At 42.0% G+C, this 222,588-nt stretch overlaps 8 protein-coding genes and 2 long non-coding RNA genes across 28 annotated transcripts; 5 read left to right on the forward strand and 5 right to left on the reverse strand.

Annotated features, from left to right (window-relative positions):
• The first annotated feature begins 253 nt into the window (after positions 1-253).
• SETDB2 (SET domain bifurcated histone lysine methyltransferase 2) lies at positions 254-20,044 on the forward strand. 10 transcript variants are annotated; one of them, XM_085060131.1, is made up of 15 exons: positions 254-575; positions 1,556-1,651; positions 3,986-4,108; positions 5,322-5,387; positions 5,965-6,067; positions 6,698-7,264; positions 9,305-9,424; positions 10,401-10,570; positions 11,331-11,553; positions 13,485-13,569; positions 14,520-14,613; positions 15,287-15,618; positions 16,519-16,607; positions 17,747-17,857; positions 18,669-20,044. In XM_085060131.1, the coding sequence occupies exons 1-15, from the start codon at positions 539-541 to the stop codon at positions 18,784-18,786; spliced, it is 2,334 nt and encodes a 777-aa protein (XP_084916257.1). In that variant the 5' UTR covers positions 254-538; the 3' UTR covers positions 18,787-20,044. The 10 variants fall into 10 exon arrangements, with proteins under 10 accessions (XP_084916257.1, XP_084916276.1, XP_084916285.1 ...); XM_085060150.1 differs by having other exon boundaries at positions 10,428-10,570; XM_085060159.1 differs by having other exon boundaries at positions 1,556-1,615.
• On the reverse strand, positions 19,645-24,091 carry LOC146444746 (uncharacterized). Its single transcript, XR_014852209.1, has 2 exons — positions 23,977-24,091; positions 19,645-23,280 (listed from the first exon to the last, which is right to left on the reverse strand). It is a non-coding gene; the product is annotated as an uncharacterized LOC146444746 (long non-coding RNA).
• PHF11 (PHD finger protein 11) lies at positions 23,677-48,053 on the forward strand. 7 transcript variants are annotated; one of them, XM_085060316.1, is made up of 13 exons: positions 23,677-23,778; positions 27,301-27,436; positions 28,010-28,128; positions 29,038-29,173; positions 30,826-30,933; positions 31,660-31,793; positions 34,907-34,953; positions 38,455-38,510; positions 40,047-40,113; positions 41,979-42,101; positions 43,340-43,411; positions 46,421-46,478; positions 47,143-48,053. In XM_085060316.1, the coding sequence occupies exons 4-13, from the start codon at positions 29,066-29,068 to the stop codon at positions 47,201-47,203; spliced, it is 834 nt and encodes a 277-aa protein (XP_084916442.1). In that variant the 5' UTR covers positions 23,677-23,778; positions 27,301-27,436; positions 28,010-28,128; positions 29,038-29,065; the 3' UTR covers positions 47,204-48,053. The 7 variants fall into 7 exon arrangements, with proteins under 7 accessions (XP_084916442.1, XP_084916432.1, XP_084916407.1 ...); XM_085060306.1 differs by lacking the exon at positions 46,421-46,478; XM_085060281.1 differs by lacking the exons at positions 46,421-46,478; positions 47,143-48,053 and having other exon boundaries at positions 43,340-44,756.
• Positions 48,054-48,876: 823 nt separating this feature from the next.
• On the reverse strand, positions 48,877-73,430 carry RCBTB1 (RCC1 and BTB domain containing protein 1). 2 transcript variants are annotated; one of them, XM_085060226.1, is made up of 12 exons: positions 73,215-73,430; positions 66,936-67,106; positions 65,908-66,058; positions 65,285-65,451; positions 62,523-62,681; positions 61,325-61,432; positions 60,229-60,371; positions 57,317-57,507; positions 54,207-54,333; positions 53,600-53,751; positions 52,775-52,905; positions 48,877-49,825 (listed from the first exon to the last, which is right to left on the reverse strand). In XM_085060226.1, the coding sequence occupies exons 1-12, from the start codon at positions 73,407-73,409 to the stop codon at positions 49,685-49,687; spliced, it is 1,836 nt and encodes a 611-aa protein (XP_084916352.1). In that variant the 5' UTR covers positions 73,410-73,430; the 3' UTR covers positions 48,877-49,684. The 2 variants fall into 2 exon arrangements, with proteins under 2 accessions (XP_084916352.1, XP_084916360.1); XM_085060234.1 differs by lacking the exon at positions 73,215-73,430 and adding an exon at positions 72,596-72,876.
• Positions 73,431-82,772: 9,342 nt separating this feature from the next.
• On the forward strand, positions 82,773-84,490 carry ARL11 (ARF like GTPase 11). Its single transcript, XM_085060102.1, has one exon. The coding sequence runs from the start codon at positions 82,773-82,775 to the stop codon at positions 83,376-83,378; it is 606 nt and encodes a 201-aa protein (XP_084916228.1). The 3' UTR covers positions 83,379-84,490.
• A 9,015-nt stretch (positions 84,491-93,505) lies between these two features.
• Positions 93,506-141,539, reverse strand: KPNA3 (karyopherin subunit alpha 3). Its single transcript, XM_085060111.1, has 17 exons — positions 141,341-141,539; positions 121,471-121,515; positions 113,001-113,090; positions 112,778-112,807; positions 112,635-112,687; positions 112,434-112,529; positions 110,299-110,384; positions 107,324-107,410; positions 106,748-106,917; positions 105,568-105,612; positions 102,880-103,011; positions 101,618-101,746; positions 99,849-99,953; positions 99,645-99,716; positions 99,377-99,539; positions 98,378-98,472; positions 93,506-96,071 (listed from the first exon to the last, which is right to left on the reverse strand). The coding sequence occupies exons 1-17, from the start codon at positions 141,419-141,421 to the stop codon at positions 95,973-95,975; spliced, it is 1,578 nt and encodes a 525-aa protein (XP_084916237.1). The 5' UTR covers positions 141,422-141,539; the 3' UTR covers positions 93,506-95,972.
• Positions 137,750-141,179, reverse strand: LOC146444751 (uncharacterized). The gene is made up of 2 exons (XR_014852184.1): positions 140,820-141,179; positions 137,750-138,072 (listed from the first exon to the last, which is right to left on the reverse strand). It is a non-coding gene; the product is annotated as an uncharacterized LOC146444751 (long non-coding RNA).
• A 35,442-nt stretch (positions 141,540-176,981) lies between the features above and the next one.
• SPRYD7 (SPRY domain containing 7) lies at positions 176,982-185,860 on the reverse strand. The gene is made up of 5 exons (XM_085060346.1): positions 185,703-185,860; positions 184,344-184,460; positions 181,267-181,433; positions 179,514-179,616; positions 176,982-177,244 (listed from the first exon to the last, which is right to left on the reverse strand). Exons 1-5 carry the CDS (start codon positions 185,806-185,808, stop codon positions 177,147-177,149), a joined length of 591 nt encoding a protein of 196 aa, XP_084916472.1. The 5' UTR covers positions 185,809-185,860; the 3' UTR covers positions 176,982-177,146.
• Positions 185,860-201,306, forward strand: TRIM13 (tripartite motif containing 13). 3 transcript variants are annotated; one of them, XM_085060268.1, is made up of 3 exons: positions 185,860-186,232; positions 188,033-188,202; positions 198,935-201,306. In XM_085060268.1, the coding sequence occupies exon 3, from the start codon at positions 198,938-198,940 to the stop codon at positions 200,165-200,167; it is 1,230 nt and encodes a 409-aa protein (XP_084916394.1). In that variant the 5' UTR covers positions 185,860-186,232; positions 188,033-188,202; positions 198,935-198,937; the 3' UTR covers positions 200,168-201,306. The 3 variants fall into 3 exon arrangements, with proteins under 3 accessions (XP_084916394.1, XP_084916384.1, XP_084916374.1); XM_085060258.1 differs by lacking the exons at positions 185,860-186,232; positions 188,033-188,202 and adding an exon at positions 193,574-193,845; XM_085060248.1 differs by lacking the exons at positions 185,860-186,232; positions 188,033-188,202 and adding an exon at positions 193,939-194,086.
• A 420-nt stretch (positions 201,307-201,726) lies between these two features.
• On the forward strand, positions 201,727-205,951 carry KCNRG (potassium channel regulator). Its single transcript, XM_085060360.1, has 2 exons — positions 201,727-202,368; positions 204,189-205,951. The coding sequence occupies exons 1-2, from the start codon at positions 201,794-201,796 to the stop codon at positions 204,442-204,444; spliced, it is 831 nt and encodes a 276-aa protein (XP_084916486.1). The 5' UTR covers positions 201,727-201,793; the 3' UTR covers positions 204,445-205,951.
• Positions 205,952-222,588: the final 16,637 nt, after the last annotated feature.

Genomic DNA, 222,588 nt, shown 5'->3' on the forward strand with positions numbered 1-222,588 from the left:
CTCCCCGCCTGCGCCGCCTCTCCGCCGCAGCACGGCCCCGCCCCCTCCCCGCCCTTCCTCCTTCTCCATTGGCCAATGCTGCCGCCCCTCCTGCCGCCGCAGCCAATGGAGAGAGAGAGAAAGGCGGTGCGCGCTCGCTCCCGCCCTCTGTCGCGCGCGGGGCCGCCCACATGCAGTGGCGGTCAGCAGCGCGAGTGGCGGGGCTGCGCCCCCTGGCGGTCAGCAGCGCGAGTGCACCGTGGAAGGAGGAGGAGGAGGAGGAGGAGGAGGAGGAGGAGGGAAGAAGCGGCAGACGAAGAAGATCGGGGTAGGGCCGGGCCGGGCCGAGGCCCCGAGGGGTGCGGGAGTGACCTGGCACCGGACCCTGCCGCAGGCTCGCCCCATGCCAGCCTCCCAGCCCGACAGGCACCCCGGCGCCTGCCCGCCGGCCCTCGGCGCGGGCCCTGCGGCCGTGGCGGAGCGCAGCGAGACCCCGACCTGAGCTGGGCTCGGCGCTGCCCCAGCGCCGCTGACAGCTCTCCAGCAGCATCCCCGGAGCATGGAAGAGAAAAGAAGTAAGCCTTACAAAAAATCATGTATGTTTATGTATGGTTTGAACGGCCATTAGTCTTGTAAGGAACATTTCTAGGAGTCAACTGTCTTGACCTATTTTCCCAAGCAACCAAATGAAGTATAGAGAATGAATGGAAGGTTTTGTTTTGGGTTTTTTTCAGTTATAGCATAGAAAAGATGAAGTGGCTAACAAAAATAAGGCATGTTTTACGTTCTCGGGGTAAAAATGGGCTGCCCAGGGAGGCGGTGGAGTCACTGTCCCTGCAGGTGTTTCAGGAAAGACTGGATGTGGCACTCGGTGCCATGGTCAGGCTGACACGGTGGAGCTCAGTCATGAGTGATCTGAATGATCTCAGAGTCTGTTCCAACCTGTCTGATTCTGTCATTAATGGAGATAGAAATTTGGAACCGTCGCTGTGGCTGAAGAGTGCTGCCTTTCTTCTCCTTAGTATTCTTACAGTGAAGGATATCTTGTATTTGTCAAGAAACAGATTCCATAATTTATTTACCAAAAAAGCAGCTCTTTTTTTGGTGGGTTTTTTTGGAGGTGGTTTTTTTTTGGTTTTTTTGTTGTTGGTTGTTTGTTTTACTTTGTTTTTGTTTTTTGTTTTGTGGTTTTGGGGTTTTTTGGACAGCATTAATTTAGAAAAAAACACCAACCAACTCTGAGTTAATGGGCAGGGGAGGTTGTGTCTGCTCAGCTGAATGTGCTGGAAAGTTTGGGTCATCTTGTGACATCTTCATGCTTGAGGGATAGTAAGAAATGACCTAAGTAAAAATATTTCCTCACAAAACTTGTTTCATTTGAGTGTTCCTCAGCTAGATCTTGACAAGCTGTGGCATGGCTGTTTGAAAGGGGGATAACTATTTCAATACAACATCTTCTCACATAGTGCTCTTCCTGATACCCACTGTAGTATTTACTTGTATAAATTCTGAGCAGCTACAATCCATTTTAGTTTCTCATCCAATTGCTTACTTGTCCATTCTTCACCTCTTGCAGTTCTGTGTGACTTCTTTGAAGAGGAGAACCTTGCCAGTTCCAGAAAGGAGAGCACTGACGGTAGTACAATTTGGATTTATGGAGGGAAAGGGGAAGGTAGTGTATATTTGGCACTGCTTCTGGTATGAAAATTGTAAGTGGAAGACAATGGCTTTGCATTTTATGGTGTACGAGGTTAGTCAGCAGCCCTACAGGAAACACGTACCCAAGTTGTTTTTCTGGTAGGTGGAGTAAGTAGCCCTGACCTTGGCTACTTGTACCTTGCTCTAGTATCATTCCCCTGAAAAATGCTGGGAAGAAAGAAATAGATGGCCACAAAGATCCTGTTAAAGGGAAAAAAAATCCCTCCAGCCAGGTTTAGAGCTATTGCCTCCAGATGCCAGTCCACACAGTGATTCATCAGCTGGAGAGATGGTTCTGAATGCTGACAAGGTATTCCTTCCCTGTCTTCCTGGCTGTGGTTGGTGATAGCAGCATTAGCACGGGAGATATTAGTGATGAGGAATTCTGTCTTTTTTGAAATGAAAATTGTACTATGAACTTCATATGCAATCTTTGCTTCTCCATACAAAACAAAGCTTTTGCTGCTAGAGTTTCAGGGCGCTCCAGTATGGGAATTGGGGAAGCATTTCCAAGGTGAGTGAGCACTATATAACTATACAACTATATAGTGAGCACTATATAACATATACTATAAAGCAGTATATGTTTTATTTCCCTTTGGCCTGTGCATTATTATAGCTGAGGACCCAGAAAAAAGAAACTGTGTTGTCACCCATCCTCTGAAGTAATCCATCCACCATGCTATCCAGATTTAGTAAATGTATGGAAATATCTGAAAACAAGTAATGAATAAGCACAGCAGTTTTAATCTGCAGTGGAGAAACTCGTTACTAGAATTTCTAAACGGGTGTTTTTAATTGAATGTATACTTTTATTTTAAATACAAATATTAAATACAGTTTTTGTTCTTTTAAACTTGGGATACTGTCACGGACAACAAAAGGGTTGGAATAGCACAGGGCAGGTGGTGTCCCTTGGACTAGTAGTGTAGGTTTCCAAAAATTGTTGTGACTTTTTTTTTGTAATGGGACTTTTTAATTTCTGCATGTTTAAAAAAATTGCTGTGGATATAAGAGATCGGTAAGTTTTGTTGACAGTTAGTGTCAAATCAGCTATTTCACAAGATGAAGTACTTTTATTATTGCCTGTTGATATTAAGTATTATGCCTTTAGCTGCTGGTGATATAAGCAGCAGGGACTGTGGTGGCAAAAGATTGTTACTTCTTTCACTGCTGTCATGATGCTTTTGAGAGTAACCACACTGCCATAGCATCCCTGGGCTTCTGGTGCTTTGGGCAACAGAAGTCACTCTCTACTAAGTCAAAAAATGAAGGAAATACTTTCTATGAGCCTTACAAGAATGCAATATTTCTTGACTGCTGGGGAGGTGTTGCCCCAGCACATTCGCCAGCAGAGATTTACTATCTGAAAGTGGACTGTAGACCTAGTGGTGACAACGGACTCCCCCTCTAGAAATGGAGTAGGAAAACAGATGTGCTTATGCTTTTGTGCTTGGTCATTGCAGAAGAGCCACACTGACCATGATAAAGAGCTGGTTCTTTTTTCTGGCATCATCTGTTGACACACTGAACCATATTTCTTTTTCACAGTCCTTGACAAAGATGCACTGCTGATGTTTTAACAAGAGCTCTCATTAATGGGCTTAGCATCTCAAAGGAACATAGCTTTGGAAGAGAAGAAGTTCTGAACCAGTAGCTAAAAAAACATTTCTTTAAACAAAATGTTCTTCATAAATATTTCTAGTGGAGGAAGGAGGCATGATATTTGGGGTGTGTTAATTATTTCAACTCATACCCCTTGTTGAACAAAATTTATCTAACTGTTGTTATCTGAAAATATATTGAACATTTTTTTCCTGTACAAAACATACCAAAACTAATGATGGGACAGGATAGTCACCCTATGCAGCTAAAGGAGGTTACAGCTATTAAAAAAATCCAAATTACTTTGGTTGAGTAGTATACTCAGTTCATTCAGCTGAAAATATTCTCTGTCACTTTTGAAAGTTTCAGTGATTAATTTTTAGTGGGAGTCATTCACTGGTGTTTGAAGAAAGGCTTCCATAGCTCCCTTTGTGACCTGCTTGAAAAGTTGCTTGAGGGATTGTCATGGACCATTGGAAGCCACTCCAGTTCATCACTTGACCTCTGTTTCACTTTCTGGATTAAGTTTAGGAATAAACTTCAGGAAGTTTAATGCATCCTGCTGTGCTGGTTGTTTTTTCAGAAGTGCCTCCAAATGAAATGAGTGGGAGCCTTTGAATAGTCCATTAGAAGTTAGGCATGTTTTTAGACTTCTCAGGAGCTATACTGTATACAGACTTGTAAATGGAAATTTGCATTTCAGGTGATGTGAAGACATTTTGGACACAACTGGGAGGTAGAAAAGTGGATGTCATATTTGAGCAGGTGCAAAATGTGCTGTTGTTGCTGAAGGAAAAGATCAAGAATGGAACTGCCACAAACCAAGGTTTGAAATCCCTGTAGTGGTTAAACTGGACTGCAGGGTAGCTGTGGCCTGCTTTGTGTAGGTCTGTGTGATATCTGCCATAATTCAGATATTTCTGAATTTAAAATACTTAGTAGTTGGTGGTTTTAAGCACTTTAAAAATGTCTCTTGTTTTTTTCAAAAAGAAAAGTAATTTCAGGTGCATTTCACTATTTTCTTGTTTTGTCTGTTTACTGTTTCAAACAATGCATGGCTTTTAAGCACATGGAACTGAAATAGTCATTTTTGAGAAGTAATGAAATATCTGCAATGCCTTGTGTTTCATTTATCATCAGAATTTTTAGCCTTTCAAGCTGATCTCAGTGAATTGAGTGTTTTTGGGGTGGGATAATAATCATCTCAGTATTATTTTGTGTCAGAAACACCATTATAACTTGAAACAATAGTAGAAAAATGTAGCACTAATGCATTTCAGATTGTTCCTGATTTTCATGGAAATAAGCTTCCTCTATCTACACGAAAATACAATAAAATTGTAATTCTGATAGGCTTGGAGCAGTTCACAGCTTTCCTTTTACTGGTTTATTTAATTGAGTAAATTGCTTCTTTTTGTTAAGTCATCCATATAAATGTAATCTATGGATCTTACTGGGGGGGTTTTGTGCAGGAAAACATACAGTGATGTAAGATGCTTTTAAAGTAATATAACCACACACACTGCATTATATATAACACTTCCTCTAAACAGGCAGGGCAGTTTTGTTGATCTCCCACATCTCAACGGTTACAACAAAATGTTAAAGCAGTGCAGAGATAAAAGTTGAACTTGAATCCCCAGATGATGCAATGAATCTGTGATAAAGTTCAATTTGAATTTCGCTATGCTTTGTTCTGTAAAGGTTTCAAGCTAAAAATATTAACATGGATTTTGCTGAGTTTTCTGCCACCTTGTAATATTTAGAGAGGTTGAGACAGAACTGAGCTCTTTCATTCTTACTATCTGAAGGCCATTTCCACCAATTTAGAAGTAGCATTAATTTGGTCTGCCAAGATCTAGCCCTTCTTAACCTGAAGATGACCAGTCTGATGATGGTATCGGTCTTGCAATGCTCTAGATGAGCAATGTGAGGAGAAACAAGTGTCCCTGGAGGATTTAACACCTTGTTTTACCTATTATCATTACTTAAATTAAACTTAGTATCTGTTTTGGTTTGTTGTTTTTTTTTTTGCATAGAATGCTGGCAGGCTTGGGCACTGGTGAATGAAGCTAATCTAGGTGATCTCTTAACCTTGGCAAATGGTATGTGCATCTCCATTGTCTTTGTTTTGATACGTGGATTTTATTTGTCTTGTTTTACTCACTGAAAGCTCAATTCCCTTCTTTGAAATCAATAAAACAAATCAGAGAAGGCCATTAGCATTACAATGAGGAAAACCTAATTAATAATTACCTCAAGCACTGAACTGTGAACTTTCACATGGGTTTGTATTTTTGTGGGTTGTGTGTATGTGTGTGATACCCATACCACAGGAAGAGAGTTTGAACTAGTATGCCCTGATGAACCCAAGCTGTCTGTGACCTGTTATCCTGTTCATAACTCCACTAGCTGTAATAACTTGGCATTCTTTTATCTCTAATAATGAAAGGAAATCTGTAAAAGCGTTTCATGTGCATGTTGTTTCAGGTCACTTTGAAAACTACACAGAATATTTTTCAGTAGGGCACTTGCTAACAAGCTCTTTGTTAGCTGTAGTCCATAGCAATGCACTGTTTGTAATGTATTTTGATAATTACCTCTTTAGTAACTAAAGTAAATTCAATTATAAATTGAAATGTGGATTGATGAAGTTTTTGCTCACACTGGATTTTTTTTCAGTAAGTGATGAGTTGAACGGAGATGGCGCACAGGAAACCAAACCCAAATTGCAGCCCCTTCTTCCAGATGACAATGCTGCAAACACTGTAGAAGGTTCTGACAGGTCAGTGTCTTCATTTCAGCTCCTTATTTGACATATTCTTTACTGCATTTGACAGAATTCTAAAATGTGTATTTTTAAAGCCAATGTTTTAAACCCAGTCTTGAATCCTGCCAGTTTTCAAAGTGAATGTGTTTTTATCTCAACCTATGTGGAAAACCTGAGGCTTTGGGTAGACTTGTCTAATTTCCCACCTCAGAATGTTGCAGACTAGGTCATTAGGTTGTGTATAAAGGTTCATGAATGTTATCAGGGTTAGGATTTAAGCACCAATTCTCAGGCTTTCCTTACTGTGTAGCTTGTCAGGCATGTAACTTAGTCTCTCTGTGTTTAGTATTTAGCCACAGGCACTGATTTGAACGATAGGGTAAATACGTCATTCCTTTCTTATGTCCTTGCTGTGTTTTAGCATGTAAGTTCTGGGAAGAAGATCTTGCCTTTTTTTTTATTTTATGCAAATATGTATGTCTTTGCATGCTGTTAGGGTAGTTACACAATGGAAACCCTGGGCCTTCTAGCAATGGGCTGTTTCTTTCCTGTGCTAAAAATACTGAACTACTAAAACACTGAACACTTCTAAGTTGTCTAAGATGCTGCTCTTCTTTCTTTTTTTTTTTCTTTTATTCCAAATAGCGAAAAAGAGGAGATGGAAAGAACATGCTCAGGGAGTAAAGAAGAATCTAAGAAAATTCAAGGTTTACCCTTAAACGTGCAGTATCAGAACCACAGGTGCTCTAGTGCATGTCTTGCCAACAGAGCAGTGGGTTCCTACAAGGGTGAAAATCCTCTGAAGATCCCAATCCTGTTTGACTTTCAAAGACGCCATGCAAAAGCAGACTGCCTTTCGAAATCGCTGGATGTCAATTACAAAGCTCCTTGCGGTCGGAGTCTGAGAAGCTATCGAGATGTGCGAAATTACTTGTTTGAAACAGAGTGCAATTTCTTATTTGTTGATCACTTTTCCTTCAACACATATGTACAGTTGGGCAGGAACACCAAAAATCCCGAGCCACGAGTGTTTGAATTTGATATTAGCAATGGAGCTGAGTCTGTGCCCGTCTCCTTCTGTAACAATCTCGACCAGGCAAGGTTACCTTATTTCAAGTATCGGAAGTCATCTTGGCCGCGTGGATATTATCTCAACAATTTCTCCAGCCTGTTTGTTGATTCCTGTGACTGCACAGATGGCTGCATCGATAGGTAGGTAGAAAAATCTCAGGCCAGTGGCGCATGATGCCTCAACAGCAGGGTGGTGGGGTGTGAAGGTGCAGTACCAAACAGTGCCAAAAAGGAGAAGTGCTGCTGGAATATCTTGTGTCATGCTCTGTTTTGGCCGACACCACTGTAGTCTTTTTCAGAACTTGGGTGCTCCTACTGGTCCACCCTCTGTTGTAGGGAAGGAAGCGATCAATAGGTGGATTATTGTGTTCCTTCCCAAATTGTTTCTTCCCAAATTGGCAGTGCTGCTTCTCAAGGTGGAGCTGACAAGCAGATGTCTTGGCTTTGGAAAAAAAGTAGGGAAGGGATTCTTGTGCCAGCAGAGGCAGGCAGGGAAGGATCCTGCATGACAATTTCTGCTGCAGCTCCTACTGTAAAATGGTGTCCTGTAGATGAGGTGGCACAGGCTGGAGGGATCAGATCATATGGAACTTAGATACTGAAGGTAGAAGAAGAAACTTCCCCTTACCAGCCTCCACATGATGTCCCTCCCCTTGTCTAAAGAGAAACTGTGAAACCCTGTGATTACAGAATACATTTGTGGTCTGAGCAGTTCTAATAGTTGTTGCGGTTTAGAGGATGTTGCAGCAGACTTTACCCTAGAGCTTCTCTACCCGGCCCAGTTCAGCGCCTCAGTGCTCCAAACCCTCTGTCCCAGGGCTGGACACTGCGCTCTCACCGGCCGGGGAGCCATAAGGCTAGCTCTGGTCCGTCTGCTTCCACAACCGGCGGTGATAAAGGAGGCGAGGAGGGTCTATGCGTTGTGTCCATGGAAGATGTTTATTCGCATGGTGCAGCAGAGGCCAACGACCTCCCCGAGGCAGAGATGCCTCGAGGGCGAAGGCCTCACATGCTCAGCACATGTGGAGCATAAACACACGTGGAGCATAGACAGCAAGATGGCGGAGGGTAAGGGGTTTTATAGGGAAACAGAGAGGGGCAGGGACAGCACACAGGCCCAGTGACCTCTGGGTACAGGGGAGGTACAGGGGCGGAGTTAGGAGTACAGGAACCAATAGGGAAAACTGGGGGCGTGGCTAGGACTATGTGGAGTAGGGAAGGCAGGACAATAGGTGACAAGTACAGTCGTTAAGAAAGGGGTGTGGGGAACTTGCAGCCATTATCACAATAAATAGTCTTTTTCTAAATCCCAGTAACTCTGAGCTACAGACACTCTGTGGGAGCCTGCCACAGTTATCATATGCAAGTTTGGTGGTATTTTTGTCTACTTTCTTGAAGGGCGTTTGTCTGATCTCTGTCTGTAGGCTTTATTTGGTGTTGCATCTGTTTTATTGTTGCCCAGTTGTGGATGCTGCTGTGCAACATAGTTGCTCATTACCCAACAAAAGCTCGAAATCACAGCTTGGTATAATGAAGCTTGAGTAATAAAAGTAATTTAGTATCAGCTGAGTTGTAGGGAACAGGAAGCAGACAGGGTGCCAGTTCTCTGCACTGAAGTCCCACAAGAGTTGAGATGCTTTTGATGTGCAGTTTTGGGATTCAGGATTTGCATGATTGTTGTGACTCTTTGGAGTTGTCATGACATACGATGATTAAGACAAGCACTGCTGCTTGAGCTCTCCACAGTGAAAAAATCTTCACTTCCAGGGAGCTAAGCTGGGAGGAAGATAACTAAGTATTGGCAAACAGGCTGGGATACTGTGCCAGAAGAGGTGACTTTTATTCATTCAATCCATTTGACAGTGTTCTGCTTATAATAATTTTCTGTGGTACTTCAGCTGTTCACATGTGCCATTTAAGGAGCTTGGCAGAAGAATGGGGTTGGGGTGGAGAGAACATAGCTGTTGTAAAGAACATGTAACCACTCAAGAGACTAAGCAAAAGGTGGGGTGCCTGAAACAGCCTTGTGGAGTAAAAGGAGTAGGGAGGGGGAATACAGGTGTATATATGGAAGTGTGTGTGTGTGTGTATGTATAGTCAAGTACATTTCAAATTATCTAAGCTTATGATTGATTTATGCTGCTCCAAATACATTCTGAGATGGTTTATTCTTATTTTTAGGTCAAAATGTGCATGTCTACAGCTAACAGCAAAAGGATGTAGTAAAATTTCTCAGTCTCCAGGTAGCAAAAGATTCCATGGATACCGTTACAAAAGACTGGACGGACCTGTTCCTACTGGGTAAGAAGGACCACAGGAGTAAAATAAAAGCATACAAATAAAATAGCAGTTAAAAGTTTAGTCTAAGTGCCACAGGATTAAAATGACTGGATTTTTTTTATTACTGAAACCTTCGATTTTTGCCACAATTTTAGTGACAGATCAGGATGATAAAAAATAATTAATGTAACTTGCGTAATAGGAAGAAAAAAAAAAACTTATATGTTGCAGATCCTACAATTTTCGCAGCTTAGGTGGAGGTCCAGGAAAAAGTGTGAAGAGTGACCAGATTCCTAAAGATGCATCAGCCAGCTGCTGTTGCCAGACTTGGTTATGTGTGACCCTTCCAAGAATCTCCAAAGCCATCCAATGCTTCTAGTGTTTGCCCTTTCTCTTATTAAGCTCCTGTGGATTAATAGGTGGCCTGGAGAAGGTGACAGTTACTTCAGGTGTCTAGGAGAGGAATTAGGCAAGGTGGCTTTCTGCAATAGCCAAGGGCTTAAATCTACAGGCTTAAGAAGCCCCTTTCAGTCCTCTGTGTGATGATAGTTTATGGCTGACATGCAGAATTAAAGTTCTCAGAGAACACAGAAACAGATGAAAAAAAAACCCTTTTGGAAAGACTTCATTAAATCCTTAAATTCATGACAGCTGCAGTGAAGTCCAGGGATAGGTTGTCTTTGCTAAAATCTGTTCCAGCATAGAATGAGGTGCTTCATAGGTGTTTCTGTGTGATTTACTCTCTAAAACAAAAACACAGCGTTTGTTTTTCTTGTATACTTATACCAAAATCTGGCAGACAAACTCCTAAAATTTACGAATCAGCAGTCACAAGAAAGTCACAAGCTTTAGAGCATTGCTGCACAACCAGTTTTAGCCAGTCTTTAACATTTCAGTCCACTGCCTTATTGATGCTTAGAAGGGAAATTAATAATAGGAACTTCATTGTGGTAATGCATCCTTTTATATTGTGTTTTGGTTTTCTTCCTCTTGACAGGATTTATGAGTGTAGTGTGTTGTGCAGGTGTAACAAGCTGATGTGTCAGAACAGAGTTGTACAGCATGGCATTCAAGTCAGGCTGCAGGTGTTCAACACAGAGAAGAAAGGCTGGGGCGTCCGCTGCCTGGATGACATCGACAAGGGGACATTTGTTTGTACTTACTCAGGTAGCAGGAGGAGACCTGTGGAAGACATGTAGCATAATTCTCCCTCTCCCATGGTGTGTGCCCTGGATTTTGTTTTTTGAGAATAGGGAAATACAGGGTTGGAAGGGAAGTGTGTCAATATAATCCTAACTTGCAATATGGTCAAGTGGACTTCAAAAAAGAAGGCTTTTGAAGAGCTCTGTAATGAGATGGTGACAGAGAAACAATCAATACAATATGGAGCAAACTCTATCTCAGACTGTTGATTTTTTTTTTTTCTCGCACAAATCTGTACATCCTATGCTAGGGCTGATTTTCCTTCAGTAAAAATCATAGAATCATTGAATGGTTTGGGTTGGAAGAATAAATGTCTGGTTGCACCCCCATCACCATGGGTAGGGATACCTTTCACCAGACCAGGTGGCTCAAGACCCCACCCAGCCTGACCTTGAACACTTCCAGGGATGGGGCATCCACAGCTTCTCTGTGCAACAAGTACCAGTCTCTCCCACCCTCACAGTGAAGAAGTTCTTACTAATATCTAATCAAGACCTACTCTCTTTCAGTTTAAAGCTGTGCTCCTTTGTCTTATCACTACATGCCCTTGTCTAATTCATTTTATATGTCAGCCTGTATCACATCACAGAATTACAGACTGCATTCATATTTTGTTCTCCCAAGTAATGCTCTTGTATGCCTTAATGTATATTTGACCTGGGATAGTGAGTGTGACTCAGCAAACAAGCATTAAAAAAAAGGAAAACTTTTCTTTTTCTTTCAGGCAGATTAATGAGCAGAGCTGAAGTACTGGGAGATGCAGAGCAAGAGCTGAAGGAGAAAAGTGCAGTGAATGACAGAGGCCATGACTTCATTTCAAAAAAAAGAAAGTGTGACACTGATAGTTCAGACTCAGTGATTGAACTAGTGCAGACTGACAAAAATGACATTCTTGAGAATCAGGAATCTTTGTCTCAGACTGTGGATAATGAAAATAAATCAACCCTGTAAGTTTAGCAAAGTAAGCTTAAGCATAACAAAACTAATCTGCTATTCTAAAAATTCTGTTATATAACTTGGAGTATGTCCTCATATGAGGGTGGTGGTTATTTTTCTTTCTGAACTTCTTTTTTAACTCCCAGTTATTTCTTCTAGTGGGACTGAGTTTTTCCTCAATAATAATTTTATTTATTATGTGTACCATTTGGCGTTTTCTAGAAATTCAGTTCACCTCTTGGGTGTACTTGGTCTGTTCAGGGCATTAAGTGTAATGCTAATTTGAAAGAATTAATAAAATATACTTGAGATAAATTGTTTAAAGATACTCTATGGCACTGAAGGATTTGATAACATATAACCCACCAACCATCCTGCCCTTTGTTCCCAGTCTCTAAACCTATTGTTATTTGTAACATAACCTTTCCTGCCAGAAACCTTAACCTCTCCTGTTAAGAGTCTGACAACACCTCTCTTTTGCAGTGAATGTTTTCATTGTACTCTCAGGGTCTCAGAGCCCATCAGGATTCCTGCAATAAAATTATGTAAAATAACTGCGTGCATGTGTCAATGACATGCTGTAGTCTTTTCACATGGAAGCTGGGAGCATGTTTTCTTAAACTTTATTCCTTTCTCTGCCACACTTCTTTGCAAACACTTTCTTTGTACTACTCATAAATGATTGCAAATTCTAGGTCTTTTCATAGTAGATTATTGTGTATCTTTGAGAAGCACCATGAAATTGTAAATGGAAACTTTTAAAAATATCTGCAACTGTATTCTCATTTGCATGTCAGTATCTTGGAAATGTAGTGGATTCATAATTTTGTAATTTCATCATTATAAGCAATCAGCTAGGCTTTACTTCTGCTAAGTGCTGTTACTAAATATTGCAGGGAAGGACAGTTCTAAGTTGCCTTTACTGCATTAAATCTCACTAATTTCCTTTCCTGAGAATAAAAATGTTTTGCACATGGACTATGTAAAAAAAATTGAGAAAAAAAGACTTTTTTATCTGAGAGGACATCAGTGTGCTAAGCTTGAAGTGTCATTCCCCCAAAAAGGTTGCTTTTAGAAGGATGTAGTCATGTAATAATGTCACATCTCCTCATGGCCTCTGCACACTCTGAATTTACAAAGGGGTCTAAAGCCTTAAAGAGTAGCATTTCTTGCTATTATCAGTAGCGCAAAAAAGTACCATGACGGAGATTTTTGTGGCAGGAAAACACACATAAATGTTTTACATTGAAAATTTTCTTGAAAAAGAGCTGTTACATATTGCTAGACATTATATAGATATTAATATTCATCTTGAAACTGGTATTTTCTACTGCACTCTGAATGTAGTCCAGATTAATGTGATTTTAGATGTCGTAAATGTTTTTACCAGATAACCTCTTCCCATCCTTCCTCAATCCTCTCCTGATGTGAAGGACTGGGGTCCTTTTGTGGGAGAGCAGTCTCCAAATCTGTCATATATTTCCTCTCCCCCTCTGTCCTTCTCTGTATCCCTTTTCTCCACAACATCTTTGCTTTTCTATTTGAAAGCTATACTGTCAAAACTGTTGAAAGTAGTTGCAGGAAAAGGCAAAACTCTGTAGGTGCTCTATTTTGAGATGATCTGATATAATAATAGTAAAACAACAGATGATATGATTCTCAGCAGGCCAACTGGAAAAGGATGTAAAGGCTGCTGAGCTCTCAAAAAAGTTTGAGCAACTGCTTTTTTACAAATACTCTAGAGAACCTAGCCTAGATTCGCAGTTCTTAAAAGCAAAATATTCATTGGGATATATATTGGGATGAGGCCAGATGGTGGGCTCTGCTGTAGTTCCTTCTAGAAAAGAGAGTGGAACTAGAGGCTGTTAGAGAAATGTGTATTTTGAGAGTTACTAATGGGTCTGTTTGTCTTACATAATTTCCTTTTGACCTTTCTGTACAGGGTTCATCCAAAGAAATCAAGTAATGCAACCATGAGAGGGCCTGGAACTAGAACAGTTGATTTTCACAATCATCAGCTAAAAATGGTAATAATAATAAGTGGCTTTAATAGATTCATTTTTCACTGTGCTGAATATGTATGTTAATTTTGACCTTTTCATCTTGTATGTTTAGATAGTTCTAGTGATCTCTCTGAATGAGATTATGTCACACTGTGAGCTAGGCTGCCATGCTGGAAACTGCACCCCATCCATTCTCCATTATCAGTCCCTTAACATGCTCCCCCAGACCACCACTATCTACTCTCACAGCCTTCCCTTCTCCACCCTTCTCTTACCCTCTAGCCTCAAGAGCCTTAAGTAATTATTCTTTCCCTCCACCCTTTGTAACTAAATACAGGGTTAGGCGGTCAGAGTGATAATATTTTTGTTATGTCTCCCCAAAGACTGCCATAGCAGGGAGAGAACAAAATCTCAGAGTGTCTATGCAGTTTCCTCATACAGTGGCAGAGCTGGGAGAACTAACATGAGTGTGACCCCTGATCTTTCATGAATGTGAAGCATTGCCTGCAAATACATGCAAAGAAGGAAAATTGGTGTAAACTTCCACTGTAGGCTTTATTGGATTCATTGCCCTTCAGAAATGCACATGGGATTTTCATGCTAACATTCTGCAGTGCTGTCCATTCTGGAGCTCCCATAATTAATTGCCTTTTTATGTGAGAGAGGAGAAATTCTGCCACATCCAGTCATTTCATTGAAACTGTAAAAAGCATGTTTGCTATTTGGCTCAGCAGCTTACAATTCTGGTGAAATTGTTGGGACTTAAGCTATTATATAAATGTATTATTGAGTGGGGGACTCTTTCCAGCTTATTTTGAAGGATAATTTGAAATTAAGATAAATGTTGCATTCAAATTCAGCCACAGCCATGCATTACAGTAGGTAATGGAGTTCTGAGTGCCACTTGCTGTGCCCTGTTGGCCCAGAGTTGCATAGAGCAACAATGCATCACAGCTTTTTTGTTTGATACACAGGTGCACAGTGCCAGCTCAGATGAAGATGACAGTTCTCAGATTCATTGGTCAAGCAAAACAAAACTAACCAGTGGAGCAAAGAAAGGAAAAGAAAGTAAGTTTGCAGAATTATACATACTGCATGCTTTGTGCAACTGTATCCCATGAGGTGATACACTTAAATGTAGACAATGTGGGCAGGCCTGTTCTTAGAGCAGAATGATATGTCCTCAGATCTTGAGACATGTTGAACTGTACCAACAGCAGCTTCTCAAATGCTGTGCAATTGTGGGAAAGTCAGTCTTGCAGATCTTACTGTGTCACACCCAGTATCTGTTCCAGCCAACAAAAATTGAACAGGGTATAATGTTCAGGTGGGGGGACCACAAGCTGGAGATGCAATGGGAAGCTGATGCTATTTGCACATGCATCTTGTTTCTGTCTTAATTACAGTTTGTGATTCTCTTGGGAATTAAGGTGGAGAATAATAAAAAAATGCTATGTGGAAGAAATCAACTTGGAGTGGGATTTGAGAAGTGAGAGACTAGGTCACTCACAGGCACCATGAACAAGTGCTTTAGGCACCCCTGCAGGAAACAGTCATTTGTGGGAGGATTGATGAGAGGCATGGCAGAGGGCAGTTGTGTTACAGACTTGTAATTAGCAAGGAAGCTCCTTAGATTTTGGAGGACATGGGAAAGAGTGGGTGGGTAAGAGTTCAGGGCCAAACAAGGGAAATGCTTGGCCTTAAACTGGTGTTGAGAAATAACATATACGTCCATTGACAGAATCCACCCAGCAGCAGAAGGAAGAACATCCAATGGAAATTGGAGAGACTGACTCTGCTGGTATGGACAGTGCAGGATGCAAAAGAAAAAGTCTGTCACTGCAGGCTGTTAATTGTGGCGAGTCAGGTGTGCTGGATGACACATGTGTTGTGAGGCCATACAACAATGCATCTGTAAAAGCTGACCACAAAGAGGAAAATAGCAGGCAGTCAAAACAAGATGCACTTTGTGAGGAGGCTGATGGGGACAAGATGCTTCTGAAGAATGCTAATGAAGGAGATATTTATATACTGGATGCCACAAAAGAAGGAAATGTGGGTCGTTTTCTAAACGTAAGTACTAAGTTGCATGGGTTCTCTTTGTTGTCTTTGCAAATACATCATTTATTTATTTAAGCTTAAACTAGAAAGCTTTTGCACATAAACCATAAATGTGGTAGGTGCACAATCACAGTAAGTTGGGTCACACTGGCTCCATAAGCCAGTTCATGTCTCCATAAGCTGACACATGCTATGTAGTTTTTGGCACCACTGGCTTCCCAGTAATAAGTGACATCTTCTTCCTGATGGCCTTTTATGGAGGTCCAGAGAGCAAATAAAGCTTTTTATTTTGAGCCACATGCCTTCTCCCAGCCTTGTTTTTTTGCTCCCCAGCCATTGCAAATTCTATGTTGTGCTGGTTTCAGACAGGTGTTGTGCTATTGTACGAAACTTCCCTACTGTTCAATCATAGGTTCAGAAAGTGGTCTGTCATACTGTGTACATGTCTGCTAAATAAGTCTCTGAATTTTGACTTGCCAAGAAATAAATAGCAATGAATTGCCAAATACCTCCACCCAAGGCAAATGATTCATACACACATCTGCAGGTACTCTGCTAATAATTTATTTATCCTCATTGGTATGAATATGTGTCTTACAGCAAAGCTGTTGCATATGTTAAAGCTGTTCTTCATTGCAGAGATAATATGGTGTTAATATTAGTAGTGCATCTTGCAGAAACCTTTTTTCTGCACCCGAGAGCATACACATGTTCCTATGTGCACCTGAGTGACCTTTCACATCTTGCACTTGGCCAACACACAATCATTTAATCCATTGCTTGCTCCCTAGCAATGGCATTGGGTAATAAACATTCCATGTGGGCTGGAGAAGGGAAGGAATAAACTACCTTTACTATTCAGCCAATGATGTGGTGTTGGACTGTTTCTAATTAAGATTTTCTGTTTTACAGCACAGTTGCTGCCCAAATCTCTTTGCCCAAAGTGTGTTTGTAGAAACTCACAACAGAAGTTTTCCATGGGTGGCATTCTTCACAAGCAGGTGAATTTCTGGAAGTTTAATGTTGTTCATTCAAGGCACTAGGGGAAAAAATCAGTGCTTAGTTATTAGGATATAATTATGCTGAAGAGTGGGGCAGATACTTAGGTCATGAAAGCACAAAACTACCTTCTTATTGGTGACTTCTTATGGTGCACTACAGACAGAAGAAATACAGCTTGTTGATTATCACTAATGAGTGTTCTTCAGTTTTGCACTGAAATGTAAAGTAGGGAAGCCTAATTTTGATGTGTCCACTTAAGTGATAATCTTCTTCAGTGGAGAAATAGGTTTAACTCAGCATGGTCATTTGGAAAGCCAAGATTCACTCATCCCACTGTTGTGTCTCAAGGAATGGCCAGCAGATCTGGGTCTCATAGGGCAGCATAGAACCCCACAGTATATTAAGGTTGAGATACTTTGTGGGCCAAACAAGCTGGCTTGAGGCCTTCCCCTCACAGCTATCAAGAGAAGCTGGACTTTGTGTAGCCCAACATGTCCTGTGGATGTGACAATAGGATACTCAGAGGTGAAAATTTGTTCTGAAAGTGAAAGATGCAGATATTTCTTTAGTCTGACAGAAAGAAAAGTACAGAGAGCTGGTGCCAGACACAAGATGGCAGCAGCTAAACCAGGAGAGGAAGGATTAATTGTATGAATGAAGTTAGCTGATGCACATTGCAGTAGTAGTACTAAGTGAGAATAGAACAGAGAGGAGAGACTTTGTTCTGACAAACCAGTTCCAGGGAACACTGATCTTCTGTGGAGCTTTGCAACTCTGCTCCAGACTGACACAGATGCTGTGGATTGTACTGGGAGGTTTCCAAGAACTGTGAAGACGTTTTGAAATGCAGCAGAAAAATAATGTTTCAGCTAGAGTCTTTCTTGCTCAGGTTCTCAGTAAAGAAGTGTGTAGTGGGGACTGAGGCCAGTGGAGAGAGATAATAGTGATCAGCAAAAACACTTAGGGAAGAAGATTATTGAAGGAGAGTTTCCCTCACTGGCTCTTCCATTTTCTGGGCATCAGCCTTTTACGGCTTTTCTACATTAAGGACTTCATCTGGATCAGTGAGCTTAATTGGCTGCCTTCCATGAAGCTGCTCAGTCACCTTTTTTATTTGTTTTTCATGTTTGGCCTCTAGAATATCTCAAGTCAGCAAGTCCCAGGTTGCAATTATGTGCTGTATGGAAAGTCCTCATTGTTCTCAGCCTGCTGCCTGGCAATTCACTGGATGTCCCCTATATCATATACAGTGAGAAACATCAGAAAATCACTCTCTTCTTTACAATCTTCATATTTTATTACATTTTCCATCTGTTGTCCTTCAGCATCTTAGTCTCAGGTCTTCAGTTTGGCCTTCATTTTGGACAATGAATTTCCTACCTTTAGCTATTTCTTCTCTTGTACTGTCAAAGCAGTTGGTTCATGAGGAGCATGTGTTTAATTCTGAGTCTTGGGCTTTGTGCACATAGTGAAACTGCACTAAAATGTAGCTTGTCAGACCAAAGATGATGGTCTTCAACAACATATCTGGAGAACTATCCAAACTTCAGTGATGCACTGTACATAGGGGAAATAACAAAATTGTGTTATTCATTCAGATGTATCACTTACATGATTTTCCATTTATTTTGTTTGGTTGTTTTTTTTTGTTTTGGGGTTTGGTGGTTTGATTTGGTTTTTTTTGCGGTGGTTTGGTGGCTTTTTTTTTTTTCAGGGAGGGTTGTTTGGTTTTGTTTTGGTTTGGTTTTGGGTGGTTTTGGCTGGTTGGTTGGTTTTGGTGGAGTTTTTTTGTTTGTTTGATTTTTGTTTCCCAGAATTTCCTGTTAAGTTAGAGCACATTGTTTAGACTCCAAGCCTACTTGCAATCTCCATAGCTTTGGAAGGCAAAGCAGCATGAGTGTGCCAGAGACTCCTTGTATCCCTTGTTTCACTCCCAAAAAGCTACCTGTGTGATGCTCCCTGCCTCATACAATTTTTGGGTTTGCATGTATGTTGTTGGTGATAAATTATAAGCACAGTACTGTTTCACTTGGTCAAACAAATTGACTCTTATTTCTTAGACATGTGAAAGCTGGAACCGAACTCACGTGGGATTATGGTTATGAAGTTGGAAGCATGCCAGAGACAGAGATTTCCTGTCAGTGTGGAGTTCAGAAGTGCAGGAAAAAGACCTTATAGGCAAAGCTTTCCTACTGTCAACACATCTCGTACCTGGGGATTTATATACTGGAAGGGACGACTACTCAGCGAACAGCCACTCAAGTCCATGGTGCTAATTGCATTCAACTAAAATGCCTTTCTTCTGATGTTTTTTAAATGTACATTTAAATGCTAGTTTTGTAGTTTACAGAATTAGAACTGTTTGTCCTAAGATGTCAGACTTTTCCTAGATAATTTCTGTTCTCCTGGTCTTCCTCCTCCCTGCTTCTAATCTGCAAGCAAAGTTAACAGTGCACTTGAAGAATGCATGCTCCGTGCCGTCTGCAGCAGAGACATGACTGATGAGAGCAACAGTTCCTTGATGTTTTCTGTGCCCTTCCACAGCACTGAGTTAGCAACTCAGGTTTCTGAAACTCATTGTGAATGCAAGACTGCTTGTCTGGGCACTAAGAATTGTTAAAGTACACCTAAGCCTGATGGATCCGGTGGGACAGATAGCCTTGAACAGAGATGGAATTAGACACAACAGTTTTCAGAGCTGTGCTTGTGCTACAAAGTGAGCTGGACAAGTCCTGCTGCAGCAGGAGAGAAATGACTGGGTTTTGTTGGATTGCATCCCTCTCCACCTTTGTGACAGAGGAATCCTGGAGAAATCCAGTGTACCTATCTCAGTGCCATACTGTGCAGTGTGGGACAGGTGGGCCACAGAAATCCTTACCACATGGTTTGTTGGTAAGAGAGAAACAAACTCCGTTAGGAGACACAGAGTGCAGATGCATGAGGTGGTAGGTGTGCAGGTGTGTGGCTTTTGAATGTGTTGGAGCCTTGGGCATGCAAGGAAGTGTCACAGACGCTTGAAGAACCACTGCCAAAGGTAAAAAAAAAAAAAGTGGTTTTATTAAAAACGTTGTAAAAGTTTGATGGTGAAGGTCACTCTGTTACTGCAGAAGACATAATGATTTAAAGTTACCGATACAAAATGTAGTGCACTGTAATACAAGGTTATGTGTGACATTGGTCACCTACTAGAGACCTGCAGTTGGTCAGGGGTCTCTCAGCCTCGACGAGTAACAGTGAGAGGCATCCCAGCTCACAGGGAGATAACTGCCATACAGCCAGCTGCTTAGCATGAGAGCTCAAAAAAAGGCTCACTCAGGCTGTTATTTATGGAATAAAGTTCTTGGCTTGTAGTCAAATTACTTTGCTGGAAAAGGTAAACATAAGAGTCTTCTACCTGCACCTTACTTTGTTCCTTGATAAATGAGTCTTGGAAGAACCACTTGCTATTCATGTATTAATTGCTTGGTTGTTATCCCAGATTTCAAGCCTACATGCATCAGTGCTCACCACGTCACCCTATTCCTGTGGGGGTTTTCAGAAAAAAAATTAGAACAAATGAAGGTCTTGGCCTGGTTATGTCTAAGCCTATACTGCAAAATGAAGGAGAAGCAGGAACCAGTTCTCAGCCCTGAGGCCAAGAGGTAATGGATGTTTTATGCCCACATGGCTTATGGCTCTTTTTTAATTGGGTTGTATCTGTGCTGTGTAACTGTGGACAAACATGGCATCTGTGGCCCTAAATGGGGGTTTTTAATTTGTTTTGGATGCTTCAAGCTTAAAAAACATGGGGTTGTGCTGCAATACACAATGCTCTTGAATTTCTCAAGTCTAAGCATGCATGAGGAGTTTCAGCCTGATAAAAGTGGACCTTTAACAGAGATAACAGACCTGTGAACCATTCTGCTTACAATGAAACCTCAGCTCCAGGGCTCTGTTTGAGAGTTTGACACATCCATCAAGCAACCCCCTTCTCAGCTTTTGTCCCAGTCATTGCACTCTGGGTTTGTGTGGGCTTTCACCACCTGTCTTCAGGGATAAATGGAGAAGAGCAGAGTTACCCCAGTGTTGTTGCAGTACCTCCTCAGAGGGTCAGAGCCACCCACTCTTGCCCTGATCAGCCCCTCTGTCACTGCAGCCCCTGTGTTGGCTGCAGATGGCACTCAGCTCAGTTACTTTTTGCTTCATTGAAGAGCTGCCTCTACTCAGAGGGAAAATGCCTTGGAATAACATCTTGCAGTGTTAACCAGAGACATGCCAAAGTGTATGTCAGTTTATAACTATAACTTGACCTTACATACAGGCCTAACTTACTTGGATATCTGAGGTATTTAAACAGTTAAGAAAGCAGTATTTCTCTCAGATTTGCTGTAGCATATGCACAGGAGCATGCACACAGACAGAAACAGTCAGTGCAAGCAAGATACCTGTGAAAAATTCCCCTCGGAGGTCAGTGAAATACTCATTTTGGATGCCTTTACATCTCCCGACAGGTGAAGGATCAGGCCTCGAGGAGTGAGGTATCGGCCCAGGAAATGTCATGTTTCGGTGATCCTCCAGGTATAGCAAACCTCAGGGTTTGCTAGCTCTGGGAGGTGTCCCACTCAGAGGGAGATTGTTGGTCAAAGCCTGCTGTGGTCCAGGAGAGTTCAAAGGGCTCCATTTGGGACTGCTGTTTATTGGGGACGAAAGAGGGTGGGCTTTAGTCATAACAGTGTTTCATCCTGGCCACAGTTTGGGTTGGCACTCTCTCTGAAAGTGTGAGAACAGGAATGCTATGCCATTCAGGCAAGAGGAGTATTTTCCAAGGCTAAGCATAAGGAAAACAGGAGCTTGTTAGCAATTCCTGGGAGCAGATGGTGTTTCTGATAGGCTCAGAAAGAGCTGAGCCCAGGTACTGTTTCCAAGGCCAAGGCCTAAAAAGCATTTCTCAGATCACACTGCAGCCTGGAAAAGAGGAGGAGGAGGGAATGCACCACCACCACACCTATGCATAAGCAAAATCACCTTACAAGGTGTAATTTCTGCCACCTTCTGTGGTATTACTACAGCAATACCTGAGGGTGTCCTGCAAGTATCCTCTGCAGGTAATGGCCCCAGGGGTGCTCATGAGAGCTCGCTCTGCTCTGCTGCCTGTTCCTCTGCTTGTCACAGCTTGCAAATGGGAGTGTTTCTGAGCACAGCCTCTTGTGTCACCTGTGCTTTAGCAGAGCAGTGTGTAAAAGTACCGAGCACAGGCACTGATGGAAAAACAGGTAAAGATATTCCAAGTGAAGTACTCAAAAGTACCTGTGGAAAGACACATTTGGGACTTCTTATCAGTCTGTTGGGGGTATCAGAAGCAAGAGTGCCTGATGGGAATTAGTTGCATTGAGATGTGAATCATGGCTCTGGAGATGCCCTGAAATCACAGTTACTACTGACCTGCAGAGAGCAATGGATTTATAACAGTGGTCGAGGAGGATGAATAGAGGGGAACTTTGAAACCAATTTTGACTTTTTAAGGTGCAGCCTTGTTCCTGTGGAATAGTGTCATCCAGCCATGCAGTGTGGAAATAGCTGATACTCTTACAGTGAGCAAGATTATCCCAACAGAGGGACAGTAAGGATGTGAGGATGTATAAGGGCCCCATTGATATATAAATATTAGTGCCCAAGATAAGCATACAAATGGAAAAACAGCTGAAGATCACTTACGGCATAGGTATAAAAGCAACTGGATTGGAGCATATTAACTCATTTATTTTCTTGCAAAAAAATCACTGAGCACTAATTTCCAGCTCTATGTATTTCAGCAGAACTATGTGGCTCAGTACTGCAACAGTTTGGAAGAAGAGATCACAAGGGCTTTGGAGCTGATTTTCCGCCACAGAGAATTTTTGTTCTGTGTTGAAGAACAGATTTCCGTTAGGAAGATTTTACTAGTTTAAGAGTTAGGCACCTTTGGGTGCTTGAATCATGTTGAGTTGTTTCAGCATCATCTAGGTAATAGATCTGGGCACTGGGATTGTGTAGCAGCATTTGGCTAATAGATATAATCTAATTCCAGGCCTGGACACAAGGGTTGATTGTAGCTCTGATATGATGCATCTGGGCAGGTGCAAAGGGATTTTGGAAACCAGCTGGAATGATACCAGCATTGCTGAAAAGGCAAAGTTGATATGGCTGGTAAAGGGAACTGATCTTAAAAGCTCCATCTTGTCTTTGGTGTGCCCTCCTGATGAGGCAGAACATGCCTGTTAACATAGCTGGTGAGCTTGGTGGGGGAGGTTCAACCAGACCAAGTGCCAGGTTCTGCACTTGGGTCACAACAACCTCAGGCAGTGCTACAGGCTGGGGGAAGAGTATCTGGGAAATGGCCCCAGCAGAAAAGGATCGGGAAGTGGTGGTCAGCAGCAGCTGAAGGTGATCCAGCAGTGTGCCCAGGTGCCCAAGAGCCAATGGCATCCTGGCCTGTATCAGCGACAGTGTGGCCAGCAGGACCCGGGCAGTGACTGTATGCCTGTACCTGAGCCGTGTGAGGCCACACCTCAAATCCCGGGCTCATTTCTGGGCCACTCCGTTCAGGAAGCACACTGAGGAGCTGGAGCGTGTCCAGAAAAGAGAACGGAGCTGGGGGATGGCCAGGAGCACAAGTCCTGTAAGGAGCAGCTGAGGGAGCTGGGAGTGTTTAGCCTGCAGGAAAGGAGGCTAATGAGTCACCTCAGCACTCTATACAACCACCCGAAAGGAGGGTGTAGCCAGGGCGGGGTCGGCCTGTTCTCCCTGGCAACAAGTGACAGGAAGTTGTACCAGGGCAGTTTGACGTTGGACAGTAGTTATGTGATTCTGTGAAAAGCGAGCACGGGGCTCTGGAGAGGATGCAGGATATCACCTCTCGCATGAGTAAAGCCCTCGGGAAATGGCGGCCCGCGGCAGTGCCCGGGGCGGGTCTCGAACCGGCTACCGGGTCCCTAACTTCGGCACGTCCTCGTCACGTGACGGGCGCCTGCCGCTCAGCACACGAGGGCCGCAGCCAATCAGTGCCGTGCGGGCGCGCGGGGCGGAGCATCGGCCGGTGCCACCGCGCATGCTCCGTGCCCCGGCCGGGCGCGCTCACTTTCGCGCGGGAGAGTTGAGGCGGGGAGGGACAGCGGAGGTGACAGCTTGCGGGGGCCGGGCCGCGAGCGGGCGGTAAGTGCCACCGCGGGCACGCGGGGCGGGGGGAGCGCGGAGCGCCGGGGCTCGGCGCACCCCCAGGGCTGGTCACGCAGCGCCGCTCTCCCCGCAGCGCCAGTGAATGGATCCTGCCGCGGCGCGGGCAGAGCGGAAGGGGCGAGGGGGGCCGTGAGGCGACACCGGGGGACCCGGCTAGGTGCTGGGGAGAAATACCTGTGAGAGCGGTGAGGCGCTGGCACGGGCTCCCCAGAAAAGCTGTGGGTGTCTTCTCCCTGGCGGTGTTCAAGGCCAGGCTGGATGGAGGTCTGAGCCGCCCGGTCTGGTGAAAGGTGCCCTGCGCACGGCTGGGGGGTTGGAACGACACGGTCACAAGTGAAAGGTGATCAGAAAGCCAGCTGTGTTTGTTCTTGTTCCACGCAAAATCTGGGTGTGTTCGTTCTGTAATGAGTCGGGGAGAATGGGGAGGGGAATGTAGGTGGTATCCGGCCATGACGTCTCCAGCCGTGCTTCTTTCCCCACAGAGCGCAGATGAGGGACACGGTGAGTGTAGGGGAACAGCTGTGTGATTTCTTTCTTTCTTCCTGCTTCCATAGATCCAATCCTGCACTGCGCTGGAAGGAAGCGGAGAGCACAGCAGGAGCTGGGGCAGTGGGTTTCAATAGCATGCTGGAAATCAGGGGACTTGGGTTCTTATCCTTACTCCCCCTATGATATGCTAAGTGAGATTCTGTGCCTTAGTTTCCGTCTTGTGTAAAAGATGTATATTTACATGCAAGGATGCTTTCAGAACTGGGTCTGGAGGGCAAGTACTTAGACAAACGGGAAACTGCAGGGCTGTTCTTGTCCCTTTTTACTTTCTGTTTCCTTTCCCGTTTTCTTGCCTTACATCACTATTGGGAAAACAAAACAAGCCAAAACGATCAGCCCTGCTTCTGTGAAATGGCACAGGTACAGGAGAAGCAGCCAGGTGTGACTGTTCCTTTCTCTCAGCTGCCACTCCTGTTTTGCTCTGTCATGAGTGGAGGGGCAGCAGGAGGGCCCCCAACTCTTATAGCTGAATTAGTCCCCCTGGGTTCCCACAGTCTGCACCCATGGTGGTGACAGTGAAAACAAAGGGTCGCAGAAAGACTTTGTGACAACAAGGGATCCACTGTAAAACAGCAGGTTAAAATCCAGCATGGATAAGTGGAAGATGATGGATGTGTCAGAGCAGCAACCATAATGCTGGTACCTTCCCTTTTTTCTAATGCCACTTCAGAAAGAGATCTGGGGAGCTGTAGTACTCGGTAATGTTGGTCTAGTTGACAGGGTGGTGTTGGGTCATTGGTTGGACTTCATGATCTCAGAGGTCTTTCCCAACCTGACTGATTCTGTGATAAGTATATGAATCTCACGGAAAGGTGTCCCTTCAGGGGAAGGTTGGGGGGGGCAGGAGGACAAACCCCTGGGTCTGTCCCTGTGATTTCTGTGTTGAATTCTCACCTCCAGTTAGGTACTTTTGTACCTTCTCTTGTTGTGGTCACGTTGCACGGCAATACCCAGGAGGTGTAGTTGGTGCAAAACACTTTGTGGTTTGCGAGGGAAAGAACAAGACCACAGGGCTCCCACACCACCTCACATTCCTCTCTGAGGCTGTGTCAGCACAAACCACCGTCCCTCCACCCAGTTTCCATTTCTGCTCTGATTACTGTAGGCCTATCTCGTGTTGAGCTTTGTGTTTTCTTCACTGCTTTGTGCTTCTGATAATTCTACGGAAGTGTCAGCTCTGCACTCAGAGGCAGTCTAAAATGGGATTGGAATAGGAAAAAAATAATAAGGAAAAAAGAAAAATACAGTGACGTTGTGACTTTGTAGTGTAAATGGTAGCTCATGCTTTTGGAGGTGGTTTGCTCCTCTTTGAGTAGAGGAGGGATAGAGAGGTGATAAAAACTGCAGACCAGCTTCTGTACAAAGAACAGCTAAATAGTTTCAGATTCCTCGACTTGAAAAAGAGATGTTAGGAGAAACAGTAACAGAGCAATGCTGTCATGAGTACTACTGATAGAGTGGAGTAAGGAACAAGGATTTCTTGCCTTTTCGGACCAATATGTCATCTGGAATCCCTGAGTGGCAGGCTTAAGCCCTGCAAAAGCAAGGCATTGTTCAGATGAAGTATGATTAAAGTGTGAAACTGGAAACCTCCCCTTAGCCTCTCCTTCTTGTGTAGGAGCAGCCAGCCAGATCCATTGCTCTGTTTAACTCCATATCCTCTTCCTGGTAGTACTCTGTAGCAGGAAGCTTGGGAAGAGCACAGGCTCCAGTGGGGCTGTGTTGGGTTTGCATGGCCAGGTTTGGGTGGCAGGGGGCTACAGTGGTGGCTTCTGTGAGAAGCTGCCAGAGTGTCAGTGCCAGCCAGCTCCAGGACAGACCTTCCACTGGCCAAGGCTGAGCCCAGGAAGGAAGGATATCCATCAGGAAGGATAGTAACGCCTCTGTGGTAACATATTTAGGAAGGAAGGAAAAAAAAAATTATTGGGCAGATATAATTGTGGCCAGAGAAGAGTGGAGTGAGAATATGTGAGAGGAGCAACTCTGCAGACACCAAGGTCAGTGGAGGAGGGGCAGGAGGTGCTCCAGGTGCTGGAGCTGGGGTTCCCCTGCAGCCCCTGGTGCAGCCGTGGTGAGGCAGCTGTGCCCCTGCAGCCCATGGAGAACCACAGGGATGCAGAGATGCACCTGCAGCCTGTGGAGGAGACCCACACTGGAGCAGATGGATCCCTGACAGGAGGCTGTGACTCTGTGGGAGGCCCATGCTGGAGCAAGGTTCTGGCAGGGGCCTGCAGATCCATGGAGAGAGTAGCCCAGGCTGGAGCAGGTTTCCTGGTAGGACTTGTGACCTGGTGGGGGCTCAAGGACCATGGCTGTGCCTGAAGGACTGCACCCCATGGGAGAGTGACCAGTGTTGGAGCAGTTCAGGGAGAAGTGTTGTTCATGGGATGGACTCACGTTGGAGAAGTTTGTGGAGGACTGTCTCCCATGGGAAGGACTCTCCTCCCTGAGTGTGGCAGGAATGAGTGATGAACTGACCATAGCCCCCATTCTGCATCTCCCTGTGCCTCTTGGGGGCAGGAAGTAGGGTTTGGAAAGGAGGGAGGGGTGAGGGCAAGGTGGTTTTAAAATTTATTTTACTTCTCATTATCCTACTCTGATTTTGTTAGTGTTAAGTTAATTATCCCCAAGCTGAGTCTGTTTTGCCTGTGATGGTATTTGGTGAGTGATCTTTCCCTGTCCTTACCTCAACCCATGAGCCTTTGTTATATTTTCTCTCCCTGTCCAGCTGTGGAGGGGAGTGATAGAGTGGCTTTAGGGGGTGCCTGGCATCCAGCCAGGGTCAACCCACTACGGGGAGACAGGATACAGAGCTAAACAGAGCAGTCGGTGCAGGCTGGCTGCTTCTGCACAGAGGAATGGCCAATCCACTGCTTTAGGATTTCTACAAAGATGCTGGAATATAATCCCAAGGCTGGCCTTGACCAAGTGTCTTCTCTTCTCCATCAGCACCAGGATTTCTCTGGAGCCTGTAAGAACACTGGGAACTCTAGACTCCACCTTTAGCCCCTTCCTTACAAAATTCTTAAGAGCCGAATCTTCTGACTGGGCCTGAGCAGGTCCTATGTATCTGCATCGATTCCAGGTATTGGCTTGCTGCAGAGAGCTTTTCTCGTATCTTATCCATTCAAAGTCAAGTTCATTCTGCTTTTTAATTGCTTTCTGTGTTTTGGGGGTTTTTATTCTATTTCTAATATGTCATTATTTCTGTTGTATTGATTTAATGCTCAAATTCCAAGACTGATATGATGGTCACTGTATAGATGGGTACTGGAAATCAGTTTCTACCCTGCCTTGCTTACAAGACATAGAAGGACAGAGTGGGGAAAAAAGTCTAGGTGTGTACAAAGGCAAAGTGACTTGTGATTAAATAAAGTGTCAGTAGCATGAGCCAGGGGGAGAAAACAAATAAAAAATGCCCTTCCACTCTGGTGGTGTTTTCACTTGGGGCTACCCAGTCTGTTTTATGCAAGAGAGATGGGGGCTAATGAAAACAGTTTGTCTGTTGAAAGCCAGAAAAAAGTTGCAGGATTTGCTGGACTACAAGATTTCCTGCCTGTTTTGTACTTAGACCTTACTACCTCTTACTAGAATAATTTAACTTCAGATCTTATTTCTTGAAAATAAATGCCAATTTTTCTCCTCCCTTGTTGTACAGGAGTTTGTGCTGTCAGATGTGACGTCTCCAGCAGAGGATAGTTTGGAGTATCACACCTTGTAGGAGTGAAAAGTTGTTGAAGACTTCTGCAGTGGACTTGCACAAAAAACACAGACAAAGTAAAACTTCTGCTATGAATGTTGTGATGTGATGCTCTAAAGTGCTGGTGGGGGGTGTGTGTAAAGGCTTGTCTGGAAATACTTAGACTGGTTTTGTGAGATGAGTAGCTGGCCTCAAAATTTTGCAGCTGCTGGAGGAAAAGGACTGTGTGAAGAACAATTGTGGCTTAAGTGGATATGGCAAGAAAAAGATAACAGCTGTCCCTGGAGCAAATCCCAGGGCTCAAGGAAAATTCTGTCAGTCCTGTTAACACTTCACCTTGTTGAGAAAGAATGTTTGACTCTCTCATTTATGATTTGTTCTTCTGCCCAAATTTACTTCCAGGCCTCTCCATGCTACTTTGGTACATCCTTCTTACAGTAAAAAAAAGTAGTGTTTCTTCCTTGTTTTCTGTGAACTCCTGGAAGGCACTGGCAAAGCTTGGGGACAGCTGTTTTTCTCTCCTTTGTTGACTTGCAGACCCACATGTGGCAGCAAGTAGCTTAAGAAAACACTGCCATAAATGATTGCCCTCCTCCAAATAAAGGAGTTTCACACCTTAGGGCATGACTTGCTGGGCCACTCATGGATCTGATTGGAGCACATATTGCCAAGCAGGCTTGAAAATTCATGTGTTTTGTTATCGCTTGTGTTTTGTAAATCACTTGTTAGTGATTTTCCAAGTGCAGATAAACCACTCTTTCTCCTTCTCTAATTGTTGGAGCTCCTGGCATCTGTTTTCCATCCCACTGCTGTGCCAAGAGTGGGCTTTGCCTATTCTGCTGGTAGTTGTTACTGGAGGAGCAAAGCACCAAGGTTCAGGGAATGTAGGTGAAGGAGCAGTTTAGAGTGCAAGTGTTGGCAGGCTCTGCTTTTCTCTGTCCTGCCTGGCCTATAGTAGTTGTCAACTGCTTTGTGTTTTTTCCCAGTTTTCCTGCTCTAGGTGCGTCCTGGATAATGGCAAAGATGGTGAGAAGAACATGTGCATTTTGTTCAGAAGGCGAGGCTGGCTCTGTAATGTATGTTGCCAAAGAGACAGATATTGCAGCTCATCAGGATTGTCTGGTGAGTGTATTTCGTTTGTTGGTACTAAAGAGCAATGGAGAAGAAGGGATAAGGGGGAAGTTTCCACTACTTTTCTGTTTTTGACTTTGCAGTGATGTCTGAATTGAAAGGCTGGTTACTCAAACCAGCAAGTTTATATTAGATTGAAAAGCTGTGAAAAGCCCCAGGCTTAGCCAGGATCTTGGAGTGGGAGAGGACATGTCTGCACAGCTGAAGCTCTTGATTTGTGGTGTTTTCATGTATGCCTGTTGCTGGTCAGTGGTCCTAGACACACATACAGTGTTAGGAATAGGTCTTCTTGACACACTAAACTGGATGAGGCTTCTCAGACCCACAGAAAGTTGTGTACTTAAACCTTTGCAGGAAAATATCCACATCACTTGATATATGATGGTTAAAAAACTTTCCAGTCTGTGCCTTATTTAAAATAAGGAATAAAAACATCAGAAGTTGATTATATAAAAATATCTGTCAAGCTCTAAGTATGTTGCAGTCCCTCTACTCTTCTTGCCTCCCATTTATTCTGGAATCGTGGTGGAGCTGGTTCTTGGTGTGCAGAATCAATTACAGCTGCTGTATTCTCCTTTCAGCAGAGGAGGAATATAGCTGAGGGTCATTTAGAGCGCGAGATTGCTACTAGAACAGCTTTCTGGCTGTCACTGTCCCAGCCTTCTAATTCTCGTGATTGTGATGTCTACATCTTTATTTTTCTTATACCTTTTTTGGTGTTGTTTTTTTTTTTTTAATCAGAGTGTTTCACAAGCATTTGATACCTCTTTCACAGCATTACTTGGATGTTTTGTTTGAAACAGGTTTCATCAGGGCTTTAATGTTGCTCCAATGTTAAAACCTTTTTTTCTCTCTGTTTTTCTTTTTTTCTCCTCCTTTCTCCTGCCAGCAACTTTTTTCATTTCTCTGCCTTAGGCTTCTTCACGCTGTTGGGGTTCTTTGCCATCAGCTATCACCTTCTGCGCAGGCAGACTGTGCCTGCTAGCTAATGAAAGGGTAGCTCCCTTTTGTTTGGAGTTAGCTACATATAATGCTCAGGAAATAGTTGACGAGAACTTCCCCTTCCTCACTCATTGCCATGGCTTAGCAGTTCTGTGGGAATTAAAGTGGCCTGAGTGTGCATGTTTACATTTTTAGTGGGTTTCTCCCAGGAGGCGTGCAATGTTTCTGTTTTTCTCCTGCAGTCAACTGTTCTCAGCACTGGGCTGTATGGAAATTGTATTACAGAGAATTGTTGCCTCCAGCTGTAGGTCTGAACAACTGAGCACGTAACAAGATGTCCAAGGGGTGTGGAGGTCTGTTGTCTTAAGAGCTTCTCATCTTTACTCTGGGTACCCTGGAATTTCAGATTTTCTTCGTTCATGTTTCTTAATAAGTTAAGAACCTTTCTCACCTTATTATATTTTCTTAGTTCACCTTCAGGCTATATGAAATCTCCTGTGTAGAAGGAGGAACTTTTTTTGACTGCAGAAATATTTAAGCACAGCTCCTTGTTTCAGTGTGGGTGAAACCTCTTAACACAGAGAAAAATCAGCCTCTTTAGGCAGGGCAAGTGCAAGAAGAAAGGATGTACTCCTTGTCTCTTTTCTGCACCGGTGAGTGAGTCACTCTTATTTCTTCAAATCGTCTCTTTTTGTCTTTAGTTATTTTCCTCTGGATTCGTGGAATCTGAAGATCATAACCCAGAAAATCTGGAAATAAGGTTTGATGTGAAATCAGTTGAGAAAGAGCTCAGGAGAGGAAAGCGGCTGGTAAGGAAATGTTTCTGAATCTGCCCTTAATCCTGTCTCGTAGTATTGAAGGTTGTCTGGCCTGTTCTGTGCTTAAAAAAAAATGCAGCAAAGTAGCTGGTCCGTCTGATCTACTAAGATTAGGGAAATTACAGATTTAGTGTTACAGTCATTGACTTGACATTTGATTTGGTGAAATTTAGTTCATTCTGTATTAAAATGTAGGGGGTTTCTTTTGGCCTTTGTCCTTAGTTGAAGTTTCCTGAGAGTTTGCTAAAGTACTAAGCCAGTGTCTGAAACAAAAGAACGCAGTCCATAATTGTAAAAGGAAACACCTGACTTCAGCAGAAGTAAAGTTATTTATATGAGGGTTTTTTTAATTGCATTTGTCTTCAGATGTACTCCTCCCCTACATTCCTGGGGAGGAGTTTAGCCTAAAAAACATAAATACAAACACTAATACCAACTAGTATTGAAATAACTTGGGAAAGTTGCCTAGTGGTCTCACGTGGCTCTTTGCACCATTTTACAAATTTATCAGTATGAAATAGAGGTAAGATAGCAAAAAGGTGGCTGAAATAATGATCAGGGTAGGAGTTTGCAGGAGTGAACTTGCCTGATGAATTCCACAGAGGTGACTTGCAATGAAATACTGGATTTTCCCACAGAGGATGTCATTTGCCCTGTCTGGCAGGATTTGGAGTAGCTGCCTGTGACATTTACCTGGTGAACCCCCTCCTGTTGTAGATGTGCAACTTCTGCCGCAAGAAGGGGGCCACGGTGGGCTGCGAGGAGCGCGCGTGCCGCAGGAGCTACCACTTCTTCTGCGCGCTCTGCGACGACGCGGCCGTGGAGACTGACCAAGTCAAGGGCATCTACCGGTACCTCTCCAAGTGTCTTCTGACTGTCATTGCCACTGTCTGGGCGGGGTGTCAGCAAGAGGGACTTCACTGGGCGGGCTTTGAAGGGTTTTTAGGGAAGGAAGGAAGTTCACCTGTCTTAAAGTGATGCTTGATCCTCTGTTGGAGAAATGTTTTCATTTCACAGGAAACCTTCACTGCAGTGGGAGGGAATCTATTTCATGTTTGAGCCTGTAACATATCTGAAAGATCACTAGGCCAAAACTGAGGAAGTCAATCCTGACTCTCTAGTTAATCCTCAAGGACCAAGGTTTTTGTTAATGTCACTCAAATTCTTGATCTTTTGTTGGTTCAGAAGCTCCAATAAATGCAGTCTGAGCATAGAGAAGGTTCTAGCACTTCTAGATCTGCACACATTAGGCAGATTTGGGTAATTTTCCCTCCTATGCTAGCAGAGAACTTTGATTCCCACCAATGACCTTGTATTTCAAGTATGTAGCTAGCATTAACACAATTGAATGGATTCTAAGTAAATTTTCTGTCCTGGTCGTGCTAGTCCTGGTCGTGCTAGTCCTGGTCGTGCTAGTCCTGGTCGTGCTAGTCCTGGTCGTGCTAGTCCTGGTCGTGCTAGTCCTGGTCGTGCTAGTCCTGGTGTCCACTGCCCTTAGGCTGCCTGCATTGCCATTGACACATGGAACAAGTTGTTTGGAGGATGGAGATGAAGGGGTTGAGAAATTGGGCCTTCAGGGACCTTTTGAAATGCTGAAGTTATAGTAAAGTCTGAGGTGTGTAAAAGCCCTGGTGCTCATTTTTGTGCAAGGCCAGAGAGATCACAGGCCACGTTAGTCTTAGATGAATTTGAGGATCATCTAATCACTACTTGTTTCAGAAAGGGGTGCAGTCCTTGGTAGCAGTGGAAGATGGTCCTTTTGTGCCAAGACACTTGCACTCCTGGCTGGTTCACCAGGGCTCTCCATCTAAAATGAATGCATCTGTGCAAGGCTGTGACCCCAGCTGTACAGGGAGGATGAAACCTTTAGTTGATGCTTGTAAAACCTTTGGGAATCTGCAAATCTCATGAAAGAGTGTAGCTAGGAAGATGGAAACTTTCTATGATCACAGGATAAATGGCTTTCATCTTACACCTTTAGAAAGTATAACTCAGGCTCAAGAAGACTTGAATTCAAGATGTTGAAAACTAAGTGGGACTGACATCAGTCTGGTTACAAACTGGTACAGAAGTACTTACATAGACAGTTTGGTGTGGTGGATTTTTTGGAGCTGATGACCTTGCAGATTTGGAAGAGGAACCCTTAAAAATGCCTTGTTTTAAGTCACTATGTGGCACTAGTAGCCTAGGAAACTAGGCTATAGCAACCTTTACTAAAGAGCTGGGAAAGGACTGGATTAGGGAAAGACAGTAGGACAGGTTTCAAGGATTTGAACCTAAAGACTTTTGCACAATAGCAGTGGCATAAATAAAGCACGAAAATTGTAGCTAGCCTGAAATTATTGGAGAGTAGACTTGAATAGCAGTGGATGTGGACTGACTGCCCCTGCATGTTTTTGTGGTGAAATACAACATACTGAAAAGCACATCCAAAGAGAGAATTCTTTCAGGAGAGGCAGAACTGATGTTTTTAAATTCTGAGTTGCCGTTGCTGTGATGATTGCTAGTGATCATCAAAACAAATAGAGCAGAATTAAAAGAGAAAGCATACAGTGCTGTGGAAGTAGCCAGTAAGAGTAGAGGTGGAGAAATAAGTGCAATTTGTTCTGCTGTCTTGCAAAAATGACAGTAAATCTTGCAAATAAAGTAGCCTGAGTAGTCAAATATATTGTCTGTTCTTCATAAGATATTCTTATGCTTAGGATGGGCTGTGTTTAACTGGGCAGGACTAGAATTAAAGGGAGGGGAAGAACAAAAAGCATTCTGCAAAGGGCAGTGTTAGAAATTGAGGGAGGTAAATAAGGTATCTCCATTACTTAGCTTTCTGATTGCATTGTTAGGCATACCTAAATCTGATATTTTGTGCATCAAGATGCATTTCATGCAAAAAACTGTTGGCTCATCAAGGAAATAGTCTGCATTTCTATGGGCAGTGCTTCTATTTGTGTTAAAATAAAAGAATGACAATGACTAGAAAATGTCCTAGTAAATGCAGTTCCCTTTAAAAATTGCTTTCAAACACTGAAGTGGTAGTCTTGGCAAATAGGTTTGTAAGGAAGAGAACAATTAAACCATGCTCCTGACAAGGCATTTTTGCTTAAAAAGTGATTTGGGATCCTTCTGTAAGAAAGGCATATTGTAAAAGCTGGTTCATGTTCTTTGCACATTATTGTACCCAGAAGATAAGGAATATTTCCAGATAAATTTGTTGTATTTTACCTCTTCCAAGGAATTCACATAGCTCTCCCAGAACCAGTGAAAATATTCCTGTATCACATATTACTGAAGTCTTTAAGAAATGAATGGACTGAGCAGCTTTAAGCTACTGGATCTCACACAGGGTGCCCTACTTGCTTTGGGAGGCATCCCAAGGGAGTGGCACAGAGATCTCCAGGCCAGTGACTGGTGCTGTGTGTGGTGGTGCCATGTGGCTCTGCCCCAGTGCATCCTGCAGGGCTAAGGAATTGAAGGTGACTGGTGAGCAGATGTGTCTGAGGAGGTTCCTGGCCTGCGTGGGGCAGGGTGAGGGGGCAGAACTGCAGTAGCTGTGGTCAAAAAGTGCCAGGGCTATGGCATTTCACCTTGGCAGCGTTAATGTTGTTTCAGTAATGGTGTCTCTGACACAGTGATTGCCACACCACATGAAACATGTCTGACTCAGGGTCTCAACAGTGGGCAGGCTCAAACAGAGTGAGCTGCTGGAACTGATCATTCAGAGCTTCAGTGCTCAGAGTCCACTGAGGCTCTAAAAGTACAGATACAAGCTTGTGTGGGCATGTCACTTTAAAGCATGTGCTTTCTGAGGTGGATAATGGTGAACAAAAATCCTGACTTCTTTTACTGTCTTTCAGTTTATGTTCAGTGGAAAGAGGGGAAAATATCTGTTGAAATCAGTCAACACAGCACTGTTTGCATATTTATTAATACTTTTTCTCTTTCTCTTGAAATTGAACTTAAATTTTAGAGTGTTCTGCCCAAAACATGACCCAGGGAATAGGACCAATCACTATGGTGAGTTTCTTTTAACAACTACATTGATTGCATTTGTTTTAAAAGTGTGCATCCTACAGTCAGTAATTCATTTGAACCAGATGAATGTTACCACCTTCATACTGAGTGGTGGATTTCTAATCTTGCAGGAATGGTTTGGATAGAGATCTACATATATGTACAAAAATCAAGAAGGTGTTTTGAAGTAGGAAAAGTTTAAATTTAATCCTCCCTGAATTTCCCTGAAAACTTAAACCACCATGGAACCAATCCTTCTTGGAATAATGTTTACTCTCTTTGGGCAGGTAGGCCCAAGCAGCTGTAAAAATCCATGTGAGAGAAGAGAGCTACATGCAAGTTTGCATTTGGTTAGCAAGGAGAGGGCTGTTACAGGACAGGTCACCTTGGGATTTTATCTGTAGTTATGCAAACATTCACATTTCCATCTTCTGCATTCACTGCAGTAGTTTTTAAAATAGGGCCTTTCATCCTGAAGGATCCCAATGAGCTTTTTAAGTGTAACAAAAGGGTTATATAACCCCTGTTTAAAGATTGCTTCCTGTGCTACAGAAATGCAGCTTCATTTGGCAGTCCTGGTCCTTGCTGATTCAGAAATATTTTGGAATCTCACTGAATTAAGCAACCAAAGCTGGATTTTTTTATTTTAATGCATACGACTCTACTCACAGTGAAGTGGGTCCTAGACTGACCTTCACTATGAAGTAAGCTCAATTGAACTGTGAGCACTTGTGCTGACAGTGGTGTGCTCCCACTGAAGTCTAGCAAATTTTGGCTAATCTTGACAGAGTCTTGCTTCACCCTGATGACTCTTAAGGGTGAAGTCACCCTGGTGACTCTTAAGGGGTGGGTTAGGTGATTATTATTGAAGCTTTTAGTCATGAGGGCTGGGGCTTCTTAGCCAGACATGGTCTGATTTTTTTGCTGTGGTTCACTAACCAAATGCATCCTCTTAGTTTACTTAGTAGCTTTCCTTTTTACTTACCCATAGTTCTGAGTCCTGACCTTCATTCTCTTTTCAAAATTAATTTGATTTCTGGTTTGATGGTTGTCAGTCTGTTGGATCTGCCCAGGGTCCCAGGTATCTCTTGCCCAAGTACTGGACAGGGCCAGGATTGCTTTGTTTCCAGTATGAGATAATATTAAAGCTTTAGGTCCAGTATGAGATGATATTAAGGCATTGTTCATATGGAGGGCTTAAATCTTACAAGGCTGAATCACAGAATGGTTTGGGTTGGAAGGGACTTTGAAGATGATCTAGTTCCAACCCCCTTGCCCTGGGCAGGGACACCTTCCACTAGACCAGGTTCCCAAAGCCCCATCCAACCTGACTGTGAGCACTTCCATAGAAGGGACATTTGTAACATCTCTGGACAGACTGTTCTAGAGCATCACCACCCTCACAATAAAGGATTTCTTCCTAATATCTAACCTCAGCCTGCTCTCCTTCAGTCTGAAGCCATCTCCGTTTGTCCTGTCACTACATGCTCTGGTACAAAGTCATTTTCTGGCTTTCTTGTAGCCCCCTTTAGGTACTGGATGGTTTCCATGTCATCAAATGCTGCATATACAATGTTCCCTGAGAAGAAAGTTTTCCCCTAGAGGAGTTCTTCCAGAGGCCTTTAATTTAGAGACCCTCTGTTTATGAGGGGTAAATGGATTCTGCTGGCAGTGTCTGCCCTGCCTCCTGAATGTGCTTCTCTTGTCTCCTGGGAGTAGCTGTACTCTGGGAAGTGGGGAGCAGTTGGGAGAGTTGGTTAAAAGACACTTGGTTCCCCAAGCCCAATGTCTCTTGCTTCTCAGCAGCTCTTGGATGCACACGTGGCACTCGGAATAGCCAAGGGCTATGAGCTGGTGAGGAGGCTGAAGGGGCAGGGAGTCTGTCTGCCCCACTCCTGGGCTGTCTGGGCAGGCAGGGAACACTGCAGGTGTCTGCAGGTCCACACAGGGCAGGGACTGAGACAGGCTGGGATGGAAGTGCTGTGGCTACAGAGTAGTTTTGACTTACAGGACCCAACTTGGATGAAGTGACATAATTGTTCCTCTGGGGCAGGCTGAGCCAATCCTGGAGCAGGAGCAGGAGCTGCCTTTCCAGGCCCGTTTTCCCCAGTAGTTTGGAGAAAATGAGGCCAAGGAAGATCCCCTTGTTCTTGCTTCATACGGTATTGTGCTGAAATGTCACAGCTCTGCTGTGTGATTGGAAGGGGGTAAAGGTGCCTTAGGGGCCAGGAACTCTCCTTGCAGCTCTGTGCAGCAAGGATGGGAGAGCAGCTTGGACTTGAAACAGGCTCCAACTTCTGTTTAACTGGAAAAGTTGGATGTGGACAGAATGAAGACTGACAAACACTGGAGAGCAGCAAACACTGTGCAGAGCAGGAGAAGTTGGGCTGCTCTTCAGACTGTGTTCCTCTTGTATAAGGCATTGTTACAGCAAATATCAGGGAGAGCTGAGAAAATCCCATCAAGTGTCAAAGATATCATGCTGGACAGCAAGGAACACTTTGTACCTACAGCAGTGTCTCCCAGACTGCCCCAGATTAGGTCTTACAGGTTTATTTTGCATTAAGTGAGAGACTGATTTCCTGTCAGGCCATGAAAAATGCAAATGTACGGCAGCAGTGCCTTAAGCCCAAACTTATTTCAACAGCCTCCGTGTACAACAGGGGCTCCTCATTCCTCTTGACAGGATGATTTCTAACAGATAGGCCTAAGTGCTGCCTAAAGGTTCTGGAGTTAAACAGGGAAGGGAACAAATAACCCCACTGTACTTTAAACATTCAGGTTTTGGTTGAACTCTTCTCTGCGTTTCTCTGCTCCTGCCATGTCTTCCTTGCCAGAGTTATCCTTCTCTGCTTGTGATGCTGTAGCTGTTTCCAAAAGCTGCCATGATGTTGGCAAGAGGCTGGTGCATGCTGATGGAAAGGACACAGTGAAAGCAGATAATTTTTCAGAGATCTCATACCACATCACTAAAAACACTTTGTAGCATAAATAATATTAAACTGAAAAGTCAAATGGCTTCTGGAGGTTTTCTAGGAGGGTCCTTATATGGATGAAAAACCTAATGCTATTTGTATGGTTTTTTGAGACACCTAAAATAATTCTTTATGTAGTCTTAGTTTTGAGGGTATATTAACATAAGTAAGAATTGTTAGGAAAAGAAACCAAACCGTTTTTACCACCTAGAGGTAGTGCTGCTGCCAAGAGGAATAAGTTCAGTCTGCCACAATTAAAAATATACTGCGTTTAAAATATTAAATTACATCCTAATACTACAGTGATTTGCACTTTTTCCTAATGGTTTACACTTGCAATTTTCTTAAATGGAAACAATGTGAATTCTGCTAAAATGTCAGGTGTTTGGGGAAGCTGAAACATACTATTGCCTCGCCACGCAAGGGGCCTCACTTTTGTTGCTTTTTGGGAAAAGAAGGAATTCAAATGATGTGTGATGGTCTGTCTGAGGTTGTCACTTTTGTTACTTTGTTGTTTCTTGATTCCTAGATGCAGCTAATAAGAAAAGAAGACATACAATGACATCTCCCACCATGGAAGAAATGGTAATTCTGAATTTCAGTTTTTCTAAAACAGGGAACCCACACCTGCTACAGCAAAGGACTTTTTAATCAAAGTACTTTGACAATGTTCAGAAAGAGCCTTCCTCACACAAAGCAGTTTACTTGTCTTTTACAGCAAATGAGCCTTCCTCACACAAAGCAGTTTACTTGTCTTTTACTGCCTTGTTTGGATCTTGCTGTTCAGTCTAACCAAACCTGTTTGCACTGGGAGCTGCTGCAGGCAGAGCCAGCGCTGCCCTCGGGTAATGCAGCAAAAATACAGCAGGAACCTCCAAACCAGGCTGACTTGGTGGCTGTGATCTTGGCATAAACAGAAAGAGCTTCCCTTTAGGGCTGCTTTTCTTTGGAAGTACTGCGCCCCTCATGTTGACTTAGGGCTTGACACACCTTCCACAAAACACTGCTTTTGATGAGTCCCCTGGCTTTTTAAACCTTCACTTCCTTGTTTGTGAGCCTTCTCATGGTAACTGTGACAGACTTTCATTGCAGATCAGGCAGTTAGTTCTCTGCTCTGCTGGTGAAGGTGGTCTTCCCAAGGGTTTGGAGCTATAAAACATCCTGCTGGCTGCAGCGGCAGTTGTTTTACATGGTGTTACTAGAGAAACTTTAAATACAGTTTATTTTAAATTTTGAGGTGATTCTCTGGGCTCTACAGAGGCATGCATGGGAATTCCCTCTGACATTTGGAGTGATTGGGATTTCTCCTTTCTAAAGGAATTGACTTCCAGTTTTCCTTGGGGAAAAAAGTCTGCCTTTCCCAGGTTTTGAGACTGAAGGGAGATCACATGAGGGGATGTGAATGATCTTTGCAGGTTTTATGTAGTACTGTCATAAGGGGAGGGTATTTGTCTCCCAGAATTTCTTAGCTGTAAATACAAGTACAGTCCTGGTATTGTAACTGAGATTCATTTGAGCAGTTACCCACAGTATTGTTCTGTTTCTGCTGCTCTCCCATGGCAGCAATCTCAGAAATCAATACAAGCACTATAAATAAAAAACTGAGGGGCTCCAGGATTTATCGCTGTGGGATAAATTGTTTACCATTGTGTAAGCAATGCATTTTCACACCGGTGGAGTTCTGTGACAGACCTTCAGAATTACTGTAGTGCTGTGGTATGACATGGAACAGGAGGGAATGGCTGCTGCATCCTGTCCAAAAGAAAATGAAAATAGTCCCCTTTTCTCCCAAAGCCTTTCTAGTATTTCATCAGGTCTAGGGAGCTAAACATCGTTTGCCCTGGTAGTTCTCAGCAGGCATTTGTTAACTTCTCTGCTATTTGCAAATGCAATGATTAGGAGCATGGTGTCCCAGGTGTTGGGCTTTTCTTAAAGTGTTTTTCCTTTCCCTTTCAATGTGGAGTGTCTGTAGAGGAATATTGTTAGCCATGCAGAGAAGCTGACTGTATTCACAGAAATTTGGACTGCTTTTTATCATTCTGCTAGGACAGAAATATGATGATGAGAGTGGCAGTAAATGTCAGCATGATGTAAAAATACATTGTTTTGATTTTCTTACAGAGTACAGAAGAGACAGGAGATGAAAACCATTTACAAATACTAAAAAGAAAGAACAACAGGCATAAAGGTGAGACTCACTTGGATACCAAACAGTTAATTCAGTTTTTACTGTGCCTGTGAAACTTTCAGGAGAGAAACAAGGCATGCAAACACTGCTCCTCCAGCAAGGACAGTGGGAAGATAAGAAAGCATCTGGCTCAAGAATGCAGTGATAAATGAAACAAAGGACTGAATCTCTGAGGGAGTTTGGCCTAATGGCTAAATTGTAATATGCATGTAGTGAGTGTATATAAGCAACACATTTTTAGAATCTCATGTCCATGTAAGGTTGGACATCAGGCCTGAATAGATGATGCCCTCTTTAACACAGCTTTAGTGTTAAGGAGCCTTAATTTGATATTTTGGACATTTGGTCACAAGTTCATGGAGCAACTAGGAGGTACTGTGATCTAATATGTTGAAATGCAGAGCTTGGAGATGGCTGGTAGCAAATGCTGTGCTGCAAATGCATCTTTATGATTCTCCTGAGATGAGTGGCTCTCCAAGCTCTGACGTGGCAGCAGAAGTCTGATTTGCAGGCTATGCAGATTTTAGTAACTGTGCAGCAAACAAATGCCTGTGGCTTGGCTGAGTGAGACCTGCTGTGTGATGTGAGCTGGTGATTCAGATGGGAATGCTCCCTCTCTGGCTGCTGCATTCAGCTCTGTGTCCTGCAAACAGGGGTGCCTCTGCCTGATGTCCCTCCTCTGTGTCAATACAGTTAAATTTAAAAGGAAATCAGTCTTCCTTCACCTCAGTCTCCTTGTGCTGAACCCCTCATGAAGGAGAGGGGTGCAGTCCTGCCAGGTGGTGCTCTGGAATGGTTTAACAAAGGAGGTGCCCTGAGGAGGGGACAGCACATCTTACCTTTTGAAGCCTGGGTGTACATAGGTACTTAACACAAAATAGTGTTTTAGTGCATAAATATGGTATTACAACAGTGAGATGGATTGCAGGACCTATCCTTCAGTGCTGCAGTTTTCATGTTACCCTGCTGCAATTGCTTTTTGGGATTCTGCTGTCCCTTGGAAGTTTAGAAGGTGCTAGTGGTGATTATTCACCTCTCTATGGATATGCTTAGTGTATGGACATGGTGTTGCACGTGGCTGCCTAGTGGATTTTCTGAATTTCGCTACCACTGTAAAGAACAGGAAATCTATAAAGAATCCTGAAATACTCTAAGAGCACCTCATGTAAGTGAGATTACATTTCTTTCCTCACAAATGTCTCCAGTAAAAAGTAACGTTGTTTTTAATGGAGACTGGCAGACTTCTGTGAGCTACCCAGTAGCTCTTTCCTTTTGAACAGCTATCTGCATTGCTAAAACTTGTCACTGATCTCACTTCTGAGATAAAGAAAAAACTGTTATTTCCCTATCAATCCAAATCTGGAAAAGTAGGTGTATAAAATGGGCTGTAATAAACAAGTTTAATTGCCTCTATCATTTGGAGTAAAAGTAGCCTCAATTTTTACCAAATCCAACACTGGTTTATTTCTTGCACTGTTTTCTGTGCTTTAGCCTGCTCAGTCCATGGTGTGGTCCTAAGGATTGGTGGAAAGGCAAGCAAGACAAATCACTTGTTTTCTTATACTAGGGGGCATCATGAGGCTTTAGGAATGGCCCATTTAGAGTTGTTGAGCTATTTGCTTTTGATAAATGAAGCCAAATCTAGAGCTTAGGGGATTTTACACCCAACACAGTGCTTATATTTGCCTGACCACTTTTTTGTTCCCGCTGAAAAGGGCTGTGTGGGTGGCTGGAGGAGCCAGAGATTTGCAAAAGTATTTGTTTCTGGAGGAAGGGTGTTGGCCAGAGTTTTAGTTTATGGAGAGAGGGAGCAAAGCCCACTTTACAGATCACTTCTGTATGAGAGTGGTTTTGTGTGTTAACAGTTCGAATAGACCTTGTTAGGAAGTGCAAACAAGCTGGGCTTCTGGATAACATATTCGAAGAAATGCTGGACACACTTCACCTGGCACAGGAAAAACTGATGGATGACAACACTTCAGAAACAGGTATGTTTCTGGGGGACCCATGGGGACTCTGCTGTCAGAGCAGAGGTGCAGATCTGAATCCCTGGTATTTGGCCCTGGGCCACCTTCCTGCGGATACTGTGGTGCTAAATAACTCACTCGTCTCTTATTCCTGCCGCTGTGTCGGAGGTTGAGAATGACCTTCCCTTTTAAATGACCATTTAAAAAGGAAGTTCCAAGGAACTTCTTTTTCAAAATTACATAAGAGCTGCCAACTCAGCATCTCTAGTGAGACCTTCTGACTTGAATTTTTGAAGCCACCTTTTACCTGTTGGCATAAGCATAGGGAGGTTCAGTCCAGCCTCTTCTCCCAGGTGCCGAAGAACAGAGAGGTCCTGAAGAGAAGCAGGTTTTATTTAGGTCAGAAGTCTGTGTTGCTCTTGCAGCTTCACAGAGGGATCTGCTGTCTGTTAATATCAGCATTTTCTTCGGAGTGAATATCCCTAAGTATGTGCATTTTAAGACTTCGGATGATTTGTTACAATTGTACTGTCAGCCGTTAGTGTCTGTTTGCGGTTTTTATTGGTTTATCGGCTTGTATGAAGTACTTTGTCCTTGAAGAATTCCAATCTAATGTTTCTCTGTCTGCAACACAGTTAAAGAAAGTTTCGAACCTTCCTCTCCAGTTGTCCTCCCAGTTTTACAAAGTTAGCAGTAATACCTTTGCAGAAAGAATGTTATTTTATGCAGAGTAACTGAAGCATGTGCATGGAAAGTGAAATGTCCCACCTAGGTAAATCTTCCTTCATGAGCAGCTTGTGTGTTAATGGTCAGTTGAACTCTGTGAATGTTTTGTATTTTGCTTCACCAGAAGCCTCAGGTATGAAATTATGGGGTAATTCTTGGATGTTTCTTAACAGCAAACAGGGATAGCTCAGTCTCACATGTGATCTGTCAGGAGGAGTTGGTACAGTCAGCCCTGCCATCACACACAGTCCTGGCACACTGAAGTGAAATATGATTTAAATATATTGCTCTTCTTTAAATGGACTGTTCATGTGGTGCAGACCCAAAAAGGAAATAATTTTCTGTATGAAGCTAAAAAGCATGTAGAATTGACAACTTGATCCATCTTTTTCAGTATAGATTATATGAGAAGGAAGACATCTCAAAACCTCTAACAGTATGATGGAAAATAATTACTGTTTTGTGGTACTTCTCATGTAGGGCTCTGTAAACTTCTGCTTGGTAGTATTACATCAAATTATCTCTTCCCCCAGAGTATGAAGAGACAGTGATGGCACTGTTTGACTGTGGACTGTTTGAAAATATACTGACAAATATTCACTCAGGTATGTGCAGAAAAGCTGTGAGAGGAGCAGTTGGTCTGGGGTTTGGCATTGAAGGTATTCTAATGAGAATTTTGATAGAACAGTCATTTAAAATGAAAATTCCAAGGAACTTTTTCCCCCCAATGTTATATAAACAGTTGAATAAAAGCCATAGCTATCTGAATCTTCAGGAAAACAGTATGTCAGATTTGGCTGGCTCACCTGAAGGAGGGGACAACTTGCAGTTCCACAGCTTTAAAAGGCCAGAGGGTCTCCAGGCCAGGGGAACTCCCCTTTCCTGCAGCTTATTTGGGTTTCTTCTCCACAGCCTCCCTTCAGCAACCTGCCAGCATTAGAGCTCTGCTGCTGGCTGACAAGTGCTGGTCAGAGTAATGCTTTCAACTGAGACACAGCCAAAGGCCAGCAGAACTTACCTGGACTGGGGGGCAGTTGTGCTGTGAAAAACGAGATGAGAATGCACAGAGTGAAATGCAAACAAAGGAACAGTTGCTTGGGAGCACCAGTGTGGAAGGAAATTCTGGGGCTTGGACGCTCAGCTGTTTGAAGCAACAAGGCTGAAGCTGTTTTTCAGACAGCCGAGTCTAATGCTCCCATTTCCCTCTCCAACAGTTGTTCTAACTTTTGATTTAGTTTATTCCAGTGAAAAGAGTTTTAATTAGCTAATGTTGAGGTTCAGTATGTGAAGATGATGTTTCCTGTTTCCCCTTGACTGAAACAGCCAGGCTTCTCCTTTCAATCTCCTGTTCTTGCATTTAAATTCCTTTTTCAGCAGCTGGAGTGTCTGGTGTTGCAGTTGTCTGACACAAGGTTCCACCAGTGCCACCAATGATGAGGGCATTGAAACATCTCTGCTCAGAATTCTTCATGTGATACAACCTTGGATCACACTTGTTTCTTTCACTGCTGCATCAATTATTTCATCCCCTTCTCAGCTTACAGGAAGATTGCTTGATATTGGCATCTCTGTGCACACAACCATGTGACTCTTGTGGGTACAAGTTGTCCTCTCTCCAAATCCCCACAGTTCAAGCAGCTCAGTTCTTCCAGTACCACACAATCTTCTTTTCTGACACCTTTTAATTTCAAGGTCAGTAATAAGGTTGCTTCCAAAACTGATCCAAGAGGAGCTCTTAAAATTAACCAGTGAGAAAGGAATGAAAACCATGTTAATTACAAGTGAAACTGTAGAGACGGAAGCAAATCACCGGCTTTTTTTTTCTTTCTTTTTTTGGTTATTGTTACTTTGTAATCTCTTTGAAGCTCTAGCTAGCAAGTCTCTGTGGTGACATACCATGTCAAGGACTACATAAAGTAGAACGTGTATAAATACTGTGTTTCAAGCTGATGATTTTGGGTCATCTGCCATGCCTTACCTTCAATCCTTTTTTGCATTTTATCTTTTGTCACTTCTTGGATCATCATGTAAAACCTGTTCTAAAGCCTTACATGTCAGTACAGCAAGGCTGCTCTGAACTGTAACTGTTGAAAGCACTTTTTAAAATCACTTTTGTATGCAGGGATCTACAGTCCTTTTGCAGCTTTAGTGCAAACATGACTGCATGTAAAACCTTCCATATGGGATATGCTGTTGCCTCAGCAGCAATTTCAGATTTCCAGGTTGGAGGTTCTTGTCCTCTCCTCCAAGGAAAAGCAACTTTATTTTGCTTTCAGTTCTGTTGTGCATCCTGCTTGGGCTTTCCTTTCCTCTGAGCTGGTCAGCAGTCTGGCCAGGAGCTTTTGAGCTCCTTGACAGCATTTGTTTTCAGGGGGTTTGTAGCAGCAAATTCTGCAATTCAGTTGCACAGACGAAGGCCATGATACTTAATTTTAAAACTGTTGTGCAGTTCCTTCACTGAGAGCCTCATAGCACTCTGGGCAGTCATTCCAGGTCCATGTCCCTCAGGCCATTCCTGATTTTACAGAAATACACTTTCTTTCCCTTTATGTCATTTCCTGTATGAGGTGGAAGGTTCCCAATCTGCCTTCCTGTGGCCTTCACTGTAGGCCAGTCATTCCCATCACTGACATCTTTCTCTGGGCTGCTTCTATTTCTGCCACATCCTTTTGGCAGGAGAGAAACAGAGCTGTGTGTCTCTCATCTGTAGCTCTCCCAAATGCTGAATCATCACAGGACCAGAGTGTTCTGAGTTGGAAGGGACCCACAAGGATCATCAAGCCCAGCTCTTAAGTGAGTGGCCTATATGGGGATTGAACCTGTAACCAGGGTGTTACAAAACTGTGCTGTTTTGTTTATTTCTGATAATTAATTTGTATCCAGATACTATCTAAGAGGTTTCTTTTTCCTGTTTCCATTTTTATATGTCTAACTTCTTCAAATATGCATCACCTGACTCCAGGAGGGAAAGGGCATCTGCTGCTCTTCTGTCACAGCTAGGTTTGGGCACCAGGTCTCTCTTCAGTGAACTGTTACCAGAATTTTCCATGGGCAGTAGACACCACCATTGCTTTGCCTGGCTGCCTGTTTCCGACACCCCCACCCAGCTCTGGGAAATGTATTTAAAAAACAAGTGGCTGTCCATCATCTTCCACATCCACCTACAGACAGCAGGTGCTGTGCTTTCTGACTACAGAGGAAGAAGCAGCAGTGAGGCAAGAGGCCAAAGTGCTTTTCTTTTCCTTTTTTTTTTTCAAATCCATTAAGGCTCTCTAATTCTGAATGGCATAGGGTAAACATCTGGAGATAATTTCTCCACTTCAACATCTTCCCCCCCCAAAAGAGGAAAAATGGGTTGTTTGTACAAAATGTGTTTTCCTTCTTACTAGAATCTGAGCTCTTAACATTCTCACTCACTGAGGAAGTAATTTGTTGTTCACAGACCAACCTTGCTGCTCAGAGGTCACCAATACCTCTGTGTGTCCTGTTAACTGAACAAAGCAGGTGCTTCATTTAAAACTTGGAATTAATGCTGTAAGGTTGTGGTAATGCTTCTGAATACTGGCAAGGCCCATTACTGAACTCTCGGTGACTTAAGTAATCTTTAACATTAGGAAAATGGAAGCAGCAGAGGGAAGCAGAAATGCAGTCAAGCAGAGCTTTGCAAATAAGGTAAACAACTTGGTTAATCCCATCAGGATACTGTCAATAATGATTTTGCCAGAAGCAGGAGAATAAATGCTATTGAACTGTATTTTTGAGAATTGAGCTGTTGAATGCAGTTGTCCAAACCATCTCTTTTTAGGTTTTATTTCACTGTTGGCTGAAATCCCCTAGGCTTGTAAATTTGCTTTAGGAGTGCAATTTAGAGATGGTATCTTTAAAGATTTAAAATACACCACTGTTAGAGGATTTCTCACACAAACAGGTTCTGAAAACAACTGTTAACTAGCATATGAGCTTTAACACAGAGTTAGTAGCTAAACTAGTAATTTTTACATATGCTGAGATGTTTTAAATCTAATCTCAAAAGTAGCTCTATTACAGATTTCAGCATATGGATGGCAGAGTATGTGACTCCTGCACTGTGTTTTCTCTGACACACCAGCCAGGCTTTCTCACCAGAGTCCAGCACTTTGTGAAGACACCAGGGGTGTAGGGTGGTGGGTTATAGTCATTGCTGCAGAAAGGCAGAGGTTTTATTGCAGGTTAAACCAAGCACTGGGAGCCTCTGCAGTGTTAATGAATTTATAACATATACTACTAATAGTTAAGTATAACAACAAAATCTTTCTATCCCTTAATAATAAAAACTTTTTATCCCTTTTCATAATAGGAACAGAAGAAAAAATCCAGGAACTTCTGGAAAACAAGAAGAGACTGGATCACAAGATTGAGCTGCTGCAGGACATAAAAGAAATCATCCTTCCTACTTCAGAGAACATGGCCAGTACATCCAGTACAGTGTCTGAATAACCCCTGTCTGTGATGGTGTCAATAGTTAGGATTTTCTAATTATAAAACCATAGAGGAGTCTGGTCAGTGTCTTACTCCCCCAGCCCCACAACAGGGATACAAGCAAGAATGAGTGGTTATATTCATTTTTATACCTCACCACTGCAATAATTTAAACTTCAAGTTTTCAAATCTTCATCTTCAAATTTTACAATGAAATTAATGAGTGTTATACACTAAATTTAGCATTTGCAAAAACTCAACAGAACCCTCCAGTGAAGACTTTTTTCTCAAAGCCAAGGGAGTGTTACGCCCTTGTTAAATATATATATACTTGTTAAAGTCACTGTAACTGTGGCAGCCCTCTCTCTTGGCTGAGCAGTGGCAGCCTCTGTGTCTGGGTCTAGACTATTATGCTTGAAAGATCGTATTATTGCTTTGGCTTTCCCAAAGATGATAAATGAGCAGAACTTGCACTCAAAGAAGCCTTCTGAATTATAAACAGGAGTTGAATAAAAAAAGCCAAATGATTCTCTATGGACTGGTCGATGTGTAACTGTTCCTGCTTTAATGGCAGTGGGACAGGAGTTTGCAGGCAGACCAAAAAAAGGTTGGGCATTGTACATGTTCTGAGTATAATGTCAAATGGAGCAAAACAATGGACTGGATCTTCCTTTCTCCGTTAAGAAGGATTCAACTTTCATGTGTTTTGTCTTTAAAATACTGTTTGAATACAGAAAAGCATTGTTTAGCCACAAAAGGCTACATTAACAAAATAAACGTTTTATAAAAGAGCTGTGTGTGGAGTTGTGCTCCCTGTCCCTGCTGCTGCACAGGATGTAGCCAAGGCAGGGAAATGCTGTCAGGCCATGCTTTACCCAGCCCTCACCTCTGTGGCAAGCAGAGCACCAGAGTGCTGCACTGTCCTAAGGATGGCAAACACCACTTGGCATGACACATGTGACATCCTGGTACAACAGCTGTACTCTCTCCATGACCACTTAGAATTCCTGACATGAGCTTGTTCTGTAGGAAGGGAGTGATCAGTAAGCACAGAATAACAGCATTCAAAACAAGCTCTTGAACTATTGGCTGTGCCCCATACAACAGAGTAATAGCAATTTTAATTGCTTATACAGTTCAAGTCTGCTGCCCCTCGGGCCTAGAAACACCACCAGTTTACTGCCCAAGTCCAGGACTTCAGTGCTACCCACAGCTCTTTTGCCTAAAAAAAAACCCCACCTAAAACAAAAATGCAGTAACAAGGAGCTCTGTTACTAAACACAGTAAGAATAGTATGTCCATACATACCTTCTGAAGGGTTACAGGCACTTGCAGATGACTTAGTATTAAAAAAAAAAAAAAAAATCAGATCCATAGACTGAATCACTGAAGTCTAAAATTAGTGCCTACAGAGAAATTTGCTCATTTCTGAAATAGTGATCAGATCTTGCCAGGCACAGTGAAATCAGCAAGATTCCATGTATGGGGTGAGTTGGGTTTTCCTTTGGTGTTTTGATCAGGTTTTTTTTTTTTAATGAAGCAACTTAGATGCTGTATGTAACAAAAAAAGCTTGCAATGTTCTTCAAAATCCAAAGTTTGCTAGTGAAGAGGTACAAAAAAGTGAATTTTATTACAGGTAGTTTAAATTTAGACAATAATTAAATGCAAAACCCCACCCAGCTTTCCCTTCCCTCTCCAAGGGAACCAATGTAATCTGAAGTCACACCGATGAGGGAATTATTTCCATTAAGCATTATAAATATTGCTTGAACAGATTACACAAAGTACACATTACAACTTATATTAAAATATACCCAAATATAGAGATTTACTTCAAATTAGTTTTCCTAGTAACTCCTTTCTTCAAAGTCACTTGCGGAGACTTTGAGGATACGTTATTTTTGCACACGTGAAGCACTGGATACACTTGGTTAATTACACACAGCAAATGGCCAATTCATTCACAATCATGCAAATGCAGGAAGAGATAACCATGCCATTTGCTTCTCTATAATCCCAGGGAGTTAATGATTTAAGTGACATCATTCAGTGGCTCAGGTCAGACTGTTTTCCAACCCCAAACAGTAAATTGAAAATATGAGCAGGCGGTGCTAGAGCTGAGATTTCCTAGGCTGGAAAGGCAAGCCCAGAACACAGGCCAGAATCCTTTGCACGCTGCAGCATTTCCCCTCTGCCTGAAATCTTGAGCTGGTTTCACCATCCGGATTTGCTAAATGCAAGTGAATATTTTGCTTGACATTTTTACAACAGTTCACTCTCTAGCACTGGAAACATTTGTTTTCACTGTGGCCTTTCATGTCCTCTGGTGCAAGAGACCATGGAACACTTGCATTGACCCACACAGTTACATTGTCGTTGCAAAAAGAATCCTATGAACACCATGACTTACAGCCTCATTTCAGTTTTTAAAGGCTCCACATTTACTGGCTTTAGCAATGAATTCCTTTAGCAGGGGACCATCCATTTGCCAAAATGCTGTAGTTTGTGTCACTTCCGTCAAATGATTGACACAAAACTTAAAGCAGAATTCCTCTAAGTCCTAAACAGGGAAAAAAAAAAAAAGTGTTACTATCTTTGCTTCCAATCACAGAAAATTTCATTGAGGCACAAGTGCCTGTTTATGTTTTACTTTTGCAGAGAATTAGACAAACACTTCCAGTGGCTCTCTGTGTTCTCCCCCCAACAGTCACTATGTAAATGCAACAGAAAATAATAATTCTATCCACATATGTCACTATGTAAATGCAATTACAAGGGGAAGTAACCAAAATTTGTTTCTCACTATATAGCAGCAGCCACAAAAATCAGCTGTTCTGAGAAATATATAGTTTAAGTTCTCCCACTTGAAGAGTTTCATCTGCATTCACTAACAGCTTTGAAACTCCAATACAAATATGAGACCTTGGGGTAATGATGCATAACCAAGACTGTGGATAAACAAAATTCAGTTCTTTCATTCCATAACAAACTCAAATCTATTTGTAAGGCTTCTTGACTTCCTTCCTGCTTATTGAAGGGCTTAGCTAGAGCCTTGAAGTTCCATGTGCCCAAGCTCAATCCAAGTGTATCGTGACTGGGTAGTTTGTACAGCAAAGATCAGGCAGAAGGTCTTTCTGCGCATTAGAAACAAACTTTGTAACTCGTGTTACAAAGTACTTTACAGGTGTCCCAAATGTGATTCAAAAGCAGTACTGTAGCACAGTGCAGCACAGCAATTCTTGGAGAAAGTGGGCTCCAGATAGCTGAGTTTACTTGGAAGTGCCTTCCAGTTAAAAATTAGAAAAGCCTCACAGCCATCATTGCACCCATGTGATGTCAGACAGAGAGGATGTTTTAAAGAACACAAGGCAGAGTCCTTGTCAGTGTAAGGATGCCCACAGAACACTTCCCACTCAGATTATTTCCAACTCCTGTTCTGAGGAGAATATCTACTCTTTGGTGCAGATCTAAGCTGCTGCAAGGAGGATGCCACAGCCCTGAAAAAAGGGCAACTCCCCACACTGTTCTCATTTCTTTATTAGATGTTTGTACTACTCTGTATGTGAGAACACCCCCTTCTTTGGCTGCTCAGCACACTGGGCACTGCAGGAAGGAATAACAAATTTGCAGAGCTCTCTAAGCTCCATGAGGTACAAAAGACTGAATAATATTCATGTTTTCTCTTAAGGCAAATACTGAAAGCTAGAGCAACTGTGTGTGCCAGTGAAAGTTCTCAACACAATAATATAAAAATATATCCTGGCCTAAAACCAGGCATTCTGAAGCTGCAGATCTTGACTTGTGTGGCATCTGTGCAACAAAAAAAGACAAGCTTATTAGAACTGAACACTGATTTTTTTTTTTAATAACAGAATTAACTAGCATTTTAAAGAAAATTACATCATACACATTACAGTATTTTGCACTGCTTTATTAAAAAAATTCATATTCCAAGTCAATGCAACAGAAGCATACAATAAACAAAATTATTGAAGTATCAGTAAGTAACTCTGGAAAATTTAAAGTTCTGTATAAAAGGAAAGGCTGAGTTTCATTTGCAGATGAATGCACTCCCAGCAAACTGTATTTAATATAGACTTAGGTGAATAAAGGCACAAGGTACAGCCAAGGATTATTTTATAAGCTACAATGAGAAGCCAGCCCTGACCTAATTTTAGCCACTTCAGTCAGTCACCAAAAGAAACTGCAGGAGTTTCACATCACAGAGGTATTTTAAATTAGTGAAGCAGCTTATTTTAACTGTTGTCTTCCAGGCACACACTGCCCTGAATGAACGACATCAGCCAAGCAATTCCAAGCCCCCAGCCAGCATTACAGTATGTAAACCCAACTTTTTATTACAGCCCAACCCCTCAATGTCACCCATTCTCTCCTGGAAACAGCATTTAAGCCTATGCTTCTAACTTCACCTAGCTAGTGAGGCACAGGTAAGGCAGAGTAACTGCATTTCTTACAGCCCTTACAAGCACAATCAATCACACACTGAAGACCCATCCACCAAACCATCTTTGGAAGCTAAAATATGGGAATCTTCCTATTTTTTATGAACTCCCACCAAAAACAGTGGGAATAAAATTATTCACAGTAGAGCTGAAGCCACAACAGACACTAACACAGCTCTTTGGGTAAGAGGCATCAAACAAGCAACACACTTCAAGGCTCTGAAATAAGTTAGAGCAACCTGCATGCCAGTTGCTGAAAACCAGGTACAAGGAAAAGCAATGAGCTGATTTACTGAGTACCAAAAAACTGCTTTATAAGCAAAAGTAGCAAGTCCAAAACCAACCAGTTGAAAAGTTACCAACACAACACACAGGTACTACACTGAACACAAACAGCCAAAGCAAGCTCAGGAATACTTCCCAATCAGTTCCCAAAGCAGCAGGTTAGTGATCTAGTAGGAAGTTTCACTCGCCTCCCTGCCTTTTCACACACTGTTCCTTTGTCTTCAACATTTATAAGGCCCATAAAGCAGTTCTTATCCTGACACTTCATTAGCATACTGTGAAAACTGGAAGTGTATTTCACTGTACCTAACCAAACAAGGCCAAAAAAACCCCACCCCACCAACCAAAAAAATCCCAAATGCAGTCAATCACCAACCTACCAGCATGTCATCACACACAACACACAGCCTTTACAAATAAGTAAATTAAGGCTTAAAAGACTGCTTTCCATTATGTTACTTCTCTTTTTTGGAATTTAAACCCCTCCCTCATTTCAAAGTTAGTGTTTCCATCCTCAGAATTTTATACATACTAGTTCACCATCCCAGTACTGGTTTATGGGGAAAATCAAAAACAGTAAAAGATACATCTCAGGGCAAATACAGTTTTTATAAATCCAACATTCTCAAATTCTGGAAGTGGCAAATAGTATTATCTGAAAGTAAGAGAGAGTTTATATGAAAATGTAACTGGCTGCTTTTCTCCATAGTTTAAGTCAGGAAGCAGTCACCCATTTAAGAGATTGAACTTTAGTAGTTTACCTCTGCATCATATCTGACAGCAGCAGAGAGCAATGAAAATGCATTTTCCACAGTAATTCCTCTCTTGATAATGTGCTGACACAGCTTTTTCAGTCTGTTTTCACAGTATGAAGTAGCCAAATCCAAAAGCCCTGCAATTAAAACACCATCACATCAGTCAGTTGTAAAATGATCTCTGCTCTTTCAACATCAGTTTCTGCTCCTGGGATACAGACTGAGCCTGCACTCTGTGTGCAAAGCTCTGTACCTCTATAATGTGCTTTTTCCAAGTAGGTCACTATTCAGAAAATGCAGATTACAGGTGAAGAAAGGCTTTCTATTACCTCATGCTGCACTCCAGTTAATCTCTGTAAATATGAAAGTTGTCCTACTGACTTGCATATCTAGTGGCTTGCAAGAGTGGAACTGTCACTAAACAGCCACCACAACATGAGTAAAAAGCTCTTATCAAAATATGGGTTTGAATTACAGCTTGCTGTAATTGTTCTGCTGTCCAAGTTTCCTTCCCATTAGATCTATTGAGACTCTCTGATATTATGCCAAACAGTAATTGACTCAATTTAGTAAAATATGCAAGTATTTCAACCCAGATAAATAGTTTCTCTCCCTGCCTTGACAAAGCTGCTCGTAGTTTATTTCTAAATATCCACCCTTTTTTGCTGCAGTCAAGTTTGCTACAACAGCATTTTAAAGACAGCTTAATTAATCACCAGTAAAATGCATGATAGGCTAGACCAGAAGCCTGTGTTTAGTCACTTATTCTGCATGCCCTGACCCAGGTTTTCTGGGTGCTGCTTTCTAACACAATTGGACCATCAGCAGTACCTATTGCATCTTCAGGAGGAAGGTCAACGCTGTCCGTGTACAAGTACTCGAGAAAGGCACGATACACAGGGTAGGAAAACTGGTCTATTTCTATCACCTCCTTCATATCCTCATTCCAGTAGGACTGGAACATAGTTCTGAAGTGTTCACACCTAAGAGACAGACATCATGTGGGACACTATTATACAAACACACAAATGTTACATTACAGTCCCCCTGAAATACATATTTGGGGCACTCCACAATACTCACAAATATTTTACCATGCCCCATCAGGGCCAATGGTCCACATTTTGGTTCCTAACACTGTAGACCTCATTATGCATTAATATAAAACTCTTAATTTAGTCCACAGTGACATCTGTGCATATATTGCAATCAGACCAACTTGAAAGAATTTATTATCCTAGGAACAACAGGCTCAGTGGAAAATGAATGTGGACCACCCCTTTTACAATCACTTCATTTAAGGCTATTATGGATACACGGATGCTACCTACTCCAGGTTTAGGAGTCCCTCCTTCCCCCTTACTTTTTTTTTTGCCCCTTTCATGGTACCCTAAGAGGTTGTTCTGTACAAACAAGAGCTGTGAAACATGACCATTACCTGATTTTCAGAACAGCTTTGTGGACATGGATGTACTTTCCATCCACACGGAACTTCAGGTCTGAGGTTTCCGGGCTGTCAAACTCTTTCTTCAGAGACTCTGCTACTGTTAAAAAGTCTTCATGCTCTACAGAAACAATTTCAAAACAAGCAAACAAAACAAGATGTTAAAAGTATCTTAAATGGAACACACACATCACTAACTACACCTAGCAACTCAACTAAGAGCATGTCAAGGAAAACAGATCTGCATCAGGGCTCCACTGGCTTAAGCAGCAAAAAGGGCAGAATTAATTAATTCAACAGCATTTCCTGTTGGGAAGAGCTGCTCCACAACAGCTATAGGCAGTAGTGGTCAGCAGCTCCCATTCCATCCTATTGCACAGAGGTAGCACAGCAACAAGGAAAGTACCTGGAGAACTCATTCTCCATGTGGGCACCACCCATGAGATTCCCAGCCTCCTGGCAGCTCAGCTCTGTCCCCTGACCTGCACAGTGCTGCTAGTGAGGGTCTGCAACACCCCTGAACTCCCTGGGCACATGGGCTGCAGCACTCCAGCCACACTGACACGGTGTGGGCTGAGCCTAAAAAGAAAACAGGTCACCACTTGGTCACCTTTCTGTGCTGGCAGATCGGATACAGCCTGCAGGCTGATGAGGTCTTTGCCAGGACTCATTAACACAAACTAGCAGTGACACCAATTACTCAGTTTGTGAGTCAGTTATAACACAAATTCCAGCAGCAGTGCTGCTAAAAAAGAAAGACAGCAGACACTGTTCTTGGTACAACCAAGGATGCAAAACCTCAGCAACTTTGGAAGTGGATTAAAGCAGAGATACCACAGTTCTCTCTGTGAAGGCCTATGGCACTAGTCCCACAGAGGTCCCACTCTATGTCCCTAGAAATCATACAAGAGTTGCAGCACAGGTTGTCTAAGGTTTCTGGTAAAGCAAGACCTCTGAAGTTTTAAAAAACCTAATTTAACCCATAATTTTGATGCATCTTGAAAGTGTGTTTCAAAACATGTGGCTACTAAGTGAAGTATGGAAAAGAAAAATAAGTGGATTTCCACTAAATGGGATGTAATCTGTTTTCTGTGTCCCACAGGACTGCATATTGTTCATCCATATACAATCCACAAATCCCTCTTTACCACTAGGGACACTAAATGATTTAATACTTAAAAAGAAGTACTGCTGGAACAAACTACTCAGAACTGGCAAGTCACACTTGTGCCACAAAAGACTTTCCACTCCTTTGATTCATGTGAATCATCCACAGAAGCTGCATCTTCTCTGGGCTAACCAAGCCATGCTCCAACCTCCCCCCATTTGCTCATGTGATTTTTTTTTTGCTAGGTCATGAGCTTAGCTTATGCTATGCAGATCAACTTTCAGTCCAAATACTTTCAGTCCTGCAAAAAGGCTGCAGATTTGTAGTTCACCACAGCCAATTCTGACTGGCTGATTCATTTTCTGGCAGAGCCATCATAACTGGAAGTAGAACAATAACCTTTATACAGAGTTAACGCTCACTAAGAAAACAAAACACCAGAAAAAAAAAAACATAAAAAGGAAAAAAAGAAGGGTTTAATCCTATATGATTAAAACAGGTGGGAAAAGAAAACATGCATATGGAAAATGATCTAAAATGCCCATAGAATTAATTCTTTTTGTTTAAATATTCAGTAAGATTACCAGAATAGGTGAGGAAGAATCCTCAAAGGCTAAGAGGAATTAAAGTACAGGTACAGAGATCAGACACCTGCTTATACTCAGTTTAACAAAATCAGGAACTTGCAAGGTACTAACAAATGGGGAGATGTCATTTAAACAGCCCTCACTATTAGTAAAAGGCAACAGACTGGACAACCATTAGACCTCCACAAGAGATGGAGGCAAGAGAGCAAAACCAGCACATATTGCAGAGGATTAGAGAATGGAGAAAGTGACAAATGGGATAAAAGCAGTCTTAGATTTACTCAGGAGCAGACCACTCAAAGCTAATCCTCTCTCTCTTTAGTAACACTACTAAGTTTTCCCCTGCAGGTGAGATGCTGTTATCTGGACCTCTACAAATATGGTAAAATGCTAAATGACAAGTTAACACAGAGAAGCTGGGTTAGGACAAGCCACATACAATGATAAAGTCTGAGTCTGGAGAAAGGTTACTCAGGATGTGATCCATCACTCCACAAAAACAATTCTGTAGAGAGAATAACAAAATTAGGGTCTGTTGTCAATAAGAAAATGGATTAGGTCTCCCAAATGATCTTGAGAACTGAGGCAGCAGGTCTAAGATAAAAAAATGCTCATTTTTTTTAACATGAAAACATCTTCATGTTTCCCAGGTAGTGCAAGCTAAGCCCTTTATAGCCTATTTGAGGTCAAATAAGAATTAGCAGCATGTGGATCAAAGAAAATCAAGAAAAAAAGTTTGAGCTTATTTGTTGGACACAGAGACTGTATCCCACAGAGTAATCCAAGGCAGCATAAGAAGAGAGTTCCAACAGAAAAAGCAATCATATAGGAATCTTGTTTTACAGGGATTATTATTTACAAGCCAGCCTGTCTTTCAGCAAAGTCAAACTAAATGGACTAGAGACAAATCATCTCACAAAATGAAAACTTGGAATTCTGTGTCTTTCAAAACATGAAACAGAGAGATTCACTCCTTTATATTCATATTAGAAGCATAAATAGTAATGAGGGGAACGCTAGAGACGACACTTAAAATCTGAAGTTGTTAGATACCAAAAAACAAGCCTCAGGAATAGTCTTCCAAGAAGGAATAGTTTTAAGAGGAAAAAAAAAAAAAGTTTTGTTAAATGACTCAGGATTCCTTCCCGGATCTGGAGTTCAAACAACACAAATGTAAGAAATTCACAATATTCACAGTGCAATGGGTAAACAGGGTTTGCTTTGGAGGTACATTGGCAAACAATCTTGTTAACCCTACCCTGGATCCTCAGCTACAGAAATAGACTGTTTTCTTCAGAACTAAAAACCAGCTAGCTGCTGACCCTCCCAGGATCAGGAGCCTGCCAGGGGAGCAGTGCCCTGTACTAATCACCACAAACGGACACAGGGATGGTGGAGCTGGAGCTCACCTACGGAAAGCAGGCGCCACATGACGGCAGGGGTGGCAAAGCAGGCGAACACATCGTCAGTGCAGGCAAAGTGGGTGAGGTGGGGGAAGGTGACAGACTGCCCCCGGCACTGACCCCACATGTACACCTGGCCACTCTGGGTCTTGGCAGCTGACGTGTGTGCAGAGTGGCACGCGGCGATCTCCACAACCCTGCGGACACAAGAAACCCTGTAAGACACTCACAGGGACAGAATCCAGTGACTTTCCAAAGGTCTCACCAAAATACAGCCATTCAAACCATGCATCAACACTCCTGTTCTTGGGTTTTTTGTCCTGCAGCAATATAATACTGCTTGAACATGTATTAAAAAAATGCACAATGGCATTTTCAGATTGCTTGTAGATCAGATATTGCTTTAACTATGTCATTCTCATCAGTTGACATTTCTCCTATTTTTTCATCACACGGAAAAAGGGATTAAGAATAAAACAAGTTTTGTTTTTCCCATTTAAAAGCAACACACATCAGAAACATACTGTCAAGAAGAAATTTCTTCTACCCCCTTTTAATTTGATTTTCATAGCTTGGCAGCTATCTGACCCACTGCCTGTACTTCAGACTTCTTATTTTGCTGTTAAGTTTACTTCTCACAACACTGAAATTCAACATGAAACACAGACAGTACTTCATTTGAGGGGAATGAATCCTTTAAGAGCTATGGCTGTTTTTTAAATAAAGTCCACATAATCCTTTCACCCACCTCAGAGTATTTTAGAATACTAAAGCTGCTGATGCTCACTTATCTATCCTGTTCTCCCGTTGCTCAGGCAATCCCTAGATTCCTATCTGAAGCATTACAAGAACTGAGAAGAAACACAATTCCAATTAAAACAAAGACATTGCCAGAGTTTCTGTGCATGTGATAAGCAAAACAGAGAGGTTCCAGTGCTCAAAATAAAAGCTACACTTTCCTGTTTTTTCTCTGTGGTAGAACTAGAGGATTTCACGGTTTTGTGCCAGAAAAACATCAACCAGAACAAATAAATATCTTTCCAAGCAATCTAAGTATACACATACAAAAGTATTTGTTCCTTTACAGAACAATATCCATGAAGAGTTAGATTTATAGCAAAAACAGCTTCTTTAGCACAAAGCTCACATTTTAAGTGAGAAAGTTATTTCAAGATAAAACTCAGAGAATCACTTTCAATATATGTATCAATAACTTCCAGCAGATAGACTGATCAGCATCTCTACAATATACATGACAGAGTACTTATTTTAGGGACAACTTACTTTCTTTCACAGCTATCCACCTAAACTACTTCCTTCTCCACACATTCTTTCCTTAGCAGAACAGATTCTTCTTTTTACATAACTATACCACACTTCAGAAGAACAGCAGAACATTTACTACAACACATGTATGACACATGTACATATACTTACAGTACATGTCCAGGGTAACATGCTAAGCATGCACTTAACACCAAAATTCAGGAAGCTGACCCTCACAGCTGTTCCCCCAAGCTAGCACAAAATAAAGCCTAAACATTCCTTACAAGCTATATGTACAATATTCTTCAAGACAGCACCAAATGCAACATCCCACATATTTATATTTAATGCTGGGAGCAGTTAAATGACAAAAGTGTTACATAAACTAAAAGATCAGGAGCAGCAATAATGCGTTTCATGGGAAATGACAGCTCACCCACTTTTAGCACGGTTTCCAAGGGAGCCAAGTCAAGCAAGATGAGTAAGTTCAAGTGACTTATCTCTCCCTTAGTTTCCAAGCAGAAGTTCTATGGTATTTTCTCCATCCTTCAGCCATAGAACAAATGTCAGTTGTATTATAACCCCATGCTTGAGTTCACATACAGTTGTAAATGCAACTGTTCCCCTTAGTTCATTCATGAAATAAATCACTAGCAAAACAAAGTTGCTCCAACTGTATGGACACATTTCTCTTCCACTGCTTTTTAAAGAGTATTTTGTTTTGCTTCACTGGCATCAGTTCTTTCACAGACAAATCAGCCCCACCTCAGTGGCTTTTACTGTGATAGTTCCTTACTTCTTTCTCCCTACCCATTTTTTAAGCTCTTAAACATTTGCAGTACTGTAAAGCTTTTAATTTGATGATCAGTGGGAGAAACAACAAAAAATAGGAATTACTTTTCATAAAGACAATGGAGGAGAAAAACTAAGCAGAAGTATTTGCTCATTAAGAGATTACAAATGAAGAGACCTACAGACCAAGCCAAGGTACACTGATCTGTAGGTGTACACAAGGGTCCAAAGAATGGGACTGAGGTCCACATTCGTAGGTGAGTAGCAAAATAGCTGTCCAAAATACAATGATGAAAGGGTGATGAAAGGGTGATGAAAGAGGATTGACAAGGGTTAATTTCATTCTTTTATGAGTCCAGAAAACTAAAAAAACTATAAACTACTAACTGGTACCACAAATAAAAATGGGTACTAACTGTCCTTAGCTCAAGCAACCTTGCAAATTGAGTTCTGTTTTCATGGTGGACTATTTTCAACCTTTCAGAATTTGTTTCTCCTCACATGTCACTTCTTGCAAAGGTGACATTTTTTAAATGTGGGCTTCGACTCATGGCTGGGCTTATTGATTTCATAGCTCCAGTTTTAAGCAAAGGAACCTTACACAGAGTAGTCTAACATTTATTTATTCATTATCTTTCAGTATCAGGTAAATGCAAAGTGTGTTTGTGTTCAATAACCATTACAGACAGCAAAAACCACTCAGTCTGTTGTACACAGTAAGTTACCACCATTTCCTCTGTTTTTAACATTAGCAATAGAAAACAATCCACCAAGTCCTACACATGCATGCTTCCAATGCTAAAGACTGCATAACACATGCTCAGACTTAATCAATCCAGAAACAGCTTCAGCAAGATTACCTTTCTTTTTCCATCATGATCTGCACGGGGCTGAGCTGGTTACTTTTATTGCCAGTCCCCAGCTGCCCGTAAGTGTTAGCTCCCCAGGCATAGAGCAAGCCCTCATCTGTTAGTGCTAGAGTGTGCGCATAGCCACAGGCAATCTGTAAGTAAATGTATAAAGCGTTACTCCTGAACCAAACACAGATGAGAAACAAAATATCACACACATTACCTTCGCCCAGCTCATGGTAAGTATCTCACGCATTGTTCACTCAGCACTACAAAGTGCTACTTCTCAGTACTTACAGCTAACACAAGGTATGTTAGCTGCAGGTACTGGAAAAGTCCCAACTTCGTTATTTTAATTGGCTACTCCCAAATAATTTACTGCACACTGGCCAATTCTTCCTGGATGCTACCTGCTTTCTTTTCACATGAAGAACACTGAACTTCTTTATCACATCTTTCAATACTCTGAAAGTATTTCAGAGCTGGATTATTCTGAATACCATACAGTATGAGTGCTCTGTAATGAGAGCTGCAGTTCAACAGCCAACAACCCTTCAACCCAAGTTACCACATGCAACTCTACAGAACCTTACTAAAAACCCAGGAAATCCCAAATTTTAGTTTGATTCTTTAGCTAGAAAGAAAAAACCAAACTAAATCCAAACAAACCAAACTAAACCCAACCACCAAACAATCAAACCCACACTCATGGATGACTCCTGTCTTTGCTCTCCCCTTTCTTCTGAAGGGCTAATTAGAATACTAAAATTAGAATACTTAGCAGAACCCACTTTGAACATCTGATTCCCCTTAATTTCTTTTCTTTGACTAGCACATTTCATTCAACTTTGTAACAAAAATGCAATTTGTATCCATAGCATAATTTGCTAGTTACAGTAGCTGACTTTAAATCTTTCCAAGCATTTATCAAAGCAAGTATTTTACAGCTTACTTGCACTTAATATAAGCAAAATACAATTCATAGGAGCTAAAAAAATTCAGCATGGGAACTAGTGAAACCTAGCAGCAGGTATAATATTCCAAAGAGAGGGCTCCAGCAGAAGCTAGCAGCAGGAATGCATTTCCATTTCCACACAGGGCATACCTGGAGCACACAGACACTGTGCAGTGCTGCCACTCTGCACGGCGTCAGCTGATTGCCATTGTTTCCCAGGCCAAGCTGACCATTGCCATTGTAACCCCAGCCATAAACCTGAGGGCACAAGGAAAGCAAAATTAAGGCACTCTTCTCTAGGACTATAGAGCATTTAAAACTTAGTATCAAGCATAAGCCAAGAAGAATACTATTAAAATTTTGTATGCTATTTGAAGAGCAACAGAGAAGGCTGAAAGGTATTAATTATACTGCAATGACTTGCTGCACTCAACTTTTCAACCCTGCATTTACTTTTTAAAGAAGCTAAAAAACATGAACTACAAGAAATTTTGCAATAAACTTCACCAAAATCTCTCCCGTCATCATCCTGAGCATCAACACTTTAGTTGAATTTTACAGTCTTCCTCCTTATTACTTTTGTATTTTTCCAAAGAGAACATGAAAATTATTCTGATGAGCTGATTAGTTTAAATGGAAGTTCCCAGTTTATCTCTAGTTTTTCCTTAAGTTTTGTTACAGTGGACACACCATGACATTTGTATGTACAATGAAAGCTCATCTCAACCTCTGGGACTTTACAGTCCTTCCATTCATGAGGAGATGCTACACTCTGAGTTTGGCAAAATGAAATAAGATTGAGGTTACAGTTCATACCTAAAAGAAAGACAGCACCATAAACTTATGTCAAGTGGAACAGCTGCACAATGGGAGGGCAAAGTTCAAAAGAATGTTTTGGGTTTGTTGCTGGTAATTAAGCTATGTGTTTAAAAAAACAGGATCACACAACATATCCTTGTAGAAAAATTAACTCTTAAATTGTGCCTGCTTTAAAGAAATTAACTGAGACCAATTTAATGAATTAAAAGAATTTAAACATTATTTATATCAAATTATCTATTGCAACATGAAGACAGACATGCTTAATAAAAAAGTTCAAACTCTTGCAGTTGCAGACTTGGTAAGAATTGTGTTCCAATACAGTCTTTGCCATGAGAAGGAATGTTTAAAGACACCATCTCCAGTTAATTGCAGTGTTTTCCTTCAGATAGTCTCACAGAAGTTACCAGGATAACACTGTCAATAAACCCTAACCTGAGCACTCCCTGTCAGCATTTCTCCATATTCAGACACCAGCTTGGTAAGTTCAGGTAACAGAATGAGAGACTGCAGCAGCAGCAGAACTTACCTCACCATTGTTTACTACAGCCATGGAGGAGGTCTGGCCACAAGCAATGCCAACTACAATTTTACCCTGCAAGCAGTTTGAAACTCTGCGAGGAGTTGGCTGGTTGGCTGTAGATCCAGATCCAACTTGACCACAGTTATTGTAGCCCCAAGCATACAGCTGTCCATAAAAACAAACAAACAAAACCACACAGTTTAAGCCTTAATAATAGTAATGATAGCAATAGATAACCTTTCACTAGTCAGCATCAGATTGAGTAAACTATCCTATTTAACAAGCTAAAATGCTTAAAGTTTATTTTCAACAGATTGAAACTATAAACAGCATTAGAACTGCTCTAGCAAATATGAATATAGCCCTTTTCCCAGCTTATTGCAACAGAACGAGAACATGACTAAAACAGAAAACAAAAGGAACATATTCCCATATTAAATACAACTCAGACTGTAAGACAAAGAGCATAGTGATTGTCTTGATAATTTCATGATGTTGGAAAAAGGAATACAAGCCAGAATGTCATTTGTTTCCCAGAAATGCTTTAACTCCTCAATTTAGAGCTATGTAGTTTTCTTCATAGAACTCTAAACCAGGTTATTGCTGGACACTCATCATACCTCTTCTACATCTTTCAAGAGCTGTGAAAGAACAGGGTTTGGTCAGCCCATGTTTCACAGTAGCTAAATTCTCTTACACAACAGCATTAACAAAAACCCCATAATTTGTCGGTTTAAAGTTTCCAGTGGCAAACTAATACTAATAAAGGCAAAAATATTAGTTCCTTTTATCTGAAAGTCAGGAAGACAGGGAAGTAGTTTGCTATAAAAAAATATTTATAACTTTGTGTTTTCAGTGCCTCCAATTTTTATTACATGCCTACATGCCCACAGCTTAGCATAAAACTGTTTCTCACGGTACATTCTCCAGTGCTTCACCCAGTTCAAGATTCTGTCCTCTTGGAAACACCTTTCCACAGACATGCTTGGCAGTACAAGTGCACTGACAGGTACCCTCATGAGAAGCCTGCACATCCTTGGTGCCAGAAGCTCCCTGTTTACTGCAACACCAAACCAAGAGTCATTGGAAGTCATTAAAAACAAATACCTCCATCAGCACTGAAAGAACCTCAACCCACCAAAGCCAAGAACAAAAGACCCCCCCATCAACACAACTCCTTTAGAATAAATAACATGAACAAAAGAAGGAATTGGTCCTTTGCTTTTTATTACTTCTAAATGCTGTATCTTTGATTCCTACCGAATATTTGAAGATGCTTTATAAAATACTTTAATTTCAGTAACAGAAAATATTTAGGTAGAGAATCTCAGAAGACAGATCAAAATGCCAAAGAATATGCCAGAGAAGCATGAATGTCTGCATTCCTTTAATTCTATCACTAAAAGACTTCTTTTTAAAATTTGCACTGCATTAAAACTGCACCAAAACAAAAAAACAATTATGCCAGGTATTTACACAAATACTTCCAACTTCAAAGTCTCCCTGAGGCTTTGGGTATATCAAGTCACATGGGTTTTACCAGCCAAATCTTTCTGTAAATAAAGCTGCTTAACACGTTCTGCTGCTTACAGTGCACTCAAGTTTGGTAAAAGCTCAGAGCACAAACAGACCAAGTTGCTGCAAGGTACACCAGGGATGGATTTAGAGTACATTAACAAGCCACACTGGTGACCACGCTGCAAATATCAACTCCACAGTCAACACAAAGCCATTTCCCTGCTTCCTTTGAGATTTCAAGCATGTCACATTTATGTCAAGGGACAGCATGGCCATCACAGGCAGCTACCACACAGCATCTGGAAACTCTAGTGTAAGTAATGCGAGAAAGCCCTCCCCTTCCTACATGCTCACCAAATTTTAAAGCTTAACCAAGTCAAATACGACAGCACAAAATCTTTCCTAAGTGTAGGCTCTTCTTTCAGATAAAACACTTAAGTTAACCCAATCTCTCTTTCCTACCCTCAATATGCTTTGTATTACTGCAGCACTACCATTCCACGCTGGACCACAACACAGACATACTCAGATTACCGAGATGAAAAGAATTGTAGTTTCCATTTTCATTATTATAAGGTTTTAAAATTAGAGCTTTTCTTCTGTTAGTGCACAGCTGAAGCCAGATTTTCCACTGTGCATACATTGGTCCAATCTGCATAACTGGAAACTAATTGTATGTGTTTCCCATGACACATAGCCTGAAGCCACACAAACAAACAGCATAAAGCAGACTTGGACATAAACCAAGTGCTCTTTCATCAGCTACACACCAAGGTATTCAGAGGTGCGCAGAGCAACATTCTTTTGCAGTACCAGTGTGGAAATACAAGACTAAAAGAAAAAGACTAAATGTTAACCGGTAAATACAAACTCAATACACCCCCTAACTAACAGATCTGCAAGCAAATAAATTACATTTTGCACCTCACAAACCATGCTTTCACCTGTAAGTGCCACATCTTTCTTTTCTCACCCCGTGAGAGACATAAAAGATTACTGAGCTTGATTTCCCTTGGTTTTGGAGTTTTGGGGGTTTTTTTGGCAGCGAGGGTTGGTGATTTGTTTTTTGGGGCTCTTTTTGCAGTTTTCAAGTCTGCTCTGAAAAAAAGGACACCCTAGTCTGAGGCAGCACGAGAAAAGGTTATGTTTATAACCACACTGTAGAAACAGAGAGAAGTTCAAACTGCAAGGTCACCTCCACTATTCACTTCAAGAAGGAGATTAAGAGATTTGAACAGGTTTCAACTTACATCCCCATCCAATGAGAGTGCCATGGAATGATGAGAGCCACAAGCTACTTCTACCACTTTCTTTATTAACAGATTTGTGCAAACTTGAACAGGAGTAATGCCCTGATTGGTTGTGCCATTTCCAAGTTGGCTGTAACCATTATGTCCCCAAGCATAAACTTCACCATCTGCAAAAAAATTTGTGACAAAAACCATTACAAATTCCAAGGATGTTAAGACAGAATTTAAAGAAATTAGCAAATACCAACATAAAAGTGAAAGAATGTTAACAAAAAGTGAAACTATTAAAAGAATCATGTGTACACTGCAAAAATTATATACTTCATTTTATATACATATATCACACCATAACATCTAGATTGTGGAAATACATGGAAGTGCATAGGTAAGACAAAGTACATCATAAGTGACAGAGTAAAATGCTACAACCTCAACATAATGGAAATGGAAATTTTACCTATTACAAAATCCATTTACTTCCACTTAAGACCAACGAGAACCTCTTAGTGTACATTAGCCAGTTAACTAGTTAATACAATTACACCTTAATCCATTCCTATTGAATGCAAGTGGAACTTAAAAACCTCTAACTTATGTTTCTATACTAAATGTTAATTTTTTACCTTCAGTACAAAGCACAACATGGGGTCCACTTCCATAACTGAGACTGGAGATCTTCTTTCCACATAAGGCTTCTAATTTCTTCGGTACTATTGTGCTCTGATTATCTCCAGTTCCCAGACAATTACTGCAATTCAGTCCAAAAACAAATACCTGAAAAACAAAGGAATACTCACTTCAGATGATGTGTACTCAGGTATGCACAGATGTGGCAATACCCAGATCTCCATTAACTGGGACTAGTTTCACCTTGGACCCCCATGGGCCACAGACTTCCCACACGGAAATTAACAAATCTCAAGAGTCAGCATAAGGGCACTTTGGATGTTAACTGATGAGCCTGAATTATCCAGATTCATACAGTCCTGGAAGTTAGTCTTTTTATTTGCAGGAACTGCACCATAAAAAGTCTGAAACTGTGAAGAGTGGAAGACACCATTTTATTTTAAAAGCAGTTTGTAATTAGCATATAAAGTATAAGCATGTGAAGAGCTATACTATGGGAGGCTCATCCTACAGGAACTTTCGATGGGACTTAGGGGACAAAAAACACCTACACTACCCAGCCTTGTGAGAAACCTTCCCCATAATAAATCTCAGAACATCTGGCTTGTTTTCTTTCAGCAGCACAATGCTAACTCAAAGAGCTTCCAAATCATTAAAATCTACAGATAACCTTTCACTGTATTTTTTGCTTAGCAAGCCATAACCTCATTTTCTGTCTTTGTACCTGTGTGTTTGCATTCACTTCAAGCTACCACAACTTCTTTCAAATTCTGCTTGCCTTCAAAAGTGCATGTAATCCACTCTGGCCTTTGCCATTTGAAAGTTTTCTAAATAATCCATCTATATTGTCCCCATACAAAACAACAACAAAAAAAAAAAAAAAACCTCAAACATTACATCCATCACATTTTGAAAAGCACACATTTCACATAATGCTTTTGAGAAGACATTAATCTACAAATATTCAGTGGGGTCTGAAAACAGCTAATTGTGGAGCATCCAGCCAGCCTGATGACAGGCTCACCTCATCGTTGTGAGTGATGTAAATGGCTTCGTTGGCCGACGTTCCGAACACACACGCTTTCCGAATGGAAGCAATTTCTTGGGGGGACAGGAGGGTAAATATTGGCCACTTGCCTACATCCACCATGATGCTGCTGTGTGTCATGATGCCTCTAAAAACAAGAGGACATCGCTGTAACAAAAAAAAGAACACAACCAACTTACTAAAAAGCACATTCTGCACTTTCATCAACAGACAATAAGGTAAATTCCTTTATGTGGAGAAAAAGGCACATAGCTCTGGAAGTAAACATTCTATTCTGTATGAAATATGTAACCATATTTCCATGTATTTAGGTGAACAAATAGCTAGCCACTGGTAGGACACTGGAAAAACAGACTTTTCTTAACAGGATATTTAAGTAAATTATATCCAATACAGCTGAATATTTGCTCTTGTAAGCAAACTTATTAAAAATTTGTGATTTAGCAAATATTCACTGGTGGCAGAGTGGAATTCAGAGGGAATTTTCAGAGAGGATTTCAGCTGCAATTCCAATGTACAAAATTTTTACTTGTGAATTGTTTTTTGTAATCTTACAAGTTACATATGCCATGTAAGCAAGCAATTGATATATATGTGAAACCTGCAAATAAAAATAAGGCTGGGGCTGTTATACACATGACACAAATCTGCCATCTCTGTGTAATCAAAAGCTGTTATGGTCACAAAATACTTGTGAGAGCAGGAAAGCATGAGCTTGTGCAATTAGGCAGTGAAACGTATCAGAGAAATGTAATTAAGTAAAATTGCCATAATCTGTTACTTGGAAACAAGCTGGAGCACATTAAAAGCTGGAAACATGACTGGGTATAGAGATATTTGCCAATGAACACAGATGTATACAATCCATCCTTCTCCAGTGCTCCCTCTTCCCAGTTTCCTCAGGACAATTGCAGTAGCTCAAGAGCAAAGCTGACAGTCAGCACAAACATCGAGAACTCATCTAGGCATTCAACCCTGCACAGCACTGCTCACACCCTGAAGGGACTCTGCCACTTCAATCTATGATCCATGCTCAGGGGTAGCAGCAAGTTTTGTGAAATGTGGAGAACATTACATGAAGAATTCCACAGCATGCTGGTGACAAGACAAATCATCATAAAACAGTAAAAACCAAAAAGGCAGGGAATCATTCCATGGGTAAGAATTGCGTTCTCTAATCAGATGTCATCTTCTCCTGAACACTTAGTTCTTTCATTCCATTTGTTTGTTTCAGTGCAACCCAGTGCCCCTATTCTTTGCTGTGCTGCTTTCAAGTCAGGCTGCTTCTTGATGGTGCCTGGATATCAGATATGGATAACAGTGAGAACACAAGACAGCCTGTTTCCTTTTCTTCTGATGCTTGGTTCTCAAAACTGTGCTGACAACAAAGACTTGGCTTCAAAAAGCTATTTAACAAGAGTAGTCAACTGTAATTTAGTGCAGATGGTTCTTGGAAGGAGGTTTAAAGAAAGTAATAATAGTAATAATAATAAAGTTTGATAAATACTGAGGTCACAGTGGAATTATGACCACAAAGATAATCCTAACACAAACAAAACCCAGGCAAGGTTGCTTCCTTATCAGATTTCATAACCTTGATCCAACAAACCCAGCTCTGCTCTTCAGGCATGTCTCTTACTAGCAGCCTCACTTAACTCTGCATTCCATATTTGAAGCAGGTCTTGGAAACACCCAAAATCTCCAAATGGCAAATTCATAATAAATTTATTTGTACAACAGTGCTTTTTTTTAAGTCTACCTGATGCCAAGGCACAACACATTCTACACAGCTAAACAGGTTTGGATGCATTTAAGCCTTCTTAGTTTCCAGTCCAGTTACAAGCACAGGCTAGCTACCTGCTAAGATTTGTTACCTCACCTTGGCAAATCTTTTAACATGACACTATCAATCAATTAAAACAAGGCAGCAATGACTTGTTCTTTTGAGCAAACCAAGTAAGTGTCCCTTCTGACTTCACCTATTTAACTTGCCTCATATAATATAAAACTGCCAAAGTACAAACACATCAACCCGGATATTAAGAAAAGTATTTTCTTCACTGAATCTATTTTCAACATATCCTGTGAATTTAAGACATGAAGACAACATGTTATTTTGATAGCAAATTGACAAGTTTTACAGCACCCAGAGCACCTACTCTAAAGGTAACCAGTTTAAAACGTGCTCTCTTCCTGATCTATGCGATAGGTTTTTAATCCATTTGACTTCTTTTCTGCTCCTTATAACTCAGTTAACCACTGCTTTTTGACAAAACATTTCCAAGCACTTCCAAAATTTATGCAAGTTACACTGCACCTCCCACAACTCAAAGCTCAACCTGATATCTTGTCAGATAAACTAATACCAGTAGATAAAAGCTTTCAAGCACAGGAGACTTCTCAAATTGAAGATATGAGCAATGAACTCCATCCACAGGTGAAGACCCTTACAATTGTTAACAAGTGTTAACTTTGCTTTATCCAAAACACTGTATATTTTCAGCCATTTCAACTGTTACTACAACTCCACAGTTATTTCAGGGGTTTTCCAGAAAAGGTTAAGGACAACTCATCTGCCACAGGCAGGTCCGTTTCTTCAATAAAACTCAATCCTAAAGTCTATCCAGGTTTAGCAACCAACGAAGGTTCACCAAAATCCTTAAACCACAAAAGAAGAAACAACAAAAACCCTCTCTTGCCTTTTATGTAATATATACTGCTTCTCCTCAAAGACACATTTTTCCCTTCCTCTTGAAATATTAACTCCTGTCCTTGGATTCTGCCATTTGCTGGAGTACCTATCATCATTTACTTTCAATACTTCTGTGGTAGCAACAGCAGCTATTTTTCTTCATCATGTCTAAGAGAGAGAAATTACACACAAACCTGAAAGTTCTGAGCCTTATCCACTGACTACTGTTTCTTAACTGTAACTGTGCATAGAAAGCTGAATAAACTATTTATTCCTGATTTTCCACAGAAAATAAATGCTCCACCTAGGCAGAAGCACCACTTTTTATTTCTCTAAAGATAGATTCCTTAACAACCCTAGTCAATTTCCTAGTTTTCCAATAAAAGTTCTGGAAGTAACAGGAAGTAAAAAAAAAACAAAAACATCTACAGCATGAAAAAAGTATTTTAGGAATCTATTTTTAAATATAGGACTGTAAATGCAGATGTCAGTGAAGTAACTCAGTGTTATCAAAACTGAAACCAAACTGATTATAGCATCCTGTGAGCCGTATTACACACTTTCCAAAAGGGCAGATGCTCTGTGACACCGTGATTGATCCCTCATACCAGTTGCACTCACACTTCATCCCTGTGCAACATTTGCCTGAATCTGGGGGGGACAGGCATGTGGAGAGTTTCTTCTGGGCAAATCCTTGCTACAAAAGGCTGCTGGATCCAGGAGACCCCAGACATGTCACTGCAAGCAGTAGCACAGAGAAACCCAACGTCCTTCACTCACCCTTCCTGCAGTGCGTCAGTCCCAAGCCTCAGGTTATTTACTTTTCCCGATAGGACCCTGCTGCATCACACACTGTGCAAGGGCTGCGCCTCAGCTGAAAAGTTTGTGAGAGCAACATAGTAGCAAAGGTACCAGATGGAGCCCGAAGTCAAAGCATTTCTATCTGCATGCCAATGGCTCTCTCAATATATTAGCTCTCGAGCTACTGCTCAGATTCTACGTGCAATAAGGTAACAGTGGCTCTAAGGAGTATCTGACATGTAACAACATACAGCGCTTAAGCTGAGTGCAATTAAAAACCGTATGAGAATAAAACTCCTGAGGTTAAGTTGGGTGTTCTAGTTGCTTTTAGAAACACTGTATGCCACCTCTTCACTGTTAATTTCTGCTGCATGGTGCAGAGATATACAATTATAAAACACAAAGCTTTATTTCTCCTGTAAAATCAACCAGCAGAGGGAGTTTACATCAACATCACCTCTTCTCATGGCTCTGACACCTCTGAAATTATCCACCAACTTCAGTATCCAAACAGGAACAGAAACAAAGATCACTGCTTGAATTTCACTTAGGCTAAAAATAAGCAAGAAAAGGCGACTTGTGAAAAAAAGGAAACTGAACTGGCTACATATTGTGATGAAAAAGAAATTGACCTCGGAGCAGTCACCAGCATTAGGGGGAAAACATCTACATCTGCTTGCAATTAGAAAAAGCCACATACTTTAGGAGACATAGGCCCTTCAGAAATTCTGTGCTAATCTGCTGCCTACACGTTCATCTCCGCAGTAATTTGCTTCCTAAACAAAAAGCCTGCGAGCTGATTCACAGTGGCACCTACAAGGCAAACATGAATCCCTGCCTTAAAAACAAACAAAAAAACCCAACAGCGTTTACCACATGCTTTGTTAAAATGATTTTAGATACCGTTCTACAGAGTTTATAGTTCAGCTAAATAAACCCACGCTGGATAGAACAATAGCCTAATACAACATCCTACCGGGAAAACAGTACCAATTGTACTCGCAACAAAAAAACTATAGTTAACTCCTCAAAGATTATCCCCTTATTTGCAAAGGCTGTTGGAACACAATCACACGTTTGTTTCACTCTTTCCTCAAGCTTCAATGTTGCAGTTTATCCCAGCTGGGCAGACCTACTCCTGTACAAAAAACCGCAGGCTCGGGCCTTCGTTTCTCCTAATTGTCTTTGGGAATTATGCATGGCAGTGAGAACACAAAAGCTGGGATATCTGGCTTTAGAACACTACAGAGCGACTGGCACACTTAATCCCTCTTTAATTTGAAATAGGCCTCAACCAAGAATCAAATCCTTCACATAACACTGATCTTCCCCATGTTTTCTCCAGTTTATGTTTGCTTTTTCTGATTTCATATTTCGGCATTGAGAAAGACCATGGAAACAATATACTATTGTATTAACAGTACTATTGACATTAATCAGATGCATGAATCAAGTGACATTACCGAGGCATTCTCCCTGCTAATGAAAAGGTACTGACAGTCCCTGGAATCGTGTGCCTTAACTTATTTTTCTTGGACCTTATACAAAGCAAAATTCCCATGGCCAAAACCTATGTGTTCCAAACCTCTATACAACTTATTTTCAGGTGCCTTTAATGAGCAATACAGTGGAGGAAAGAACTGCTGATCCAAGGGCTGACAACCGGACCTCCTGTTTGCTTTGAGCAGCCAGCTGAGAGAGATAAGCAAGCAAAAAGCACTTTGCACGTGAACACTACTGAACATGACTGGTTTAGCCAGAGGAAACCACCCTGATTAGGATGACAGTCATCCACCCACCACAACAAAACTCCAATTACAGAACTCTAATTACAACCACGCTATGCCTTTTAACTTTTTTTTTATTTATTTACGCTGAGCCATTAGTGCAACTTATCAAATCCATTCACTGAGAACAAGGTATTTATTAAAGCAATGCCTGTCTTTCAATCTGATGCATAGAGAGATAAACATTCAAGAGAAAACACCCATATTAAGGCTCTAAAGAACGAATGCATCTTCCAAACAGCTTCCAAAGTTTTTCCTGAAAAACTCTTGTGCTGCAAACACATTTCCATTTATGATGCTTTGTACCTTTTTCTCATAATCCCACCCCTCATAGGAACGATTAAAGCCCATTTTACCTTCCGTCAGTAGAGGACAACACAAACGGGTCACTTGAACTTTCTACATCAGAACCCTGTTCGTTCCTTATAAAAAAGGTAAATATTCCTTCAGCATTAATTTATAAGCGCTTTCTAATTTAGAACTCTGCAAGCTCCTGGAAAAAAAAATCCACCAAAAAACAAATACCCCTTCAATTTAGAAGAAGCGCATTCAAAAGCCGAAAAAAGCCGTAACTGTTCATAGAAAGCCGGCGAGGGGGAAGGAGGGGGAAAAAAAAAGGCGTTGAGTTTTTCCTGCTTTCTTTTTTGCCTTTTTTTTTCTCGACCAGCCGGATATCTCACTCAGCCTTCAGGAAGGCGGCGACAAAAGGGAAGGATGAACGAAAACACCACGAACCAGGGAAATTAAAAAAAATATATAAAAAAGCCGTAAGAGCACCCTATGTTAAAGACATGCATTCCGAGGCTTCCCGAGGGCGGTGGGGACAAACTGGCTGGCAGCGCGACAGACGCGGCTGAGGGTCCCCAGCGCAGCGCTGCTCTGGCGACAAGGACTCTCTCCCTGTGTCTCCTCGCTCTCCCGCTCCGCACGGGCGCCGCCACCCTCGCAGCGGGGCGAGGGGCGGGCGCTGCTCACCCGGTGCCCGCGGCAGGTCCCGGCGGGCTCCCGGCGAGCTCCCCGCGGCCGCTCCGCCCGCCGCTGCCCGCGCGCCTCCCGCCCGGAGCCGCCGCTCGCGCTGCCCCTCACGGCCGTCGGGGCCGCGCGCGCCGCCGGCGCCCGCGCACGTGACCACGGCGGGAGGGGAGCGGGGGGGGCCGAGTGGCGGCGCATCACGTGACTCGCCGGAGAGGCGCGGGAGCGCGGGGGGGAGGGCGCCCCCCTCCCTCTTGACCGTTCGCGCGCGCTCCGTCACGTGGGCGGCTCCTCGCTCCCTATTGGGCGCCGCGGGGGTGCGGGCGCGTGACGCGTCCACCGTGCCCACTGACCGCCCCGCCCAGCGCGGGGGCATCGCGGGATGGCGGGGATGGCAGGGATGGCAGGGATGGCAGGGATGGCAGGGATGGCAGGGATGGCAGGGACAGCAGGGATGGCGGGGATGGCAGGGATGGCGGGGACAGCAGGGATGGCGGGGACGGCGGGGACAGCAGGGATGGCAGGGACAGCAGGGATGGCAGGGATGGCGGGGACAGCAGGGATGGCAGGGATCGCGGGGACAGCAGGGACGGGGAGGTTGGAAGAGACCCCTGACATCGTCCCGTTCAACCTTTGGCCGAGCACCACCGTGTCAGCCAGACCATGGCACTGAGTGCCACGTCCTGCCTTTCCTGGAACACCTTCAGGGACGGTGGCTCCACCGCCTCACTGGGCAGCCCAGCCCAGTGCCCAGTCGCTCTTGCTGTGAAGAATTTCTTCGCAGTGTACAACCGAAACCTCCCCTGGCGCAGCTTGAGGCTTTGCCCTCCTGTCCTGCCCCCTGTGAGAAGAGGCCGACCCCTGCCCGGCTTCACCCTCCTTTCGGGCAGCTGCAGAAAGCGATGAGGTTCCTTCCCCCTGAGCCTCCTTTCCTGCAGGCTGAACAATTCCCTCACCCAGAAACTCCCTCAGCTGCTCCTCGTCAGACCTGTGCTCCTTCAGCAGCTTCACTGCCCTTCTCTGGACCCACGCAGCCCCTCAGTCCTTGCTGAGCTGGTGGCCCTGCCTGCCCCCACATGCTCGCCGAGGCCGAGGGCAAAGCGAGCTGGGGCTGCGGGCAGCGCAGGCCTGCTGCCCTGCCGCGGCTGAGCAGAGCCCGGCTGTGGCACCAGCCGCGCTGCCTCTGCTGGGGCTGGTGCCACTACGGCCTGAGTCCTGATGGACCCCCGAGACAGGGCTAAGCATCTTCTGACATGGTCGCAGAGTGGCTTCTCTTCATTCAAGCGTATCCAGGCAGCCTATAAACCCCTGCTAGACCTTACCATTGGCGCAGTGTTGTCCCTTTATGGTTCCGTTTAACACCTGCAGATCGAGTAGGTGATGGAGCGGTGCAGGAGGACCTGGGAAAGGGAAGATTGTAAACTGGCCTTCCCAAGAGAAGTCTTTTGTTAACACAAAGTTATTACCAGGAGATGGCTTATTCCTTTCTCAAAATTTAATTCTTTCCCTCACAGTGGGTCAGAAAGCAGATGGGGGTTGCAGGGAGTGCGGAGCTGATAGATCTGAAACACAAAGCAGTAGGGTTGAGCCCACTGGAAATATCAATCTCTTTTTTGGTGAGTCAATTTAGGAGAAAGCTAAATTCAAAGAGGAAATTGTAATTTAGAAAACAGAAAAAAAAAAAAAAGAGAAAAATCAATTCCAGTGACCTAGGGATCAAGTGTGGAAAGGTTGCTCTGAGAGGGAACCAGTGATGCTGAAGAAATTCTGCCCTGGAATATGAGGCAAAGAAAGAACAGTGGTAGGTCTAGAGTAAAAAGAGAATTTTCCTGCCAAGTTGCTTCTTACTGTGCTGCTGGCATCAGGAAAGTACTGCTGAATATGTTGTGGGAATTCTGAAACAACAGAATAAAAGGCATAAATAAGATACATGGAAAAATGTCATCAGTGCCTCTATGGGAGGCCCAAAAGAGCCAGAAAGGGAACATACACAGCACTTGTTTTCAGCTTGTGTTTGTGGTTTCGCAAAGGAATTGTCTGTCCAGAACAGCTGCCTTTCCTGACATTGCTAGGAAATGGTGCAAAGGTGGAGCTGCATAAACAGAACTGTGATTTGAGTTCTACAGGACAGCCCTGCTTAGTTACCATATGCAGAAACCCAGTTGTTTTAACAAGTACCAGATTAAAAGCCCAGAGTCAGGGGTTTGTTTTATTCACTTAAATGTATGTTTCTTCTTATTAGTTATCACTAATTAGTTTTCACACTAATTTTATCATGCAATAAGTTCTTAAACAGTAGTTGCAGGCAGTTTATACTGTGTCTGAGCTTTACAAGCAGCTGAAACAGCTAAAAAATTGCCCTGTGTGGAGCAGAAATAATTTTATAATCTTGCAAATAACTAGTTTCAGTTCTTTTTCTCTCAGTGTGGCTTTTTGTAAAAGCCAGCAATAACAAAAAGCAACCTTTTCCTAACATTTCTTTTTCTACAAGGAGAAGGATTATGAAACCTTATATCCGTCTTGGAAAACTTATGACCGACTGGAAATGTTATGAAAGCATTAAATAGGCCAACCAGGCAAAGCAGTGCTATTCAGAGACAAGTTTTGTAGAACAAAAGGAATTGTTGCCTTTTGCACAGATAATGTGTGCTGCTGGCCTTGGTGGGTCAGCTCAGGTGCTGATTCCTTTCCTTACACTGACAGCCTCATCTTACATCTCTAGACAGCAGTAGCAGGTGACTGTGAAGGGCTTTTCTCAGGTGACCAACTGGGAGCCCTTGAGATTCGAAATGGACAATAGTACCATTCAAAATGGACAATGGCATTGAGTTACATCCCAAGCCCTTAAGCAACTTGAATCTGTAGTTCATTCCTAAGGATATGTTGTTGAACCCAGAGATCACAGAGGTCTACGTAGGTATAGATAAACCTAAGTTTAGGGGAATTTATAATCTTGTCAGTTGTGGACTTGAAACCTTGTTCTGTATCTGCAGCTCTGTAAGTGACCACAAACATTGAAGAGTCATTATGGCAACTGTCAGTGACCTGTTAAAGGGTACTAAAGGAAGAAAATTCTTCAAAGTGTTTCTTGTTTCTCTCCTCATTAAGCATTTTTTTTCAATTGGTAAGTTAATTATTTTCACTCCAACTGCAGAGCCCAGGATATGATGCCAGCTAAATCTGATGTGAAAACAATGTGGAGCTAAATGTGACCTGCATGGAGCTGGCATCTTATTCTAGTTCTGTTCTGCTGTGCTCACCATCAACTTCCTGTGGATGTGAAAGAACAGGCACACAAAACATACCTACAGCTGGTATTCAGCAAAACCTGTTTCAAAGTGATCCACCTGCAGAAGAGGGTTGAGGGACTCCCACTAAATCAGAGCAGGAGCTCTGACATCTGCTGTTTGGCAGGAGCTGATGCCGCTGGAGGTCGTCTTTCCATTGAGAAATGTGTGGGAAAACATTGACACTCTGTGGCCAGACAGATAAAATGCAACTTCTGAAATTTCTCGGGTTTTTTGTCGCTTTTGTCCATTTTAGCAGACAGAAAGGTAGTAAAGAACAGTTTGTAGCTTTTATTCATGTTGATAATTTTCAGTATCTTTTCAGTAAATTTTGTTTATTGGTATAAAATGTCCTAAACAGTCAAGCTAAGAAAAAAAATTAAAAACAGATGATAAATCAAAACCTTGAATCCAAGCCTCCTGAATCTGAGGATCACTGAGTGAGATTCCACTGTTGCTCTGGAGCCTGGCAAGTTGTACAAAGGGCATTTTCAGGCCCATGCTTGCACTGTTAGTTTAATATTTTCTTCCTCTGGAACTTGAATGATGGAAGGCCACCTTAAAAGGAACTGGATATTTCTATTGCAAAGCAGAATTTCTTCCAGACTAATCTGGAGAGATCAACTTCATCAGCATACCTCCAAGGTATAATTTTTACTTCTCATAGAAGTAACAGATACTATCTATATCCTATTTAGTGCAGGTAGAGGGTAGGGTTAAGCATCATTAAATAGTCTCTGTTGGGATTCCTCCTTGTAGAAACCAAAGGAATACTAAAAAAAACCCAAAAAAGCCAGTCCTTGCTTTGTGGATTTTGCATTCAACAGATGGAGGAGCAAATACTAGGATACAGGAGCCTTTTTTTGGCACACATAATGTTAATATTTTTGTAAGCATACACATTTTTTGCTCTTTTTTTTTTCTTCAACTAGAAGTATTAAGAATAATGCAGAATTGAAATATAGGTCTTCCATGATAGTCAGAGCTGTATTTTAATTAGTTTCTAAGGTGGCATGTATGCAGTATGTGCTATGGATGAGTGTATGACCTAAGCTGGGAATAAGGCCAACCATAACAAGAGCTAATGAATTATTAGGAAAGGGAATGATTGTGTCAGGATAGGTAAGAATGCCAAAGAAGCTTACTTTTGAGTTGCTCTGAGGAGACAAAGCTAAGATGTTAGGGGTCAAGGAGGAAGAGATCTGTGAATTCAGGGCGTAATAAGAAGGTCCTGGAATGAGAGTTTCTGTGACATAGACGGAAAAATACAGAACACTGCCAATTTATGTGATAAAAATGAAAACAATTTGGATGGCACTGCAATAAGTAAGTCTACAGAGAGGAACTGCATCCTGCTAAAATTCTAAACAGCTTTGGAAATTATAAATTCAGAGACTATAGTAACAATATTTATGAAAAATATTCTACAGTCATATACAAAAGACATAGTAGCTCAAACAGAAGTTAAAGCAAGGCAAGTAATTCTCCTTTCCTTGTCATCCTATTGTTGAAGCACCTGCCAGGAAAGGGATGAGAACATGAGTCAAAAAAGTCTTTGCACTGTGCCATATTTCTCCACATTCACCTTGTCAGGGGGCAATGCAGGAAGTCATGGCAGGGTGTGGTGGTCAGGACCTGTCCCACTGTCCCCAGCCAGGGAGCAGGCAGGCTGGGGGACATGCAGGAGCACTCCCAGCCCTGGCCATCAGGCAGCTGTGTTGAGCAAGACCTCACACCTGCTGGCATGGCTGTGTCCTAGTGACATAGGGGTTGGGTCCCAGCAGGCCAGACAAGTGGGGATTGAGAAGAGACAAGGACCAAATTTCCTCCTTTGAGTACTGTGACATGGCATCAGCGAGGGTGTAGCAGGTGACATTTTGTGCTTTCCAGCTAGAGTCATTCCCTACTGGGAAGAGTTAACTGTGGAAAGGTGATAGCATACCTGCTGCCAGTTATGCAACCAAAAACCATTTTCCTTCATCAAATGTCCCAAGAAATGAGCAGAAAGCAAGGACCACAAGGTGAGCTGCACAATGTCCCATTTCCAACCCCACAAGGAATGCCCTGGAGGCACCAACACCTCTCAGAGTGCTGGATGGGCACCTGAAGGACAAGTGCTGAACATCTGTGGTGTGTTTTGGTGTGTGAGTCTTGTCACTGAACTTTTGGGTGTTGGTACGACTTTAAGCAATCACATCTCGTCGAGAGACATCACTGCAGGCAGGCTTTTCTAGGGCATGTCATAGCCTGTGGCTGTCTTGTGTAACTTCCAGACTATGCTAAGCCATGTTTCAAGCCTGTGGGAATTGATCTCGGGAGGAAGCAGCTTGCCTTCAGCTGCCAGCTCTCACAGCTACCCACTGACCCTGATGGAACAGGCAGCTTCCTGAGCATGTGCCAAGTGAACTGGCATTAGTCTGTTAGCAGGACTGAGTTTCCTGCGGGCACACCAGAAATCAGGGCAGAACAAGAGGAATGGAGCAGGATACAGAAAAGCAAAAGGCTAAAACTTCTTTAAGCCTGAGCCACTGCATTTGGCTTTGTTGTGGTTTTAGCCTGGGACACTGGCTAGGTCAAATCCAGCAATCATTGCAGGTCCACAAGGAACTCTCACAGCCCAGACTCGGAGATGTTCCCCTCAAGGTGGCTGCCAGCAGTAGACAGGTGGGCTCTCCAGGTCAAGACATCCACCTGTGTCCAGGCCCTCCTTCAGCTCCCAGCAGGCTTTCTCCCCAGCTGCTAGTCTGAACATCCCCACCCTGGGTGGTACTTCCATGTATGATACAGTGAGGAGGTCCTGCAGGAAATATGGGCAGGGCTGGTTGTGTGGTGGCTTTGGTGGCCTTTCTCAGAGACACAAGCACGTCTGGATGGGGAGGCACACTCTGCCTTCACTGGACTGAGATCGACTTCTTGTTGCAAGCAGATCTCGTTTGGATGAACACTCACAGTAAGGACCAGAACTACACCTGTTATTCCTGGCTATGCAAAGGGTTGTCTCCCTGGAGCTGCCTTCCAAAGAGGTGGCACATGTTGGAACAAATGGCAGTCAATATAGTGATCAGGACAAAAACCCTTTTATTGGAATATTTGGGGCATGGGAAGGAGGAAGGATTCTCTCCTATATTACTAGTACTGATATATATATATATACATATATATTTTTTAATTAGTATCTAGGAAGCAGAGAAATGCATGCCTAAAAAACAGCAAACAAATAAATCAACTGAAATTCTGTGAAACTATAAATGGAATTAGCATTGCTCCTGAGAATTCAGGGTCATGAAACACAAGACAAGAACATTTATTTTGTCCACAGAAGACACAGCTTGAATAGGGGCTGTCCTCGTCTCTGAACACAATGTCTGAATTATTTAGTACCTGGCCTTGCTGTTCCAGCAATAGACGCACTCAGAACTCATCTTGTCTGCTTTTACTTTATTTTATTTCATTCCATCTTAAACAGACTTGCAATTGCTCCTATGTATTATTTATTGGAAATACTATGCTCTTGTAACATAGCTGTGGGTGGAACAGGCTCTGTAGGCACAGTATGCACTCTCTATTTGGAATAATTGTCAGGAAGAAAGAAAATAGGCTGCAGTTCAATACATAGGGTATAAGCATATAAAAAATGAAAAAGAACATAGAGTCTCCTCTATTTGCCCATGAATTCCTGTATTCTGTGCCATAGAAAACCTGAAGGGAATCATCAGTAAAAGTGTGCTCAGTTACATCCTTTGTTCTGGCTTTACTTCTTCCTTTCCCCTTTCCCCTTTTCCTTTTCCTTTTCCTTTTCCTTTTCCTTTCCTTTTTTTTCAGAAGGAGCCTTCTTCTGTAGCATGTGAGGGAGTGATGCAATCAAAGACTTCATCACATCATATTTCAAATACTCATTGGCAGAGTCTCCACACTTGCTTCCTGTACCTATATTTTAATTTACTTGAAAGAAATTAGGGTACTGTCAATGTCTAGTCAGATGAAATAGATGTGTGTCACAGCTACCTGTCAAGTCTCAGAGAAGATGAGCAGCAGCAAAGGCAGGAGAAACATGAAAAGATCAAGAGACAATTCACTTGATCCACTGTTATGTCTAAAAATACTAACTATACTGATCATAATGGACAATGAAATATAAGAAGGAAGGTTATTCCAAAATGGTGAACAAGCAGATCAAGGAGCCAGGCACAAATGTAACTTGTTTTTAAAAATTAAGAACATGGACAAAAAGATAACCCTCAGGCAGCAACACATGCTTCAGGGTGTGCAAACAGTGCTCTGAGGGGCCAGAATCCACTGCACATTGTAGTTCTCTTTTTTTATCCATATCTAGAAAGCTTTCTGCTGATTTTGCACTTAGGGACTGGTTTTAGAAAAGATCACACACGAACATATGGTGCACAATTTTATTGTTGAATCTTGAGAAAAGAAGGCTTATGACAAGGCCTTATCACCATGTTCCAATATTTAAAGAGTGGCTCTAAAGAAGATATAGAATCCCTTTTTACAAGTAGTCTGTGGGAAAGATGAGCAGTAAAGGGTACAATTTACTCCTGGAAAGATTCTGATTGTGCACAAGAAGACGATTTTTCACAATGAGAACTATCAGCCATTGGAATAAATCTCCCAAGGGAAGTGGTGGATTCCTCTGCATTGGACACTTCTAAGATTTGGCTGGAGAGGGTGCTGAGCTTTTTTTAGACCATGCTTTTGCCTTGAAAGGTTGGTTGGACCAGATGATCCTCAAGGTCCTTCCAACCTGGCATTCCACAATTCTTCTTTATTCACAAGCTGCACAAAGCTTGTGGAGGCTCTTGGTGCCAATCAGCTCTGTGGATTAACAATGGGAAGGACATTTATCACAGAGGTAACTTGGAAAATGTGGTCTGTAGGATCCCTTGCAATCCCCTGCAGCCTATCTGGGCTGGGTCTCCTCATGTTCTTTGGTTTCTCATTCATCTTCCTTTCTGTAAAAGATAGAAAACTGAAGTATCTTGCCCCTAGAGGAAGAAATATGCCTCTCAGTGACCACCAACTGACCAGACAATCCCTTCCACGTGCTGTGCTGAATTTCATCCCCAGCAATGCTTGTGACACAGAGCTGTCACGTGGAGATTATTGCTGGGGGAACTGCGTCTTCCACAGATGCATTAAATATTCCCCGATGGTCCCAGGGAAGCAGGCGTGAATCCCATTTCCTTCTCAAATAAATGTGGCTAGAGAGCAGCTCAGCCTTACTGTGATGAGGTGAGGTCTGCACACCTCTGAGCAGCCTCTCAGGAGCCAAATCCAATCAATAAAGAAGGTAAATAAATACTGGCTTTGCTGGGATTCTGCTGCCTGTCATCAGCCGCTCTTGCACAAGCAAGTCTGGAAGTTGTTGCAGCAGCACATTTTTCCCTCTGGTATGTAAAGTTCAAAGGGTACTGTCTTGTTAAACAGTTTTCCGCTCCTTTAGGGGATTTTTATACCCCCTCAGCCATAGAGGACTGACTTTGCTTCAGTTTCAAAAGTTAAAATGTAGTAAATACTTTGATGTAAATGATTTTATGGATTTTTGCCCCAGGAATGGCTTTTTGACTCGTTGTATTTCAGTGAGACATTAAATAAAAACGTGCTTCTGTGCATTTTTAAAATTACTGTTGTTACAATGTGCACAAAAGGTAGTAAAAGCTGATGATACCGTGATTTGTTTTGAACTCTTAACCGAAAGACTGGCAGAGAAATTGTTGTCTTGTTGCTCAAGAGGCTTTAAATCCACACCCTTGAGCTGTGATTCAGCAAATTCCCAGAGTAACCCTGGTCTGAAACTCGGGTTCCTCCTTGTCCCGTCCTGCCGGGGGTGGATTTCTCCTAGACAAGCCAATGAACAAAAGCTCATTTACTTATGCATGTGGTGAGGAGGAAACTTGCTCCACAGTCTCCCCACCCCTTCCTGCAAAATGTTAGCTCTCTTTTGCACCAATCACTTCGGGTCCTGAATGAAAATGGAAGTGAGCGGCAGCGAAGCTGGGTTATAGAAACTGCTGTTCTGAACATCAGTCCCTGGCTCTGCTCCACACCTCATAAATAATAGCTTTCACCTCATTTGAGCCACAGAGAGAAGCAAAAGCTGGCTGCCCGTGTCTTCCTTCAGCAAACCTAAGGTGCTCTTTCGGAGGGGCAGGATTGAGCCCTCTGTTATTAACTGACATCATCGAGGAAATACGCTTGCTTGCTATCTTTTTTTTTTTTTTTTTCTGCATTTTTTTTCCACAGCTGCAGCAGTCTCTTGATGGGGAAGCTGATCTCCAAAGGCTGGCGGAAAAGAGATGCTCGAGTTGTCATGCTGGGGCTCGACTTCGCTGGCAAATCCACCCTTCTGTACAAACTGAAGAGTGGCCAGGCTGTGGAGACCTGCCCGACGGTGGGATTCAACGTGGAGTCTCTGCAAACACCCTGTGGTGTTTCCTTCACCCTCTGGGATGTTGGTGGACAAGACAGCCTGCGGGCTAGCTGGCCGAACTACCTGGAGGACATCAACACCCTCATCTTCGTGCTTGACAGCACAGACGTGGCCCGGCTGGCCGAAGCGATGGCAGAGCTGGAGGAAGCCCTGAGCCACCCCAGCATGGCTGGCATCCCCGTGCTCCTTCTGGCCAACAAGCAGGAGGTGCCAGGAGCTCTGGCTCCAGCCGAGCTGGGAGAGATGCTGCGGCTGGGGGGGCTGGCAGGGCACCGCTGGATGCTCCGGGGATGCAGTGCCCACACTGGCCAGGGTCTGCAAGAAGTCCTGGCCATCCTGGGAATGCTGCTGAGGGGCTCAGAGCAGAGCCCCCTATTCCAGGAGCAGCCGATCACAGGGCTGGCAGAGAGGAGGGAAGCTCCAGAGCAAACCTGAACCTCAGATGGACCCTTTCCACTCATTGCTGCCAGCAGGTTTGTCACAGAGGATTCCAGCCTGCAGGCACCCCCTGCAATGAGCAGAGCTGCAGCTGGTGCACATTGGGAAGCACCCAGCTCCTCACCACCAAAACCCACCAGGAGGATCTCTGAGCAAAACTCCCATCCTGGAACAGTTCTGGCTGCATCTCTTGGACTTTCATCACTGGCTGCTGCTTGTCCCTCTGCCACAATGTTTTGCTCATCCACTGCACTTGTATGTCCAGAGGTTCAGCAGGGATGCTTTTTGACATTTATGAATTATGACAGAGATGTGTGTAAAGGACAAAAGTTTTCTCCATTCTGCAGCTCCCAGCCCAGATCCATCTTTCTGGATGGGGTGATCCCCACATGGGGGGAGCTTGGGTGTGCCCCATGCTCTTCTCTCGCAGCACAAATCACATGTTCCTTGGCTGGGAAAGCAGGAAGACACAAAAAAGAATGGCTGAACAGGAGCAGCGTAAGCTCAGGACTTCGAATGGCTGAGCAGCTAACTGGTTTTACTGTGGCATCGACAAGTATTATCTTCAAGCCATGGAAGCAAGCTGGGATTTGATAATGTAATGCAGTTTGAGGATGTGTGTATATTAATTTATGCATTTTTTGTAATGGTTCCTTCTTTTCCCATTCATCATTTTTATCAAGTACTGATTTCATGAAACCTTATTTTCCTTGGATTATGTTTAAATATAAAGAAATCAGATCTGACTTTTAGATGCTTGGAAATACATCTGCATGGCCAGTCAACGTCTAAATATCCTCATGGTGGCCTGGACAGCCAAGACAAAATCCCATCTCTCAGACTTTTGGAACTGTGTGAGACCACTCCGCATGCAATGGTTGGTGACCATGGGCACAGGCAGGCTGGTGACCTCTCCACACTCAGCTGTGTCCAGGGCAAACGAAAACACCCCTGGCAGCTCACAACAGGACCAGGTTCCTTGTGACAGTGATGGCCTTTGTCCAATCCTGCTCAACCTACCATTGGAAAGACCTATAAAATGTGTGCCTGAAGGCCTCCTGTATGCAGGATTCTGTTATCCAGGATTAAAATTAAAGTATTTCATAGTAGCCTCTGCTTTGTTATGAAATGAATAGGGGAAGGGGAGAGATAAGATATGACATTTCTATTTTTAATTTCTGTTTCTATTCAGAAATCAGCTGCTTTCAAGGAACATCATATTCAGCCTAGGGACACCAAGGAGAAATACATGGCAAAATCCTCTTCTGTTCATACAGAGCATTTTACAGTCCAGCTGTTACTGGTGCTGTTATTAGCCACACTTCATAGAAGGCAGCAGCTGGAATAGAGAGCTCAAACAGTCACAAATAAACAGAATCAGACATTTATAGGAAGGTCTCAATCAAAGAATCCCTCCCTATTATTTTAGCTGCATTTGTGTAGAACTACATGCTATAAAACAGTGCTGCAGTGCCAATGTTGCCTAAGCAATCACAGTTATGAGTGTATTTAAACAGCACTGAATCATGGCATTAATTACATGACAGACCTGTGTGCATGTTAAGGAGGACAAAATCAGGTCTTCAAACCTTTGCAGGTGACATAAGCTGGTTGATCCACTTCCAGCTTCTTGTAGGTGGTCGTAGTTTGCCTTTAAAAAAATCTCTTTGTTGAGTTTGCTGGTGATTTGGTCTTGTGTCTTACATGGCACAAAACACAGAATTGTACATTAGGGTAAACTCAGCACAGACTGAAAGGCTGCTCTGGTGATGTCTGACTCCTAAGTGGCTCTTGATGCCTGTGTTTGCAGGATTGTCTGCTGGTGTTTAAAGGAGGCACTGAAGCCTTCCCATTTTCCTTGGAGAGTATCTTAAGCTCTTTAAAAAGATAAAAAAATAGGCTCCTCTGGCAGCAAATAGAGGTAATCACCAGACAATTTTTAATTTGGTAGACATCACCAATTAAAACAGCAAAGTGGCAGGTGAGGAAGAAGGGGCAGTGAGACCCCTGAATGCTTGAAACTGATGAAGCAACATTGCATTTACTGAAATTGTTTCTCACTTCCTCTGAAGCAGTAATTTGGCAAAGCACCCCATCTCATGGGGCATCATGTGATTTACCATCCTTGTTTTCTGGAATAAAGCTATTCTGGACGCTTGGTCACATTACTCAGCCCACTTCTGCCATTGTTCAGAGACAGTCAAAACAATGACGGGTCATAATATTTGAAAGAGCAACCCAGAGTTTACTTCCAATGATTTATCTTTTCTCCTGTGTAGGACAGCTGCTGAAACAAGTCTGTTTAATGAGCACTGCACTGCTCTAATCAAAGGCCTGCAGGATGCTCACCCAGCAGCATTTAAATGTTTTGGTGGCAAAACTGCCTGGTTCAAAGGGAGCAGCACGGCAGTCTGCAGGAAGCAGCAAGCTCCAGGCAGGGAAGTTTGTTACCTCTTTTTCTTGGCAATTCTGCAGAAGAACTCTTGCCACATGGAGTAGAATTAATCCCTAAAACATCTCTCCTTATGGATTTCAGCCAGAAGAGCACTGACAAACTTAGTTTCCATCTTCCTGGGCATGTGATAGATATCACAGACTCGGCACTGATTTCTAAAATAACACACCTTCTCTCTGAGTAGCAGATAAAGGAAAAATCCTTAGGACTTTGTTTCGGGTTCCTCACAAATCTGAAGCATCCTTCAGGTTATTTGTCCCAGAGCGCACTCTGGTCGCTCAAGATTCTTTTTTAGAAGCTTTTCTGGATGCACTCTGGTATGTATTAACCTTTACAGTGACATAACCAGAATCCATAATTGTGCATTAATCTTCTCGGCCACCACTCCACTGAGATGAGCCACACAGGTGAGTATCTCCCCTTGCTTAGAGCTGTCAGAGCAGCTTCCCTGCCCAGGCCCACCAGCACTTCCAGCCCTTAGGCCTCCCATTCCTTCTCTGCTTTGCAGGGATCACTGCAGTGGGAGTTACCACCATGTCTTTCTGCTTTTTTCAAGGACACTGAGACACTTAATTCCTCTTTCCTACTGTTTATGAAAGGGCAGAGCTTATTCCTCACTGGTTTACTAATGTTTCTGGGGGACTGGTTTTTAAAGCAGCTTTCTGAGTATGAACCCAGCACAGATTTATTTTTTAATTTTTGCCAAGAGATTTTCCATCCACCTCCAGAGAGCAGGAAAGCAGCAAGCTGGGAGAAAAACCCCCTAACCAACCAACATTAAAACCAGTACAGGAAGGACGATTCACCTTTTCCCCTTCTCTTTACCAGCACAGGAAGAATGACTCACCTTTTCCCTGCTCTCTTCACAACTTCCATTTTTCAGCCAGTCCATGACACAAAACAGTTTCTACTTGCACAGTAGCTGATTTCTGCTCTTGGCACTGTTGCTTTATTTTCAGATGGACCTATGTGCCATTTGTCCTGCAGTTTCTGATGGATTTCAGTATTGCTGAAGGGCCTGAGATCAGAGGGGCACCATGAGCTCTCAGGGCTGCAGGGTGAGGGCATGGATGGTTGCCAATGAACTATTAAAAGAGGGAACAGGCAGCCACAGAGTGCAGGAGAGGGAATTGTGACCGGATTTAACACCAGGAGGAGAGTGTTAGGGCAGCAGCCAGAGACCTGGAAAATACTTGGGGGAAGAAAGGTCAATAAGAATTTTTTAAAGGCTAAGAAGGGCTTTCTTTTCAAATACAACATGGAAAAAAATATTCCAATCCCCGCTTTTTTTAGGAGACAGCCTGTATAATGCAGTGGAATGTCTTAATTTTTGCTTAATACACCTAACAGCTGTTAATTAATTTCCTCCTCTTAAAGAAACCCTGCAATACCACATAAAAAGATTCATGACATGTAACTCACTAAGAAAAAACAAGGAGCAAAAACACATGTGATGCCATTTCTTAAAAAAATCAATACTGTTGCCAAATGGTATTAAAAACCTGTCATGAAATAATAATTGAGACAAACTATAGTTCAAGACATCACAGCCTTCAAAGGGTTAGTTAACTGGCCTTCAACTGAGCTTTCCCACACTTGATTTTTTCATGATGCATTTGCTTGAGTTGAAGCCCTGAGCCTGCCATCTGGATATTGTTAAAAATGCCAGGTGAAGGCTGGGATTTGGGTTAGGAACTCAGCGATGCATCTATGGCCAGGAGTGCATCATCCCCCATCTCGTACTTCACACAATGTGACTTGCATAACATTCCTACCAAAAGAAAAAAAAAGATAATTTAACCAACTGCTATGACCCAGACCTGACAAGTGTGTCCCTCTCTGCCAGTGCCACACCTGCCTCCCTGTGGTCAGACCAGAAGCACAAACCTCTGCTCCAACCCAACCTGGACACTTCTCCCCTCCAAAGCTCTAATGCTTTAAACCAGACCAGCACCATCAATGTCTTGGCTGCTAATTGCTGTGAGAAACCATCTCCCTGGAGCTCCTAGAGCTGACAAATTGTTCTTAAATTATCCCTTACACCTCAGATTTTTATTAGGTTTTTTTTTGGCCTGTGCTGGCTAATCACATTTGGATATGGCAATGAGGTTTTTTTTTTTTTCAACAGGCCATTACCACTTGCACAAAAAAACCCTGCTTGGTGATTGGCAGCTCTGCAGCAATGCTTTGCTCCTTGGGCTTGGGAGCAATATTTGTTTTTTAACCAAACAGTGGTGGGGTTACAAAGCTACTGATTTCTGCAGAGAGAGAACAAAGTCACATGTGCCCATGTGAGGTTTGATAATGGAGGGAAAGGACTTTGGAAAGACCAAATTGGGGGTTTCCTGGGGCAGAAAAATACCAGCTGAGAGTTGGGGCCCTCATTTCCTGGGGGGAATCAGGGGAAAGTCTATTCTGTTCATGCAGATACACACTTTATAACGACCTAATGATTTTCTGGCTTTTGACAGTACTTAATAGTAGTTCTTTTGTTTGATAATGGTGTAAACAAAGATCAGTGCTAAAATTCCACCCTTCCACACAGGCAGTATTTGCAGAGACATAAGGTTTGGGTCCATGCAGGGCTGGAGCAGGGGTCCAGCCCTGCACCAGTTGTAAGGTATCTGCACAATGTGCCTCAGGATGGAGCTTTCAAAAGCATGGAGAAGTAGCTTCTCCCTGTTCCTTGAGGAAGGTCAATAAAGAAACAAAATATGACAGACCATTCCTGAGGACCATTTCTGCATGATCGGGTGGACCCATCACTAGCAAAATAAAGGAAGCTCAGCTAGGGAGAGCAGGTTTTGGGCTGCAAATGTAGGAAAGTAATCTTGAATTTCCAGAGCTGCCCTGGGAGGGATGGGCACAATGTCCACTGTGCTTCCAAGAAAAACAGCTCTGCAAAGACAGGCCATGGGAATCACTGGGAGGGCAGGGGACATGTCCTGCTGCAGATGGCTGCAGGCAACCCCAGAGCTTTGGGTGATACAAGCACTTTAGCCTGGCAGGAAGAGGCTGATTTGACCCATTGATTCCCCCAGGCTTTCTCCCTTAAAGAGACCTTTATTCTCCTCTATTTCCTCCTTGGGAAGAAGCACTTGTGACTTACTTCCATGAGATGCTGCTCTATCTTAAAAAAAAAAAAATCCAGACTCAATATTTTCTTGCTCCTTTCTGTACCCTACCTTTCTTCCACATAATAAAACCACTCATATTGCTATCTATCCCCCCAGCATCATCAGCAGAGGTAACAAATGACCTTGTTGTATCTTCCCCTGGCAGAGCTGAAGACCCCATTAGCCGCCTCCACCACTGCACAGGAGCTCATGTGCTGCTGGAGGTAGGAAATCACAGGAGAACAGGTCCTTAGAGCATTAATTCTCCAGGAAAGATGTGGGTCTTGACCTGATGGAGAGGCTGAAAATGGCACAGAATGGCTTCTGACAGGCTATGTCTTACTGTGCCCTCAGGGCTGGCCCCAGCCCGCCCTGCTTTTCCCTGTCACTTGGATCAGCAGCCTGCGGAAATGCAGCCCCCTGACTGCCCAGTCCATGGCCACACAGGAGCATCTCACAGTCTCTGCCATCTTTCCCATGGGAGATGCATCCTAATTGAATTATTTCAGTCTCATTTTGGTGCTGGAACTTAATGGATCTTCTTGCCATTTTCTTGAAGGTGATGTGCCCTTTCCTCAAAAGAAAAGAGCTTTTAATGGCATGCCTGACTTGAGTTTTGAGACTGCATGTTATACCCATGATGGAATAGCAATATAAATAATACATCTGTTGAAAAACTCCCAACCAACCAAATAAAAAAACCCAACCAAAACACACATCCAAACCCTAAAAACCAGGGACAGTGCAGGAAATTTCAGCCGCAAAGCAAAAGCTACATCCAAACCAGGCAGCCTCAATTCAGTTGTTCAGTTCCAGCCATCTATTTAATAACTGAGCAACTACACATCGAGTAAGGAAGGAGAAAATGATGTGCACACCAACTTTCTCTGGTGTAATGGAAGGGGACAGCCTGACTTGGGAAGTCAGTCCCCAGGCACAGAGCCTGCAGCTGGCACTGACACCTGCCCAGCAAGGAGCTTTTGCTTCTCTGCCACTGATTTTAGCCCTCACACCATCTTAGGTTGGAAGCAACACTGATGTTCTCTGAAGATTTCCAAGGGGAGAGAAAAGAGCTGCCAAGTCCTGTGGTTACACTTTAGTGCTTGCAGTGCTTCTGTTTGAATATTTTTTATGGACTGGGGTAAGTGCAAACAAAGGTCCTGAGGAATACTTGTAGCAGTATTCTTGCAACTGGAAGCATGAGGGCAGCCCCCAGGTTACGTGAAGAAAAATCACGGACTTCAATAAACTTCCATTTCCAAACATGCAGGACTCACATTTTCAAATTTTCTTTTCCATCTTTAGGGGTCAAGTCTTTCTTCTATTAAATTTAACCTAATACACAACTGAGGTCAGTAAAACTCCTGGAGAAATTCAAGAGTTTAGATGTTGACTAAAATATCAAACAAAGAGAAAACTGTGACCTTTACAAGTGATTTCTTCCCTTTCCATCAGTTTTTAATATTTCAAGCACACACCCCTGGTTGAGTTCCCATAAAAACACCTCCCTGGTTACCGATAGCCATGCAAAGCTCAGTGCAAACACTTGGCTCTGTGCTGCTGACAACCAGGTTGCCTTTAAAAACCCAGCAGTTGGACAGCAGGGAGAAAGGAACATGCTGCTGCTGCACGAGCAAGTTGCCACCTTGTTAATTACTCCCTTTGGACTAAGCCCTTTTCTCAGCAAAGGGATTAACATTTCAACACAGAGCCCTGAAACTTGAGAATTTGAGGCTGAGATTACAGAGCTGGAAGTATTATCGCTAAATATCCAGCACATCCAGCTCCCTGTAAGTGTTCACAAATGAGCCCTTTGGACAGAAATTTTTCCATGTGAGATGCAACATTTAAGCAGCAATTGAACCAAACATACATTGAAAAGGTAAGGGGGTTTAACCTCTTTTTTTTTTTTTTTAATTTTAATATTTGTTCTAAACCAGTAAAGGCAGTGACTCAGAGATGTGAAACATGACAGAGATTGAGGGATATAACTACCATAAGAGTGCTTTTCTTTAGACAAAGCAATACATTTTTGGAAATATTCTACGTATATGACTTAAACATGAGAATTTGACAACTCCAAATGCTCCCTCTACCCATATCACCTCCTGAGATTCATGTGCTGCCATGCTTAAAATGACAAAACCTAAGGACCACACAAACCACTCCTAAAGAACCAATGTCAAATAAATACTCTCACAATTACTGGGGCAGACCTCCTGTAAGCTGGACCAGAAGGAATTTATCCCTTTTTTCAATATTATAAGATGCAGGCAGTAGCCAGATTTCAGGGTGCTCTACCAGTATATAAAAGTATGAAACACAGGGGAAACCAGCTGTGAACTGTATTGAACAGAATGGAACAGTGATGGGTCTAATCTCAGGGCAAGAGTTTGAGCTTCCCTTCAGCATTTCTCTGCACAAACATAGAACTGAACTTGCTGAAGTCACTGGCAAAGTATTTCAATTACATCCTCCCTCTTCACATACAATCAATTTTATATGGGCAATCATCTGGCTCCATGAGTTAGGGTTAAATAGAAGCAAATAAAGCCGCTAAAGATGATCAGCCTGCAAATAACAGATGCAGACATGAGCTCCCTTACACTTCATTTCAATACATTAAAAAAATCCAACCACCAGTTCCCCACAGGACCCTACATAGGAAAGAGGATGGTTAATCCATCTTCCACATCTTTGTTTGTCCCTGGAGCCTACTTAATGTACTGAGCAAACGGACAACCAACCTCCTCCTGCAGGCTCCCCACCATCTCCAAGGAAGAGTATCTAAATCCTTCAACAAACTTGCCATTTTTCCTCTGAGGCTGTGTGGTGACACTCACCTATTTTACTGCTGTAGATGAAGGCAGAGAACAGCCTGAAGGCTTCAACCTTCATTTCAAAACGAATCATGTTACTAACATTCTTAGGTGTGATACACAAGGTTATGATCTCTCCAACATTAAAACCTTGTAACAAAGGCTGGAAAAAAAATCAGCTTTTATATTCCTTTATAAACTGGGATGCTGCTCAAGAAAGCTGTATCAAGAGTGCACTTAAACAAGAAGCTGCTTGTGTGCCTGCAGCAGCAGCTGGAGAGCTCCGGGGCAAGCCAGCAGCACAGATTAGACCTGCCCAATACCGTTTCTGTGGCAGGATGATCCACACAGAGACCAGGATCAGGGAAGCAGAAAGCTGCTCTGGCTCCTAACTCTGCGTCTTGACATAAGGCATTTTTCCTGAGCAGCCTGAAGTAATGTCCCACCCTGAAGCAGACCTATGAGGGGATCAGGCAGCTCCAGCTCATGCTGCTGTCAAGGTGACAGTGACAATCATGACAAACCCCTGCAACAAAATCTCCAAAGGCTTTGCCTGCTGGAGCCCAGTTTTCTGCTGATTGGGTTTTTTTTTTCCTTTTCTTCCTGAAAGGGCTTCCTAATGGCTTGGCATAATTTGTTGTCCAACATATGTTTGAATAGAAGCGTAATTATGCCACAAAAAGGAGTACTTTTTATGCAACAAAATAGAACACAACACGCTGTACGTGGTGGAAAGGACTAGTTTGAAAGACATTCAGAATTGAGAGGGCATTACAGATAAGAGCAGAATAACAAAGTGGGCCTGAGCTATCATTCAGTCCAGAGATTAAAAAATAGATCAGTTAAAAATCTGCCTGTTAGTGTATGGATTTTCTTACTCATTTCTCTGTTTAGCAAATCAAGCAAACAAAATGGAAGTGTCTATATTTTTAGAAGTATGGGGCACATTAAGATATCTTCTAGGTTTTACTCTTTTAAAATAAAACGTGTCTTAAAATAATGCATTATTTATTCCAATGCAGTGTCTTTCAAGTCCTCTAGGCAGGACCTAGAGGATGATTAATTGGTTGCAAAAACCCAACACAGTTCAGTTTGTCAACTGAAAGCTGAAGGAACCAAAAGGATTAAACGGCTTTTGGAAATGGGAATTAGGTTCTTATGAAACCTTTGTCCTTTATATCCCCATGGACAAACATTTGGAAGGATTTAAATACAGCACTGAAAGCTCATCTCCATCTCCCACCCACGGGGACAAGGGTTTCTCCGGGTGACTTAGCCAACTGACATGGAGATGGCAAAGCCAGAGTTGCAGTCACAGGCACCTTTCAAGCAGTTCAAGAGGTCTCCTTCCACTGGTGCTGTCCTGTAATTAAAGCAGGACTGTACTGATTGGGAGGCTGCTGGACAATGCAAGTCTCTGACAGTTCCAATCTGTTCCCAAGCAGGACCCCAATGGGGACACTTGTCCTGGGGGGAAGGGATGCTGGCCATGAAAGGCTGTCTGGCCCAAGGCCAGCTTTAGTACACACTTGGGAAACATTTCCATACAAAGTATAAAGCTCTGTATCCAAAGTTTCAGAGATGACTGCATTAGCTTACTTTATTCATACTTGTAACATACTTCAAACTTTGATGCGGAGTTCTGCTAACTAATATCTAGTCAAAGACAAAAACCCCTACGTCAATCCATGAAGACTAAGCAGTTTCATAACCTTCAAAATAAGTTCTTGAATGTTTTTATAGTATTTGATAGCAGCTTTTTATTGGTTACAAAACCTAAGCCCATATACAAAATTAGGAACACATTTAGATGCCTCTTTGAAAGAACGTTTTAGTCTATTTTAACTGATAGTTTAAAAAAATAATAAAAACAATGCAATTTTAAACACTGTTCTGAAAACGTAAAAGTGCAGCAATATACTTTGTTTCCTTTATTAACTATGAAATGGTGCGATCCCAATCAAAAGCTGATAAGGTCACAGCAGAAAGAACTGAGAAAGCACTTTGTCCTGCCTTACCCAGTTCTCAGATGTTCACTTTTATTGTAATGCATTGAGTGCAAGAAAAGGATCAAATCTTTACAGTAGAGGAAAACTTGTTTCAGTATCAATTTGTATGGAATCTCTAGAATAACGAGTGTAGGTTGAACCGGGTATGCATCAATCTATATGGTGTACAGGAGTAGATTGAATTAGAAAGAGGGGAAATATTTGTTCACAATAACATCTGCTGGAATTCTAATTTCACAAAAACTTTGTGACCTTACCTAACTTTGATGTTTTATTGTTTAGTTTTTTAGCGAACACCACACAGTTTCAAGATTTTAGACTATAGTGTGTGAATAGGATGCAGTTACCATATGAAGCTTCAACTCAACTTCTGGGAAAAGAAAAAAGGCACAATGAACTTCAACTCAATTTTATGTGCACAAGAGTTGAAAAATCTGAGCCACCTTAAAGAGAAATTGATTCTAAAATTTATAAAACCTATAAATAATCAGAGGCCAAACCACTATATTAAAACAGATTATCTAGCAAGTAAAAATCTTGCAGTTTAAACATACGCTTGTATCCAGCTGAGATACAAGACAACTCACTCTTTAAAGTGGCTCCACCTTGGCAGATATATATTTAATGAATGCACACCTGCTATGTGTTGTTCATCAGTGGAAAAACAGCTGATCCACAAAGCTCTGATGGCATCTGTCCTTATCTTCATCACAGTAAATACAACCCACATCCAATAACTAAATTAGTTTAGATTTTTCTATCCCTTCACATCAATGCATTGGGAAATTACACCCAGTAAACAACAGCAACAAAACCAGTTTGTGTGATAGCTTACAGAATTTCAAAATTACTGATCTTCGCCCCAGCAATACCAAAATCCCTTTGAAAGTGACTGGGTCAGGAGATTTTCCAAAAGCAATGACTTCACATACCTTATAGAAAGTTATTTAATGTGCGCTGCACATCAGGTTTATGCTGAGTAATGGCAGCTTCAATATAGCCTCACACATCAACCAGTTTGTATGTTTTTAATCATATGAATAAGATTTGAGACTAACTTCTGAATTACTCTTCCAATACTCCAAGAATGAAGCTTTTATGACGCTTCTAAGTAGTTGCTGGTTTGTTGCCAACCACATCATCATAAGCACTGGTTACTAAGTAAAAAATAGTTTAAGACTAAATTACAGTAAACATGAAAGCTCCACAGTTTAAACCCAATATAAATCAACCATATCCAATTATCAATTTAAAACAGAAGATATTGACTACTGAAAGTTGAAAGCAAGATTCTTTTTAACTAATACATTTTTGGACAGATTTTTTTTTTCTACAGTCTGGGACTCTTGCTTTCAGCTTAAACAGAAGTTCAAGTCCATAACAGGTTGTAGCTCAGGTAAAATACCATGCACAGCATTTGATTACTTCAAAACAGCAGGAACACACAGGCTGAAGTGAGTGGTCAAATAGGGCTCGCTGTTCTCAAAAATTAGGTATAATGGCAAAAGCTTTACCAGTCCAAATCTACAGTTCATTCTCCAACCCTGGTTTCTGAGGCAGTTAATGAACACATATCAATTGCTGATAGCTGAAGTAGTTTTTTTGTTTTAAACTTAAGTGTTTTATCAATTGCCAAGTGTTGTGGTTTTATAAGTTACTTTTATTTCAGTTTCACCAATGAAATTCATTTGGCTTGCATTTTTGAATCTATTCTTCCACATAAAGTTTATGAAAATGTGTTTGTGGAGGACGATGAAGAAGGCTCAGAGCAAACTGGGCCCCTGTAAAGTCTTCCAAAATGTATGCATCATACCAAAGTGTCTTGATCCACAGCGCACCATTTTCCAAAGAAGCTACTTTTCCGTGGAAAGCCAATGTGCCACCACTATGGAATATTCTTAACAAAACTGCAGACTGCGGTTGTCAGCATGTGGCACCAGGAAAAAGGCAAAAAAAGGTAGTTGGGACTGTTAAAAAGAATTCTGAAACAGTTTAAGAGATCATGCATATGCATTTACAGTCCATGTGATAGTGATGTTTGGCAACTGCAAAGTGACCAATACATGGCTTGCTTTAGAAGCATCAAAACGAAGAGGCATGTGTGTCTTGGAGCCTTTTGTTTGTTCACTTGGTAGCCATCTGGTGGTGCTTCGTACTGGTGTGGGACAAGAGAAGCTGCACTTTTTTTGAACTTAAAAATTAAATTCTTTTGTTTGAAGGTTGGCCGTTGGGTCGAAGTTGTAAGTACCTCCTTGAGTGGCTTCTGGAATGAGACTGGGGTCTTCATCAATCTACAAAACACAACAACAAAAACATGAGAGGCCAATTCCCTGGACAACTGGGTACATGAAGAAGAGATTCACAAATGTTCGTATTTTCTTTTTTTTTTTAAGCATTATTGCAATAAAATTAGATCAGTTTTTCCAATTCAACCCCTCAAATGTGCTTAAAAAGAATACCACATCAACTCTGCTCTAATACTATTATGGAAATAGAAAATTGTAATGGTTAGGGACAGTGCTGCTGTTTGGTCAAAGCAGTTGGTATTTTAGCTGTGCAGTCTAATTTTCAATGCCAATTTTTAGTACTTCTGGAGTTGGCTAATCACTAGTTGTGAATTCCAAAATTAGTTTTGCACTCTCTCCCATTTTATTTCAACATGAAAATAATTTTTTATCAGCAGCTGATAAAAATACAGAGCTTAAAGGAGTTCTTAGTATCTCTTATCAATGCAAAGAATTTAGAACTGCTAATTTCAGAGCAGTTTTATACAGCTCTCATAAGCACAATCTGAATTTGGTTTTAAACCAGAAGTACTTCACTGCTTTATGCATACAGTGAAAGGAGTCAGTAGCCAACTTCATCCAGCTTCCTCAGAGATGTTAGAATTTGGGTATTTACAGCCTCAAGGAATAGCAAATAACAGTCAGTAGCATCAAAATGCACAACTTCAAACCCCACCCATCCTCCTGCAAATCACCAGCTGCACTTGCTCTCTGAGCCTCATTTGAGACTATGTGTCATTCTGAAGCAGGAAAGAGCCCTTGTGTGGGGGGTCTGAACAGCTCTCTGACACCTGGCCTTGCAGCAGTGCAGGCATCAGAACTGACTCACCTAAAATCTTTCTTGTTACTTCAGGTGATGCTGTCTAAAGTGGGGGGAAAAGATTAAGGCCTTTGGTGACAGCAGCAATCTGCATGTCATGCATGTTCATGTCACACATGAGCACTGAGCCTGGTTTCAGAATGCTTCGCAAAACGTTTGTGTTTTGATAAATTAGCCCTTCTGCCTTCTGCAGGGATACTACAAAGTAACTCCACCTAAGTTCACCTGCCTTTAACACAAGAAACTGAAGTCAGGAAGCTGTTAGTGCTGGTCCAAAAGTACAGGCTGTGCACTCAGCAAAGGAACAGATGGGATTAGCAATGAAGGCATATCAAGCAGCCAGCAACACCTCATGAGAATACAGAAGATCCTGAAGTGACAGAAGGCAAGAATACTCCTGGACAGTCCATCTTAACACAGCCAGTCAGGCTAACATAACCAGTCTCTTGACTCCCTGGAGCAATCATGGAATTTCTACAATTTTGAACTTTCAGAAGCTCCAGAAAACACAGAAACAATGTAATAATCTGAAGCAAAGTCTTGCTCTTGAGTAAAGGAGGCATATTCAGCCAATCAGGCATAGATTAAATTGTGTTAATGTAAAAAGTAAATCCACAAAAGGCAGTACTAACCTCAACAGGGATACTCTTCCCCCCACATCAACCAGACTGTGCTTTTCTGTTAGACACACAAGTCTCACAGTCTCTATGGAGACTCTAAGACACTGCTCACAGAATCACTAAGGCACAGGGAACTTTTCACATATCTTAACCTCTGGTGACTAACAACCCAATCATATGATGGGCCCATGAATTGAAAATTATTGAGTCCTGAAGTTAGAGCTGGCATCTGGAGAGCTCAATTTAAAAGAAGTACTGAAAATATAGTTCTGCTAGGCTGCAGAACTACAGACAACCTGGACAGCCTAGAAAAGATAGCTTGTCTTCGAATTGCTTGCAGAAGTGCTTCTCAGAGACTCACAAGCAGCCAGTAGCAGGAGGAGCTAGAACCAGGGGGTCAAAATATTGGATGGTCTAGATCAGCTGCAGAAAGTGTTAATAGTTTTGATGACCCTTTTCACTGCTGAATCCAGACTGAGCAAATAGAGTTAAAATATAAAAATTTATCTGAAAGTAAGGAGATGTGCTGCCCCTTCCAAAGACTGATGTAAGAGTAAATAAGAAGGAGAGCCAGAGAACTGTTTAGATTCTAATCACAAGTAATTAAATGTCAATGTGACAAAATTAAGTCAACATCAATCAATTTATTAGGCAAAACTAGAGTAGTACTCTTGATTTTGCTGAGGAAAAGTCCTGGTATTGAGAAATTCTTCAAAGACTTTAAACTGAGGGAAACTGTACTGAACAAGGGACCAGGAAAACTGACTTTGGAGATAATGTATGTTCATGACCACTGGAACTGAGGAACAGTGACAATGTACTTACTAAGCTAACTGCACAGTCATAAACTCTTCCATCTTTAGCATACTTACATCATCACCAGAGAAATACTGATCTATAATTTCAAATGCTAGTTTATAAATGTCTTCATTCTCATGCTGTTGCAAGGCTTCAATTTTCTCTAACCCTGAATAAAAGAAAATGAAGGTGAGTTTTGTATGATTAAACCAGAGTTATGGACTACTTTGAAAAAATATGAAAAGTGATTAAACATTACCACTGAAACACACTAGAAAAGATGTAGCTCAGTTTGAAAATATTATCTACACAGCAGCAATCTTTGTCACTAAGAGGAAAGAGAAGTAGTTTGTCACCTTTACGTGCCATGGAATATTCCATTTTATGAACAATAGAAAATGGAGTCTTCTCTTTGTTTGGATAAAACTATTTTTTAAAACTTCTGTCTACTACACAACTTTTGGTTTAGTCATTGTGCTTTCTATGTATCACATAGAAAAAAGAAGTGGCTACATTTGTATGTTACCTGTAAGTTTAAAACAACAAGGTGATGAAGCAGCTAAAACACTAGCCCCGTTTTCAAACTGGATGTGGAATAACACAAGGGAAAAGCTTCCAGGGCATTACATCCAGCTCTTCAGCATCTCTTTACTACAATACATTAATTAGCATATGTTACAACTTTGATTGTGATAAAAAGGGCCCTTGGCCTGCTTTGGTCTGTAATGAAATTATGATCCTAAAACTGCTTCCAAGGCAATGAACTAGAGCAAGAATTGTGTGTTTTATCACAGGACAAAGTATGTGTAATTATCAAATGAAAATAATTACGATTCTCATTGAAACCTAAAAAATACTAAGCTACAGAAAGCTCCTTCAACAATTGCCTCTACACAGCCATCTCCAAATAGAACTAAACAGAAAAAAGGGTAAATTCTCTCATTACAGAAGTCTACCTTGTTTACTCAAATAGCCCATGGTAAACAGCACTGCAGTAAACATCAACAGCAGCAAGGGGAAGGTAAATTAACATCCAGCAAATTAATTTTTTAAAAACTCAAATAAGCTCTTACCTCCACACTCTTCTATAATTTCAGCTATTGTGCTAGCCTCATCACCAGCCATTATCAGGATGTTTTTCAGGCCATCAAGTACCACCTGTACCACTTGAGAATCCTTTACTGAGAGTAGATTGCAGAATGGTGGGATTACATTTTGTTGTACAAGGTATTCAACCTAAATAATTAAAAACAAAAAAAAATGCTTTCAACATTGTGCTTCTTACACAAATGTCTGTATGTGCAACATTTCAGTGACAACGGGAAATCCCATTACACATACCTGATCTTTTCTCCCACTTATCGTCAAATTGCTAATTGCCCAAGCAGCTTCCTTTTGTGTTCCAAAGTCCCCCTAAAAAATAAAATTAATAGCTCATTAAAATCAGCGTGGAAACATCTGTCAAACTTATTAAAAATCACAAACTCGTCATGTCAGATTTATAAAAAGAGGATGACAACTTGTATAGCTGATAGCTTGACTGACCTTAGCCAGCTGGTGTATGATCATGGGGATTAACCCAGCATCTATTACAGCCTGAACTTGTTGCTGGTTTCCTGCTGTGATATTGGAAAGGAACCAAACTGCTTCCTACAATGGGACAAAGCAAAAAAGCAGAACACTTTTAAAAACTAGTCAGCAGAAGAAAAAATGAATTCAACCAAACCTAACTACCTCAAAACCTAAAATCACACCATGACCAATCACTAAGCAGGCCTCCTCCTCAGTGGCACTTCCAGCACACGAACTTTTATTGCTTAGTGCAGGACAACAGGGAATCAATGTAAAATTAATATGATTGATTCATGGGGCCAGATTCTTACATAAGGAGCTTCTCTGTACGTCAGGAACAACACTGATATAAATCTTATATCCACTTTGCACTGCTGGAGTCAGACAAGCTTTAAACTTTCAATCAGTTTTGCAAGAAAAATAGGAAAACTGGTAAAGCATCACAAAAAAAGGACTTAGCCTGTAATCCCACTACTGACAGCTCAGTAGCAGCTCTCTGTTAAGATAAAAGGAAGACTTCACCTCCCATTTTCTTCCTGAAACATGAAGTGGTGCCCACAAAGGTCGTTCAAGTATCACACAGGACACTCTGTCCTGTGACTCTGCTCAGCAGTTACTCCTTCAGGAGCTTCATCCACATAGCTACCAATTATCGCATGGCAGTTACAAATTCCCAGTTACAGAGGGGGATACTTGTCATGGCAATCCAGAACATCTTTAAAATGCTCCAATCTTAAGTAAAAGACAGACATGGCAAGTAGGCAATTATGAAGCACTGCAGGAAAAAAAACATAATGGGTTCCCAGTTGTCTAGGATGTGTATCTTGCTTTTATTTCTATTGGCCTCTTACAATATAGAGTTGAAACAAAACTCAAAGCATTTCTAAACTTCTCTATTACAAAAATAATTCCTTGGCATTCAAAAGAGCTCTTTGTCATTCTTTTGTGAGAGCTAAATGGACAGGCAAAAATAAATCACATCAGTTTGACTGTCAAAGATAACTTCTTCAGAGATCTTCACAGCTGACAGGGCCTCAAAAAACAGAGATTCCTCACAATTAGCTTTCTCCTCAATGATACACTAAATGGAGGAATCACATAATCTAAACAAAAAACCTTCTCCTCAGCCAGACCATCTTTGCAATGGAAGATGGCATAATGAATCTAAAAAGCAATAAACATGAAATACAGCTCTGGAAAAGGAGGCACTGATCACTTTCATCAAACTCTCCCTATTCCACCCAATCCTTGCAGCAGTGAAGTTATTTCTGCCAAAAGTAAGGAGACGAAATGCAGAGACATTATTCAGGAAAGGACAGTGGTACACCCTCCTCCCTTGAAGGTGAAGATGAACAAGACAACAAACTTCACTATGAAAATGTGGAGTGGGAAAACTGGCTCAGTCTTATGCAACTCACTGGACTCAGCCAAAATTATGAAAAACTGTAACTGAAGTTAGCCAGTTACTCACTTTGCAAATGAAAATAAAAACTATCACACTCCAAAGCAAAACTCATCAGTCCTCCAAGAAAGCATGAAGCATCAACACCAATGCATGGATACTCACTATGGCTGTTTGGTTTCAGTCCTAATTAAGCACCAGCCTCAAAGGCCGCATCTTTATACAAAACTGCTCACTTGCCGGAAATATCAGCTGTAGAAAATTCTTCTGTAATATTCCACAGGCTACTGTTTCATTTCTTAAAAAAAAAAATACTAAGCTAGGGAGAAGCAAATCATACCTTGTTTATCTTCTCTTTTGGATGCGTCAGGAGATGTGGGAAATAAGACAAAACATCACAATTGAGAACAACTTGTGTCTGCTCATCAGTACCAGTTACTATGTTGCCTACTGCTCTCAGTGCTGCTGTCTGAATATCCAAAGTGGGAAGGAAAAAAAATTGCATGTTAAAGACATTGCTGTTACTTATGCTATAACAAAGATAATTTTAAGATGTCTCTTTATAAAAACACTGCAAAATACAATATAGCACTTCATCCTCTAAGCTACATCAGAAAAATGGGTACTGTTTCATCAAAGACACAGTACATCATGGAATAAATGCACTGCAGCTCAAATAAAAAAATGCAAAGATTAGAAATTAAAAGAGTATTAAAACATGAGAAGATTAACTCATCAGGTACCTGATCTGTCACAATTCCAAAAACAGCTTCTAGGCTCTGACTATGCCTGCTGAGGTTGCTCACTTCTCCTCTGAGGTCCCCAATAGGGCATTCAAAACCTCTCAACTACTTACTGAGTCTCAGGTGACTTTCAGAAAGGGACTTTACATCTTTATGTATTGGTCAGTAAATGCTTTATAAATTACAGGACACTGGAGAGACTTCTTTCATCAAGTGAACTAGTCTGACAAATTTCAAGACAGCCAAATCTCATCCACAGTACAAACTAAAACATGTCAAATGCAGATACACAAAAGAGCTCTGTATTACAGCAGATGGTTTATAAAAAACCAAGTACACATTAACTACCTTTTAGTTTCCCATTGTCTTTGACATTAATCAAGAAAGTTCACAGCTAATTACAAATTTACTTTACTAAAAGGACTCAGCATTTGCAAATATTTCAACTCTCTAAAGGTCCCAAAATACTGATTTCCATGAGCTATTCTTATAGAATATGCACAACCATGTATGGAGCAACAGAAAGAGTGCTTATTACTTGAATTCTGGAAAACATAAAAGCTGTTGTCATTAAACATTTTAGCACTAAGAAAGGAATGCACCCCAGGTAATCAAACAATGGAAGTTAATGTTTAACCTGTCACTTTAATTAAAACTGTGTTAGTACTGTTTTGCTTGAGTTTTCTTTCTCTTTCATATCTTTTCCCCAGTGTAGGTAACATTTTTTCTTCGGTTTCATCTGCACAAAATGTAGCTACAAATGTTCATCTCACTAACTCCATTAATAAATACTCTAAGGCACATTTTTTTAGCAAACAGCATACGAAGTACTATTCAAATGCAACTGAATCAGACTTACTTGAACTTTAACCTCCTGATGACTCAGAAGGGGAACTAGAAAAGGTACAACTCCCGAATCAATCACCATTTGTATCTGCTCATTTCCACCATCTGTTAAGTAGGACAAAGCCCAAACAGTGTCCACAAGAATCTACAAATTGGAGAGAACATGGTACACCATTGAACACAAAGATCTGTATAACGAAGGCTTAATTTAGTGAACAACATTCCACTTATCTGGGGGTGAAAAGGGGAAAAACATGCAATGTAGTTATTGGAAGAACTTAAACATGATTATGATGAGACCTAATCAGTAAAATGTTAGATTATTATGTAAAACTATGAAAACCAGGGCCATTTGTTCCAACAGAGTAAATTCTATATGTCCTCTCAAATTACTTTTTAATTAAATACCACATTTTGGTGCACAAAGTGACAGCACACATCATCTCACAAAGGTAAACTGTTGGGCTTGATTTGCATTCCCAATATAGACAACCAGCTCAGGTTAAGTAGTTGTGCTAGCAACTTTCTGAAGAAAATACCAACACAGCATCCTTAGCACTACTGTAATTTGTTAGCTGTGCTATCTTATGATAATGGAATACATGAATTCCCTTAGTCTCTAATCCACCTGACACCTTAGCATTTCTGATCCACAGCACAGTTCTCAAGTGATACTGCAAACCATTCTGGATGTATGCCTTTTTCTGCCTTCATATTAACAATAAAAAACATAGCAAAGGAAAGGAGTTCTTATACCAACTAAAGGACTAGCAACTATTGTAATGTGGCAACTGTTTAAGTGTTCAAACAAAGCAAAACCCACAGAGAAATGCCTATCATGCAGGGCCATCTGAGAATCTTAAAGAAAAAAAAAATACTAACTCACTGATGACTTCATAAGGATGATTAGAAAGCCCTCAAAAAAGACAGGTACAAAAGCTAGTCATTGAAACATAGTACCTGAAGCAGAAACAAAGCCAGCAGAAAGATGGATAACACACAGAGATGATGTTAGGAACTGCAGGAAAAGAAACCTGGACCCCACTAAGGACATGATCTGTTGAGGTACCAAGATCTAGTCTGTTTTAAAACAGATACCCATTTAAGATTTCCAGCTATGAAAACAGCTGACTACTGCAGTACTAGAACATAGCAAGGACTTCAGAGTCCTGACCCACAGGCTGCTTCCACCCAGCTCTGGACACCAGCTAGCACAGCCCAAAGGCCTTCCTGCCACAGCCTGCTGCTGCCCTCAGCTCCTATGCCGCAGAGCACAGCGGAACATGCTGCAGTGGAGCCACTATGGCAGCAGAAGCAGTGAGAGAGGGTGCCTCACCAGTTTGCTGCCCCACAGCCCTGTTGGTGACAAGAGCAGCAGCTGCCAGAAGCACTCACAGCACTGTGGGCTGACCTACCTGCATCACTGACTCATCTCCAAAGATAGGTTTGCTGCTCCAGTACAGAGAGGCTGGGACCAGACTGGTACCTCCAAACTAGCACCTGACTCTCAGGATCAAAATGACAGACACCCTGATTGAGATCAGTCAAAACCTGGCATCACAGTCTTATACCTACATCAATAAGCTTGCATACAATCATTGCTTGCAAAAGCTCTAAAACTTGGCAGGGAAAAAGAGCCTACAGGTTAGAAGTATATTTGGTTTTGCTAGGAATTCCATTCAGCCTTGTCTAAATTACGCATTGAGAAGTCACCATGTGCTGTCTCCCACTCACCATACACTGGGAAAACCCTGGCAAAATCCCAGATTAAACTGTACAAATATTTTGTGGAGCCAAGCCCACTTCACCATTAAAAAAGCAGCAGAGACGCCACTAGTACACTACCAAAGTAACAAATGACAGTCCCACTGACCTTATGCTTTATCTTATCCCCAAACCCAACTCAAGGGTTCAGTTCCTTCTTCCCTAAACTAAAGGATCATTATAGGGATTACAAAGTCCTGACAGGAGAAGGAGGAGAAAAGCAGCTCAATATTCCTTCGTTGCACAGATCTTTGTTCTGAAGTCCCAATAGATAAGGCTTCATGAGGTAAGCCCACTCCTTAGGACATTACTTGGAAAAATACAAGTAAATCCATAAATCAGGAATGTGAGAAGTACCGAAAGTTTAGTATTAAAACCTGAAGGTTGCCAAAGGTGCCACAAAACAATAGTTTATTGCTGTTGATTTAAATGTATTTTCACATGTGATTTCTTTAGTGAAACAGGTTGCAAAGTCAGGCACCCAACAGGTTACAAAAGTCAGATTTGCCCTTATGATCACAACATTTGACAGGACTGATATATAGAATTACATGTAAATTTTTTTTACACATACATTACATATCACCTACGCAAAATTATAAACTGGGGCAGAATTAAAGTGCAGCAGAGGTAAAGCTGGCACTTTAACTTTTTAGTGCTCAATTCCACAAGACAGGATTTTTAAAAGGTATTTCAAATGCACAGGATAAAAAATGCCATTTTTTACAAAAGGTATTTCAGAAGTGGTATTTGTACTTTCTTTTCTGTGCTCTGAATGACTACAATTACATTAGTCTCCATATTTAATTGTGCATTTATGAACTTAATTATACATAAATTAGCACACAAACACAAGTTTATTACTTTAACACAATCCTGCAGTATTATCTTTCTAGAGAAAACAATCTAAATATCTAAAACTTTGGAAATTACTTACGTTTATATCTGTATGGTAAATGAGAACACACAATGCTGGCAAAATCTGAAAAGAAGTCCATCAGTCATTACAGTAGAACAAAACTGGCAGTAAAATTACGAATCCAAGTGCTGCAATCACAAAGCTTAGCTTGAGTCTGCTTTAGTACACTGTAATCACACATTTTCCAGCAGCTGGTTATTCCCTCAAAGTATGTATTAAAATACGTGTATTATATCTAAAATTTGTAAAAATATGAGACAGTACTGTATTACAGACACAGAGTGTAGACTCTATTTTGAGGGAAAACAAGCAAGTAACAGAGATAAGACACCCCCCTGCTATTTTTAAAGCTTTGTTATCACACACAATAAAAATTATTAGCCTAATACCAATATATAAACCTCCTAAAGTTTTATTTTTTTATAATCGCATATGGAGGAAATAAAAAACTGCTTAAAACAGAGTTTTTAATTTCGTAAAGCATTACTTGTAAGTTTCCCTGTTTCTCTGCTTCACTTAAAAAAGTTCAATAAAGTTTAGTTATTAACATACTTTATCATACCATAGCCATCACTATCATACTTTAGATGGCTTTGAAAACTCTATCTACACTTTTGAATTTATCTTAAAATCAAGAACTTTACTTGCAACTTCAGCTCTAGTCAAATAGCTCCATTTCACTAACTGTGCCTACACTATCAACTGAGCATTTGCTCTGTTCACCAGTTTAAAAGGATTTTCAGGGTTTCTGCTCAGGTTGGACTTGGCATTGACTGCGTGTTCACACCAAGTCAAAACACAAACCACACTACATGTGATAGTTTACTTACACTTCCTCTTGCTGAAAATAATTACATATGAACTCTTCTACATACAGAATCACATTTGTAGCCTTTTTTGTTTAGTGAAAACATGTAATTCTGAGCATTTTAATGCTTTTTAGTGTGTTAATTTTTTGTTGTATCCATTATAATGTATAGCTCATCACTTCAGTCTTATTCCCAGATGTTACAAATACCTGTATTACAGCCATAGCAAGAACCACCAAACTGGTCAAATTATTTCATCTAACAACTGGTAAGTGGCACAAGACATGTGCAGTGACAAAAAACATGCAAAAATTCATAGTATGACAATGTAAAACATTTGGCCTCTAGCCCAGAGTATAACACATTCTGTCTCATAATTCTTTATTTACCTCCTGAACTGTCTCCATAGGCGGTGGGGGGTCCTTATTCCTGCAGAGATTTACAATGACCCATGTGACGTTCCGAAGGAAGGTGATGGGAATGGAGGGATTGATGAAGGACAGAAGAGGTTTGACAACTCCCAGTGATATGACATAATCTCTACACTGAGGACCATCACCTACAGAAATGAAAATTGTTGCAAAAGAAATTACATTAAAAATGGAAAATCTTGAAATGTATGCAATGACATGCTGGGATACTGAAATTCTATGTTTCCTCACCAACAGTCTACTACTAAAAGGTCATATTTAATTAAATATACATACGTACAGTTATGTATGTATGTATGTTTTAGGAAACACAAAATTTATTCTGTTAATATTTTGCACAGCAAGTGATACAATTATTTAGAAAAAAACAGGAGGTACATACATAATTCTGGCCACATTATATATTTTTAAAAAATTATATCAAGACACAGAATTCAGAGGAAACATAGTCTCTTATGATAATGTCAATGTTCAAAAAGTCAAGTTCTAAAATGAAATGCTCCCTGAATTCAAATCATTAAAACAATAAGTTACCTATAATATTTCCGAGAGCCCAGACAGCTTGCTCACAAACATTCTGGTGTGGTGAATGAAGTAGTCTCAGGAAGAGGGGTACTGCATCTGCAGAATGCAAAGATTGGATTTATTTAATATTGGATCTTGGTACATGAGCAGCATTTTCACTGATTTATACAAAATATGTTCTCCACCATGCCTCACACATGTTTCTACTATGAAGAGTACACAAAACCTCAGATAAACATTTCTGTATATATCTAGAGAAGGAAAAAATAGACTTGAGAACAGAATTATTAAACAACAATGCCCCCCGCATTTAAACATTTCCCTGTATTTCTCAAAGTGACAGGCAGACCCTCAAGCACGTAGGTGTGAGGTTTCATGTCCTGGTAATTCAGATTTCCCAGTTATCTAAGATCACAACACATACCAGGCACAATGACATGCCTACTTGAGCAAACGCACTTCACATCTTTAAGAAAATAGCTTCCTCCCAAGAGATGGCTATAGTTAGTTTCTACATGCAGTGAAGATTTACATCCATCTGCCAGTCCCAAGACACGTTTTAATTTGCTCTTATGTAATGCCAGCAACACACCAAATTAAGGAAGCTGTACTGATTTTAGATATGATTCTCTGTGAATTAAATGTATTAAATAAAGCTAAGAAACCATCCCACTACTATGCCCATGCACTGTTTTCCTTCAGACAAGCCCATACTGTTTGAAAAACAGCATTTCTCGCAGTAATTTTTTATGTCTATATATGATCATACTCATCCTATAGTCTGAATAAACTAGATCAATTTATGTACTGTTAAGAGTATTTTATCTTGCAGAAATAGCTTCAGAAATTTTTTAAAATTGCAACACAATTTGTGAGCAACTGTGAATCAATATTGTGTTGGTAATGTAACATGACAATAAGCCAAAAAACTCTGATGTATTTTCCAAAAAAATACAGAGCGGTGAATAAAGACAACCTAAAATTCCTTCCCCACCCCAGATGAGTGATTCAGCCATTGCCTATAACTGACAACCTAGCAGGGACAGCAACAGACTGTTGCTTAAGAACATTCACTCTTGTAACAATCATCCCACTTCCATTAGCTCAAGTGGAATATTTTAGCTTCCTTCTCCACAATTACTGAGATTACAATTCAGCCATACATGCATTCGACCTATTTCAGAGAAGAGGGTCAACTATGCAGTTTATATTAGATTGCAATCCTGGTATGCTTTCAAAACCAGGAATGAAGTTATTTCCACTCAGGCAGGAGGACAACCTGAGAGAGCACAAGTTGAGGTTATCTGACCTACCACTCTCAAAAAATTAATTACTTCTGCTCCAAACTGGCTCCTGCCAAGAGCTGTTCTGTGTATATAGTACTTCTCCTCTTGTGCTGGGCCTTCCAAGTACCATCTGTCCCTCTTGATTGCAGGAGGCTGCCTTCTTTTGTATTAAGGCTACACCAGCCTCTTCTGGAGCTGCAAGGGTCTATTGCTTTGTTTCCTCAAGCCATTCCTTATCTAAAGGGAGAAGAGCTGGGAGGTTGTTTACCCTTAGTCATCTCCCAGTCAAAGCAGCAAGACTCTGAGACTAAACTCCATCCATTTTCTCACGAGTAAAATGCTTTTTGATTCTCTGTAGTCATTTTAGTACATTTTCTTCTTTTCAAGTGTTAACTAAACAGATTTTGGGAGACACATGTCCCAGCTTGAACTTCTAGTAATTGGTCAGGTAACAATGCTTTTAGTTGTGTTGTACATACTTTTGTTCTGCTTTTAATTTTCACTTTGAGATTTTTTTTCCCAGATTTTTCCTGCAAAGCTAATACTATAAACATCCTTTCTGTTAGATTCATTCAAACAGGATAACACTGTGGGACACAAAAAAAGAAAGAAAACAATGACTAACCAATGAACAAGTGGAGAAGGAAGAAAAAACTTGGGAGTAGGTTTTCAAATGTACTTAGACACCAGAAAAGCAAACTAAAAACAGAGGGGCCCAAATCACATCAGGAATTTTTGAAACCAATTTAAGATACTGATTTTTTTTTAAGCCTTTGGATTTTTATCCAAAGCTCATTCTGATAAGCACTGTTATTATATTGCTCCAATATCTTAACTATACAGAATCTAATTATTAAGGAGTTATTTTATCAGCCACGAAAACAAGCAAACCAGCATTTTGATTTGAAAGGCAGCTCCATACACTTGGGGAAAAAAAAAAATCAAATAACTAAGTCACCATTTTCCCATATGAAAATGAGAAAGTCAAGACACTTTATATGTTTGCTTATCTATAATCTACCATTTAATGACAATGTATTGTATTTAGCATAAAGGTGATTCTTTTAAGATAAGTATGCTGATCCATAAAAGCTATATATATAATCCTGAAAAATTTGATTAATTTATCTTCAATTAACTTTAGAGTTTCTTTCCTTTCTCATTGTCTGGTTAAACAAGAAATCAAAGCACACAACAAATGTGTGTACAGGAGATACTGATCATACAGACAAGTAAAGGATAGTAATTTTCTTAATGTATTTAAATGTGCAACCTTACATAACTGTATATATTGAACAACTTTAGTAAGATTTATGAACATACCTTTGAAGTAGAGTGAATTAATTCCTAACTTAGGTGTTAGCCACAGAGCAATTAATGGTACATTATTTCAGAAATCAAACCAGGAATGATAAAGGACTAAATTTTTTGTCATACTTATTGTATCATCTACCTTCTCATTCTCTACCTTCTTTATGGGAAAATCCTGTCTGGGATTGTTAACATTAATTGTCAATGACAAGCAGATTAATGTTTAAGAGCAAATGTAGAAATCTTTGCTATATATTTAGGACAAACATATATTTATTACTTTAATGGTATTGATATGGTATTGATAAGAAATGGCATCTGTTATCCAAATACTTGCTTTTCCCCACAACATCCAACCCCCAAAAAACCCAAAATAGTAATACTTACTCGACTGTACAACTGCTTGAGTCTGTGCAGAAGTGCCTGATGCTATGTTAGTCAATGCCCATGCAGCTTCAAATTGTAATGAAGGACTGTAGTGAAATAATTTTATATTAGTAAGTTGAAACATGATCTGAAGACTATTTGATGGTTCATTTCAGTATTACCAGCTGTATCCATCTGAAATACTCTACATTTAGGCAGTACCAGTGGGCTAAAATTTAAAAAATGCCAACATCTAAGCCTGGACATTTCAGGAGAAAAGCTACAAGAAAAACAGATCTTGCATTCTATGACCTTTTGTAAACCAACCATCATTGAATTAAGATTAGTAACAAAAAAAAAATTCCAAGGAACCGATCAAACTTGATTCTTCTAACATTACATTCAAGTAATCAAGTGCAAGCTGGTATACTTGGATACAGATGGTTTTTTGCTCCATCACGGACAGGGGAAAGATCTAGAATAAGTACGAAAAGACAGCATCACACCTGACTTATTAAAGACAGATACAATTAGTTACAAACGTCATGAAAGCTGGGAGAACAAATCTTCTGAGATGTCTGTCAACTGTTGTCTATGCCAACAGCAGTTTAGTAAAACAGTTTGCATGAAAGCTGTTGTTCAAGTAAATACTAAGGGGTAAAGAGTTGTAGAAGTTATAAAAGAGCTTACAGCCCATGGTCATTTGCACAACAGTGTCTGGATTTAGGAAGAACAGAGAATATTTACTGTTAGGTGACTGTTTTTCACTTCCATGGTTTTTGTGTCCTTATCAATCATGTTTTATATATAGGCAAAGTACCTGCTTTTTTAAATTTTTTTTTTGGTGTATTAATTTCCAAAGCATTTTAAGGTTTTATTGTGGAAGGGACTGCAGAAGATTTAAACAGGAGGTAAAAACAAATTGTACCTGTCAGCAGCTACCTATAAACCTCTAAATTTTAGGATCAAATGCATTAAAATTCTAGTTTTAGTTTGGTCCCTTGTTTCTTTCTCTTGTGATAAGCTATCAAGTATAACATGAACAACATCTTTAATGATTTGTTATACAAAGGTCTTTGCAGAGTTTAACTCTACTGATATTGAAATCACAATTAAAAGGACTGCTTAAGAAAATGTTGAGTTCAATTTTGAAACACTTATCAAACATTTACAAAGGTAAATCATACAAAAACTAGCAGAAAATTCAAATTAAAAGAATTTTCAAAGCACCGAACCATCTACTTCTAGAGCAGACAAGCATTCATGACCCATTTTAAAATGTTTTCCTGATTTGAATGTTATTGTCAGCTGCTTTCTAAGCAATTGCTTTATTAAACAAGCTAGGAAAAAAACCTACTCACATTTCCTATTTTTGCAGCCATCAAAATATACCAAAAATACCAAACCATATTTTTCAAGTTTCCAGCTCTCATAGATGCAGAAATAACACTGAATATGAAAATATTATAAATACCTTTATGTCTGCCTCAGATCAAAGACAGGCTAAAATATTTACCTTAATTGTGTTAATCCCCATCAATCTGAATCAGGGGCTCAAACTTTGTAGAATACAGCATGTTTTGTTTCTTACAAGTCTAATTTTTGCAACTACATGCTCAATGCTCTCTATCTTCTTTTACTGAAGCTCTTGTTTTCCAGTAAAGACTCAAAACAGAAAGCATGCTCACTGTGTTGTACCATCACATAACAGCAGAGAGCCAGAAGGAAACACACCTTGCAGCAGGAAGGAAAGAAACTAGAACTTAACTAATAATCTTAATGAAAAAGACAAATGTATTCTAGAAAAGACTCCTGTTCACAACCAGGCCTGTTCTCTGCCTTCACACAAATATACAAACAAGTCTGTGTCAGGTTTCTTAGAAACACCTGGTAAAAGGCTGAAATATTCACAACCAATGAGAAATGTAGTAAGGTTTTCTCCATTAGCTGGATATGCTCAAACAAGCTCTAAAATATTAAATGACATTTCAGCGGTAGAATAAATACTCCTGGACAATTTGTGATTTATCATCATGGATGTGATCTACTATGTCAGATTATATGGTGCTGGAACCCTCTCTTTCATTTCAAACAATGACATTTTTTTTAACACAAATTTTCAATAAAGGTGTGAACATTTTCAAAAGAATACTTACTTATCATCCCTTTCTAGGCATTTTACCAGAATTGGTAAAATTCCGGATTTTATTAAGTCATCAATAGGTGGATTTCTGTCACTGGATAGGAGTTTTCTGTGAAATTAAAAGTAAAAGTAAGAAACTTTCATAATGAAAAATGTGTATAAAACATGTTTCTGTATCTTTATTCTTATCTTTATTCTGTATCTTTATTTTTACCTTGCAGCTTGGACAGCACTCAGTTGGATTACTGGGTTGTCACTTGTGGCATTCTGAAAAAATAATACAGAAACCCAGTAAAAATTAAAAATGCACAGAACACACCCTTCTAGTTAAAAAAAAAAAAGTTAAATGTAACATACCTGCAGTATAGCTTCTAGTGTTACATTTTGCTTGAAAAGAAAAAAGAATGTTTTAGTAATTTTGTGATAAATTATTTCTTTCTTTAACATTTAATACAAGCAAACTTATTTTAACAGTGTATCAGTTCATAAATTTGCTTTCAAATAACTGCAAGACAACAGTATACATTGTTGAGAGACATCACCAAAGTTTTAAAAATAATTCCAGAATCAGGGAACTTACTGCTTTGAAGTCAGCATCAACATCAGAATCTTCTAAGCTTTCCTCTTGAGGAACATTTCTTTTTTTCAAAAGGTGTTCATCTCTTTTGTTCTGTAAAGGAATGACAAAAAATAAAGCCACTTTTAATGCTTATTAATACAGGGTGGTGATACACAATGGACCCTTTAAACACATAATTATAGGTAAGATTGCCTTTTTTTAAAGGCATTTGTAACTGCAAATAGAATTTGCAGTATTTCAGCTGTAACAATCTGGCAGCTTGCGAATCAGACAGATCTACGGCAATCCATGACATTTGAATTAATTAAAACTTACAGTTTGGGGATCGGTTTTCTAACAGACATTTACAATACTCATAGCTCTGCATGACATTAACATTTAGCCACACATAACAGAAATTCTTTTTCAGTGTAAGATTATTTTTCAGTTAAACCTGTTTTGATGCTCCCTGATCACATCTATTTGCATCTTGTGTGTCAAGCAGCATGCTCCATGCACACTGGCACTTGCAGTATTTTCCAACCATGCTGTTAGCCTAATTTCTGACTTAAAACACCCTCCCATCTTAGTTCCTTTAAGGAATTACAGAAGAATAAAATTACCTTTTCAGTGGTAAAGTACCCATTTAGCATTTCATCTTAACATTTTTAATTTAACAAATTTGAAGACATAAAACCGTAATTTAAAAAGAAAGAAAACAAATCATCAGTTGCTTACACCTTTTTTTTACAAATTTAAAATGTATTCAAAGTATTATACCAAAACTATGAAACAGTCTCTTCTGAATTTTAGATTTGATATTTTGCTCAGTATCTAGAGGTACAAAGACAGAGGGGGCAATGGAAGATGATAGTACAGTATGTATATCCGAACACTTTTTTATGTTTGGTTTTGTTTTTTTAATAAGCACATTAAGATTTCATTCTTTAATGAAGCAAAATTCTGAAAAAGAGTAAGAGCCAGCTCTAACACCTAGAAGAAATCTATTACACTTACAAGGAAAGGCAGGCTTTTCAGTCTCCAATTATCTGATAACCACAATACTCACTGAAGAGACTTTATTATACCACACTTTGTTTGTAACACATAAAAAAGCCTCTAAACAGAATGGTGTGTTGAAGGGTCCCAAATATTTTATTCTATGTTAAAAAATCCAGCAATCCCAGGTCCAAAATTTCTGGGACTTGCTTACCTTTAAGACATCTTAAAAAGAATTTAAAACAAGTTTGAAATCCTCCCAAGCAATTTTTTTTTCAGGTAAGACAATGCTAAAACAACAAACACCAGAACAACCCTCTAACGCAGAAGAGAACACCCTACAGACTTAGAATAGTTTAATTTTTGTCAAGTCTTAAGTAAAGAAACTAGATCCTCAAAGAGTGCACAAGACCACCTAGACTGGCTGTGGCAGCTTCTCCAGAGCTGTGCAGTAACAGCTGCATACATGGATCACATCCATGCAGACAAGCACCACAGGCATTTTGCTGGCAAGTGGTTCTGGAGAGAAGGAAGATGGAAATGATCAGGCAGTTAAATGCCGAGAAAGTAGTGTTATGCAGACAAACTACATCAGCAGGAACACATTAACAGATGGATTCACCATGAAGACCTATAATGTATTTACCTGATTTTCCCTTACCAGACACTGAGCTGAACAAGAGGCTGGTTCCCTCCCATTCCAGTAAGCCTTCTATACCTGCAAACACATCTAATTCCTTTGGCAACATGAGCATATGTAAGAGAATGCCTCCTACTGTTCATGTTAACCAAAGTAAGTATGAATAACAGTCCCCATTCTAAGGCCTAGACATTACACACCCCATTAAGAGAGAGAGAGAGGGAGGAACTTCCCAGGACATAACTGAAGATTAACACTACAATTTCTGTGAGTGCAGGCAATGTCTTCAGACTGTCAGTCATACAAGTGCAATGAGCTCCAGAAAAAATTACTTCCCCAAGGAAAGAAAGAAGGATCAAAAATGTTCCTGTAGCTACTCACTGTTTGTGAGTGGTTGGGTTGAAAAACAATTGTCAAGAACCAATATAGAGAAGCTTCCACTGAGGCAGCAGCCTGAGGCAGAGAGGCTAGTACTTACTGAGAAGTACTAAAAGTTTCTGTTCTAATTAGCATTTCTTATAAAGTCGAAGTGTTCATGGAACCTTCCAGTCCTAAACAGTGTCTCTAAGGCTATTTGAAACAGCTCTGTTCATCTGAAAAAAATGTCCAATCCCCAGACAGTTAAACTCCTCTATCCAGTAATTTGATGGATCAATCACTCTCCTTCATAAGGTAAAAGACGATGATTTGCAGCGTGCCATGGCCTTAAAATGCTTGCATTTTGTCATATTGTGGCAAACTTAAAAAGGTTTTGCCTAAATCAAAGCACCAGCATCTTCTGCAGGCTCCTGTGGTGAAAAAGATAACTGGATACAGCTGTCCTGTTCAAAGCTTGCTGAGAGAGCCCTGTCAAAGGTAGAGGCATTAGAGTGGAATCTCTGGCAAAGGGTAAGCCCTTGTCATGAACAAAATTAAGCAAGTCTCCTTCTAAAGGGCAGATCCTCAACACTGCTTGAACCATGTGTGCAATATACAGTAAGTATGAAAGTTTATAAACAGCTTCTGACTGCTGGTTATAAGCATTGCCAACATTCTGGTAGAGATCCCACTACAGCAGCCTTGTAAAGGTTTCCATACGAACAAAATGCCAAATGATTAGATGACAGTAATGAATACCAGGAGTGGACTTGTCCAGTTTTAATGACAGATGCTCATCATTTGCTTCACTGACAGTGGGATGGTTAGGCTGCATGAACAGTAAAGATGCAAATCCTGGAGATCCTAGTACTTCTGTTGTACATCTTATTGGAAGATGGCAACAGGATTAAAAAAAACATATAATCAATGCAAGCAAGTTTCAAATGTTCAAAAACATGATTAACAGAAGACTCCCTGTGAGAGAACATCCAAGAAGCTCTGCTGCATTGCAGTTAGTACTAGAGGACGTAGCCAATGGGATGCTCTAATGGAACTGTAAAAGGTGTCAAATAGGAATTTCTACATATTTTTCAGCACTGAACACACAGGAAAGCTCTATGAAGAGTGTCAGTGCTGTGAGGCTTCAGGGAAAAGTTGAGGTCAGCAGCCAGTAGTTGTTCTTGTGGCATGAAAGTTAAGATAATTATGTTTGAGTCTTCTGAGGACAAAAAGCAGAACTTCAACATCTTCTCAGGAACTGGAGCTCCTAATGCTAGCCAGTATTAGATATACTCACAGATGAAACAAGCAGCTCTTTCCCCTGAAATTACATCCAAGGAAAGACTAAGGGATTAAGACAGTGATGGAAGTAGATTCAGGTTTTCTGGACATCCCTTTTAAGCTACCACTGTAACAGGTTGAGCTGAATTGCTAGGTTTTACTTACACATAATCTCCAATTTCGGTTTTGAAGGGTAAGAGTACCTGTCACAGTACATCACAAAAAAAGAAAGAAAATGCCTACCACTCCAACCTCATCATATTTAAGGGATGCTCTGAAAACCTCTACTGAATATACCCTTAATGAAAGCTTTCTTAGGTGGGCTACATAGCCTGAGTGAGCTTCTACTAACAGCTCTTGGATATCCATCCGGGAAAAGAGTGAATTTACTTAATGGCTGGGAAAGAACCATTAGTTGGCTCTACTTTATGTCTTAGAACTCATGAACACCTAGAGAAATTAAAAAGAAACCCCTGTAAACCTGTAAAAAAGCTGAGTGGGTCAATCTGATGATTCTACAACCCATAGATACAAACACTATATCCTACTGCTTAGTGAACTAGGTCACTTGCATCCAAAGGCAGTCAAATTCCAAGATTCTTCAGATAAGCACATAGCTGCAGATACACAGTTAGAAGACATAGGCAACTTTTCTACACTTGATTCTGGCTAATCTACGTTTCTGACAACAGAGTGCAATCACAGTGTTCCTGTTTAGCTAGTGCTCATCTGTCTCGGAAGAGGAGCAGATTGACTAAAAATAAGTAGACACAGTGTATGGCCTAAGCCCTAAGCATGGATTGCAAAGATTGAGGGCTCTTAAGTCAGGGAACAGCATGGTCTTACCAAAATGGATTCAAGAAAGCCTCCAAAGAATTTCTTCATAGCCCTTTTCAACTAAGCCTCTGAAAGAATCCATTAGTAATGTAATTTTCCTCTTAGGGTATTTTTTTTTTCTTAACAAATCAGTTGAGACAGGGTAAATGCAAATTCTTTTTCAAGAATTTATGCTACTAACACTTGATAGGGAAGCCTCCAGAAGAACATACTAATAGTGCTCCAGTGTCCCTGTCACTGTAGTCATTCTTCAAACCGGTAAGATTCATATTACGTACTAAAAGATGCTCTTTACAGCGAATGAAAAGCTATACATACACACTGAACTGGAAAAGACATGTTAACTGATAAAATTTTACTATCCTGAAACTGAAAATATGGATTTTATTTCTTTCAGATTTTCAGACTTACTGAGAATCAGAAAAAGATTTTTCCCACCCTAGCACTCAGAGCAACATGAAGATGGACTCCCTTGTTCAAGACCTACTACTTTATTTAGGAGCTATCATGGACATAATCTTATTTAAGAAAGATCAGAGTAGAAACAAGGACAGTATGCAAGGAAAAGAGGTAAAAAAAGACATATGCCCATGACTCTTTCATCCAACACTTATTTAGCAAATAATTGCTTTGCCTTGCACCAAACTTAATTGGCAATTAGAGCTTTCATGAGCTCATGTCTATGAGCTCTCAGGGGCAGCTGAGTTTGCCAAGAAAGCCAAAAATAAACCTTGTGAAGAGATCATGGAAGTTCTTAAGATTCCAGTTAGTGGGACAGTATCCTGTGTTTCTGCTGAGGTTAGGAGTGCTAAGGCTTCCTTTGAAGGGTGGCATCTAACTCAATGACTGTATCACTGACCTGGCTAAGGACTACCTTTCTTTAGGCACAAAAGCGGCCCAAGTCAAACTTCATCCTCAGAGAAAGCCAAGCACCCAGAATCAAAGGCTCTCTCAGAGCAATGGAGTTACAGGATTAATTTAGATATAGAACCTTAAACTGAATCCTAACCATTGCTCATCCACCCTTAGGCCCCTTTAGATTGAGACTCAAAGACCAAGCCAATTAATTACAGGGGCCCCGTTATTAGCAGAGCAGCCTTCAGGTTTCTGTGATGCTGAAACTAAGTGATAAGCACTGTAAATCAGACTTCACAAAGACATTACACTGAAAAGTTGTATATTCTAAATCCTGATGCAGCCTCCATCACCAAAACTGACTTTATCTTGTCTGTTAGGAAAGGGAGATGGCTGTTATTTAAGCTCTCAGGCCTGTTGCTGCACAAACAATATAACCAGAGACCAAGACTATCTTTCCAGAAATGCAGTAGATCCATTCTCAAAATGCACAGAACACAAAGCCAATATGGAATCAGTAAAAGGGCACCTGACCATCAGGAGTGTCATCTGACTGGCTCATGATGCCAACCCATGTCTCAACCTGGAATCTGCCAGACTACTGCTACCCTTTCATGTCAGATAGTCTTGCTAATTAAATTCCTAAGCAAATAATAAATGATTGGGAAATAAAAAAAAGGGGAAAAGATACTTTCTTCCTGAATAAGAGCTGTGCAGTGAAGGTAGTGAATAGATAATATATTCTTGAAACACAGTTTGTGTTGCAAATGCACCTTGATGTCTGTAATTTCAAGAGAATAAACACCTCACACTGATGCATGCAGAAATTGTTTACTACTGTTCAAAGCTGTGATTTTTTATTTATTCCATCTTACTAAACAGAGATGTGAGTAACTTCATCAGATCCATTCATTTAATATTTATATTCACATTGATTCAAAAGACAAACCTATGACTACGTAGTGCTTCAACTGTACAGATCAAGAATATACACAATTTGTCTCTCTTCTTCAAAGCCAGGTGTACATACAGCATCTGGGTGGCTGGGATAAAGAGAAGATATCCCTTTGCTTTGAGAGGCACTGGTGGACTACTGTGGTCATACCAAGACATATTTACTGAATTTGGCATACTCATGCTAGAGCAGCAGTGTTAAAGATGAAGACTGAAGTAATGATATTACAGCTTTTCCTTTCTATTGCTGAAACTTAATAAAATATATTCCTTAACATTTGTCTCAATTCTGTACCAGAAGAAATAGCCTCTCACCTGCCACAGAGCTTCCACAGCAAACCAGTTGCCCACCAGCACTGTTGACACATGCTGAATTTATAATTAAAGCAGATTTCTTCTGGTCTGTGCAGTGGAAGATGTTCAACCAACACTCCAGAAGAACATAACTTCCTGCATTTAAGAGTGCTGCAGCTGCTGTTCACTCTTGATTTACAGTCTGACCTACATCCAGTGCTCAGGCTTCTCCTCTGAATGTGAAACTGATCTTTGCATGTGCAGTTTTCAGTGAGAAGTCACTAGCAGCTCATAGGTTTCCTCCTCATTTTCACTCAGGTATTACTGACACATGCAGAATTCCTTCCACACAGAACAATCCCTTGCCTTAAGTGTCTGACTTGCTCCCCACAATGCTTCTGTAACAAAATGGCCTTGAAATTGTGACCTGTTACAAAAACCAATTATAAGAATTAAATTAAAATTACATTCTCACGTTGCACTGCCAAGCTCTCTCCAAAGACTGCACTGTAATGCTCACATTCCATCTCAATTTAACAAGGTATATAAGGATATGGTGCATTAGTTAAGCCATCTTTTACAGTTTTACTTTACTAGCAGGCACAGGCTGCTATGAATGACTCTTCCCAGTACAGATTTCTCAGTTACACAGTGAGTTTTATACCAGCTCTGAACAAAGAGGGCCCCTAACATGTCAGCATAAACTTCCATTGGTGATCATTTTCCAGTCATCTGGGTCAAATTAGATTTCTTTGACTAATTATTACAGTCTCAGGATGAATCTTAGATATCTTTATTTTTTATATTGGAATGAGAGAGAGAATTTTTTCTGTAAGACCTGAGAAAACATTTTTAAGAGGAACAGAAGGATCCCAGGAAAATACTAGCACAAGATTTTCTGGTTGCTCCTACACAATCAGGTGATAAGTGCAGACAAAATTTCTCAAAAACAAGTCAAGCTGATTTCTATCAACATAACTTCTATTTACAAAGTGATCAAAATCACTTTGATTTCAGCAAGGATTTTGTCTTCTCAGTTTGCAAATAATGAAAGAAAAAAAACCCTGGAATTTGGTGGGTGTGCACTCCTGAGCAAGCACCACTCAAACTGTCAAGGATTCAACTGGCAAACTGAAAATAAGCATCAAATGGGACACCAAAGGGAGCTTGGGCTATACCCAAAATATTCAAACCAAATAGTTATCAGGTCATTAATGAAAATAATAGAAAATACAGGTTATACCAAGCTAGAGAGGCCCTGAAGCATACTGGGTAATAGAATGGGAAAGAATGGAAAAAGCAGATGTAATTCAAAAGACAAAAGTCAGTAATAATAATAAAAATCTGCATTTGTTTAACTATGCAAACTGAACAAAAAATACATTTGCTTTGTGGTACTCTAAGACGCGTACAAAGGATGTAATGGATCACAGACTGCATGCCTGTCAACATCATACTCAATATAAAGAGGAATACTGTGTTAAGAACTGTTTTTCACTATTCCATTTGAACCTCAGCTACAGCCTGAATCTTTTCGAATTTCCACACATCCAGAAAAATACAGGCAATTTGGATCTGAGAAGCAGGAACAAGTCAAATCTAGGAAAGAGAATGTTCAACAAAAGGATGAAAAACTGAAGGTGTCTCAACCAGATAAAGCTAAAGGAGTCAGTAAGAAGTCCTCAAATACACTGACCCAAAGGCAGATAAAAGTTTAACCCTTCTCTTAGCTTGTAAAACATCCTTCAGTAGTAAGTCTTTGAGGTGCCCAGAAAAGCTGTTAGAAGAGTTCAGAATGACGAGGATGTAACAAATGCTCTAATTAGGCAGAGCAGTAAACTAGATCAGCTTTCATAATCTTCCCTGCAATACTGACATTTACCCAATACAGCCAAAATCTGCCCCCAAATTAACTCCCTTTGCAACATGGAAGCAGTAATTTTCAAAAAACAAAATAAAAGAACAACCTCACTTTTCCCATTCAGAGATTAACATTTGAACAGCTGACAGCTCCACTGTAATAATATGAAACAGAAACTGAATATGGATTACTTCCAAGTGATACACTGGAGTAAAGCAGTACTGCTCTGTTGTACTGAGTTTCACAAACTGGAGAAGAAAACTAAATTAGAATCCACTGTTAGTGTTTAACAAATTTACAACTTTTCTATGTAAGTTTGGGGCTATAAAGCAAAGCTTGTAGAAAAATATTTAGTTAAGACACCAGAGCACTGTTAGCAAAGTAACAGAGTTGATAAAGAAAAGCAGACTCACCTTCCGCAATTCAATTGTAACTTCATTTCTGTGTCTTCTCATAGTCTGTAAATAAGAAAAAAGAAAAACATTTGTATGTCAAGAAAGTAGTATTCTGCTTTGGAATCACCTGTTTCTAGTTAAAAAGTGCAGTTATTCATAAAAAGACATGGAAAACTGTGCATAATTTATAACTCAGTCTTTCCTAGGAGGATGCACATGTTTTTTGTGATGTTTTACTTTGGTTGGGGGTTTTTTGTTCAGTTGGTTTATTCTATATTTTTTTTATTATTACATACTTCACAGAAAGCTTTGCCATAAACTTCAAGAAGTATCCCAAAGGTACAAAATATTGACTTCCCCATGGAGTTTCACTAGAATGACTCTCCAGGTGTTTATATGTGCAGACCAAAGGCAGCAGTAAATCCAGGTTAGACAATCTCATGTTCCCATATGATCCCAATCACAACCTAAACACATAACCTATGCCAGTTATCTGGCCAAAATCAACTAAGAGTGACAGAGGATAACTGAGCTCAATGCAACAAGACAGATCAGGCTTGCAGAAAAAGGAAACAAACTAGTACAGTGGTACTGAGTCTACTTAGGATCTATAGCCTACACACCGCAAAGGAAAACATCCTGTAAACATCTCAGCTCCTTAAAGATACTGGGCACTCAGACCACATTCCTGAGGATACTGCTATACATCTTAGCTAAGAGAGACCAGAAGATTGAAAAAGAATTTTCGCATACTGAAGGCAATCTCCCTAGGTTCATTTAACAATCAGTGGAAAAGACGCGTACCATCAGAGTGCAATTCAAAGGAAAACAGGACTGGATGACTACTGGCAGTCCAGCAAGATCACCCACACTAACTAAAATTAGCCTTTTAAAATACTTTCTACATCCTACCCTTGCTACTGACCTTCACTGCCGCTATCATGTTCCTTTTGAGTTAGAGAAAATAACTCCCTGAGCAAAAAAGAACCAGTGGAAACCAGCAGTATACAGCAAACACCAGGAGTTACCATCAGCCATCTACAAAAATACCAAACATGCTCAAGATGAAACATAGAAGAAACAAGCAGATTTTACATCTTGAACACATACACAACATAGCTGCAATTGCTTCACTACTCTCAGCCAGTTTGCATAGCAGTACTCATTTCACAGAATCATAGAAAGGTTTGGGTCGGAAGGGACCTTGAAGATCTTCTGGTTCCAACATCCCTGCCCATGGCAGGGATGCCAGTCACTAGATCAGGCTGCTCAGAGCCCCATCCAGCCTGGCCTTGAACACTGCCAGGGATGAGGCACCAACAACTTCTCTGGACAACCTGTGCCTGTGTCTCACCACTCCCTCAGTAAAGAATTTCTTCCTAACATCTAATCTAAACCTACTCTCAGTTTAAAAACATTGTCCCTTGTCCGGTCACTATCTATCCACATATAAAGCCTCTCTCCCTCCTTTTTATAAGCCTCCTTAAGGTACTGGAAGGCTGCAGGGAGGTCCCCCTGAAGCTGTCTCTTCTCCATGCTGAAATTCATTATCTTGGGTTGATGTGAGAGTAAGGAAGGCTTGTCTTCCTGACCACTGCTTGATTAGCCAGCTCACTCATGTAAACACAGACAAAATTCTCCTTTTACATCTACAAGGTTGAACTCTACTCCTTTAAACAAAGCAAGTCCGCATTACAGTAGAGGACAACAGCACTACAGCCTCTACCAGAACCACACTTATTTCCCCCTCTCATGATTTTGGTTAACTGTTTGATACTTGTGACCACCTGAGCTTGCTGCAACACCTCAGTATGGTACGGACTGGACAGCTGGGGAATGGGAGGGCATCTGGAAGGTTCATTTGTATGAACAAATGAAGAACACAAGAAGTCACCACATGCAACTAGCAAGACCAGTCATTCAAGTTTCTTGTTCTACTAGAACTTTGTATTTTGAATAATCTTCATAACCGTGTCAAATTTAAGGACACTATATAGCATCAAGTTTTCCAACACTTCTTTCCCATGATAGCTGCCTTCCAGTGCTAAAGAGGGCTACAACAGCTGGAGAGGGACTTGTTACCAGAGCATGGAGTGATAGGACAAGGTGGAATGGCTTTAAACTGAAAGAGGGCAGGTTTAGACTAGATATTAGGAGAAATTAATTATTGCGAGGGTGGTAGGGCACTGGCACAGGCTTCCCAGAAAAGCTGTGGATGTTCCACCCCTGGAAGTGTTCAAGACCAAGTTGGATGGGGCTTTGAGCAACCTGGTCATGTGGAAGGTGTCCCTGTCCATGGCAGGAGAGTTGGAACTAGAGGTCTAATGTTCCTTCCAATTCACACCATTCTGTGATTCTGTAATTCTGCATTTCAATTAAAAAAATGTAGTTAAACAATGCTTTAAAAAGTCTCCTTTTCTTGATCATTCTGTGTTCTAGACACCAAAACTCTTTACTGAACTTTTCACTAGCAACACCACCCAACTTCCCCTAAAATCTAATATTTTATTCCTACCTATCTTAAATTTTAAGGCATATCCCATCATAATCAGCCAATTTAAGTGTCCACTAGAATTTTCCTCTCCAAAATCCAATATTGCATGTACCAAATTTGAAGTTTCAGTGATTTAATTGATGCAAGGCACAATTTACTTTTAGGTTTGCTCCCTGCTTACAATTTAGTCATATATCTATGTAATAATACTCTAGAACACTTATTATTTTAGTCTGAACAGAAAAATCAGACTAAATCTCAAGCTCTTTAGGAGACAACAATAACATTTATCACCTACTACTCTTCTGGAAGCAGGGCAGATTTAAGGAACACTATATGCTGGGCTTAACAGTTCAGCAGCTTAATACTTTTGGTTTAGAAAAAAAACAAATACAGCGCAGTCCCAGGCAAGACATTACTAGTCAATTTATCAATTTATTTTAAAACCGTCTCTAACAATGCTTTGACTAAAGACAGTACTCAGAGTCAGTCATCCATAAAGTCTCTACTGGGAAGACTCTAAGCTTCTTTCTAAGGGAAAATAATTCACTCAGATTTTCCATTAGGGTTTTATCTTTGTTTCATAGTTCCATTACTTCAGCCCCTCTGATCCTACCCTATTACAATTCTGTCTCAATTTTCTTTTATTTGTTTGTTTTTCATCAAGCTGATCTTTAAAATATTTCACTACTTCATTACGATTTTCACATTTAATGTGCAAGGATCTCCCATCTTTTTCTCATTTAGAGAGCTACCACTCTTTAGAAAGATTCATAAAAAAGGTTATCACCTCTGTAGACATTTCTGCTGACCAGTACCACACATTTTCTGAGCTCTAATACTCTTAATCTCCATCTTACCTGAGTTTTATCCTTTTTAGCTGTTCTTTTGTATTTCCTTTTAAACTTAATATGAGTGTTTCTGCTTTCAAAGCAGCTCTGGTACATTTTCTTTTTACCTTCCTCCTTTAAAAGGCAGAACAGGCAGTACTCACCACTAAGTCCAGTGCTGCCTCTCCATTCACAGAACAAGTAGGCTGATAACTGGGATATCACTCACTCTTAACTCCATGGAACCAGTGAGTGTTAACTGTCCCCCACTAAACTAAGGGCTCCCAGTTTTACAGAGTCTCCTGCTGGCACAGCATCTTAAGAAAAAATATATTTGTCAGGGTCATCAGAATCATCCAAGAATCAGTGACGCAATGCTGGCGCTAGAGTCTTCTACAAGCATATGTGAGTGAGGTTCCCAAAGAGTTTGTGGTGCAATCTGGCAGTTAAACTAGGCTGCTACAGCTAGATCATGATCAGTGCTCCTTGCTAGAAGTCTGCTGACACTATTTCTAACCTGACACCTTGTGTCCTTGCAATGTGAGATGACCACTGCGTATCAGTGTTTTTAAGACCACGGATTCCACTTCATTCATACTTGTCAATTATGGCAATTATAGACTGTACATGAAAAAACACATGAATGTACTTGACATTGGTCTGATTACTTAGTTTTATTCATGCTGCTTACTGAGGATTTGTTCAGACTATTGCCCAGCTTGATTTTCTCCTCTTTACCACTGCAGCTGATACATTAGTGACAGACTGCTCTTGGAAGACTCTGAATGTCCACTGTTTAGTCATCCTTGCCTTAAAAGACCTAAAGCACATTTCAACTTCATTTGATTACAAGAAATGCAGGTATACATACAGAACCATAGCACTATATTCTGGATACTCTTGCTGGATTTTTGGAAGCTTTATTTTAAAACTTGCAGGCCAAAAGGCACAATTTCTAATCTTATCTGGTAAGGTGAGGTGGGGCGAGTGGGACAGGACAGGACAGGAAAATTGGCAAAGCACGGATTTCATTCCCCAAAAAACAGACTTAGGTGATTCAGATATTTTTTTTGTCCTGATTTGGAATTTCTTGAAAGCAAAGTATTTAAAGCTAGTGTTTCAGATGAACCATTTTTGAAATACAGCAGGTCACCAGCACTTTCCTACAGCCTCGGAAGAAGCACACATATTATAATGCAATAATAATTGCATTATTAATAAATTATAATAAATATAAATTATAAATTATAAAATAAATTATAATTCCATTATTAATAAATTAATAAATGCAATAATAATTGCATATAAAAGAAGTAGTCTTGAGTACCACTGCTAGTCTACCTTTAAGGAATCATTACCACTGCAAACAGAGTAACACACTTTTACACAGCCTGCAAGACCCACCATGTGGGGAACTGACAGGCATTTACAATAGATTTATACAGTAGTAGAAAGGCTAAACATTTTCCCCAGCTAACACAGGTCAGCTAAAACAGAGAGAAGAGGCAAAACTATGCTGCACCTTTACCCAAGATTCATTCCCAGATTCCAGGCTGGGAGGACATCTGCAGAAGTCTATAGATGTCACACCAGTTGAAGCCTAGCAAGAGGTTACTGATGGATGCAACATGGGGTTTGACATCCACAGCATCTGACTATGGTCACATCTCAGCATAATGTAATCTAACAAGTAACTTCATGGAACACTGAAACAGCACATCTCAACACTAACCCCCAAGACAAAGCTGAACTGTTTTACTGAATAAAAAATACAGACTCCAAATCTCAGAAAGGGAAAACATGGCATAGGCAAAACCCTACAAATCACAAGAAAGATGACAGTTGCAGAATCTGAACCATGAGGACACTCCTAAAGACAAGGTATTAATGCACCATACCTAAAGTGCAACAGTAAAAATGAGTAGCTACCAGTCAGCATGTACTACTGAAAAAAAAGATGCTATGCCACAACATTACATCTCAATTGTTATGCATGACTCAAGTTAGACTTAAGTTCCTAAGGCTTTTGTAACACGAGATTTCTTCTCTCCAGTTCATCATATGTAAGGAACAATTACTTGCCAGTGTGTTTGACAGGCTGACATCACCACAGTAATGCACCAACTACTCCAAGTCTTGTTACAAGTCAAAAGTAGATGTTGAGCAGCATTTCTAATTTCAAGTTCCTCAGCATTTTGTTATTTTATAAAATAAAGCATAAAAAAGCCCCAAAAGATCTGCTAGATGTTGTTAAATAAATAATTGTTCTCACTTCTACCCTGAATGTCTGAATATTCTTCCCAAGTCAGATACAGAGTTACCTATGAAGAATCTCTCCCTAACACCTTCCACTTTTTACTTAAAGTAATTCCTAGTTCCCTCAAATCTGAAATTAATTTCATAAACCAATGAAGAAAATCACTGCACACATCAGGGCTGCTGTGTTAAGGGCTGCAAGGGAACTTTGTTTCACTGCGATCCAAAACACAAAAATGATAAGATGATAAAAGACAAGAGATTTAAGAGCCACCATACCTTGGGAAAAAAAAGGCAAAGAGTGCCACAGTCCCTGTAAAACTGCCTTTGACACACTCAGTGGGCAGAAGCCATACAGAATACAGCTGTCCTCATCAGATCGTTGTTTCAGGTATCTCTCAACATGGATGGTATCTCTCAATAAGAAGCTGACAAGAAAGTCAAAAGTTCAGTTTCAGCCACCTGGCTGTAAAGTAAACGTTTTCCTTATTTTTCAGTTGGTATTTAGTTTATGACAGAACATGAAACTGCATAAAATTCTTGATACCAAAAAGCAATGGTGTCTGAAATTCTGAATTATCAGCATAAGCTGTACCACCAGCACATTCAAAGAATTATTTTTCAGTGACTAAACATTTGGGACCCTTCTGCTGAACATAACTCACCAGTACCGTTCATGACACCACATATGAAGGTGCACAGGATGCCCATTATGTGTTAAAGAGTAAAGAGTAAATACCAATGCTGTCACACTGCCACTTGGTGCATGACCATGAGCCATGCAGACCTTTCTGGAAAAAGGATTACTTTGAAGTTTTGAATAACACTGAGATTCTAAGGAGGTAAGTCTAACAAGCTTTTTGAGCCTTTGTTTAACATAAAAAACATTTAACTACCTGAAAAGGCAACCCATATAACTTCTGTAAACAAAAACAAAAAAAAACAAACAAAACCAAAACAGACCAAAAAAACCCCAAAAATCAAACCAAAGCAAAAAAAAAAAAAAAAAATCAAGGAACCCCAAAAACCAATGAGCCATACTTGCATATGAGAACAAGATAACATTTTTCAAAATCCTCTGTAACAAATACATAACACAGTGTGCTGTTCAGAGTGGAGGGGGGAACAAAAACCCAAACAACCCCAAATCCTACTACAGTTATACAAGGCTACAGGAAAAAAAAACCACCTGAGCTAATTCAAAAGGACAAAAATCACACCTTAGACAAAGCAGTTAAATAGCCTTCCATTTATGAAAGAATGATTTAAAACAACGTTACTACTCTACGCAAACTCAATCTCATTCATAATTAAATATCAGAACTAGTGTTGGAGTTTCTGTTAATTTGAAGTTTCTACTTCATATTTAAAACTCAATCTTAATTTATTATAAACACTTTGAAGTCCCTTAAGTATATCACTTCTGGAGTCACAATTCTGGATGCTTGGTAAGATTACTTCATCCCCAGTCATAGTACAAATCAGAAAACCAACACTATCTAAATGTGTGGATGATACAACCAGTGAGAAGCTTAGGTCATTACATTTCATTTGGTATGCTGGGACAAAGAATCCTTTAACAAAATTAAAAAATAAGTTTCATATACAAGGTGCTTAACAATGTACATTCTCTGCACAGAAAAAATAATCAAATGCTGCAACAGTAAGTGGTATGAATTATAATAATTTTAACTACTTTTAGCTATACCAATTGTGTCAGAAGGAAGATTAAAGCATAACCAGCATTTAACAACTAAAAATCTACCTACCATTGTTACAACAGGATGGGGAGCTCAGCATGGTGCTTATCCTGAGTAGCCACCTCATTAGGTGGAATACCTCAGCAGTGTCATCTTTTAATCAACACATTTAGACCACTTCCATTACACCTTGAGCAAGCAAGTTCACAAAACATCAGAGATGCAGAGGCAGGAAACAATGTTTTTATCCAGCCAGCACATCAATACTGCCAGCTGCCCCACAAACAGCTCCCCAGCTACCCCTACTCTCCTGCAGGCCAGCCAGCACATATCAGCTTCCAGCTAGCCCATGGAAGTGGGAAAGCCAGGATCATCTTGACAAGACTAACACCTCAACCCAATGTCAGCTTTGGCTGTTCTGCAGGTATTAAAGGTATGTTTCCAGGAACTTTAGTAAGATGTGCATTTAATTCCTTTAAAAATTCAGGCATTAAATAGATAGAACAAGTTCACTGACCTAGTCTAATTTCTCTGCATCTACAAACATAATTAAACTCTTTATTTCTGCTATTGCCTCTAAGCATTACAGAGACAAGTCTCAGAGAATGAGAAGTTACATGCTTAGAGGATAGAACTACCCTAAACACATAGCTGGGATAGTAAAGCAGCTTGATTAAACATACAGAGTACCCTAAACAGCTCAGCATTTGCAAGTCAATTCTAGACTACATCCACCTGCCTAACTGAAAGAAGAAAATTGGTCCAGTTCCAACAGCTGGATTGGATTTAACTGATGCCTTCCCTTTTGCATATGAACATATTCTAGAGCATAATTTATATACTTCGCAACATAGGTGTGGGTGCAAGACTGAAACGTGATGCTTGTATTGACAAAATAAATACTGTTCTTCCCTAGAAACTGCTGTACTAACCTTTTTTCCTTATTCCTTCCCCGACACCTTTTAAAAAGCATGAAATACTGCAATGCACACAAAAATGCTGAAGCCTCAAGAGCTGGGCTGGTTTGGGGCTGAAAAAGACCTCATCAAAATGTTTGTTTGTATACAATTGATGAGATGATTAAGATTGTCAGCTGCCTATCTTTGTTTAACATTAGAAGCTAAATATTCCTAATTTGCATAGGCATATAATTAGTATGTGCAAAGTTGAGGCTTAAACTGATATTGTTCTACTTGTTCTGATAACAGCTGACAAAACCAAAGAGACAAAGGGATGCTGACAGAAGGTGATACTGCTGTTCTACCTGTTCTCACTTTCAAAGTGCTTATGGCTTACCCCAAGAATTGCAAGTATATCACAATACAGAAGGGAAGAACTCCAGGACTGCATCACGATCTGAATGGAACTACTTAACCACAATTGAAGGAATTAAAAACAATGATGCTCTGCACACCAATCCATCTATTTCTTTTGGACATACAAAAAGATTTGACATCCATGCCAAAGTAAAGCAAATGTTTAGACCAAATTAACCCTTCTAGCTAGGTTTATTCGTTTACTTACAAGCATTATGGATTATTACCCATCTGTTTTCTTCCCAACCAGTGTATGTTCTAGGCAGACTCTTCTTCCCCAAGCCCAATTTTGAGACTTATTTAATTACCAAGTGCTCCTATATAGCTCCAAATTGTCCTTCTAACAAAAAATGGGATTTTTTCCCAGTTGTATAGACTACAAAGTTAGAAAAACTTTAATTCCAGCTTTTTTATCACAGCTCCACATTAAATTACGCTGACCCAGTTAAAAATGCGAGTAGGGGGCAAGGATTCCACAGTACAAGCAACAGATCTACCAAAGCCGCCAAACAAACTTACAATGTGTCTGTACCCTGAGCTGATACTCCAAGATAGTTTCACTTAATTTGATTACTATTTGACCCAAAAGGTATTTGCTTCCCTTTTAAGTAAACATTCTATTATTTTGCAGAAGGTATTAAAACTTAGATGAGATTCTCCGTGTGCTGCAGAAGCTTAATATTTTAAAGCTTCCTTTTGGCATGTAACATTTGACACAGAACTAGGGTTCATTAGAAGCAGCATGCAGTATTTATACTACTGTATTTTATGCCATCATCTGTCTGGGACATATGTTCCTCAGAGTTAACAAATGTCACTGAAAGAAAACTATTTATTTTGCAGCTGGAACTGCTACACTTTTTTTTTTTTTTAATCCCCAGTTTGGAGGCCCTAAAATTAAGACCAGCTGCTTTTTGTTAACTAGTCTGTGGCAAGATAATTCAAGTACCTGAACCTGGCTAGCCTCAGCAAACTGGATGAATGAGAGATGTACCATAACTCTTTTACTTAGTGCTGGGTAATGACTCACTGAAGTCAGACTCTCATGCTAATACGGAAAGCCACAAGCCTCCAATTACTATCGCTCATGATGCTGACTCACCTGAAAGCCCCGTGGAAGCAGACAGAGCAGCCCATCCACATTGTCTGCTTCTACTGCTCCAAACAATCCTGGAAGAAAATTGCTATGTTCATTTCTTACCAGCTCTATTGTAAGGGTATTCTTCTTCAAGGTCCCAATATCCTCTCTGCAATTGTTTAACCTCCAAACTAAGCTATTACTAGCAAAGAAGTGAGAAGTGAGCAGTCATGTTTTAATTCCCATATACCACTTACCCAGTTTACAAGTACAAACATATCAAACAACCCTCAGGAGACTGGACTTGAAGCAAGTTAGTTGGCTGCATTCAACACAAATTGCACCAACATTGAAGGACATAAAGCAGTCCAGAATACAATCAATACATTATCTGCTGGTTTTATATAGAATAAGAGAGCTGAAATACTCTATTCAACACCAAAACTCAAGGAAGCAATACAATATCTAGTAGACTTCCAATTACTGCTGTTGTGTGAATCAATGACATTATACCCTGTCAAAAGTTTTACAGCACTTCCATTTAGATATAGATCTTAACACTGTTAATCACACCTTTACTTATATCAGACCAAAGACTGCAATGAACCCATTTGGGCTCCACCTGAAGACAAATTGAAGTTTCCAGTTAATCACACAGCATCCCAAGCTAAACTCATCACTGTGCAACAGCAGGTCTGCATAAAACAACAGGCAGGTAGCAAGAATCCCCAACTAATTCAAAGTACTACTTTTGTCCAGCAGTCCTAACAGGGCAAGGAACCTGTCCACAGATGCCCCAAAAAGCAGTAGCAATGCAGTCACTTATCTCCATTTTGACAAGGGTCCACCTTGAAAAACTTAACTGCGGTGTTTGGTCATTTACACTGCAGCCCAAAGAAACTGAAGGATACCTGTATCAAGTTTTTCTTTTCCTCCTGTATCTTTTGGAAAGAGAAGTGCACACTGAATTTTACAAAGATGCCAGTTCTGCCTTATCTAAATACAGTAATATGCCAAACAAACACAAAAAACAGTGGATAACCAAGACAGTCTAATTACAAGCGATTGCTACTCGCATTTATTTTATAAGTTAGAAGGTTAAGGCTTCTGGACACATTAAGTAGGTACAAGGATTTCAGATTTGGTAGTTTTATGTTACAGGAAGCTGCTTTTGCCAATACATAAATTTCTAAAAAGGCAATTAGTTATTTTCCTATATTGCATGAGCAGCGCAGTAAATGCTTTAGAGTTTCCTGGAAATAGAAGCTTAACCTGCCCTTGAGGGAGAACAAGTGAAGCACCCAGATGACTCCTTGGTCTCACCCAAGCCATGACAGCCCATCTGTCCTCTCCCAGAGTTTCAAAGCAAGCATCCCTCCCATTCCCTTATTGAGGAGGGAAAGTACACAGACCTGTCGAGCCAAACAGAACACCTGACTGCCATTGCAAAAGAAGAGTCCCTTTTCTCCTTCCACAGTCTAGAAGATAAGAAAATTCTGAAGAAGAGTCTAGAACACCAGCTCAGGTAAAGGTTCATTTTTTCACTAATAGACGTTACCAGAAAAGAAATAATAACCACATAATTCCATACTTCACAGACAAAATACCATATTCACTTGTGCACAGGACAAGAAAGCAGCAAAGCAAAATTAGGACTGTTCACAGTAACTTGGTGTAAACAACCAACTAAAATTTTGATCTTCAGATCAAGATCAAGGCTTAAATACTTTTAAATGTAAAAACTTGTATCAAATTGTAGATAACCACTTTCAAGAAATTCATTACAAAATTAAGTGTTTGGTCAGAAAGGCTTCACAGATTTCTGGGGCAAACACCAGAAGACCAGACATTCTTAAGCTTGCCAAATATTTATACTAGGTTCCCTTAGGAAGGGAGAGGAAGAGAAAAAAAGAAAAAAAGAAAAAAAGAAAACATACAAGGCTAAATACTAGCCAGATACTTTCTTGGGCAATCTGTGTTTGAACAAAGACACTCCCTTTTCAGATACTTGAACAGTCTTTAACTGTAATATCAAAGTACCTAAGACAATCATTCTATGAATCCATGATATATTTATAAACACCTCCCTGTGAAGTGGAGAAAAAAGTTTTGTCATTCCATCCATAAAATGGGAAAATAATTGCAATTTGCATACATTCACAGGGTGCCATGAAAAAAACACAACAAATCAAGTCCCTAGGGAGCTAGGCTATATTCAACCACAGCAAGCTTTTTTGGTATAATATTACATGGCTCAAATAAAATCAGATTTTCTTTGCTGTTTTTTGAAAGATATAATCAAAAGGCAAGAAAAGATTAAACATGTGCTAGCTGCCTAATTAAATCTATGAAGAGATCATTCTGCTCAAGATGCAAGAGAAAACAACAAACCCAGCTGACAACGCAGGAAGAAGACGGAACATTAGGAATTAGAAAATACACTCTAGCAACATCCCACAATCTTATGAACCCTGTCAGCTGCCCTTTTGATTTAATCATCTCAGTGTCATGAATTCTAGATGCTCCTACCTCACTTTTTAATGTGACAGAAACATAAAATCAGCGTGCTTACACTACTCGAACATTTTGGGTACCACACTTCTCTCCTTGAGGATTCTTTCAGTTTCTCAAAATTCCAATTTATATGTCCTTCCCTTAAAAAAAAAAGCACTGTCACATTGACTGCACATGTCAGTACTCCTTCAACATCTCTTCTTGTTTGTAAGGCTGCTCTTCGGTGCTGTTTGATCCATGATATGAACACTACAGATTCTTCTTGCACACCTGGTGAACAGCGGTTAACAGCATCCTGACAAATTGCAGCAGGGCTCTCATTTCAGGATCCTCTCCTGATGTGGAAAGCCTTCTGTATCTGGCTGTAAATCAGATTTTTGTTGCAGAGAAATCACTACCACTGACTTTGCATCTAATATTACGTGTGCATGAAAAGAAGTAAGAAACCCTGATGCCAAAAAGCTGCATGCAAAGACAGTATCTGCTGATAGGGTGATTTCAGTTACCTGAGCAAGACACAACAATGTCTCTCTCCATAATTTCATCAACCTTCTTACACTGCAGTTGACTAAGAAAAGGCAAGGACTAGGACTCCAAGAATTGCAAACCTGAAATCTGACACTGCACCTGGTCAGGAATCCCTTACTGCATCTCTGAAAACCTGGCCACAAGCCACCCTAGTACCCTGTGACACTGACCACATTCTCCTCATACAGATGAGCTCTATGTTCCACACCAGCAAGTTTGCAGTGGGGCTTGAATACTCAATAAAACATATCTCCATCAAGGCTTCCAAGCCTCGAAAGGAAGCTTTTTCTCCAAGCTGATTTTGCAAATCACTTACTCTATCACCACCTCCAAAGTCCACCTGTCACTGAATCTGACAATAACCAAGGTTACAAATGCTCAAGAAAGGGTCTCAGCTGACGAGACACAACAGAGTATGAGGGAAATGAGTAATTCAGTAACAGGTGCTTGAATGAAGAAGATATGAATTTGTCTCCTGCTCTGCAGCCATTAGTACAGTATATATTCCTATTTTGCACTTGCTGTGTTTTTTAAATACACACAAAATGAAGTTTGAAGCTGACTGCAACATTTTCTTAGCCTGAGAAAGGAGACAAGTGTCAGGTGACCCAGAAGAGCCTCCCCTGCAGATTTAACCGTGTTAATCTACTGTGAAGGGATAACAATCCAACAGTTAAATACCACTAGACAAGATATATCTTCTCCCCTTCACACTGACCTCTTTGAGCCACCACTGGTCTTCTCCAGATGTGAAGGGCTGGCTCAGGAAGCTAAGGGAGCAGAAAATTAAAGAAACATGAAGAGCTTTGCAACTAGTTTACTCCATGGCACTGACAGTTCTGATGCAGGACTAACCTTTTGGAAGAAACTAGTGCTTTTGACTACCCATTTTGTCATATTTTGTGAAATGGAATATAAAGCCCAGTTTCTGCTATTACATCAGTAATCAGGTATATCAATTCAGTATCAGAGTTTCCCAACACCGGGTATTTTGGAAACTGACAGACTCTATTCTTGGAAAAGATTCAGGTTTTGGATTTCTTTTTCATTTCAAATCAGGTCAGTTGACAATTTGTCTTTACTACTTGATGACACACCCCATTACCCATTGGTTCATTGCCTCCTCTACCCTAATGTTATAAATTAGATGCCTCATTCCACTTCTAATCCCACAATAAACACAAATCTGATCACTAACTTGTAGCTGCTGCATCATCCTAATTGCTGTAAATCTGTAACACAGTTTTAGAGGACAAAACATCCTGCTTGGGTATGTGCTGGAACTGTACTAATATTCTAAAAGTCTCAAAGAACTTAGGTAAAAAATAGTTAAAGAGCTTTTTAAAACTAGTCTGACTGTTACATTGCTACCAGCTGTGCCCAGACTTTGGTATTTTATAAATTAAAAATCAAACTTTTAATAAAGAAGCTTCAGAGATACCAGTACCACTGCTGTAGTGTTAGAAATACATACAAATGAAGAAAAACAAATTCTGTAATTACAAGAAGATTACCAGAAGCTTGGTGTATCACAACAGCAAACAGCAATAATTGGGCCTCAATACAGAAAGCACAGATCCCAATCAGCTTATGAAGATTATGTTCATCACAAGATACCATCTCCAAATTGCATTCTCCACAGGTATTTTTGAAATAAACAATGGCTTCCTAATGTATCTGTGTATTTAAATCTTTTAAAATGCAATGTATTCAATTGATTTTGAACCTCAAGAAAAACACTACACAGTACATCTAAGTGGACTTATTAGGTGTTTGCTTTCTGCCAAGCATCACAAACATTTCACAGCAGTGTACAATTTACCTGCAGACTAAAGCTTGGAAAATTCTGGAGCAATAGCAACCAAAGAGGCTTCTCACATCTCTATCTTACTTCCTACCCATGTAATTCTTTCCAAGGCACAAACATATACACTTGTATTCTCCCACAAGTATATAGACTGGGCTTAAAGGGTAATAAAGAAGCTGCTGGAGTTAGAAACTCTGCATGGGAGTATTGGATCTTGTATTACATCCAGTTCCAAACAGGAAGTTACCTGACACCTGTGTTTTCACTAACTTACTGAGACTCAACAAGCCACTGAACCTTTTAAGACAGCAGGTTCACAGTACCTTAAACATACCTAAACCAGCTGTTAAAGCCCTACTCCTTCCTAGTATCCTTCCCCGTGTTAAAGTGAAAGGCAGAGACATGATCAATCTGTATTGTGAGCTCTTGAAAGAAATGGGATTGGTACAAAGTAGCTGGGAGTAACAGGATTTCTGGAGCTGCTACAAGCCTTATTCCTTTCATGAAGCCTCGGAGAAGAGGACAGGGAGACAGCAAAAACTCTGCTTAATGCACAGAACAGCCTCCAGAAATAAGCTGGCAGCAGCATGTCCGCTCATTTGCTAACACTGTGCAGGTATGGAACCTCCACTGCGAAAAGCCTTTGACACTTGATGGGAACACGACTTTAAGTCAACTTGTACCTCTCCCCAGATGCCCTGAGACTGTACAGATTTGGCCTCTCCAGAATGACATTCCTCTGCTTGCAAAAAAATCATGGCAGCATGATAGAAAAATGAGAATAAAGTCAAGCATCCTCAAAAACTAGATCCTCACTGTTAGCAACACAGGAGCAGTAAATACACAGAATCTGCCAGAGCTGATGACGGAGATCTGGGCTAAGCCCAGTTTCTTCCTCTGCCTCATTTGGGGTCAGGATGCTGAAGGTACAGAATAAAAATGTATCCTTCAAAGTTCCTGATCCCAAAGGTAACACAGACCAAAATGTGATACAATTGCCTGTAACTGGGAAAAGACATCAGTGACCAGGACTTCTGAAGCTAAAAACCAAATACAGCAGGAGTAGGTGAAAGATGACAGAGTGGCTACATTTCCTTTTGGTAAATAGCCCTCAACAAATTTCAGAAGGATAACCCTACAGCCTAAGCAACACAAGTTCAAGGACTTGTCTTATTTTGACTTATGACTAGGGATATGACAAGTATACAAAAAGAAAAATTTAATCCCAGTCATTAAAGTGTTTTTACATAAAGTTATTCAGTTCATAATGCACTAACTCCTTACTAGGTTTTGGGTTTCTTCTTCTGGTCGGTTTGTTTTCTTCTAAATGAGTGTACATGGAGTTTTAATCTTGCATGCACTTTGCTAGTTACATGACCACACAGTCTCATATCCCCCACAAAAAACACCAGCAAGTCATGCAGACAGCCCTACAAATTATAACACCTCTGCTCATCAAGAATTTCTCCTGAGTTTTAGTCAGGGATGCTGACTAATCCTGACAGAAAAAAATGGGCTGAAATGTTTGATCTATCACCTTAAACATCAGAACTGTGAGTCAACAAATGGGTGCCTGCTATTATTACAAAGAGTAAGCAACATTTTTAATCCAAGACATTGAATGAGTAAATAAGGCTAAGAAGGATGTTACTAGGCAAAGAATGAAGCTGAAGAACTGCAAAAAATCAGGTTAAAATTAGGTTTTCTAAAAGCTCAGCTAGCTTAGATATCAATATAAACAAATAAACACAGCAGTTACAACACGTGTCACAAATTAAGTGATTGCAACTGTTTATTCTTGTCCTGTAAAGCCTCAACTGTACTGGAATAATCAGTGCTGTACATTTGGGGGGGGGGGTTGGAAAAACCACTGAGACTTAAGACTCATGCCCACAACCAACATGGGAAAGCCTTCTCATTATATGCACAACAATTCAGAAAGCTCTTTCACATCTCTGGAGAATAAAGAATTCAGAAGGTTGTGAGGAGAAAACTGGCAGTTGTTTATCCAGATGAAACCATGAGTGTCTTGGCTCCTTATTGATCAGCTCTGCAGGTTGAGGTTAACTTTGTCTGCTGCTAATCATATGTCAGTACCTATAAAAATAGAAAAATCTCACTAATAAAAGAAAGAACAGAAACTCATATTAAGTGAAGAACACAACTTCTGGCATTTGATTTCGCTATTATCCCTTTTGAGGGCTAAATACTTTTTGGAAGTATTAATACCTCAAAATCAGAATTTCAGTACAACGTCAACAAGTCTACCTCCCCAAGAGAGGAAGACAACAAAGAGGTATGGAATCTCCATCCAAACCTGAAACTAGAAAAAGGAGAGTGAACCTATGCAGGTCAAGGATTCAGAAGCCTTAATTTCTGCAAGAGATCTGTTCCTTTGCTCTTAGGAAAGCACAGTGAGAAGCTGCATAGGGTACTGAGGTCTGCCATAATAAAAACCAAAAGTACTTGCTCATTTTTTGTTTCCCCTAAAGTTGCATTAACAAAAAGCAAAGACAATTATACAGCACAGCAAAACCAGTAATAAAATATGAGTTAACTACAAATTACAGGAGTGTTTTGGTCTACCAGAAGAGTCTGTACCCAGAGGGGATCAATAGTAACTCACAAGTATTTAATAGCAGTCAAAGGAAGATTACTAAAGAATGTATTCAAGCCGGATGTGTTCAAAGGCAATGACTCTTTCCAGGCAGAAGGTGACTCAAGTGCCACTGTTTTCAAACTGAAGTTGAGTGCACAGCTTTGAGTATTTTAAATTTTCCAGAGCACATAATTCAGATAATCAGACCATGATTTATTATTCCATCATTCTAAACACTTCATTTCTCTTTGGTGGAATTTGACAAAATGTGAGGATGTAGATCAATGGCAATGAAAGCACTGATGCCTCCTGATTTTCAATTTTGAGTACAAAAATTGGCGGCAGGATCTCTACATAAAACTCTTTATTGCAGCACAGGGAGCAAAATAAGTATATTTAATTGCTGACAGTTGAGAATTAAGTATTTTTGATTTAGAAAAGAAATACTTTGTGGAGAGCCAATAACTTCCACTACATAGAAACAATCTGTGCAATCAGCAGGTCAGTCTGTGTTCCAGTTCCTCAAGAGAGGCACAGTAACTAATGGCAATTATATAGCTCTGCTGTGCTCCTTCATTCTCCACCCTAAACTTAACTTACCTTGTTTTACTTTAAAGACTTAAGTTAGAGAAAGTTCAGTCATAAGGGTACCACTAACAAGAACTTTAAAATAAATACCTTGATCAGAAAAGAGTCAAAAAGGAGGTTTAGTAGAAAAACAGACATTTAATACAAATTAAGTTATTTTGAAAGACGTTGAAACCCTTCCAATCTTTAGAAATCCTTTAAATGAACCTAAATTTCATTTTAGCATATCTCCATGGGTATTGTTGTATATTTACAACTTTAAAATATCTCTTAATTTTATCTCTTTGTTAATCCAAAAGAAGTATGTTACCTAGATTTTAAACATTTTCAAAAGCAGACATGACAGCTTTACAATACCATCACTGGAGCTATGCACCAGTCTTAGGCTCAGCCACGAAAGGAAATCAGTCAGCACACTGGAAGACAACCCTAGGGATATACTTCTCCATAACAGCAAACACTCTACTCCAAAATAATTACTCCCCTTCAGGGGGAAATGAGAGCTAAGCTACCTTAGCTGGTCTGGTAGAAGTAATCTCAGCAAAGCTGAGGCAGTCCGTTCCCTTCTTCTTCCCCATGGAGGCAGACATTTAATTCCCCCAGTCTTGGGCATGCTATATTATAAGCAAGCACGGATGACAGACCAGTTCACACTAGGAATGAACATACCTAACCTTTCCCCGTTTAGAGCTCTGATGGATTCAGGCCAGTGACTGAGAAAGCAGCAACAAAGCCGGTAACCAATACTGAGAGATGACACAAGGACAAAATGAATGAGGAGCAGCAGGAAGAGCCTCACTGGATGAGAAGGGGAAAAAAGAAATGCACCACGCCCCCTCCTTACCCTGAGAAGCAACTGCTAAACAGAAGGATGGGCAATTTTTAGTTACTTTCTAACATTTACTAATGTTAGCCAGAAGTGTTGAAGTTATCATACTCTTTACATGCAATATTTTCTGCGAGAAAGATTCACTGTCACAGAGTTAAATAAAAATGAAAGATTACTTTACACTGTGAATGTCATCTTAAAGACACTGCTGCTGCTAAGCCTGACCTGCATAAAATTGTCTCCACCCAAACAATAGCAGCAGAAGTGTGAATTCTGCTAAAATATAAAATGTGCTTTCAGAGGACTAAAATTCCAGTCTACTGATTACAAAAGTTAAGTGATAAAATTAACAGAAGCATGGAAAACACCCTCAGGTGAAGTCAAAGTAATCTGACACATATTTAGGTTTTCACTCTAGCAAATCCTAAGCCGATTTCAATCCTAGCCTGATTTCAGAGCTCCCTCCCCCTTCCTTTCCTATTACAGAAACTTAAACACGAGATTTGGGATTTCCTCTTTCAATTGCGAGTAGAACTGAAGATGTCTCCGGTAATGACACGCACATTCGAAGACCTCTAGAACATCTCTAGGGAATAAGCTTCCAATGACCCTGAAACTCTCAAATTCGGGGGAGTACACTACTACTCCATTAGCCTTACCGAGCACCACACTCCTTCCCGATTTAGACGGAGACACCCAGCAGACCATTACTGATGTGCCTACCAGCATTTAGAAATAAAATATAAAAATTAAAAAGAAGAAAGGGGTTGATACACGGTAGGACAGGGAACAAAACGGGCCAGCACGGCACGCTGTATCAAGGCTCACCAGAGCGTGGGAGCGGTCCCCGGCACCAGCACAGGCCTCCGTGTGCGGCAGCGGCACCGCGGGGCGAGAGCACGGCAGCCCCGAGCCCCGGCGGAAGGGCCGCCACCGCCCCGGGGGGAGGCACAAAAGGCGGCCGGCACCATTGTCCGAGGCCCCATCCGAGCCTCGGCCCGGGGAAAGCGGCAGGACGGGGAGGGGGCCGGGGCGGGAGCGGAGAGCCGCGGGAGGAGAAGGTGCCGCATCCCGCCGGCCCTGCCCGGGCCCCGGAGAGCAGGGCGGGCTGCGGAGGGGCCCGCGGGCGGCCCGGCCGCGCCAACCCTTCCCCCCGCCGCCGCCTCCGCCCCCCGCCGGCCGCGCCCGCCCGCATGACGGCGAAGAAAAAACCCCCCTCGGGCGCTCCCCCCGCCGCCTCCTCCCGCCGCCTCCTCCCGCCGCGAGCTCGGCCCGGCCCGGCCCGGCCCCTCCTCTGGCGGCCGCCGGCGGAGGCGAAGGCCGTGGAGCCCCGCCGGCCCCACACGCACCTCTGCGTCGCGGCCCTTGTTCTTGAAGCTCTTGATGCGGTGGCTCTCCAGGCCGGCGGCGGCGGCGGCGTTCTCGGCCATGGCGGCTCCCGGCGGCTCCTGCGAGGCGGCTCCGGCGGCTCCCGGCGGCGGCTCGCGCGAGGGGCGGAGGGAAGCGGGACGCGCTCCGTGACGAGCGCGAGGGGGGAGACGGGCGGGGAGGGGGGGCGCTGGCGCGCGCGCGCGCCGTTGCTGAGTGACTGGGAAAGGGTGGGCGGGGCAGAACGGGGGGCGCGAGCGCACGTGACGCGAAGGGCGGGCGGACGCCGTCCAATCGCGGAGCAGTCTCTCGGCTCTGGCTCCGCCCCTCCCCGCCCTGATCCCGCCCCCTCCTCGCGTGGCATTCTGGGCCGTGTAGTCCGGGCGGGCGGTGGCTCGGCACGTGGAGCGGCGGCCCGGCCGCGCGAGTCCAGCTCGACGCCGGGCGCTGTGGGGCTCCGGGAGATACCCGGGGCGGCGGGCAAGGCCTGACGGGGCTGCACACACAGAATTGCAGAATGGTTCAGGTTGGAAGGGACCACAGTGGGTCATCTGGTCCAGTCTCCTTGCTGAAATAGGGCCAGCCTAAAGCACATGGCACAGGATTGTGTCCAAACGGTTCTTGCTATCTCCAGGGAAGGAGACTCCACAATCGCCTCCCCGGTCAAACTGTTCCAGTGTATGGTCACTCACACAGTAAAGAAGTTCTTCCTCATGTTCAGGTGGAACTTCTGTGCATCAGTTTCTGCCCATTGCCTCTTGTCCTATTGCTTGGCACCACTGAGAAGAGCCTGGCTCCATCCTTTTGGCACCTTCCCTTCACTTACTCATAGATATTTGATGAGATCTTTCAGTCATGTCTTCTCAAGGCTGAACAGGCCCAGCTCCCTCAGTCTTTCCTCATAGAAGAGATGTTCCAGTTCCTTAATCATGTTTGTACACTGGACCTGCTCCAGGAGTTCCCTGTCTCTTGTGCTGAGGAGCCCAGAACTGGACACAGCACTCCAGATATGGCCTCAGCAGGCTGAGTAGAGGGGCAGGATCACCTCCTTTGACCTGCTGGCAATGCTCTTCCTAATGCATCCCAGGATTCCACTGGTCTTGTTAGCTGTGGAATTGTCCCCCCAGATGCACTCTGAGGTGACCCCGCTGGCACAGCTCATGCACAAAGATGCCTCGGGCAGCTCTGCCAGCCAAGGCTGTGTCGAGGGTCTGCTCTGCACCTCCCTGTGCTCCCCATGACTGCACTAACATTGCTGCATGCTGCCTGGGAAATGCTGCACAACAAGCACCTAACAAATCCAGGTGTTTTGGGAATCTTCAAGTCCGCTTTGGTGAACCTGCCATGCAAGCAAGCCCTACCTGGAGAAAACAAATCCGGCGCTTTGCCGACACACCCTTCATGCCACACGTGCACATGGCAGCTGGGGTCTTGTACCTACTGAAATGCAGAGCACAAAGGGTCTCTGCCAGTCCAACGAATTGTCCCCAAACTGTCAAAATTACTGCACCACCATGCCCCATGTGCAGCTCTGGGGGTGGTTGGACAGACTGCAGTTATAGCCAGGACCTCCGGATTGATGGTAGCTTGGGCGCACCGGTTTGGGTCAAACACACTGCCTTGAAGTCACACCTGGAACTTTCATGGCGGAAAAGAGGATGTATGTGGGTGATGTAGTTGTAGACAGTGGTAAGCAGTGATCTAACACCTTGCATAAAGCAGAGTATTATCCAAGAAAACCAAAACCCCAAAATAATGAAAACACGTAATGTTCAAATTTAGCTCATCTTATACCACATCAGGTTCTGCAACAGATCCTTATAGCTATATATAAGCTTTTCACAGACCTCGTTCAGAGTCCCTGACTCTATTTGACAACTCAGCTTTTCGTTTGCCTTCCCCCAACCCCTCTTCATATCATTCAAGTGACTGTAACTTGTACCTCACAGCTCTGGCAAAACAAGGCTTGCAGCCTGATGGAGATGAGTAAAAATCTGGAAGACTAATGCTCTTCCTCACCGTCACTGAGCTGCATGCCAAGTGTTCTTATCTGATGGATCAATACAGCATTTCCATCTCTCTCGTTTCCAAGTAGTTTCTGCTCCCAATACACTTTCCTCCGTGCCTTTTCCCAGCAGCTTTATCTGGGTGTGCTGCACCATTGTTGCTAGGAGTGGAAGAGAGGAAGGAGCCAGAAACAGGGAAAGCCCAAATGGTACAACTGATGTGGCCAGTGTTTGTCAGAGATGGCTTCTAGGCTCTGTCACTTGCACATTGGAGGGAGAATTGGTTCCTGGTGTCCAGCTGTCTTCAGGAGAGCAGCTAAAGTAGATTCAGCAGCTGAAAACTGGGTTTTATCCTCCAGGGAAGGTGGCTGTAGCTGCCAGCTGTGGCTGACTCAGGCCTGGTAGGCCAGCAGAGCAATGCTGATGTGATCCCTGCTAGGCAGGGCCGTTGCAGTTCTCCTCTGGAGGAGCTGCTCACCATTACCACAAACAAAAGATTATTGTTCAGCGCCACTCAATGTAATCTGAGAGGTAAAAGGAAAACTTGCAACTAAAAAATCAAGTGTCTCCAGCCTGAAATAACTCAATTTACCAATCCATAAATCTATACCCATTCCGCTAGATAGGATTTATAGATTCAGTGGTTTTTTTTCTTTCCCACTTCTTCCTTGATATAAGGCTTTCAGGTTTCTGTCGTGCATTTAATTAGTCCTAGTAGACACTCAGGAACTGAACACCTCTTAGACAGAGCTGCATGGAAGTTTACTTAGGTTTACTGCCTGAATAAAGCTTCGTGGTGGAGCTCTTGACTTGGTAATTGAAGTTGCACATACTAAGAGAGAAAACATTTTGGTGCAGTTAAGCAAATACTACTTTTTGGTGCTGTAATTAACAGACACTACTAAAATATAAGGAACAAGTACTTTGCTACTTTGAAAGCAGAACAAACTATGTGGATCAGGGTGGCCATTCTTCATCACCATATGAGCTTCATATCAATGTGCTCTTTTTGTCAAGACCTGCAAGATATGTGTCAGGGCCATGAGCACATTTAAAGGATTCACTGACCCCAAGCAGCCTCCCTGTGCTCTATTTCAGCCCTTGCCCCAGCAATGCTGCAGTAGAGCCAGTCTCAATCTCCACTGCAGCCCTTCCCCAGATGTGGGGGCTGGTGACCTGGCTGGGTGATTTGAAGGGGTAAAGGGGGGCAAAAGAGGGTGTTTAGGGCCACCAAGGTCTGTGTATGCCCTGACAACATAAACTCTGTAGCTTAAAGACCTATGAAGAGGAAAGATCTTTGTTATTCAACTATATGGGACAGTAAGACCTTTTCAGGTATCCCATTACTGGACAGAGTTGAGTAGTGCTTGTTTCTGGGATGACCTGTTGGCCTTCAGCAAAACTGGATGAACCCAACCAATGTTGCCATATTTTGGGAAGTGCATGTAGTCAGCTCAGGAGTCCACCTGCAGTACCAGAGTCAGAGGCCACTCACCCTGTGGTAGCCAATCACTTGTTCTTTTGCAGTCAGTGATTTTTTTCTGTATCCACCAGTCAACAGAGCTGCAAGAAAACTAGCATGTAAAAAAAATGTAATGAACCTGAGTCACGTTGGCAATCCCTCCGAGAAGGACTGGGGAGATTTAGGTGAAGTGTTTTAAGATGCAGTCCCACCCTGCTAATGGATATTAGAAGGTGAGGCAGTAGAGACAAATAAAACATGTGTCACCTCCTCAGTCTCTCCTCATGTTCACAGCCATGAGCAGCTGAAGCCAAGACCTTTGGGGTGGAGGAGGTGTGGATGCCTCCCCAGCAGAGGAGCAGAGTGGCTGGCAAGGTGGGATCATCTTGAAACACTGCTGCTGACTTGGCTACAAACTACATGTCAAGAACAGTCTGTAAAATCGTGCAACCTGTAATCACAGAAAGATAAAAGTATTGCTACTTTAGCTTAAGCTGTTACCTAGAGCACTCATGGGTCTCATGCCTTGCTTGCCCACCTCAAAATGGGATACCTGAGCACCTCTGACCTGAGATGCACAACATCTGTAACCATGTGTTACCACTGGCATGCAGAGCAATAGAAAGCCTTCTTGCCCTACAAAATTGTGCTGTTCATGTGCGCTCTTTAACTCTCAGCAGATGTTAGCTTTCATGCCTTGCCATCTAGTACCTCTGGAGACAGCATGACTGGCACAGGCTCAGACACTTCAATGGCTGGGGTCCCTGCCCAAATCCTCTATTGCTGTCCCACTGTACATACAGCTCTCCAGCAAGTGGCTGAGCAGCGTCTCATTGGGTGTTGCTCTCTTACAAAAAGGGATGAGTAGCACATAAAGTAAATTAAAGTAATGCCTCTGACACTCATTTTCTCTAAAGGTACATGTATTGTTTTGGTGAGACCATTAATGTGTGTTTGCAGTTGTCTCCATCACTGAAGTAAAAAATTTGTCTTCATAGGAAAAGAGTTATATTCTTATCTCATCCCAACTAAGGCTTAGTAATGACTGTGAGCTAAATCCTGGTAGACGCTCCAGCTTTGCCAAAGGCTGCCAACAAATGTCGTGTGAGCTAACAGATAATGCACTCCAGGAGAGATGAGATGGATGCACTGAAGAGAAGCCCATGGTAAGTTGCTGTGTTGAAAGATCCACAACTCCCAAGTCAGAAAACCTCTAATCTGAAAACAGTTGAAACACTGGGAAAGTGCTGGGGGGAGCATTACTTTTTTCTTGTTCTTGTGCTTTTCTTATTACATTCATTTGCTGGTGATTATTGCAGATGCAACAGTCTTGCTGAATTCTTACTAAGACTTTTGTTCTGACCCACAATAGTCCATATATTCGCAGCAGAATATTGCTGTGTGAATTGCTCAGTGAACCATATCAGTGTGAATTTGGCACCTGAGTACTCCCAGAGCACAGTGTGGTCCTCCAGTTTCAAAGAAGTAGGTTATGGGTGTCACCTGACTGTCCTATTGCTGCTTTGTCCCTTTCATGCCAGGGTCTGGGTTCTCCAGTCAACCACCCTGGAGGCAGCTTACCTTGTGCCAGATTCCAGTCTGGGGTGAAAACAGCTGCTTTTTTGGAAGAAAACTGCAGCCATAGGTTTGGATGGTGCACACAAGGAAACACTCTCTGGCTGCAGTGGGGCTATGCACCTCATCAAATTGGCTCTCTGATGTTGTTTCCCAGTCTTTCACTAGTTTCTCAGCAGACCTGGCAGTATGAAATACTTCTCTGCAGCAGTGCACCTTATCCTGCTACCCACAGGCAGCATGGTCAATGGCACTTTGCAAAAACAAGCAGCTCCAGTGGGCTCTCAGGAACTGTGCAGACTGGTAAAGGGCTCAGGGAAATGAGGGTTCTCCTCAGTATCTCCATGCCAGGACCAATCCCAGAGAGCTGCCCTTTCTGCTGGGAGACATCATTTCTGGGGCCAACACAAAGTGCTGGTGAAGGAGCTGGCATGAGGCTGGCTTTGGGAGAACCAGTGAACAGCCCAGGGTCAAGATTTACAAATGCCTCATTATCTGCAGATGAGGAACAGAAGCATTGAGGGAGCAGCTGGATAGTCTGCTAGCATTTTCAGAATCTGGGAGACATTGTTAGTGAAGGAGGAACCGTAAAACCTCTGGTTATTCATGGGTCCTCTCTGTTCTGTCTGAGCCAAGTTATCCATGCTTTGACTGGGAGAATAAGGTTCTGGTCCTTCTGGTTCAGAGCATCACTTTCCTCCTCTGTTATTCTCAGAGGAAATCCCAGAGCAAGTATGCAATAGTTCCTCATCTTCTGTTGTTTCTTGTTGTTGGGCAGCTCCACACAAGAGCTGCTGTTGGGGGTGACAGCAAGGTGGGCATGAAGTAGGGGATTCATGGGTAAGGATCTGCTGCTATGGTACCCAAGCAAGAGCTGAGGCAGATCCCAGGTCATGTCTGGATCCAGACCAGGAATTATATGGCCAAGTACAGAGATAGCTGCAGTGAAGCTCGGGCAGACACCAAGGGCAAAACCCCTACTTAAAAACAGTGCCTGAGATAAGGGGAGTGAGTCCTTGCCAAGGCTCCTCACAGCTTGTTCTCAAACAGCTCTTTGATTCAAGGCCAGGCAGCTGCACTGTCAAAGCTGGCCCTGGGCCCAGGCAGCCCAAGCCCCAGGAGGAGGGGGATGTGCTCAGGGCCTGGGCACCCACCTGGAGCTGAAGACATCCCTTTCTCCTGATGTTTGAACTCCAGGCAGCCACAGAAGCAGGATGTGTCATGGATATTCACACCAGCTTTTCCAAATTTAAGGTAGATGATGATCAGGCGCCAGAACTTTGTCCTGCCAAGAGGAACCAAGCAGGACTCCTGAGATACTGTTTGCAGAACCATGGATCCACCAACCTCTTGGCTCTGGCCTTGAGATGCAGGTGCTCAGGAGGCTGAGCTGGGCTGGGCTGCACCACAAACAGCAAAGCCTGATGGGTTCACTGTTTTTTCTATTAAAAATATTTTGTAGAAATTGCTCTGGGCAGTCTTCCCCATGGCCCAGAGCCTTTGGCACAGGCAGCCCGGAAATGCACTGGTTGAAGCCCAGTCCCAGAGCCAAAAAGGGCAAGGGAATCTCTGGCACAGGCAAAGTTGCAGCTGAAGAGACATCAAAGGAATGCAGTTTACGGGAATAGTCCCTGAGGACCTGGGAGTGACTGCCCGCAGGATGACTGTCTTAATTTATATTTCAAAGTTGATAATTCAGTTGGCATAATTGGAAGTTTTGTCTTATTGTCATGACTCTGCACTTACATGCCCTGCTATAATGTTCTCCCATGAGACATGATGGCCACCAGTGCGAGAATCACTGTCTTTTCCCATCTTTCTTCCTCTTTCCTACCTCACTGCATCTTCTAGGAAAAAGGGCTCCTCAAAGTCTTCACGCAAGCTGTGGAGACTGTGGCAAGTGAAGAATGTCACTGTGGTTGAGGAAAAACGTGTCTTGGGAGCCCTGGGACACACATCAGCTACCCAAATCTGGCTGTGTTGAACTGGGTGTCAGTCAGCCTGCATCCATCAAGAGTCATGGGCCAGATGAAGGTTGCTGCTCTCCATGAGGAGATCTCCACTGGGATCATGGAGACAACTGTCAGCATCACTTGCAGCAGGGTGCTGGGGTTGCACATTTCTGTGTGGTCACAGTGTGTGCACAAGATGGACAGCTGAGAGCTGGGTGTGCTGGCCAGGCCTGATGTTGGTGAGGTTCAGCAGGGGACAGGCAGCTGTGCTGTCACAGCCCACTCCTGACAGCTGGCAGGACACATGCCTGTGGCTTGTCCTCCCCAGAGGTATTGAAGCTTCTGCAAACCAGCCTGCACACCCACCTTGGGGCTTCATTTGGACTGTGAAACACAGGACAGCCCTGGTTTGCTCTTGTTGGTCTCTCAAAGACAACCCAGACAGGACAACTTCATTTTAGTGAGCACTTATAAAGTCTCTGGAGTGCTGGTAGACTGCCAGGTCAGGCCTCAACTCCCTTGTGCTGACAACCCCAAGCAATGAGAATTTTCATAGAACCATAGAATATCCTGAGTTAGAATGGACCCACAAGGCTCATCAAGTCCAACTCCTGGCCCTGCATATCAGACAATGTCTTGTATTTTGGCAGCATGCGGGGAAAAGGTGGCTTTTCTCTTGTAGCCTCCAATTTGGTGGCAGTGGAGGATCACTTCTGAAGTAACCTAACTGCAGGTTTGGAGCTCTGTGGGTGGGATGACCTTCATCAGCTCCAAATCAGTAATGAGAAGCCATACTGAGAGCTTCCCAAACACCACAGTGCTGGGACAGTGATGCTTTGAAGAGATCATGAGTGAAACACAGTAGCTGACACAGGGATGGAAGAGGGTAGTTTGATCAACCACAGTCAGATGTGTTCAGCTAGCACAGATGTGAAGAGCCAGCACATTACCATCTGTAACTGGGCTTCCATGACCAGGTTTTGGTAGCAGGGGGTTACAGGGGTGGCTTCTGTGAGAAGCTGCCAGAAGCTTCCCTCATGTCCTACAGAGCCAATGCCAGCCAGCTCCAAGATGGACCCCACAATGGGCTGAGACCAGCAGTGACAGTGAAAGCACCTCTGGGACAGCAGAGTTAAGAACGGGGAAAAACTCCTGGGAAACGCCACTCTGAAGAGTGGAGTGAGAATGTAGGAGAGGAACAACTCTGCAGACCCCAAGGTCAGTGGAGAAGGAGGGAGAGGAGATGCTCCAGGCGTTGGAGGAGAGAATCCTCTGCAGCCCCTGATGCAGACCATGGTGAGGCAGCTGTGCACCTGCAGCCCATGGGGTTCATGGCGGGGCAGGGATCCACCTGGAGTCCCAGGAGCAAGTGGATGCTCGAAGGAGGCTGCGACCTCTAGGGGAGGCTAGGGGAGACTCCTGGCAGGACTTGCTGATTTGTGGGGTCCCAGCAGGTCATGCCTGGCTGGACTTGTGACCCCATGGGGACCCATGCTGGAGCAGTCTGTTCCTGAAGGATTGCACCCTGTGGAAGGGACTTGTACTGGAGTAGTTCATGAAGAAGGGAGGATTCACGTTAGAAAAGTTTATAGAGGACTGTTTCCTGTAGGAGGGACCAGACCCTGTGCCTGTGAGTGGGAAGAGTGTGAGGAGTCCTCCTCTTAGGATGAAGGAGTGTCAGAGACAATGTGTCATGAACTGACCACAGCCCTCATTTCCCATCTCCCTGTGCTGCTGGGAGGGAAAAGATAAAGAACGTCAGGAGTGAAGCTGAGCCTGGGAAAAAGGACAGACAAAAGGACAGAGGAAAGTTGTTTAAAGATTTGGTTTTATTTCTCATAACTCTGCTCTGATTTGATTTGCAATGAATTAATTTCCCTGAGTTGAGTCTGGTTTGCCCATGACAGTAATTGGTGAGTGATCCCTCCCTCCTTAATTCAACCCATGAGCCTTTGCCCTGTTTTTCTCTCCATATCCTGCTGAGACAGGAGAGTAATAAAGTGACTTGGTGGGCACCAGGGTAAACCCACCACACCATCACAAAGCATGATAACCTCTTTCAGGTTTTGGTACATGTTAGCAATACACTCTTTCCCCTGAACACAGTTGCTGAGAGCTGAAGGACTTACACCTGCACTGCAGAAAAAAGGCAGAAATATCTCAAAGTGGAATTGCAGTGACACCAAAGCCTTCACTTAGATTTTATCTCACTTCACTTAACTCAGATGAGGATTTTTTTTGTGTGTAAGCAAAAATAATAGTGCAAATAATTATGTCAAAAAAGGCAAAGATTTACTGAGGTGGATCTGGGGTGCTTCTGGTTCCACTCCACCCCCTCCCCCCCCAACCCCCTGTCCCTTGATCCCAGCAACATAACATGCATTTGCACACTGTGTGCATGTTGTGCAACCAGTTTCTTCCTGCACCCAGCCAGAGCAGGCTGTTTCTGTCCCTGGTTAATGCAGCTCTGATTACAGCATCCTTAGAAAGGCGGATTTTCTTTCACATTATAATATCCAAGTATTAACCTGCCCTGACATCACTTCATTTGCTGGAGCTGATAGCACAGCTTGAGATTGCTTTACTGCAGAGATTACACAGAAGTAGAGATGGATTCCAATAACTCCTGTTCTGCAAAACAAGTTCTAGTTTCTACTCCGCTAAAAATTAATACATATATATAAAAATATATGTTAGGGAAGATGAAATAGGAAGGCCTTACAGATATGATGGCCTTGCAAAAGATGATGAGAATATGGAAAATATGAGCGAGATTGAAATGAAAACAAGATTCGAGTTGTAGAGTAACTAAGAGAACAATGGTATGACCAAGGCAGGTAATCCCCCTTCTTGAAAGAACAATGCCCTCTGCCCAGGCAAGTCCAAGGGCCAGAGCAGACCCTACCTGCCTGATAGAAATCCCAAAAAGGCAGTTTTTTTAAGGTTTGAAACATGACCCTATATGGTAATGTGATGATTCTTATAGGCTGTATGTAAATGCTGTAGGACTTGTAGTTTGTCGTAGATTGGTTAAAGAAGAGTTGAATATTCAACAGAGAAGACAATTTATTGTATTGTAAACGGCAAATCGCTCTCTTTTTGCTCTCTTGTTTCTGCTCTCTCTCTCTCTCTCTCCCCTTTCTGCTGGCCTGCTTGGAGTCGCGTCTTGCGGCTCACAGGCCTCTCACCCCCACTCTATTTCGCAATAAACCCTCGTGCTTTGAAGATCTCTCGCCTCTATTTTTACCCCCATAACTAAACCCCACGGAGTCAATTCTTACAAATATATATACATATTTATATTTATTCTTTCTCTCTCACTGTGTAATAGCTTGTCTTCCTGCAGAGATAAGAAAGTCACAAGTGCAGTTGTATGTGAATCTGGAACAAGAGATACTTGCCTTTGTGTTCCTTGATGGAAGAAAATTCAGCTGTAGTTATGGTTATGGTACTAATGCAAACCCAATACAGGTGGCTACCTCCATCTCCTGCTCCTTTGAGGAGCCATTCTGCATATTTTAATCCTGAAAATATCTTTGGTACCTCGTTTCAGTAGCTAGGATTTGTAAGAAGTCACCAAGGTGGTGAGTCTCTGTGCTTACACAGTTAAGCTGGTTTCACATGATTATTGGCAGAAGTGGCAATTTTATTTTAAAACCTCCTGTGATCTGATCTCAGGATCTATTTGGATCTTCAGTCCCCATGGCAATAGCTCCTCAAATCCTGAAAATAACAATGTGCACAGCTATTTTGACTGAATAAACCAGATGCCACGTATGCATAAGGCTAAGCATAATGGTGTGTGCTTGTGGGGAGAGGCTTTCATTTCAGGGACAAAAGTAAACAGCAATTTTCCAAGTACACGTAGAGATCTGCTCTGCTTGGTCAGATGTGTCAAGTGAGGCAGTGACATTTTTGTATTGTCACATTTTAAAGGAGACCTGCATTCACCCCTTTGAATGGCTTTCTAATGATACCTGATGTGGTGTACGTGCACCGGGAATCCATAAGGCATCACTCTTCCCAGCAAAAAACCACTGGAATGGTGCCATGCAAGAGGAGACGGAGAAAAATATATTCTAGCTTCATTTTGGATAGTCACATGTTCCCCCTTTGAACTGGAGCTGCTAATCAAAATGGGAAGCCTTGTGAGTTGTTCTGGTTAAGAATAGAAATCTGTTTTCATCGTTGGTGCTGCCTTAAGTGTTTGAAGACAATGTGCAATGAAGGAAGAATCAACTACGCAGTCAGTTTCTTTACTCACAGCTTTCTGCCATTGTGAGGGACCTTTATTTGGTCCTTTGAGGTGTTCAAGCAGGACAATGGCTGGAAGAATCTCTCCCTGCAGGCCACCAGGTAGCACATGGACCTTCTCTCCTGGTTGTCCAACTCTGCATCAGCCCTGGAGCCTGCCTCATGTGTGATCCCTGTGCAGGAATGCCAGGAGCTGACAGGCAGAGAGTCCCTCAGGAAGTTGGGCACCATTGGCACTCACCTGCTGGCTAATATTCAGCTGTTCACAGCCTCACCCAGCTTGTTGTGTGGAGGATGTTGAGACAGCTGGACCTGCATAAGGATTTATTCACAGGCTCTGTAGCTGGTGACATGCATTAACTTCAGAGATAACAGCTACTTTTTGGGAAAGATAAAAAAATGAAAGGCGAGAAACAGAAGGGAAAGGAAAGCTCACCCCCATGACCAGCTGAGAGGACAAGATACAGGAGGTCTCCAGAGGAGAGTCCTCCCCTAAGCATCCTCTTTGGTGACATCTGTCACCTCTGTGCAGACAAATTTCCCATGATAAGTATATGGGGGTTTTTGTTTTGGTTTTTTTTACCCCACTCAGACTCACTGCTGGTTGGACTCAATGATCTTAGAGGTCTTTTCCAATCTAAATGATTCTGTGATTCTATAAATGATTATATGATTCTATGATTTTGTTGGGTTCTCTAATGTAAGATGAGAGCAACAGCCCAGAAATAGGAAGGGATATGGAAAAGAAAGGTGATTCTCACTCTGGTGGCCATCACTTTTCATGGCAGACTCTCTTAACAGGGCTTGCAGGTGCAGGGCCATGGCAATAAGACAAAACCAACATGAGTTGCATGGGGGTCCAAGAGATCCCAGCAGCATGGCAGGGAACAGTGAGGAGCCTGCAGAGCTCCAGACACAAGCTCTTCATGTCACACAATTTGAAGCACTGCAGGTTCTGCTCAACACAGAGCAGAGCACGGCTGAGAAGCACACCCAGCTGGGAAGCCCCCCCAGTTGGAGCTGTACAACTCTAAATTGTCTCTTTTTATTATCACAGCCAGCAGAATGGGTGACAACAACAACTCACTACGATGACATCTTGCCAGCTGTGAGCAAGCTTGCTTAAAGGCAAGTGTCCTCAGCCCCTTGCTTGACTTACACAGGCCAGCTGGAACAAGGGCATCCCAAGCATCCCATGGGACTTGGATGAGGTGACTGAGGCCTCATGGCTCACTGGCCAAGATGGGACAATGCCAGGTGCTGCACTGGACTTTCCAGGACCCTGCTGGAGGAGATTGGGGTCCATTAACTCCAAGCTCAGCATGGGGCATCTGGCTGCAGCTGGGACATGTCACTGCAGATGACTGCCATTCCTGTATCCAGCATCCACCAGTGGATGCTGTCATCCTGGGCAGGGACATCCAACCCACTGGTAACACAGATTCACCAGCTGCTGTTTCGCAGCAGCAGGAATTGAGCTAAGCCAGTCCTGAGTTTGGCTTTTTCTTCAGGGTGAGCCCAGAAGGGATTTTTCAGCTTTCTTCAGCAGTGCAAGGAAAAGGAAGAAGTAAGAGGCAAGCAAGGAAAGAAAGGGCAAAAGAAAAAGCAGACAGAGGCAAGAAAAGGCATGAAAATAATAGACAGAGAGAAGAGGGGAGGGGAGGGCAAAAGAAAACTAATAAGGAGTGCTGTCGTTCCTACTTCATTGCTTGTCCTAAACAACAGTGGATTTAAAGTGCAACCTCAAGCAGTATGAGTGTTGGCAATGCTCTATCTAAGCTAAAGCATGATGCTGACAACACAGTGTGAGTTGTGAGTGTGGAGTAACTGAGCGGGGAGGGAGCCTTTTGTAAGCAATTGTTTGCAGATAGTTTTATGATGATCCAATGCAGTTGATGTAAAATCTGGCTGAGTTGAACTGGGCGTCAGCCAGCCTGGTGTGGCTACTAAAATTTAGCTGAAATTGGTATTTTACACCAATTGTTTTAGGTGAGGAGAGGGGTGCTGCCTTTTGAGGCTGATTCTGCTCCCTGAGTCCTCTGCCATGTGCCAGTATGGGTGGTTGGCAGGCTTGTCTTGAACCAGGTCAGAGAACTGATCCATGGGAAAAAGATAAAAAGGGAAAGAAGTGTTTGTGGTGTTTTTTCTTTTTTTTCTTTTCCCAGGCTGTTTTTCCTTCCCTCAGCTAGCTACTGAGTGAGAAAGCACCAGGGCCTCCCAGAAACCCTCCAGCAAACCTGGAGCAATGCAGCTCAGTATTTCCCCAGCTGCCAAGGTAAATACAAGCAGTGAGGGAAAACAACAGCAGTAAGCCCCCAAACCCTGCAAGCCTCCTTCATCCACTTTGAAAAATGGTAGTGACAGGGGCCTCTGTTTGGAGGGAATGCTGGGTGGGTCTCCTCAGGGACCCCCTTGGCAGACCCACGTGCTCCCTCCTGCCCCTCAATAGGAGTGCTGCTCGCTTTATGAAATGCTGAGCTGCACATCACCACGTCCCTTGTCAACACTCAGCAAGATCATATTAAAACAAGAGGGAGGCCAAGTGGATGAGAAACTGAAAGCCTCCCTGCTGGCTATGGGGAATTCCTTCCCTGGCAGAAGATCAGTGCCAGATCTACCAAAATTCCTGCCAGATTTTTCTTCTTCCAGATAATAAATGAGAGTTCAGATAATTATCTCAGTGCCACAGATTTTAATTTTTTTAAACAATGTTGCATAGAACATACTTGGTGAATCCCTGGCATTGCTTTGTCAGTGTAAAAGGAGTGGGGCTTCCTTGTGTTTGAAGAGATAACAGTGCTCCAGGCTACAAAAGATAACTGTGCTTTTAAATTTAATCTTACAGCCATGACAGCAGTGCAGGGGGTCTCTGCTGCAAATATGCTCAACCTGCATTGACTGATGGCTGTAATATCTGAAACCTGGTAGGTTGCTTTGGGGAAAGTGCCAGAATAAGCATCTTTTGCTTACTGCAGAATCTCAGAAGACTGAGATGCAGTCAGATATAAATACCTGGTTTGGTAGATAATATATTTGGGGTTCTGTTCAGACTCTCGCTAGGTGCTGATGGTGGTTTGCTGATAATTACAGTTACATTTTTGAGTGATATCAAACACTGGGAGTATATATTTGGGTCCTAAAGCTGGAGGGGAAATTCTTGCAGATTATGAGCAGGAAAGAAGACCATTCACTCTTCACCTTCCTTTTACATTTAACTTTTACATTTAACAGTTAAGGCAGAAATTACAAGATTTCTGTGCAGACCATTAGAAACCTGAATGGGTAGGGACCAGAGTGAAACATGATTACATTTTTTAAATCTATTAGAAATGCAATGCAGGACGACACATGCAGCTATTAAAACTTCATGTCTTAGACATTTGACTGATATAAACATTATTTGGAGCTATAGTTTTTGGATGTTGCTTATAGCATTAAAAAAAGTCATAAATCCCTCATAGTATTATTTAGCATTTATATTTCAGTTCATTCCCCAAAAGGATGCCAAGTGAAACAAAGAATTAGAGGGGAGATACCTTTCACCAAGTCTCGTTAATTGCTTCCCAGGTTGCATTTCTGGCAGATGGGCAGCAGACCTCTGCAAAGGGCAGTCACAGTGATGAAAGATGCCACAGTGATGAGCATGTGAAACACCAGCAGCAACCTGGATAACTGTCACAAGCACAGATCCAAACCAGTCTATTGCAGCAGTGATGTCCCAGGGTGCCAGCCCTGTCCATGGCTCAAGAAACAACTTTTTAACTCCCCTGTGAGAAGCTAAAAAATGGGGAGGACAACCACAGAAGATGCCTGCTGCTTGTGAAGCAGAGGCCGCAAGTTGGACTGCTTCAGACTTGGACTGGCTGCCACCTTCCTTTCCTACACATCCTTCAAAATAATGGGTAATGCCATGTCAGTTCCTTTCTGAATGCTGCCCCATGGGTTTTAATTACAGTTTGTCTCTGAAGGCACAATGTCTGCTCTGCTCCTTGATCTGCTGTAAACTTGGTGACACCAAGGACCCTTTTTTGTCACCTCAGCTGACCCCACACACTTGGCATTCTCATCTACAGTAGTTTTTTTTCAGGATTCAGCAAACTCATGCCCTGGTCTGACAAATCACTTCTCAAGGAGCAGGGACCCAACACAGGGAAGTGCAAAGGAGCCAATTAGGGAGCAAGTAACTTATTTTCCAAACATCTTCTTCTGTCTTTAGATTTAGCAGGCAAGGGTCTTGTAAAGGGCGTGGGAGACCAGTTTGGTTGCACTTGGGTCTCTTCATGGTGAGTTTGGTTGGTGTGGAGTTTTTTATGGACCAGTCTGATGGATCCCCATAGCAATTTTCCCCAGGAACTATGGGAATGGCTTTGTCACTTTGCTTTTCCCTTGCCTACCTTTCCTTTCTTCAACTTCTTGAAATGAATGGGGCTATAAGTAAGAAATCACATGCTGTGGCATAAAAATGCCTGATCTTAACTCAGTTTACCCAGATCAGAAGCAGATTTAAGGCAAATCACAAGAGTATCCCCTCTTCTTTTGGTATTGATTTAAACTAGTGAGAAAGTAGGAAGATTAAATTGTCTCTTTTAGCAACTGCCAGCCTGCCTGAGCGAGAAGCGTGGGTGGTATGGGCTGTGCCCATCACCTTCAGCTTCTTAACACAGACGCACAGGCTTTTCAAATATCCTTGACCCAGCAGAAAAGCACATATAAACCATGAAATTATTGGCCATGAATCACAAATCCATTATTTTAAAGACAAGACGGTGTCCTTGGAAATTGCTGAGGGATGCAAGTCATCCTCTTAAAATTCTCCACGGCTCTTGGTGCAACACAGAATGAAAAGGTTAAATGAGCAGCGATGCTCGCCGAATTGGACACCAAAGAGGCTTCACAACAGCGCTACTGCCTCAGTGCCCGAGTGTCTCCTGACAGACACGGCAAACTGCTGACCCTGTCGGATTTTGGGTGAGCCCACAGAGTTACAGAATCACAGAACATTCTGAGTTGGAAGTGGCCCACAAGGATCATCGAGTCTAGCTCTTAAGAGAGTGACCCATATGGGGGTCAAAGCCACAACCTTGGTGTTATTAGCTCCATGCTTCAACCAACGGAGCTAATCTCAGGGAAGACATTGGAAAGCAGGACTTGTTTCTGGTGCGCAGCAAACATCAGTATGTCTGGGGAAAAAAGCAGGGGAAAGCTACCATGTGTTTGTGCCTCTTCTTTGGGTGATAAAGAACAAAGTTATACAAAAATCACACTGTTTTACCCTATTTTGATAACTATATCTTATCTTCAGTAAGCTGAGAACTTGTGGTGTACCCAAAAGAAAAGGATCTTCTCCAGGATTCCACACTGCCATGGATTAACATCCTTCTTCAGATGTTACCCTAAAAAGCATTACCTTCTCCTCTCAAGTTTTCTCCCCGTGAGCACTGGTGTGTCTGCCCAGGCAAAGGCTCCAACTGCCCAGGTCACCAGGCAGGACATGGAGCACGGAGCCCATCCCAGGTCCCCAGCAAAGTCACCCTGCCATCAGAAGGGGGGCCATGCCCTGGGCTGTGTCTCTGCATACGTGTATTACCTCTCAGCTGCCTGGATAAACCTATCAGCTCAGAGTTGTGTAATGTGTTTCCTTGATGGATCAGTCTATAAAATCACCAAGAGATCCTGAGGCAACCTGACACTTGTAATCTGCTGGAGGAGCAGATATTGCTTTGGAAGGTGACTTGGCAGGGGTTGCAGGGTATTTTTCCCCTCACACTTTTTCTCTCTGCCTGGTCACAGCAGGTTATTTGACAGTTGTTTAAACTGGCTAGAGAATAATTGTTTTTCTTTTGAGTAAACCCAAGTTGAAATCAAAGAAAAGTGTATGATGTTAAGGCTGTGGGATAGAAGGGAGGAGGAGAGGGCAAAGCTGTGTAAAATTACACCATCTGAGAAAGTCACAGGGATTTAACTGCTTACAATCCCATTAGGCTTGTGCTCTAGAAGGTGAATCTGGTTTAAGTGGAGGAGGGTTTCCAAAGCCTTTGCCACCACAGGGAGCCTGGAGCAACTCCTGCCTGGCTGATGCTTACAGTGGACACCCAGTACTTGCTGGGGTGGCAGCTACTGCCCTGCACTGCCTTGCTTGTTCCCATAGCCGGTCCCCCTATTCTATCCCAAAGTTTTTTGGATGCAACAGAGCATTGCCCCAGAGCTGGGAACCTCCACCCCAAGGATTTACATTGCTGTCTTGTCCTCTACAGTGTGCCAGGGAAGAGGGCCAACCCTCTAGGGCAGTCATTTTTGGGCCATAATGGTAGCCTGGGATGTATCCTGTGGTCTGTGAGGTGCCACACGGTTGTCCCCAAAGGTCACTGCTGTGGCCTGCTGTAAAGGGGGATGATGGGCAGAGCTCAAGTCTTATGGGAAAACATGAATTTCTGAAATGATGTGATGAGTCATGCCAGGTCCCAAGATGTTGGGTTGGGTGAGCTCTGACAGGTTTGTGCAGGTAGGAGGAACATCACTGCTTGTGTAGGGCTGTGTGTTTCACACCAAGAGCCAGCCCAAAGCAAGATGTTGGGCTGTGGAGTGGCAGTTTAATCCCTTGTGGGAGCTGACATTGTACAAGCTGTTTGGGAAGCTGAAAGCTGAACTCAGGTGGAATCAGTTGTGCCAAAGGAGCTGTAGTCAGCCCTCATTTCAGCAGCACCACACTGCAGTGCTCATTTCATCCAAGGAAGAAATCTCTTTGAGCCTGGATAAGCTAACATCAATCAGTACTGGAGAGTTTGATTTAATACCTGTTTACTATTTTACTTTAAAGATTTTAAAATAACTAGCTAGGAAGCTGTTTGTGTCTTTTTCACATCCAAATTGCAGGAACACAATACTTTTGCACTGATGGAGTTGTAATTTAAACTGTTAGGTAATTCTTTCTCAATACTAACATTCCAAGAAGCAAAACAAGTATCAAGACAAAAAGCAAAAAGGCTGAGTGAAGAATATTTACACTATCATTTGCCATATGTTAGTCTTCAAATGGCCATCACCATCTTCATTATTATGCATCTTATGATTAATCATTAGCTGTTCAATGTTTATCTTCAGGAAAGCCCTGAGCTTATTTCTCAGGCTTCCTTTACACAATTGATATGTCCTGAGGAGTTAATTGCTATGAAATTCAGTCACAGATGATGCATAGAAATTTCAGAAAATATGGAAATTAACTTCAAAATTCACATGTGATAAAGATAGGAAAATGCAGAGTGGGCAAATCAACATTTGGTGATGATAAGACACTTTTGTCAGTATTTTATTATGACTTTCTGTTCTGGACAGAGTGCAGACTTTAGATCTCCTTGTTAGGATGTCTGCAGACTTCAGAAAGCAGAAATTGCGAAACACTTCTGTTTTGATTCTTACATTTTCCTCTCTCACTCTATTTTGGGGCTTCATCTGCCTGCACTAACTCGAGCAGCCTCAGGACAGGAAGGTTAAGTTGGCACAGCTCGCTGCCCTCTCAAGGCTCAAACTGAAGATAAAACCCATTCTTAGATACCTGGATTTATTCTTGCTTCTTACATATCAGCATTTTTGCTGGTTTAGTACAAGTGAGCGCATAGAATCACAGAATTGTATGGGTTGGAAAAGGCCTCTAAATTCATTGAGTCCAACTGTTAATCCAGTACTACGAAGCACACCACTAAACCATGTCCCCACTTGCCACAGCTGCACATCTTTTAAATATCTCCAGGAATGGGGACTCCACTACTTTCTGAGCACTCTGAACCAAACCTTTACAAACCTTCCAGGAAAGAAATTTTTCCTAGTACTCAATCTAAACCTCCACTGGTGAAACTTGAGGCCATTTCCTCTTGTCTTCACTAGTTCCTTGGGAGAAGGGATAAACCCCCACCTGGCTAAAGCTCCTTTCAGGCAGTTGTAGAGAGTGATAAGGTCCCTCCGAGCCTCCTTTTCTCCAGGCACCATGCTGTGCACAACACCAGGTCCCTTCAGGGTCCCATAGCAGTCTGCTGTTGTTTTGCAGTGGAAAGGTAGCTTTTAAGTTGCACCCACACCAAGGTCCTGATCCAAAAGAGGATTTAATAGCTATGGTTAACTCAGCCCACAGTTCCTGAGCCTAAATTCTGAATTTTGAGCAGTGAAGCTCGGCGAGGGTTCAAGCCTGGAGACATGGCATCAATGCATGTCCCACCTAGAGAGCAGAGGCATCAGGAGCCAGCAACCTGCAGCCCAGCCAAGCCCACCCTGGAGGGGTGCTGATGGAGATCTGCTTTGGTGATGGCTCATCATGCTGAGCACAGCTTCTTGTCCCACGGAATGAGGCCCTCCTCCGGTCACGGCCAGGCCTGGGCCACAAGAAGGTCACCCTAAACTGCACAGGAACAGCTTCAGACAGCAGCAAGGGGGGTGAGCTGAAGAAGCACCTTCTCCCTTCACATAAAGGGTACAACTTAAAGTAAAGCCCTGAGACTGTGTTTGCTAAAGGTCTCCTGGCTTACTGCAGTGAGGCTTCTCCAAGATCCCCTCTCCATCTCCATCTGCAATACCTGAACCACAGGCATTCCCTCTGGGCACAGACTTCTCTTCTTGGACATATGTGGAAATGTTAGTCTGAAAAATTTCTTATTTGAGCTAAAACCAGTGGCTCAAGTACACTGCATAGCCACAATATATCTTTATAAATGCACATAAATGAACATAGTATAGAAATATAGATATTGTGTTCTAAATGTATTATTAATATCTGTTTCATATATAAATGCTCTGCATGGGTACACATAGGTTTATATAATCTATATAAATTTTGGCTATATGGATACATTATATGTAAAATATGTATTTGCCTATGGTAATTTCTGCATTTTATGTACCTAGTGTTGCACTTTCCCCTCAGTTGTGGGTGGAGAGGCTTTGACGCTGCGCTGGGTGCATCTCTGAAACACAGCATGCAGAAAGGGAAAACACAGCCCAGCTCCAATTGGATTGATCCACCCCGAGTGATGCTCCAAATTCCTCCTGTAAATGCTGTTTTGAGGTTTCAATAGGAGAGGGGCAGAGGTTTGTGGAAGAGGAGGCCAGCTCCCTGCAGAAGGGACGGGTGGTTTTGCAGTGTGTTCCTGGCAGAAGGAGAGAGGTGAGCGATGGTGAGCCTGCGTGTCCATGCAGTGGGGTCCTGGGTGCTGGATGTGCTCAACCCATGCTGGGAGGCACAGACATTCATGAAGAAGAGAAAGGGTGAGGGAAGATGCCAAGGGAGATTTGAGCATGCTGTGGCTGGGGCAGGGATGGATTCCTGGTGCTACAGCTCATCTGCCACAGGACAGTGTGGGCACAGGGGACTTGGTAGATGTGCTAAGGGAAAAGTGACTATACAAGGCTTGGGGTTCCTTGGAGATGACCAGGCTGCTCCCCCTGGCATCTAGGAAACAAAATTCCTCCTCAGTCAGGTCAGTACTCCTAAAGCAACAAAAAGATGTTGGTTTTCTTCTGGATCAGAACAAAGCAAGAAGAATAATTAGAAACCTGGAAATATTTCTGACAAGCCCGCTCTCCTCACAAGGGAGAGGGGCAATCACCCCAGAATGACTCCCTTCCCAGCAGAAAGCATGCAGTGGTGGTGCCTGTGCAAGAGGCACCCTTAGCAGCAGAACCTTGTCCTGCTCAGCTGCAGACCCCACATGAGGTCTGCCCCGGGGACACAGCATAGCCAGGAAGGGCCAGATCTGGTCCTGGATAGCCCACCTGAGCTGTGCTGCCGTGAGCTGAGGGAAGCCATCTGGCTGGGATGGAGGGAGAGGGCCTGTGGCTGCTGTGCCACATGCGAGGTTCCAGTCTGCCATGCAGCAGCTTGGCTGTACAGAGCTGGTTAGGAGGGCTCTGCTGTGCTTGGAGGGAAAGAGCAATTATCTGCCCTGCCAGTGAGTTCTCAGGTTTATGTATAGCCCTGTGCCTTCCCCTAAATAAGCTTTAATGCAGAAATTGCAAAGCTGAAGTGATCCTCTGCAATTAGGGGAGAAGACATCCCTCTTTCAGCTAACAGGAGGAAAAGGGCCGAATGAAACCCTGCATTGTTAATGTGCTCCAGCTTAGTCAGTGGGCAGGGTAATAAACAAGGCAGACTTGGTTGGGATAAAAAAAGCGTCGAGTATGGCGAGATTATGAAACAATAGGTACTGATAGAGAGGCAGCACAGAGCCAGCCGCAGAGCAGAAGCTTTACTGAATGCCTGGGTTTGAATGAATCCTAATGATAATCACGGGCTACATGGCAATTTGTTTAAATAACGTGCCTCCTGCTTCCTCCCAGCCTGGCAGAATGAGTCCGTACATGTTAATTGCTTCGTTTTGAAGAGAAAGCTCCTCTCTATGTGGCAATACTATATATTTAATTTTTGCTGTTTATTTACTCTGCCCTTCTTCAAGCCTTTTGCTGTCTATGAAGGCATCTGCTGCTGTCATTTTGTATTTCAGACAAAGGTGTTTGCATCGAAGCTCTGAAGAGGTTGCAGGGAATCTCTCAAGGAAAAATGGAAAGGACTGATTGGATGAGTGAGATTTCAGGAGGGATGAAGAGTTGTTGAGCCAGGCTACAGGTCACTGGTAAGAACCCCTGCACCACAAGTCCTCTGAGCTCTGTGAAGGGTTGGGACAGGCTGCAGCCTGACCCTCTCTCAAGCGCCCTGCTCCTTTCCAAGCAAAATGCTGGTGTGAAGGCTGAAGCACACCCAGCAATGTATCACTTAGGAATAACATCAACTGCATTCACGGGGCATGTTCACTGGAGAGCCTGGCATGCTTACGGTTTACTAGGCAGCAACCATACTGCTACTTACCACTACTACTACTACTAATAATCGACTGGAATTTTAGCAAGATTCCTCACTGATTATGTTCCATTTTGTTGCTGGAGCAGAAGCAGACTCTGCTGCTACCAGCAGCTGCACTGCCATAGTACTGGTGGGAGCAGAAGCAGAGGCACTAGCATCTTTCTGGGCATCTATAGCCAGACTTCTTGGTGCTGCCACTGAACTTAAACCCTGACTGTCCTCTTCTCTCTCTGCCCCCATTCAGCTCCCCCCAAGAGCCTTTCTTGAAGGGTGATTAAACCATTATTGCCACAAATTGTTTGTTGCTTCTTTAACGTCCACAGAGGAGCAGGGAATCCAATCCCAGCTGCTTTTGTGCACAGGAGTTTATAGGTGTGAATTAGCATCCTCTAAGTTGAATTTCCTCTCATGTGGCCTTTGTTACCATCTCACTGTGAGTCCATCCTCTCCTGCAGACTGCTACATTAGCTCATTTAATTTACAGAGGTTTTAAAAACAGTTTTCACAAGGGTCATCTAAAAATGTGGTTGTGAAGGTCATCCTGCTCCAAAACAGCCGATTCCCCAGAATACCTCCCACCAAAGCTTGCTGACTAAAATGACACTACCACATTGTGGAATACTTACAATGGGATTACAAATATTAGAAAAATTCACTAGAATATACTGGGGTAAAAAAAAAGCGGGAATGGCTTTTGCAAATGCAAAGAGTGTTGCTAGTAGCTAATTCTGTAGGTCTTACAACCTATCTGAAAGCAGGGGGATTGCTATTTGTTTCCTGCAATTTAAAAAATAGAAGTATTTTTTTATTTATTAACATCATTAAGGACAATAGAAATTACTTCAGCAGTGACATATCCAAATGGCACAGTGTACCTATATACCATAACATTTATTACTATTAAATGTTAGTTACAGTAATGCCTTTATGCTGGGTTGGGCATGTTGCTGTGACCCCACAAGGAGATGCCACAGAGGAAGCTGTGCCTGGGAGGAGCAGTGCCTGGAGAAACAGATGAACCTGAGGCCTTATGGTATTTGGCTGCTGCAGCCTCATGTAACTGAAAATTGCTGGAGAAGAAACAAGTCCCTGCTCGTTTCTGTCACTCACCATCGCCTTGTGAAGATGGCACAAGGAATCATACTTTCAGGTAACTCCCAGGCTGGCCTCTGCCTGCACTGCAGAGAGAAGGCTTAGTGTCATTTTACAGGTGACTGTTGGGTTCAGAAACTCATTACCAAGATCAGCTCCTTTCTAGCTAGAGGACTGAAGGTGGTCCACAGAGCTGGATCATCCCATATCCTGCACAGGCCCAGTGTTCAGACTGTACTGAAAAAATGTATAATCAGCTTTGGTTCCAAGTTTTGACAAGCTTTTAGCTACAACTAATCACAGAATCACAGAATATGTTGAGATGGAAGGGACCCATCAGGATCACCGAGTCCAGCTCCTGGCCCTGCACAGGACACCCCAAGAATCACACCATAAGCCTGAGAGAATTGCCAATTCATAAGCCTGAGAGAATTGTCCAAATGCTTCTTGAGCTCTCTCAGGCTGGTTCTGTGACCACTTCCATGGGGAACCTGTGCCAGTAACCACCCACCCTCTGGGGGAAGAACTTTTTCTAACATCCAGCCTGAACCTCCCCTGACTCAGCTTCAGGCCATTCCCTTGAGTCCTGTCACTGGTCACCACAGAGAAGAGATCAGTGCCTGCCCCTCCTCTCCCCCTCACAAGGCAGTTGTAGACTGTGAGGAGGTCTCCCCTCAGTCTCCTCTTCTCCAGGTAGAACAGCCCAAATTATCTCAGCTGCTCTTCATACGGCTCACTCTCAAGGTCCTCCACCACATTCCTAGCCCTCTTTTGGACACTCCATAAGAGCTTAATGTCATGTTTATATTGTGGCCCCCAAAACTGCACACAGGACTGAGGTGAGGCTGTCCCAGTGCAGAGCAGAGCAGGACAATCCCCTCCCTTGCCCGGCTGGCCTGATGCACCCCAGGACAGAGTTGGCTCTCCTGGCTGCCAGGGCACTGCTGACTCAGATTCAATTTGCCATTGACCAGGACCTCCAGGTTCCTTTCCTTGGTGCTGCTCTCCAGCCTCTCATTCCCCAGTCTGTCTTGTATATCCAGGGTTGCCCCATCCCAGGGTCAGAATTCAGCACTTTCCCTTGTTAAACTTTATATAGTTGGTGATTGCCAAACTCTCTAATTTGCCAAGGTCTCTCTGCAGGGCCTCTCTACAGGCTCAAGGGAGTCAACAGCTCCTCTCAATTTAGTGTTCTCAGCAAACTTGCTTAGTATGCCTTCCAATCCTGCATCCAAGTAATTTATGAAGATGTTGAAGAGCACTGAGCTGAGGATGAAGTCCTGTGGAACCCCACAGTGACAAATCACCACGCTGGTGGCACCCCATTCACTGTAACCCTGTGTACCTGACCCATGACACAGCTGCTCACCCATTGTATGGTGTGTTTATCCAGTTGTGTGCTGGACATTTTTTCCAGAAGGATACTGTGAGAAACAGTAAGGGAAACTTTTCTGACCTCCAAAAAGATTACAGCTACTGGCTTTCCAAGATCAGCTAGGTGGGTTATGCTGTTGTAGAAGGGTGTCAGGTTTGACAAGCAGGACATGCCCCTCATGAAGCTGTGCTGGCTGTGACCAATGTCTATGCCACCCAGGTGGTTTTTAATACCTCCCAGAATAATCTTTTCCGTGATTTCACGGGGACTGGAGTGAGACTGACAGGCCTGTAGTTTCTGGGGTCCTCCTTCTTGCCCTTCTTGAAAACCAGGACAATGTTTGCCAGCTTCCAGTCAGCTGTGGGACCTCTCTGGATTCCCAAGACTGCTCAAAAATCACTGAAAGAGGCTTTGCGATGACATCAGCCAGCTCTTTGAGGATTCTTGGACGCAAGTCCTCAAAAGGATGCAATTGCACATGTGTTTACATCTCTCATTTTTTGGTTTTTGGTTTGTTTCCACCTATGCACTGATAAAATCCAGATACTTATTAGTGCAAAAGAGATGGTTTATGTGGCTGACAAGACGGATGCATTACATGTCCTACCACAGGAGCTCTGCAAGTCTGCGAGGCGGGCAGCTTGCCACTGCTCCTGTTTGAGATGAAAGATGTGGCTTCTTGGAACTGGAATTAAGAACTTTCACTTTCTCAATAGATTGAAAAGCAAAATTACTTTAATTGTAGGACCTTGCTTCCTCATTGCTTTCATTTTTCCAGTCCTGTGTAATCCCCAAGCCTCCTTCTTTCCTTGCTGAGCGTGGAGGCAGATACTCCATCCAAAAAGTTTTAGTAATGTAACTTAGGTCCATGAAAAAGGGGGAAATATTATGTCAAAGTACTTGTACATGCCATCCTGAATTACACCTCTGTGTGTGTTTCAGAGGAAAACTCCACCTTCTTTCTTTCCAAACCTTGTTGCCTTTCTCTTGAATTCCTGACTCTTCAATAGAAAAGCAATGTCCAGGCTGGACTTCAGGCTTCTGTCTAGAAAAAGAAGATAGGTTTTTCTTTCCTCATTCCCCTCAGAGCCAACATAACTACTGATCATACTTTTTCCCCAGTGCTTTGCAGCTGGGTCTTCTCCCTGGTCTGGACAGCTCATGAGATTTTGTGGAAGTCTGGTGCTAGCACAAGGAAGTAGGTGGACACCCTTATTGATGCCAATGTGGACTTTTAAGTCAGTTATGTGACCATTTCTTGAGTCTTTCAAAAGACCTTGAAATTACTGCACAAGTGCTATAGGCTCTTTCCTTTCCTACACTGCAGGGTAGGAGCGACTCAACAAATGCATATTACCCCTACTCAGGGGAGCAGCACCCCTGACAACCCAGGTGTCTTTCTCAAGTTTTCCAGCTTGGGAAAGGGCAAAAAGTAGTTTTGCTGCCACTTGTCTGCTACTGAATCTAGCTGGCATCAACCAACCATTGTCTCATGGCACCATCCAGTTTCATGATGCAATTAATGGTGGTTTGCAACGCATTTTAGGCAATTATCACATTAATGTTTAGTGTCTCAACATTGTGCTGTGTGGAGCATTGCTTTCAGGATTTGGTGTCTCGCTTCAATATGGGTTTGGGTAAGAGACTGGGAGAGAGCACAGATAAAGGTTGCTGATAAAGGGCAGCTTTTCAAACTCATATAGATTGAAAAGAAAAAGCCTGGCTAAAGTTCTGATTAAAACAAGAAAAATACCTTGATGAGACATACTGAGCACAAACTGTGCCTTGAGTTGTATTGATTACTGGTTTATGCTGTTGTGTAAATGCACTCTTCATGGGATTAGAATACATCATGTTCTTCGTGACACAGCCATGGCATACCTGGATTTGTGTAACTGTGGTTCTAGAGCAAGCTGTCCTCAATTTAACCTGGTGTGACTGGGAACATGTGTATGGGAAAAGAATGGAAAGGAAGCCCACACTGGCCACAAGAGGCTACCTGGCTAGGAGGGCAGCTGTGCCTGGATCAGGGGTTTTATTTCACGCTTCTTGCAGGCCAGCTTTGGCTCGTCCTGCATGCTGTTCTCTGGGTGCCACCTAGGTACATTCCTTCTCAACCATTGCAATGGTGACATCCTTGTAGATAGCCAAAGCAATTTGGTGAGAAATCAGGATTTGTGCTATTCCTCTTCTCAGAGGATAAAAAAACCCCAGAGCCAAGTGAAAGCAAGCACTGGGCTGAGGCAGGGCATCAAGCTAACTGGGAGAATGTGTTAGATGTGTTTTCTGGAGCACATGGGCACAAAGAAATGTAGTCTGGCTGTAGGCCAGCACAACTCCATATGAGGACAAGATCATGCAGCCCAAGAGAGGAACTGGGCAGTGACTGCTGAAGCTTAACTTAGTCGAGATGCAGAATGGCTCCAGGCTCTAGGAGGAGTCCAAGCCACTGAGCAATTCACCAGTCAAGCTAACACCAGCAGCTGCAGATCCTTCCACATCAATGCAACAGGGTTTGCACTGGTATAAATCATGTGCGACACTACATGCAGACACAGGAAAATAAGGAAGGAAGAGAAACAAAGGGCAGAAACAGAGATGGCTCTGAAAGGGAACTTTCTTATAGAGCAATCCTGAAAGCAACAATCAGGCACTGACAATAAGGCACAGCTATGCAGTTCATTGCTACACAAGGTCACTGTTTACCTTCCCCCACACCGCCCGCGGTGGGAGGCTCATAGTGGAGTGACGGATGCAGAGCTGAATTGACAGCCAAACCTGGGGGATCTGGCTGTTTCCCCAGGATGGATCTGACATCCCTGGCTCTTAGGATGAAGACAAAGGGTGAGGGAACAGAAGTATTATGATTGCCATTCCACAGAGGAGACTGACTAACAGCATCGTCAAGGCTATCTGCACGACAGGATGGCTTTATCAGCTCTGGAATAGCAGTGTGCTATCCTGAAAAGCACGTCTAGCGAGGACAGAGCTATTTCGGTAAAACTGGATTTTTTTTTTACTTTTTTAGCAGTGTAACACCCTCCTGAATGCAGAGAGCAGTGATGCAGCTATAAGAGATGTTTCTGACAGTTTAACACTCACTGGCTCAGAAGCTCCTTCCCACTTGCATGGTTGTGTTAGCTGGGGATATCAGGCCCTCCCTCTCCTCACCGACAGAGCTAGCCTGGTTCAGCTGATTGAGACTTTCTGTGTGACCTGGGACAAAATACTTAGGGTAGAGTTTTACCAGAGCCTTGCTGGTGTGGGCAAGGTGTGCTTTCCCACCAGCTACAGTCACCAACTCCTTTCCCACCTCACCGTGACAGCAGCAGCACCAGCAAATGCAGGAAATGCAGAGGATTTTGATTTAGTCCTCACCATTTGGTCCAGCTCCGGCTCCTCTCCCTGGAGCCCCAACTTTCAAAGGGTTGATGCTGTTGAGAAGCCTCCAGGCAGCTCTGTTTACTTCCTAATCCCAACCAGCATGGCTCTGCAAGGAAAACCTCCAGCAATATGCGGAGGAAAGGAAAAAAGGCCATCTGTCACTACTGCTCACTCCGTCTGAGGAAATAATTCAAGCAGCATCAGCAGAGATTTTTTGCTGTGTGACATGCATCTCCCACAGGGACTTTAGCTGACAGGATAATGTTGACCATTGCTTTCTTAATAGAGACAAAGTTTCCCAGAATTTGGGAATTGTCAGCCTGCAACAAATAAATGGCTGGTGTATCAGTTATTTTAACACTAGTGGGAAAATGCACTTTTGGAGCAGTTGAAAAGAAGATCATGAATTGAGAGAGAACTGAAGAAATGGGCTGTAAGCAACCCAATCCTCTCTTAAAGAAATCTCTGGGAAAATGCAGACTTAAGATAATTAGATGGCCCTCCCTTTACTGTAACATCTGAAGGTGTGTTCACACTCCCTACTCGGGGAGTTTAATTTAGCAGTTATAACTACTACATTCAAATTAGTCATGAGTGACTCAGACTGCTCAGACTTGATTCCTCAGACAATGGAGAGATGGAGTTGTGACAGGCATTAGGGTACAAGCAGTCTGAACATGGCCTTGGCTGCCTCACCTTCCTTCGATGTGTTGTGCTGACATCCCTCCAAAGCGAGAAGCACTATTTCCATCCTACACACAGAAAAAGATGACTTTGTCTGGAGCAAGCTACCAACTTGCATGAAAAATGCCTCTTCCACCAGCTTATCTTGATTTTGCCAGCATTTACTTTGGCCAAGAGCAGCACTTTTTCCACACAAAAATCCTCACCGAACTACTGCAATCATTATTCAGTATATTTGTTCAGTTATGAAAAGGTCACAAGCCCTCCTATACTGAGTACAGATACTTTGAGGCAAAAGGGAATTTATATTTCCCAACAATGGGGATTTTAACATGTGCTGCTTGCCAGTATAATGAGCACATCCAAGAAAAATGACTCAAGTTTTCACGTTTCCTGAAGCTAGGAAGTGTCTTGTCTACTAAACATGCCAGAGTTTTCCATGGATGTGACTTGGCTTCAATTTTTGCTCTCCCTATATTATCTTGAATTAAACTTCAGGCACAATGCAGCCTAAATACATATATGCAAAGATACAAACTGTTTTCTTGGTATGTTCTGTAATTAAGGAATAGTGACCTTAGCTTTATTTATACACTTCACACTGAATTTCTGGCAGTTGAGCATTTGACTCCCCATGAGAATGTTCTTTCAATCTCACTTAATCCCCAACCCATCTCTCTTAACTGCAGCAAAGGAAATTCCAGTGTCTAAGAAATTATTCCTCTTCCCAGGAAGTGTCAGATGTTTGGACTATGTGGAAGAATGAAGAGCTCTTCTGCTGACTCATCTTGGCAGCCAGATCAGGTCAGCTTTCTTAGGTCCAACACAGAGCTAGAAAAGGAGCTAGGAAAGGCTAAAATGTCTGGATGGGGAAACTAAAAAGAAAGAAAATAATAAAGAGCTCTTGCACAAGCCAGATGGGGTGGGAATTGGTACTTCCAACTCTTTGTTCTTACAAATACTCAACAAACAAAAATTCAACATTCAACCCACCAAGATTTGCCTCGACAGAGAGCTTTCATGAAGCACTTCAGCAAAGTAAAGGTGCAAAGCGCTGTCCATCTGAGAGCTCTCCTTAATCCTTTGCACTTTTGTCTAGAATTCTGTATCATTGAGGTGCTGGAGAGTATCCAAAGAAGGGCAACAAAGGTGAAGGGTCAGGAGCACAAGTTTTTTGAGCAGTGGCTGAGGGATCTGGGGGTGTTCAGCCTGGAGAAAAGGAGGCTCAGAGGGGACTTTATCTCTCTACAACTGCCTGAAAGGAGGGAGTAGCCAGGCAGAGTTCAGCCTCTTCTCCCAAGTAACAAGACAAAAGGAAATGGCCTCCAGTTGTACCAGAGGAGGTTCAGATTGGATACTAGGAAAAATTTCTTCCCTGAAAAGATTGTCAACCTTTGGAACAGACTGTCTAGGGAAATGGTGGAGTCCCTGTTCCTGGAGGTATTTACAGGACACGTAGATGTGGCACATGGGGACAAGGTTTAGTGGTGGACCTGTCAATGCTGGGTTAATGGTTGGACTTGATGATGTTAGAAGTCTTTTCCAACTTAAGTGATTCTATAATTCTATGAAGTCCAAGATATCTATAATGAAAAGTATCTTATTGCAGAACTGCGCAAGGGAAGGAACAGTGAAGAGAAGGGAAGAGGCACTTAAATTTGTTTCAAGTCTTCTGTCACGGGCTTCCTGTAAATACCTCAGTAAATATCTTCCTGTAAATACCTGTAAATACCTTAGTTTTAGACACATTTATGCAAGAAGTTCCTCACTAAAGCAAGAGGTAATAGTTAACCCCATTTCCAGAAGCAATGGTGGTTTTGAACACCTTTGGTAACTTGGGAGGCTGGATGCTTGGACCTTAAAACTTGGATTCAGAGAGAAAGGTAAGAAACAATGTTTTACTGATTCACTTGTGGACCTTTGTGAAACCTTATCTCAGCCATGAACTTGATTGGTTGTCAGTATGCAAAGCAACAGCAACACAAACTGATTATAAAGATGAATGGGTATACAACAATAATCTAAGAACTCAGATGAAGTTAAGAAATTCCCATTTATAGACCTTGGTTCCTTCTGTTGTTTTTGCACACAGCTGTATGAATGGCAGTGCACTCCCAGAAAGCCTCCAAAAAAAGGAAAAACAGCCTGAATATTCATGGAAGTCTGTATTCTTGTGAGCATTTGCACCTGAATACCATGTCCTGCCATCTCTGAATGCTCTTTGCAGGCGTGGGATTAGAACTGTGCTGAATGGCATTTAAGGGACCTAATGCACACCATGAAGTTTCCCTTTGCCGGGAATCCATGGTACTGTATCCTGATATTTTGTGGAAGAGCACATTTTCAGGCAATCCTTGACAGGTGTCCATAGCCTTCTAGTACCTAATTAGGATTTTAATCTTGTTGGAATAGTAGTACCTGATTTCATTTACCCCTGAAGCACCACAAGCAGTTCCAGTGTTACAAAAATAACAACTCCACTGATCTATATGTAACCTGTATTATGTGTCCTGTCACATCTATCGATTTGTGGATGTTTCAGACTTTGTATCTTGCTGCCACAGTATAATGTCAAAAGGACTCAGGAAACATTAGTCAATACAAAGTTTTGTACTCAAAGAGACAGGGTGTCAAAATATTAACATTCAAAGATTAAGAAAATATTTTGGGTATAAACAATTAGTGGAAATACTTCAACCATTTCACTGGGAAGTATGATTCATTCTCATTAAAATAAATTTGCTACCAGTAAATATATTTCTAAAACTTAACTGAAATTCACTTTCTAATGCAACTTTTAGAAAGGGGTATTGCATCTCATTTCTTTGGGCAAAGTTGGGACTGGGAACACATCTGGGAAAACATCTGGAGTCATTGCCAGATGCTGAAATGGCAGGCTGAGACACAGGTCAACTCACATTCTATTCCTTTGGCCAATGCAGTTAACTCTAACCTTGCTTCTCTTAAGAACTCTCACCACAAAACTTATTTTCAGGTGAAAATTGGTCTTTCTTTCCATTTTGATGAATAGATTATAATAAGCTTTTATTCACCTCCCTTTTTTTGCAGAGTTTCCCTGTGTCACCAATTAAAAAACAAGAAGTTTTCTGACTCTTACAGAAGAGATGCAGTTACATTGTGCAGTATTACAAATGCATCTTACTCTGTTAAGATGAGAAATGAGCAAATTTAAGTTACCAAAGCAGACTCTTCCCATATGCTTGGTGAATGGAGCAGCTATTTTGAGTATTTTATATTTACCAAAATGTTTTCCATTTCAAACACCATCTTTGATGAAGACAGTCTTCTCTCTACTTTAAAGCAAGTCTACATTAAGCTCATGGTAGCAGCTTCTACTGTTAAATATTCTTAGCCACAGCAGTCTTCAAAAAAGAGTTGTTGGCTGGATGCAGTTAGATACAGTGATTAGAATTTCTTTAAATACTTCCTCCTTTATCCATGAACATGAGAAATTCCACATGAAGCACTCAAATGAACACAGAATGGATGAGCTGGGAAGGGACCTCCAGATGTCATCTGGGCCAACCCTCCTGCTCCTCCAGGGCCACCTAGACCCAGTTACCCAGGACTATGTCCAGCTGGCTTCTGAGTATCTCCAAGGATGACTCCACAACCAGTCTGGCCTAGCTGTGCCAGTGTTCAGTCATCCTGACACTAAAAAGTGTTTCCTGATGTTCAGACGGTGGAGGCTCCTGCATTTGTTTCTGCCCACTGACTTTAGTCCTGTCATGGTGATCCACTGCAAAGAGCCTGACTCCATATTTCTTTCCACCCTTTCTTCAGGTCTGTATGCATTAATCAAATCCTCCTGAGCCTTCTCTTCTCCAGGCTGAACAGTCCAAGCTTTCCCAACCTTTCCTCATAGGGGAGATGCTTCACCCTTAATCACCTTTGTAGCCCTCCTTCAGTCTCTCTCCAGTGTGTCCCTGTCTCTCTTGTACAAAGGGGGCCAGGACTGGACACAGCAGTCCAAGTGTGGCCCCACCAGGGCTGAGTAAAGGCAAAGGGTCACCTCCATTAACCTGCTGGCAATATTTTGGCTAATGCAGCCAAGGATACCATTCACTCTCTTTGCTGCGAGGACACACTGCTGTCTCATGTTCAACTTGTTGTCCACCAGGACCCCCAGGCCCCTTTCTGCCAAGCTGCTTCCTAGATGGATAGCCCTCAGCCTGTACAGATGCATGGGGCTGTTTCTTCCCAAGTGCAGGACTTTGCACTTCTCCTTGTTGAACTTCGTATGTCCCATCAGCCCATTTCTCCAACCAATTGTGGTCCCTCTGGATGGCAGCATGACCCTCCGGCATAGCAGCCAATCTTAGAAGGCTTGTGTCAGCTGCAAAGTCACTAAGGGTACTCTACACCATCATCCAGAAGGTTAATGAGGATGTTAGAAAGGATCAGACCCGGTATTGACCCTGGAGTACAGCGCTGGTTGCTGGGCTCCAACTAAAGTTTGGGTCACTGACCTCCCTCTGGGCCTGGCCATTCATCCACCTCACTCTCTGCTCTTACCACAACCTGTCTATTAGGATCTTATGCCAACACTAGATCTACAGTTAATAACTGCCTTGTCCCATTAGTGCCTTCTCCTTCTCACTCCCTTTCTCTTCACCAGCAAGGTATAGTCCACCATCTGGGCCCCCATGCCCATCTAGCTTTTCTTCAACTAAGACGGCAATAAACCTGTTTTGCCGCTGCAAGCCCAAAGGTGTGGCAAGAACACTCCTCTTGGTGCCAGAAGTCATCAGCTTCCATCCATCCTCTTCTCCAGGGGTTTTGCTTACCTTGATACAGATAGTGTCTGAGGCTCTTCAAGCTGTTGTGACTCAGGGAAGATCCTGTCTGTCTCCATGTTTTCTGATGTGCTGCATGCTCACTGCCTCCTGAACTCCACCAGTTGGCAGCACGGTTCCCCAAGACAGCACACCTCTGGAAGGACAGAGGGCCATTTTTCTTGGCTTCAGACAGAGGTCACAGGCAATCCCTGAAACCTGGGACTTAGAGGGCTGCATTAGACATCTGAAGCCCAGGCTGTGTGGAAGCTGTATTGGGTTTGCATGGCAAAGTTCTGGTAGCGGAGGGCTAATGAGTGGTTTCCATGGGAAGATGCCAGAAGCTTCCTCCATTTCCAGCAGATCCAATGCCAGCCAGGCCCAAGATGGACTCACTGCTAGCCAAGACTGAGCCCAGCAGAGACAGTGGTAGAGCCCCTGGGATAACAGATTAAAAAGGGGTGGGGGAAAAATGACACCATTTCAGCCAGAGAAAGGGGTTAGAGCATGAGAGAAACAGCCCTGCAGACAACAAGGTCAGTGGAGAAGGAGGTGCAGGAGGTGCTTCTGGCACTGGAGCTGGGATTCCCTGCTGTCCCTGGTGCAGCCCAAGGTGAGGCAGCTGTGCCCCTGCAGCCCATGGGGATCCATGGGAGAGCAGAGATCCACCTGCAGCCTGTGAAGGACCCCAGCCAGAGCAGGTGGATGCCTGAAGGAAGAGGCTGTGACCCAGAACAGGCTCCTGGCAAGACCTGTGGTCCCATGGGGACCCATGCTGGAGCAGTCTGTTCCTGAAGGACTGCACCCAGTGGAAGGGACCCACATTGGAGCAGGGAAAGAATGTGAGGAGTCCTCCCCCTGAGGAGAAAGGAGCAGCAGAGACAACATGTGATGAACCGACCACAGCCCCCATTCCTTGTCCCTCTGTGCTGTTGGGGAAGGAGGTAGAGCAAATCAGGAATAAATTCAAGCCCAGAAAGAAAGGGATTGGGGGGAAAGGTGTTTTAGGATTTAGATTTTATTTCTCCTTACCCTACCCTGATTTGAGCAGATTTCAAAGGGAAATGATAAAACCGCTCTCAAATCTCCTGAGCTTTACACCATAATGCTGACAAGGGCACCATTTCTTTCAGGTTGAGAAGTTCTACCCAGTACTGTTATGTGACAGCAAGGCTAAAAGGAAGGAAAACATGGGCCACAGAAGCAAGGCGGATGCAGTAAATCCTAAGGTGAATGGCTTTGAGAAAGCTGTTTGTATTTGAAAATTTCAGAATAAGGTAATTTCTAAAAATATTTAAATAAAATCATTTATGCAAACACATTAACCCAGGAAAAGCCAAAACCAACACACAAACATTCAGTATGAAGACTTTTTTTTTTTTTTTTACAATAAAAATTCTTCTGGGAAGTATATTAAATATGACAAGAGGGGAAAAATAGCATCTCACAATGTATATTCAAGGGCATCACATTTTAGAACAATGTCTTAGCCGTTTATAAATGATTCACGAAGAAATTAAATATGCTATTCCAAAAGAGAATAATCTAATTTACAGTTTAGATGCAAGGCTTCACCATAACATCTCATACCCTTCACCTGGATCTTTGCTTACCCAAGCTGAGTGATCTATACTTACTCTCTTACCAGAGTAACACAACATGGTGGTCCTCAAAAACACAGATAGTGTTCAGGTTTACTTTTTAAGGTTCAACAAAAAAGTAATACTACAAAATATTCTGGGTTTTTTTGGTCACAATAAAAGCAAATTAGAATCTAGAAGAAACTAGAAGCTAGATAAATTGTATTTGCTGGTCTAAGATTCAGGGAATGGATTAACCTACACCTTGCAAAAAAAAAAGTATCTAGCTGCTAGTTATGCCATTGTATTATTAGTCATTGTGCACAGCTGGGACACCACAACTCCAAATCACAGACTAGAAACACAGTGCATCCTTTAAAGAAATTACATAATTTCTGTGAGAAAAAAGTTGGGGGGAAAAAATAACGATAACTACCCATCTCCATAGCTATCATATGCATAAGAACTATTTGCCTTACAGAGCTCCAGTTTATTCAAAATACTGAATGTAATACTGACAACAGCAACGTCCCTTAGTCTCCTTATGCATCAAGTACAAATCGGAGAAAAACCCTGCCCCAAAACATTTTTTTTCAATCACAAAACATTGCCAGAAAACTCTTATTTGCAACACATTTACCTGGTGTTGCAGTTAACATGTTTATTCTGCAGACAACAGTCACAAATACTTACTAAAAATACAGGTATGTTTCCTAAAAGTGAGGCTTCAAGATGACAAAGCTTTTGTAACAGTGCAGGGTGCAAATTCTCAGTATGAAGACATTCAGAAGATCTGCTGCTCAAAAAGAATCTTTTCAAACCCGGGTGGAGGTGTATGATAAAATTCACTGAACTGACAATCCAGAATGGCACTGTCATCAACTGCAGAAGAGAACCAAAAAAAGGGAATTAGAGAAGGAACACATACAGTTTGATCCTCTATGACACCATCTTACTAGACAGTAGACTGTGCTCAAACCATGAGGAATTTCTTCTGTGCATCCATGACACATACACTATTAAAAGAAATCTCTTCAGTGAATTTGGTAAGGCCCTACACATATGCCAGGAAAGCAAATCACTTGTCTTTTCTGCTGTTTACTTGGTAATGATCCTTGGTGAAGTCAATGAGAAACCAATGTCTAATTTCACTGTGAGTATTAGCAGGGCTTCAGGCTATTGATTCCAAATTTTCTACTCTATTTCCTGGAAATATACAGATTAAGGACACTACCAGATACACCTTGCAGGAATGTCATCTATTTGGGTGCATAATTTTCTGTCCACTTCTTAATTCTGCTGGAGATTCAGCTGTCTACAATGGCTTTTTGGAGGTTTATAAAGTTTCAGATGTCTGCAGTGGTGGGTATCAAACCATCAGTTTTAGCATGTGATCCAAAGAGAGCTTCTTTGACTGCTTCTTTAAGTTGGAAGTCAATGTGTTTTTTTACAAAACTTCTCCCAGTTTTGACCCCCTGCATAATCTACCTACCTGCAATAGTACTTTGAATGTAGAATATAAAACAAAAATTGCTGAGTATTTTCAGGGCAATGCTTTTGTGTAATTCACTAGCAACACCCAACTAGTCAGAAAAGCAACGTCTCTTTCTAAGACAGCTTCTGAGATGAACCTGTCACACTATCAACATTATATCAAACAAGAAAAGCTTCATCTCCCTGTTTTGGAATTCAGCTATCTCAAAGCCAAGGTCAGAATTTTTCCCTCCTAGGCTCAGTAAAAACTCCTATCAGTGTATTTGTACAGTTCTCTAGTACTTATGCAGTGTTTGTGTCTTGCTTCCAGTAAAGTGCTGAAGTAGGGCTGCTGTAGGGAATAACCTTTAAGTCAATTTTTTTATCTTCTCAAGCTTGACACTTCATTTGCCTAATCTATCATGTTTATTTTAAAAAGAGATCTGTAGTTCTAGTCTGAATAGGGTAAATGCCTGAAAAACTCTCTTCTCTATGACCAAATCCTTCCACAGGACTAGAAGAAGTTCACTAAATTAAGGACATAATTCATTAAATTAAGGACATTTATAGTTGAAGTTTATACCAAGTGAATAGTGTACAAAAGCAACTTGCAGGCTTCAAGTTATAGCTACATGTAGGAGACACGATAATTATGATGAAATTATGCCCACTTATGGAAGAAGATAAAAAGAGCCTGGCAACAAAAGGTCACTGCATTCCCCAGGCATGGAGCTTCTTTAGTCAGAGAACAAAAGATTAACAGTAGGCTAACATGCCACCAACTATTTTCTGAAAGCAACCTTCCTTCTTCATGCTGCCTAACACCCCTTCCAAAACACAGAGAAGATGCAGCTACTCATCTCTCCCGCAGAAGATTTTGCACGAGGAGAGCCCGCGGAGCTCCCACAGCATTTCAGCAGCGCCACCGCGTGGCTTAAGGACATATCACAGCTTGACCATGGAAAACGATTTCCACTCTAACGCCTTGGGAGCAAGTAACTCACAGCTACGTTCAGAGACTTCAAAGACTATCTATAACACATCTAGAGTATTTTCCTCCTGTTCATAAAATTCCGTTTCAATCAAAATGTATCAAGATATAAATGGGAACACGCCAACAGTTCATTAGGAACCCACCATGAAATTAAAAATTATTCCCATCACATAGCTAAGGGTTATCTCAAGACTAAAATGATTTTGGCTACTACTTAGATGAGGCTCAAATAGGAACAAAGATGAACTGAAGAAAATATAAACAACAATTCTATTGCTATGTAACACTGAAGGCATTTATGAAGTATGTGAAATTAAAAGGCACAAATATCAAACTTCATAGATAAATCAGATTAACCCACAAGTCTGCCATCTGCTTCATATATTTTTTTTACCTGGCAACTTTTAGACTGAGTGCAGCAACTCCCCAGCTTGCTGGATGAGGACACTGTAAGCAGTCAGTAAGCAGTGGTTTTTTTCCTACTAAGCAACATTAAAAATGAGAGAAAAATATACTTTTGTAATTTTGTAGGTTTGCATTTTCATGCAATTAATTGTTGTAGTTGCCAACAATAAATGATTGATGTTTGCTCCATTTAAGTGAGAAGAATACATAGCTCACAAAGCAGAACTGGCATGAAAATATTGTCCATAATGTGAAACAGTTTGAAAATCTCTGACTTACCATAGACCACTGGATAGACAGTCCCCCTGATTCCTGAAGCTGGACAATGCATGTTCTTGCCATTTAAATATACATTTAATTCTACATGGTCGTACGTAATGCCCTACAAAGTACAGAAAATTAACAAAAAAAAGCATCAACAAGTTTATACACATAAGACTGCTACTTAATTTAGCTTTCTTAGCCACAGGCAGATTTTAACACTATTATGCAAACCACAGCATCCTAGAAAATCTCATTTGATATATTCCTGCCAAGGACTAGAGGTTAATAAATGACCAGCAACATCTGTATTTTCAAATACTCAGGATTCCTTAACGCCCATTCAATTGGGATGCAGCACAGTACTGCACAATGCACTTTGCATTTTACTGAGTTTACAAAACAAATTTCCAAACTTCCCCATGTTAAAGAAACACAAGATTTTCAACTATTTTGAGTATGAGGCAGTTTGCAATCTTCTTGTTTGTATCTTCTCATGGAAATAACTTTAACAAGTAATGATGCTATCAATCAAGTTTATCCTTCCATAGTTCCATATGGAAACCTCTCTCAGTTCATTTACTCTGCTGGCAGCAACAGACCATGGTTTCTTACACAACACTATAAATATGCTGACTACAGAGCAGAAAGCAAACACTGACAAGATAGTTAACTTACTGATCTATTAGCTAAAGGACTTTTCTCACTGCTTTGGTATGTCTGAGTATGACAATTTGTCTGGTCATTCAGAAGTTCAAAAATTTTCATGACAGAACAAAATAAATTGGTATTTATGGAAATGGGCGAGTTAGCAGTAACACATCAATTACTTTTTTTGTGATTAGTTGAAGCTGTTCAGACCACAGTAGTTCACTAAACCCTGAAACAGTCTGCAGCCCTTGAACAATTTTAGAAGAGGATTAAAAGAACAGTATAGTATCTGAGGGTAAAGGGTGGAGATGTCAACCTTAGCTGTTTGGGGCTTCTAAAGATGGCATTTCTAACCATGGCTATAAAGAGGCAAGTTACCCAGGATGAAAAATTAGCGGTGATAAATGCTCTCAATTTCATTGCATGGCTCTTATGCATTTTTGAAAATATGTAAGAGGACATGGGAGAAAATGACAGCACTAAAAACACAACACTTTGAACAAAGTCACTTGAACATCTTTTAAGAAACCTGGAATTGTAAGGTACAAAAACCCCCAACAATTTAAGATTCTCCATTTTCTCTCATTCTCAGTCATTTTTCCAGTGAACATTACCCCCTCCCCACTTAATACCCCCACAAACTACTAAAGTTTGGCTAAAATTCAATTAATTTATCATCCAGAACCCATTTCTGCTCCCCTCTGTCATTCTAATCACTAAGCAGTTAGCTAAGAGATCTTGAGTTCAGCTGGGCATAGTGCATAGCCATCTAATGCACTCCAGCACCTTATCTGTTCAGGGAGGTCCCATCCCAAACAATGCAAGACCCTTGTGATGGGAGTTATCAGTCAGGTAGATACTGCAACAGAGCATTAGAAACTACTTCTCAAACTCTGGTCAAGTCCATCCCTCATTAGGAACCCATCAATACCAAGAATGAAGTCTACCCATATCCAGGCTGCTCATCCATTCAAGCACAACAGGAATTTATACCAGCACTTCCCAAACTGGGAGATGCAAGCTGAACAATTTGACTTAAAACAGCCAGTTTGACCACAGAACAGTAAATAAGGGGTATTTGGGAACACATGAGGAAGTAAGGAAGCCTTAAGAAACTCACCACCACATCGCCCTCCTGAGGAAGGTTGTTTGCTGGTAGCCTATTTTTCTCCTCATTGTTATAATAGAGAGCTCCATCATTTCTCATCACCAGGCTGTGGACATCTCGACCAAGTGGAATTTGATTCAAGTTTGCTTTTTGGGTTGCAACTCCAATACCCCAAATCCCTAAAATGTGACATTAACAAAGTAAGGAAAAAACCACGTTCTTTTGAAGACTGTCTGAAGCAGGACAGCGTAAAGAATTTGTTTTTTAACTAGTGCCATGATGGTACTACCAGTAAATATCTTCTGGAAATATTAGAACTATTGAAGGTTAGCTCTGGTATGCAGCTAAGCACCATCCAGCCAGTCATTCCCTTCCCCCCACAGGCCCTGGTGGAATGGAAGAAGAGGGAAGGAAGAGTAAAACCAAGAAAACTTGTGGCTAAAGATAAAAATTGTTTAGTAAGTAAAGCAGAAGTTAAAGAAAGAGACAACAAAACAAAGCGATGCAATGGCAATCACCCACCACCTCCCATGGATAGACTGATGCCCAGCCAATTCCCAAGTAAAAGATTGCTAACCTCCCTAAATCCTCTTCTCCCCCATTTATTCCTCAGCAAGACATTATGTGGTATGGAGTATCTCTTTGGTTAGTTTGGGTCATCCACCTGGTTATGTCCTCTCACAAGCTCCTGTGCAACCCTAATCATATTCACTGGAGGTGCAGACTGAGAAACAGAGGAAGTTTTGATGCTGTGCAAACCCTGCTCAGCAACAGCTAAAATATTGGTGTGTTATCAGTATTGTTTTGTTATCAGTATTGCTTTGGTCACAAATCTAAAGCACACTACTCCATCCTGGCCAGACCCAGCACAAGTAGCCACAGGAGACTGAAGAAAAACAGCATCTATATTGAAAAAGAAGGATCTCTGAAAAAGAAAATTGTAACCACTCAGCTAAATGTTTTTTCCCAAAAAAATACTGAAAACAAACTCTGAAACCGTAGGAGGATACAAAAAATAAATCCAACTAGCATGGATCTGTAAAGAACAAATTTTCCTTTTTCAGCTAGTTAGACTAGTCTTATGGAAAAAGAAGAAAGTGTTAATATAATAGATCTTGATTTGGCAATGTTTTTGAGACTCATACAGCACTGAAATAGTCAAATGACAAAAACATGGTCTAGACAGTTACAGCAATATGAAGGCACGAGCGGTTAGAAAACTATTCCAGGATTACTCATCAGTAGCACCCTGTCAAATCAAAAAAGATGAGTCAAATGGGGTTTGAGGTTTTGCATTGAATGCACAAGGTCAGATACTGTTCTGTGTTCCCATCAATTAATTGAATAACATGAGGATGTGCTGATTAAACATGCTGCCAATCCCAACCTGACAGGACTGCAAGCTCTTGTGAGGCCTCTCAAGTTTAAAGTGATCCTGACTAACTGGTCAGAAATAAAGAAATCTGTTTTTACTAAATTATAAAGTGCAGGTAAGTAGGAACAGCAAGTGGCACAAATACACTAGTGGCTTGGCAACCAGTTCATAGAATATGGTTCAGGGGTTATCACAGACCACATGCCGAGTGTGAGTGTGCCTTACCCCTGTGGAAAACTTCTGGATGTGTAGCATGTATAAAACAGATGAGGTCACCTACTGCTGCTGCAGCTGAAGCAGAGCATCCATTTTAAGCATTGTACCTCAAGACAAATTAGATCTATTAGAGATATTGTAGAAGAAACAGCAAAACCAATCGAAAACGTAAAAATTTCATCTATAAGGAGACAATGAAAAACATCCCAACAAACTGGGACTGTTTCGTCTACAGAAGACTAAAATGAAGCAAAAATATAAGAAGCTTGGTTTCGAAAGCAAAACCGTAGAATAATTTATTCTAACACTTATATGCCCAGAATGAAAAGGACAAGAGTGTGATTAGACTTCAGAAAACTACAATAGTCAGGGTGACCCCCCAGATAACCCCTGATTGTGCAGAGAGACTTCCAGAAATCAAAGACTTACTTTAAGTCATCTACAGTTCTCCTGCCTTGGGGCACAGGAATAGAGGAAAAATGGCTCACAGGGATCAGAAGAGTTTATTTCCCGTGTTTCTCAAGTGTAAGAACATGGATAGTGTATCTGTGTGACTAATGATCATGTATGAACAACACCTGCAATGGATTCTTCCCAACATAAAGCCTAATAAAATTGCCAAGTTAAGATAGTTACAGGTAGCTTAAAATGAATCAACTTGTTGGACTGCAAGGTGTTGTGGAGAGATCTGTGTTCATGCTGCCTGCACTCTGACCCACCTGAAGGCAACCGACCCTTACCCAAAAAGTGCCAGCATCAAGCTCCAGCTGGTACATGAGGCCTGCCTCTGGACTAACATCTCCCTTCTTGTTCCTTCCCCACACATACTTAGGGAAAGAAAGCTTCATTTTCACAGTGTCTGCTAACAGCTTTCAAAAATACAGGCCTATTTTTAATGCTAGAATACAGGCAACCCTAGAGTGCTCTCTGTAGTGGCGAAGCTGACCATATTTTTAAGATCAAACAAAGGAACAAGGTGCTGAAAGCCTTCTCTGGATTAAGGCAGTGTTGGAATAAGTGCTACACATTTAATCTGAAAAGCAAAGGGTAGCACAAGGAGTGTTACCCTTGCTAAAAGCAAATAAGGGTAGATAAATAGCTACAAATACCACTGGATAAACTGCACTCTCTAAAAAAATACTTCATAATTACAGTGTCTTACGTGGTCATAAGCATTTATTAAGCAAAAATAATTTCTAAAATATGCCAACTGAAAAACATGCACATAACAGCATACAAAACAATGTGGGGGGCTTAGTATTTGCACTCCTCTAGTAATTCACTTACCATCCTTTCTAATAATTTAGAGTCATGGTTAAAAAAAAAGAAAAAAAAGACATTTCCTTTCACACAGTAACAACTTATAAATGACTCTAATGTTCACAAGTTCAAGGATGCAATTAGAAAGATGCATGTGCTGAGCATTTGCGATATTACCACCACCAGACAATGTGGCATGCCTTCCAAGTTTAAAGTTGTACATTTTTTGTTGACTAACCTGTGGACTGGATTTTAAACTCAAAATAGCTCTTGTTCTGATGCAAAGGTGCATTGGCCAAGCAGCCTCCTGTGCCACATATTCTTCTGCCATTTTTAACAATGACGACATCTGTTCCTGCAAGAAGAAAAGAAAACCCCACAGATCTTCAAAACATTTTTAGAAGTCTGGAAGCAGCCCTCAAAAGCCCTAAACATTGAGAACAGTTTTTGTTCCTTCTGCCCCAAGTAAAAGCTTCATTAGTCTGTGAGAACTACGATGATGGGCTGTGCTTTGAAGCAAGAGAAGGAAGGTTGTTTACAGGCTAGTTCATCTTTCCACTATGGTTTATTTATTTAAAATCTATAAGTTGACCTAATTTTCACCTCTTAGGTTTTATGGCACCATGCTGATTACCATGCTTTTCTTAGCCACATCAGAAGCATAACTTACAATTTAGTCAGAAAGGGTTCACTGTGAGACCAAAGCCCTGTACTCTGTCTCTAACATCGGAGTAAAAGCATTCTGCAACAAGAAGGAAAAGCATATCGGGTAGAAATGACTGATGGAATTGCAAGGCATTTAGTTATTCTCTGAAATAATCCTTCTATTAGAAATGTGCCTGCCAATACAGAGAGAAAAAAATCCTCTGCTAAGTTTTCCTTCTCCATTGGATGACTTCATCTTCAGGTACTGTTGTGACGGTCAAGCACATGGGAGGCAGTCGCTAACAATTGTGTTCGAGCACTGGCTCGTACCCACTCCTCCCAGCTCTTTCACCCGCTCTACTGCTGCTGGCCCTGACCCCTTCTCTCCTCAACAAAGCCTGGGCATGGTTTTGTGGATGGCTGATGCTAAGGGTAATGCACAACAGAGCAGCACGGACAAGACTGCACGGCCTGGCTCCTTCCTCACTTCCACTGTCATAACTGCAGGTGGAGTTTCCGTGCCTGGAAGGGTTAAACGAAAGACTGGACGTGGCACTAGGTGGCCTGGTGTGGCTGACACGGAGGTGTTAGGTCACAGGTTGGACTCGATGCCCGCAGAGCTGTTTCCCAGCCTCACCGACTCTGTGCACTCACCGCTCGGCTCTGCGCCACCCTCCCTGCCCTCCCTGCCCACGGCCCGCCGGGCAGCCTGTGCCCCTCACGCACCGCACACTCACTGTGCCCATCAACTTCCCTTTGAACCCAAACTGCTTTAAGCCACTTTTTAAACCAGGCTTTCTTATTTGCTCCTCTGTAAACTCCCAATTCCCGCTACAGAAGCAGCCCTAAAGCGACTTTCCCAGCGGTTACCCCGTGCCGCACCGCGCCCCGGGGCTGCGGCCCTGCCCGCCGTGGAGCCGCCCGCCGGCGGCAGCGGCCCTGCCCCGCTCACCCATGCGCTGCGTGTCCAGATGCACGGCCGGCATCTCCTTGAGCGGGATGTGCCCGGCGCCGCCATCCCGGCACCAGGAGAAGCAGCAGAACACGGAGGCGGCCATGGCCGGCCGCACCCCCCGCACCGCGCAGGCGCAACGGCCGCCGCCCGGCCCGCCCCTGGCCCGCCCCGCCGCGACATGGCGGGCGGGGAGCGCTGGGGAGCGCGCCGGGTAGAGGAAAGGAAAAGTAAATTGAATTACATTTAAAAGAAAAAAAAATGAAAAAGAAAAAAAATCAACATTAACGCCCCATCTTTCCTCCGGAAATTAAAATTTAATTGAAAACGAGTGCAGCCCCTGCAGATCTCTTTCCGTAGTTGTCGCCGTGGCGTGAGGCGAGCGGCGCAGCCTCCTCAGGGACGGGTTGTAAGAATATATACATGACGGAAAGGATAATTCATAGATACGTGCATATATACGTATACAAAAAAAGAGGACTCTGCTCATGCTGGGCAGGCGGTAAACACGGCATCAATGAACCTGACAGGTGAGAAGGGTCTCCTCCATGGACATTCACTGCTCAGTTACTCCTGGCACCAAGTAACAAGAGCCCCATTTACTTTATTTCCTCTTTCTTTTCCCTCACACGCCCGCCCAGCGCCCTTTCTCTATGTTAATCCTCGCACAGCTCAGACGGGCTCAAGGCAGGGAAAGGTTGCCCAGCCGGGCCTGCCAGCTGCACCTGTGAGCTGCCCTTTCCCCTCCTTGCCCACACCTTCCAGCTACTGAGGCTTAACCCGACTGCTGGCAGCGCTCTTGGCTTCTACAGTACTTCTTCGTCTGTTCAAAACCTCTCCACACTTACTCAGTTAAACTCAGCTGCAAAGACTGCTAACAGTGAAAAGCCAGTGTGCTATCACTGCACTTACTTTGTTTTGCAAAGCAGTTTGGGGCCAGCTACGAGTCCCTTTCACAGAGACAGAATACCATGTAATTTAAAAAGCTGTAACATCACTTGTGGCCTTTGCGTTACACAGGCATTTCTACCTCTATTTCTGCATTCCTACAACACACACAGCATCTGGAGCGGGACCCACAACCTGGGCTCCAACAAGTACAGTAAATTTGATAACGTGACTGTAGAAGTCAGCCTGTTCCTGCTTCACATTTTTATTTATCTACAGAAAACTATCAAATAAATGTTGTGCCATGAGCTGCTGGTCTAGAATATTTTGCAGACAGCAGGTAATTTAATTAATTGCATCTGAAGGCTTATTTTATCTCCAAACCAGTTTGGGATGAAATTGTTTTTTCTCATTATTTCAGTTGGGGTAATATTTTGGGGCATTTCACCTCGAAGGCTCCCTTAAAAATTTATTACAGTATGAAGTATGATGTAAGTAATGTAACCCATCTGGTACAACATTATCTGTCTTGTGGGGGCCAGGGGTTAATACAGATATTCAAAAATCCTTGTTAAAACAAACTTTCATAGCCAGAAATCTCTTACTAGTCTGGATGAGCTATATCAGTTACACTTACCCCCTTTTACTTGAAACATGAGGTGAAGTGCTGTCTTTCTCAAAATTGTGCCTAAAACCAATCTGATTTTAAGAGCAGCTTTAAAATGTGCTTCTTTTTTTTTTTTTTTTTTTTTTTTTTAATTGGACTTACTGTTACAGCCCAGAAACATTTGGGGTCAAGAGCTCACTTCCTTAAAATATGCCAAATGGGATTAGTCTTGAACTTCCAAGAAGTAAATATTAGGTGGAAACTGATGTTTATTTATTTCATATGGAGGGCATTGGGATTCTCATTGGTAGCTTGTTGTTCACAAATTTAGTCTCATTTGAGTCACTGTGGGATTTTTATTGCCTGTGGGTTTGTTACAGTAAATGCTGAAAGATAAATGTTAATATAGTTTACAAAAAAAAGAAAAAAAACAACAAAAAAAAAACTTAGAGACTCAAGCTCCAAATGACTCCCTGTCCCATGTTTTTCTCTGTGCCCCAGCACATCCTGTCTTCTCCAAAATGAGCACTGGGAATACAAACGCATCTCACCACATGAAGTCAGCATTGCCAAATTTGTTGGACTCAAGGGGATGAAGCTTTGGGGAGCAGTGTCTGGCTGTGCCTTCCTGCCAGTTTCCTGCTCCACTACTTTAACTGGAGAGGCTGGTTTGACAGGCCAGCAGACTGCAGCCCTTGTGTGGCAAAGTACACGCCACAGCTTGGAAAGATTGCTGGTGCTGCTTTGGAGCACGGTGATTCCAGTGCCTGTGTGCTTGGCAAGCAGGAAGCCTCGGGGACCAACTCATCCCTGTGCCCATCCTGTCTCCCTGCAGATGCAGAGCCCAGCTCCTGAGCACCCTGGCAGCAGCTGGTGGCAGATCGGTGTTGTGATGTGCAGGAACAGCAGCAGAGATGTTCGTGTGCCCTGAGTGAAGACTCTGGTGCCAGATACAGGCAAGCAGAAACTACGCTGGTGTGCTGGAAGTAAGGCAAAAGTCAGCGGGTAAGAAATGTAGCTTATTCATATGCCTTTCTTGAAGGATGAGGTGAACAATTGCAGCAGGATAGTACTGTATTTGTAAATGTGCTTTTCAGCCTGCTTAGAGAGTGTGTGAACACCAAAAGCTTTACAGTGCACAAAGTACTGCCCCAAGGAAATGAAGATCTTGCCTTCAATATTTAGAAGTATAATTGTGCTTGGTAATCAAGGGTTAATTCAGCCTTCCTTGAATGTTCATTTCTTTCACTGGGGAGGCCAAGTATTTTGGCCCCTCCCACACTGGAAGCAAAATTATGCTCAGCATGCCTAGACATGTTTGCTGCTTGCAGCATTTTAACTTTATTTCCCTGAACAGTAGCAGCAGAGACATTTTGTCTGGGAACCATGTTAGTAGAACAGGACCACTCCCATCCATTTCACAAATGCAGACTTATTTGGAGGACCTACTGTAGGAAAATGATGGTCATTGACTTGTTTCATTCTCTGGCTTAGAGCTTCATTCACAAAGTACAACTGTCTTTCATTAGCCGTGCAAAGTACATCTGCTGGCTTCAGACAAGTATGTTTCAGAAAGGTTCCCTGATATGCCAAATTTGCAGGAGAGGGCAGCTCTCTCCCATTGTGGCAGCACACATTACAACAATGTAATACATGACTAATCAGTTCTCAGAAAAATAATTCCTCTTTGTCTTGCTAGTAAAAACTAGGAGGACTTGCTTCACTGCTGCCACATGCCTTGTGGAGGCATTGACACCTGTGAAAACCAATGAAAAAAAATAGTTATTATGTATGTTGGAATGGATTTAATAATGTCTCCATGCAACTTGCACAGAAGTAAATGATGGTGCAGGACTGGAAAATCAAGGTTTGTTTATTGAAAGCAGTCCTTCCACTCCCAGGATCAGGCCTGTGGTTTGGAAGATGATACAGACAAGGTCTCAGATGAAAAACAGGTTGTGCTTGTACTTTTGAAATCTTCACCATAATGTAGTTCTTGTGAGGATTAACATTCTGTAGGAAGTCCTCTGTTTTACACAGTTAATCTGACACTTGTCAAATCAGAGAAGAAATTACATATGGAAATTAATTTTGTTCCACGTTGTTCTATTTGCTTTGGAGGTCGCTTCTTTCCACTTTATGGAATACAAGCAAAACCCACTGAAGCAGAGCTTTGATCTATAGGCAATCCTAAACCTCATGAAAACTGACAGGAACGCTGGCCATGCTTTGTTCAGGAAAGAGCAATTAAGCTCTTTCATGGCATAAGATAGCTAAAAACTAGAAACTGCTGTCCATGGCACAAGGCTGCATGGCCAAGCACAAAGATGAGCTAACTCATATGAGCAAGCACTAATTTGAGGAAAGTCAGGGAGACATTTCTAGGGACTGCTTGCGAACACAGCAGCAAGAGCACAGATTGGTTGCAGCTGTGTTTGCCTGTGTGCATGTCTGGGACCGGAAACACCACGCAAGAGCCAGCAGACAGTGGGAGAAGCAGTGGTGTATAGCCCTGAGAAAAAGCCAAGGGACAGCTTCTTCTGGGCAAGCATCCTGGCTGGAGCAGCAAACTTGGACTGCTGCACAGTTCTCCCTCCCATTTGCTTCCTCTGCGTGCAAGGAAATGGGACGTGGCTGTACATTCTTTGTAAATAAATAGGATTTCACTAAGGAGCTAACTGAATTCATCATTGATTCCCACCCCCCATGTCCCTCCGCAGGAAAATCTGGCAAAGTGCTGAATATTAGTTAACTGTGTGGGTCAATGTTCTGTAGGCAAAACTACAGAACTTTTCAGTACTGCTAAAACAGTCACCAGAGATCCTGGAGATATCAAGGCAATCTCTGAAATTCAGACCTCAAACCAGCAGTTGATAATTTCAGTCACTGATGATCCTTCATGGATTTTTAATGCCTGGTATTTCTACAATTCATATTAAAAGTAGCTTTTATGGAACAATAACAAGAAACTGCTTTCTCTGATCCCTTGTTTGGAATGTTTAATATAGTCCATATGTATCAGTTGAAAAGAAATGTAGTCAGATGCAATATAGTTGTGAAACATTCCTACATCAGTAAGGTGTTTGATACACGGAGCTGTTTAGAATAGTTAATTTATTTGTGTTGTCGTACAGTGTCGTCTTATCAAGCTACTATAAGCTCTTGCAGATATATATCCATATTTAGGTCCCCAGAGAGACTATGTTATCCACTTCAGATTGAGAGTATGCTCACCCCAGCACAGCTGAATAAAGCAGAGTCCTTCAAGAAGTCTGTGTCCTGAAGCTGGAGTGTACTCTGTGTGTGCTCTGACACCTCTGTAACGGGACATGAAGCCTTAGCCTTAGTGGGAAGCCAGGTTTGCAGCCAAGGATAAGACTGTAAAATGCCCTCAACTCATCTCTTTTCCCTGGAGTTTCACCCTAGGAGACAATTACAATCCAAGAGGTCTTTGCTTCAGAGGTGCTTTACTGATGTGTAATACAAATTTGGGAGAAAAATAATACTGTTTTTAACTCCAGCTACATTTATCAATCAGCTCTTCTCCAGCACAGCACAGCGGGTGCCTGGAGCCTGGAATGAGCAGCTGGTGTGGCCGAAGGGCAAGGCTGTGTTACTTTTGGCAGCAGTGCTGGCAATAGCTGGCTGGAAGCATTTGTGAAATTATGGCCTGTGGAGGCACTTCTGGTTTATGCTGACGTGTGTGCAGGCTGCCACCGAACCAGGCCCTCTCACTGGCTTATCCTAGCAATGGTGTTTGTTCGGCTGGGATCAGCTGGCTGCCAAAATTGATCCTGCTGGAAACTTTTTTTTTTTTTGTAAACTGAATTAGCTTTCAGCTCTGTTGGCAAGCTGATCTAGCCTAACGTGTGGCTGCATGAATGTCAGAGCCAGCAGAGAGGAGGCATCAGGAAAGCATGACTAAGGAAAGGGGAAAGGATGGAATGATCACTTTTGCCAGTAGCACAGTCTCGTCTTGGCTTAAACCCTCGAGAATCTGCCTGTCAGGGTAAAGTTACCTGTTTCAGCTTGAGTCACGTTAATGGCTTGCTGCCACTGAACAAGAAAAATCTTGTTCCTCTTTTCCTCACTTTTCTGGTGTTAGACCTGGTGATTGTCTAATCTTGCATTGGACTGATTTAACTTGTTGAATCAGCACAAAATTCACCTCAGCAAAGAAAACGGAATAGTGTTCTGCTGGCTGAGTGGGTGGAATCGGCTCGGTAAAACATCTGCAGAGGCTGGCAGAGCTGGGACAGGCAGGGAGAGTAGTAGCTGTCAGTTTTGAGGTTGCTGACTGAACCACAACACAGAGCTTCAGTCTCAGAAATCTCCCGGCACAGTGCATATTAGAAAAGCCATGATCTGGGTTCTCTCTGTAGTTTAAAGATGACAGTCAGTGATTGCCCTTTGTCTTACTATAAACATGGTGCTTGTCTTGAAAACCTGGAAATTGTCACTATCATATAATTCCTTCCAAATTTCTACCCTTGTATTTTCAATCCTCCCATGGCTAAGTGGCATTTATCCCAACACCTCCTTTCAAGCTGGGCCTCTCCTTTGAGCCTAGATTTCCCTTGGCTTTGTTTGTCTATTAGATAGGGAAATACTCCACAGATTTACAAATGTTATTTTCCATCAGCCAGAACCTTTCCCTGAAGCTTCAACAGCTAGTCTTTGATGTTCTTTGGGAAGACACTATGCTCTCACGTGCAGGAATTCAAGCCCATAAACAAACTGCTATTGAAATTGCTGCTATTGAAACAGAGTTTAAAATTATAGAAAGATGGATTTGTATGTGTGCAAAACAGTTGGTTGTGTGCAACTCTGTCAGTCAGATAAGAAGTAGAAGAATGGCCAAATTCTATTTGATCCTGCTCAGGAGAGCTGAGGGACACTTTAGTACAACGCTGGCTGGGCAGTGTTTCTATGCTTCAGGCACAGAAATCCTGTGGTGTGTTTGCCCAGAAGTTTAAGCTTTCATCTTTAACAGCAGAAATCACAGGCAAGGAGGGACAAGAACATTTTCAGGTGGACCTGATGAAGAGGCATTATCCCATGTGGGCAGGCAATCACTCCTCCATCCATACAGCTCCTTCTCCGTTTATAAGGAGAGAGAGTAGGACCAGCCCGAGGAATTAATAGAGAATAAAGTGTACTTTAAAAATATATCAGGAAAAAAAGGTGTACAAGAAATATATTAAAAGAATGAGTGAGAAATCTAAAATGCCATGTTGTTGTTAATCTTTAACCATAAAATTACAGAGAAGATAAACAGAACCCAGAAATTCTTGATATAAAAGTGGCTGTTGGGAAAGTGTGGACAAGGGGTACTCAGCAAATATAAATGTACAAACATTGGGATATCGCTTGAAAGCAGTTTAGGTGGCTGAGGGAAACTACCTGGAATTCCTTGTTTTTAAATAATAAACAAGATGCTGGACAATTAAGAAGCAGGATGTTGAAATACATGTGGAGGTCTTGGTTGCTTTTGTGCAGCAGCTCTACCTCCTGGGGCTGTTCTCCAGTAGACAGTGGAAGAAATGCTCCAGTGTGTAAGCACTCTGAAAGGGATTTTCAGAAATGCTTGTCCTTGGTCAGACTGTTTCCACTGAGTTCAGCTGAGCAGGCAGGCCAGCTTGGGTGAGGCAGCAAGGAGGGAAGGTGAGGAGTAACTGACTGCAGTAAATTGGGGAAGCATAGCCTTGGCATGTAATTGAATGACTTTTAAGATCCAGATTACTAAATAATCAGAAGAAAGATGTCAGATGCGCGAAGGAGCTTCATTTGGTAGAAATATGGTCAGATCTGTGATGTTCCTTGTGTGGGTACTCCTGGAGGTGAATAGTGTCCCCTGTGCTGATGACTGATGTGACAGCAGTGGGTGTGGGTGGGGAGTGAAGGGATGCAGGAGACAGAGTTTGTACATTTGGGAACAGCTTTTGATGTGGTATTTCCCAAAGTCTAACTTGAAAATAAGTTAATTTTGACTTGGACGTGAGACTGTTCTATTGACTGAGAACTAACAGAACTGCAGAAGAGATACACAACACAAAGGTCCTCTGAAGTCTCAGCACTTCCAGACTCAGTTTCATAGTCCTGTAACTAGAATGCTCTCTCAAGTGGACTTTCTTCTGCTCCCTCTCCGTAGGACTAGTCAGTGTTATTGCAGAAAACCTGCACAGGTTTTATAGGCCACGTTAACTCTCGAAGAGATTCACCAGCAGGAAATGGTATAACCAGTGTGTTAAAGTAAATAGGAAATAGTCGCTATCCTTTTATGAAGCACATAAGGATATCTTTCTCAAATTTTATATATATATATATATAAATAAGTGCTTTCAGAAGGTGGCAGATGCTCAGCAGGATTGCCACCCGGCAGCGCCCCTCCTTAGGCTGTACAACGTGCGCCTGTGAGCTGCGGGCTCAAGTGTAATTTAACAGAGTTAATAAACAACAGAAACCCGTATATATCTCGGAGGAGGCACAGGCTGCAGCTTCGACCGTCGCCTTAGGCACGCAGCATCCACCGCCGGCCCTCTCTCCCGGCAGCCCCGGAGGCTTTCCTGGCCGCTCCCAGGCAAGCGGGAGAAAGGAAGAGCCGCAGCAGCTCCTGCCCTGCGGCTGGATCGGCGGCCGCGGGCCAAGGTGGGTGGGTCGGCGAGGCAGCAGCTCCCGGTCGATGGGGATGGGGCCGGGGCCGGGGCCGGGGCCGGGGCCGGGGCCGGGGCCGGGGCCGGGGCCGGGGCCGGGGCCGGGCGGCGGGGCGGGAGCGGCGGGCCCGGAAGGCGGGCGGCGGCCGGGGCGGGAGCGGCGCCGAGCGCTGTGGGTGACCGAGGCGGCTGCTCCCCCGCCTGCCGCGGGCTCCTCGCGGCCCCGGCCCGCCATGGTGAGTAGCGGGGCCCGGGGGAGGCAGGACGGGCGAGCGCAGGCCGCGGCTTTGTGAGAGGCGGCAGGAGCGCCCGGCCCGGGGGGTTCTGCGGCCACGGCCGAAGCCGCCGGAGCCGCCATGCCCCGTGAGCCTGCGGCGCTCCGCGGGGCGCGGGCGGACCGACAGGGCCTCCCTTCCCCGGGCTGCGGTGCCCGGCGGAGCGCTGTGAGCCCCGGGGAGGCCGGGGCCGGCGGCTGGGTGCGGTGCCATCGTTTAGGGGCGATTCCCCGCTGGAATGCGATGGGGCTGGCTGTAACCGGGAGCAGCCAGGGAACCTCCGCCAAGTCGGAGGGACAAGGGGGTGAGCGCGGGGCCAGCGCTGGGGCAGCCCTTGCGCTCGACAGACCATCCAGCCCTGCGGGTGGAACCGTGTTCATGGGGCTGTGAACGCGCTGAACACACATGGCTTATTTCTCCATACCTTCCTGCCTTTCTGGAGTCTGAATGGGCTGGATCTGCCAGGTGCTCCTGGAAAAGCTTTTGGCCATGAAATACCAGGTTTAAAGCATGGGCGATTTCCCCGGGTCTTTTGGCTGTCTGGATAGCAGCCTCCAGTATCTGGAGGGGGCCAAGGAAGCCAGAGAGGGACTCTTCATCAGAGGACAAGGAGTAATGGGTACAAACTGAAAGAGGGGAAGTTTTGGTTAGATATTAGGAAGAAACTCTTCTCTGTGAGGGTGATGAGATGCTGGAACAGGTTGCCCAGGGAGGTTGTGGATGCCCCAATCCTGGCATTGTTCAAGGCCAGGTTGGATAAGGCCCTGGGTAACCTGGTCTAGTGGAAGGTGTCCCTGCCCATGGTAGGGGGAGCTGGGACTAGATGATCTTTAAAGTCCTTTCCAACCCCTTAACATGCTGTGATTCTATCTTACCTACTGCTCCTGGAGGTCAGTTGTTCCACATTAAAATGTATACAATGACCCTCCATTACACTGCAGTTTCTCTCAGTGGAGTGAACAGGGTTAAGATCATTGCTGCTGGAAGGAGGATCTTCCAATCTCCTTTCCCCTGTGTGGGACTCTTTATGGCTGATTCAACACACCAGTCTGGCAGAAGGCTGGTGAAATTGCTCATAGGGGGTCCTGATACGGACCGGGGTCCTTGCCAAGGAAGGGAGATGAGATCTCTCCTGACTAGCTCAATTGCTTGTAGAAATGTGGCCTGACTTAGACCACTTAGATGCCATGCAGGAAACTTGTAATTCAGGAGTTATCTTTTTGTTTTGTTTGAAGCCTGGTGAAATTCTGGTTTTGCGTTCAGAATGATGCTGGCTGATAAACCTAACTTCTGTGCTGAGAACTATGCTAAATGAATGTCTCTCTGGAGTGTGGAAAAAAGCTACTGTGGTTGTTTTTGCTTTTATAGTTTGCTGTGTTTTGCCATTCTTCTTCCTAATGATAAAACTGTGCAGGTTGCTCTCTCTGATGGGTGACATCTGTTGGGTTTATACCCAGAGATGTTTTTGGTCCATGTGCTATGAGTAGGGAATTCCAGGGCCCCCCAAACCTGGGGCAGAAGTTATACAGAGAAATTTCCAGTGGAGAAGCTGAAATGTTGCTGTAGTTCCTCACACAAATACCAGGTTGCTAAGGGATGTTTTAGTCCACAGACAATTTACTGTCTGAAATTAATATCCTAAATAAGACAGAAGTTCATCTATCCAACCAGTCATACAAGTCTTCAGAGTTTTTGGTTTGGCATTTCTGGAGTTCTAAGAGGGTGGGGGAAAGGCTTGTAGACTTTCCCATTTATTTTTTTAAAATCCAGCATTTTTAATTATGTCATAGAAAGGTTTTGAAGTTCAGTTATATTTATAAAGCGTAATTATGTAATTGGATAAGTGGGGTTGGAATGCAACAGAACAGTTTTAGTTGGATCATGAAGGCTTTTTGTGTATGTTTTTTATATTTTTAGGAGTGTGAAAATCTTCAGTGTTTGTCCTGCAATTCTGATGGAACATGTTATAGTAAGCATTTTCTGCATTGGTTTGCAGTCCTTGCTGTCAGGCATGCAAAGCTGCTTTTGCAGCTCCTTAACTGGGAAGTAAAATCCTCCCTGGTAGAGGAGATGGACCAGAGAAAATATTTTCTGCACTGTGCATTTCCATTTACTAGGAGGTAGAAAGCTGTCATTTTAGTTTTGTAGTTATTATCCTCTTAATACATGAGCAGATCTGATCTTTGTGCTGCTAGTGTGGCTAAAAGCTGTGAGTACAACTGGAAAGAGAGAACTTCCTTTTCACAAAGTGGAAAACACACGAGTGCAGGGACAAAATTATCATCTTCCTGTCATCCCATTATTTTTAGCACTAGGGAAAAGACAGAAGAGAAATGTTGCTTTGAGAGCATGAGAGGTGCTTCAAAACCACATTCTTCTCACAGAAAATGGGGTTTCTGAATGGGATCTGTGGGCTTACAGGAAACCCATTAGTTAGAGTTATTAGACCTTTTTTCTGGGATTTTGTCCCCAGTTGTAGTGGTGGCTTCTTCTGCCTGATGACCTTAGTTCCGAGTAAAAAAGCTGGCAACTTTCCCAGAGTCTCTTTTTTCCAAGAAGCACAGAGAATATCCCTATGGAGGGGCATAAGCCCACAAGCAGTGTTTGTCTCAACCATTCTAACCGTTGAGCTGTGACAGGAAAGTTGGGATTGGGTGGGAGGGTCCCGCCGAGGCAGGGCAGTACTTTCGTGAGCCAGCTTCCCTTTCATTGCTGGGTTTTTAAATCAGCCTGGAGGCTTGTGCTCCGTGTGCCTGTGGCAAGAGAAGGGTCAAGTCCTGAGCACCTCACTAAAGGGGGTCCCCGAACACCAGAGACCCCCAGCCCCTCTCAGCTCATTTCCTGGAGGGCTCTAAAGGGCTCACTGTGCGTGTGCCAACAGCAGAAAATGGCATGAGAAATAATGGGATGTGCCCTAGGGAAACTATACAAGGGAGAGGATCAGTCCCAGGCTTTTGTTTACCCCACATCTGGACTGTTCATAGTGGCAGCACAATGCGGGATTTGAGGACTGGTAGCCGTTTTCCTTCACTTTCTCTCTTTTCTGTCCTTATTCTCTCCTCTCTTGTTCTATCCCAGCAAGTGTGGCAATTGGATTTTAGCCCTTACTCTGTGTTGAAGTTTGCTGGCAGAGTTGGGAACTGGTTAAAGGTCATTGTAAAAGTCAAGAGCTTGTTAGCCAATGCTTTTATGACTAAATAGTGGGATAGGTTTTTGGAGTTAAGGTGGCTGTATAATAAAGGATAAGAGTTTCCTGCCCTGGACTGCTGTCTGTTCAGCCTGACTTGAATTTCTACTGAATTTCCGGGTTGTGACAACCACTCCGCTTCACTTTAAAAGCACAGGAGGTTTGCTTACACCTCCCAAGAATGGCTTTTACTGTGAAGTCTCACTGGGACCATTGGTCCTTTTGTCAAGGAAAGTCAGGACTGACCTTGCCTTTTTTTCTGGTAGTGAACTTTTCTTTCGTTCAATCAGTGGTACTGATTTTATTGCTTTTGTCCTGTGCAGCGTGAATCTTCCGTTGCAGTTCTCCTCTTGGCTCCCACATTTTCCACTTCATGTTTTTTTGAGGGGACAGAAACCTTAGTAGTTACATCAAAACTAATTAAGAGCTCATTCACATGCCTTGATGTCACAGCAGTACTTTGATGCACTTTTCTGTGATGTCTTTCAATTTATAAAAGGAATTTTATTACATATATATGAATATATGTTGTATAATTTGGAAGGAATTTATGCAAGGGGAGCAACTTTCTAATTATAGTTCAAAACTAAGTGTTTGAGAGCTTTGGCTAACACAGACTGTCACCTAATTTGGTCTTTATTAGGTATTTGTTTTCTTAGAGCATGCTGTAAGTTACAAGGTGTCTGCATCTGAGAACTTGGCTTTAGTTAAGAGGCAGGGGGAGGGTAGTGGGCTGGGTCCCTTCCCTGAGACTTTCCAGTAGGAAGGATTACACGATAAATATTCTTCCTGTAGGTTCTCTCCACAAAAAGAAGTTATTGAGGCATGAATGCTGTGAGAATGGAATTGGAAATAGAGATTGCAGATGAGTAAAATTGGTTAACAGTTTTGTTTCATGATTAATTGTCAAGGATTATGGGCAGCTCTTATTTGAAGTATTTTAACTTTGTGCTGAATAGCTCAATAGTAACACATTCAGTTGGTTGTTTAAAAACATTGCAGGAACAAGAGAAAAGCTAATTCCTGAAGTGAGTGATAACTCTCCTTTGGCCTTGCAAGTAGAGCAAAAAGACACATAATGTATTCTGGAGCAGCAGAAATACTGAAGTTGGCCTTTTTCAGTCACTTTTAGTATAGTCTACAGAAGCAGTGCATGGGGTTTGAAACTGGAAGCTTTGGATGAATGGAGCAAGTAGAGAGAAATCAAATCTTAGCAGGCTGTATTGCTGGGTATCTTCTGTGCAAATCTCGTTCCTGTGTATTGCATCAGCAAGGAAAGATGTAAGTCTTGAACTGTTGTTATGAGTACATGGGTTGTTTTCTTTCAGAATCCTCGCTGGGATTGGCAAGCCTTTTCCAGTGTTTCTAGTTGAGAGTCCAAAAAATGGTTCTGCCTGAGCACTGCACCATTCTTGTGCCTGCCGTTTGCTGGCCAGATACTACAGCTAAGGGGGACTGCCTGCAAAAGCCCAGCTGAAGCTCTGTCTTAAGGATACTGGGCGAAAAAATACATCCTTTTCTCACTGAAACGTGTCTCAGATGGGGGTTGGGTTTTGTATGGTCTGCCTGAGAGAGAAATAAGTTTTGTAGGTTCTGTTACCATCTTTTTTTCTCTTTCCTAGGATATGATGGAGCTCTTAGAGGAAGATCTCACCTGTCCCATTTGCTGTAGCCTGTTTGATGATCCTCGTGTCCTGCCCTGTTCACACAATTTCTGCAGAAAGTGTCTGGAAGGAATTCTTGAGGGAAATGTGCGAAATGTGCTTTGGAGGCCATCCCCTTTCAAGTGCCCCACATGCAGGAAGGAGACGCCTGTTACTGGGGTCAACAGCTTGCAGGTCAACTATTCCCTGAAAGGTATCGTGGAGAAGTACAACAAAATCAAAGTAACTCCAAAAATGCCTGTGTGTAAAGTGCACAGCGGGCAACCCCTTAACATTTTTTGCCGGACAGACATGCAGCTGATCTGTGGGGTTTGTGCCACCCGTGGTGACCACACAAAGCATGTTTTCTGTTCCATTGAAGAAGCTTATTCCCAGGAGAAGCGAGCTTTCGAAACCTTGTTTCAGGGCTTTGAAACTTGGCGTTGTGGAGATGCCCTCTCACGGCTGGATACCTTAGAGACCAGTAAGAGGAAAGCTCTGCAGATGCTGACAAAAGATTCTGACAAAGTGAAGGAGTTCTTCGAGAAGCTGCAGCACACGCTGGAGCAGAAGCGAAATGAGATTCTCTCTGACTTTGAGACCATGAAGCTTGCAGTGATGCAAGCCTATGATCCGGAAATCAATAAACTGAACACCATTCTGCAAGAGCAGCGGATGGCTTTTAACATTGCAGAGGCCTTCAAAGATGTGTCTGAACCCATAATATTTCTGCAACAGATGCAGGAGTTCAGGGAAAAAATCAAGGTGCTCAAAGAAACCCCTTTACCTTGTTCCACTGTGGACATCAGCCCCACAATGAAGAGCTTTGATACCAGTCAGTGGAATGGAATAAAACTTGTCGATGTGGACAAACTTTCCTTGCCTCAGGAAAGCAACACTTTCAAATTCAAAATTCCCTCAGTCTTTTCACGCAGATTTATAGTGAACTCTCTTATTTTCTTGCTTATTCTTGCTGTCACCAGAATGTCCTTTGTGGAGTCAGTCATTGACAATCTCCAGTGCTGGAAATCTCAGTTCCTTACAATTAGCTTGTCCTATTTGGCAGATACCGTGGAGATAGCAGATCATGCAGTCTTTTACTGGGAACAGATGACAGATGGAGCTTCACTTTTAAGAGAAAAGTGTAAAAACTATACGTTGGTTGTACTGGATAATGTCGCACAATTTGTGTGTAAATATAAACTGTTGTGAAGTGTCTGCTGGAATATAAGAATTAAGAGAGATCTGGGGAAGAAAACACAGAACTTCTTAAATTAATTGGTCTTTTCTGACTTCTAGTGAAAATATTCAAGGATTCAAAATGATTCCAAAACATTCATAATGTCAGCATAGTTTGAGCACTGCTAAACCAGAAGATGAAATGGAGCTTTGAAAAACACTTTGTTTGTGGATTCTTCTTTCAGTGGTGATTATGGGAATATTACTCACTGTAAATAATTTTTCTTACCAAAATATAGGGCCAAACTGTGTACTTAGTTTGATGTTAATGTAATTGTAGAATAAGATATAAGATTACAGTTTAAAAAAAAAAATCTAACTGGGAGATTATTTGGAAAGAGGAAGAAGAGTTGTGATTGAGATGAACGCTGTGTTGACAGGCTTGCTGAGAACTGCCCTTCCACTGCAAATTGCAGCACACCTCGTTCACCTTCTGGAACCAGCTTCTATCTGATGATGTTACTTCTCACTGAAATAGCGATATTATTTGGTTTGGTGTTTTGTTTTGTTATTTTTGTATAACCAAATGTTGTAATTACCCTGTGCATTCAGATTATGTGTTCTATACAAAAATGTATCTCCAGGGCAAGCATAAATTCTAGAGGTAATGATGAGAACTAGCTGCAAGGCAGTATGTACTTTGCAGATAGTTCATACTTTGCAGTTTACTTTTCCAACATCGGATTGTTGGGGTAACTGAGCTGCTTTGTTAGATCCATGTTTCTCTGAAGCCACACTTTCTTAAGAACTGGCCTTAATGTTAAGAACTTAGTGCAGTGAAAGACATGCAGGGGTCTGCCACAGGAAGGCAGCTTGGGCTCTAGCCCTGCAGAGGTGGCAGGTACAACAGCTGCTCTCCTGTCCCTTTCCGCCTCTCCAGATTGCAATTCCAAAATCTAGGAAAAATGATTGGATGGTTCCTTGAACGGGTTGTGTATTGTAACAGGTGTATGGATGTTGTTGGTGTTTGAAGTGCTTTAGCATTGGAACTTGTATAGGTTCTTCTGCTGTTACTGTATTTTTGTGTACCTTGTTTCAGGCGCCAATTGAATTTTCTGGTTGTATTGACTTGGCCTTAGATAATAGTGATTTAAAGGCAACCTTTCACCTGAGTTCTCTGAAGTGCCCTTCTTTTGGAGCATACAGTACTGAAATGTCTTGCATGAAGCACACCTAACCTCTTTTGCAGTGGTCCTATGGAACAGCACTGTGTGGAATGAAAACACTGAACTGACATTTCTAGAAAACAAACATAATGTGTGCCATACTTCCAGAATATTTGTTGGCCTCTCTCAAGGATTAATAAGTTGCGACAGTCAATTCACTGTATTCCAGTAGTCCTTGCAAGCTGTTCATTTCAAAAATAATACATTAAATTCCAGGAATCAAAGTTTCCAAGCAACCAAAGCCAGCAAACAAAACTATTGTACATGATATTTACATCTTTGTTGCCTGGGAGTCTTGTTGCTACTCCACACCTCTCTCCAAACACTTGCTAGAAGCACACAATGGTTCTTGCAGCTGCCTTGCAGTTTAGCACAGATCAAGTCCCAGACCCATAGGTCAGAGAGTTACGACTCTTGAGTGGCTGAGGTAGCCATGAGTAGTCGAGAGGTGGTCGTTCTGAGCGTGGGAGGTGTGAGATTTGTAACCCGAGCTTCTACCTTGCAGCAGTTCCCCGAGTCCAGGCTGGCACGGATGTTGAGTGACGATGACCGGGAATTTAAACTGGTGAATGGAGAGTTTTTTGTGGACAGAGATGGAGCTTTGTTTAGTTACATCATGGACTTCTTGAGGACTCTCCAGGTCTCCTTACCGGCTGATTTCTCAGACTATCAGAGGCTGCAGAGAGAAGCGGAATTCTATGGACTCTACCCCCTGGCTGACCTCCTGAGCCAGGAACATTTGCTGAGGCCGAGGCTGGAGATCTTGGAAGTGCGATTTTCTCTTCAAGAAATGCAGGCCTTTTTCAGGATCTTTTGTTCCTGCAGTACCACCATTGAGACACTAGCTGAGCAGATCACTGTGTTTACAGGGCCGCAGTCAGGACAGGGCTTGAACAGCCCTTTTCCCTCTCAGAAACCACTCGTTCCACTTCCTTTGGAAAGACCCTCTCATCATGACATGGTTTTTCAGTGTGGTACTGAGTATTCTGCTGGTGACCAGTTTGTGGCCAGCTACTGTCCCTACTGTGACTTCTCATTATGGAGGTGACTTTGTGACTTTCACTTCATGAAGTGCACCCTATGTACTAGCACAGCTTATTTTAAAGAAAATGAAAGAAATGTTTCCTTCTTTCTGCTAGTTTAATGTTATCTTTTTCTGGTTCTGAAATACCCAGTTTAATGTTACATTGATTTGCCTGTTCTTCAGCTTTCTAAAATATTGTTATTGATGTTCGTTCATGTGTTCTCTTGGATCTTTCTCTCTCTTTGCCTTTTCCTCCTCACTCACTTTGGAATTCCACAGTATCACCTTCTAGAGAACATGAAAAGCACAGTAAAATGAAGCAAAGGAAACAAAGTAAAGGAGTGAAATGCTGGGGGGAAGCCTAAAATCTCCGCTAGCTCATGGTCCAAAAGGCTTTCATATGGAAAACAGGCAACAGAATGGCTAAGCAGGGTTAAATACAGCAGTGGAACTGACAGTATTTCAGGGACTGGAAGGCTTTTGTAGAGTTTTTTATTAGGGGGAGGGAGAAGAGACAGATTATTAACTCTATGCTTCACAGTGGGTTTTCTGTGAATTCAGAGCCGGGTTCTGTTTTTATTAAGATAACTGTATACCAGTTATTTTTGTGATAGCAGTATCATATTCAAATGACAACTTAGGTTTTTTAAACAATCTTTTTCTGGATGTCTCTATTGTATGGGGACATGTTCTTATTGTATAAGAAAATGTTAACCTAATTTGTCCTCTGTGGCTGTTAGAACATCTGGAATTTTATGGAAATTTCATTGAAGTATTTCCAAAAGGGTTATTCTCTCTGAATATATGAACCAACACAGCAGTCTTTTGATTATTTAAAAAAATAATAATAAAGTTTATCTTTCTTCCAGCTTTCTTTGGCTAAGCAAGTAGAATAAAAACTACATTGCATTTGTGAAACAATATATATTTGTGTGCCAAACCTTAACTTTGTAACATATCACTAATTTTAATGAACTAACAATTGGTTGAGTAGGTTACGGCAACTTAAGTAGTGGGGAAAATATTTCTAATTTTTTTCATTTATTTCTTCAGACTTTGCAAAAATTCTGCAGATCAATAGAAAAGCTAATCTTGAGTAATGAAACAAGTCAAATTTGATTATGTTGCCTTGCTAAATTTCTGTCTCCTCAATCTTTGTGGTGACATGGACTTTTTTGCCTTTTTTTGTGCTTTCCATGAATGTTTGGTGTACTTGCCTGTGAACTGTGGAACAGTTTCACCCCTGTGAGTTTATATATTTTGTAATAGTATTTTTACCTGACTTCTGCTTCTCAGAATGTCTGGATAGATTCTTACACTGTACTTTATATCAAGTAAAATAATTTGAGGCCGTGTGAAAATGATTTTCATATTTGTTACCACAAGACTTGCTGTACGAGGTAACTTTGCAATAAATGTCACTGTTTTTAGAGAGAGCTCCTGTGTGTTGGAGAGTTATGCTCTTGGGGTCAGTGTGACTTCGTTGTCCATCATTTACTCTTACCTGAAAAACTTGGAGCATTGCAGGCCTGCTGCTCCCTTCTCCTCCATCAAGTGAGATGAGATGGGGGTTGTCACAGCTATTTCTTAAGAAAGTAAGTTTTGTGGGGAAGAGTGTGAAAGAGAAATGCTTCTTCCCCATCATGTGACTGGATGAACTGAGAATTACTCTTAATGAAGGAAAGAGTTCAGTTGTCCTTAAAGGAGGAAAAAAATATCCAGAGCCTTGGATATTGCAGCTGTGCTGACCTATGCTGTCAAGAAGTAGTTAAAATGCGTTGTAATTGCTTTTTTCTTCTGATTTTAGGTATGTTTCCATAAAGCCTGATAATAGAAAGCTGATTAATGGTACTAATGTGCTAGGCCTGCTGCTTGACACTTTACTCAGAAATGGATTTCGCCTCATAAGCACCAGGACAGTCACCAGTGAAGAGAAAGTTGAATGCTACAGTTTTGAAAGGATGAAGAGGGCAGCAGCCCTTACCATCATGGTGAACCAAACCCCAGGGAGCTCTGGGGTAGCACAGACAAGGAGAAACCAAATGCAGAAAGGGAAATAAAGGCTTTTCCTTTCATCTTTTGAAGGTGGTGGAAGAGGGTTGTGTCAACACTAGTGGCCTTTTTTTTTTTTCTTTTTGGCTTGTTTGAAACTGCAGCTATTGAGGGAAGAACAAACACATTCTCTTTCAAGTATTTCAGGGGAAAAAAGTTGCTTTCCTGCCTTCTACTGTTCCACCCTCTTTAAACAAAAGAACCCCAGCTTCAATACTGGGTTTGTGGACCAGATTTCAGCATTTCCAACTGTTGTTTTTGTTTTTCTCTGTGGCTGAAATTTACATGAGGACTTGCAAAGCACCAGCCGTTCCGTCTAGAAAATGATTTTTACATTCTGTGCTAATCTGTAAGTAGATTTTAAAAACATGGCAGTACATGAAGAAATAACGTCTTGACGCAACTGTCATCCCAGCATTTTGGAGAAATGGCTGGAGGAGGAATGCAAACCCCAATGATTGATTAGTGCTTCTACTTCTCACTGACTCTCTTGCAGTTGGCTGAGAGCAATGTAAGGGGAACAACCCAAGCTGTACTGCTGTGTGGCTTTTTGAAAGCCATCGCTGATGTTCATGAAGTAACGTGTGACTGTGTCTTGCAGAACGCCTCTGTCTTCTCCTCCCACTCCAGTGTCATTAAGCTGCTCTTTGGTTCTGAGAATTAAATGATAAAGGCCTTTGTGAACAAAAGGTCAGTTAATTTTTAGAGCTTTAACCATAAAAAGGATGAAAATGTGATAAACAGTCCTTCAGATAGGAGTTTGTACAGTTTTAAACCAAATGGTACAAAGGATTTTTTTAGTGCTTGTTAAGTACAACACAGTTGGAAGGCTTGGCAGAAGTGGCTTTAAAAGTCTTGGGAATGTTAGCCCTTTGTAAAGATGCCAAAATTAGCTCAGGTACTGCAAGAGATAAGTTAATGAAGCTTTATAAATTAAGAACCTTTTGTCCTTCAAGGTAGGGAAAGAAGACAGCAATAACTTCAGGGATTCATTAGCTGCATCTCAATTTTGTTGTTGATAAAGCACCATCTTCCTAAGGCTACAAACAACCCAGGAGAACTCAGTCTTTCTTGGCTGACGAATTTGATCTGGCTTTTCATTAATTTTAAAATGTGAATGCATTACTTTATTTACAGCACTTTATAATGGGGGTGGGTGGTGGGACTCAGCTGTTTCTTGCCCAAAGGAGTTTCAGTGAAATGGATCTTCCCAGCCTGGTGGTGCTACTATTGGACATCTCTTTTCTTTGGCTACTGCTCTGGGGCATTGTAGCTTGACCCAAGTTCAGAAGTTCAGCAGAAACAGTGAGGTCTTCTTTGCTTGTTCTAGAGCTGTCTGGGTTGAGAATAATGTGATTATGGGACCACATCTCTTAAGCTGCTTACAGGTTATGTAATGTAATAAATGTTGAGGAATGTAAGAGTGAATGCTTTCATATCAAATGTGATTTTTTTTGTCAGTAATGTCAATATGTCCATATTTGTCTTGAAATAAAATATTTCTTACAGTGAGAATCATCATTCACTGAACAACCTCGCCACAGATGTGGTGAGGTCTCCATCACTGGAAGTTTTGAAGAGGATGCTAAATGATTCCACAGAGGCTCCGTTTCACATGAAAGGCTGGATTAGATGATTTTTGAGTTCCCTTCCAGCCTGGCCTGTTCCATGATTCTGTGGAGACCTTCAGTGAAAGTCTGTGTCAGAAAGCCTGTCATGGTGGGCTTTGAGGTCAGACCACCGTTGGGTGACAGAGCAGACAGGCTGTGTGGGATGACTGTCCCCACAGGCTGCTGTGCTACAGAGACAACACTCCTCGTTTGGAAACTATAATATTGATTATTGGGTGAGTCATTGACCGTGGATATTGTAGGTGGAGAGACTAGCTAATTATAACAAGAAGTGCAAGATAAAAAGTGACTCGTTTTTACAGGGAAAGTTAAAAAAAATGGACTTGCGGCTGTATGTAGACATCATGCTCTAAATGACAACCAATAGCAGTGATATAAGCTGAGACTAGTTTCAGAACCCCTCAGAGTTTCAGTTTCACCTACCACAGAAATACTGACTTTGTTTTCCTTACTGTAGCAGCCACTTTGAAAATTGAAGTTCGGGTTACTTTCTTTTTTCTTTTTTTTTTTTCTTTTTTTTTTTAATAAAGTGAAAGAAAAGACAAAATATTTCAATTTTAAAAGAGCCCAGAAGTTTTAACCTGTTCTATGGGAAGTTTAACCCATGTTCCAAGTCTTTGAGAAAATTAATAGTTGATACAACCGTTTCAGTACCAACTTATGATGGGCTGATCACTTTCTGGTTCCCCTCATGGGTTGGTTTTTATTTAGCACCAGCATCATTCTATGAATACAATATTTGGCTCTCTAACATATACCAGTGCAAGTTGCTGTCATGTAAAGAACCATATGTGCTTTACTTCACCCTTGGGTAACAATGTGCTGTGACTCTGTGCTTCTGTGGGAAGCAAAGCACATGATGGTCAGCAAGCTTGGGTTCCCAGAGTTCTTCTAGCATTTATTCTTAGCTCTGAACTGAGAAGTGTCACCTTCTGTCAGTGTGTGCCTGCAGAGAACATGACTAGGCTCTTATACAGTCCTTTCTCTTAGTTGTTTTTTTTTCCTTAACTAGTAGTTCCTTAAGTAAGTTTGAAAGCATGTGTGCAAACAACCTGATAGAAATCTGTTGAAAGTGTCTGACTGATACCAGTAAGATAAGCATGACTTTAATGGAAGATTAATTGAATTAATTAATTTAATTGAAGCTGGTTCTTCAAGGAAAGCACCTTCCTGGATTTCTCTAGACAGAAAAAGAAAGCAGTGATGGTAGAGCTACAGGTATTGTGTAGCTTCAAGCTCCAACTAAATAGCAGTAATTATGGAGGAAGGGGTGAAATTATGTTCATTTGCAGACAAATTATTATAAAAATAGCATCAATTTACTAGGAGGATCTTCAGCTGGCCTCCGCTGTACAAGATTATATATGCTACTGTAAGGTGTTGCTGAGCCAGCATGGCAATTTTTCTGTGCCTTCTTTGGAGTGGTATGCAGTGTAATCTGCAGCACCAAGGCAGGAATTTAGTAGTGGCCAATGTTTTTACTGCACCTTCCCTTTTGAAGCCCCAAACAAGCAGGGATATGGCAGAGAGCACCCTGTGGTGTATGCTCAGCAGAGTTGTTCACACAGAAGGGAAAAGTTGTACAAGTGAATTTGGCTGATGGGAACTACGAGTCTGAGTGATTTTAAAAGCTGCTTCGTCAAAACCAGATTATGTGCTAAACCAAGTACTTCTACCCAAATCTTGGCAGGCAAGTCGACTCTGGTATCTCACAACACAATCTCTGCTAGACTAGCAGTGTGTTGTAGGTGACTTGGTTGTGCTTTTACATGCGACAGAACCAGAGGCTCTGATTGCTCACATCTAGCTCTGTTTTTGAGTAAGTGGGAATGGGATTTTGAAACATTTAGACTTTCATTTTACAAAGAAGTAATTTGTTATCCCTGACATAATCCGCTTCTTCAAGTCATTGCCAAGTTTCTTAAGAGAGTTCAACTTTTTTTTCCTGGGAAGACACAAAATTTGCAGCCTGGATTCAGCAGAAACGTGTGAACTGTTCCACTGCCTGAGATACTAGAAAGGGACTGCCACAGTGCTGGGGCAGCCGCCTCGCTCACTCACGGTGAGCTCTCTGAGCTTTCAGCAGGCAAGCAGAGAGACAGAGCCCTAGAGGGAAAGGAAACTGAACAGTGAAGTAACACCATCATCCTGTCCCACACACGAGGACTGCAGTTTACATGGCAGAAGATCATCTAAAACGAGGTGATAGCTTGCTGGATTTGCAAGACTGGTGATTCAGAAAGACAATGCCTCATTTGCTTTACACTTTCTTATCTTAATCACTTTCCCCTCCTTTATAGTTGGATTTCATCCTGTATTTCTACATTCAAGACTGTCAAGGGCTTTGCCAGTACATCTTGTGGTGCCTGTTGGATGTCCCAAGAGGATATAGATAGCACACACTTTTTGCATCCCCTTGTTCTTGCACCATGTTGACTTCCTTTTCTAGTGACTGCTTACATTTTTTTGTGCTTTTAACTTTTTGCCTGCTTCTTTACACACTGGGAAGTCTCTCTTGTGTCATTCTTACCTCTTTTGAGGAAATGACATTTATTTACCACCTGGATTGTTCTACTTACCTGCTGATACCAGGAAGGAGACAGTCTATTGTGAAATACCTTCTTGTTCCTTGGGCATTGATTTCAGTATGACAGTTCATGAGGGTTTTTGGTTTTTTGGGAAGTGCAGTCACTGCATTCTTATAGGTTCTGCAGTCAGCACTCATGTGATTGTCTAATTGATTAAGAATACATGTCTAAATAAAGCTCTTGAAATTTATACAATAGGCTAAGATACTTTTAGACTAAGACTGATTTCTTTGCACTGGCTATAGTACTGGAAAGTTTTCTGCTTTACTAAGTAATTCCAAACCATTTTTCACTTACTTGAATTTCATGGAAGTAGTGGAAGAGTCCTCCCTATGATGCTGTATATGAAGAATTAATAGCCATAGGGCAAATCGATGCTGGAGTAACTGCATCCTGCCCAGGAACAGTAACTTCTGTTACATTTGGAGACACTTTTCTGCCCAGTGACCTCTTCCCAGTTGCTACCTATTTTGGTTGGTTACCAGCTCTCCAATGCTCAAAAATAACTCCTTTAATCTGACCTGAGCAAGGCTGATGTGTTTTTGTCAGGCTCTGGAGTGGGTAAGTCTCAGGTATATCCAACACAACCCGGGTGATACTTTGTTTTGATCCACAGCTGAATGCAGTACCAGAAAGCCACCAAAGTGGATCAAAAGTCCTGTTTGAGTTCACAACAAAGTGTTCATAACTTTGACTACATTAAAAAAAAAAAATTGTTCCCAGATTGCTGGAAAGTGTTACTAAATATTCATTGAGAAACAAGCTGGGAGTTATCCAAGAGGAGGAGGTAGGCTCATTGCCTCTTACTCCTTCCCTCTGATTTGTGCTGAACTTTTGCCAGGCTTTAACTTTACGACATTTATTTTTATCGATTTTCAACAATAAACAGTGGGAGTATCTTCAATAAAAGATTTACAGTGCATCATGAGGAAATACAACTCCCTACCAAATATTATATTGATCTTTTCCCAAATGCTACTGAAACAGCATATAAAACCTCAAATGAAGTCCAGTGATGGAGAACTTCCTCTCTCTAGTGACAGATGCATGAGACTGTTATGTCTTCAGAAGACAATAAAAGGAAAGGGAGTGACTCTGCTTCTTTGACCATATCTTCAACAGCCCAGTTAAATCTGTCAACTCAATGTAATCCACATAAATAACGAATTGGGGAACCAAGGGAACTGCTAGCGTGTCTGAAGATTCCCATTCTTTGAAGCTGCCTCTGCTGCTGCAGTCAAGCCATAATTAGTCACAGAAGGCCTTGTTGTAACTAGTAAATGGATGGACCAACAATTATTTGAATAGTCTGGTTCTGGCTGGAGATATGCCTGGAGCCCTGAATATTCTCAAATGGGTGGGTGAGATGTAAATCACTAATCATCATATAAAATACAAATAAATCTGACTTCTATTTAAAAAAAAAAGTTTTCTAGACCATCATGTAGTTTCTGCTGAAATAACCCCCTGAAGTGTGATCTGATGTGTAAATTTTTCCAAGAATCCTTCCTCCATTTCTACTCTGTTTTCATTCTAATGGAATGGTTCAATAATTGGTGTCCTTTTTCTGGTCAGAAGGATGATGAATGTAGCCCTAAAGCTTGGAAACAGTAATGTGTACAAGTCTGCTGTAGAAAATTAATTTAGGGCTTTGCTTTCTAAGCAAGTTACTGTTACAGCAGTCAGCTGAGTGCTTGCAGAAACTGAAGAATTAAACATTGCAACATTGTTCCATCCTGATTCTCCAGTGGAAAAAAAAAGGTAATAGATTGGACACATCAAGTCTGGAGTTTTACTAGCACTTTGGAGTCAGGAACTGAGTTTTCTTTCTTCAAAGGCAGTTCGTAGCTTTCATTGAGGGCCTTCTGAAAAGGCTGGTCTATGGTTTGTTCCCCAGTGATATCTAAACTGAGTAATAAAATAACTGCTGACATACCAGTATATTAACAATGTTATATTCAACAATAAACACAAGGCATGCTGATCCTTCCATCCTTTAATCTTTGTGTTTTTACTACCTCTTCAGCCTGCTGCTCAGCCTGGTACTGGTGGAACAGAGGAAGGGGCTAGATTTAAGGGCAGGCAGAAATCCACAGAAGGTGTCAAACTTGCTTCTTTCCCATTACAGAGAGGAAGTTATGGAATAAAACTACTCATGGAGTCAAGGAGTCATGGCCTTTATGGGACCAGAGACACAGCTTACTGTGCTGAGGACAGTTAACAGAGCTGCCAGAAATTTCAATGCCACTGGACCAGGAAAAGCAGATCTCACAGGGGTGAACAAATGGATGGGTAACAACTGCTATACAAACCTGGAAGTGGCATAGAATAACGTGGACAGGAGGCTTAAATGTTCATGAGACTATAGGGATGTTTTACTTTTTCCCAATGTGTTAGGTTAATGCACCTGTAGAATATCTTCCAGTATTAGTTTGCATACCTGAAGAAGAAAATTTCTCTCTAGGAGGTTATTTCTGCATAGGTGCTGTGAAGTGAAACATTGCAGGATGCAGACATCAGATGGATTAGTCATGTTGATACCTCACATTTGGAGGTCAAACAGACAAACTTTGAAGATCAGAATAACAGCACTGTTTTGGTAGTGATTGGGTGGTAATCTTCCTGGATATTTACTGGGCATGTCCTGTTGGTGGCCTTTGTTTCAATGCCAGCTGCAGTATGGTGACCACTAACCCTATCAGTAAATTCCTAATTTGCCATAAACTGGAAATGTATCTCCTGGAACAGAGTGGTTTACCTTTTCTCCATTTGCAATTCTATCCTTAAGCCATATAGGATTCCTGTGCTACCTACAGTTGTTCAAAACATTATCTTCTGAAGATGTCTCAGTAAACTGTGGATCCCTGGAACACATTAATAGCTTGAATATGGCCATGTCAAGAATGGAAATGAAAAATTGTGTCTGCATGGCCCCTGATGTAACAGAAGCTTCTTCCATCATTGGTTAGGCTAAAACTGCCTTCTGCTCTTACTGTATAAGTTTTCTTTGACAATTGAAGTGTGGTAGTGCAATCCAGACTTCACTGGTGTCTGTATGCAGTCCCAAAATCTCTATGAATACATGCTGGAAAAATGATGGGCAAACGATCATCTTTGTCGTTCTTTCAGAGACTCCCTGCAGAACTTGCCTGTGCATTAGCAGGCACAGGAACACTTGAGTGACTCCTCTGTTGGCTACAGTTAGCCCTCATAAGCTGTGCTGTAGCAGCATCTTGGGCTAAGCTGTTGAAAGTCTGACCCAAAGAATCACAGAATGGTTTAGGCTGGAAGGGACCTGAAATATAATTTGGTTGCAATCCCTCTGCCATGGGCAGGGACACTTTCCACTACACCAGGTTGCTCAGAGCTCCACCCACCTTGCTCTTGAACAATTCCAGGGATGGGGCTTCCACAGCTTCTTTGGGCAACCTGTGCCAGTGCTTCACCACCCCCTGACCCATGTTCTCAATGAGCTTCTAAGGTAGGCTCTGAGATTGAACAGAAAAGCTGAACGTTATACAAAGTCAGAGAAGACTAATGGAACATCAGGCTGCTATGGTTTCGATCATCTCTATTCCATGGAGGGACCCATGCTGACTTCTTGTCTACCCTTAGGACCAAGATAAAGCCATGAGTGAATGATGTAATGACAGTTCTTAGATCACTTACAAAGTGTTCAGGACATGCATGCATATGAGGGTTTTTGTTCTTCTGGAACAGGCAGTGACAAGCACACAGGTTTTCTACTGGAGCCAATGACTCCTGCTAGGAAGACCACACAATTCCTTCAGGCAGGGTGAGTAACAGTGTGGAAATAACTGTTTCGAAAGCTCAGAGCTCTCAGGGCTTTCTAACTTGGTAGTGAAAAAGCTACTGGCTGTAAACATTTCTCTGTATCTGATCTTTCAGCTGTACATATTTACATCTCTTGAGATCTGGGACAGCCAAAGTGAATACTGTATTGGAATTGGGTCATTACCATCTTTCCCCTTCCCTCTGTAAGAGATAAAAGGAGATCTCTTTTCCATAGGAAAAGAAGCAGTGCTACTAATGATCTAACATGTTCTCATAAAACACCTTGTGACCAAAAGGAGTCAATGAGCGACTAAAATAGAATACACAAATCTCTGTGACAGTTAGTAGGCTTTAACACAATTATAAAACCACTTCAGTGTTTGAAAGGAAGAGGTAGAACTTTTAAAAACATTCCAAATGTTCCAGAGCAAACAGTCAAACACTGCCATGTGGATGAAAAAAGCAGGTGAACTGGTACACACAAGGAAGTTGTCTTTTTCTAAGTCTTGTGCTGCTTTGCTGGAGGGCATGCTGCCGGGTTGGAAAGCCTAGGCTCTTGTGATGCCTGAACTTGGCAACTGGCATTTACTTGTCTTGGTGTCTAAGAACAGTGTGTACAACCTTGTCTATACAAAGAGAATGCAAAGCATTGAATAGCTCCTTGTGCTTCAGAAAACCCATACTCTGTATAAAAATGTCTGTCTCTGCAAATGTCACTAGTCATAAATGCTCTCTACTGCACCATATATAAATTCCTTTCTAGATGTCTGTGGCAATACTTACCATTTCAAATTAGCATTTGCAATATTAACTAATAATACTCTATTTGAGACCCTCATTTTCAGAAGGTAGTTCTTTCTGCAGCAGAGATAAAACTTCAGCATCTTTTTGCTTTAGGTGTCAATATTTGCTCTCATTGGAAGCAGCTTTCATAGAATCAGTTAGCTTGGGAAAGACTTCTGAGATCAAGTCCAACCTGTGACTAACTCAACACCAGCCTGTCAACTGGATCATGGCACCAAGTGCCACATCCAAACTTTTCTTGAACATCTTCAGGGATGGTGACTCCACCAACTCCCTGAGTAGCCCATTCCAATATCTAATCACCCTTTCTGAGAAGAAATTCCTCCTAATGTCCAACCTAAACCTCCCCTGGAACAGCTTGAGGCTATTCCTCTCATCTTGTTGCTTGTTACCTGCAACAACAAGCTCTCTGCAATTATCTGAAAGGATGTTGTAGCAAGGTGGGTGTTGGTCTTTTCTCCCAGATAACAAGTGACAAGATGAGAAAAAGTGGCCTCAAATTGTGCTAGCATAGGTTTAGATTGGATAGTACGAAAACTTTCTTCACTGAAAAGGCATGTGGGTGTGGCATTTGGGGATATGGTTTAGTGGTGAACATGGTGGTGCTGGATTAATGATTGGACTCGAGATCTTGGAGATCTTTCCCAGCCTTAACACTTCTGAATCTGTGAGATGCTGAAAAATGCAGTAAGTTCCAACTCTATAAGCTACCCTACTGTGGACCACACCTACCTCCCTATGAGTAGTAGGATGTCCAGCTAAACAGGGCCATACAGAAGAACTTTTCAGTCCTCTTCTGGTTCTCACTAAGCACAGAAGTATTTTATATGGAACTAGTTCTACAAGATGCTGGAAACTTATAAAAAAATGATCTCTCAGTACCAGCAGAGTAGGGAATGTTTGAATCAATACCAAAGGCCAGATACCCACTGAAGTTTATGAGGGGTGATTCTGAGCCTGATTTGACATTGTGGAGCTGGATTTCTCTGAGGAAGCTCAAGGATTCAAAGGTGATTCAGCCTTGCCGTAATTAATTTTGGTGCTGCATTGTTACTGATAATTTCTCTAGAATTATGGCTGCCAAGCAATCCAAGAACTGTAGATCACATATAATGAAAATTCCAACTCTGCATCATTGAACTGCCTGGTGTTACCAGGTCAGATCTGTGCTTAACTTCTCCAGAAGAATTTATGTAGGATAAAATCAGGATGTTTTGCAAATGTTCTGTTCCTTGTCTCCATCTAATCAAGGTCTAGCCTTGTTAGGAGACTTGCTGACAGCCTAGGACAAGAAGTTACAAAAGCAAAAGAGCTCTGGTCTTTCTCAAGTGTTTCTGCTCAGCCAAACTAGAACCAGAGGCCAGGTGCTTGTACCACTTGTGACATCTTGAAGCAAGATGTTTTGCTTGCTCAGCCTTCTTAGATTCATGTGATGCTCATCAAGTGAAGTAAAGTCTTTAATGACACCACTACATTACACAGCGAGTGTCTGAATGCTAAGGAGGTTGTGCTTATTCATGGGGTATCCATAGACATGGAATTCTTCCTAGGTTGAAGCAATTCCAACCAAAGAGGAAAAAACCGAAACCCAACAAACCAGAAATGCTACAGTTTCTTAACCACATCTTAACAGTTATTTCAGTGTTAAGTAAGAAAGTAAAGTAAGAAAAGACTAATGAAGATTAGTGAAAAATAAAATTACTACTCCCATTGGCTAATGAAAAGCTCTTTGTAGCCACTGGTAGTCTGAAGAATGAGGGCATGGGATTAACACTGCTCTTGCACAAAAAAAATCAGTTATTGCTTTCACAGGTGCTGCTGAACAATGTTCTGCCATTCAAGAATGCCAGACTCACAGGTACCAATGGCTGCATGCAGCGCCTGTGTATCAATGCACAACACACAGAAGAATTACAAGTATTCTTAAAGATATTAGAATTCAGGAGGGGTTTTTTTTGTTTTGTCTATGCAATATCAAGAGGCAGATGAAAGAAAATGTCAAAGCTAAAGAAGCTCAATATAAATTATTTGATTTTAACACAGAGGGTGACAGAGAAATGCCTGTCTCAAGGATGTGCCTTATGGGGATTCACAGTAGTTTCCCCAGGCCTAAATGTCTGAAAAGAAGAGCCTGTTGAAAGCCTGAGAAACTCAAACACTATAAATCAACAGGACCAGGTGCTGTTTTTAAAAGAACCCTGCAGTAAATATGAAAAAAACTAGAGATACAGTTAGGATTCTGTCAATGACCATTAAAAGTGTTCACTGCTCTGGACAATTGCTCACAGGTAAAGAGAAAAACCTGCAATTTCAGAGGAAACTGAGATGCATTCATAGCAAAAGGCAGTGCTTTTTTCAGGCTACTTACTTTATTGCCTGAATAAGCATAAAATAATGGGTTCACAGCACAACAGCTCTGCAAGTTATCTGCATGTTCTAAGTGGCTAGAATTGCTTAAACAAACCAGAAATTATAGATACTCCAAGAACCATGAGGAAGTCCTTAAGTTTAATCCTAATTTAGGAATGGAGTAAGTAACCACTCCTCAGAAGATAAAGAATATTGTAATTTTTCTCAACATGGTAAGTTATTTGAATCTTCTTCAACCTCAGACAGGCTCTTACCTATGCTGCCAATTTATGAGGGGGACTGTAAACTCTCCTGTTAAAAAAAAAAAAAAAAAACACCAAAACCAACAACCAAAAAACCCCTGGAACTCAAAGGCTCAAAGAACTTCTCCAAACACAGAAAGAAGAAAGCAGTTTGAGGGTAGACTGGAAGAGGGAAGAGGTGAATCTGCTTGCTGGTTGCTGAACAGCCATGAAGTTCTTTAATGGTGCTTCCTGCTTTCCATCTTCAGCAGATTTAGAGAATGCAGGAGCAAAAAGCAGTTTAAAGCCATCCTTGCTGGTGCTCTCTTCAGCCATAAAACCCAGAACTTTGGCACAACAGAGGACTGTGATGCGATTCACAAATACTTCATTATCTCAGTGGTCATCTACTGGAAACATAAGGTATTCCTTTAGAGTGCTTTAATGGGTACTTATATTTATTGTACGCTCACTTTACCGTTACTTCAGGAAATATCTTAGGAAAAGAATATGGAACATGCAAGGAACTGCACAGTTAGTCCAATAAAAGCAAATTCCACTACCCTTTGAAATCCTACCTGCAGCTTGCTTTCATCTGCTAACAGCAATAGTTACCACTGCCAACAACCTTTGAACAAAATCATTTTGCAACTTCTTTTTTGCACATATACTTGATTTAACAAGAAAGATGGGGAACATCTGTGGGCAACTTCTACTGGGTATTTTTTCAGAAGCAGGAGATGTGAACTTCAATCTCCTCAGGCTTCTGAAACCCAGGTTTTCTGTTCTGTGGAAGAGTCCCCTTGCCTTGAGATTGTTTCAGCCAGTTTCTTAAAATTCTTCTGAGGGATTTATCAAGCTGTGACAACTTTACACCAACTCTTTGCTCTGTCCCCATCTTTCCCATTCCCTCTTTTCAATCACAGCACGTAGCCTTATCCTCTTGCTTCTGCCAGCTGTTCCAAAATATCTGATCACAACTGATTTTTTTAACATTTTCTGAGTGTGAGAAAAAGCCCTTAAGCACTCTGGCTTTTTTGGCATCATGCTAGTCTTCTGTGCTGTAGTAGAAAAGTAATTCTCACATCAGTTTCTCTAGCACCGTTGCAGCTACAGATTTTCAGCTACAAATCCAATTCCTTAAATAAAAATGTGCTGTTATAACCTTGGCCATACCTGATGCCGAAAGAAATAACCTCTGTATTGCTTATCTCAGAGCAGAAGATCCTGTGCCTCTGAGACAGAGTTCTTTCTGGAATCCTTGCATCACCCAGTACTACATTTCATACAGTACCTGCAGCAGTCCATCACAACATGGATATACAGTGACCATTACAAGGGAGATTTTAGGTTCTCTTTACAAACACTTTGGGGAAACAAAAAGCCAAAATGCCTAGTAAGTGTCCTGCCATTGTCAGCATGAGGCATTTATTTCTTTCGAATAACAGCTTCCTTAGTTTCTCAACAGATGGGAAAACACAAACTGGAAGCATGCAGCTAGTTGCATTGGTAGCAACTTAAAACACATACAAAGAACATCTTAAAGCAATGCAAATATGATTAAAAATCCCCCAAGCCCCTTGGTAAAACTGTACCTTGTTAAATAGCAGAAGCGCTCACAGATGTGCCTGCAAGAGTCTCAGTCATTAAATAAGGCTGTACCTGTACAGTTCATTGCCAGCTTACAAACTTTTCTTTTAAAACCCTGCATTCCTGACAGAAGTTTATCTAAATACTTTGCATTAGTCAGGCTGTAAATGTGACAGTGAAGTATGCTAAAGTTTTATCACAAGGACTAAGTACTGCTCAACATTTTCACTACAGCAATTTAAAAATAAGTTTCTACAAACTATTAAGAAACTGTGTACAGACACTCTATTTAACTAAGCTTTAACACTTCCTATACACAAGAGATAAAACTTGATTCAAAGGTAGCTTTTACAAGCACACACGTTTTTTCCCCCTCCACTTTCTCTATTTGTGATATGGGATAAAAAAAACCAGCTTGCTGAGTGCAATGAATTCAAGCACGATTCCCTTCTAGAACTCTGTAACAATGCAACCAACAGGGGGCTGTCTGGCTACACCATGTTATCAAATCTGCAGTGAAATCCTGTTTCTGACTGTACAACCTAGCATTCATGCACACTTCCTAAAACTGGTTGTAGCACAGGTTTCATACCTCCAAAACATTAGTGTTCTTGTCCATCTTTGTCTCATGCTACTGTAAATGTCACATTTTTGAGTTGGAAGTTCCATCATAGACGGATAATACAGCTTTAATGTACTTTTTGACACATCTGAAAGTAACAGACATTGCTTGTTGGAAAAGAGGCAGAACTTCACATTGTCTTGTTAACAGGAACAAGGTGGGTCATTTAGATATAGGTTCTTCCATATGCTAAGAACCTATATCTAAATGTGCATTTTTGTGCTGGTTTCATGTTGATACCAATCTTCTGTAGAAGAGATAAACAAACATGATTTTAGACCCTTTACTACTGATTTAAAAAGCAGATAGGCAAAGTCTGTCTGTAGTAGTGTCAAGAGAGGAAGAATAAGAACCTGAACATTCCTTACAGTGATTTAAGCAATGGAAATGAACTTTTAAACTGGAATGCCAGTTCCAGGACTGGAGGGTACTTTTTTTGGTGCCAGCACTGTTGCTCACAGAGAGCACATTCAGCTGGCTGAACTTACCAAAAACTAACCTGAGGTCATTCAGTCAAACCACCAAGGAAATATGAGAGCCAGGGTAATAGTGACTGTCATTCCCAAACTTGTCTGGCTCAAGATTCACAAAAACCATAGTCTTACATTGCTGTTGACTATTCTAGCTGGTTGAATAATATAACCTCTGAAGCTCTTTGCCTTTATTTCAAGAAAACATTAAAAATGTATACATTTGAGACTTTATATGCTATAATTCATGCCTTATATACTTCAAATTTTAAAATGCTTAAGGTTTTTTTGAGTATTTGTTGAGAGATTCCAAAATGTTTTACTTTAAACACCACTTAAAAGTGTAAAACCTGCTGACAGAAGGTTCCTTTATGGGCAATAAAGCCACATGCTTGCCCTGCAGAAATGTAGGGAAATGCGAAGCTTTCTATCTGTGCATTACTCCTATGGCTACAAACAGCAGAAGAAAACACTATGGATATATTACTCCTAGCTCTCAACAGAAACCAAGTCAACCTTTACCTACTCAGCACCAAATACTTTAGATTGAAGATACAAACTAGCTCAATGCTGTTTTAATAATATGTTAATTTCAGAACTTTTAAACATAAGGTTCCAATTTTACATTAAGAGACAGAAGCAATAGAAGATAAATTTAATTTGATTTATTAACAAATACAGAACTATTGTAAGTTAATAAAATGTGGAAAAAATAAGTTGCAACTGACAATCATTAAATAACTTCCAACAGAAATAAACTATTTAGAGTGAAAAAGTAGTACTCCAATGATTATTATCCCCCTCACAGAAAGATGAGTAATGTCACTTATGCCATTGCATTTTTCCCACAATTTTTTCTTATTTCTCTTTATAGTTGAATATTTCATTCTGATATACACAACTGCCACCTTAAAAAGGAGATTTGCTTATATCGCAGACATAAGATTTTCCTTCAAATACGTTTTAAACATTTGGTTTGTTTTTTTACATGAAGAATTGCTGCTGCTGTTAAACTGGTAAAATAGCAGCTCACTACTTTGGATATATTTCCATCACTTCTTGTGACTTCTCTGACAGTAGGTTGTGATGAAGATAAAGGGAGTCTAAACACTTCAAATTTCAATCATTACTGCTAGTATTGCTACTTGATTAGAAGAGACTTCCCCCAGTACTTCACAAGATACCATGACTAAGGGAAAAGCTGAAACATCTTCAGATCTCAATCCAAATTCCCAGCGCAGACCACTCTCACTTAGCAAAGTGTGCCCCATGCAATACCAAGGAAACTGCCTTTGAAATTTGAAGAAAATGGCTATAGAAGTCCTAAATACACAGGTATAAGTCACTTCACATTTTTAAAGATGCAGTACTTACCACCATACATTAAGAAATGGTTACAATTTAACTAGATTGTTCTTTCTGGAAAATACATCTTCAGCATATTTGACAATAAATTTACCTGTGAAGTTCAAATCTGCGTTACCCTTAGTGTATAGATTTTGCAAAATGTTGAAGATGTTACTTATGAAAACGACATTCAAAAAATGGCACACACAAGTGTTTCATAATAGTAGTTATATTTGCAAAATGAATCAGTGACAAGACAGGACACAAATCAGAGTATTTTGGAGCTCACAGGACTGTAGAAATATACCATGAATAAACAGCATGGAAACTCTGCTTCTCAGCCTGAGCTGGTAACAAGGAAACTTGATTGCAGATCTGGTCTTTAAAAGATGCACAGTACTCACCTCTTCCTCCAAAATCAGAATTTAAAAATGCCATAGAAAATTCCATGAGGAAATGCATTACTGTAGTACAGCTACTAAAAAAAGGCAGCCAACAGCCCTTCAAGGTATGTGTTTATTACCCCTATTTTAAATGTGACAAGGAGGTATAGAAACTATCATAGGATGCAACAGTTTGAGGGTACCCTTTAAGAAGACAGGAGACTGTCAGCAGATGTAATTTTACAGAGTATTTTAATTGAAATGACAACTCCTAAGAAGCTCAGTTACCAATGTGAACCACCAGTTTCGTTCAATCTTAAATCAGACACCTCTAAAGTAAAGCACAATATAAGCACTACAGAAGCAATGGCCTGGTAACTTGTATAGCATCATGTGAGAATAAAGGCAGAAAAATAAATATCACATTAAATTCTTAGGAGTTTTCACTTGATATAACCACGAAGACATGGTTTCCTTTACTTGCAGCCATTTGTTCCATTGCCTCCAGAATTTTTTAGTAATTTCTGCAGCACCTATAGCAACATCAGGCACGGCCCACAAACATCTTCCTCAGCCCAGCACCACACCAGGCCAATCCTATCATTAGACTAAATATTCTGTGTGATCATGAAGCTTGCTTCATAGTACACTGACACAAGGGGGCAAATGAAGATTGCAGAATCTTAAAGCAGGAGTTACCTAACAGTGTTTCATTTTGTGATCTTCATGTTCTTTTTAGTTATTAGCTTGTGCTTTGTTTCCTGCCCCCCCAAAAAAAAACCATTTCCTCCTTTGAATTCTAATTCTCCCTATTAGATGAAGCATTTTATTTACTTCCACAAAGACGATGAGAGAACTGAAGAATCTTTCACACGAAGGAAGGCTGAGCGAGCTGAGACTCCAGCCTGGAGAAGAAAAGGCTTGTGTTTGTGTGATCTCAGCAATGTTTCTAAATGCCTGCTGGTGGGGGTATGGGAGAGTAAAGAAGACAGGGCCAGGCTCTTCTCAGTTGTGTCCAGTGACAAGACAAGAGGCAGCAGGTACAAAATGAAATGCAAGAAATTCTAGCTGAAAAGGACAGTCTGCAGTTTCCATCTTTGAATATATCCAAAACCTACTGGACACAGTGCTAAAGAAACTGCTTTGCCTGACCCTGTTTGAACTAGATGATCTCCAAAGAGATCTCCCTTACAACCTCAACTACTCTTTATTTTGGGATTCCTTTTCAGGACCAAAATCCATGAAGTAGCTGAGGGTACTAATAAGCTTGTCCTCTTCTATGTGGAATATGATGAGGGGGATGAAATTGACAATGGCTTCCCAGATCACCGCAAAAGCTACTACTGAACAGTCTACATTCCCTTCTGAATCTTAAGTGCAGAGCACTCTAGTGAATGTTAGGAATGATCTGACAAGTCCAAGCCACTTTCTCCAAGCCTGACTCGTACTCTTTGCCTCAAGCCAGATCCATTCTGTCAGGCTGCTGCTTCTTCCAATTTCAAGAAACAAACAAAATTTCAATCCTTCTGATTTTCCAGTTCATCAGATCTGTCCTTCCCGTATCTGTTCTCAGCTCCAACCTTTCTACATCAGATTTCTAGGCATGCTCCTCACACTAGTTGTCTTCACTCACATCCAGCTAACTAGCCTCAGTTTATTTTCAAGCAGGTCTATCTCTTCATTGCCGTCTATGTGAATTAAACATCTTTTTCCATACTGTTCCTAAGCTCAGCAGAAGATAAGCACCAGAACTGAAAACAGTGAGCCTTCCTTTCCTACATCAGGCACAGTCCTTAGAACCCCAGAGCCGCAGTATGAAGTGAGTTTCATCCAGCCACAGCCTACGGCATCACCCATGCAGGCAAATGTCTGGAAAATAAAACTGCTAATATTAAGCCACCTGTGAACCATGCAAGGAATGTAACATCCTTTTCAAAGGTTTAGGAACTGAATCATTTGGGTAAGCCTTCATAAGCACTTGAAGTAGTTTTCTCAATCCAGACAGGAACTTTGGTTCCTCAGTCGAACTCTGGTTCTGCAAATGCTCAAACTGTCTTTTCACCATGTCACTGAACTATTCTAAGCCGCTAGAGCCACCAAACAAGGCAGTCCAACCTTTGCCCTTCTGCTTCTTCCTGCTCCCTGCTATTTCCTGCCCTTGTGCCAGTGATAGGAGTTTGCATGGTAAACCAAAAGGAAGCAGTTTGTGTTTCACTCTTTGCTCAAAGGCCAACATGGGCACAATGAAGTAGTCAGGAACAAACAGTTTGGCCACTGGACTTTTACAAAGCCATGCAAATACCTACTTGTTGTATGCTCTCAAGACTCTCA

This window comes from Lichenostomus cassidix, chromosome 1 (genome assembly GCF_008360975.1).
Source record: "Lichenostomus cassidix isolate B80296 chromosome 1, HeHo_3.0, whole genome shotgun sequence".
In the NCBI taxonomy this organism is placed as follows: Eukaryota; Metazoa; Chordata; class Aves; order Passeriformes; family Meliphagidae; genus Lichenostomus; species Lichenostomus cassidix.

What these genes read in the sequence shown, in the direction of transcription:
- SETDB2 (XM_085060131.1), top strand. Translation starts at nt 539, where the DNA reads ATGGAAGAGAAAAGAAGTAAGCCTTACAAAAAATCAT. An exon ending in ACAGATGGCTGCATCGATAG is followed by an intron (nt 7,265 to 9,304) that starts GTAGGTAGAAAA and finishes TCTTATTTTTAG; the next exon opens with GTCAAAATGTGCATGTCTAC. An exon ending in AGCAAAGAAAGGAAAAGAAA is followed by an intron (nt 14,614 to 15,286) that starts GTAAGTTTGCAG and finishes GTCCATTGACAG; the next exon opens with AATCCACCCAGCAGCAGAAG.
- PHF11 (XM_085060281.1), top strand. Translation starts at nt 29,066, where the DNA reads ATGGCAAAGATGGTGAGAAGAACATGTGCATTTTGTTCAGAAGGCGAG. An exon ending in CTCCCACCATGGAAGAAATG is followed by an intron (nt 38,511 to 40,046) that starts GTAATTCTGAAT and finishes ATTTTCTTACAG; the next exon opens with AGTACAGAAGAGACAGGAGA. An exon ending in AAAGAACAACAGGCATAAAG is followed by an intron (nt 40,114 to 41,978) that starts GTGAGACTCACT and finishes GTGTGTTAACAG; the next exon opens with TTCGAATAGACCTTGTTAGG.
- RCBTB1 (XM_085060226.1), bottom strand. Translation starts at nt 73,409, where the DNA reads ATGCGCCGCCACTCGGCCCCCCCCGCTCCCCTCCCGCCGTGGTCACGT. An exon ending in GTGGCGCCTGCTTTCCGTAG is followed by an intron (nt 54,334 to 57,316) that starts GTGAGCTCCAGC and finishes TTGTTTCTGTAG; the next exon opens with AGCATGAAGACTTTTTAACA. An exon ending in AAAGCTGTTCTGAAAATCAG is followed by an intron (nt 53,752 to 54,206) that starts GTAATGGTCATG and finishes TCTGTCTCTTAG; the next exon opens with GTGTGAACACTTCAGAACTA.
- ARL11 (XM_085060102.1), top strand. Translation starts at nt 82,773, where the DNA reads ATGGGGAAGCTGATCTCCAAAGGCTGGCGGAAAAGAGATGCTCGAGTT.
- KPNA3 (XM_085060111.1), bottom strand. Translation starts at nt 141,421, where the DNA reads ATGGCCGAGAACGCCGCCGCCGCCGCCGGCCTGGAGAGCCACCGCATC. An exon ending in ATCAGGAGGTTAAAGTTCAA is followed by an intron (nt 101,747 to 102,879) that starts GTAAGTCTGATT and finishes TTGGATATTCAG; the next exon opens with ACAGCAGCACTGAGAGCAGT. An exon ending in TCATACACCAGCTGGCTAAG is followed by an intron (nt 99,717 to 99,848) that starts GTCAGTCAAGCT and finishes TTTATTTTTTAG; the next exon opens with GGGGACTTTGGAACACAAAA.
- SPRYD7 (XM_085060346.1), bottom strand. Translation starts at nt 185,808, where the DNA reads ATGGCCGCCTCCGTGTTCTGCTGCTTCTCCTGGTGCCGGGATGGCGGC. An exon ending in TCTGGACACGCAGCGCATGG is followed by an intron (nt 184,461 to 185,702) that starts GTGAGCGGGGCA and finishes TTCTTCTTGCAG; the next exon opens with GAACAGATGTCGTCATTGTT. An exon ending in CTCAGGAGGGCGATGTGGTG is followed by an intron (nt 179,617 to 181,266) that starts GTGAGTTTCTTA and finishes TGTACTTTGTAG; the next exon opens with GGCATTACGTACGACCATGT.
- KCNRG (XM_085060360.1), top strand. Translation starts at nt 201,794, where the DNA reads ATGAGTAGTCGAGAGGTGGTCGTTCTGAGCGTGGGAGGTGTGAGATTT. An exon ending in GCTGGTGACCAGTTTGTGGC is followed by an intron (nt 202,369 to 204,188) that starts CAGCTACTGTCC and finishes TTCTTCTGATTT; the next exon opens with TAGGTATGTTTCCATAAAGC.